The 254,100-nt window shown below is 40.2% G+C and overlaps 3 protein-coding genes across 6 annotated transcripts; all 3 read right to left on the reverse strand.

Annotated features, from left to right (window-relative positions):
- Window positions 1-8,656: 8,656 nt before the first annotated feature.
- FIGNL1 (fidgetin like 1) lies at window positions 8,657-13,962 on the reverse strand. The gene is made up of 2 exons (XM_088171350.1): window positions 13,901-13,962; window positions 8,657-11,352 (listed from the first exon to the last, which is right to left on the reverse strand). Exon 2 carries the CDS (start codon window positions 11,342-11,344, stop codon window positions 9,275-9,277), a length of 2,070 nt encoding a protein of 689 aa, XP_088027476.1. The 5' UTR covers window positions 11,345-11,352; window positions 13,901-13,962; the 3' UTR covers window positions 8,657-9,274.
- Window positions 13,963-16,617: 2,655 nt separating this feature from the next.
- DDC (dopa decarboxylase) lies at window positions 16,618-79,377 on the reverse strand. Of its 4 annotated transcripts, none has more exons than XM_088171362.1 (15): window positions 79,135-79,270; window positions 66,199-66,435; window positions 59,425-59,538; window positions 58,609-58,728; window positions 54,240-54,374; window positions 50,357-50,500; window positions 44,011-44,077; window positions 41,792-41,886; window positions 39,904-39,971; window positions 35,339-35,392; window positions 34,657-34,733; window positions 30,926-30,945; window positions 30,071-30,169; window positions 23,273-23,374; window positions 16,618-19,842 (listed from the first exon to the last, which is right to left on the reverse strand). In XM_088171362.1, exons 2-15 carry the CDS (start codon window positions 66,397-66,399, stop codon window positions 19,627-19,629), a joined length of 1,512 nt encoding a protein of 503 aa, XP_088027488.1. In that variant the 5' UTR covers window positions 66,400-66,435; window positions 79,135-79,270; the 3' UTR covers window positions 16,618-19,626. The 4 variants fall into 4 exon arrangements, with proteins under 4 accessions (XP_088027488.1, XP_088027482.1, XP_088027499.1 ...); XM_088171356.1 differs by lacking the exon at window positions 79,135-79,270 and adding an exon at window positions 72,062-72,201; XM_088171373.1 differs by lacking the exon at window positions 35,339-35,392 and having other exon boundaries at window positions 79,135-79,377.
- Window positions 79,378-93,901: 14,524 nt separating this feature from the next.
- Window positions 93,902-236,202, reverse strand: GRB10 (growth factor receptor bound protein 10). The gene is made up of 17 exons (XM_014872283.2): window positions 236,086-236,202; window positions 200,075-200,171; window positions 176,329-176,422; window positions 150,229-150,445; window positions 147,319-147,460; window positions 118,127-118,283; window positions 112,282-112,397; window positions 110,145-110,219; window positions 106,929-107,066; window positions 106,305-106,415; window positions 104,932-105,030; window positions 103,384-103,461; window positions 102,604-102,720; window positions 101,670-101,736; window positions 100,590-100,677; window positions 97,828-97,921; window positions 93,902-97,009 (listed from the first exon to the last, which is right to left on the reverse strand). The coding sequence occupies exons 2-17, from the start codon at window positions 200,123-200,125 to the stop codon at window positions 96,863-96,865; spliced, it is 1,791 nt and encodes a 596-aa protein (XP_014727769.1). The 5' UTR covers window positions 200,126-200,171; window positions 236,086-236,202; the 3' UTR covers window positions 93,902-96,862.
- Between the last annotated feature and the right edge of the window lie 17,898 nt (window positions 236,203-254,100).

Genomic DNA, 254,100 nt, shown 5'->3' on the forward strand with positions numbered 1-254,100 from the left:
TCAGTTTTTCTATGGATATGTACTGTTCTCAAATACCTCTTTTATGGTGACCAACTGATTTAAGAAGTTGGGATGCTTTTCTAAGCCTTCAAAAACACAACACAAAATTACCCCTTTTGCCCTCCCAACAATGTCAGGGAAGAAACTTTAAAAAAAAAAAAAACAAAAAAAAAACAACGGCCTATGAGGGCTTTAGTTAGAGGCTCATTTGCAACCGAAAAGATGAGGCTCACCCAAACTTTGCACAAATAGGAACGTGCAAAATAGAAACTTCAGATAAGCTGTGGAAAGAGGGTGGGATTTCCAGAAAATAGGGAAGAACTTGTTACACCCTCCTTGTCTAACTTTGCAGGATCACCACAGCTTCTCTGGAGAAACACTGTGCAGAGGGGGAAAGCGAAGAGCTTTCCTTTTGGTTCTGCTTCTCCTGTATAAACTGCTTGCCTAATTTCCTTTGCAATCAGGGAAATATTCGACTCAAACCCCATCATTTCCACATCTTACTCTGCTTCATGCTTTTGCTACCAAGTCTCGTGCTACTTCCATAATTTTGTGTCATGAATATTGTACCAGGATTCTTCTCCATCCCAGGACTGCCTTAGTGCTAAGCAAGTTAAAGCCTTCAGGGCAGGGGGAAGAGGGAGAGGCTGGAGCCACTCAGCCCCACGGGACGCCCTGACAAGTTTGCTAGCTTGGGGCTAGGAAGGAAATGCATAGAAGAAACAAATGCCAGGAGGTTTGGTGGTGGCAGCAGGGACGTGAAAAGAAATTTATACAAGATAAAAGAAGTATTTGGGGGTGGGGAGGCGTTAAGATACAAAAAATAATTTCTTCAGGAAATTGCACTTCTTGGCTTCTTTAGACAGCCTGCCTCTGCACCAGGAAAACACTGGGAGGGGTGAAGGTAGGTGTAAGAAACACTGGCTTCTGCAGTGAGCTTTCTAAAAAGTTTTGCAGCAGTGATAAGGAAAAAATACAACGTAAAAAATAGTACAATCGTCACATGCAATCAGTGCACAAAAAGCGGGCCTGGAAAGAGCTGCCCCAAAGATGGATATTACAGAGATACCATGTTTTCTTTATGGTAGTCTCATATCAGTTTCAATTTTAATTGCGTATCAGGAGAAAGAAATTAAATAGGGATTTTGGATTGATCTGTGATCATCTCAAAAAAACTACACAGCAAGTTTCTGGACCCCACAGGGTACCTTGGCCTGCTTTGGGCACAAAAATTAAGTAGAGGACCGCAGAGCGCAGCTCTTCCCCGCGTGTCTGTGCAGGACAGCTGTGTTGCACAGGGGTCAGCAGGAGGAGACTCCCGCAGCCACCACCCCCAGCGGGATTTCAGCAGCTCCCAGACCCGCGGGACAGAGGCAGGGAGAAATGTTATCAGCATTTCCCTCCCCTCGGGCGGCTGCTCTTTAATGAACGCTCCCTTGGGAGACGGGAATTGCAGCCGCAGCATCGGGCTTTTCCCCGACCGTCCCCGCTGCCGCTCCGTGACGCTGCCTTTCCAAGGATTGGCAAAGCCGTGCTGTGTGGAAAACCAAATCTGCAGTCCAGAAATGTGCTGGCCCAACACAAGGGATGGCTGAAACAAGCTGCCTGACAAAGAGCGGGCGCTTCCTGTTGTTGGCAGAAAGTGAGACTTCACGCTGTTCCCCCTTGCTTCCTTTAAAAACAGTGCCAGGAATTGATGTAAATTGGCTTCGGAGCATCTGACCCACAAAGCAGGGAAGTGAGAAACTGTAGGACTCAGGGAGACAGAGCAGCATTAGCCACCTGAGTATGTGCGAGGTTTTAATATCCTCCATCAGCGATATTCCCTTCAAACGTGCTCAAGGGGCTGTAGCCTCCAGCTGCTCCAGAGAATTATTTCTCCCGAGAAATCAGTCCAGCGGTTTCTTCAGCCACAAAAGCTCCGCAGCACCGGGCACGCCGGGCACCGTGCCCAGGCAGCTCGGTCCAAGGCTGGCAGAGGGATCAGCCGGGAAGTAAATCCTCATTTACAGCACCAAGGAATCCTGCCAGGGCCATGGGAACAGGCTCCTGCTCTGCTGGGTGTGGCTGGTGCTGGTGTTTGACCCTGGTGACCCAGCACAATGGCTTTTACTTCTGAGACAGCTCTAAGAGAGCAGCAAATGCTATTTACTATCGACCAAAACTCAAATAAATTGAGACTTTGGAGTTAACTGGACTCAGCTCCTGTTACCTGTTGTGTAGCTACATGTCAATGCATTTTCAGGATCTCCAGCCCGGGAGGCTGCTTGTATCCGCTCACTTATTCTGTTATTAAAATTTCCAAGATCAAGAATCAGTTTAAATACAAATCCACTGTACACTGATTTTCACCTCTTTTCCCAGCTCCAGCTGACCTGAGACACGAAGTAAAATTAATCTTTTAGAATTCTAGCTTTGTTAAATAGGAAGGTCTATAAGTGTCAGCCTGGTTTTCACAGCTCCCTCAGAAAAATCTTAAGAATCGAAGCCCACCCAACACAAAAAAAAAAAACCCCAAAAACCCAAAAAACAACAACAACAACAACACCCTCAAAACTAACAAACCACAAAAACAAACAAAGAAAACCCCAATAAATACAATAATCAATAAAAGTCTAGTAACAAGTTATTAACAAGTTATTGTCAATGGATGATTTTAAGTGACAAAACAAGGAAATAATATTGACTACCCATGGGCTTTCCTTAAGAAATTGGACGGACTTCTTTAGGAAAAGAACTCCATCTGGTGGCAGGCTACAAAAAAAGAGTAACTCAAACACTACAGCTGTGTTCCTCTCCCTGGAAAAGACTGCTACTACTGGAAATGGAGAGGAGTCCTGGGGATAACTATTTCTCTGTAAACTTCTAAGATTTATATAGGATAGGCTGAGCAAGGCATCTTTCAGGCTTGTCCTAAATGGAGGCAGAGCTGACGTTTTTGAGCTCACCTGGCTCCCACACCCTGCTGCACATTTTCTGCTGCTGCCAGCGCAGGGTGAGACATCCCCAGCCTGTGGAAGATGAGGAGCAGCAGTGCCATTGCCACCTGCATCCGCAGGCATATGTGTCCCGGATACTGGGATTCACCCACAGACAAGAACTACATTCATTCCTCGCTAGTGATATAAATAAGGCAGCATCGCTTTTCCACTGCTCCAGGGGCAATAAAGACTCTTAAAATATGGATTATTATTATTATTTATTTTTTTTTTTAATGGGATTGTTCTACAGACAAAAAGAAACATTCCCTGGCATGAATTCCCCCTTCTCTGGGGTGACTAGAGGTGTGAGTTTGCAGTACCACAACTATTTTTAAAAGCACATGAAAAATAGTTTTCGTGAATGAAACCACAATGGAGCAGTCCCCAGCATGCTCAGCCTTGTCCCTTCTGAGACATTTACAGACAGAGCGCTAGTGTGTATTTTCAGCAGATGACAGCAAAAGTTTCTGAAAATTTGATCTTCTGTTTCTTTGATGCAAAACTTCTGGTTTTGGAATGACTTCTGATATCACAATGTTTTAATTATCACATTTAATTTTTTTCAGTCAGCTCTCGAGACTCACTGTCATATGACAGTAAGGCACCGCATTAAGCAGGGTGGAACCTTTTAAATTTAGCATTAAAATCACTGAAAAAAAAACAAACCGCAAGGCGTGTTCAGAAAATAATGTACTGATCACAGAATTGTCACTACAAGCTTTTTCTTTCTCTCCGGTTTTAGCTATGCCAGCCCAGAGGTTCTGTAACCTTCCTGAAAGTGGAGTTTTCTTTTTCTGTTTTATCCCATCACCATTAAATGTATGCTTTTATATAACATTAAGCCATCGACAGGTATTGAAAAATATAGCATCACTGACAAAACAGCCTGAAAGTATATGTTAATTTATGTCTTTACATGTAATCGATCTCCCCACCCACAGTACTTTTGCATTTTCTCTCTTGATTCTGTTTGAATTTTCTCTCTTTTTTTTATTAAGAGAAGCTGGCACCCAGAATAGTTTGCTGACACCTGCTTCCAGAGTTCATGACCACTCTGGAAAACAATTCTCCATCACTTAAGAAAAATCAGGAGTTTCTATAATGCTATGTAAATGGCTGTATCCTTCACTATACCAGATCTATATCCATTCTGCAGTGCAAAGAATTGGTGTGCAAAAAATACAATATATAAAGCGAATTCAAGCTCCCTAGATAAACAATTACTGCTCTTCTTTTTTCTTTCCATGCTTGGCAAAAAAAAAATCCACAGGTCAAATAAGTTCTCCTTCTTCAGAATATTAAGTATGTGAGCACGAGCCATTTCATAACAACCCTTGTAAGAAATCTCACTGGTTACATCAGATCAGCAAGGAGAAGCAGTCACTAGTTGCAAATGTCACAAAATAAAATTACTCGTTTGGGAAAGGAGAAAATAGACTTGTAGGTCTTCACCACCACTGAGGAATATTTGGGACTGGAGACATTTATTAATCAAAAAGATCCTGCACAACAGGCTTAGGTGGAACTGCCCCAGCTGGCAGAGACACACTTGCCTTTTGCTGTAGGCAAAAAATTACAGAGTTTTGCCAACACTAATAATCGAAAATCATAAAAAACACTCTAAATTTAAAAGCAGAAGCCTAGGAAATCTAATCTTATTACATTTTAACCCATAGTACAGAACTCAAAACCTGTAAGAATTGGGCAGGAATTTTCACAAGCCACTGCCCAGAATTTTGTGATCTACTTCTGAAAAGAAAAAAGCCAGCTTTTTTTTTCTTTTTCTTTTTTTTTTCCCCTCTGAACACACAATCGTTTCAGACCATCTTTCAGAGCAATGCATTAGCAGGCTGGCCATCATTTAATTCTTCGTGCTCAGGTGCCTCCATTTTACAAAACCCAGAGAGAATTTCAGATTGCAGCATGCCAGTTCCAAAACCAGGCAAACTAATCTGAAACCGGAATTTTCTATCAGCACAGTTTAGGGAAAGCCTGAGCTCCTGGGAGCTTTTCTCCTGTGGCTTTGCTGGAAAGCCTCAGAGCAGCCTGGCTGTGTTTGATTGTGCTGTAGCAAAGGAGGATGTGATAAGATCAGAGGCACGACTGAACACAGGATGCCACCCTACCCCTGACCACTACAGACCAACCCAGCTCAAACAGGGGGGCTTTCTTGGGCTGAGGGTGTTTTTTGGGAATCTGGGACACCACCCCAGCTGCACCCATGAGCTCATGCTTGTGATGCTACACCCGAATCACACCCACAGCAGCCTTGTCCCTGCCTGAGCCCGGACAGCCGAGGGTTCCCCTTTTCTGTTCCCCCCCTCCCTGCCCAGCTAACGACTCCAGTCATGCCTGGGTGAAGAAAGGGAAGTTGTTCCCCTTTTCCCCAGTGACCTACAGTGAGGAAGCACTGCATCATCTCTCCCTCAGCCAGAAAGCAGATCTGGTGTCTTTACAGCATCCCTGCAGCTTTCATTGACTTTCCTTGATCATCAGCTTCTGGATGAGAACAATATTGCCTTTTGCTTACTGCTCCATCTCTGCCACAAAAAAACAACTTAATATTTCTTTAGAACAAGTTATGTTCCTTGGTAATGTGGGAATATGGACACAGAACACACCTGCTCTGAGTCTTTCTTGTGATATTTTCTGAAGATATAAATGACTAAATTTTTGTAACGTCTCTTCCCAGTTAATTGTAAAGCCATAATCAAAGTGCATTAAGAGCCAAACAAGGCATGCCAAAGATTTCACGTGGGTCTTTCCTGCAGCAGTGACAATGGATTCATTGGTGACTACTAGTGATGGAAGTGGGAGACTCTTCTGCATAACTTTGCTGTTGAAACCAACCTGGGCAAGATGGGAAAATACAGCAAAGAGCAGCTTTGCTGAAAATGAACAATACACTGAAAAGTTAATCTACCACCCTGCAGCCATGGTCAGCCCTACTCTGCTCCAGTTTCATCCCTGATGAGCATTGTCATGTGGGGCATCGACAGTGAAGAGAGATGAGCACATGAAAGTGATCAGACCCATGGAGCAGATGCCTGCACTGCTGCCCAGGGGACAGAGAACTCACACTGTTTTTTTGGTGGGTTGTTTTCCAATCTCACGTTGGCTTGTGACCAGTTCCATAACTTCTGTTAGAAGGAAATGCCTTATTTCAAAAGGACAATCTTAGTGATGGTCTCTTAAGAGGCCAGTCTGGTTTGCATCCACTTGTCATTAGCAGGTGATGATTATTTCTGCCTCATCAGCTTTTCCCCTACATGTGTTGGCACGGTTTTCTGTAAATGAAAATCCCCCTGGGGACTTCATACAGCTCTGAGACAATTTAGCTAACTCAAATCCAAGATGCACTGAGAGTCTGAATTGCCTTGTTTATTAATAAGACCTGACTTTTCCAGGACTGCAATTATTTACCTTTAAAAGAAACTGAGAGATTGTGCACCCAACGTTGCTGAACCACAAAACCAGAGTCCTGAATTTCTTCTTCCAAAGATCAGCCAGCCAAAAAGAATAAATAATGAAGTACATAGGTTTCTGCATACACTAAACAGATCCATTAAAGTGGATTTATCTGCACCATTTCCCTTAAATTGCAATCATGCCCTATTTCTGAGCAATTTTCTGTATTTTGTGAAATTATGTTCCTGGCAGTCGAATCGCTGTGTGGTGGCACTGCTACAGAGGGTTATGAAACTCATCTTGGGCTGACACTGCAAGTCCTGCTGGCTCTGAGCTCTGCAGCAAAGCCCAAAGAATGCTGCATGGCTGAAGGGATGGGCGTGTCACCTGCATCATTACTAAAACACAGTAAACTTTACCTAATGGTCCCTTTCACTATTTCTACGTGTTTCTTAAAAAAAAAAAAAAAATTAAAAAGGCACGTTCATGTAATTCTTGTAATGAATAACCTCAAAAGTAGGAGGAAGAACAGCCTTGTCTGGTTCTATCTATTATCTCTTTGATAAGTTCCACTTTGCAGAAGACAAATGCAGAGGCACAGAACTTTTGTCCCAGTCCTTCTTACCTCAAGATCAGCTTTATTCTCTGCCACCATGTAGATTCTCCCTGGTCATTCCTTGTAGAGCACTTCCATTAAAATGTGAAAACTCAGATACAGAGATGACCACAGAATGTTCACATAGCACACCAGAGTTATTCCCAGCATAAACAAGGCACTTACTTAATCATATATAAGGCATTTATTAGCCCTTGAGCAATCCTTAACTTGACTAAACAATTAAAATTCTCTAGCGTTTCATTCACTTGCCTGAACAATTAATTTAAAGAAATGTATGGAGAGAGCAAAAATCCTACCAAGTATGTGTTTATAGCTCTCCAAAACTAAACTCGTAAGAATAGATTTCATCTCATAATCTTTACCCAAGTGGCAAGAAAGTCAATTGGTTTGGACCATATCACACATTTATTCTTACAAAATAATCTAATTATTGCATTTTTCACTATTTCAAAAATGAAGATATATTCCCATACCTGAATTTTTACATCTCTGCAAAACAATTCCTGATATATATCGTACTTTACTAAAATCATTACCTATGAATAAAACTGACTCACTTGCTTCAATCAGGATGAGCTAAGAAATTCTAAGCCTTCCAAATTATTCTGAATTCAAGGCTCGCTACAGTCTCCTGGGCCCTGTAGTTTCCAAAGTCTTTAAAAAATGCTAGCTAAACAGCATTCATCCAGTTTCAGGGAAATCTGAGGAAGAGCAGCTTTTAAGCTCTGCATTTTCCCCAACAGGAGAAAAAGTTCTTTAGAGAAACTGAAAACAAAGCACAGACAGCAGAGCAGCCAGTGCTGCCACACTGACAAAGGAAAGATTTCCATTTATTTTCCTTTCAGGGGCAGCTGTGCTCAGCCAGTGGGCAAGGATAGGTTATGTGAATAAAAGGCTATACATTCTTTCATGCCTTAGGTATGAATGCCAAATACAAGCTAGCCAGGAATTTTACCATTGATACATGAGGACTTTTTAAGGAGCAATGGAAGCCAGGAGGTGTTGGGACGTGGGATTTCTCCTTGCTGACCACTAGAGCCCAGCACTCTCAGAGCAAGGCACCTTCCATCTTAATTTGATGGATGCAGCTGCTGCTGTTTCTGCTTGGGGGTCCAGCCAGGAGCGAGGCTGAGCCCCCAATCCAAACCAGTGCATACAAAACCACACACACACACACAGACGAGGACAGTGAGGGAGCAGTGTCTTACCCAGCAGTTCCATAAACCCATCCACAGCCCCACCCTGTCCCTCAGCTCCAGCCTCACAGCACCTGAGGTCACTAGTGTGACACAACTCCCACACTCTCCAGTTTCACAGGGACACCTCACTCACGGAGCTTCAGACACTGCCACAGGATTTAAGTTGATAAAATACCCATGCTCAGACCCTGAGCCACCTTATCCTGCCACTGGGGGGCTCTTTCCAAATCCTGTTTTTCCTCCTTGCCAGCTTGTCCAGCCTTTAGTTTGGCAGTGAGTTTTGGATCCCTACAGCACTCAGTTCCCACACTGGCTACCCCATGGCTGGGCCCAGATCCTAAAGCCCCTTTTCCCACGGCCTCTTCTCCACCTGCAGGCGTCCAGACCTCCCAATAAAACACATCCACACATGCTGATGTAGCACAAAAAGCAAGGTCAACCAGGAAATCATCAGAACAAGTTTTTAATGAGAAGCTGGGATTGACTACAGTGATGAGTCAAAAGGCTGTCAGACAACAGCAATGCTCAATAAACCTTCCTTTTGTTTCCTCTTCCATTTTTCCATACAAGTCCACATCCATCTCTGCCCTCTCCTCCCTCTGCTACTGTCTTCTCCCAAACAAAGCACCTCTAATCACTCTTCCCCATCCATCCCAGTTTTGCCATACCCCTATCCAAAATCAGTATTTCTGCTATTACTTGAATCCCTTACTGATACACCATGGTGAACCTTGCACAGTTTCCCCAATATTCCTTTCAATTATTTGTGAGGTTTGATAACCTTCCCCTTAAACATCAATGAAATGTGTCCATCTCTCCCAGCAATCTGTAAACTCTGTCAGCCTCTCAATGCCACTGCTGCTCAGCAATTTCTTCTATCATGACCAGCAGTTCCTCACAGTCTTTTCAGCTGGCAAAGCTTCAGCCAGAACCTGGACATGTGCCTGCATAACATAAGGAGGTTTAATTCCAGGACAAAAACAAAACGAAGTGCAGATGTACTAAATTGCCACAGGTTTAATACGTGGCAGTGCTGAACTGTTCCTGTGCAACAGCTGTGATGCAGCTCACCTGCTGCAGCCAAACGTCTGGTTCCAGGTTTCATAGAGCTCCAGGTCCCTGGGGGACACGCTGGGCCGCACCGTCCTCAGGGCACTCTCAAAGTCCAGGAAAGAGATGGGCCGCACCTGCTCCGGAGTGATGGTCGCAATGTCCACGGACTGCAGACTGCGGATAGGGCCCAGAGAAGCTTCCCGACAGAGTTGTGTCATGTCTGCCCCGGAAAACCCATCGGATTTCTGCACTATGAGCTTGATTTCCTCTTCACTTAGAGAGCAGTGCTCCTTTGCCATCAGCCGGGTGACAATCTGCTTCCTGGCGGAGGCTTCTGGGAGAGGGATGTACAGTCTCTTCACCAGCCTCCTTCGGGCAGCTTCATCAATTTCCTGGGGTCGATTTGTTGCTCCAACCACTAGGATACGATCTTCAGAGGAGGTTGTCGCGCCATCTAGCTGCACCAGAAACTCCGTTTTTATTCTCCTGGATGACTCGTGCTCCCCCTCTCCACGCTGGGATAGCAGGGAATCGATCTCATCGATGAAAATCACCGCTGGCTGCTGACACCGCGCCACAGCAAACAGCGCACGCACCATCTTCTCCCCCTCTCCCACCCATTTGGAAGTCAGAGACGAGGCACTGATGCTAAAAAAAGTTGCTCCAGACTGGCAGGCGATGCACTTGCCTATGAGGGTCTTGCCAGTCCCAGGGGGCCCAAAGAGAAGAATTCCTTTCGGAGGACCGCGCAAGCCGGTGAAGATGTCTGGTCTCAGCATGGGCCACACCACTATTTCTTTTATAGTAGCTTTGGCAAACTCAACTCCAGCAATGTCATCCCAGCCGACGGGAGGCCCGTGGTCCATGATCTCGTGCATGATGAGTTCAACCATTTTTGGTTCTATATTTTTCAGCCGTTCATCCACAGGGAGCAATGGGTCTGTTGATTCCCCAACATGAGGTTTACACTGTGCTCCTCCATTTTCACTTCCATCTTGTCTCGGAACTGGAGGCACGAACTTGCCGAACGGACCCCGAGACCTGCCTGCACCCAGGGATTTTTTTACACCTCCATATGATGAGACTGGTGCACGCTGGTTTTGAGATTTCTTTTGCTGATCCATCCACAGCTGTTCCTTTGCAGTTTTAAACCCAGGAGCACTGCTCTCTTCACTTCTGTTTCTTTGCCCTGAAAAACCATTAGTTTCTGTAGAAATGGAAGCCTGACATGGAGCAAGGCTAGGAACAGCTGTGCTGCCTTCATCAGCCAGACCATAGAATGCTTTTCTTTTCCCAGAATTTGCAGACCAGGCAGATACAGCTGACTGGTTGAAAAGAGACAAATTTTGCCCATCACAACAGTTACCTGACATTTTCAGAGAACTACTATTAGTGGCATCTTTACTTCCAAAGAGCGGAGTTGCCTGGAAACAGGGATTAATCTGTTTGCTTAAGGAGGCTGAAGCAGCAGGAAGTGTGTCTGAAGTTCTGGTCACAGGAGGCACACTGCTTTGAAGGGACTTGGAAGATGAGGGATGCCCAAGAAGATCTGGTCCCTGACTTGCACATTTTGCTGAGCCAGCACTGAGCTCAGTCTCCCTGGTACTACTGAAGACATCGAGTTTAGGAAGAGCTGGAGCAGCAGAGGCACTGACCCCCTTATCAGCTCGTACATGGGCATCTGCCAGTGCCATCTGAGAGCTCTGGAAAATTTTGCCAGCCTGCATCCTCTCTCGCACACACTTTAATTCAAACACGTTTTCTGTTGTCAAGGCAGACTGCCACTTGTCACTGTCACTTTGCTGACATTTTGCCAAAGTCAAAATGTTTTCTGCATAGTTATTCAAGCCAGTCTCTGCGTTGCCAGAGTCAATAATGGCAGAGTATTTCTCTGCATACTTCTTAAACAGGTTGGCAGCACAGACCTGGGAGATCTCGGAGTTTGCCCATGCATACTGAATACGCAGGATCTTGGCACGGTATCCATCTGCCTTCTGCCCGGGCGTGCAGGTGCCAGAGGTGACAGCAAAGTAACTTTCCTGCCAGTCACTCAGGTGCACTGCACTGGGGGTGGGGGCCTCCATCACTGACGCTGCAACAGACAGAAAATATCCGCAGTTACAAAATCCCATTTCTCACCGTTTGCACCAGCTGCCTCCTCCCTTTCCTAAATACTCACACAGGAAAACCTACATTATTTTAACTGAGAGAAAAAGAGCAGGAGGACTTGCAAGCTACTTAGCCAGTCTGGACACTATTCTTTTCAAAATGCAACCAGCTTTGTGGTGGTTTAAAGGCATTTAGACTGAGCTTCTCTTTTCTTCCTTGTCTAAAGAAAGAAAATAAAAAAATGGGCGGAAAAGAAAAAAGAGAGTTTGCTTCTAACCAGAGGTCTCCTGGGGAGGTAAGTAGGCTGCAAAGAATGGTAACAGATGGCCAAGCAAAAACTGGCCTTGTTAAATGGAATCACCAGTGCTTTCATTCTTATTTGACAGAATATGGCACAGTGCAGCGGAGGACAGAGGATACACCACTGTCAGAATGATTTCAGATATTACAGTGATACTAATAAAAATGAAACAATTAAGCTACTAAGTAAAATTGTGTGCAGTGTCTCCGAGGGGAGATAAAAATTGAATGAATAATCCTGAACGTAGCAAGCTTTCAGATTAAGAAAATATTAACAGATTACTAACAAATGTTCAAAACTATTTCTTCCATTTAGAAGGCACTAAAATTTCCCCATTTTACACTTTAGGGAAATAAAGCTCTTCTGTGTTTAAAGCAATGCTTGTTTCTCAGTTTTGGAAAGTGGGATTTAAACTCTTAGGGTTTTTTTTAGGAAATGAGAAATACTACATTTGCCTCAGGAGGAGTGCTTTGTTTGACTTGAAATGATTTGCTCACGTTCATGAGGTATTTTCTTTCTCTGCAAAGTGTCATGTTCATACATTCTGCACCTTTTCCAGAGTATGAGTCAAGTTGCAATCCTCTGGATCAGCTACAGACTGTGTAGGAGTGCAGATGAAGGTACAGGTGCAGTGTTCCTGCAAGGCTGGGGAGATAGAACTGAAGGAATCCAGACTATGTGGGGGTGTCTTGCCTAATTATTTGTGAAAAGTCTGGCATCAGCATTAGCCAACAGAGAGCACAAAATGGTCATTGCTCATATGCTTATATGGTTACATATATGATAAATAACGAGGATGTAAATCATTTTGGTTTGAATATTTTTTTACTACAGCCTAAATTTGTAGAGGTGTTTAGAAAAGTCAAAATACATTTTACCTGTAAATCTGGCACCTCTAGAAGCAAATCCAATTAAAATAAACAAACAAAACCACCAAGGTAAACACTCGCTCTGAAAAGTTACTGTCAACTTTTGCAGTGAGAAGTCTAACTGGCATCTAGAGAACCTGATACCAACTCACATCATCTATCCATAGCTGACTGGCAGGTGAACAGATGAAAGGCTGCAGCCTTTTACTTCTTTTCTCTAAACAGCTGTCACTGTGCACATTTTTTTTTTTAACTGGTGAATCAAAAATATCTTAAGTGGCATAAAAGCGTAAGTTCAGGAAAAGTTTAATAGCAGGTATTTGTCCCCATGAAATACTTCCATAATTCAGAACACAAAATCTCAAGTTCACCATCACTTTCTTAATAATTCAATGGTCACCTTTATAGCACTGAGGGAATGCCATAACAAGTGAACAGTGGTAACCAGTCTGAAATTTCAGTTTCATTATTGAATCACAGAATGGGTCAGGCTGAAGGGACCACAGTGGTCCCCTAGTCCAACCTCCCTGCTCAAGCAAGGTCATCCCAGCACACAAATGGCAACTGTCTGCACGGTGTTCAGACAGCTCTTGAATATCTGCAGTGAGGGAGATTACACATCCTCTTTGGGCAACCTGTTCCAGTGTGGCCACTCCCACAGGAAAGAAGTTCTTCCCCATATCCAGGTGGAACCTCCTATGCCTCAGTTCCTGCCCACTGCCTCTTGTCCTATTGCTGGACACCACCAAGAAGAGCCTGAATCCCTCCTCTCCACACCCACCACTTCAGTTACTTATATACATCTTAAGCATCGTCCAGAATCATTCTCTCGCCTTAGTCTAATCCATATTAATTGTCCTCGTAATCTTACAGCTTCTCTCCAAGAGAGCCGTCTGCACACACGTTCAGCCAGAACTGTTCCCAGACGAGGCCATCGTACTTGGTGTGCGTGCCAAAGCCGGGTGTGTATCCAAGCATTGCCACCAATGGATCGGGCACTCGGGTGCGCGCTCGCCTCAGCGCGGAGCGGGCGGGAATGCTGCTGGTGACGCTGCCCTCACACAGGCACGGGGCCCGGGGAAACACAGCCGAGCACACCCGCCCTCTCACTAAGCCCAGGCCAGCAATCCAGCCGGGAAGCTGCCCGGGCACGGCTGAGCCCTCGCCGCCCCTTCGCAGCCGGCAGCTGAGGCCCCTCAGCTGAGGAGCCCTGGCCGGCCCGGCGGCCGGCGGGTCCCCCCGTCACGGCACCGGGAAGCGGAGGCCACAGCCCCGAGAGGGTCCCGCAGCTCCCTCCGTCCCCCCTTCCCTTCCTCCCCAGTCCCGGCCGTGTCGCTGCCGCTCCCGCCCCCCGCACCCACCGGCTGCCGCCACCGCCTCCGCGAACCGCGCGCGCCCTCTCTGCGCCCGGCCCCGCCCCGCCCCGTCCGCCAATCGGATAGCAGCGCTCCGGGAGACGCAGCCAATCAGAGGCCTGGAGGGCGGGCCCAGTGGAGAAGGGCGGGTTCACTGCGCCGACGTCACCCGCAGTGCTGGGAGGGAAGGCGCGCCGAAGGGCGGGCCCTCCTCATTGGCTGCGCATGAGGTGCGCGCTGTCCAATGGGCGCGGGGTCCGTGCCTTGGGAGGCGGGGCCGGGCCCGCGCCGGCCGCAGCGCGTGGAGCGGCGCGTGCGCCTGCTTCGTGGGGACCGGCGCGTCCGTTCCGCGTGCCCGTTCCGCGTGCCCGTTCCGCGTGCCCGTTCCGCGTGTTCCCTGACAGATCCCACCCGGATCCCTCCGCGTGTTCCCTGCCGGCTCCCTCTCGTCCCCTCCGTGTTTTCCCCCGTCCCTTCCGCGGCTCCCGCCGCAGCCCCGGGCTTTTCTCCCGGTGCTGGTGTCTGGGCTCCCGCTCACGCTGTTCGGGAAGACCTTTCTGATCAGTTCCTCAGCTGAAGGTCAGAGCAGCCGAGAAGGGACAGGCTGGAGAATGTTACAGGTTCTGTCACGTTTATTGCCTGTCCAGGCCATTTTCAGTAGCAGTAGAAAATGAAAACTTGGAGCTGTGCAATTTCTGTGAGGCACACGAGGTCTTTACCTTCAGTTCGGTGGTGGAAGGAGCAGAATTGCTCCTAGTGTGGCTCTTCCTGTGTCAAACTCGACTTTGGCTGCCCAAAACGGCAGGGCGGCCACCTCCCATCCGCATTCCCCAGGTGTCCGCTGTTAGTTCTGCTCCTGGCAGTCAGAAAGGCTCTCTGGAAGCCCTTTGGCTCAGCTCTCAGGCGGCCTGGCCAGTGGCATCCCGGGCTCTGTCCTTGGCAACAGCCCTCCGTGCATGACGGGCTCCACAGAGGTAGGTTCCATGAATGATGGCCCAAGCAGGAAGCCCCAGCCCTAACCCTGGTGGTGATTTCACAGCCAATGATGGGTACCTGGCCCTTAGGCACAAAAGCACTTGTCCTCCACGGTCACCTGTTTCATCTCTACCCCCCCATGGCCAGCACAGCAGTGTCACAAGGGGATGATGTCTAACACTCCTGAAGACAACAGCTGCTGCACAGGCCTTTTTGGGAGAACAGCTCTGACAAGGACAAGATGAATGACACACTTTTCCACAGGGCAAAAGATGGTGGCCCATGTGGAAGTATCCTATGAACTGAAGGTGGTGGTGGAGTCCCCATATGGATCACACCAACCCACGTTCAAATTAGCACACCAATCTAGATGCAAATTAGCACTCTAAGCTGCAGTTACACCTCTGGTATTAACAGAAACGCTTCTGTGTGGGTGAACATTTTATTTCCCGTGAGGAACCTTTCCTGCAGTTACTGTCAGGTTTTTGTTATACATCAGGCTTGTTATGCCATTAGTGCAGACAGCACATTAAACTGTCTGTGCTGATCTGCAAGCTATCATCTCAGACCAACTGGGCTAACATTTAAATAGTTCATGACGCTGCTGCCATCAAATTTTTCCCAAAGGCATGGTTGCCTGATTTCCCTGGGATTGCACAGAGGTAGGGAGCAAAGCAGCCTTGGCAGGACTGCAGGCTGCAGCCAGGCAGGACTGATGTCACGGGCCCCTTCCCTGTCCTACTCGATGTCACTGGAGCTACAAACCAAAGCTGAAGCTGGGCAGGTGGCTCCAGCCACAGAGCCAGCTGCAGCACCGGGCAGAATTTGGCACAAGGATCAGCACCGGCCCTGGGTATGGCCAGGGATTTTTTCAGACTCCTGTTGCTGAGGAGGAAATTTCCTGCAGGACAATTTGCAAACTCCCATTTGCAAAGTAATTTGAAGGACAAATAGAAAAAAAGTCCTTGGTGGTGAAAATCAGGGCACTGGCTTGGTATGAGTGGGGAAGCTGGGCCTCTTACAGTGCATCTGGCATGGATGAGATGAGAAAAGCTTAGTTAAGTACAAAGAGACAGTATCTGTAGTTTTGTTTGTTTATTAATATTGCCAATTAAAAGCTGTATGTCTGTTCAGTAGGTTTTGGATACATATTTTAAAGGGAGTCAACAGCTCACAAATTACAATCAGAGCATGAGACTTCTGATTATTTTTCTATTTAGAACATAGATACTCAAAATGTATGCGACATAGATATTATCCATTGATGTTTATTTAACCTGCCCCCACCAACCACCCTGGTCTTCAGCATTCTTCAGTTTTATTTCTAGTTTGCTTCTGTCTTTGTGCAATTCAGGTTTATACATCTCAAGGTTTAGACTGCTATCGTAAGGCAACTTCAATGTGAGTACTACTCATCACATATGGTACACTTCTACAACAACAAAACAGCCATGAGCAGCATCTTGTATGTAAAGGCAATAAAAAATTAAAAATTTAATAATTATAATGCAGTTCAGAGTATAATATATTACCAGTACTTTCATAAATACATATATTTTCATTATTTCACCATTACTAATAAAATATATTTAAAATCTGTCATTAAGAATGTAAGTACTCTACTCTACTAGTTGAAAAAAAAAAAAATTGAGGTTCCTGAAAGTAAAAGTCGGGTTTTTTTCCCTCCTTCTTTAATAGCCGCAGTCTTCCTTGAGATGTGGATATTCTACTACAGTTCAGTTCTGGGATTTTGTAATTATTTTTAATATCAAACAGTATTCATCAGCACAGACTGTATTAGCTTTTGCACACAGGGCACAATAAATCCAGGTTGACATTAACTATTCATAAATATTTCTCACTTACAGATACATTGCAAAGCTACAGAACAGAAACAGCAGTTATGATCTTCTTTCAAAATGTTCCTTTCAATGCTTCTTCTTGAATTGATTACATAGCCCGTATTTCCTTTTCAGATGACCTAATGTTAATAGTCTAAGAAGGAATTATCACATGGAGAAAAGAGGGTATGAGAGACTTCACTAGTTACATATTTGAATTATCCTACAGAAAAAACAGAATTGTGAAGTTCAGGTTTCTGTACTGGGCTAGCCATGGGGAAATGTAATTCCATGGGTCTCATCACTGCTGTTTATTAGACAGATTTACTTACATCACTTCTTTAAAAAAAAACAAAACAAAAATTAACTTTTGCTCCATATATATTTTAAATTAGCCTTTATCTTAAATTTTAAATTCTTTGCCAGCAGGAGTTTTTGTATCTGGACAACAGCCACTTCTAAAACTGATATCCAGATACTGAAAAATATTTAACTGACTGTCAGTTTTGGCAGTATTTTCCCACAAATGTCTAAAGGGATCTATGTCTAATTCTGGGCTGTTGGGGTCATTTCACCTCCTAGGTTTGAGCTTGCATCCTGCCTGCATCCCAGTTTTACAGCAGTTTGAGGCTCACACAGGCAGGCATCATTCATCTCTGCCCTGGTTTCCATGGAGCAGATTTCCTGCAGAATCTTCTTATGTTCAGTTCAGTGGTGCCTTACCTTATGCCTTTCTTTTCCAATACTTATTAATCAGATTTTTAATTTCAATTATAGTCACCTAAGTCTAAAGCAGCTCAATTTAATTTCAGTGGAATTATCCTGGATTTACTCTGTGATAGCTTTGATCCAAATCTGATCTCTCTTTTTTTTTTTTTCCTGGACAGACTTGGTTATATATTTCACATACAAAATATTGGTCTGTCTCACAGAGAAGCTGTAATTCTTTGGCTACAAGATTCTAGAGTTTTCATAATGTAAAAGTTGTAAAATTGTATCAGTGTGGAAGATATGTGTTATGGATGAACATTGTTTTCCACATAATGAGATCCGAATAAAGTTGTTTAAAAATAATAGTAATAGAAAAAGGGAACAACTGCCAGCATTTTCCACTCTCTTCAGTCTACCAACCTATTGCATTGTGCAACCACAGAAAAGCTAAATTTCACATTGGTTCTGCTGAAGAGAATGACACTATCATAATTTCTGACACTGTAGCTGACAGTAGTGTCTTGTGTCAGTCACCTGCTCAAATATTACTGTGTTTCACCAAATTCATTGGTTATCCCTTTCTTCATCTGTTTCCTGGGAAATCAGTTCCTTATGGAAATAGTAATCCTTTCCAGTCTGCATCCCAGAAGTGAGAGATTAGGAAAGACAGAGGTAGGAGTAGACCATGTGCCAAATTAACTGTCCTGATCCATGTTCCCTGGTCTACTTACAACTTCCCAACCATAGGAAGTATACTTGAAAGGGATGGAGGAAGAAAGCTGAATAACTGTGCACGTTGCTCAAGAGGCTTTAGAAATTAATATGAGAATTAAAAGGTAGATCAAAATGCAAATATAGGAATTAATCCTACATACTATTTTTCTTGGAGCAGCTGCTTATGCTGTTCTTATTTACACAGAAATAACTGCCTGGAATTTATATTTTTAAAATTGCTAAAGCACTTCTTGACTTTTTCTGACTTTCGCCTCTAACTTCCATTTTAGCTCTTTACTGTGCCTGTCTTTGACAGGATGACGTATCAATGGTTTGTGTCAAATATCTATGATTCGACTTTTTAAGAAAGATGTTTTCCAGTATTTTCATTTTCCATTCATCACTGTTAATGGAAGGAAACCACTGATGGGGGCACCACAGCTGATTCTGGGGGTTTGTTCTCTTACTTCCTATTTTTATTGTCACTTGTTTACTTGTTTGTTAGCTAATTTCAGAAACTAAGAGTAACATTTTTGACATCACATTTCTTAGCATATTTTGTCAAAGATTTATTACACCATGGAGTAATCAAAATGGTAGCCATAAAAACAAATCACAACTCAGTTTCACAGAACATATCTTACAGACTATTTTCAAGTACTGCTGATAATAACTTGATTAAAAATGTAGAATACCAGGTATCACATGGCTTTTGACAAAACTCTTCAGGAGGAGCTTTTCAGGGACATCATTATGAATGATCAATCTGGAAACCAACAGCCAGCATAACCTATTTGCTGGAATTTGACAAAATGGCTGTTTTAAAAGCAAACCATTTAGGGGAAAGCAGAGAAGCTGCCAGAAGGACGATTAGTGATCAGTCAGTGCTCATTCCCCTAGGTCTGGATATGCAGTGAAGGAAGCCTTGAAGTCCTTTGTTCATCTACAAAATTACTTCAGCAAGTGTATCATGACATGATAGTGCCCCAAATTCTGGCAACTGCATTTGTGCATACCTGTTCGGATATTAACATATTTAGAACCCGAACTAAACTTGCCCAACTTGGGCTCTTCCTGCAGTCATAGTAATGCTAATTAATTGGTTATAATACCTCTTAGTTTCATCTGTGAAGAAAGGAGAGGGCACGCTAGAGGTGAATGGGGACAACAGAGGGAGCACCAACCCTTCCATTTCCATTGCCTGGTTGAACAAATGCTCTTGACTACAAACTGGTAAGAAATGACAGCTCAAGTCTTCTTGGCTATGTGCATCCTGGAAACAGGCAAGATGAAACTACAGTACAGAGAAGGAATGACTACGGTTACAACTCAACTTGCTGGCAAGGATTTTGCTACTGCAGCTGGGCTATATAACAACAGGTTTTGTACTTTTTTCCTTCATAGTTTGACTTTCCCACCTGCACCTAAAATAAAACTTGCAGCACAGAGAAAGCCAGTTAATTACCTCATCTCCACTTATACTTCACTGTGTTACTGCTGGTGGTGGTTTTGCCCCCATGTTTTCAGAAGCTCAGTTGCCAGCTGTGAGATGTGCTGCCAGGCAAACTTGATGTGGGTGGATTCCACTGTGCGGGAACAAATAGCAAAACGTAGCACAAACTTCTCTCGCAGGTGGCATGGAACCAGATGGATCTTCTTGGCATCATTTATGCTTTTAAGAAGTGCCTCGTTCACTTCATTTGAGCCCTGAAATCATTGTAATTCAATGGATATGACAATCAATTTCAGAAACAAGTCTGGATAATGTAAATCCCACCAAGCAGCCAAGCTCAAGTAGCACTAGTAACAAGCAGCCACTTTATCATTTCTCAGTGCTTTGCCATCAAAGGATCACATAAAGATGCTGATGTAAGAAGTTTTGAGCCACCAAGAGATTTAGGGATTACCTTCAGTTTAGAATCAGTGTTCACACTAGGGCATTTGTGGTAGCTAACTGCCTTTTTGTGACCTAAGGTAGTGAGCTATGTTAAAAGCATTCATTATTGTATCCATGTTATTACACTCTTCTTGGATCTAATCAAACAAACATGGGAGGAAGTTTTGCAGTGAACATTACTAACTTTCCTCACTTAAGCATGGCTGCTGAGAGAGATTCTTTTGAATATGAAATCTTACCCTTAATTTAAAAAAATTTAAAGTAACATATCCCTGGCATAAGAAGGTTTCATATTATCAGTGGAAACCCTAAAAAAGTATTTGCCTCAAGTTCTACCACAGAATCCATGAGAGGAAGTATCTTAGGTATTGTGCAACCTTTATTACACTGGTGGTAACACACAATTGCAGGAGATTCTGGGAGCATCTGCGGTTTTACTGCAGTGTCCCCTTACTGAACACTGACTGTGGAAAAAGAGTTGCAAATGGATAAATCTCTCTGTTCAGTTGTTACTGTGGCAGTATTTATCTTCTTGAAAACATCCTGACCAGAAAAGACCTCTCAAATCCAGGCAATTGTGACTGCTTAGCCTTTTCCATATAAAACCAAAGCATAAGGCAAACATTTTCCCACTGGCAGCAAGGATAAATGTATCATTCTTACATTTTTAGATCATATTAAGAGTTGATCCCAAGTCAAAACCTCGTTCTGTCTTAGCAAAAGTTGTTACGAATTTGGTGCAACATCCTAAAATTCATGGCTTAGCCTTACTCTTCTAGGAGATATTTATGTGACTGAAATGCTCCTAACTAAGAAAATGGACCAACTTTGGTGTTTTGAAAATCCCCACCTATTACAGGTCAGTCACTGGTGACAATGATGTCCTGCTTTCTTATCAAAGGTAATGCATTATTAAAATGACAATTCTTGCCTTTAATACCAAATGCACAGCACTGACTTTCAGGCAATACAATCAGTTATATGATGTTAAGTTGGCAGGGGTGAGGGGAGGAAGGAGAAAGATTCATTTATCTTTATTCTGTTCTACTCTCACAGCTCCACCTTAGGGCTGCTGTGACACTAGGGTGTCATGTCAAATTGAAGTTGGTAGTGACTAATCCTCTCCCAGAGCTTTGAGAAGGCAGCTTTGATTGAGTCTGTGAGCTTCAATAAGACAGCATTCTCACCCCCTTGGAGAAATTACTAGCTTGACTTGTATTCATCTGCAGTCATGACAAGAAGGCCTAAAACTAACCCTTCGGCATGACATATTTGATGAAATAATTATAATATGAAAGTCATAGGTAATTAGTCCATTTGCTCAACAGTGTGAAAGGAAACAAAAGTTACAGCTAAGCAAAAAAATTTAAAAGGGCTTCTCAAGAACAAAGGAAGTAAAAAACATTTCATACTCTTACAGCTGTGCAGAATTGCATAGTTCAAGTCCCCTGACCCTTAGCCCTACTGTAACTACATAAAAGTTACAAATATCCTGCTTCTAAGATGTATTTTAATACAAACTATAAAAATGACAAAGATTTTTGAAGGAGTGATATAAAAATCAAGTAAAGCTGTTAAAATAGCTATAAAAACTTCCTAAATTGAAAGCTTGCTAGTTTTTTTTCCTTTTGTGGATCAGCCAGGCAAGAAATGAAAATACTGCTCTTTCAACACTGATTTTCAGTGGAATCAGGCCTTTATTCTACAATTTGTCCAAAGGTTTCTTAGCTGAAGGTCCAATATTCCTATTGTAAAATTGTCTTTCCCTTTAGATGTGATTTCTTCCTCTGAATCATGAGAGACAGGAGAACAGATGTAGATGAGCTACTGGTCTGATCAAAAGTGACAATTCCTGTGTTGCTATGCTCTATTTCACCAGAACTGTTCTTTTAAAGTAAATGTAGAACACTAACAGCTGTGTCTGGATCTGCAAAACGAGTGTTTGCTTGTTCCATGTGAGAGAGCAGGCTGCAACCAATATTTTGTTATTGAACAATAAAAGCTACAGAATCTATCCCTCAATATCTTTTAAAAGTTATTGTTAGGAAAGAGATTATGTTCATGTTTCCATTGACTGAAAAAACTATATTCTGTAATCTATCTGATCCCCTAAACACAGGGTCTTTTTAAATTTTACTTTAAACCTCATAAATTCAAACAAAACAATTTTCCTATTCCAGATGAATTCACCATTACTTTATTATTTACTTGTTAGCTTCTTCAGCCAGTTGCATCAAACTCAGGTAACTGGGGCAACTGAATGACTAAGAAAATAAATTGTTAAAAATAAACTTCCCAGAAGGAGAAATTATTTGCCAGCCTTCAGAAATGCTAAAAGCTCATTTAAGTATCATGTTAACTAGAAAACAGTAGTGCTGTTGTTATTGTTGCTTGGTGGTCAGATTCAGTGTTACAATCCAGTCCTTTGCAGAGGCTTTAGCTGCAAGCTCCTCTAAAAAATGACTTCTTTACCTAAACTGAGACACTGATCCCCTTTTAATGTCTGATTAAAACAAATGAGCTCTCCCAACTACTGCAGCTTTTATGCTCCAAGTGCCAAATGAATTTTCTAGTTTCCGTTGGGCAAGGTCTCCACATCAATGAACTTGGCACTTTGAGAGATTTAGGGGAATAAAAGGCCAAACAGGGCAAAAGGATCATGTTCAGTAATAAAAAGCAGACTAGGGAAACTGGCCTCCCACATAACCTGTTCTTAAACATATCTTACTTCAATTTTCCCAGTTTCACCATAGAATTTTATAGATGAAAAAATAGTCTTTAAAGAAAACAATTAAAAAGGTGTTTAGTGCTCTGATTTTCATCTATGATAGTAATTTTAATAGAATTGAATATTAAATATATACACATAAGAAATTAACTTGACAAGAAACAAGTAATACACGCTCATCATACTCAGAAGTCTAGGGAAATACGCTAAAACAATCATCAAAGCTCATCACACATAGAATGTAAATCAGTTTATATGACTGGTTAAACATTTGTTTGCCTTGACTGTGTATTTCTGTACCTTAATATGCTTTAATTTCTCTTAAGCTTTTGATTCAGTTTTAACGAAATTGTCTTAAGCTTTTTTCTCTCATCTGCTTTGTTCTAAACGAACTTGCTTTATTTTCCTTAAAAAATAATCAGGTATATTAACTAGAAAGACTGTATTCAATTGCAGGTTATGGTGTTGCTATAAACCACGAGAGAAGAAACAGGAGATCTTAGCTGCCTTACCTTCAGCCGGAAGCACACCAGTCCCAAGACAACCTCAGCACAGATCTCAAACCTCTCATCCTGAAGGACTAAGTGTTCAAATTGATGCGACAGTCTGATGTGCTGAGAAGAGAAAGAGTATCTATATTGAATACATTTGATTCACCAAGAGAAAAGGTGTGCTGAAGTATTTTCCATTCCTTTGCTCTGTTCCTTCTGCTGATGTGTGATAATATTCATATACTGCCATCTGTTTGTGTTACCTGTTTATGACTTCCAGAGACCATATGGAACCATTGCTATATTAGTATCTCAGTCTGTCTTAGGCAGTGCTGGTCTACTTCTTGAGATACTTCAGCACAATCTGATATGATACCACATTAAGAGCGAATAATTTTAATAATTCTCCTTTAAGTTTTATACCACTGTTAGTTTTGGCTAGGAATGGCTAAAGAATCCAGAAATCATTAGAGGGAAAGGGGGAAATGCACAGATATACAGGAAAAAACTCACAATTTCAGTGAAAATTGAGCTGGAAAGATACACTTTTTAGAATAGTTCACTTAATATGAGAAGTCTGCGAAGAAAGTGAGAACTTGCTCATTATTCTGACCTGGATGCTCAGTTTCAGTTGGGAAAAAAAAAGTTGATGGCAGTAGAATCAAGAAAACAGGCAGCAAATCTCAGCAAACCTGTTGAGAAGTTACTGAGGCAAAAAAGAATGACACTGGGCACCAAGCCAGAGCAATTATTTTGAAGCAGATGAAACCAAAATTCAAATAAATTCGAAAAATACCAACAGACATACTAAAAACCAGCTGGGAAGTCTTAACATCAGTCAGTGATACTTGCATACTCATATCATGTTTTGCTATACCTTCCTCCAAAGAGAAAATTAATGTAAAAGTACTTTCAAAAAACCAACACATATCCTCATCAGGCACTTGCAGATAAGGGCTCTTATCCAGTCCCCCGCTTACTGGCTATATCATTAGCTTAGTGTTCACTATCCTAGAAAAAGCCAAAGAACCAACCAACCAACCAACCAACCAACAAAGGTAAGACCACAACAGCAACCAGCCATTTGAATTATAGTTTGTCTTCAAACAAAAGCCTTGAAAAAGCCAGTCTATACCAAAATTATCTGAAATATCTAAAAATCATGTTCAAAGATTCTTCAGCTTTTATATATTTAGGATTGCAGATAATTTTACCAAAAATAAACAACTAAGCCCCTGCTTTTGAACTCTGACTTTTTGTAAATTCAAGGACAGCTATTAAACAAAAATTAAATACATCACTTTGGGTCGGTCAAGGTTAAATGTGGAATGTCTCACAGGAACTTCTTCCAAAAGGACAAAGCAAAAAATAAACTACAGAAAAGGGGGAAAAAAAAGAAGAAAAAAGCCAACACATGTCACAATCGTAATCATAGCTTTCTGGTGTTTTTTTTTTCTTTTAAAACAGAAAAACATAGTTTAGATTCAATCAAAATATTTCTTCAAAACCTCCATATTGGGCTTACTGGTACCCTACGCAACCAGCCAGTTTTCCTGTTGTTACCACTTCCACTCTGCTGTTTGTTACATCCATTTATCATCTCTCTCTAAAATTAGTCTGAAAGCTCTTTGAGTGAGGAATGAGACCAATAAAATGCTCAATCCCTTCCAAAGCCTTTGAATGTTCTGCTAATACGAAGAGCATGAATTTACAGCTGTGAAATCCAACCAGAAGTATATGCATACATACAGATGAGTGCATGAAAACGTTTGTGAAATAGGCACAGGTGTTTTAATTGTCTTTTACTGTCTCCTTCTTTCCTCATGTTCCATAGCTTTAACCAAACGTCTTTTACACAGCTCCACAAAATTCTTCACTGCGTGTACCGTGTCTTGGAAATCAAAGCCATAAAACAAATCATGTTTAATGAGATAAGAATTTCACAACTGTCCAGCTGAATGTAATCACCAGCTGAGTTTCATCAAAATTTATCTGGTTAAGAATTGAATAAAGGAAACATTTAAGATCTAGCTTACTGTGAGTAGTCTGTACAAGAAAACTCCAGACCCAAGCTATGCATTTTATAGCAGGTGCCTATGTCCACTTTTTGAACTAAATGATTTTTCAGGAATTTGAAAGAAGTAAAACATGGGAAAACAGAAATTTTTTAGTTAAGGTACAAACCAAAATTCAAGACGTATTTTGCATTCATGTCTGGATGAAAATACTTTTATCCACAGCAAGTCTTAACAGCAATAATTAGTAAAGACACTGGGGGGCACCAAGCGTTTTAGGTTTTACTGAAATGGAAGGAGAGAAAGTGGGGATTTAACTGGAGTTTCACGTGTATAGCTTTACCTAAATATAGTTACCCAAGGCCCTGCACCTTTGAACCATAAGCTATTATCCTGAATTGCTCTTACAAAGATTGCTGCAACAGTAAAGTTAAATATTATTAAGCCTGGAAGTTCAAGTTCTGTAGAACTGCAGGGCATTTAGGTGTCACACGTGCCTCTTTAAGTCCAAAAGCTGTACCCACGCTCTGGACTTGAGCATGGCAATAACTTGCAGGAGGACACGTGTGGCTTTAGTGCTTCAGCTTTTCAAGACAGGCAGGTACACTGTGAAAATAAATCCCATTTGGAAAACTGCAGGCACTGAAACTGAGGATAGGAAAGAAGTAAAAGACTGACAGGCTGTTCTCAGTTTTCTGCTGAATGTGTACATACCAAGCCTGACCTATGGATATCTTAACCCTCCAAGTGCATTTGATTTTGACATCTGTGTCAAGCTGTGTCCCTAGCACCATTAACTTTATGTTGGCATTCAAATATTATTTAACGTTTCAAAATTATTTTATCTAGAACTGTTATTTGATTTAACGAAAATGTGGACATAAGCAATCCAACTGATATACTGTTTCTAAAACTACCATTTGAGCAATCCCTTCATCAGGTAGGTTCTCAGAGTGGAATCACATGGACTGTGTTAGTGTCCTGAAGTATCTTGGTATATTGGAACAGAATAACAGCCCCAGTCTGCAGTGCAATTTAGCTGATTGAAAAAAAGAGGCTTATGAGGAATTGTTATGTGTCACTATTATCTAAGGTAAATAAGCATTGCTCTTCTGCAGAAGAGTGAGAAAAGAGACAAGGGATCTAATTAATTTGTTATTCTGGATTAAGGGAAATGTCTTACATGATCAATAACGCGAGCAGTAAACTTGTGAGGGACTATAATGTCATCCTTATTTTAAAAAATAAATATTTTTCTATGTATGTCTGAGTAAATAATTATAACTATGAATATAAATATAACTACATCTATATATCTATATCTATATCTATATCTATAAATATAAATATAAATATAAATATAAATATAAATATAAATATAAATATAAATATAAATGCTTCTGCATTGAAATGTTCAAGCTGAATTTTAATTTTTGGGCAATGCCTTCAAAAGCTAAAATACCTTTTGATTGCAGGGAGCTCCTCTGAAGCATCAGAATACACTACTGTGTATATGCAGACAAGCATACTAGCCTAGACCTGATCATTTCATACTTTTTCTCCTATAAATTTTACTTCTTTGCCTGCCTTAGACTGTATCCCACTACACTGAAGGGAAACACTGTCAGAAAAGTATTCTTAGCAGCCATTTGGACTGTGCCACTCTCCACTTCAAATACTATCTGTAGTATTGCTGTTCTTTGCAGTTCCAGTTTCTTGTGCTCTACTGTTAATTTTTAATGGCATTCATTATCCTCAGTACACTGATTACTTCTGATCCTAAGGAGGATTCAGCTGAGTCACAATGTTCATAGGGATTGCATACAAAAACTAATTTCTAAATTTCTCAAATTACTTCTGAGCTCTTTGAGAGGACTTAAACTAACAAAGGAATAATAAAGAGATGGTCAAGCAGTTCACAAATGGGCCATTTACATGGGCATTTGGATTTCACATTTATATCGACTCTGAGTAGTTGGCATCAGTCCAAAAGAAGGTTGTTGGGTTTGCCCTCTTTTACATCTCCTCTGTGGCTTTTGGACTTACCTCCAAAATTTCTATTTGTATCTCCCCACATCCTTCAAAGATCACTATCCTCCCGTTTACCACTGCTTTAAAGCCTATACTTTGCAATAGATTGATATGACATGCTATGTGTGAAAAGAGTGCGTAACTGGAATGTTTGGAAAACAAAAAAAGCTCCTATATCTAAATCCAAGTCACACATTTTCATATCCTGGGAACATTTTAGTCCCTAAATGCCATCTTCAAGCAAATGCCAAGTTGCAGTGGTTATCCAGTAATTTTGATGTAGACCTTAACGCTGCAAACACAACATCTTTTCCTTAAAATATATTAATAAAAGAGGGGGAAAAAAATTTGTGGCAGTTTACATCAAGGAAAAAAAAGTTTGTGAAGAGACAGTTACAGATGTCTTTGGTCTTCCACAAAGAAACTTGCCAACACAACAAATAGGGTGGATTCTTAAGGATCTACAATGTTTTTTCCCTCTGTATGTCGGAAGCTCATCACTACTGAAAATCTCAAATCCCTTTGAAAGTAACACCAAGCTGCACAAAAAAAGCCTAACTAGAACTCTATAAACAATGCACAGATCTTCCTAGAGTTTTCTATGACTTAGGAGCAAACATCGGCTCTCCTTCCCCAGATTGCAGCCCAAGGAGCTGCTTCAAACCTCCACTCTTCTGCCTAATTCTGTTACCCTTTCCTCAGGGCAACTCCTTAATAACACAGTAGAGAGAGACCACTTCTTCCTGCTTCCCCAGCTCAGCCCCTCTGCTCTCCACTGGAAGGTTGCAATACCTGCCTCAGCCACTGTTCCTAGGTCTCCTCTCATTCCACCTATGCCCACTCCATCACCCACTTAAATGCATCTCCAAATCATCATATGCAGCTTCAGAAATAATTCTGAGACCTACAGGGCTTCCCTTAAAACTCAGCCAAAAGTCCCAAGTAGCCAGCATACCCAAGTACCAGCCTGGGACCATGAACTGCCTGGGACTGCCTTGGCCATCAATGGGAATATAAAAACTGTTATTTGCAAGATGCTACACAGCATGTTTAAAAGAAAGCAACTTCTCAAGGCCAGGCATGGGAATGAGCAATGTTAGAGTTCAGCTAACAAGTGAAGCTAAATTCCAAATTATTTTTAATTTGGAAACTTGTCTATAGGTTTGAAAATTTAAACCAATGTTAGGCTGTTTTAGATACTTCATTACTACTCCACAAAAAGCAAAGTCATCACAATCTGCCTGAAGCTCATGATAATTCCTGAGACGACAGGAAAAAGTACAAGATAAAAAATGCATTTTTAATTTTCATTTTGCAGCTAGTGATAAAATTTTATCAATGTATCTGAAAACTCACAAGAGATTCCTTAAATTCTGCTAGAGCAGGGAGGAAATGAAATGCAATTATTTCTTGAAATTTAAGTTCAACAGAGGCTTGCTAGAGATAGAAATTACTTTTTTTTTTTTAAGACGCTTTGGAACCCACTGAACCAGCATTCATTAGAGGTGGGTAAGGAGGCACAATGAGAAATTAATTTAATGGTTCCAATTTGAAGATGTATACAGTGAGAAAAATTCTTCACCTAATTATCCCTCGTCTTTTCATAACTTATTTTTTTCTCTATACTGAAGAACAATTTAGTCCTTAGACATATAAACCAAACAATCCTTTCAACAAGCCCTTGGAAATCTTAGCTGTGTGAATTACCTTTACAAATGAGGAAGCATACAAGGGTTTTACTTTGGAGTCAGTATCTTTAAGAAAAGATTCATTTGCTTTGCCTTTCTGAACTGTATTGTCACAGAAAATATTAAAGCTTGGTCCTCAGCTACGATTCTATGAAGACAAGCAGCTTTTGGCAGGATAGTTGGGGAAATATGTGGGAGACAAGGAAAGAGGGATTTTTTTGAATGTAAATACTGACCTGTGGAAACCAGCCTGACAAAAGGCCATGCAAGCGATATGATTCTTCCAAAGCTTTTCTTAGGAATTCTTCTGTTCAGTACCAAAATTGAAAAGAATGTGTGTCTGCAAGGAATTTGGTATGCTAGGCTAGGCCCTTAGCTAATGGATATTTTTATAAATATTTAGAGCCAAGTCATGGATCTCCCGTCACTAGAGGTTTCCCTGAACTTCATAAAGATGAAAGGTATGCTTGAATTTGACTTTACTGATGCAGAGAAAGTATATATAAAATTTAGACAGGCGCCACATGTGTTTTTTAATGATAAAAACCCCTCCTTTTTCCATCGAGAATAAACTTAGTACTTATAACAGTATTAACAAACTGTAAGTTATACACATTCTTTCTTTAACAAAAATATATTTTAAACAGGAAAAAAAGCAACAGCAGAGGTAGACATGCCAAATAAGTCACTGTATCCCTTAATCATAATCTAAACATCCTATCAATGCATTCACATTAATAAAATAAAGAAGTCATGAATATCCGTGTGTTTCCACAATAAAACCAAAGATGTGCTCTGGCTTAATTTGAGAGGGATTGAGTGGTACCATACCGTGGAAATTCCAAATTCCAAGACTTTCCTTTCCTAAAGATGAGCCCAAAATGAATGGCACCTTTGATCCGGCCATGATACGGAATTGTGACCTCACATGGGGCAAACGAGCAGCAGCCCTGTTGAACTGAGCTGCCTAAAAGTGTTTTCCTGTGCTTTCTGACATGTGCAGAAGTCACGGAGGGTAGATAGGTAGCCAGCTCATCTCCCCTGCCATGCCACCACAGGTACCCGAGAAGGCAATTCCCAGTCACCTTGCGGATGTGCTCCTGCAGCCCCTTGACCCCGTACATCCTCAGCACGAACCACAGCTTCAGGGAGCGGAACCTCCTGCCCAGGGGGATCTGCCAGTGCTGCAACCCAGAGAGAAGAGCCCGTGTCAGAGGTCATCACTGCAGTGACACAGCAGAAAGTGCACTGTGCCCTGGTTTTGACGTGAACCACATTGCCACATCCTAGGGGCAGTTGCTAGAAGTGGATCAAATAATAGAAGAAATATCCATTCCTGGTTTATTAATCCCTGTTTATTAATAACATTTAATACTCAATATTTTCAAATTAAAATTGGCAAAGGAGGTTGGAGTCGGAATGGAAGGGTCATGAGGCAAATCAGATTTTCTTTGTGCATCCTGAATTCTCCTCAAAGGCTTTAGGAAAATAACTATCTGAGAAACTTATGTACATTGGCTTGTTTAAAGTTGTGGGGCTAGCATTTACAAAGACAGGCATGTTTTCCACTTCAAAACAACAGTGTTTCCATGGTAAAAGATTAAAATAGAACTGTTTTTAATTTTTTAAAAATTGTGCTATTCACTATGTTAAAGAAAAAAGCCACCAAACCCAGAACTCTAGGAATTTTCTTTCTATTGTCTAAATCTAAAGGTATTGCACATGCAATTTCTGCCTCTAAACAATTTTTATTTTTTCAAAAAACAACAAAAAAACCCAACCAAGTTTGTTTGAGGAATGTTAAAAAATTTAGCAAGCTGCATCCTTCTTGTAAAGAAACATGAAGTTTGGAAGTTTACAATAGTAATGGAAAATAAAGCCCTAAAAATACCAGTAAATACAAATAATAGTATTAATTACTACATTGACACTGTACTTACCCGATAGTCTGTTACAAGACCTGGAAATTAAAGAAAAAATGTTCACATTTCATCATCATCATCACAATAGCCAAAGACTTTAATCATTCAAATGTTCCTGAAAAAGCTGTATCTTAGCTATCCTTTACATCTGGTACAAACTTCAGCATCATCAGTGTCAATAGGACCACTAAATATCTAGCTGGGTATTTGGTATCATGTTAAATGAAGGTACTTGTAATAACCTTTGTTCCTTAGCTAGTCAAAATATGCCACTAACAAACAATTTACAGAAGAAACACTGTTCTCCTTTCTGTTATTCTGCAGATACTATAGAGATGACAGATCAAATATTATGTTTATTTTCTTCTTGTAGGGAAAACAAACAGTAGATAAAACAACTATTATTAATTTTTGTTTAAACAGTTTGCAGAATCCCCAGACTCACTCTGCTGTGAAATGTCATTGCCTTTACCCCTAGTGAACTGGTAACAATCTTTAAGATAATCTACTTCCAAATACCTTTTATACTGATATATATATTTGTTGCTAATTCTCCAGGATGTCTAATAAGTGACTGGAAGAAATAACTTTGACCTGTTCCTGCTTGGAGAATAGTATTCTGCAATTTTTTTATGGTTTTTCTTTTGATGTAGTGAAAGCCCCTTACACAGATGGGCTAAGCCACAAAGCAGTCCAAGGAGGCAAGTAGAGGGCATTATTAGCTGTACTTTATATAAGCACACAGCATCAGGATTCACCAACTTTTCTTTGAATCAAGGAGTTAAACTGATTTCACAGTAAACTTGAACACAGTCAGTTACTTGCTGTAAGTCAGTAACAGAAATTAAACTGATGTAATATTTAAAGCACTTCTTTAGGAAGCATCTGCTTAGCTTCCTTATTCTGCTTTATTTCTCTGCCGTGGATTATAAGCTTCATAGGAGAGTATGTACTTGGATTCCTTGGGAAAATGCTAAGTACTCCTGGAACTGTTAGCTGGAAGGTCCATCTTCTAAATTTGACCAGTATATGCCATTTATATAATTTTCAGCCTTTATGTTTTCTAGGGAAAAAGAAAAACAACTTTTCCTGTGTTACAAGCTCTCTCGCCAATGTTCTCGCATTTGCAGCCAAAACATAGGAAAAAACATGGTCCTTGATTCTCTGTAACAGGAGGCCATTAGGTTCTTTAATCTGCTACTATGTTGGTTTCCAGGTGGTAAAAAAACAACCAACAATCATTAAACTGTTCCTGGACTTCAGGAAATGAATGTGGTTGTCTCTGCTTGGTAACGAGGTAAATTGATAACATTTATATTCTTCTGCATTGTAGCAGCCATTTCTGTTTGATAGCTGCAAGACTGGTAGCAAAGAGAGTAAAGCAACTGGTGACAGATAAATAATCCTACGCTCCTGTAAGGGGCTATGCCTAATGATCCACAACAACGCCTTTCACAAGCTGTGAAGCAGAATGTAATCAATGATTAGTGCTTGATTCCTTGATTACAAGCCTTAGTCTTACATCTGTATTTAACCAGGAGGAATTGCATTGTGGGAGCGTATGTGGTGTTCACAATAGAGTATAAAGCTGCATTCTTCTAACACTGCCATGAGGATTTGACCTATATCCTGGGTTGCCAGGCAAGCTAGTATAATCTTCCTGGTGTGATGATGTAAATCACATAAAATTATAATTAATGACAAAATAAAGACTCTCCCCTTGGGGACACACATAATTGCCATATGGTTATTAAGAGTAATTGCTCACAGATAGAGATATTTTTCTGCTCATTTAAATTCTTGAGTGAGAGATGAGTGAATTCAGAAATACTACTTCATTTACTTAGTCAACCAGGATAGGAATTCTCAGATATGAGGATAGAGAGAATTCAAGACCCTCCATTAGACAAATCGTATTTCCAAGAGTGCTGACATCCCGTAAATCACACAGGGATCAATGGGGACTGCAGCACCTTCGTGTAACAAATTTGACTGTGTTTATTGAAGAAGCAAGTGTGGGTTGGGAATTTAACCAGGGGCATTTGCATTTGAAAAGTGTTGTCCAACTTCTTGGAAAATTGATATCGAATAGGAATGGAGCATAGAAAAAAAATAGCATTCCTAGACTGTTAGTAATCAGCTGATCTATTTGAAATCATGACGTTAGATCACATAACATGCTATCACCCTTCTGAGGGCAAGATGAAAGGCTAAAAAACTCTTTCTCCAACTGGGGTGATAAAGTTTTCAGGTCAACTTGGTGTCCTTACTGAAACAACTTGTTTTTAAGAAAGGTTTGGTTTCCTTCAGGTGTTATTTAACCCAGGTAAGACCTAAAGTTCTTGTATCAGCACTATCAGTTGTCCCAAAAACATATTTTCATTTTAGTTAAGGCTGGATATCTTTTCGTGAAGATAAATATTTTTAATGTATGTTAAGTAAAAGCTAATGCCTTAAGTGTATTTGGTGTAACTTGTATATTCCATTAGAAAAGGCAAAAAAAAGTTCGTTTTTTTTTTTCTTAAAAATTCCAACCTTTAGACAGTGAACCTCAACTCATATTTACTGCATGTAATATGTTCCTGTTTACTGCACTGTTCTATGTTTGTATTCCTTGGAAATGGAGAAAAGTAATAAAATTCAAGGTTTATGTAGCTCAGGATTAAGGCACATGAATCCATTTTTCCTGGGCTTTTTAGTGAATAGTGGAATTCTGGATGGTATTAATTTAAATGTCAGTGATTTCATAGCCATAACAGGATACACTTCTGAACACAGAACAGCACCAGCAATTCCAGGAACATGATGAGGTTCAGTATATGGTAAGACCTTCCACTGATGATTCACTCTCTTCAGAAAGTTATGAGGCAAGTTCCACCACATGTTGACACTGCACTGCTGTGACCATCTTCACAATTATTCCGTTTATAACCAAATGTGTAAAAATGGACTTCAGGAGGGCAAATACCACTCTGCAGTTGCTAGGTATGTGCAAGGACCAGCACTAATCCATTAAGGAGCTTTGTACAGAGCCTGAGGTTTTTAAGTTCTTTGTGAGCATTTTGTGAAGAGCTTTCATGAGCATTTTGTACAAGACAGTCTGCTCTTACTGCCTTTCTCTACAGCCAGTGTAAGAGCATGAAGGCTACAGCATAATGTCCCAGAAAGCTATCACTCAAAAGCAGAACACAGACAGCAAACACAGTTCACTTCTTCTTTGTAGTTTCAGGGAGTGTTTGCTCCTCAAATGGGTTTCTGAAAGATTTGAATCACAGATTGCACGAACAACTAAGAAAATAAGTCACAGACCTTAGAAACTCTAAAACCAAATCAGATCCTGAAATTATTCTGAAGAAAGATGTGCTGGGGAAGACAGGATAAGGGACTTGTTACACAACATCCATTAATACATTTATCTGACAGCCAAAAGATAATATGAATTTTCTCAACACTCCTGCAATCAATCAGTGATAAGTCTGAAACTGGGGAAATCCCAATACAAAAGTAGTAATGCATAATGCTTTATGAAATTACTTCTCTTGTATTGCTTTTAACTATCTAAAATCTCACTAGACATGTATTTGCACTTTAATGAGCTTAGCTCCCTAGAGTGCTAAGAAAATGGAAACAGCCTCCTAAACAACTTGGGTAGTTTAAGAATTGCCATTTTCATCTTAAGTCCTTTTTTTCTCCATTAAATATCAGAGTGCAAACAAAATAATAATAATCTCATTTAAATATAAAATTACCAGACTCCTGATGGTGATGCTGCAGGTAAAGAGGTTCTAATTTAAAGGCACCTATTAAATCTGATCTTTTTTTCACCCTGTATAAAAAAAGAGAAAGAAATCAAATTGAGAAATTTAAGAATAAAGACTTAAGGGATTAAATTTCCACAAGAAGTAAAGTCAAATTGAATGTGTTTAAACTGGCATATTTCCTGAGCACAGCCTGTGCCATTTTCAGCGCTTTTTCACAGCCATATCAGTACTGTACTTACAAGTAGTTAAGTGTAAGGCTCAGCAGGAACGGGCAGCATGACTGCACGACTGCATATTTAAAAACAGACAAGAAACAGACATAGAGGATCTTTTTATGGTGATAGACACTCACACCAGAATGTGAGACTAGCTGAAGCAATGTTAATGTTTGCAGTCAACAGAAGTTGTCTTGAAATTACTGCAGTACAAAGCTGCGTGGGAAGAGCTGTTGCTTCCCAAACATCGTGCAGAGCTGCGCTGAGGCTTTGGGGGTGCTGGCCACTGCCTCTCCATGCTGCTGTGGAAGCAGCAGCAGCAGCTGCTGGAAGGGACAAACCCCCAGTCCTGACTCAGGCTCTCCTCTTGTACCACCCTGCCATTAGCTGGATCCACTACACAATTCCTGACAGACATTCTACAGCACAATGTTACACTGAGAAGCGTAACTTACTGTTGCCAGCTAGGGATGGTGTGACTGGACTGAGGTTCAAAAGCCATTGTGTCCCTTTTAGAGAGAATAAACTGTGTTTTGCCATTTATTAATAACAAGATTTTTCTGGTTCATGCTTCATGCTTAGTAAGACTGACTCACCTCCACAAATGTTGGGGTTTATAGAGGCAGGAGAAGAAGAAACCATAAATCAAAAAGGGATAGACTGCTACATCATTCTATTATGCCTATAAATATATTACAGAGTAAGCAAAAATTATATCAACAATACTCTAATTTAAAAAGTCCAAACCTTTTTTTTTGTGTTTTAATGGTTTAATGTAGAATTGTGAATTTCTAAGTAAAAGTCTAATTTCCAATATTTTAGTGTGTATGTATAAATGCACAGTACATACTCCCACTCTCATTCACATCTAGACTGTGGTCATAAAACACCTTATTTAAACAAACAAAAAGCCTTCCTCTCCCTAATGGTCAGGGAAGGTCAACAGCTAAGTATATGCCTTCAGGTATGGGAAGCACATAGCTGAAAATAAATAAACTTACACGCATAAAAAATAGTGACAGATTTTCAGATAAAATAAAAGCAATGAATAACCTAATTATTGCTAGAAATGTCCTGTGGACAAAAGGAAGAAAACAATAACTGAAAAAGATTTAATTAGGATAAATATTTTTAACAAATTCTAGGTTGTTCTACTGCAGTTTATTTGAAATATTTGATTACTTTGATATATTTGTGTTTCAGTATCTCATTCTCTATGCAGCTAATCCAAGTTACAAAGCAATGTCTTTAGATGTTTTGTGAGCACCTAATTTCTTCTCCTGTTAAGATGTTGTATTAAGCAATGGAACAGGCAACTACTCTGCAGCAACATCTAGCTTAGAAGACACAAAAATGACATGGAAGTTTCCATAGGCAGGGCATGCAGGAAGGGTGCTGCTGCATTCTGCAAGTAGATCCACACCTCAGGCAAGTCCTAAGTGCTCAAGAAGGCCCACACCAGAGCCCTCAGTGCTCAGGTCTCTGCCATAATGGTGGGATCCACCTCAGAGCCAAACCCAGTGTGTGGATGGAGGCAGCCCCTGAGAAGCCTGATGCTGCCACTCAGATGGAACTGGTAAGGAAAGAGATGTCAGTACTGCTGGTAGCTTGCAATGAATGCCCAGATACTTCTCCTGGAGAAAAGGCTGGTACCTGCACAAGGTGTGCACAGGTGGATGACCTGTTGTCAGATGGCTGCATTACAAGACACAGCCAACAGGCTGTGTGGTAGTAGAGGGACTGAAACAGAGGTAAATATGTGGCTCCAGAACCATATGCCTACAGTGGATAACACTGAGCTTGAGACACCTTGGACCCTGGTAATCAAAAAAAGCAGGGCTTCAACCTCCACTCTCCAACATTCAGACAAAAATCAGGTAGAATTCTTTAGAGGTTTTAGATGTCTGTGAGCAAGACAAACAAAGAGAGCCACACGGTGGTTACTGTAAAAAGAAAAGTTGAATGACTGTAGAGGACAACTCTCTGTTAAAGGGGCTCATCCACAGCCTGAAAGATGTTCCTTGACTACCTATCAAGATGAAAATCATAGGATTACATCATGTCCAGAAATCCCTTCCAACCCTTATGAATCTGTGATCCTGTGAATATGGATTTCACAAATTATACTGGTAAACTTATTTAAAGGCTAGATGTTATGCTAGAGACCAAGACCTAGATTAAGTAACACAGATTCACATATTAAATACTCATAATACAAAATGCACAACAAAACTCCTGGTGAAATAAGTAATGAAGATCTGTGAGAAGTGACTTGATCTGCAGTTTTTACCTGCCTCACTCTATTTTGTGCATTTTTAATGACAGATAAAAAGGTGACCTCATATTACGAACCAGCAGGAAAATTTCACTTCAGTTTGTGTTCAAGTAGATTGTTCAAGTTTGTTCAACTGAAGTCAGGAAGTGAAACACAATTTCATTTCAAGCAGTCTTCAAGAGAGGCTGGATGGGGCTTTGAGCAACTTGGGCTAGTGTAAAGTGTCCCTGCCCATGACAGCGGGGTTGGAAGCAGATGATTTTTAAGTTCCCTTTCAACCCAAACTATTCGGTGTCCTATGATCTACAGATAAGTATTTCCTGTGAGCACCTTCTTCCAGTTACTGAAACACCCTTCCCAATAAAAAATTAACATTTAAACCCCGAAAAGGGTAATGGAAGTCAAAAATGCCAAGCCTTTGCAAGATTATTATTTTCATTCTCTCTGACTGAAGACACCTCTTCCTACTTTATAATATTCCAGAGTATCAATTAAACAGGTCAGGCAAAACTGACTTGTAGTTTCAAGACAAAGTCTCTAAAGGACTCTGATATTTGAATATAAAAAATACACCCTTCTTGGACTGGCTTTATTAAGTTCTTTTTTATAGGAAATTGTTCTTTTCTGTACATCAGGAAGTCTGAGAATATTTTACAAAAGGTTTATGATGAAATTGTCTTCAAATCTGAAACCACATCAGTGCCACATATTGCACTGAGTAATTACATAATTACATTACAGATCTAATGGGTAGATTATTTTCATCAGCTTGCAGTGAAAAGAAATGCAAGTGTTTATTGGGGAAAGTGCTGAGGAGTCTGGGTTGCTTTGAAGTCTGCCCATCAATGGAACTCAGATTACTCTGGTTCTGAAATTATGTTCAGTATTTATTGAAGTCTTTCCATATTACCACAGTATCATACTTAGTATTTTCATGGATCCTAAGAGGACTATGTATCCTTCACAGTTACTTTTTCTTACCATCCTTCATCCTTTATTATTACTTTTCACCTTCTCTGAGAGTGTTACAGTTGGTAAGACAGGTGAATTTTGGACGTAGGTCTTAGAATTAGCTGGACAATGGACTTGGCTTCAAGAGTTTGTGTACATTTATTCTGTATTAAGTGATTAACCCCTATGCATAAATGCCTAGCTGAATTGAAGACCAAGGGCTATAGTTGTCAAACTTCTACTTTGAGTAAAGGCGACATTGCAAGGTCTCTCTAGAGTCCTGGAATCTTCGTATCTATGAAAACAAGCATTTTATGCAATGGTTTATCTAATAAAAATAAACCCAAAAAAGCCAACAAAAAACAAAACACAGAAAAAATACTTTCCTAAGCCTAAAGTCTAAGCTTTACCAGGAATAACCTAAAATCACCTGAGATGGGAAATCACAGTGTGATTGTATATAACTTGTTTTACTGGAAAGCCAGGCAAAATGCCTTTAACATAGCTCTACAGGGTTTTCAGGGAAAGTAGAATTAATGAGAAACTAAACTGTTAGGGACTAGACTATGGTTCCTAATTGTTCTACAAACATTAAAGAGAATGATAGCATATTGTCTAATTTGCAAGTTTTTAACAATGTCTTTGAGTGATGAGAAAAAAATGGGAGGAACTAGAAAGGGAGTTTGTTTCATCATCTTCCTCCTTCCTTACACACAGAGACACAGGATGTTATGGGGTGCTGCCACTACTGATTAATTAGGGTCAGAATGTAAGCCATCTACCCTAAGGAAAAGAAAAAACCACAATGTGTTGGTAGATTTAAAATGCCTACATCAGTTGAAATATTAAAGTAGAAACCATAATACATTACCTGAAAAGTATACTTTGCCAGGGAAATTAAAAGAGACGAAGGTTAACCAAAAGCAACTGAGCGAGCACTGTCTTACATTTATTCCTCTTTTAAATAAGGTGACCTATTTCTGGATGATGTTTTGGAGTCTTCTTTTTTTCTCTTTTGAAAATTTTGTTCTATTATAAGTGAAATTAATGTTTTCATTTATTTTGATAAATAGTCTGCATTTGTTGAATAGCTGTATAGCTGTTTTGTTAATAAGTATCATTAACTGTGATGCTAGTAATCATTTAGTTTGGGACAAAACAGGATCATCTACTATGGAATGTTTTTAACAAACCCATGCTATTATTACTGCCATGATACTTTGCTTTGTTTGAAAGTATGTCTATGGGTTTCTATTTTGGCATCATTTAATATCAAAATAACTCTGCTGTCATCTGGGAAAACTGAAAGTCAGTACAAAATTACATAAATAGGCCTTTTTGAAATCAGCTGCTTTTCATCAGCCAAATCTTAAACATTTTTAGAAAGGCTTTTAAAAGAATCAAACCAAAAGAAATGTTATGGAAAAGGAAGAAAAATTTAAAAAGCCCTGTTTAGCATGCTGTTCATTGCACTGATACCCTTAAAATAAGGGTTTTTTTTTATTTATGTTTTAAGCAGTCCCAAAATGGAGCAAGTATAAATCTGCAAACCTTTTGGGACTTCTCTCTCTTTTTGAAACTTAATACAGAGCTCAGGCCTAATTCAAAATTTCATGGTTCTGATACTTGGATTAAATGAAAGTTTGAATTCTGTAAATAATTTATAAAATTTAAAGTTATGCAGTTCTCATAATTTCAGTTGGGAAATATAAAGAAATTTCTACTACTAGAAAGGAAGACTAATAAAACCTCCTTTTTGTCTCTTATAATGTTTCCCTTTACTGTAATACTTACCACATTGCAGAGCAGTCAAAATTCACTAGGAGCCATTTGTGAGGATTAAAGTTAAATGAATCTGCAAACTGAGAATGGATAAATAAAAACCGAATTATGAAAGAGAAAAGGATCCATGTGTTAATGATACGACTTTGTCACGTTTTCTGTGTAACTATGAAGCAATTGCTGAATTAGGTCTTTTTAATGTTCATGTTGATGTCACCTTATTTATTAACTGTTGTAGTTAAATCTTATTTATTTTGGGAGTGGAATTCACATTAGGTATGCAGTTAGGCTAGTGGTTTTATCAACATATTGAGCATTTGTTTACAATTATACTTTCTTGATACGTATCTTATGGAAAAGTGCATACTGTGATCTTAAATAAATAAATAAACAAACAAATAAATGCATCTGCATACTCAGAAACAGTCACTGGGGTTCATATCACATTTTCCAATAACAATTCCCTAAACTTTCTACTTCCAAGAATATTAAACTAATCCACGCAAAATTCATATATAGCAAGAAATTTATCTGTAATTCAGAATCTGCACATTATATTCCTTCAAAAAATTACAGCTGACTAGGATATGATTTTTTTTTTTTTTGACAGGGTACTTTCTTTCAGTAGAAATTATTGTTTAATCTAACTCTAAAGAAAAACCACCAAAAATTAAGCACTTGCAATTAATACACATCTATACACCATGTGCCATGCCTGATTGACTTGACATGTTTAGGTGGGGCATCAGTAGAAACCCAGGTGGGTAAGATGGACACCATTTCAGAAAGATTTCATCCCTGTTTTCTGTTTTAACAAAGGCAGAAGTCACCAGCCTTAAAAGCTGAGGATGGGGACCTGGCACCACCAAGGTCTGACTATTCCATATTGCACTTTTCTGTTCTCATTTGCTTCTCATAACCTTCCGTGTCACCTGTAAACAATTAACAACTGCTCTAGTAAGAGACGGTGATCTGTCTCTCTATATATCTATCTATACATCTATCTAGCTATCACCCTGTACTATGTAAGGTAGGAAACCTATTCATGGTTGTTAAATATTTACTCTTATGACAAATGCTGGCCCAGACAAGGGATGCTCTTCATTTCCTTCAGGAACCAATAACAATAATTTAAAACATATTCCCCCACAGGAAATTACAACAAGTTTCATTTGCTGATAAAAATGAGACAGAAAGAAATGCTTTATTTGTGAGGGGGTTTTCCCTCCTCTTCTTCATTAGTCACTGCCTATCAGGGCTGTGTTTAAACTTCTAGCTTTACCAAACAGTAATATTTTCTCCACTGATGTGGAAGACAAGGACTTATCTGAGTGAGGGGAGCTGCAGGAAATTGAAGTATTCTTATCTAAGCAACTGAATGCCAAGTAGCTCAGCAAGGCAAAGGAAAAGGAACAGCAGTGCTGTTGGGGGAATATTTCATTTAGGTCTCTTGGTTATTAAACCCTGTCTGTTTGAGATACAGCTACTGGTTCTATACTATATGACTTTCAAAATGTAAGAAGAAAACCAGACATAATGAGCTTATTAATTTGTCGAAATTATTCTGTTTCCTTTTTTTGTGTGTAATGTCGAATTAGGATGTTACAAATATGTCTTTAGTGATATTTGGTTGAAAGTTCCTATTTTCTATTTGCTGATTCAATACTACTTGTTATTCTGAATGAAAAACTTCTTATAGAGGGATACTCGCATACTCCCAGCATAAACCATTAAAAATTTAAGTAATGTAATAGAATGTTCAGGGATTTGTAGTGCAAACTGAGGTGCAGCTTGCTCAGAGATTCTGGAAGAGCCATTAATCTTGGGTGTGTAAAAAACACACAAATCCTATGAAAGAGCAACGTTTTAGCAGGCTGGTAGAGAAAAAACACTCATTCACCTCCACTCCATTTAAAAGATGCCTGAATTCAGGGCAGATGAAAGCACTTCCTGCATAGGCTGCATCAATATGCATCCAGATATTTTCTTTATTACCTAAAAAAATAATTGAAGGAAATAAATTAAACAGCAAATTTAAAAGCCCAATTATTTTGCATGAAACCAAGTGCCTGAGAGATTTCTCTTTGATGTTATTATTTTCCCAATTCAAAATTAAATCAAGAGATTAAATGTGTCCACCATCTGGGTTTTCATTAATATATAAAAATGGATATATAACGTATTCGTTTTTCCTTCCCACTTCTATTGGAAAAAATTATAGAACCATAGAATCATAGAATATCCTGAATTGGAAAGGATCCATAAGGATCATTATCTCTAGGTTTATCTTACTAAAACTAGGCAACATAAATTATTTTGTGGTTTTGATTTAAGAACCATTATAAAACACACTTTAAAAAAATATATCTAGAGATTTAGTTATCATTTCTATGGTAATAAAAGTACTTTAGCAGGAGGAGATAGAATATTAGCTGTGCTCCCCACTTTTAACTCATGAATCATAAACACATTTCTAAACAGTATTTTTTACATATTGATAAATGTGCCTGCACATGCTTTTGAACTATGTGCAGCAAACTATTTATTTCAAGGACGGAGACACTTTTGCAAAAGCAAGCACTGAAATGCTAATAAAGTGCTACTTTTGATTAGTCACTGAATGGTTTCTGCAGAAATATTTTGAGCATATAAGCAGCTCACGTATACTCTGTGATAAAGTATTCACACTCTACTAGAGAACACTGTTTTAATGCACTCCGTAACAATTATGGTCTATCAGTTGATAGCTGAAGCCCACATTACATCTTTGGCCACCAAATAATTCTGATGGTTATTTCCACATACCGAGGTATATCTACTGAGATCTGCAGTTGGGCACCAAGTTCATGCTGAAATTTGTGTTCTTGTGAACTAAATTTTGTTTTTGCATGAATCTCTGGGAAAGCTAATAAAATACTATTCACATCATCCACAGCTTAGGTTTATTTGAACGTATATTGAAAGTTTAACTGATTATCTATTTTTAAATATACTTGGGTTTAGACACTATATCATAGGACTGCTGCTCATGTATGCTAAGGAGAAAATTAAGCAGAAAAGCTAACATGAGACTTGTGACTTCACTGAGATGCCATCCTTCTGCTTGGCTCTGCTGCACAAGCAGGGAATCATTGAAGTGACCACATGATTACTTACTACGCCTAAATGTATTGGTGTCACTATTTTAATAAGTCTATAGGAATAACACAAACAGCAAAGTAATCTGTAGCTGCTAAGCAGACTACTAGGAACATGTTTAAAAAGAAGGGTTGGGAGAAACTGAGTCTCTGGGGCTTGTGCTGAAAGGCATGAAACCTCACAGAGCAAATGACCACCACACGAGCCCCAAAGTTTACAACCCTATCTGAACACTAACAGGACATCAAATCAAGCCGTGTTTCTATGCAGCTGCTTCCAGTTGCTTACAGCTATGGATTTCCTGTTCCAAATGTACACTTGAAGAGATACAGTGTGCTTTGGTAACATTTTCATCAGCCAGCAAATATGCGACTTGACCAAGCCCTGCTGCAGATCAAAGCTTGACACAACAAACCATAACACTGAAAGAAATACTCATGAAGAGTCCATGACTTGATCACTGTATTAAACACACTGACATTTGGCCTATTTTCTCGAAAGAGGAAGGAAATTGGGAAGGGGAGAGTAAGGATTAAGAATAGATGGGGATTTTTCGTGCATATTTCCCAATCTTTTATAGTTGTTAGAACTAGGTAGAAACAAAACACTTGGTGCAGAGCAGAATTAAGAGTTCGACTTTTCCCTGATATTGAGCATTGCTATAGATGCCCTTGCAGGTAGAAGGGCTTGAAGAAGTGTGTTACAAACTGAGGCACTTACAGTAATTCTTAACTGACAGTATTCCAAAATATGCCTCCCCCAGAGAAGAAACCCTTAAGGCAATGTTCTCTAACTCTTTTATCAGCTTGAGAATGCATATTCGCTGCTTGACTTAATATTAGAAAGAAAAATGTAACTGAAGGTCTCGTCTATAAATAGCTTTATTGTATTTGTATAGTGACACTGCATAATGTCCTGGAAATGACTCAGCATGGCTTAAACTGGTATCTGCAATTTTAGAAAGAAGCAGCAAAGACTTACAAACAGGACCCAGTTCTAACAGTTTGTCAAAGGAGCAGCAAGAGGTGGTTCCAAGTGTTGCACAGAACTGCAGAGTCAAAAAATAAAAAAAAGTGTTAGAGCATAGAAAATTACCAAATGAGAAAAATGGTCTGCAAAGGCAGCAGTAAACAAAAAGAATAGACATTATAGAACAACAACAACAACAAAAATTAGTCATTACCTACTGTTAGTAGAACTTTTAAAACCGTGGGTGAGTTTTTTTCAAAGTTCCCATAACAGTCCATTGAAATAGATGCATAAAATATTTTTTTATATAAAACTGAGTGATAATTACTATAATATAGGCACAGTGTTTGTGCTATATTTTATATATTTTCTATATCTTCCAAATGGTTATCATGTGGCTCAATACTACCCTAACATATGCAAATCCAATCAAAATGATTTTCACTTCATGGTACATAAGCAAGTTCTGAACTTGAGCAACTCAAAGGTGCTGGAATTATTGTTGACAGAATACATTGACAAATGTTGCTGTGTTGATCAGAGCCACAGCTCTGCAACAGAGATTTGTAACCAGTTTGTGCTCAAGAGATCTAAAACCTGGAACTTGTTCACTAGTAGCATATATTCACTATTTGGATTGCAAGACTTTTTCACAGAGAAACAATTTCTCCCACATTTATCCCAAAACACTGGAACAGTTCTTCCTTTGTTCTGTTAATGGCTTATTTAACGTATCCTTCTGTGTGACAAGTGGGCCAAAAGCAGAGGCAACATAAATGTTGAGGTTTCACAGTAGAAAGAGAACATAACTAGGCGAAAATGAGCTATTGTAATTTATTAGGAATATGCAGGTAGAATTTTAATCAAAAACCCCCAACTACCAAGGGCATGTAAATTGATTTTTTTTTTCCATCACTACACTTATGTTTTAAACACCCTGTCTTATGTCTGAAAGCACTAAAAAAGGCTGAGTACTGTTTTTGTCTTTTACTAGATTTTTACATAATAAAAGATACTTTACAGTTTAAATAGACAAAAGAAGTATGCTGTGTTCTAGTCAGAAGTACAAAGGAATTAGATAATTTATCCAAGGTCATACATAAACTACAGTACAGCTAGGAGATGGTTATAAAAATGTGAAACCCAGAATCTTGCTTCTTTTATTTTAGTATTTCTGGTTACCTTTTCTGCCAAGTACACTGTCAATGCAACATATTTTTTTCCTACAGTTTTTCCCTATATATCTGGAAGTAGTCACATTTCTCTGTTCGTATATGTGCCCATGTCCCTTAGCAAATTTGTGATGAAACCAATAAGAGAAAGGAAAACCTAAATTATATTTGTCCATCCACTAGACTTTTCAAGAAACAAACATTCTGTCACAGCAAGACTTGAAAAAATGTCATTATTAAAATAGAAAAGGGACAATTCAGTACTTTTTTCTATATTAAGCTACTAAGAACTGGAGTTTGAAACAAATACAATTCTGAGAACGAGAAGCATATTCTACGTACACAGTTACTAAAATCGTGAGCTAACATCTTTTTCCTTCAAGATAATCTAATCTTTACCTATACTGGGCCCTCCTATATTCCTGAAACACAGGAGAAGTGCAGAAAACAGAAGTGCCTTGAGGTACGTTTAAGAGCTCTCTGGGAGACTAATCATACTCTGAGAGAGAGAAAATATCGCAGGGTATTTTGAAAATAGCAGGAAAAATATGGTCTCTATTTTTCCTAAGAAGGCATCTGTGTATGGAGTGAAAATATATTTATCACAATGGAGGGTACCACGATGAAAATGCCAGTTTTTCTATATGCATAAAGAATAGGGGTTAGCCCATTGGATTGGGAAATAAATAAAAAGAGTGCACTATAGACTTAACTCTGCTTCTACACATATATTTTATGGTAATATGGTATGAATTTTCTGACAAGATTAGAGTAAAGTAGCTTTGGTTAGTCCAGCAATTAAAAGAATGATTGAAATTTCACAACAGAAAGTTACACATTATTGTTATTAGTTTTGTACTGCAGTTAAGATATTCTCCTAATCGGGATAAGGAGGATGCTTTTTCAGTGAGAGATTATATTAATTCAAACATATGCTTAGTTGTTTAAATAATGGCTTATTCTGTAAAGTATACCTCAATTTCTAAAATAATTTTGTTTTCCTCTCTGCAGGTGTCTAAGCCTCAAAGCTACTTGCTTTAATTCTCAGAAACCACTTAGAGTGACAGCATCTGCTCTTGTCGGGACTCTCATTACAATGCCTCAGTACTACAGAATGAATCTAACTCAATTTGTAGCTTGTGTAACACCAGAAAAATCACATTTCTGCGAAGGGCAGGGGACAGACTGCATCACAGAAATGGGACTGATGGCTCAGTATAGCCTGCAGGCCTTTTCCTTTTCAGGTTGTGCACTTGAAATTTGACTCAGCCCCTGGTTGTGAATACAAAGCAGCTAATATGCTTAACTCAGTCATCTCATGTATTACTTTCCTGAAATGGAGAGCTAAGTCAGGAAACATACATGAATCTTTATGATTCCTGAGAGCAATTACTCTCAATCTTTTCAACTGGAAGAACTCCTACAACTTTTGAAAAAGATGTGGACACATTTTTCGTAGTTCCACCACAAAGCTTTTCATTTGTAGATAACTAAAATGAGGCAGAACTTTCAACGTTCCCATATTGTTTTTATTTTCTCCTATTCAGTTCTTGCCAGCTTGCACTCATGAGAATTCCTGTGGCCTGAAGAAAACTGCAACAGTTCTCTAAACCACCATTCAGTATTTTACAGAACAGCAATCATTCATAAACTGTGGGTTAAGAAACATCACCCTAGACATCTGTACATGTCCCAAGAATATTTCTTCCTAATGGAAATCTGTGGTCAGGATCTTAGTGTTCTACTGAAAGGATGGCTCCTCTGTCAGTCTGATTCTGATTTATTGTTTCCCGAGTGAGTCCAGATACAGAAAGCCTGCTTCTTAATATCCTGTGGATCACATTCAGAAGTCATTTCATCTAGAATCAGAGATTTCATGCTGGGCAGCAGGCAATTGTGTTATAGCAGTTTTATACTGGTTGAGGTTGTTGAAGTATATTGTACCTTGTATATGCCAGCTGCAATCTGTCAGTGCTGACTTATGAAAGACAGCACAAAGCTCACAGGCCACCTACACACATTCAGGTGAGCTAGGCTTGAATGCAGTGGGCACTCTATCTGAATTTAGAAATGCTTAACTTAGGGGTCTTCACTTGTGAGCATCCTAGCCAACATTCTGTCAAACACAGAAGCCTGTCTAAACTGGGAGCGTACCCAGCTGAGAGAGGCATTTACACACAGGCTTAACCACCAGTGTGTGTTTACAGTTAATGAAATGGTTTAAAGCTCCCCCTGAACTCGAGGCCAGAAGAAGGACTGCACATCATCCAGTCTGGGAAATGGCTCCTCAGTAAATTGTGGCTACTTCAGTGCATCAACACCTGACATGGTGCTTTGTTTGCACAGTCTGCTTGCTTTACCATATGAAAATATCTCTGTTTCAGTTTCTACAGAAGTATTTTGAAAGAGACAAATTAACACAAGCCTGAACTCAGAAATAAAAGAAAGAAAACGAAAGTAGAGATCTGGGTTCCCTAGTAGCAACATCTTTTACTGAACAAAATTATATACACATTATTAGTGCCACAAGACATTGAAGGTGGGTAGGAATGCAAAGATTCCTTGTAAAGACAACGCCTCTACCCAAAAAAGGCTGACTGCCAAATCCTATGTACGAGAAAAGCAAACCTTTAATTAACAGATTGATGTAATGACAGAATCTGTTTCACATCAAGCAAACCTGACCCTGACTCTCCACTCACCTCTACAGGGAAAGCACTGCTATCAAGTTCAGTACAATGATTCTTCATTTATTCATTAAGCATAAGAGGAGAAACATGCCTACAAGGCATTGCAATTTACAATTTACTTGTATTTTCTGTTTAATCCCTTACAAAACCTTTTCTTGCTTCCAAGGGAGACTGTAGCAGCTTGGATGCAAGCAAGACATCTTCATTAGGAATTATGTGTCTGCTGTCACAAGTCTCTTCAGGCAGAATTTCTTCCATCAAACTTGTTGCTTTGATGTTGACTCACTCCCCTTAGTGAAGGATCAGTGAATACAGGGAAACAAGGAATCAAGTGGCGTAAGGTGTTTCCTTGGCAATGTGCATATCTTTGTCGCCAGAACAAAATACACCACCACCAAATTACTCAAGAACAAAAGAAATGGAAAGGCTTTTGAAATGTGCAAGCCAGAAAAGGGAGCACTAATACAGTGCATGGACTGCTGCTCAGCATGACAGAGAATTAACACACCTTCTGAGTTAAGAGGCCAACCATACCAATAATGAGATCTAGTTTAACCTAAGCTGACATATTTTATGTATACAAATAAATGGAAGACTCGATACAGGCTGTATTAACTCAGGCAGAGCCTCTGCTGTCTTTGAAAGCCTGTTCTGCACAGCTAAACAAACAGAGGAAGAAAAAACAGCAGTGAAATCACTCTTTGTAAAGGCACCACTGAATACATAAGTTAGAATTTTTTTTTCTCTTGCTGTGCATAGAAAAATTAATAAGGCATGAATATTTATGTGGGGCAAGTTGTGATTTTTTTGCTAATGGACAAAAGCTGAGGAAAAAATATATTAATTTTATAGTTACTGCATGAAGATGTGATATCCTGCTGTACTTATAATTATTTAAGATTACCAGTGAGATACAGAAACAGGATCCTGTGTAAGGTATTATGAGCTGGGATCATAATACAGAGAAATAAAACATGTCTTGTGGCATGTTCTTTACCTCAATAGGTGTGCTCCACAGGAAAAAAAAAGTTCTTTTTGGAATCCCTAGAGATGCTTTTTTCTCAAAATCTTGTTATATTGTAAAGCAATTGACAGGATGTCCTTGGTCATCCTAAGGACTCATTAGTTCTAGGCACCCTAGAAATTAGCAGTGTTCTGTACATATGAAAACCACTTCTGATTCCAGTCATCCCCATATTACATAAAAACATTCTCTAAAGGTTAGTAACAAGAAGAGTAAAAAGATTATATTTTCAAAATCTTGATGAGATTTAATCTTCTTTGTCCATTCGGCACTAATCCATGACTATAAGCAAGCCTAATCTTCTAATTCTTCTGAAAACAGTTCATAGAAATTTAAGTCACATTATCCATTTTCAAAATGCTACAACACAAAAGAAAAGAAACAACCCTTGTCAGACATGACTGTTCTGTGAAAAGGTGACTTATTTTTGAATCGCTAAAAAAATCCCATTTCTGAAGTTCTCAGTTTCTAAATTAGTTGTGTGAGGATTTTTTCTGCAGTGGAGGCCAGTAAAAACATATTCTCTGTAGCATGTTATACCCTTTAATAGATCTATACAGCCTGTGGTCTGTATCAAGTTTAGTAGAGCACAATGCTTGGAAATAAGCAAAGAATTTTGTTGGTGATGTACAAAACCACAACAGAAGTTACTTACTTCATGAGAAAAAAAAAAAGTAGCAAAATCTTGTTTTAACTTGAAGTAATAACATGGTATTCTGAATTGGCAGGAGGAGCAGATCTGATGAATAAGCTTTTTTTTTTTAATCAGGGACTTATAATGAACCAAACTTCAGAATTTTATCTAATCTAAACATGCTCTATGTCAAAACTTGGGGAGGTTATGAGCTTAAGCTACTGAGATATATTTGTTTTTGCTGTACTGCTGTGGAAGCAGGAACCTCAGGGGAAAAAAAGTGGACAGATAAGAAGAAATGGTGACATCTAAAGTTTTCACAGCTGCATTCCCTATAGCTCACTTGTTAGAGATTCGTGGCATACTCACAAGTACCTGACTGACAGTGTCTGATTTCAATGGTATTTCAGGTATATTATGGAGGTTCATTTCTTTGGTAAAGTACAATCAAGGGAAAACTATTGTTTCTTGAAGACACTTGAGCTTGAGATAGCATCATTTAATTTATTGCCTTTAAACTTGTTTTATTTGTAAAGTGGAACCTGAAAAATAAAGGTAAACAGTTCAGAATTCAGGAATCAGGAGACTGTAACACTACAGGACAACATGCAACTACAAAATTGATCCCAAAGATCATTTTGCTGAGGTGCAACCAGCTGCTCCAATTATTTTCTCCTCCTGCACAAAAAGGCATGTGAAGAACACTCATGGAATCTCTCCTAGTATTCTAGCTCAGCTGCCTATCAGTGCCTCTGCTAAGGATGAAATAATCTTTTCATGTCAAGAACATCTTATCAGAAACATTAAATCCACTGGTATGATAAAACCCAGTACTCACAAAGAAAGGTATAAGACCAGCAGCTTTGTCTTCATCCAGAACTTTCTTCAGGGCTGAACCACAAACACTAAATGTTTCATCTGAAGGAACACTTTTAATCTTCACAGCACCAATTAGTGCAGCCCTTTCCACAGATGAATGAGCCTGCAAGGGAATGGGCAAGTTTCAACATCAAGATCTTTTACTGGAATATATGAAGTACATTTGAATTTACAAACTAAAAAAGTAAGTCCTTTCAAGTAAAGGCATACTTGAGATCCTGGGATTGTTAATGGTATGTAATAGATACATACTTCTCCACCTTTCTTATAGGTAGATGGGCACACACACACATTTTATATATATATATATATATATATATATATATATATATGTACACACATATACATAAATACACACACACAATAAACTGATAGCAACCCTGACATATCCTTGAGACTATTGCCATAATCATATTAGACAAGAGTTCCATTTACCTTAGTGAGAGCTTTAATTTACATGGTAGGATTGATGTAAAGCTTCAGGATTTGGCTCTAGATCAATCAAAAGACGTGCAGACAATCATCTTGTCTGATTATGAGTCAGGTACTTGCTAGCATATTTTTATGATGCTTTTCTGCACTCTGAAATTATACCTGTCACAGTATGGTGCAGAAAGGTATTTTCTTACATAACCATTTTTTTCCTGATTACATACTGACTAAATTGTGGTTCAGTCATTCATTCACTTTTTTAAGCAAGTAAGGATCATTCCCAATATGTTATTTTATTTATAACTCACTTCCTTTGAATTCCCCTGAAATAATATTATTTAAAAAAATAAATCACATCTCTGTAAATAAAACCAAAGATATCACTAAGAAAGTCTTATAAATTTGTGAAGTACAATAGAATAATAATAGGAATAAAAACTCCACTGACAATGAAAGGTACATTAGCCACAAAATAATCTCCTTTAAAGTATGATTAAAATAAACAAATAGAAAAGCTATTTCACCTTCTATAGTTTCATTAATCATTGTTAATCTGAAAGAGGAAAATCCCTCACCTCTTTATATCATGACTATTCTCATTCACAATCTCCTTGTTGATTCTTGCCAGTGCCTACAAGACTGCTTATTAATTCTATTTTAATTTAGCATGTAATCTCAAAAATAACAATCCAGAATTTCGTTCAATGAGACTAGATGAAGTTTTTGCCTTTCAGGTTAAAATATTCCTGGAAAGACATGTTTTAAAGACAGATGTACCATTAATTTGTATCTCAGTAGTGCCTCGTTAATGTGCTTTGATAACTAATTTGGCACCAATTTGAGAAAATTTGAAAACCTAGACTTGAAATATAACTTTTTAAAGTGGAAAACAAGGGGTGTGGTATAGCAATACCACACTTCATCCAAGGTACAATGGAAAAATTTATTTTAGAACTTATTTATACTAGAATTGCAAATAAGCAAACTACAATAATACACTGAGGTTGTTAGCCAGTCAAAACCCCTAAACTGCATTTTCCAAATGCATCCTGGCATTGCTGGACTCTATCAGTGAATGGTTTTTCCTTCCACAGAACAGCTTACATTGAACTTTCTTTCGTGGATTATTGCCTGTGAGTCACACAGGTGTGTTCTTAATGCAGAAGGAACAGTGAGCTCGGCAGCAAGCTGCTCGAAAGGTCACCAGTATCTTAAGGCAAATCCTTCTGTAAACATAAGATCCTCTGACCTTCAGTAGGCAGGAAGGCCTGTCAGTCCTCATTTCAGGTCTGCCTCTTATATGGGACAAAAAAGTCAAAACAAGTAAAAGGTTTTGTGCATCACCAGGTCGGTCAGAGCTCTGGGACTGGTGGTCTGCACAATACTGACCTTAGGGTCCCGAAAAAAAAAAAGTATAAATATCCTTTGTGCCTCTTGAAAGCAGTTATCTTTTCTCATATTTTCTTTTCCTGAATCTTCTCACCATGCAAGTGTGTAAGCTGTCTTCCCACCAGCTAAGAGCAAGCATAGCGTTAACTTCTACAGCGCTTTCTAACGTACATTTAGCAGTAAATCAAAGTAAGGCTGAAACCTGGCCATTTTACTCTGTACATCAGATATTACCTTAAAATAAACACAAAGTAAGAAAGGGGTTTTTTTCTGTCTCATTGACATGTAGATAAGAAAATGTCACACATATTAAGAGAAACAACATTGCATGGCTCTTCAGTAGGATTACTGTGTCAGAAACGTAGCAGCAGCACAACTCATATGAGCGGAATTTGTTTTCATTAACATTAAAAGCCTTTCATAGTCATGGCCTGCTGAGAATTTAGTGTAACTCAGTTTGCTAAATACCACTCACAGTCAGAAATCAAGGATTACATTTTCTGTTTCCTTATAAGATTTCTTTAGTTGGATTGGCAGATGGATACCTTAAAGGTTTTCTTTTAAAAAAGAAAAAATGTTTTGGCTTCTTCAAGTACTGTGACCAATTTGCTTTATATTCATGCAGTAGGTTTTTCTGTGTACATGCATCTGTACCCATGCATGCATATAGGGGGAGGATGTATGTGTGTTTCCTTGCACATGTGCTTGTAGGAGGAAAATACTGTGTGCAAAGATGGACAAAGAAGACTGGATGCAACAAAAGGTACCCTAGACTTACTTAAACCTTACTAAACATAACTGAAATGAATATCTTATTTAATTAACTTTATTCACTTCAAACAAGCTCTTTATAAAGATATTTAACACTGACATCTGGATATTTATCCTTTATATTATGATAGCACACATGACAGTCCACTGTACTTACCAGAGAGAAGGAACCTTACAGATCAACTAGTGCAAATCCCACTGTCATGGGCAGGGACATCTTCCACTAGACCAGGTTGTGGCCTTGAACATCCCACAAGTGGGACATCCACAGCTCCTATGGACAACCTGTTCCAGTGCCTCATCACCCCCACAATAATGAATTTCTTTCATATAATCATGCTACTCACAGTTTTAAAATCATTCCCCCTTGTCCTGCCACCACATGCTCTTGCAAAAAGTCCCCCACCATCTTTCTTATAGGCTGCTTTTAGTCATAACTACGTCACCCAAAGCCTTCTATTCTCCAGGCTGAACAATCCTAATTCTCTCAGCCTTTTCTCTTAGAAGAGGTGCTTCATTCCTCTGATCATCTTGATGTCCATCCTTTGTACTCACACCAACAGGTCCATATCCTCCCTGTGCTGGGACCCCAGAGCTGGATGCAGCACTGCAGGTGAGGTCTCACCAGAGCAGAGCAGAGCAGAGCAGAGCAGAGCAGAGCAGAGCAGAGCAGAGCAGAGGGGCAGAATCCCCTTCCTTGCCCTGCTGGCCAGGCTGCTTTGGATGCAGCCAAGGACACGTTTAGCTCTCGACTGCAAACACACTTTGTCAGCTCATGTCCAGCCTCTCATGTCCCAGCACTTCCCAAGTCCTTCTGGGCTGCTCTGATCTGCTCATCCCCCAACCTGTGTTGGTACTGGGGATTGCTCAGATCCAGGTACAGCACCTTGAACTTGGTCTTATTAGACCTCATGAGATTCCCACAAAGCAATTTTCAAGTTTGTCCAAGTCCCTCTGGATGGCATCCCATCCTCAGGTGTGTCAACTGCACCACTCAGCTTGGTGTCATCTCCAAATCTGCTGAGGGTGCACTCAATCCCTTTGTCTATGTCATTAATGAAGATGTTAAACAACACTGATCCCAGAACATATTTCTGTGAAGCACACTTATCATGTACAGCAAGATTTAAACAACCAAAACCAAATAATCACCAATCCAAAGAGTTTACACCATATTCACCTGTCTATTCAGATGGCTGAAATTATTAAGTATAGACACTGTTTTTTCCATGTTAATGAGAGGTACTCACCTGATCAGAAGCATAAGCCACAAGCCTGCCCATGATCTCTGCTTCTGTTAGCTCAGGCTTCTCTGACTGCACCTGTCTGATAGTCTTTGTCCTTGCAGCAAGCAGTGCAATCAGGGTGGCCTCGCTTGCACTTCCCTGTGGGATAAATTGAGGGAAGACTCAAAATGAAAACATTGCAGAAGAAGAAAAGCAACATTCTGCATGAAACTGTGAAGTAGTTAACAGAAAATGAAGATGAGAAACTCCGCAATCTCGTGTTTTTTTAAAAATATGTCTCACAGCAAGGGAGGAATCTCTGTTTGATCTTGGTCTCCTCCTTCCTGATGGCTCTGCCTGTTCTCTGAAATCTATATGCTTGTTCAGTTTAGGCAACAGCCTTGCAACCAAGCGCTAGAAAGCTGGACTCACAGACTCAAATATATGCGAAAAGCCTCTTAAACCAGGCATGGATCTGCTCTTACCTCATAACAATGTCAGAATAACTGTTGATTTCCGTTACTCTAGATTTCTGCACATTTAAGTTCCATCACAACCGGAATGGCAACTCTCCTATCAAGCAACATGCCTGATTACACGCCTTCTTTCATATTAGAATTACCTTAGGCAAGTAAATTATTGTGACTGAAAAAGAAAAAATCACTGAAAAACCAAAACTGCTATGATTCGATACAGCTAATTGCATTTCAAAGTATTAGTTATGTATGTTTTCTTCAGCACCAAGAAAGATTAAAGGAACAGTGACACTTTATTTCTAAACTGCACTTTGACTCACAGAACATCAGTTTAAAATATGGGTTGTATACTCTGTGATATCAAAATGGAAACATTTTGTATCAATTTATCAGTGAATTTCACAGAATACAACTTCCCAAAAATTCTTTATATGATTTCTATCTAGAACATGCACCTGAAACATGCCCTAAACTACTCTTTTAAGTAGCAGTTTGTAAATACATGCTCATAGATTTCAATCTCTATGCAAGATGAAGTTTTTAGGTACCTTCAAAGTTGATCAAACATGATGTGAATCATAGCAGTGATCTGAATAGTGTAACTTATTTTAATATCTATGCCTCAGAAATATCCCGTGTCAACAAAATAATTCTGGAGTGCTATTTCTTGTCCTGTACCAAAATTGAAGGTGAGCCTCATCTGACAGATTTCATATGTGAGAATGATCTCAGTGAGTTCAGACTTTCTCCTATACTGAAGTTAGCTGAGCTATTCATATGAGACCAAGCTTTCTTCTATACATGTCAATATCTCAACAGTGAATGAATGCAATCCAGCTGAAATTCAACAGCCTCATCAACAGAGTAATCAGGGAAAAGGACAGTCCTGGAACATTCACTGAATGTATTGCCAGTGATGAATATATTTTATCTGCTTTTCTGGTAGTGTGAGATTTGAGGAATGTAGACCCCAGGGCATAAACACAAGCTGGAGACAATATTGTGCAGTTTTTTGCATTTTTTGTGCATTTTTTTATAGTTGCTGCTGCATACACTATTATGGCAACGGAGGGAATTATTACAGATACAGTTTGGAATTAGGATACAATTACTCCTTTTGGTCAAGCAAGGTAGAACTTCCATGTGGAGGCAAGGGGTGAAGGAAATTTGGTCTATTAATTACAGAAAACATAATTTGGAAATATCCTCATTTAATGTTGTTCTGTATATGGTCTGTAGCTGGACAGAGCTCTCATCACAATATCAGAACATGGAGAAATCATCCTACTTTGAAAAAAAAAATAAATAACCATTTACACTGTTAGTGTATTCCCCGGACATGTATGGAAAACACATATTACAAAAATGGCCATTAATATAGAAAAGAAAATGGCTGTAAAAAATTACAAATGTTAAGGCATTAATCTGAAATCTGGAAATTTAGGCCCCCACTATTCTGGTGATCACCTGGCTGGGTGGGCAAATTACTTAAGCTGAAGAATAGTCACAGCTTTCTAAGGTGTACACCAAGATATCCTGGCTCTCAGCTATGCTGGTGCGTAGTCAATGTAAACAACAGGTCTCGTAGGAATTTCCTTTCACAGAAACAAGGATGAAAAGGGCTTGTTGCCCAGCTGAATTTTGCCTCCTGATACACAGCTGGGACAAAGCCTAAAGATACCTGAATCCAGCAACCTGGAAATGCTTTTGGATATCTCATGATAGACACAGGCTTTTTCCCCTTGCCTCAGTTTCCATAAATCACCTATTTTATACTGAGTCACCTTTTTTACACTGAAGCTTTTTACACAGTTTGCAGAGCACAGTTTGCAATGCTCTTCTATACACTTGGCACCAAAGTCTTTTGCTAAATATTTTTGAGGAAAAAAACTGCCTTGGTTCTTGAACTACTTGGCTAACTGACAAGTAAGATAATCAGCAGTGTTCTTTGCCAGGCCAAAGATATTTCTGTCTCACCCCTAAAATACTTTTTCTTTGCAGAGCAAGAAAACTCTTTAAAATTCAAAGCAGGTACACTTCCCAGCAATTTATCTAGAATGAACAGCAAGATACAAACTTCAGGAAGAAAGTTGCTTTCTTGCTTATTTTTGAAAGCTGTTTTTTCTCCTCTTGAATGCTGTATTCTGCATTAAGTGAAGGATGATGATACCTTTGCTTTTACCACAGGCACACAAAGGTTGCCATGGCAAGCAGGCTCAAGAGGCGGAGGAAATATCAGCAAGAGCTGATGTTCATGTCCACCAGAGCTCTGAACTGAAATTTTCTTTCATCTTTTGCCATTTTGAAGTGTCATCATGCACACAACAACAAACTGCTTCATATTGACATAGACTTTCAAATGTAATTAAGAGGCAATTTTCACAGGCTCAGTTTTACCCAATAGCAGAATAATTACTTGGCATTTAGGAATAGAATGACTGGCACTTTCATACACTCCTGCTGTCTTTACCTCACGCTCTCTCGCTTGGATCATTATTGTTTCAAGAGCAAGACAAGAAGATCTGCAGCCCAAATGACTGCATCATAAGCTGGAACACAGAGCTCACCTTCGATTCTGAAAATGACCAGTTTCTGATGAAAATTATGGGCAATCCAGCACTGTCAGCCTGGAGGGACAATATTTCCTGCCGATAACAATCAGGCATAACTGCTTGCTTTAACTGGTACAAAATAGATGCTGCTACAGTGCATGAGGAAAGCTTGATTTCTTGAACATAAAGCCCTCTGTAGCTATCATAATGATAAAGATATTTACAGAGCAAGCAAATAAGCAAAGAACTATACTGGAAATACACTGGTGTAGGTATAGGTTTGTCTAGGACAATGACAGAATTTGGGTTAAATTCATTCTTTCCTGGGAAGATGTTGGGAAGAATGAACTGGAATATACTATAGGCATTTGCAGCTCAGATCAAAGAAAGAAGCCCCCAGTTCTAGCATCTAAATCAGATGTATATTAGAAGCCTGTCTTAGGATAAAATGGATTGAGCCCTGCCATCAAATGACCAGACTCCAGAGATTATCACAGAAGCACAGAACAATTATTTAAATTTCCGTCTTGTTCATAGAAGAAATCTATTTTAGATAGATTAATAGCTGTTGCATTTGCAGAATGACTATGTGCTTGTGGAGCCATGGCTGACAAACAATATAGCTCTATTATGCATGCAAGATTGCCTATTGATGATCTATTCATTATTGTTCAGATTATTTGTTCAGACATTTTAAGTTTCATTCGGCAGACAATGTCAAAGTTTGGGGACATTTTTCTAGTTTGGATATGCAGTGTAGTCTCAAAATTGTATTATCTATTGATAGAACTACTTAGGTTCAAGCAGCTCTTCATTTTATTATAATATTCTGGTATTTCCTTTTGTTATATAAGAAAAACTTAAAGTAGTTTCAACGTTTTTGGCAAAAATTGATACACCTTCTACTACATTCTGCTATTTCTATTTATCAAAGTTTATGTCCAATGTTCTGTGGAAACTGACTGAAATAAACAATTGCACATATCAAAGGTAGACTTCTAACCTCAGCTATGAAACAATGCTGCATATTGTTGATAACTATGAGCTCAGTTTACTGAGTAGCAAATTAGTGTCTCCATCCTACACAGTTCTGATTTGAATTTTAAACCTAAATTTTAAACTGAACTATTAAAAATTCTTCGCTGAGAAGTGTTTTAGAAATTAGCTGCTCTAAAAACAAAAGCATTACTTTCATGAATGATCCTACAGACATTCTCACAGACCGTCAGTCCTTCTGGAAGTTCAAAAGAAACTCATGTGGCAGCAAAATATGTATTTCCTTTGTTAGTGTCCTACTATAAAGACTTTACAAAATCATGATTTCATGAAATCAATCCATATTCTTTTTTTCATGTCCCCTCTTACCTGAATGACTCCTCCACCTTGGCCATCCTTCCCAGCTAAAAACTCTTCAGGCAAATTAACCATCTTCCCTAGCCAATCCAGCATGACAGTCTCCAGCTCTGTGCAAGCTGGACTTGCAGCCTGTGGTGAAAAACAGAGCAGAGGGAATAATCTCACTAGACCATGAAGAGAAATCAGATCTACCAGAGCACGAATAATTCTCTCTCCCTCTCTTTCTTTAATTCTCTCTCTCTCTTTTTTTTGCTATAAAGGAAAAGACTAGGTGTCTAATGTCACCAGCCAAGTTAGAGATCTGAAGACCATTTTGCACATTTAGTTTCCAATGCTTACTAAAAAAAATTCAGAATAAGCCTTACATAGAACCATGACTACCAAATGTCAAAGCTAGGATTTGCACCTTGTATATTTTTTTTCAACATCAAATACCAGCCTCTTTTGAGAAGAGTATACCTCATGTGAATGTGGGGGTTTTAAGACATTTTTCTATTAATCCAGATGAAAAGAGAAATAACAATGGGTGCTAAATTATAGTCATACTTATTACTGGGTTACCAGTATGTTTGCATTGCTATCACTAATTCTAAATGTTGGTGATTTTTCAAGAGCAAAACTTGTACAAGGAAATAGCCTTTTATTCCCGGAATCATTCATGGTGTCTATGTGAAAACCCTTAATTAAACAAGGAAAGTTACCTACAAAAATACTCCTGTGACTTCACTGATATTAATCAATAACTTCATTGTAGAATGTTATTACTGAAATGCCTAAAATCTTGGCAAGGTGAAGTACCATTACAACACATCAGAGTAAACTCACCCAAGAGAAGCCCACACATCCTATTCCACCACACAACATATCTGCAAGAAGAGCTGGGAAGGAAGAGGCTGCAGGGAAGTAGGCAAAAAAGTACGGACTGTGCCAGTGAGTCACCTGTATTAAGGGGAAAATAGTTATTTTTAACTAATACAGGAAGCAGAAACAAATTGTCACAAAATCAAAAAAGGTTAGAGGTTGTGACAAGCCAATAGTTCTTGACTAGCTGGTTGTAACATAGGATCCCAATTTTTAGAAAAACTTACCTTGCTTTTTTCACATTTTTTTATCCATCTTTTACTCAAAATAAAAATAAGTAAGCTCTCACCCCAACCCCCCAACAGCTCCAAAATCAGAGTTCTCCACTTGTCTTCCTACAAGACAGGAACTGTGTGGGTCATGGCAGCCTGAGCTTCTGTGCAGAACACTGTTCTTGAGTCTCTACTGTCAGGGACTCTCTGGCATTTAGTTTTTCCATCTCTGTCATGCAACCGACATAGAAAGAGTGTATTTAGTGCAGCAAAGGTCCACAGAACTGTCTTGCCCACACTCTTGAGTTGTTTGTTGATTCTCAGGCACTGAATCTGACCAAACAGCTCCTCACCACAAAATGAAACAAGCCATCCCAGTATACAATACCTTCTGTAGAAAATTAAACTCTCATCTCCCTTGAACAAGTTGGGATTTACATACAATTCCACTTTGTATGAGAGAACCATGTAGTAACTGCATAAATAGTAGTCAATTGTCTTGCCAAAGTAGTGGTTAGAATTATCTTATGTAACATCCAAGTAATTTTAAGGATCTGTGAGATGCTTGATAGTGCTCCACAACTCCAATTTAATAAAATTTGAAAGCAGGAAATGCACAGACACACAGCAGTGTTCAGTGGAAATAATGTGATATGTTTGGCAAAACTAGCTTTCACATTCAAGGTAAAAAGGCAAAGTTTTTGAAAAGGTTCTTCCAGAGCTGTAAGCAAGAATTCAGCAGATCTATGTAAGGTTTTTTTCATGGCTGGAAATCCAGAGGCTGCCGAGTTATTGAAGGCTAGCCTTTTCTTACATAATTTTGTTTCCTTTTTAATACTGGAATTCTTCTACTACAGCTGGAGGGTATGAAGAATATACATTCTCTCTCGCCTGAGTTCAGTGTTTCTGTGCTATTTTGTTCCACATTCCCACCTCTGATGAATTTTAGCTTTTACACTCCTCTCTCCCAGTCTGTGATAAGGTTTCTGGTCCTGGAGCTAACTCAGGGATTGCTGTACCACACTATTCTGCATGCTGCAAAAATCCCCTTCTTTATTCTTCTAACTTTCCTCATGCCAACATCCAGCTCTTCTTTAAGGGATGTGGTCCATGCTAAGGGGAAACTGTCTTAACTCTTAACAGAGTGAATCAGGTATCACTTTCCCTGTTGCAGTGTATCAATTTCAAATATTCCCATCTCTTTCACATGAAAACATCTCCTACCCATTACAATTTTTCACTGTTTAACCTAGCCCTGTACCTGCTATGTTCAAGATTGATTTTTACTGGTCACTAGGTGGAGACCTGTCAAATCAGTTATCCAAAGACAAGCCACCATGAACCTTTCCAGCTGTATATCATATTTGGTCAGGGTATCATTAGAGCACTTGTGGCAAATGCCTTCCCTCACAAATCAGGAAAAAGAAAAAACAACAAAACACCTGGATGGGACATGGTTCTTCACAGGAAAACAATAAAATATTCAAGAAACAGTGGTCTCTGATAGGATCTACATGCACAGACTTTCACTGATGTCCGTAATAAGCCAGAGCTGCCACTGTTCATCTCCCCAGCTCTAATCCTCTGTGATCTGTGCGATTTGTGACATTCATCTTGGGTTAATCACGTTAAACTGACTGCTTGCTGGGAGCCATTTGCTTGATGAAACACAGCAGATTCCAGTTGCACCACTCACATAAAGCGAAAAAGCTAAAAGCCCTGGGGCAAGTGCAGCTGCACTTCCTCCTACCTCCCCTTCCCCCGTCCCTTGGAGCAGCTGTAAAATTCTTTTTTTTCACCATGTTGGAACAGATACACTTAGTCAGATATTGCAAAGAGCCTAACATAATTGATGCCTGTTTTTTTACCCCTCTGCTGATAAATAAAAACACACAAATGTCTTGGGTTCACTCTAATTACACTCTAGTGCTTCTCAGATACATTTTATTTCCAAGATTTCTTCTAAGGATGTCTTTCTCTAGCTTGCTTTAGTCTAAGCAATAGTCTTCCTTTACCACACACTAAGGATAACTTACTTCAGCTGGAAGTTCATGGATTAATGGATCCAATATGAGGAAAATTAGCATCTTGAGTACTGCTATTTCAGTTACAACTACACTTGATCATTTTCGGTTTTAAAAAAGGACAGCAAAGCAAATCAGAGAGAGAGAAAGGCAACTCTGACTGATACTTTTACAAGCAGAGCCTTTCCATGTTCTCTGCCTGATGTGGAGATCAGAGTTCTGCAGTTATTTCCTCCGTCTCTGTGTTAGAATCAGGAACTTAGCACCATTATAGTCATTATCATTGGTGGACTGCCCTTTGAAGGTCAACCTTACATTTCACAATAATTCCCCATAAAGAAGTTTCACTACTTATTAACACTTTTCTCCTACAGGGTGAAGACAGCAATAGATATTGCATTATTATTGCTTCACACAATTCATTCATCCCTGCTCTTCTGAAGGAACACCATTTCCACACTTTTAGTCATACAGTAAGTAGCAAATATCTGAACACAACTAACACAGTAAAGGTGTCAGCATGAATGAAATAAGAATCACTTATGGGCTACCCATAGCTTACAGGCAAAACAAGGGTTTATGATATGTCATATTACTTATTCTTTCTGAAAAAGCCCCTTCTGAAGTTCTTCATTTACAAAATGGATATAAGACATTCCCTGGTGAAACACTGGGAAAATGCTATAGTACACTAGATGTACTTTTAAATATTATTCTTGTCAGGAAAAACATGGGAAGATTAAGGGAAAATATAACCTGAACTATTAGGGCAAAAATATCTTTGCAGACTGGCTGGACAATCTGGTAAGAAGAGCCTTAAACTAGGAACTATGAGGGAATGAGAGGAAAACCCACAATCAAGGGAGGAAGATGGACCAAGCTGGCAAGCAAAGGGTGAAGGGTAATGTGGACATGAGAGAACTCAAAAAGAAGCTAAGGCTCAATCAGACCAAGCCCCAGTGTATCTACATAAATTAGGAAGTGCTGAGAGGGCAGCATTAGAGCAGGGGCAGGACAGAGAAGCCCTCACATCGTTTCTGGGAAATCAAGACAAAACAGGTGCCTTTCTGAAGCACCTATAAGCTGTGGCACAGCATGGGGAACAAACAGGAGGAAACAGAAGTGTGCAGGTACAGGGCTGTGATTTCACTGAGATCTGTGGGATTGCTTGCATGACTGAAGTGCTGCAGTAGATGAGGACAGACTTTTTAGCAAGGTAAGACCAGGAAGGTGAGGCAGAGGAGTGGTCTTTTATGCAAGAGAACAGCAGGAATGCACTGGCCTCTGCCCAAGAATGGACAATGAGCCAGTCAAGAACTTGTATGTCAGGATTGGTAAAGGTATCAAAAGAGGCAACATTCGGGGGTGTGTGTCCACTACAGACCACCTGATCAGATGAAGCACAAGTGCAGCATTCAGACAGCTGGAAGAAACCTCACGTTCACAGGTCATAATCTGCTGGAAAGACAACACAGCAGGACGCAGTCCAAGAGGGTTCTGGAGGGCATTGATAATTACCTAGCACGGGAAACTGTGGAGGAACTGATGACAATGTGGGACATGATGTAGGACTGAACATATACCAACAGGAAGAACTGGTGAAGACAGTGCCCTTGGCTGCATCCAGAGCAGCCTGGGCAGCAGGGGAAAAGAGGGGATTCTGCCCCTCTGCTCCATTCCTGTGAGACCCCACCTGGACTACTGTCCAGCTCTAAAATCCCCAGTACCAAGGGAGGACGCTGACCTATTGGAATGAATCCAGAGGAGGAATATCAAGATAATTAGAGGACTGGAGCACCTCACCCGTGAGGAAAGGCTGAGAGAGTTGAGATTGTGCAGCCTGAAAAAGAGAAGGCTTTGGGGTGATTTAACTGTGGCCTTCCAGCACCTAAACGGAGCCTACAAGAAAGATGGAGAGAGACTTTTTGCAAGGGCATGTAATGATAGGACACACGGGAATGATTTTAAACTGAGAGTAGGGTTAGATTACACATTCTTTACTGTGAAAAAAATTCTTTATTGTGAGGGTGGTGAGGCACTGGAACAACTTCCCAGGAAGGTTGTGAGTACTCCATCCCTGTAAGTGTTCAAGGCTAGGTCAGACGGAGAATGCAGGGGAATGGCCAGTACTGTTTAAGACCTGATGGGATAGAGTGCATCCTCAGCAATGTTGTAGATGACATAAAAGGAGAAGGACTGTTTGAGACACTGTATGGTCATGCTGCAATTCAAAGGGACCTTAACTGCCTGCAGAAATGGGCCAACAGGAATCCCATGAAGTTTACCAAAGAAATGCAAAAGCCTGTACCAGGTGAGGAATAACCCCCTGCCCCAGTACAGAGCAAGGATCGACCAGCTGGCAAGCAGCTCGGAAGAAAGGGACCTGGGGATCCTGATGGCCAAGCTGAACAAGAGCCAGCAAGATGCCCTGGCAGCAAACACTGTGACCCAAGAGCATTCTGGGCCATGGTAACAAAACTGCTGACAAAAGGTCAAAGAGTTGATCTTTCCCTTCTACGCAGCACTGTTAAAGGCCACACCTGGAATGCCACATTTAATTCTGGGTTTTCCAGTACAAGGAACAAAGACATGGCCATACTGGAGTGAATCCAGTGAAAGACCATGGAGATGGTTAATTGCTGCATCTATCACATGACAAACGTCTGAAAGAGCTGTTCAGCCTGTGGGAAGCTCAGGGGGTACCTTGTTAATGTGTATAAATACCTCACGGGAAGGTGTAAAGAAGATGAAGCCAGATTCTTCTCTGAAGTACCCAGTGACAGGACAAGAAGAAATGTGCACAAACTGAAATAGAGAAATTCCACTTAAACATAAGAAAAAGCTATTTCACTGTGAGGATGATCCAACTTTGGAACAGGACAGCAGAGCTTGTCCTTGGAGATATTCAGTGACCTTGGAGATATTCAGCTGGACACAGTCCTGAACAACCTGCTTGGGCTCGGCTTTGAGCAGAGGGGATGGACTAAATGATCTCGAGAGTCCATCCAATCTCTACTATACATGACCTTGTGGTTCTGTGGCAACGTGAGTTGTCAGAACTGAGTATAAGCAATACAGGTAGAATCAGAGTTACTATAAGAACCGGGATTTATATTGTCCTCTTTGTGTCACTAACATTTCACACCAGTGGAAAAATTTAGGACAGAACAATTTTTCTTCAGAACGTATCACTTTGTAAAAGCAAATTTGTTTTCAGGGCATGTAAATATCAAGAAAAAGTCAATTTAGTTAAGAGAGAACATGATATGTTGATGACAATTGGAATTCAATGTCTCACTTTCTACTCTCAAGTGATTCATCTCTTATTTTTTAATCTGTTATTATTTTATTGAAAGTTCTCAAGTCTTCAAAGTGTTTTCTCTTCTACTTTACAGACATTACTATTTTCCTCCAATGAAAAATAAAAGGCAATTACATCTATGAGCAGCAATTAAAGTATTTGCATGTGTTGCATATAATTCTCTTATCTAATCTGCACTGATTTAGTTCTCTTGCGTTTAAGACTTCATCCACAAACCTTTGAAAAGAGCGCAGAGGTTTCAATCGACTTCAGTGGAGCTTTTGCCTGTTAAAGTACAGCAGGGCTGGCTCCAAGGAAAGTAAGATAAAATCATATTGAATATCAAATATTACATAGGTCAATGAAAAAGAATTGGTATTATAGTACAGTGACCTAAGCTATTTTGACTGTGATGTCCACTCCCATCACAATCATATCACCTAGCTGCATCTAGAGAAGAAATCCAAAGAGTTTATTGCAGAGATCCAAAGTCGAGACTCCTCATTAACTTTCACTAATAATTCAGTCCTCTTCAAGCTACTTAAAGGCCTTAGGAGACAAGCACATATTTAAAATAAAAAAGGTGTACCATGAGTGGAAAAACAAGAAAATTTCAGGTCTGAACAAATGCCAGATGCTTTGTTCTGCATTGTCTGTCCAATACTGATCTGTTCAAGGACTAATATTTAGGCAGTGGCCGTTTGCCTTAAAAGCTACAATAAGTGGTTGACATTTAGGAGAGTAAGTCAACAGAACAAGTTTTGGGGAGAATCTTTTCTAGTTAAATCTCTAATAAAAAGAAGTCTCCTAAGAGAATTTTAACATTTAAAGATCAGATAAAGAAACACTTTGGGCACAGCAGACTAATAAAAATTCTACTTTGTAAAATATTTACTGTGTGATGAAAGTAGTAAAAATATCACATGAAACTGAAAGTTATGAAGTTTTGCCTTGACCAGTCCAAGGGAGGAAAAGGAATTATTTTAAAAAGTAAGCCATGCATGAAGCAAAAGAATAATTTGATTATTTCTCGGAAGAATGGAAAACATTAGTTAGGTTGTATCCAACATGTAAAGCTGACTCCTGCCTTCTAAAAGTTAATCAGTGTGGGTACTTATGTTGGTAAACCCACACCTTCTTTAAGGTGTTTGAAAACCTAAATGCAGTACTGAATATTGCACTACAGTTCCGTTTTTCTTACCCCTGGCATAATGATCTTCTCGATGTCTTTAAAGACATCCTCAAAGCTCTCAGGATCCTGGGGTGCACAGTCTGCAACGAGGGGCCGCAGGTAACCTGGTTCCACATCTGGGAATACCTGTCGTTTCTCTATCTTCTCCAGGTAATCTGCAACATAGTCCACCATCTCCTTCCCTCTCTTGCGGAATTCTGCAGCATCCATGGGTATCAGAGTTTAGGGCTTATTCTCAGAAAAGCACTTGAAAAGAAAGAGAAAAAACAGTCATTTTTGAAAGAAAATTTTACTGATTTTAAACTTGTTATTCATATGAATTATAGGAAGACTCATATGGTCATGATATGATTAGATTAATACAGAGAAACAGTAAGTTTAGCACAGAAAAACAGCAGAAACACGTTGATGAAGATTCAAAAATTACAGCTTTATTTCCTACAGCTGCTGGTTGACACAAGGATGTGGCATTGTTAAGTGGCACATAATCAGCTCCCTCCTGCCTTATAGAGAAGTGTAAGAAAATAGCCTGCTGTATGACTCCATCATAATCTATTACAAGCTATAATAATCACAGTTACCACAGCGATCTACTGTGCTGGCCTGTCATTTTATCTGTTTCTCAACTCCTGTCTTGCCTCAAGATGTAGCTTCTTTACTCTTTCACTGTAAATGCACATGCTGTGTCATGTAAAAAACTTTGTTTCTTAGTGAGGTTTCAAAAAGAAGTTGATCTGTACTGTGTTTTGCAGGAGAATGTGAGGAAGCTCTGTCTGGGGCTGTCCATATTTCCAAGATATGGGCTGCAGCTCCAGGTGTTCTTTGAGATAGGCAGATTGTGTGAGCATACCCAAGGTGATTCATGGCTCAGCTGAGATGAGCTGGAGTTTGCCTGCAGAGTGCTCTGCAAACATAAATTCATGGTATTACAATGCCTGCTCCTGCCACCCTGGCCCACTCAATTTTATTACTCTGTGTAGCTGTGCATTTTGAGTACTCATTGAATATATGGCTGAAACTTTTTATTCATCGAGTACCTAAAAAGTGTCCCAGAGTCTTCATACACTCAGATTGAGGGATATGGTTCTTTGGAATCCAGTCAGAAGATTGGCACGTGAAAAAAGGATACTTGCTGCTGGTCTCAAGAACTATTGTGCTTAGCTCACACACCTGTAGATCTTCACTTAGTAAGGAAATAATTAAATTAAGCACAACGTGAATATTACATAATTAGGAGACAATTTTTCAGATATCAAGTATTTGTCATAAGGATGTCTAACCAAGGACATCATTCTGAGAAAAGAGAACCTCCTGGGCTTTATTACATTTGAATTAGTACTGTAACATCACAAAAGAAAGACATCATTAATAAGCACTGTTTAAGACGTCTCCGCTGCTTCAAACAGAGGATCTGGATTTGCGTGGCACAGCTGCTGCTGCTATTTAAGTAGGCAGAGGGCTGCTGTAGGTCACGAAACACTTGGGAGAGCAAGGATCTGCACAGCAGAGACTTCTAGATCCTCAGAGATGGCTGTTCCTGTTGTTATTTTACTAGAGTTTTAGTATCCCCTTTAATCATCATGTGTTTATTTGGCTCTGTCTATACCTTTCATAAAGGGGTATTAAGACCTTTCTCATATCTTGCTGCTAAGTTGCTGGAAATACATTACCAGTGATCATTACAGTCCTTAGAATGTGCAGTGGGCAGCTTTGTGTGTCACTTCCTTTTTGAAAATCTGTGTGTAAGCAAGCAATTTTGTTTCCACTACTTTAAAATCAGGATGATTCCATTTCTTCCATCCCCTAAATCTTATGTGCATTTTCGTTTAACACATCTTTGTTCATTTTTCAAAATTTTAATAAACTTTCTAAAGAATTCAGCATGAACTGCAGAGATCAATATGCATTTCTGTGGCAGCAATCTAATTACACATCAAGGCTCTGTTCTTTGGTTTAGATATTTTTGCCAGAAGAAATATAAATATTGTACTGTTGCACTTCTTTTTCAATGTATCTCTAACTTAACCCCTAACTCATGCTATTATTATGTCTTTTACGGTATTTCATTCATGGGTTCATTGCTACAGCATGCCCTAAAGAACTTGCATGAGGTGATCTGTTATTTTTCCCACTGGTTTCAGAGAAGAAAGCTGTGAAAAAAAGAGTATTACACACAACTGACAAATCAGTGGGAGATACTTGAGAACTGACTTTGAACATGAGGACTGGTGTTTCCAGCACAGCTGTAGCTCACCACTGTGCTATAGTTAATCCTACAGACCTTTACATATTGATCAGCTCAGCTGAGTATCTCATTCCACATCTGTGGTTCCACTGAATCCCAAGTACAGTATAAAGTCATGTAAGAGTATCACTGTGTAAGAGCATCACTATACTACTGTCTAGCTTTACTTTGTAGTAACCAAATAAAAGGGACCCCTTAACATAAACAACTTCTGTGGATCACGTGGTCTTTTCCTAAAATACAAATCAAATGGCATAAATTAAATCACATTTTGTGTAAGAATTTACTTTATCAGAAAAAAAAAATTACTTTCATATCATATTACCAAAACATACATGGTATGTTTTATAGCTTGTGACTATTTTTCTTCCACTTATTTTTTTTTAACCTGAAATTTGTAGTACAAGTAACATTTGCATCATCTTGTTGCTACCCAGTATGCTGATATAATTTACTGTTATTTTTATTATTAGAAGTTTGGACAAAGTTCTTCTTGGATATCAGGATAAGCAAATAAATATTATATCTAAATATCAGATATATATTCTGTGGTTTTAGTCTATTGCTATGGAACTCAATTTGAAAAAATATACATTTTGTATAATCACTAAGATTTTTTTGTTATTGGCTGACCTTACTTCTTCCCAAGAATGGGAGGTTCACTGGCTCATCCTAGCATTGTTTTGGCTGCACTGCTTCTGTCATAAATCACTGCTGCAATACCAGAATTACAGGGGAAAACCACTGTTTTGCATGGAAGAAGTAACTGAACCAGGAAGCTTAAACCTTAAGAATCAAAGGTTGAGACTTTCATTCCAAATGTGCTACAATGGTTGCAGTACTATAAAGTGATATGAACTAGTATTTGCTTAACCTCTTATGCTCTTACAATTCAGTTTGATGTAGTGAAGTATGTCAAACTGCTTCAACCTGAAGCAAAGCATTTAATTCTTCTTTCCTCCAAAGACAATACCAAGAAATTAAAAATCTACTTTTTTCTATTCATGCATCTTCCTTCCTAAAAATCCTTCCCTGAAAATTCCATACCTACAGTAATATACATATCTCATGGGGGAACTGTGAAGGCATACTACTTGCAGGAACACAGTGGTCATCCTTTTCACCTCCTATTTTATCTGTTCTTCTGTGAGTGACAAGACCCACTTACACTTTAATCCCCATTTTTATTCTCTTCCTGAACTGCTCACTATAGATCTCACTTCATCTGCCTGAAAGTACGACTTGCTATAGAAGCCATCTCCAGCAGACAACTATAATGCTCACTAGTGAGTACTATCAAAATGCAAATTATTCACTTATCTACCAGTAATACCAATATCTCTACCTCTTACATGAACATAAAACCCATGTACAGTGCAGCAACACTATGCATAGTGAGAGACCTTCCCTCTATGCCAGTGTATTTTAAAAACATAGAGATTTTCTAAGCAACAAAATACTTCAGACAACTCGGGCTTTAGGGTTTAAAATTAAAACACTGTTTTGGAGAATACATACGTTCTGAAGGGATGAGTGTTACAGTCCGTATGCACTCAAAATATCCACTTAACTTAAAGCAACTCAAAATGCAAAATAATGCAAGCCAAGTTTCCAAAACGAAATGGAAATTTCAGAGAAACTAAGCCTCTCTCTAAAGTATTTAATAGTGGTTTATCTAAAGAGTGAGAAAGTCTCCACACTTTGAGAGATCCCACACTTCCTAGGATGAGTTTCAGCGTATTCAGCTGTGAGCTGAACCCCAAGTGAGGACAGCACAGCTTCTCAGGAGATGCCCTGCCTAATTATCAACCTCCACCACACTGTGAGCAGTCTGTAAGCAAATCTACTGACAGCCTCACTCTGAATGATAAAATACAATTTTACCAAGCATATACTCTGCCTGAGCATTTTTGTTCCCAGTAAGAATCAATGGCTACTGTAACCACTTCAGATGAAAACCTACTTTACTGTAGGAGATTGAGTTCTCCTCTAAACTGCAGGTAAAACCAAGAAAAATCATGTTAAACCTCAAATTATATTAGTGTATCTTTTTTTACTTATTCATATATAAACTCCTTGGTCTTTGATTTTGCTGTAATTTGTCAGAGGACAAGTACACTACACAATCTAAAGCTGACATATCCTTTGTTGCTGTTTTTAAACTTCTCCTGCCTCAGTGCACTGAAATTAGAATACAGCTACATTTTATTTTACTGAAGTTACTGAAAATTGTTGCAATTCTTTAGATTGCATGTGTTCATTTGCAAGCAGTTTTCTACTTTATCTGAAACGGAACCATACAAATGAGTAGTTTATGCACAAGTAATTATTAAAGATATTTATTGGTATAGTATTATGTTGATAACATGCAGCTTGTTCATTATTTCTGTTAAAAAAAGTATTGTCTATGATTTTAGAATCGAGGTGGGTTTTTCATATTTACTAAATATGAATTTAAAATATATTTAAATGCTACCAGAAAATTAGTTATGAGAAAGAAAAAGAGAAAAATATGAAAAAGCAGAAAAAAAGAGGAAAAAGAAGAAAAGCAGAACAAATGAGGAGAGAGGTATGTTTGATGCATTATAATTTTATGTCTGCCTCACCTCCAGTTCATCAAACTAAAATAAACAGCAACTAACAAAATAAAATTTTTTAGCAGCTCCTGTTTATAAATACAGACAGGAAGAATGCATAGACACATTAATAGCACCTAAAACTGATAGCTGTACTTGCTCAAAAAAAGTATTAACTGTTTATCTTTCCAATACATGAGTCAAGTGCATTTTCTATTCTTCTAACTGACTGTTGCAGAACAAAATGTAATTTAAAGGCTCAAAGTGCTTCAGCGACACCACTGAAGCCACGAGAACTTCCTGCTACTGAACCCAACTGAAGGTTTTTGCAGCTGTTGCCACTATAAAGCTGAACTTCCCCTGCTGGCGATAGGATATTGCCAGAACAAGAGCTGAAGGATGAATTTTATTTCAGCATGAGTAAAAAGGAACTGGATCTACACTGTACTTCTACCTTTGAACAAGTCAAGAATTAGGATATATGTTACAATCCCTACATTTTATTTAAAGAAATTCACTTTCCAGAAGTTGCTGGCTGTATTTATTTACTGTCACTGGAACAGAGTCTGCAACTCCATAATGTTCCCTGCTGAGGTCTTACTACAGTGATGGGAAAGGATTGTTTCTGAGGAAAACTTCACCCTAAAAAAGTAATGCATTTAATTTATCTTGACATTTTATTATTCAGAATATTTGGCAGAGAATTTCTCAAGTTCTGCTCGGTTATTACAAGCTGTGCTATACTTGGAAAAACAAGATACAAACTTTTGTATATATGGGATCCTACATAAATGTATATTAACAGTTACAGCTGACATACATCAGATGTAAAACCAAGCAAACACAACACAATAGGTGTACAGTACATTGTGCAAACTTAGATTAAAAAAAAATAAATGCTTCTTTTTGTTATTATTATCACCCCTAAAATAACAAGCTGGCTGTTTATTAACTGAGCTCCCACTCTCCATAAACAGTTGTTGCATTAATCCAAATGCACCAACTTGAATTTAATAACCATAAAGCCTTAAGGACAAAGAATATTACTTACAGCGAGTTGATAAGGTTTTTGCTTCTCCCCTGCCCTTCTCAGTGCCTTTCTTTGCTCCTCAGTGACAGCTATAAAGAGGAGAGGATGCAGTTGCCGGCATATATAGGCAGAGTATCCATGTCCCTTCAGCCTATCACAGCCACGGGCTCTGCACTGAACGTGCAGCAGCAGCATCTCCCCCTCCTCCCACAGCTCCTCCAAAACATACTTCGCAAAGAAAGCTCAAAAAAAGCAGTGGGACTGAGAAATGGCCCTTGCCTAGGTTAACTCTGCAGTGCCCTGTGTTTTCTGATCACATGCTCCCCATCTGTGCTGCACACTCCGGGACATTTCTGCTGAGGCTGCTGCAGTAAAACCAAGTGCTTTGATCCACTTCTGTGAAATATTACTGCCAGGAAAGAAACACGGATATGGCTGAAGTACCACTCAAGTGAATGTAAGCTCTGAGCAGGAATATGGCTATGAAATTAACATCCACAGATAAGCTTTATCCAACTTTTTCTAGTTTCTCTCTTTAATAATATGTACACTTAAAAGCAATTCTAAGCATTTAAGATTTGTTTTCCTATTCTAAAAATTGTATGTGGAGATCTCTTTCCTAGATGAATCCAGGTGACTTCTGTCATTTTTATTTCAGTCGAGTTAATCTAAAAAAAAATTTAAAAAATACTATCAGCATTTCATAGTTCTGAACATCTTATAGCCATGTAGTGTGGCAGATGTAGATTTGAGATGGTCCTTGCTCTCAGACCAGTCTCCTGTCCAGTGCAGTATTATTACAGCTAACCTTTTTGTGAAGGAAGAAGTCACAGCTTTTTAAAACTGTCATGGCTGTGTTTGTTCTTCTAATCTTACAAGACCAATGACAACTCTGCTACAGTTCTGGAAGAGCCTATTCAAAATAAAAACAGGACCTAAACTCCGCAGGTGAGCTTTCTGATGTCATTGCACTTGTTATGCCAGATGTTATTCTACATCATATGTTATTTCCAGTGCCTGGGTTGCCTGCTGTAATGTAGTTCTTCAACCTTGAAAATCATCAAGAAATCCCAGAGTCAGTTGCCACTGCCTTTGAGACGTTTTTCCACCTGAAATCAACTCCTGAGTGCACAGGGTCACAAACTGGGCATATTGGGACTCCATAGGAAAACAAATGTGTTGGAGACTTTTCCTGTTTATTTCTTTCTTCCTGAATTTGACTGAAAATTCAAAATTTGGTGTGAGGGCATAAGAGATATAAAAATTAAAGTTGTCTCTAGTAAACTTAAAGATAACTGAAATCTTACCTCAATGTTTCATCCAAATGGCTTGCAAAAGGTAAATAACTTTCAAAGGAAATTTAAAACGGAAACTAAAATTAAGATTGGAGTCTTAAAATGCTGGTTTAATCAGTGTTGAAATACAACCTCAGAGTCACCTGATGTGTTTTTATTTCTCAGCTGTACCTGTAAAGCTTGCTGTGAAGAGGCAATAGTCACATTTTCCACTAAAATATTTATTTTGTAATTTCTCAGGAAGAAAAAGGAAATAAAGTCTGAAGGTACAACAGGCAAGCTGGAAAAGGGGAATTAAATGCCCTTTTAAAAAAAAAACAAACCATGTTCCATGTCTCTTCTACAATTTAGAAATTCTTCTTGCTCATACTAGTTTCATAATTCTCATCATAACTGTTGGCAATAAACAAATCTTTGCTAACAGAATCTTTCTGTTATGGACAAAAGGGAGATCATTAAGTTTTCTATCAAAGCTGCTGGCTAAGTCAGACCTGATGTGGACCTGTGAATTTTTTCCAGACCCTTCAGACTGCTCTCTCTTTCACAGAGAACAATTTTGTTTACTGCTGAAACACAACAAATAGAGATCCCCTCCTTAGTGCCAAACTGTTCCAAAATTCAGGATACAAGTGTATGAGAAATAATAGATGATCCCTAAAAGTTTAAAGGCTGGGGCTTGTTGGTAAGCACTCAATAGACCTATTATTCATAGCTAACAAGAGACAAGCTTCGATATGTTTTTGCACATGGAAGTCAACCGTGATGATAAAAGATGCTGTTGCCCATGGAGTAACAGCACCGATTTATTACCATTACTGAACCCTTTGGTTTGCAAACAAGGTGGGAGGGAGGCTGAGTTTGAACAGGAGGCTCCAGCACAGCACCATAAAATGAAGAAGACAATGTGTTGTCAGTCAGTGCAGTCCCACTGTCAGTTTGTATGCAAAGACATGGATCAAAGCAGAGGGGATTAAACAGTTTGTACCCACACTCCCAACTTTGTTTTTCCCTCACCTGAATAGCCTGACACTCTTTCTCACTAGCCTCGTGGTGTGGGTCTAGGTACTAAATCTGATGAAGGTGTGTTTGGGCTGCAGTTCAGCGAGCCTAACATTATTTGAAAAAAACTGTTCTGAGCTATAACATAAAAGGCTTTAAATTGACTCAGACGTACTCAGTATCTTAGACATTGAGAAAATAATTTGAAACAATTAATTAGAGATCTAGCACACTGTTTGTGCCTGATTTCCACATCTGGTGTCAAAGGAACAGTCACTGTTGCCTACGCATCAAAAAACCCACTGGTTTGTACTCGGTGTCTGTAGTTTAAGGATGCTATTTGGAGAATGCAGGCATTTTTCCCAGTTTTCCTTGCAGTTGCTCCTTCAAAAGGAGAACAGTAGCAGAACCCCATCTTTGTCTTTCTTTTTCCCCCCAGTATATTCTTCCATAAATGTAAAAATACTAGTTACAGGACATTATCTACGAGAAGGTAAAAGAAAAACAAACGAGAATGGAATGAAAAATCCTTTTATGTTCTGTAAACAAGGTCCAAATCTGCATAAGCACAAAGATGAGACAGTAAAGAAGAGTATTTTGCATAAAGTGTGCAAGTAACAATTTTCTAATTAAAACAAAGGGTGTATTTCCTTTGGTAGAAAGTAAGAATTAAATAAAGCCTTCCGACACAAAGAGATGAATTACTCTCAACGTATGATGATAAAGTCTAAGTTTCCTGCAGAACATAAGTAGACTTTGCAACAGATTAGCCAGGAGATGAATCTGAGACAGAACTGACAAACTGGGAAAGTAACTATCCTCTTTTTTCATAAATATTTTATGTGTGACTAGTTTTCCCTGTTCAGTTCCTATTGCTGGTTGTGTGAACATGTGAAGGTAAACCAAAGAAGGAAAAAAAGGAACTGCTAACGAAGTGAACATGGACACAGACTCACACACACAGTTTCAGAGGAGTTAATGTACCACTTGCTGGTTGGAGGCAGCCTGAGCATATTACTCTTATGGAAGCAAGCCTACAGAACAGAGAGGTTGTGATGAACTGAAAAAGTGTCAATAGAAAAACTGACAGGCTGTGAAGAGTCACAGAGACAGTGAGAGCAGGCTGCAGTCACAGTAGGCAGACTCTTCCAATATAGAGACAGGAATAGCTTCTGCTCTGAGCTGAGATGTGCTTACCTAGGGGCGTAGGCACTGCCAGGGCACTCGTCCAGCCAAGTACTGCTCACAGAGAGAGTTTTCTCAAGCATTGACTATTGTGAGCTTCACAGAAGCTGTAACTGGCAGATGAACTGCTATGAGGCCTCAAATGTGCTGTGAAGACCTCATGTTAGGAAAGCAAGTTAGAGCAGTCAGTTTATGAATGGAATAACCCCCATGTGGATGAAAAGACAGATCCAGGTGAGGTATGAAGAACAAAGATGGCCCGAGATACAGAGGGAACACAGTACAGTGCTTGTTCTTGAGCAAGCTATTTGTTTGGATCACTGTTTACAAAGATATCAAAGAACACACAGTGCTTAGTTTAGAAGGTATTTTCTCACTGACTGTCATTAATGCCTTGTCACAAGGGCCATGCACTTGCAATAACTTGGAAGAGCATTTGCTACCACTGTAAGACTTCAGTCATTCTTGAAAGGATGAGAACATTACTAGAGTCTCTTTATAAAGAGCATGTTGGTGCCCAGTTATCTGAGATTACAGCAAGTACTATGGCAAGGGATCACACTAATGTTTCTTGCTATACCTCCCTGTCAGCTTTTCTGCAAAGGTGCCTTTAGCTCCCCTTCAGTCTGTGCTAACACACGCATCTTTCCAGAAAAGACCAATGCAAAGCTTCAAGAGACTTTATGCTTAGTAGACCATACTGGAGAAGTTCATGGAGGACTGTCTCCCCATGCTGGAGCCGGGGAAAGACTCCTCTACCTGAGCAACGGGTAGAAACAACCTGTGATAAACTGACCATAAACCCCGATTCCCTGTCCCCCATCACTGCTGGGGAAGGAGGAGTTAGAGTCTGGAAAGGAGGGAAGGGTGTGGCAAAGGTGTTTTAAAGATTTATTTTACTTCTCATTATCCTGCTCTGATTTTGTTAGTAATAAATTCAATTAATATCCCAAATTCGAGGCTGTTTTGACCATGATGATATTTGATGAGTGATCTCTCCCAGTCCTTATCTTAACCCCTGAACCCTTGGTTACATTTTCTCTTCCCTGTCCAGCTGCAGAGAGGCTTTGATGAGTGCTGGCACCCAGCCAGGTTCATCCCACTACACACATATCCCAAAACAAGAGCTCCAGAGAACTGAGTGGGTACTAGGTCTCCCTGGTCATGGAGATACATTCACCGCTGAAGCAATGAGTAAGGTAATATTTGCTCCGTTCTGCTCTGGCTTGTTGTCTTCACTTCAGAGCTGGGAGTGATATACGTGCACAGCCCACCTGCCTGAGTGCAGGAAGATGCATTTACACTGAGTCTTTCCATTGAGCCATGTGACCCTGCTCCTGACTCCCACTAATATGGTTAACCAGTGTTTTCCGAAGACAAACAGTCATAACATGTAAGTGTGCTGGTCACGTACCACCTCCTCCTCTTTTCCCTTTTTCAACACTGTAGTTGTCACCAATATGTGATGACCCTCTTTACAGAACAGCCAGATCCCCCGTCAGCATTGTGAAAAAACTATCTGCCCATGCAAGATTGCTACCAGATGTGGTGACACCTGTTATGGAACACAAAATGTAACAGTACATGAGATACTGCCTATAAAATCAAACAGCTGCAAGGCCTGATGCTGGACTGCAAAACCCATGATCCCCCAGTGGTTTGGGACACAGCCACTGCTGTCTTCTTCCTCTGAAGACTCAGTGAATCATGTTCTCCTGGGTAAAGGCTGAGTCCAGATTAAATAACTTTAGCATGCACTGATTACCAAAAATTTGGCACGATCTGCAGAGGGTCCAAGTGACTAAAAGTGTAGGTAATTAAAGAGTCTAGATAGTAAGAAAGCTACAATCATTACTAGAAATTTTGCTTAGCTGAAAGCATAATTCATAAATACTGCACAACAATAAACTACACTAAATCCTAAAAATTTTAGCTAACAATAAACTATGCTGAAAATCAAGTGTTTAATTGTAGTAATAAAGGTCTAATTGTACCTAAAGGCCTGTGGCAAATTCTCTTTCTACCAAGGATACTTAAAAGAAACTGCCTGTCCCTGTGACATTAGGTGATAGAGCCACCAAGTGTTCACATGCTCCATCCTGCCAGCTCCATAAGAAAGGCAATCATTTCCAGCTAGGAGGGAAAACAGTGAGCCAGGAAAGATAACAGCTTAAGCTGCTGCAGGTAGCTTCACCACAGTGCAGCCAGCCATCTCCCCACTCAGAACTGCTTGCCATCTGTTCTCCTTATGATCTTGTTCACTTCCACACCTCAGATAATCACACCTTCCACATTATCATTAGGAGAGACAGGCTCTCATTCAGCCAGGATTTACTGGCAGAGACACGCAGTTAAATAAGAAGTACAGTCCAATGTATTCATTACATTTGTACTCAGAGGGCTTAGTTCAAGCTTCTGCTTTCAAGTACAGATGCAAGTCTTTGCCATATGCTGTGAAATGCTGGGTAAGTTCTGAGAGGAATTTTCCATAAAATATTTTGGTAGAAAGGGTTGTTCTCTTCCAGCTTATTTTTCTGTGCTACCACGTTTGGTTCCAGCTAGATTTGGAATCCACATAGCCTAAATCTAGGCCAGGTTTAAAGTGGCAGTATCCTCTGTCAAAACTCTGGCAAAGTTTGTCTCCGGTCAGAGGCACAAATTTTGAACCTCTCTGTGCTGAGGTCAGATGGTGCCGGTCTAGAAGCAAACTGTTTTCACAGCAGTCTGATATTCTGCATAGTTGTCTGAAAGAGTCTAGGGAAGTTTTGGAAATTTTGAGATTTCTGTTTTCTTTCTTCCTGCCAACTCTTAAAAAAACCACTCTCTTATTTAGTGATCTTATTCCATATAGTCTTAAGAGACATCTCTTCCACCTCGACCACCAGGCTAACTTTTGTCAGCAGGAAGTGGTTAAGAAATGTCATTTTTCACTGTTTTTCAGTGCTCAGAGAACACGGAATGGTGTGAAATTATGCTCAAGGAAGGAGAATCACTACCACATTTTATATTACATACAAAATATAAAAAATTATGCAAAATATAATGAAGCAAGATAACTTATCTGCCTATAGATTCTTCTGAATTCTAGGGGATAGTTTCAGTTTCTCTCAACAACACACCAGTCTAAACTTATTACTGTTGCCCATTGAAGCAAAAAGTAAGAAAACAGCTATGAATCTACATTCTCTGACTTGTGAATTATTTAAAAACAGTTAATATTTTATATTGGTTGCTAATTTTCTTTCTTAATATGTATGCTAAGCATGTAAAATCACACTAATCTGTGATCAAAATTATCATTTATTTATTTTATCTTACATAATAATGAACTCATAGAACCCAGGCTGTACATTTTAGGTGAATTTAGTCTTCAAGAAGAATAATTGTGGAAATTAATTTACTATATATATATATATAAAAAGCCTAACTCAAGATTCTTCAGCTGTGAGTACAATAGATATCAACCACACTCCAATCCTGCAACACGGCTAAGATAAAGGAAATAACTCAAAGCTACGTTAAACAAAAGATTAATTACATGATCTCCTTACTTCCCATTCACTGAAAAAAAATTTCATTAAAAATAGTGTTACATTATATTCAATGGATACTTACAAAGAAGAGTTGATTTCTACCAATGCTACAATAGTAGACTGTCACACAAAGCCTGGCAGTATTTCTGGATGCTCAAAGCAATACAGTTCTCTTCAGCTCTGCAGATTTCAGCTCTGCTGGCTGCTACTGCTGCTATCCAGGAAGACAAGCTGTAAAACTGTGATGACCAGGTGACCAGAAACATCCTCAACTAGCATGTGGAAGAAGACTGGGGAATAAGGGAACCAGAATCTGTGCTAAGACTCAGAACATTTTCTATAGTTCTGCCTGTTGAATTTGAACTAGAGATAGGTGGAGCTGTGGGTTTTCTTACAGTGAAGCTGTTCACATCCTCATCAGGCATCTAAAATAAATTTTTTTTCTTATGTGAAAAACGGGCTGAATATTGTGCCTGGATCGAAATGGGAGTGTAGAGGCATTGTGCAAGGGACACAACTTCCTGTACTCACAGCTCAGTTACACTTCATCATCTAGCATTACCTATTTCATATTTCTCTTTATGTTAGTCCTGTTAAACATCTATTGAATAAGCCATTCATGTTCATAACATTTCTTGTTTGGCTGAAAATATAACCTTCCTGCTGCTTTTCAAGTAAGTGAATGGTGCTTCTATGTCTATGTTTGTTCTGTTTTCCTTCCAGTTTCCTTTAACAGGTACTTTTCTTAAGCAAAAGAATGTTTTAGCCTGCTTTGGATACAATAAATTTTGATTCATCATCTTATCAATTTCAAAACATCACTACTTATCAGAGGCTTCTGTTGCTAAAGTAACTACCAGTTGTCTGTAGAAACTGTATTTATATAAAAAAAAATAAATCCTAATCCTCTCCTGAAAACAAGTACTGGATTCACTTCTAACATGGAGTTGTGCTGAGCAGTAGAAACCACAAAAAGATGACAAATCAGAAACTGGAAGCAAGGACAGCTGTACTAAATGTGATAATCTTTGTATTGTAATTATGCTGTAACAACAAGATGTAATAACATTCAAAACCTCAGAAAAGCAAACAACTTTCTTCGCACAGCTTTTTTTTTTTGTAATTTGTGTACCAGATATATGTACACTAAAAATAAGTACTTGAAAGCAATTTGCAGCAAATGGCCTCCATAGCCTCATTCTTATCATGGAACTTGACCTTCAAAACAAGCAAGATAGATTAAAGATGTGTCAATATGCCTTTCCTAGTAAAACAGCATCAACAAGCCTATAGGTCCACCAAAGAACCTGCATAACATCAAGATCATTTTAAGTTTCAAAATCAATGAAACATTCAAATTAGGAATGATTTTCTAAATAAAATGGTAACCAAAAGGGTTTTTTTTACCAGCCACTATCAAGACCAGGATAAATATGAATAGGTGAGAAAGAAGGCACTAACACACAGTACTTATTGATCTGTAATAACGTCTTTTATTTTGCAGTATTAATAACACTGGCTTCCCTATACCACCTTTAACATCTTACTCCTTCTGTCAGCTATGAAAATTTCACCATATATATATGCTTTTAAAATGACTATTCATAAAGAGGTATCATATCAAAAATTGTTGCTCCAAAAGGGCACAATGTATTTTTAAGAAATATATACTCAAAAGCATAAGAAATCTGCTCCCGAAAAACTAAAAAAAAAATTGCCCAAAGGAACCTTCAGAGTAAAGCAAAAGCTGCAGCAAAGAAGACTGACATTTTTTGTCTTATTTTCTTTTTAACCTTGCAAGGAAACATGTGAGAAAGCCACAGTAGTAGCAAATGAGTACTTCGCCACTCAATCTTAAAGTCATTTAAGGACTAGTATGCAATTAAGTAATTATTGGGCTGAACAGAACAGCAGTCAACATGGTAACAAATTACTGAAATGGTAAAAGAATGTATTTTTTTTTTTAGAAAAAGGAAAATTAAACAGACAAAAAATATGTTTGCATCTCAGATTTTTGGACAGAGCTAGAATGGAAATCACCCAAAGGCAGGAACATACTAATTAGGATGTACAATAGAAATATGTATCAATAACCTTGAAAAGGAGGAGGCAGAGGTAGGCGTAAGAACAACCCAGGGCATGAATTCACACAACAGTTGTGTGCCGTGGGCAGATATTCTTGAGATCAGCCTTATAACTAGCTGAGCTGCTGATGCAGCTACAGAGAATCCTCACACTTACATACAGTCATAATAATGCATTCTATTTTTCATGCCTTATCTTTCATTAGCACAAAACACAATTGCAAGGCTCTGGGTTTTACCTTTTGAATTGAAAATTTTCATTATAAGAAAAGTGATTTCAGCAGCCTAGTACAACAATAGGCCCCTATCCTGGCAGGTGTGGTAGGCTCAGGATGTGGTCCTGCAAAACTTGCTCAGGAATCAATACCTGTGTACCTGGTCCCGAGGTACCCAAGGAGAATGGCACAATATGGGCCCATCGAAGAGCTGGCAGGGCATGCAAACAAGGAGACAAGTCGTCGCCTCCGTGAGCAGTGCCAAGAAAAAAGTCCTGGCATGTGTAAGGCAACAGAAAACGGGAGAGAGAGCATGTGAGGCACCTGTCATGTTAGCAACCAGCAGATGAAGGACTTTTGAGAGTCTGAAAAGATCTTATAAGAGAAGCTTAACATATATAAGCATGTACTTCTATACCAACCTGAGTAAAGGCTGTATGTCATTAGCCTCAAACAACAAGGAACATATGGCTAAATAATTAAATAAATTCTAGTATGATGATAAAAAGGAGGATTCTATGGACAGATGCCAACATTAAGTAAAACATTTCCCTGGAAGGAAAAGAACAGTGAAGAAAAGAATATGCCATAAGAAAAAAACATTTAAATGCTAAAAAAAAAAAAAAAAAAAAAAAAAATAAAGGAAAATCACAGTAGTATGTGTAATGTGTGCATCCAGTCAGAGGTTGCTGTTTTTTCCTGCTGGCTCAGGCCAGGGCCCTGCTGCTGGCTGGGGTACAGGCACTCTATCTGGGGATGCAAAATGCTTTTTGTTTGAGCATGCATATTTCTCAAAGCTAGGCTTATGCTGTTATAGTTTACAATAAAGCTTCACAAATACTTTCTACTGCTTAATAGGTTAGTTTGAATTAATCAGGAGAATTGGTTAGTTAAGGTGAATCAATACAAAAATGTATTTGGTCTCAGGACTTCTATTTCTGAGCAATTATAGTTCTGAATCTATATATGTTATGCAGTTTTGACTTCATATGCCAGTTTATCATTGGTCCTTAATAATAATAGTGTTAAGCAGCCATGCAGAGGTTTTCCAGCTCTCACAATCAAGTATTTCCTATGATTCTATATTGCGATATTAAATTTTATCTACATGTTATTTAGGAAACTTATTGATATGAAGGAATTTTCCTCATAGATTAAGATCATCACTAAGTTGCTTTTAATTATTTAACTTTTACTATTTTATATGAAGACATCTGTAACACCTTACTAGTTTCTACTTTTCGTGAGAAATGTTTCAAAAATATACTCTTTAGCCATAATTTCTTTCTTTCCAGAAAGAAATCCTTTTGTTTCCTGTGTGTCTTTTATACTCGGGCAGAAAATACGATCATCTTACAGAACATCTTCAGTATGTGTCAGTAATCCTGGGCAACAGACCACAGAATCACAGAACTGGGCAGGCTGAAAGGACACAGTGGTTAAACTGGTCCATCCTCCCTGCTCAAGCAGGGTCATTGCAGAGCTAATGGCACAGGATTGCGTCTGGAAGGTCTGTGAGTATCTCCAGTGAGGGAGACTCCACAACTTCTCTGGGCAACCTGTTCCAGTCTGTGGTCACCCGCACAAGAAAGTTCTTCAAATTCAGGTGGCGTTTCCTGTGCATCAGTTTCTGCCCATTACCTCTTGTCCTACTGCTGGGCACCCCTGAGAAGAACCTGGATCCATCCTCTTGACACTCTCCTTTTAGATATTTATACACCTTAATGCGGTCTCCTCTCACTTGTCTCTTCTGAAGACTAAACAGGCCCAGCTCCCTCAGCCTATCCTCGTAAGAAATATACACACAATATTCCTCTCTCCCTCCCACAAACTCTCTTAGATATTTGTCTTTTATTGAAATACAGGCTTACTCATTATCTCCCATCTAAGACCTCTCACTACCCATCACTACAGCAAGTATTCTTTCTGGTCCATTCTTTCTATGTCCCATCTTAACCACACCTAGAGGTCTCAGGGTCCTCTACTTCAGCTGCCTAAAATATACGAAAGCCACAATACCTGGGGGCCTCTATATTTGTGAGATACAAAAACTTGCAGTGAAAGGGTATGATTCAGCCATCCCATTATCCCCCTCCCCCCCTCTTTCTTTTTTCCTATTAAGGATGCAGCCATAGGAACTGGGGAGAAGAGCCAGGAATGTCACATTTTGAACAGTCAGTACAGAGATGCAGGAAGCTCAGTACAAATAATCTGAAGTAACACACGATACAGAGAGAGTTAAGAAGTCTTAAGGGTCAAACTTAGTCTAACCAATGTTGGTGGCACTGTTGGATGAAAACCTCTGTTTAATAAGCAGCATGATCAAGAAGAGCAAGAAGTTTGGATCCACTAAGGACAAGCTGGAGAATTATGGGGAAAATATTCTAGTGACTTTTAATCAATTGATAGAACATTTCTTGAACATTCAATATTCTCTCAGATTTTCACATTCAAAAAGTCTTCAGCGCCCTCCTGGAGCATAAGAGAAGATTTTTCTTCAAAGGCACTTATGCTGTCCTCTGGGGAAGATTCAAATGAGTGGGCCTGATTAGCTTTGAAAACAGAACAACATGACAGAAACCAAGGAAAGGATAAGTGAACGAAAGAGTACAGGGAGAAGACTAAGAACTTCTTTCTGTTTTTCAAATTCTAAAAGCCCAAGAGGGACAATTCTGGGAAATTAAAGACAGCACATTAAAAACAGACAGAAGAAAACACTTTTTCACATCATGTGTGGTTAAAACTGTGGAAAATATAATTACCACAGGAAGAATTACAGTCAAGAACTCAGCAAGATTCTGATGGGATTGCAGATGTATAAGGATATCAAACATATCAAGAGCAATTTAAAACTGCTGGAAGGCACATGTATTTCTTCAGGGAAAACTGTCCAAGCATTTTAAAACTGCACAAAGACATGTGCTAATCAGACTGAGAGACAAAGAAAAAGGTCTCTGCAAGATAATGCACCCACAGGATGCTGTTAAAGAAATGACACCTCCTCTGAAATCCTTTGCATTCATTCTCTCTCCCTCCCTTTAAAGAAGCAGCACAGAAAGGGACAATATCTGCCACACTGAAAGGCCATTTCCTTTAGGGTATTGTCCAAGATGAAAAGATGTCTGCCAGCCATTCTCCCAGCATGCTGGCATTTCAGCAGTCCTCAGCTTGTTCCATGTGTCTGGAAATGTATATCTGCCTTGAAATTCATAGAGCTAGCTCTACGATTAGCTATTTCCTTGAGCTCAGATTGTTTTTAAAAGCAGAAAGCACCATATGTAGTATATCCATAATTTCCCATCTTGCTTTTTTGCATGACTAGTCACAGTAATGATGCTTTCCTCTTGTTATGTCACGTTAACTGTACCTGCACTGTCATGTGTCAGAAAAAAGAAAATCTAAAAACTGTGAGGTTTATTCATTTAAATGAAACAGTTTGTCAACAGCATAACAGAGTGCAAGTGAGGCCAAAACACAGGGAGGTGTTATAAGCGACTTAGCAGCAGCATTACTCTGATGCTGAATTTATAGCCTTCCTAAACAATACACTCCAGTGCGTTTGTTTTCTAGGACCTCTTTTTCCACCAATTTTAGTCTGCTACTTATATCCTGTCTACCGAGCAGAAAGCAATTATTCCCTTCCTTTTTGTAAAGTGAACTCCGAATTATATGCCAGTATGGCTGACACCAGTGCTTGACGTTGCCCTAGCAATCAGACAGTAGATGGTATTTGGTACATAAAAAAAATTTAAAAAAATTCTGAAGCATAAGGAATGTCACAAACCCAAGTTTGGCAAGACTGGCTTGAAACTCTGAAATGCTAATAATAACCCTGACTTAGGGTTACACATATTCCAGCTTCTACTGGAATGCACAGTTGCTGTTACTATGGCTTCAATTGCGTCCAGTGTTAAGATCAAATGAGTTCCATGTCCTCCCTCCTTATACTCCTTTCAGTGACTGAAACCTTTCCACCTTATCTTTGTTCAAAACACTTTTCAAAACCTTGCTAACCTCTCTGCTTCATATCCAGTCTTGCAAAGACAGGCTGTACCTAACAGATGGGGAGATACATCCTCTATAGAGACTGTTTTGATAGGTGACACAGTACTGGAGTCACATCTTTGCTTTCAAGTCATCCCATGTTCCTACACTGAGACTCACAGCACAGCACTTCACTGAGGGAGAATAAACCAAAAAAACCCCATGTGCTTCCATTAATCCTTTCATCAGTCATCAACTTCTTATGGACAGAATCTCTCTGCCTCTGAAGCTGTAAAAAATAAACGGAGGAATAAAGCAATACGTCTGACATAATACAAGAATTAAACTACATTTGACTCCATGTAAACTACCCAATTCCTCTGAAAACATACAACCAGGAAAGATAAAACTAATTTCTAATTACACCTTGACAAAGCTTAACAAATTTGCCCTGAATTTTAAAACCACGTTTTGCTTTCCAAACAAGTAGAGAGTGGAGGGGAAAAGGGGGAATGATGCAGTATTATTTAATACTAAACTGTAAGAGCAAACTTTTAAGCATAGAGTGCTCTTGCCAGCTCACTGACAAAGAGCCTAATACTAAAATCCCAACTTATTTTCCAAGAAATTACTATTTATTATAATATTTCTTCTCCAGTTTATTCCAGTTTGGTTTTGAATAGATAGCAATACAATCCACACAGGATCAAGAAAGGTGAAAAAAGTACAACAAAACAGTTGTTTCATTCCAAAAATTTCTACAGGAAAGATATCACTGCTAGGAGAAAAAAATATGATCAGCATGAACTGGCTTAATGGGGAGACACTCATCAGAGGAATACTGGAGGATTGTGGACATGCAGAGGATAGCAGACAGTTGAGATGAGCATCAGGACTGGGATTAGGATATGCTGGAAGTAAATTGAGTTTGTTGTATAGGATGAACTATTTTTTCCACTTAGCAATAATGAAATACTGTTAGCCATGTATTTTTCTGATTACACAAAATATTATCTTTGATTGAAAAAATATACCTTTTTTGTGCCTCAGAAGAATGTGCAATTCTTCACAGAATCACAGAATGAACTAGGTTGGAAAAGACCTTTGATATCATCAAGTTCAACCTATGACCTAACACCTCCTCATCAATTAAACCATGGCACTGAGTGCCACATCCAGTCTTTTTTTTTAACACATCAAGGGATGGTGACTCTACCACTGCACTGAACAGACGATTCCAGTGCCCAATCACTCTTTCAGTGAAGAATTATTTTCCTGATGTCTAACCTAAACTTCCCCTGGCACAGCTTAACACTGTGTCCTCTCATTCTGTCAGTTGCTGCCTGGAGAAAGAGAGACCAATCCCCACCTGAGCACAACCACCTTTCAGGAAGTTGTAGAGAGTGTTAAGGTCACCCCTCAGTCTCCTTTTCTCCAGGCTAAACAATCCCAGCTCCCTGAGTCATTCCTCATAGAGCTTGTGTTCCAGGCCCTTCAGCAGCCTTGTTGCCCTCCTCTGGATGCATTTGAGCACCTCAACATCTTTCCTAAATTGAGGGGCACAGAACTGGACACAGCATAATGAAAAAACAGAGTAAGAAACATATGCTAAAGCAACACAGAAATTTCCAATTGATGTCATCGATTGACCAATCAAATGAAACTCTCTTACAACTTTAAACAACCTTTAGCAATTTTAGCAAGACATTCCAGTTTCCTCACTTTGTGTTGTTGGTGGAGGATGCATGTTTTGAACATCAGAATTCCATGATGCTCTTCCTTCAGGCATCACTCACCCAAGGAAACCTTTCAGCATGTATCACAGGTATACAGCAAATCTGTTTTTCATTACATTTTCATTAGAGTATCTTCTTTCTCCCTTTTATTTGCCATTGACATAAGCAGTAAATTTCTGTAATGTAAATAGTGATTGTCATTTTATTTCAACTTTCCAATTTCAGCATCTTCTTACTCTTCCAATCCCGGTAATGCTGTAATAATTTTTGCTGTTTCACATTTAGCCCCACATAAAACTGTAGTGTCAACATATGAGGATCACTCCAATCCCTGAGCCATAAACAGGATCTCCCTAAGAGAGATATAAACCTGTCACCTCATGTGACAGGTTTACAATGAAACCAAGCTCAAAGACTAGAAGAAGAAAATTTTCAAACAAATAAGAACTTCTTTTTCTGACCAAATTTGGAAAGATTAATAAAATTACCTTGTTAGCTGGGATCCAGCTCCAAGACTGCCCAGTACAGCATCACTCAGAACTGCCATCCCTCCAGACTGCTTCCCTTAAGCAGTAGTGCCCTCAACTCAATTTTGTAGCAGCAGTTGAGGTTCTCCTAAAACTGCTGTGAACTGCAAAACTTTGATTTCATAACACTTCGTGAACTCCTGACTCTTTCACCAAAACTGGCTCAAGCACATTTCAATTAAAATATTTACATAGCGCATATTATGCGGCACTTCTAAACACTGACTAGCTCAACACGTAAGAAATTATATGGGTTTGTTGGGTCAGATTATTTGGTGAAAGTGCAGAGGTAGCCAGGTTCACTTTCAAACGTTACCGAATTTATCCTTACCTCTCTGGGGATTTCACTCCTTTTTCCGGTATCTTGGAAACAGGTTTTGTTTTTAGTTCCCTACACAGTCGCCCTGCAAAGAAGAAGTCACCAGGAGTAGCTAAGAAATTTTAATCTCAAGAAATTTCTAAGGCTTTTCCAGCAACTCCCGGGGTTTCACGGGTCCTATGCTCGCCCTGCACTCCTCCGTTTAACCATTAACCAGGCGTAGCCCTATGTCAGCTGTATCATCGCTCTTTATCAACACGGGGAAACCAGAAAACCTGTGCGCTCATTCAGCTGCAATTCACAGCCATTGCCATAAGGAGGGACGTGGGATTTCTCACTTATTCACAGAGCCTTAGGAGAAAAATCCAACGAGACGGGGGACAGAGCGAGCCAGCAGCCCCGCTCCACAGCCTGCCTCTGCCGGGGCGGCGCCGACCAGGATGTCCAAGCCACGGACATGTCTGGTGAGTCACACGAGCAAGCGAATGGGACAATTTGGGAAACCCCAGAGCTCCCGGGGCCTCAGGGGCACTGCCGGGATGGGGAAACCCTCATGTCCCCAAACCGGGACTCTTGGCTGCTCTTGGCGGGGACGGGGCGGGCGGCGGTGCTAGCTGCGCTGCCATCTGGAGCAGTAGCCCCGCCGGAGGCACCCGGCCTGCGCTTAGAGCTGTTTTACGGCGAATTCACAGCAGACGAGGCGTAGGGAACCCCACCCAAGGGAAAACCTCGCACCCTCGTGCAGGACCGGCCATGCGCCGCGCCCTCTGCCGGCCCGGGGCAGGGGACGGAGCCCGCCGTGCCCGCGGCCTCGCCAGCCCGGCCTGTTCCAGCTCTGGGGCCGGGCACAGCCCGGGCTTTCTGTCAGCTGGCGCGCCCCGGTGCGACTTACGCCAGGATTTAGACTTGTCAGAACCGGAGGCTAGAAATCAGCAACGTGGGGTTCCATTGTCACCAGCTCGTGTTTGTCAGAGGCGATCCGCAGGCCCTCCGGGCCCCTGTCAGGGAAGCAGCTGCCCGGGCCCAGCCGGGGTGAGCCCCTCCCTGGGGCAGGACAGACCCCAGCACCCTCCTACGCCTGCTGCTGGGCGGCCACCCGGCAGCAGGAGCCTCCAGGAGGGAGGGAACCAGGCTGGGCACCAGCAATTGATCTCATCAGTGCACCGAAATTGATGTACCTCAAAGGTAGGTGTCCAGAAGATGGTGCCGGACTTTTCAGCGGTGTCCAGACACAAGATGAGTTGCAATGGCCATAAACTAAAACACAGGTTCCACCTCAACATGAAGAACTTCTTTACATTGAGGGTGGAAAAGGCTGCCCCGAGAGGTTTGTGGAGTCTCTGTGTCTGGAGACATTCAAAATTCAACAGGACGTGTTTGTGTGTAAGCTGATCTAGGTGAGTGTGCCATGCCATGGGGGTTCGGCTGGAAGATCTCCAGAGATCTCTTCCAACCCTAAAAACTGTGTGATTTACTCTTTCCATTCTCTCCCTGCCTGAACAGCAGTGGGTGGCTCCCCCACACCTGGCCTGCCCACCCCATCACAGCGCTCTCCCTCCATAGGGAGAGCTGCACCATAGCTTTCAGCAAGAAAAAAATCACCTGGCTTGAGCAGGTGCACACCCCTTTCTGTTCCCCAGATGTCAATGGTGTAAGGAAAACCTGCGTTTTACCTAAGGGAATCCTTCACAACACGTCCCACACCGCTGAACAAAAATGCCCAGAGATACCCATTTATACATGACTTCTAGTATAGTAGTTTCTGAGTTGAAAGGGAGTACCACCTAGTCTCTGTTTAAAGCTCGTTTTAGAGGATACCTCAAAAGCTCATTCATTGTCAGTTATGACCCAGTTTTGAGGCTGAATGAAGCCATACACTACTCTTGAGCAACTTCAGAGCCCTAATGGACTCAGCTCTGCTGTGCAGCCTCCATACCTGCAGCAAACCCTCTCGGGGGAAGGCTGGAGCAGGGGAAGGCACACGAGGACAGGACAGCTTTTGCAGACCCTGGAGATATCACTTCATGGGGTGGTAGGAAGCAAATTCAATACTTCCTGGCTGTTTTGCTAAGGGCAGCCTTAATTCAGTCAAAGGGAGCCTCCAGTTGACTGTAGAGCAGGTTTTCTTGGTCATTCCTAAGGTCTTAAGTGCTACCTTCAGTTGCTTCTGTATGAGCCAGCCCTCATGTGGGCACGTTCCTGGATCAGATAAAAAGTATCTCTAGCCCTTGTCTCTAGCCTTAGTAGTGGATATGCAGGGAAGATATATGTGTGGATATGTGGGAAGATATATTATATATGTGCTGTCAAGTAATGATTCTTCCCCTGAAGACTGCTCCTGGCACTTGGTGACATGTGACCAATGGACCTTCAGAGAAAAAGATGGTATTTTTGTAGTTATTATCCATCAGCTGAGTTTTCTCTATCATGATGTGTGAACTTTTGTCACGTGCTACATTTTGTGGTGGACAATGCAAGCGATTATATGAGCAGTTTACCAAGAAATGCTTCTGGTTTTCCTGAATTGGTCCTCTGCATACTTCAGGTGATTTTTGTATAAAAAAAAAATCTCAAAATTAAGTGTTTTATTTCAGCTCAGCTGCCTTTGTTTGTCTGTAAGTCTATTATACTAGCTCACTGAACTGTTTTATTATATATTCGATTGTTCCTCTGACCCTCATATTTGGTCTTCCATTTCTACTGCATCTTAATTCTTCTTTTCTGCTGTTATTGGAGTTCCTGCTCTCTTATACTTTTAGGGAGAGAGGATGCAATCCCTTCCCAGGTACATGCGCTTCTCTGAAGCACTCTGTTTTCTAAAGCAGGTCAAATGCTTGTTCCAGCAATTGATTTTAAGTATTTTGAGGCAAACCTTATGAGCCGTCAATGATTTTCACCCTTGTTTAGCCAGCTGTTTTCACAAACCTTACTGTCTGGTGAAAAAAAAACCCAAATAAGTCTTCTCTCCACCTAATCTGTAATTACCAATTTACGTTCTTTCATAACTAGATGTGTTGTGGAGTTACTTTTCAGGAAGCTCTAGTCCTCACAGCTTGCCTCATTTCTCTATTTGTTTTTGATTCTGAGAGTGCTACAGCAGCCTGAAAACTAGGAGCTGGTAAGTCACACAGAGCACGTTATTAATCATGCACAAATTCAGCAGCAAAGAGAAGTATCATGAAGGAAATCAAATAATGAAAAGGTCTAAAAAATTATTTTAAAAGAGGATGTGCCTAGGATTCTTTGTGGAGCAATGATATTGTACACTTTCAGGACCGTTCTTAGCCATTTGCTTTAACCATCATTGTTCTTGGCAGAACCATACTACCATACTCTCACCTTTCTCTTCTTCTAATGGCAGTTGGACAGGCTGTTTTTGAAGAATGGGCAGGTTATAGAGAAGACCAATTCCACTGCTCTTTCTCTCCTTGGTAATGCAAGATGCCAGTCCTAACAGCTCTGGAGACTGTGTTGCAAAGGGGAAATACAATGGGAGTCTTTACAAAGAAGTGCGTTCAGAAGTTTGAGGGAAGAGGAGGGGAACTGACTCTTGGGGAGTGGTGAGCAGCACTCAAGGCATCACAGCACTTCTTCACTCTGTTCCTTTCCTAGTCACACCCAAACCATCCCTTGCACTATATTGCCCAAGAGTAATTGTTTTCTCCCTTCCACTTCCCTGTCTCTCTTCTCAGCTCTAAGTAGTTGTATCTCTGAGCACAGCCAAGCTGACCTTCAGGGCCCATAAACTCCGGCTATATTTTTGCTCAGCTGCAGCTGTTTGTAATTGCACCTTCCTATTCCCCAACCGTGGAACCAGGATCTTGCAGCCAAGGGATGGAAAACACCTGATTATAGAAAAGCATAACAAACCTGGGTAACTAACAAGAGTTGTAAGACCCTATTAATCACAGCTTAGTGTCTTGTGTGAACCTTTGTTTCTTGCTAAAACATCTGCTGGTATCTGTACAAAATGATGAGCAATTAGAGCAGAATTGTCTTTGGGCTAAGGGTTTGCAATCCGTTACACAAACGAATTCATTTTCAAGTCTCAAATGTGACTGATCACAATATTTAATGAAAATCATACAGGTCTTGGACATAGTTGTAGTTATGTTGGATTTTCAAATACTAATTAAATTGCGTTTCAAGTTAAGGAAGACTTAAGATTTAGGATGCAGAAGCAACCCAAATGAAGGCAGCATGGGTATTTCAGAGGAATATATCTTTTTTCTCCATCTGCTGACATTGTTACTGAAGTTTGCAAGATGTCAGAAAAACAATGTCCGAGACGCAAAGCAGTCTACAGACTGGATACTGACAAACTAGATTAAAGCATTACTAAATTAGCAATAACAAAGACCAAAAGTCATCTAAAGTTCAACTTGAAGGGAAATGGCTCATCTGGTGATGTTTTTCTCATCTGATGTTTTTCTCATTTTCTCATTTAAAGTAATTCTAATTTAAGGGTTCTTTGTATCAGGATGCAAGTCCTGCAGCCACATGCTGTAAAATACGAGTCTGATAGGAATTTACTTACAGGCCCAAATGCATTTAAGCTGTTTTGCCTGGTGAACTTCTTGCTAGAATGCTTTATGTGGGATCAGATGTCTGATCATGTCTGTTGTTCTGCAACTAATGTAAAAGGAGCACAAACCTTTCAGGCAAGTAATTCAAATCTGTACCACAGACTCACTTCTGGCCCAGACTAGTTTTGTACTGTTATGTTCTGATAGCCCAACTACCCACTGCTAATGCCAAGGGTCAGATTTCACAGGTACCATTTTGCATCTGCCACAGAGGTGGGCAGTTTGGACAAACATGCTAACAGCACTACCTTGCCATGGGGCAGGCTTACTGAGATCTTCTTACCATGTTATTTTTTTTAATGCCACTTTCCTGTCTGTTCCAAATGCAATATATACAATAAAGCAAAGTGGGGTTTTGGTGTTGATTTTTTTTTTTTACAGGTTTGTGTAGAATTATTGTCTGTGACTTTTAATGATCATAGTGGGAGTCAGTTTCAATATTAGTATGGTCTCCTCTAGCCAAGCAGGAAAAAGGCATCCTCAAACCTTTTGTAAGCAAGCAGTCCTCTTTGTTTACTTAGTGAAAAGAGTAAGTTGCTGCATGCAGGATAGTGAATTCTAAGCACTTTAACATGCATGCCCAAATAGAAAAAAACTCGAGGAATGTTAACATGCTAACATATGAATTAACTCATGCTGTAGTGCAATAAGGAGACATCACATGGAGACGTAGCATGTAGAAGCCAGAGTGTAACAGGGTTTTGAAGTGGAATGCTTTTGATGGCTTCTGTGGATTGACAAGGAGGAAACAGGAAAGGATTGTGTCCAAAAAAATAAAACTGAAATATTCCCAACCTTTTATTTTTCTATCTGCCAGAAGAACCACCAATCCCTCTACCCCACTCCTCCACCCTCCTGGATTTTTAAGGAAAGATGTCTTTTGTGCAGATGGTGCTTTTCCACCCAAATTCTGATAGGCTGGAAATACAAGGATTTCCAATATATGCAAATACAAGGAGTAATTTAGAGGAGTATATAATTGCTTTCTGGAAGTACTATTAAAAAGTTTTCTGATCCAACAGCTATCAGGCCAATAAAGTGTTTTATGCACAGTGTGCATTTTCAGTGAATTATATAACTTTATGACCTGAAAGTTAGTCATAGTTCTGATATGATTCTAGCAGCCTTCTCAAATGAATACTGTAAATATCCTAACAGAATATCCCCAGTAAATTTTCTTAAACAAAAAGAGTGAACAAGCTATTTTCTAAATAAAATGCAGTCTATTCAATTAGGAATCTTAAAGACAGAACAGCCAGAATAAAGGTGTCTTGGGTATTGTGTTTTCCTCTTTGCACTTCTTAAAAGTTGTTTAACACGACCCACCCAATTAACCTGAATTAAGGGAAGAGATACACAGTGTACTTATATAGCCAAAGGATGACATTCATTCCAATATAAAATGAATAGCATTGTATTAACGTTTATTTCTAATTACAAGAAACAGAATATCAGTCCCTTATTTGTACAAAAATACCTGAAAGATTACAATTAGGTTCACAAGCCAAAAAGCTATTTACAGTATGAAGCAAAGCATATTGAATAAAGGTTTTGTCTCTTAAGTTAATACCTTTTGCATTCCCTGAAACTTTAAACTTTATTCCATTTTACAGTCACTAAATCTTGCATTGTGACAATATAATTTACGATAAGCAAGTCTTGCCACTGGAAAGGTGCATTGATTGGTCAAACTGTCAGGTATTTAGTGCAGAAAAGATAAGACAAAACATCTAAACTGAGGCACGTGTTTCTTCAAGATTAATTAACAAATAAAAAGTTTTTTGTACTTTAACACCTATCGTAACATAACTTAACTAGTAACCTCATTACCAAAATGGTTTGGCATTTTCCTTCTCAACATATTCAAGATTGCTACATGAAGTATTTATTTAGAAAATAAAATCACAGGCAAAAAGATAAAAATTCAACAGGCTCCAAAACAACCCTGAGCATCCCCTTTACATTCATGTCATTTAAATACAAAAATAAGAGTCAAATGTCCTTCAGTCCTTGGTATTCTGAGCTGGCAGCCAGCTGAATCTGTTGGAAAACTAAGGTGGCATTGACTGTTTTCCAGCAGAAAGAAGACAAAGCAGTGATCTGCTTAAGTAAGATTGTTGCCACTTTTGAAGGTGGTCACTTTCTCAAAACAGTTCACTTTAGCTGGGAAGAGTACAAAATACTAAGTCAACCATCTACATACAAAAATCATGGTTCATAGTCAAACTTTTATTCTCAATTTAAATAAAATGCAAAGTTTTTTTGTTTTTTTTTATAAATATGAAACACTGCAAATACTATCTGCCTACTGGGAAAAATGCATGGTTGTCACTAAGCTATGTAAACAGAAAAACTTAAAACTACAGCATAAATGGTCTTATTAAACTGGTAATGTAGTCAATACAAGTATCTTTTTTCTCCTAATAGGGGCCAAATAGAAGCATGCAAAGTGAAGTCAGACCTAAGTTAGCTTAATTTCAAGGTTTTAAAATACATTGTCTAGAAAGCAGGAACACTCATTTCACTATGTACAATTAAAAAAAACAAAACAAAACAAAAAAGGTTTCTACTAAAAACAAAATCAAGTTTCTTCATTTTTAGTATCTAGACATTAAATGGAAAAAATACTAAATGTGTTCTGTAAACTAAAATACAGTGTTTCTATACCATTGACATAGTTTAAGCTGATATGGACGACTCAGGCAGGTTATGGTTTGTCTTAAGCTATTCTTAACACTATATGAAGACCTAAAAGCATAGGATTGGTTTTCCTTCTTTACCCTTTCAGATGGCTAGGATTTCAAACCCAGTGGCAAATATTAAGGATTAACTAGCCTGTGTAAATAATTTACCATTTTACAAATGCTTCGTTCTGCACTACACTCTGCAAGTTCCCAGGGTGGAATACTTCTCACTGTGGCTAATGGCACCAAGCACTGGAAAGTTACTTCAGTTTAGACAGTTGCTGAAGGAATAGCTGGTTGCAACTGCAGGTTCATGGTGGGACTTGTCTGACTTTAATACTGATTTATCATCAGAAAGAGTTATTGTGTAAACATTAAATAATTCATTTAAACATTAACACTAACATAGTTCTGATGACAAACCAGCACGAGAGCAAGATACATGCTTGTCTGCCACAGGTACTGGCGTGCAGTAGCACACATGACACAGGGATCACCAGTTACCTCAATGGATGGTATTGCTAGCAGCTACTTCACAATCAAATCTGTTTCTATTCCCAGCATGTTCCTTCTCACCATGTAAACTTTCACGGCCCTACAAAAAGCAGAAGGGGTTCAGTTCTTCTTATGCCCTATCCCCAGGAGAGCGTTGTGTCATTGTAGCTTTACTATATTGAAAGAGCTCTTTGAAACAGTCTGAAAATTCAAGGAGCTATAAAGCTAAAAACACTGGTTTTTAATTTTGTCATACTAAGACTACCTGCAGAAGAATCTTCTCACAAAAAATGGTGGTTTCAAATACAAGTGTAGTCATTCAGTCTTATTCTATTTAGTAACAGTAAGTTTCCTCAGGAAAACAGTCAAAAGGCTGTAAAAAACAAACCACCACTCCAATAATAAAAATTTGTGCATAGAATCTAATACAGTCTCTGCATGACTGGATGCCACTAATATGCCATCAACATACTACAGCCATTATGCTACAAGTCAACAGTTTTACGAGTACATATATTGGTGGTATGTTCTTTTAGAATTGTATCCTCATTGCTTCTTCAAAGACATCTGCAGATCATTGAACCTCAGGTCTCCAGAGAAGTACTGAGACATATGTGGGCACACACACACACACACTTCTTGATTTTCTTCTAGATCCTTTTAGGCTGAAGCATTCCATACATTTTAGGGTGCAGATTAATACCCAACTCCTGCATGAATTTTAAAAGCCACATCAGCTCCTAATATAGGCTGCATACAATATCCGAAACAAAGTAGGAGTGCAAAAAAAGTGATCAATACAAAAAGTAAACACACTAGTCTTAATTGTCAAGATTATTCCAGGGCAAGAGTTCTTTTCAAAAATTTCTCTTCACACTTGTTCCTGTTAAGTGGCCCAGCCAAGATACTTTCCAGTTTTGTTTCAAATTTACTCATTGTTTTACAGACCCTCCCCCCATTTTTGGGATGCTGGGACACTCAGCAGCAATCACTCTTAGGTGTTAGACAAACCAGCAATCTTGGTCTGTTGGCACCTGTCGAATCCATCCCTTTCAGAGTCCCAAGGTGCATAATATTTATTTTTTAACCAACTTACAAATCTGCCAATTCCCCAGTGTCAACGTTCTCTTACAATTACTCTTCTATCAAATCCAGTCTTCAGTGAGAGTCAGATTTGAGGTCATAAGGCTACTCGGATGCAGTGGTGTTTGAGTTTGCAGGGCAAGACTCCTTTGTTTAGTTGATAGAATTCAACAAGCTGGATTAGATCACTGAATTTGGTGTTCCCATCATCCAGACTGAAAAATATCTGTCCATCATCTTCACACTAGGAAAACAAAACATCCTTTTCAAGTTAGGCTGCGCATGAAGAGATACGCCCACGGAAAAACTTAGAGACTATCATCGGTGTGTGACATAAATAAATTATGGGCACCTGGTTGGCACTTGGTTGCCCACACAACTCAGTGCCTGCAGTTCTTTATGAAACCATGCAGAGAGCTAGGAAAAACATACTTCAACTCAACTTGTTATGGAAGTGAAAACTTGTGAGCAGAGTAATTGAAACTTGTACAGACAGCACCGGCATTCATTAAAATAAAACAAAAATACCACAAAAGGATTTGTTAGCTGTTTGTAAAATTGGCCAGCTAAACAATGGAAGAGGGTTTGGAACAATAAAAACGTCTACATAATCTTAAATTTTTCATGCTTGTTTGGATTAAGGTAAAAATCAAATTGTTTTCCAACATCTCAGTGTAACCTTATTTGAAACTCAACATTATTGGATAACTTCCAGAATAAAACTTTTTTAAGTTTCCCAAAGTTATTCTATGTTTCCTTAAATGAGAAGGGAGACAACAGCTGCTGTTGTCACTGACATTCACAGAGAACAAGTTCTGTGCATTACAAAGACTTGTGTAATGTAGCAACTTACACTAGTTTTCCAGCAATGTTAATCAATAATTTTAATCAGACATTTCACTGATTAAAGAATATTCTAAATAATATCTGGTTTATATATACTTGCTACTGGAAACATCCTTGTTAGTTACATCAGTAATTAATAAGAGGTCTCCTCAGAAATTGGAAAAAGCTTTATGGTTTAAAATTTTGGGTTTTGTTATCAGTATCAAATCTACTTACCGGCAAGATTTGAAAATGCTTTATTTTTTGATGATGGCATAACGTAAGTACAAATGCCTTTGGATTGCTTTGGCTGTCCCGGAGAAGAAATAATCTAGGAGAGAACATTTTTAAGAACAAATTGAATACCCCCATCTGTTTGCTCTTAAATAATCAGAACTACTAAGTAATTTTGTGCCTGCTGAACTCTTCTTCAGATCCATTAAGAGGTGATTCTGTAACTGGCAATTTGCTTTCAATTATACCATGGCTATGCAACATTAACAGATGAAGAAACAAGAAGTGCAAGATACATGATGGTAGTTCTTCCCCTAAGAATGTATCTATGAGGCTTTTTTAACGGTTCCCTCAAACTCAGCTTTCCTTTAATGATATGTACTCTCATGAAGAAAATGTTATCATTTAATTCTAGAGAAAATCTGAATTTCTGTATATGGGAAAGTAATGTATGGGAATCTGTTCCCACTCTATAATGTCTTGCATCAATTAACAGAAATCCAGTGTCAGCAAAATTATGGGTAGGTTAAATGGCTGCAATTGCACAGAAACAGCTCAATACTTTCTTAAAATTATTTACCAGTTAAATAGCTTCCACATTAACAAGATAGTGCGAACATACATTGATTTTTTTCCTCTAGAACAGTCACAGTTATTTTTCCATCAGCATTAGTGGAAAAAAATGTACATTAGGCGTACAGCTACCAACATCATACAGCTGTCACTTTCAGATTAAACTGAAGTCCTGCCTATGGATGTTAAATAAATGGATTTTATTTAACATCCATACTGGGAAGAGGAGAAAAAAGCTAGATAAGAAACCTTGTGTTTCCTCTCCTTGACATTTATGAACTAAGGAAGCAGATCCTCTCCATACCACAGGAAACAAGAATGTACCTTTGGCAGAAGGCTTATAGCACTAATCACTAGATTATGAGATGGCTGAGCACAGGACTGGGGCAGGCCCTTAATTGCTGACCACAAATCCAGGAACACGCTTTTCTGAGGTGCAGTTGCAAGAACTGTTTGTAGTTTTAAGAACTCAAAAGAATTTACTCCAGCTCCTCAGAACTGATTGAGAAATGTCAGTACCACAAAAATGCACCATCGTAACCAGTCAGTTCAGTAGTCAGGGACAGGCATGTCTTGCCACTCTCAGAAACCACGCATGATATTTGAAAGTTCCATTGTAATCCTAGGAAGACCAGATGTGTGGAAAACGGACAAAAGCCTTTATAAATTAGGATCCATGTGAGGGTGAAAGACCTCACTTGCCCTGTGGTTACTGCAGTTCATGCAGGTATTTCTCAATTATTTTTCATCTATCTCTTTCAGATAATGCATGGTATAGTAATCTGGTGGCACAAAGCAAAGGTCTGCACAGCTGATGCTGCAACTGTTTACTCTGTCGCTGGCAAGCAAACAGCTTGCACACAAAATATGACTACCAAGAGAGTATCCTCAACAACAACTTCCAGGGATATCCAAGATAACACCATCAGTTGCTTGTATACAGTGTTGAGCCTCTTCCATGAACCATCAGGAGACTGTTAACTTCCTATCTTCTTTTGTTCAAGAATATACAGAGCAGGAAAACCTAGCAAGAGTTTTCCACCCAGAAAATCATGATCCTTAGATCTCAGAGCACACAGGGTAACATGGTTCGTTTGTCACTGCTGGTTACTATGGCCAAACTAACCAATTTTCACCTTCCACAGCGAGTAAGCTGATTAGGCACAAATTTAACACAGCATCAAACACATGAACAAATTTATGAAGACCTCAAGAAGGATAGGCCACCAGATTCCTAAGGCAACAAGACAAAATGAGCCCAAGATTATAATGTAAGAAAACCAGAAACTCAAAAAGTCAGCAGTGCTTCTTTGCTTTCTCAGCTTCCCTTTTCTATTGAACCTGCTTAGCTAAAACCCCCTGTGTCTAGCCTTAGTCTAGACAAAACCCCCCCAAAATAAGCAAACACTGCTTGATGAATATATATATACATGCACTACCAATTTCTACTTCCCTAATGTATTTTAGTCTTCAGAAAGATTAGTGTTGCTTCCGAATAAGAAAATACTGAAGAAAGGTTTGAACGTCACTGTCTCCTGTGAAGCCAACATGGATGTTTCTACCTTAACCCTAAGAGCAGTGAACCAAAGGCAACCATGCCTTTCCCGTCCTACAAATCAACAATGTGGAATGCAGTTCAAGCAACTTCCCTTCAATAACCAGAACTCCATATACATAAGGAAAACAGATGCTTAGAAGATACTTAAATCTCGACCACAGACATTTTCGAGAGTGCTGGCACAGGTATTTCCATTTCCTTGCTCTGAATAGAAACAGTGAGCAAGCACCATTAGCTGCTCTGATTCATGCAGAAGAGCACGGATGGCTGATTATAAATTTGTTGGCAAATGATTAGGTACAGCTTTGCCTGAAAAATATGTCCTCAATGCAGATTACAAGGATTAACTATTTTCAAATTCTCAAATCATATAAAACTTGACTGCCTCTGTTGGAAAAAAGGAAAGACACTTAAGTGTATTCCTAAGATTTTACTTTTCAGATTAAAAGTTAGGATCCACTCCTACAAACACACACTCTGACTTTTTTGAATCCAGGCAGGTTATAACGGCACTACTCAAAAATCAGGTTATTCAGAAGTGCTCATAAACCTGAAAACCATTACAGCAGAAGTCGTGCTCTAGTCTGTAAAGCTTACTGTGAGATCATAAATACTGAGCAACAAGAATACCTACCCATCTACAAGCCCTTGTTGCTTAATAATCCTGTGAGATTCTTCTCTGGAGATTCTGCCGTGAAACCAGTGCTGTGTCCTATGAATAACTGGAGAAGAGAGGAAAAAGAGGGAGAGGATGGTTAAAAAGTTACACACACAACCATTTTTTCCATATACTAATTATTTAAACATTTTAAAAGTGGGTATAGTTCTCTTACAGAATATAAAGTATCTTCCATTAACCTATGTAAAAAAGGAATCAATATTAAAAAATGCCTTTACTTAATATACCAAGTAGAGAGGCATTATCTCCATATATTTTCTGATTTGCCAATACACAATTAGGTAAACAAGAGAAATCTCTTACAATATTGCCTTCTCATAGCTTCTTGAACATAGTGGGACTAACTTCCTTAGAACTCAATATATAAGCTAATGAGCTAGAAACAAGTCCCTCTAAATCTCAAATAAAGAAATGCACTTTAGATGGTACTTTCAAGAGTCAAGTTAGCCCCCAATATTATCTTTATTGCTTCGTTTTTCAAATGGTTGTACTAAATGAATTAATATTAAAACTCTGTTAACAGAATAGCAAGACAAAATAGCTGCGTTTCCTCCAAGAAGTCTAGGATATTAATATGAAATTTCCAGTTGTTTTAATGAATTTACAGTCTCAAAGAAATGTTGAGGACTTGTATATTTTACATTTTTCAGTTATTATGGAACAAATTCTGTTTTGAAAACTCTTATTTATAATCTTTAAAGATGAAAAGATCACTCATTGACTTTCCTTGTCCAAAACGGCAAATTAACTGTTGGATTCTTTTAAATGGAAATATTTATGGAGTATCTATTTTTACAAAATACGAGTTTCAAAAGACTACTCCTAAAGAAAAACTTGAGTGGGCCACCAAAGGAAAACAAGTTCCTTCTGTGGTGCCTGTATGTGTAGGCATGTTAATGACATAGAAGCTACTGATAAGGATTGCATTTGACATCAAGGCATTTGTACTACATGGCTGCATTCTGTGTATGAAATGTACCTTTTCTTTACCCAGAGAGGCCTCTGATACTGTGGTTACAAACCATCAGAATTTACCTGTACTCAATGTGGAAGGATGGAGTGGACTTTGGCTACCCAAGATGTTCATTCTTGTGCTACGTTTCTACAGAGAAAATGAATTACCGTTAAATCCACACTAATGCCTCAGGAGAAAAGAATTAGTGCACATGCAATATAGATTTAATTTACAAGAAACTGGGGGCTGGGCAGATTTAATGCAAGGATGAGAAAAAGAAATGCAACTTTGAAGGGGGCTAATCTACAAGCAGCAGCTCATTTCAGTTGGCTTAAAACACAAGCCAGATGTTAATGATGAAAGCTCAGTATCTTAAAAAAAAAAAAGGAAATAAAAAGACAGAAAAAAGAAAAGACTGATATGTTTCTGCTCAGGCAAAACACCAGGCACTCAGTAAATCAAGCAGTATTTCCCTCCCGTACATAAAGCACCAGCTAATGCTTCAGTAATGACTCCTTTTCCCTAAAAGACGAGCATTTGGGAAAACTTGTACTGCAGCTGTCTGTCCACAAGACACTATAAACAAGTTACATCAGTTTTCATTGCAAGAGGTCCTGCCTCTTGTATATTCTGCAATTAAACTTACTGGGAGCAAGCCATTAGTCAGAGCCCCAGCCTCTTCCATGTGGGGAAGCATTTAATTTGACATATTCCTCCTCAGAGACTGGTTTTGCAAACTGGCAGTAAAGTTCTGGTGGGTCTGCTTTCCCCCTCAACTTTCCTCTGGACACTAGGGGGACAGAGAAGCAGTGGTAGAAGGTTGTTGTGAATGTGACAGTTTTGCTAAAGATGGATATTGACTTTCAGATCTGCATGCGTGCAGTGTGATTGCTTCAGGTCGGAGCTAAGCTATACTGTGACCAGCACTGCACTAACATCATAGCACACTCTGTGTTTTGGCTCTCAACAGACACTTACTGATTGCAAAAATAGAAAAGAAGAGAAGATAGCTACCCTCCAAGCATGTCCTTCTTCCAAGGCAGCACTCTGTGCTTCAGCAGGATTTTCAATAACTCTTCCTATTTGCCCCGAAAAATCCATTGCTACTAGTGAGTTTTCAGATACACTTCTCTGAAAAGGAATTTTCACTTATTTCAAAAAACAGGAAAAGGAAAACCCAGCTTGAGAGTTTCATTTCAAACTGTTTTGGTTTCAGAAGACTGTCCAAAGTCCTCCTTCAACAGCACAGAAAATACATCTTATTTTTTTCCCCTTTCAAAAGATTCACAGACACAAAAATAGATGTTTTTTTCTTTTTCAACCGTAGGGAAGGGAGACAGTTCAAAGGCTCAGAATAAAATCTGTTTGCTCAAGTTGCCCACTTGCCCTATTACTATATTCCAGTCATTTTCAGGGCCAGTTGGGATCCAAATATAGGCTCTTCCCTTTTAGGTAGTTAACAGTCAGCTCTTGGCCCAACATATTTTAGGAAATCTACGTGTTAGTTTTGCCAGACCTAAGCTGGCTTCTGCAGAGACAGCCAGATGTCTCTGTGCCGTACATCTCAAAGAGCATGACATAGCCAAGATTTTTCAATCATGTGGATCATGTAAGCCTAAGATAATGGAGAGCCAACCACGGAAACTGTACTCATGCAAAACATGAACTTTACATTGATTTGCTACACAATGCTGAATTTACATTTCTTAGCGTAAAATTTTCCACTTTTAAAATGCAAAAGCAAATATATCTTTTCCAACATCATACATCAGTGAGGTAAAGTTCATCACTTACTACTGGAGTGGTAAAGTGTGGAAGCATGGCTTTTCGCTGCTGGGGAATTCTATAATTCTGATACAGTAGCATTCCATACTGCCAACAGAAACACAAGGACATTATTATTCAAATATATGCCCTAGGAAAAAAACTGTAGTGATTTCATAATACCACTTACACTGGAGCAACGTGCCACCTTTATTTATTTATTATTTATTTATTATTTAAGTTTATTATTTTCCTGATCAGAAGCGCTCCCAAGGCCACTTGCATTGAGTAATAGTGATTGACAGGTAGCAATCAAAGAGTAAATATGCACAAAAAGTTTTATTTAAAAAAATACAAGCTTGAGTGATATACACAGGTTATTTTTGCCACTCTCAGCTACCACTGTGTTTTCCTTGTAGAACACAAGCTTCCAGTCGAGATCAGAGCACACACATTAATTCCCTTCTTTTTACCCTCTAGAACTTTAAAAAAATTCTGCATAAGACATTCAAATTCAGTTTTCATAATGAAAACTTTCTAATTCACTAGCTTCTTCAATAAATTTCTCTATCACTTGGTAGTTTTCTCATCCTTAAAAAAAAATAAGGTGATTAAATTCCAATCATGCCCTTGTTAAACATGATGAATTTTAGCAACACCAGGTAGGTAGGTAGGTAAACACTGGCTCTGCCTTCCCTAGAGGCACAGTGCTGAAGTACAGCAACATTGCTTACTGAATGTTCTAACTGAAACAGATTATACAACTTCCAAACAGGGTAATATAGGACTATGAAAAGCTAAATGAGATGGTGAATAAAAATGAGAGTTATGGGCAGCCTTGGGGCAAAGCCTTATTTTTTGCTGACTGTACACCTTTAATCATCTTTTGGTGTGTCTTAAAAACTAAGTCATTTTTTTCTGCATGAGAACATAGTAAGGTAGAGAGAAAAACACAGCAGTTTTCAAAGCAGCGCATTCAGAAAAAGACACAGTACCAAACCCGACTTTATGCACATTTTCCTATGAAGATCAGGAAGTTCTCTCATTTAAAGGGCACAAAATAGTCAGCTTTCTCCTCAGTTCCCTCCATCCTTATTTTTTTTCAAAAAGCAGTGAAGCCTCCTATCATATTACCAAGAAATTTCATTGTGTGCTCTCAGATATAAGATAGGGTTACTTATTTTTGTTATTTCTTCTAATAGAATTTTCAGAAAAATTGAAAAAAAATTGCAAAAAGCATTCTGTTCTGGTAAAGGGAACCACTGACCATATGAAAACATTTTCTTTAGCTTTATAGTAACTTGAAAATACTTTGTTAAGCATATTTTTTAATTCATTCACATACCTCAAATTTGGATCCAAAACTAAGACTATACTTGATTCATATGTGGAAGGAACAGATCTCAGTCCTGTGCTTAAAATAGTTAGGTGAGACAGGTCTGCTTGGCATTTTGCTCTTATCCATACTGTTTTGGAGCAGATGATATTTAAGAATATATAGGTAACTTCTCATGAACAAAATAACAAATGCCACTTATCTCTAGGTGTAGCTTTGCAAAAGTAGAAGAGATTAGCTACCTTGAGGAGTCGAAAGGCAGTCATCCAGCACGTCCTGCTTTGCTCGTCTTCAGCACACAACAACCGCAATTCCTTAGTTTCATTTCTCACTCTGTTTGGCTTTAATGTATTAGAGGAAAAGATTCATTAGAAAACCAACAGCACTGTAAGCTTAGAATCACTGTAAGCAGGGTAAAGGCAGGTACAGGATTAGTCTAAAGAACTAGCCAGAAAAAGTTCTCACCACACTGAATTTAAAGCTCAGGAGAGGCTGAGTCTGCTTTGAAGGAAATTGCTTTCTCAGGTGGGTCCAACAAGATCAAATGCTGGTGGCCTCCTGACTTTCAGAAGCTGGGGTCATTGATCCATGTAGATCCCCTCCAACTCAGGGTATTCTATGATTCTAGTTTGAAATAACCTGCAGTCCTAGCAGTTTATAGGAACCAGATATGCAGGCCATGCCAGAAATAGACCTGGGCACTTATTTTTGTGGGTTTTGGTAGTTGGAGGGTTTTTTTGGTGGATTTCTTTGTGGGTTTTTTTTGGTTTTGTTTTTTTTGGTTTTTCTGGAGGGTGTGTTTTTTGTTTTGTTTTGATTTGTTTTGGGTTTTTTTTCAAATTTTTGAGAAGTTTTATAAGCCCCCATTTTGAAATGAAGGACGAAACTTTCCATAACTGCAGGTAACTGAAAGTTTGCTTCCATCAGTTCAGGATCTGTCCTGCAGCCAGTCTCTTTGATGCAAACCCTTGTTGTCTAGCTCTGGAATGGCTGCTAGGAAGGAGACTACTTCACTACTATCATAAAACCAGCTCCCAGATTTATTTTCTTCTCAGAAAATTACACTTTTCAAACCTTTGAAATACTTTCCAAATGAATCTTTCAGCACAACAGTTTAAAAAATCTTCAAAGGCAACTGGTTATTCTTACATTCATTTTTCCAAGACAGTATTCCTCTTTAAATAAAGGCAAACCTCTGGCCCATAATAATGGTAAAATTGCACCCCATCAGAGTTTGATCCTTTGCTGCTATGTAGTTTTGGGCTTGCTGTCCACAGAAACTTTTCTATTTGATTAGAGAACTTGCAAAAAGCTTTCATCTGTGAGATGAACCAAGGCCACCTCACAAGCGCACCATGCTCCAGCACTGAGCTGCTCTTGCACAAAAATTTCCCAAACCAAAGGAGCACCAGATAAAGTGTTAAAAGTGTCACATAAAATGATGACAAGATTCACAGGACATGCCTGCCAAGTGAAAGATGTTAAAGATCAAGTCCTCGTGACAGAAAAGGCTTGCAGAGTTTTACATACAAATCCCATTTAGCTGGGGGTTGGGGTGAGTTCTGAGCTACCAACACCGTTTGGAATTTGGGAAGAACTCAGTGAGAAGATTTACCTTTATACAAAATCCATACTCTGCAGGCGCATTGTACAACTTCTTGCCTGCTATCAACGAGAAGATATTGCTGTCTTCTAGGTCAGCCAACAATTGCAAATGTCTTGGCTCCTGGGGAAATAACATGATTTAGCACAGGTAAGTGAAAGGTTTTGGAAGATGTTGTGCAAGCTCTGCAGTCTCTCCAGCCCAGCCTCCAACAGAGGGCAGTGCACGAACACTGCTCCTCTCCCAGGAGAGAGCCTCAAGCCTCAAGAGGCCATGGTACACACCCCTTAAATATCAGCCTACCAGCAGAAAGTGCTTGGTACAGGAAGCTCACAAAATACTTATGCAAGCCCATCACATTAAAAATGGCCTGGCCTATTACATTGGTCCAGAGAAATCTGAAGGTTAGCAAAACTTTAGTGGCAACAATGATGTTGCCTGGCTGGTTTGTTTTTATTTTATAATGAAACTGTATGGCTGTGTTCATGCATTGATCATGCCTTACTTATCTTTTCTATGGAACAAAAAAAAGGGAACATTGTGTGGAGATTTTTAAAAAACAGCAAAAAATATCCACTGTAAAAGCAGAAAATGCTTTCACGTGCTAGTACTGTGCAACTTCTTTTTTAATCTTACCTTTGAAGTTCCTTTTGTAGAACAATAAAGTCCTGATCTCCTCAAACACATAAACAGTTTCTTCCATGATTTCCTACCCAGCTCTTTCACATGCAAGAAACCTTGAATTTCAGGGCAGCTACTGGAGTTTAAAAAGTTCTGTTGGAGAGGAAAATGTAGATGAACATTGTATCCTATGGATGAATTATGAAATTGTCACTGTATTTGCAGAATGGAGAAGAAAATGGCAAATCACTTTGCTGACTTGAGGTGCAGTTTCATGCTAGGCTTAAATTGACCTAGATGTTTAATCTGATTTACGACTAAAACATACATTCCTGCTCCTCCATTGCGTCTACCTGGCCATCTCCTCCTGCAACTGACAGCACCTTCCTATTCTCTGATTTAAGTCTCAAGACTTAAATCTCAAAAAAGCTACTGCTTCTCTGTATCCCCATTCATCTTGCACCTGGCCTGAAGGGAGGGAAAATAAGCTTATTAATTCTTAAAATAATACCTTGTCACAGCAATTTTGGCAGATTGTCTAACTTGGAAACATTGGCCAAAATCTCCATCTTTATCCTAAAGTTTTTGAAAGGGAAGGGCCTATTTCAGGTTTTCAAGTTGTCCCAAGACGAGGTATAACAGAAAACAGAGTATTTAACTGAAAAGGAAATGTAGAGCAGTCAAGTAAGTGCCAGCAATTATACCAGACTTCAGGATTGAGAAGCATTTAAGTTCTTGACATAAGCAGAGGAACCACATACGAAATAATTTGATTTGTTGATACATCTCAGGAAGGCGGAATTAATTATGGTAGGAGAACTGATGGACTACTCCCTTATTACAACAGGCCAGGTTTTTAGATGACAGAGGGCTTGATCATTAAGTTAAATGCAGAATTAATAAATTCAACAAGTATGAAGAAAAATGCATAAACCTGGTTGGCCTAGATGTCTCTGCAATTCTTCAAAGTTGTGTTTTGGTGTGGACAATGTCCACAGGAAACAAAACCAAAACCAGCGCCCTGTCTCAGAATTCTTACTTGCATTAAACCCTTGTTTTTTTCCAGTCCCCCTCCTCATCTCATTCTAATAGAATGGGAAAGAACAATCAATTTGCTTGCTATTTTTACTATGAGAATCCACTTCTCAGCTGTGAAAGAGAAGGACCAAAAGGAGAATAGATTCTTTTTGTCCAGTCAGTTAAAACAAAAGTAAACTAAGATGGCAAGCTTTTTTGCATGTCTGAGCCGGGCTGAGACTAGGGAAAACAGATCCCACTGGTTTTAATGCTACCGTCATGACTAAAAATACTAGCTCTTAATGCAGTATATGATATCATGAAATGATATTTAATATTCTTCCCTGTTATGTGTGTAATTAAAACCAGAGAAATTGCTCAGTATTTAAGGTGGCCTCAGATGCAACATGCCTTATGACTACTAGGCTGCAGGAGGTTTACCTTCAATAAATTTCAACTGCCATTGAAATTCTGAGAAATAGTTGTGTGTTTTTTAAAAGAAGTACTTAATATAAAAATTTTAACAAAAATAGTTTTTTTAATGGGCAAACAATGAACTAGAGGGAATATGCTCACCCTCTTTCTCCCACCCTCTTGAGTTGTTAAAACCCCCATGACTTATGCTTCTCCAGGACTGTACCTTTCTGAGCCTTCCCAGAAGCAAATTCATACCTCAGGAGGCTGTAAGGTTTTCCCTTTGCTACCACTTGAGTTGCCTTCAAAACTTTTCCATGTTCAAGAACATCTTGCTCTTTTGGGGAGTCCTGCTGCTTGTATTAATAAGTTAATTCAATTCTCCACTTAAAACTACCAGAAGAAGGGTCCAAGGTGTGAAGACCTCTCTTCCTACTAGTCTATGGCAATGCCAGTCCATGCCAGTTTTGGCTCCTGATTACAACCACACTGCACATGACTTTCATTTATAATTCCAGAAATTAGCTTGATTTTTTTTTTATTGTTTCCCAAATATAAGTGGATGCTAATGTTTTAACTTCTTCTCAGTGAATGTGGAACCAGAATTTAACGGACTTTGATATGGTTATGGGACAAGATGCGTGCACTGGATCAAAAGTCAGTGGAAACTTCTCTTTAAACAGAGAGTCAGTGCAGTCTTGCAAACATGCAAATGACAGAAATCAAGCTAAAATCAGTTACTTCTATGTTTATATTCTTCATACATTTGTACTTCTGCTTATTTGTACTTATAATTTGCCTGTTATTCATGATACTGTCTTCTAGGCATAATTGTTGTATGTTCTTAGTATAGTATTTCTTTAATAAACTGTGTTTTAATTTGGCTCCGGAGTTGAATGTCCACAGGTTAAGAACACAAGTGAAGTGAAAAGGATTTAGACTATGGGGCTTAGACTGGAGTGCTAAAATGGAGAGATTTAAGCCCACCCTCCAGCACCATCCTTGAAGGCCAACCAACCATGCCACCACCACGGGTCCTTTATGAGCAAGTAAGAAACTGTAGAGTGACACTGAAACTTCAGCATAAATGCAGCATACATGCCACCACCATGCAGATTGCACAACTCTACCAACACATATGCATAAGGAACACACCCCTTCAATTTAACCTGGGGAGCTTTAAATGGGATTACTTTGCAAATACTGTGTACAAATTTCTACCTGCACTTACTTCTTAGGGCATTATTTTTCTATACAAAAGAGCAGCTAGTTGGCTGAACCACGGGGAAGTGGGTCCTTATTGTTAATTCTTGCCAGGCACAAATATGGGACACAAAAAGCAAAAGTTCTCATCATCTCAAACTCGTCTTCTAATATCCACTTTCATTTCTGCACTTTCTCCTGTGCTACAATGTGGAGTACAGAAGAGTACTTCTGTTCTGCCTTTTATAAAAGGTATATTTGTTTTTCTAGAAATATATTTGCCAAGACTGTTTGTGAGTAACATCAGGTGGCTAAACCAGATACCCACAAGTAAGTTGAGTATTAATGGAACAAATATGTATGACCATAGCTATGAATACTTCGTGTTTACAATTTACACCTCAATGCCACAGAGCAAGATCTTTGTCAGGTATTTCCAACATTAGCCCCATATGCTAATTCACTATACTGGTCTTTCTCTGACTGACTATTTTCCAGACCTTTGAATTGTCTGCCTTCCTTCCATCCTTCCTTCCTCTCAATCCCTCTCCCTCCAGCTCCAAAACTTTCTTTGTCCGTACAGATAATTTACAGTACCTGTAAAAGTTGTGACTGTGGGATACTGCCATTTGTTTGCTGGCACCAGGCAACCATTTGTTCTGGAAAGAAATTCTAGACACAAAAAAGAAGACAATTGGAAGTCACATTACATTTGAACGCTTACAGAGAACTAGTGACATTTTCTTCCAGTCATTAAGTTTTTGGAACTATCACTATTAAATCAATTTGGAGATCCCCTGATACAGAAAGTAATACTAGGGCTTTTCAAGTGCAGTTCTTCCCTTCCTTCTGCTCACCAGATGCCCATGCAGACAGATTGTGGGTTTTTAAAATATCTGATATGCAGCATTTCACAAGTGCATTTTCCTCTCACTTCCTCTTCTACTGAGGACTTTTGGGGATCTCTAACAGCCTCTACTTTCTTAGGAAGGAAAGGATGAATGGTCCTGCGAGTTGAGTATGCAGTGACTCCTTGCTTATTGCACCAATGACTCGACTACAGATTTAGTTCTCCAGTTCCCCTTTCATCTGCTATGTTTTAAAATTCCTGTATAATTTGGTACACTGAATTTACTATACACAGCAATGACATGAAATCATTCTTGAAGTTTTTAAACATTATTTGAAGCACAGAGACATACAGAAATGCCTGAAATAAAACAATGACTGATTATAACAAGATGAATCACAACAAAAACATTTCCAGTTTAGAACATTTGTCACTCTTCAGGCAATATAAATTTCAGTCTTTAGGGCATAAAGAGAAGGGCTGAAGAGGAATCACCCTTCTGCCAGGTAAGTTGCACAATGAGTTATGAAAGCTAACATTTACCAGCTTCTCTTGAGTAGAAACAGTGCCATATGGCAACAGCTAATGCAACGGATAGGGAGCCTTCGCATTCTTACACCACAAGAATGATTTATTCTGTGATTGCAGGAGCCTAGGACTGAATGCCAAGCATTCTGGGTTTTATTCCCATGCTCTGTTATTTAATTAAAATATATCACATGAAATTAATGCGCTAGCTCCTCTGATACCAAAACTTCTGTACAACACTCAGATGTTCATAGGTTATCAGATGGTGAGATCAACACCATATCAATGGTGAGAAGTGAAAAACTGGAACACTCCATGTACAGAAACGTTTCACAGAGTAAGTCAAGGCACAGACTCTGAAACAATCACCAGCAGATGACAAATGTACATGCAAGCACACGTGCAAGGATGCAGCAACTGTGCACTTGCATCTGTGAGGAAAGGAACGAATTTATCACCTGCAGTTACTTCAGCAATGAGTTTAAACATGACCTTGTATATCATTTTTTCTTCTTGCACCACAGATGCCTGACTGACCCAAAATCTGTTCTTCCCTAATCACCTCTGGATTACCCTTCCTCAGCTATCTCGATGGGTCACACCAGCTGACATTGGTTCATACCAACAGTCTGCTCCAACATAATTGTTTAGATAAAATGGGAAAAAGTCATCCTCAGATAAGCAGTTACACAGTAACCAGCTTCAAAGGATCAGTTACAAAAAGTAAAAGTTCAAAGGGTCTTAAAAATCCAGGAATAGGTATAGCTATGACATACAGTACTTTTCAAGCATGGGTATACCAAGGACATAGAGGGGAAGCTACTGTGCTCAGTAAAGAAGGCACAGCACACTAGTAAAGCACAGCCATAGGTGAAACAAGGTTCGATATATGCAGTGATAAACTGGAAATTCCTTGTATGGAGTAAGTGCTTTAGGGGTTACCCAGACGGGTTTGGGGTTTTATTAATTATTACAGTCAGAAATTAAAAGGTTTGGATATACTACTTGTTACGTGATTAATTTGCTTTGAATCAAGTAACTTTGACGATAATGAGTAAATTGCACTTCTGATTGTTTTTCTTAAACTAACGAAGATTTTCCTGTCTTGGTCACTCTCCAACGTAACTACAGACATTTTGAAACAAGTATATTTGGTAACTCGAAAACACTTGAGGCTTTAAGGCTGGGAGGAAAGTACAAGGAATTTAAACATTGGTTAAATTTCTTTGGAAAAAATTCTGTTAGTTGGTTGCCTATTTTTTTTTTTTATAATAAATGTTTAAAACATAACAGTGCCCAGGAATGTTATTGCAATCCACTCCTCTGTGGTGTAAACAACTAAGTAATGAGACTCACCATGGGATTTTTGAAAAATTCGTATTTTGCGTAATTCTTCCTGAACAAAAATTTACTTTCACTTCCCATTGTGGATTCAACTTGAACTATGAGCTCATGATCTTCCAAGCACCTCTCTGTGGAAAAAGAACACGATGTTAACACACAGCCAACCAGCAGGAGTGAGACCAACTAAGAACAGAAGTTAAAACACCCCAGTGTAATTCCATTACCTTTTATGAAATTAGCAAAACACATTCTAGCTTTCCAACCATATTGCCATGAAGAAATACTTCACTTTGTAAAGTATTACACAGTTTAACATTATATGGCAGTGTTCTTCAAGGAATGCCTATATCAGGGCTTCATAAACACTGAGACTTTTGAGAAAGGAATAGATTTTTTTTGTGTGCAGTAGCTACATTAATACAGACAAACCTCTTCTTTTGGTACTGGCTGTGTGCTGTGGAACTGGCAAGGTGGACAGGTTTAAGATGGAAAAAAGTTACAGAAAGGCCACTGTTAGGTCTTGAACTATCACAGAAATACAGTGTTGTATTTGATCACACTCTATAAAACCAGTTCATTTCAAGGTGAACTTCAGGCCTTTATTGTAGATGCTAGACAATGGGGTTTATTATGAAAGAGGTCACAGGATCTACTTTACAGGAATACTGACAGAGACAAATGTTTTGTACACATGACAGGGCAATTTTCTGCTCTAGATTTGGTTACAAGGTAACTCCCCATAACTACCACTTCTCTGGTCAAAAGAATGGCACATCAAAGCACGAACAGATAGCTTAACAAACCCAATTCACTGAAAGCAGTAACTCAAAAGAAGGCAACTGGCTAAGTGTGCACTACTTAATGAACTCATTATCTTGACAAGTCTCCAGAACTTTCTGAGAAAATATTTAGCTATTTTTCAAAAGTTTTAACTAGTCAGTGCTTTTATGTCTTATATAATACAAAAATTAAAAATTAGGTCAAACAAAACATAACTTTTGCAAAGCTTTAAACAAAATGCCTGTGACTTGCTGACCAAAGAAGTTTGGAGAGTCCCTTCCTCACTCTGTGCTCCTGCAATCCTTGTATTCCTACAGTGAGAAATGCCAGGGTGCCACCCAATTTCTCTTGGGGTGTTTTCAGGATAGAAAGCAAGCAGTCTTCGGCATTGCAAAAAGAGCAAGCTCTGGAATATCACTTGAATTACTGAACTCAGCAGATTACGTGGTGTTCTTTGATTGAAAATTTAACCTATGACTGAATGATCCCATCATCTTTTTCACCTGCACTTAGGTTGTCAGTCATCACCAGCTCATTGAGGACTTCAGCATTTACTGTGCATTTGTGATGTCCAGCCTTATTACAGATAGTGTTTTCAAAGGGGTTAATATTGAAAAACCTCCATAGTGGGCTGCTCTCAAACAAAGAGCTGTTTCTTAGTGCATCAGGCACATCACTTTGAAGAGATAACTCCTTGACTAATGTGCACAACAATACTGCTACCGGGTGGCTGTTAATAAAGAATATTTGGCACCACCTCAGCATTCACCACCTAAACCTACGCATTTCTAGGGCTATGCAGATAAAGTTTTAGGTATTGCTAATCTGGTGCTACTACTATAATAGTTTTTAAGCAACTGGTGAAGTTAAATCTCTTCCACACTGTGATGAGGACTGTGGGCCTATGAGGGTGAGGGGCCTACTTTTTAAATCATGCTTCCTACAGAAAACATTTAATTACACTGGTATGAAGCTTCATCACAGTATGAACCCTGAAAGACCACAAGTCCTTTTACAGTCTTGTTCTGCCACCACCCAAAGTTGTGGTCTTTGCTTTCCTAACACACTAAAAATTGCTTGTCAGGGACAAACTGATTATTCTGTTCTGAGGAAATGAAGTATAGATGAACATTTGTCAATTGGTTTTGTATTTCAGTGTTTAGTTTGTGTAAATATACTTAGTGCCTGTTTCTTAGATGCTTTAGACAACTGACCTAGATTATGTAGTATTCTGTCACTACATCAAGACCCTTTTGAGATTCTGTGGTGATACTCCCGCTGACTTAATGTTTATATGTTCATTTTGACGGTCAAAGCCATCTTGGAGAAAAGGTGCAACACTTCATAGCACGTGCATGTGAAAAAAGGAAGCTAGTCCTGGTCAGTTTGCTATTACTTCCTAGGAGTTGTACACTTGGGAAGTGCTTGGTAATTTGCACTCAGTTGGTACAAACGGGATGAACTTGACACACGAGCAACTCAGAGACCCTGCTTTGAGCTTCCTGCTACAAAACTAGGAGCACAGATGTCAGCCTGTTAAGTTCAGTTCAATAGGTCAGCCTGTCTTCAAGTGGTGCTGCTGTTGAAGTGACCAGAAATGTGTCCTTTCAGTTTATCTGATAGGCCCCACTCCGTCTCCTCTGTACACTTCCTGGAACAGACTTTCCCCCCACCCCACCCAAGTTAATCTGCATTATTATCGGAACTTCTACTGAACTGTAGCAGTGATAAAAGGTGGGAAAAAGAGCTGGATTCCATCATTAACAACTCATAGGTATAACCCAAAATTCCCAATCAGAGAATAACTACAAATGACAGGTGGACCCCTGTATGAAATAGCCTGCCCTGATTTTGCATTTGAGCAAGTGCTGTGTTTAACTGTTTCCACTTTTAATTCACTCATATTAAGGGAAATCAATGCATGTTAACCAAAAAATCTAGGTACAAAACTGCAGCAATGTTTTCTTCTAACCCTTACATATTTCAGAGCCCTACTACATTCTCTCCTGCTTCAATTGTATTTAGTAAGGTGTACAGTCAATTCTGGAACTGTAAAAATGAAGTTTGTAGGTAGGGAGGGATTCTTTCAGTGTCCAGACACATAAAATCACGTGAATGTCTTTACTATTATTATTTTTGTTAATGTCCAATACATAGATCTCTGTCCCCATCCTAAATTGATGATAGTTAAAGCATGGAATAGAACATAGGGAGAATACCCCATTTTATTAACAGGTTAGGTATATAGTAGCAAATAAAATAACGGGACCAATTCAAATTTCATAGACTGCTTAAATATTGGGTACAACATGCTTTAGATATTAGCAGTATGGTGCAGCAGGACCCACTTCCAAATGTCAAATCAAGAAAGTCTGATGTCAAATTGTCACACCACTGCCTACAGTGAGACCACAAATATTGTGTGCAGTAAAATAGCTGTTAAAAGTTATGTGCAAGCTCACATTTTATCTGGAATATATTCAGCTATGTGTATGAAGTAAATAATGAGGTGAGAGGTCCTTAAGCTGGTCCAAAGTGGGACCTCGAAGATCAACGCAATAATAAACATGCAGCTGGCTTCAAAAATTTGATCTTGTCTTCAGTCTGCCCAATAGTAAAACAATTAATTGGTTCTGCAATCCAAGCTCTTTTGGAAAGAACTATTAGGCTAAATATGGGGAGGAAGAAAAAGATAGTGAACTAAATGAAGGAACTCCTCTCTTTTGGTGGGCTTCAAGACTATCACCTAGAGCATTAAGTCATCAAGGATGTATTGTATAAGAAATAATGTCTTCTAGAAACACAGAATTCTAACTGCTCTTTTACCATATTTCTCTTCACACTAAGTATTTGTTCACCATTGTTTCATACTTACACTGGCAATCTTATATCTAGAGAAACAAATATGGACCGTCAGATGCCTGATGATAATTTCATCCAGGTTGCAGACAGATTACTACCTTGACCTGACAGTCTCCAAAATACAGGAAAGCATTTAAGCTACAGGAGTTAGAAAAAAGCAAAAAATAAAAAATTCAAACTGCAATCAAAACTGGTGGAAGCATGAGAGTTGGTATTTAAAGTTTATTGAATATGTATACTTTAGACCCCAAATTCAAGAAACTGGATGATGCTGATAAATCAACTTGATAATTACTTTTTCTGTCTTCATCCTTCCAGATATGTGAAATCTATATAATTACATTTTTCTGGAATTCTTTAAATATTTTTTTCTTTGTCTGTTGGCTTTACACCCCCAAAGGTTGCATTACTTCTCACAAAGATCTGCTGCATGGCCTACAGGGGACAGCCCTGGGGCCGTCCTTGTGGAACAAAGTTTGGTGGCTGCTGAAGCCCCAACCTGCACACCCCACTTCTCTGGGGGCCCGCTTTGTGCTTCAGTGTGAACCAGAGGTCCAAGGCAGGCAGGTCTCCATGTATATAAATGCAGCCCGATAAGTATCTTGCTCTTTTCCCATCATTGTTAATTACCAAGTTATTTGTGTGTAAACAGAAGCTTTTGATTTCCTAATCAGCCTCCTGCCCGATTCATTCAGAGATGTCACACACCAGAGTTTGACAGCACAATTAGTCACCATGGAAGCTATTGTGATGTCACAAACACTGAATTGTGGCATCATTGAATGAATCTGGCAGGAGAAGGATGTTGGTTACAAAGGAGAAGGCTTCTGTTTACACAATACCTTGGTAATCAGCAATGATGGGAAAGAGAATATAGAAAAAGAGAGCCTGGTAGTTTAATGAGCATTGATAAAACTGGAAATTTGTAAAGGTTTTTAGAAGCGCATGTGGCGTATTAAGCTACGGAGATAAAGATTCTGTAATTTATACCTTAATTCTTCACCTCATCCTATGTCCTCAGAACTGAGAGCATATCACAGACATAGATCAGTGAGTGTTTCATGTTAACTTTTTCATATATTTCTACATTAGGAGAGATAATAAAACCATTAAATAATCAGAATATCCTACGTGTTTGGGTTTTTTTTAAGAGTTAGTTCTGCAGAGCAGTGAATTTATTAGTGTTCAACAGTATTGATTTAGGGCATCACATTTCCAGCAAATAATTCCCTTTTTTTTATTCGTAAGGGTTCTGAATTACATTTTTAGACATAAACCCCCTCTGTTAGCTACAGATAGCATTCACAATTCCAGTGCTGGCGATTGCAGCTTATGATTTGCCTTCCTGTGTTTTCTAGAAAAAACATTCCCCATGAAGTATATCGACTAATACTCCAAATGCTACACTTTTTAAAGCGTTATTGTACGCCATGGAGAATTATAGATAGCATTATCTGCGCGATATGCTGTTGCAAGCTGCACAGCAGAACCCTGTAACTAATCAGTGCCACAAAATAACAGGAAAAGCAAGACTGAATAACATGAGATCCTTTCAGGTACTGTAATTAAACCAATTCACGGTGTTATTTAATTCCCCACGGTTCTTCCTCTTGCTGCCTTCTTGAAACTGTAACCATGACACCTTAATTTCAATCAGGTGGAGGAGCTGCTGCCTGGAGAGCAGATACCACCGCTGGTCCAGAAATTGCCCATGGATTTGCGGGTGGTGCCACCATTTTTTCCCTGCCTGAAGTCAAGTTTAGCCAACCCCCTCCCCCACCTCAGCATGTCAAGCTTTCATAAGCATTACTGTAGGTACGTAAGGCTGAGTCTGTTCACCCAGGTCTCCCAGCTGGTGATGAGCTGAGCTGTTTCATAGGACCATACTCTAAGGATCAAGCTTAATTTGCCTAAGCTGTTTATTTGCAATAGCTTCAGACACAGCAAGGTAGCAACAGAGCACTAGCGTGAAGATTAGACAATTCTTTTTTTATATAATAAAAAAACAGAGGATGGGAAATAGGGGAAGGACTTTAAATGGCTTAAACGCTTAACACATCAAATTGTAATACACAGAAAGCACGTATGTGACTTCAGCTAATTGTACAAATAAAAGCAGTGGAAAAGAAAACGTTCCGTCTGGAAGCACATTTATATGAATTACACATATTTTATGTTCCCAGGTAACCATGCCACCCCTTTGACCATTCCCTACCTAATCCTAGGTGAGGGTGATGCTCCACTAGAGTCCAGCTGTTATCATCCACACAATGACTTTTGTAAACGAGCAGCTGACAGAGGTCCCTGGCTGTCATGTCTGCTAGAATCTCGACCACTTTGCTTGTTCCATCTTCACTAAAGACTTTTACATCCTGCAACATAAAGGGTACACTTACAGATCAACAGCTCTGAACATAGGCAAACCACACAGCTACTGTAGAAAAGCATCATCCTCTTGTTGTGAGGGTTCCAAGCACCTTGGCAGCCAGGACAAATGAAATGGATGATTCACTTTATAACACTTTCTCTCGATGCCCCCTAGACCTATTTCCCCTCCCCCCTCCCCAACACCTCCCTGCACTAAACAAAGATTCAGCAGGGTTAATATGATCACATATACAGGAAAAGTGAGAGAGCAGGTTCTGTACAAAGCTGTGTAAGGTAAGCAAACGTGAAACAATGTCGAGAGAGTACTTTGGCAACAGTGGGCGAGAGAAATCACATCCAGTCAAACACACACAATTTTTGTTGCGATCCCATCGGAGGCCTCTGCACATTCACAGAGGAGCAGGCCAAGACCCCAAAGGTTAAAAAAGGCTCTCTTGTTCCCCACTAACTTTTTATTGTTTCGTGTGGGGAAGTCCCACTTGCAGTTTGCCGGCAAATCAATTACCTAGCACAGTCCACACATTTCTTTCTCTCCCTGCCCTGACTTCTCTTTTGATCCTAGCTTGAAAGTAGTTTGCAACCAAATGTGCATACGCTGTACATCCTAAATATCAATGGGGATGAGAGAACAAGTCAAGAACCTTCTCCCCCACCTCCTGGATTATACAGATGCTTTCCTCTTTGCATTGTTCTACTCAAGCAAGAGACACTTCCCACAAAATTATTTCTCTGGGCAAACGTGCAGGTCCCAGATTTAAATCAACTCTGTGTTTAAAACGCTCCGCATACTAGGGAGAGAAGGAGTCTAACAAAAACCTGGAGGGTAATTCGATATGGAAAATCTTACCTCAACGGCACGTAAAAGGCAGCAGTCGGAAGAACAAGATGGCATTTTAAATGGGGATTGCCTCTTGAGAGTTAGTTCTCTGCCTCCGCCGACCCTCTGCAGCCTGCGGCTGGGCGCCTGGGGTGCCGGCGGCGTCAGGGGCGGCCGTACCCTACCTGTCACGTAGCCCCTGCTATGGGGACTGTTTCTGGGGAGGGAAACAACTCTGCCAGAGCTCCACTCAAAGGGTTACACGCAATCTTTGCGGTAGTGAATCAAACCACACTGTGCAGACCAATCCTAGCCCTCCCTCCGACTGATGTAATCATTTCCCACACACTATCAGACTTCCAAATTATTCCCGCCTCCCCCATCCCCCCCCTACAAAAAGAAAAAAAAAAAAAAAAAAAAAAAGGAATTACAAAGGAAATGTGGTTTTTTTTATGAGGACCTCGGGGCGCTTGAGACCCCTGGGGCGGGCGCGGGGCGGGATGCGGAGAGCCCGACACGCGTGTGCTGCTGCTGCTGCTGCTGCTGCTGCCCCGGCGCCGGTGCCGGTCCCGCCCGCAGCCCGGCCTGCCCGCGCTGATGTCATCGCCTGCAACTTGGGCACTTGAACTTCTCCGCCGCCGCTCCCGCCCCGCGCCCGGCCCGGCTCCGCTCCGCGCCCCGGCGGTGCCACCGCGCCGGGAGCCAGCGAGCACGGCCGGCGCCGCCCCTGTGCCCCCGCTGCCCCGTGCCCCGGTACGCACAAATTCGAGCCCGGTGAGGCAGGAGTTAAAGCCTCATCCAGCCCAAGTGACTCAAACCCGCGCGTTCAGGAAACGGCTTCATCTGACAGCAGGGATGAGCCAGCTCTTTCAGAAGTGGGCTCTGGAGAGGAGAGGAGGGGGAATCCCGGTTGCTCTGGGGAAGGCATGCGTGCTGTGCGATGTTACGGCTGCACTCCTGCCAACGCTTAGCCAAGCCAGAGGCATCCTCACACACGCAGGAATTTGCTGGGCGTGGGGGTGCCCCCGTTTTCTGTCCTGCGGGCAAGTCTGTGTTGTGTCACTAGCGCCGTGTCGCAGCAGAGCCCCGCATCACACCCGCAGCAGTCCCGGCCAGCCCCGCCACTCGGCAGCGCGCCCGTGGGACGGGGGGACACGAGTGGATGGATGCCCGAGACACCCCCCAGGCATCGCGCCGCAGTGCGCGAGTGGGGAGCGCAGCTCTCCTGTCCCTCCCAGGATGGGCAAGCACACCGAAAAACCAGTATGCAACAAGACAGAAAGTCTGTTTTAGTGGGGAATGGGAGGGAATAACACCCGCTTTTTTTTTTCTACTTTTTATAGTATAGCCATCGACTGGACCGAAAAGTTAGTGGTGAAAGAATTCCTTTCTACTTTTCAGCTTAGTCTGTGCACGTAACTGCACTTTCTGTATTGAAACGAAACTACTTTGGATAGATTTCCTGCTTCGGAAACCAACCTGGTGACATCATTCATTCATTAGTCACGAGAAGCACAGCCCTCTGCTCTGCCTCAGCTTTCACAGGGGAGCCCGAATCAGGAATACGCCACAGCAATCGCCACTTTTGCAACACCTGGAGGACAAACTCCGCCTCTTTTCCTTTCCTGCTGGGAACAAGGCAGTGATACAGGACAGACTGCACCTGATCACTGTCAGTGCCAAGTCCCAGAAGAGAGGCAAAGCTGTGCTGCTGAGGGTGCCTCTTCAGCCCGTGCAGGTGGAAAAGAGAGAGCTGTAAGACAATCACCACACTTTTCCCTGCTCCAAAGCATGGAAAACCTTAATGCCATGTGGCCACTGGAAGAAAGCTGCAGCTGTCTTTTATGCTCATTCATGCTGCGCTCTCTCAGTATGAAGTAAAGAGGTCATGGGTACGTGCTCCACCCTCCCCCTCCTTGCCCAGAGCCTGAGCTGATGCTGATGCCAGCCCCCTGAAGTACCACAGCATTTCAAACTACTGGATGCCCAACGCTGCAGTTTGGCATGCGACTACTGTAATGCCATGTTCCCTCCTCCGGAGAGCCAGGCCCTGGAGGCAGCACCCACTATGCCCACACCACAGCCACTATGGGAGCTGGGTTACAAACATGGGTATGTTCATTTGCGGGACCAGTCAGCCCTTGGCGTGGTAACAGTGCCTTTAAAGCCCAGGGACTGGAGTGCAGTGGGTGGGCAGCATGAACGCAGTGAAGAGCAAGTTAACTTCACTGACTATTAATAGTGCTGTGTTTGCCATCAAGGACAGCGCAAGGCCATGTATCACCACTGACATCACAGATATAAAACACTGCATCAGGAGGGGATGTAATGGCCTGAGCTGAACCCTGCCCCAGGGAACTGGAGAGAGGCAGAAGTGAAATGAAACCCCGTGCTTCTGCAGATGCAAGAGTGCAACAGCCCCTAACAGGCTCACATAGAAGGGAAGGGGATTTTATGCCCCCACACAATGCTGCAGTTATGAACTATAACCACAAATACGAAACCAGCTTGACGACAAAGCTTCACCTCCAACTTTCTGACAGTTTCTGTGACAAAAGACGCAGATAACAGTATTCCTGTATCACAGAGGGGACTGCATTCAAAGTCAATTGGTCAAATCCAACTCTCTCACTTTTCCTTTTTCTCTTTATTTTTTTCTTTTTTTTTTCCTAAGGAAGTATCTCCCACTTTAAGAGCTCCCTATTCAAACTTCTTCCAGCAGAAACACTCTTTCACTTCCAAAATTGATTTCAGACTTATTACTTACAAAGGAAAATGAAGCAGAATTCATTTGAATAAAATACTCCAATAATGAAAACACTTAGCCTGATGAGAGGTTCAAAAAGTTAGTCTGACACTTTTGTCCTGCATCCCTCCGAGAAATGCAGTGAAATGCAACAGCAGACTGCCTGCAACAGTGATTTAGAAAAGGCCCTAATTACGTCAGCAGCACAAGGCACCTTCTATTCAAAATTAAGGTTAAGAATGCTAAGCCAACCAGAGCACTATATTGGCTGAACATTCAGTGCTTTACAGCGCAAAGGAGCAGATAACAGACTGCACCATTGTTCTGGGAAGGAGTCTTCCCCCAAGCTTTTCTTTTCTTTTTTTTGAAAGACAAAAAGACTTAAAAAATTAAAAATTTAAAAGAACATTAATATTCATCACTTCAGTGGTTTCATATAATGGGTCGTGTATCTTCATGGCTCTTTTATCTTCCAGCCTCAGTTCCTCAACCTCACTGCAGTATTTCGTGTGTATCAAGTAATGCAAATATTTTAGGAATGTGAAGGGAAAAAAAAAAAAAAAACAACAACAAAAACCAGAAAACCCAAACTGTCATGTGATGGTCACATAATTTCTCTCCACTTTTTATGCTATTTCTTTCCTTCTTCTTCAAAACAAAACCTATGACCATACACAATGATCACAGAAATTCACTCTTTTACATGATGAAAAAGTTTATGGTGAAAATCTTCAGTGGCAAACAGATCTACATTTGCATTCTACAATCTGAAATTAAGCAGTTTAATTTATATCAGTGCAGACCAACCTGCGTTATCCTGAGTAATGATTCCAAACATCAGATGGAAGCTCCAGTTATCAGAAGGCCCTCTGACTGAATTCTAACAGATAAAAGGTTTCAGTACACTAGTTATTTGAGTTTCCCTTTTTAAGAGATGTAGATCAGAGACTTCACAGAAAGCTATTAAAATACACTGAAGAGTCATTACTAAGAGCCGCACAAATAGAAAATCAGTCCAGCACGTTTTGACTTCCATCCCCCTATTTCACTCATCAAGACTGTTCAGACATGACAATCATACAATCAGCGAGGCAAGTAGAAGGGAAATGGAACTGAAATGTATGCATGCACCTTGTGCAAGCAGAAACAGCTATTTACTGCAGAAGGCACCTATGTACCAGACAGGTACTTGCTGTTTTCACTGGAGCCCTGTTTTGATGAAATCTTTTTTCTAAAATCCTTTTATAATCAAAGCTTATCAGCTCACAAGAGCAGAGTCAGTCACGGGAGGAATGAGGAAGCTTTCCATTAGGTTCGGTCAACTCAAAGCTGCTGAAGACTCAAGCTCAGCCTGCAGGCTACTCTTGAACTGCTGTTTGCCTGGTTGACAAAGCAACAAATAAAGGAAGGTTTTGCTTTCTAAAGTTACAAACCTTTGAAAAAGAAAGGCCTCTAAGCATGCTCTGTGCACACCTGACAGGCAAGCAACTCAGTCAACCACATCTATATGCTGGAGCACCAGAGCACCAGCCAGTCCCCCTTTATTTGCCCAGCAGCATCAAGGCAGCTTTATAAGACATGGAAATTTCAACTGCTGCAATGAAATAAATATATAGGTCAACCCTATGGCTCTTTTTGCCTTCTCTGTTGCACTGCTCATGCAGGAAAATAGCCCTTCAGACAAACAGCAGTGGTAACAGCAATACATCACGGATAAGATCACTTATACACAAGGCATCAGATAGTACTTCCTTATAAAACAAAAAAACCTGTGAGGTATTTGATCATTGCTTTCCCCCCCCCCCCCACATATACACATAAAACCCTTGGAAATGCTGAGGTTAAGGTTCTCATAGCAACATTAACTCTCTCCTCTGGCATACACTATATTTAGGTACACATTTAAAAGCCTATGAACAACAGAGAACAACTGTTGTACGATCAAGATCTTAGTCTATGACTTTCATATTCAGAACAGTAACCTAAAAAAAAAAAATCCCGCAAACCCCTGCTTTAGTTGGCCATGTTTCAAAACCCTCATTCTGTCCCCTTTCACTGGGCTATTGAATTTTAAACCAGTTCCAAGGGTCAGACGAATAACCAGACCTGAAGGGGATTCATAATATCATCTTATGTTAAGTGGCCATCAAAACCAGTACTGAAGTCACAAACTCCACGAGGATTGTACCAGCAAGAGAGGCTTTGGGAATCATAGAGATGGGCAGGGAGGATTAGCACCTGGTTCAAGTCAGCACTGTTATTCAGAAGGTTAGCTCTTCTGAAGCCATGATGTATGAACACCCAGTCACACATGCATCCAAAATTTTGGAGAGTTACATTCCTTGTAAAAGTAAGGGAGAGAGGTGGAGCAATTTAATATCTAAAGCAGATGACAAAGGCTCCTGATTCTGGACTTAAGATGGAAGCCATAAGCTATGTTGGTGAATTCAGGCCACTGTGATGATTAATCACAAGCAAACGTCCCTCTGCACTACTGACATCACGGTTTAACCCCAGCCAGCAGCTTAGCCCCACACAGCACTCACTTACTGCCCCCAGTGGGATGGAGGAGAGAACTGGAGGGAATAAAGTTAGAAAACTGATGGGTTGAAACAAAGTTTAATCAGGAAAACAAAAGCCATGCATATGAGCAAAGCAAAACATGAGATTAATTCTCCACTTTCCATGGGCAGGCAGGTGTTCTGCCAATCCCAGGAAAGCCCATCATGAGTAATGGTGATTTGGGAAGACAAAAACCATCACTTCAAATGTTCCCCTCCTTGCCCCCATCCTTCTTCTTCCCCCAGTTTCATATGCCAAGCATGACACCAAAAGGTGCAGGATTTCCCTTGGGTTAGTTGGAGTCCACTGTCACGACTGTGTCCCTTGAGCTTCTTGTGCTCCCCATCCCTCCTTGTTGGAGGAGTGGGGTGAGGACTAGAAAAGACCTTGCCTCTGCAAGCACTGCTGAGCAGTGACTAAAACATCTCTGAAATTATCAACACTGCTTTCATCACAAATCCGAAACGTGGCCCCATACCAGCTATTAAGAAGAAAACTGACTCTACCCCCGTCAAATCTAGCACAATTACACACTGCAGTTGTTGACATTTGAACTTAAAGAAATAAGCGAAGTGTGTTAAGTTGCATGTATACAAAGCACATTTAAAGGAGCATATACAATGAGCACATTTGGGGTACTATTAAGGTTTAAAATAGAAATATTGTAATAACAAGCCAAAGCTTTTTCTTCTCTAATTCAAAACTGCATGTGAAAATGATTATTTGCTATGCAGGCACTGAATTATCTGCTTCTATCTTCTCAAAACTTAAAGCATTTCTTAAATCTAAAAGTACTGCTCTCTGTATAGCAACTGCATCGAAGCATCTTCAAAAATCTCAGCTATTTACATACAACTGTGCAGAGCACATTGTCAAGACATAACCACTGCCTGCATGAACAAAAGATTTATTTCAACGTGTGTGCACATACTTAGAGGCTGAAGGTTTGGAAACTGTAAGCTGCTACCCTGTAATTTCCATATTTAAAAAAAAAATAGCGGAATGCAGTTTTAAGTGATACATACCTACATACAGACAACACATCAATTTTGTGACAGTATTCCCAAAAGCTGTTTCAACTCTTTCCCACTTTGGTTTAATGTTCAGATGTTCAGATAGATCATTTGACCTGTTTGACATTTTCACGTCTTCCCACTCAATTCCTCATTTGCCTCTCATTTTTAGGAAAAAGAAAGGAGAAAGACTTTTTCAATCCTTCTAAGAGTAACAATAGGCCTTTATGAATTTTGCTGAGGCTTCAGGATATTTGCAGAATCCTGGAAGAGAGAAAGCTTGGGAAGCAGTTTGTATAGGCTTTGACAGTCCACACCAGCAGGAAGAGTACAGCAACAGCCAGCTTACTCAGTCCTGGATGTGAGGGTCCAGACTGTTCCAGGATTTTCTGTTAGTTTTGACTGTAAGTCTGTAAATGTTCTCCCTTCTCTCCACACAGCTCCTCCTAACAGCAATTGCTTTTTATGCAAAAATCCTTTCTGGTTTCAAGATCCTTTACATACATTAAAAAGACAGTTACAGACACTGTTACACTTCTTTGATTATGTAATGAAAGGCATTAAATGATTTTGCTGGCATTAACCTTTATCTTTCATATATTTTATAGCCCAATTTATCCCTAGATAGTTTGCAATTCTCCTCAGCTGTGCTTACAGAATGCATTATTTATTGTCTGAATTTTCTCCAAGAGAAAGGTTTAGTACAAAACTTCTTGCAAACATAATTTAAATCACTAACAACCCTAGAAAGGGTAATTCAAATAAAAACCATAATAATTCCTTGATTAAATCCTTAAGTAACCAAGCTAGTTACTGAGTATTTTAAATTGCTCTGCCATTATAAATTACTCTGCAGAAAAGGAATTATTACCACATCTTCCTTCCTGCACAGGCTTCCAACCACAAGAACCACATTAATTTGAAGCTTGGCAGAGGGTGCAACAAGGCTCCAGGGAACAGCTTCCCATAGGATTCAGGAAAATGGTTCAGGTCCCCAAGACTTGGATGGCTCCTTCTTTCCCAGTAGGACACTGTGACAACAGCAGCTGAGGCCCTTGTAGGGCCCAGGCCACCCTATGAGCCAAAAAGCCATTTCAGCACAGGGCTCAGCAACTTGCAATTGGCTTCTCATTTTGATTTATCATTATCCAAGCAGAACTTCTGCGTGGGTAGCCCACAAACCCCCCCTTCCCTTGCATGTTATTCTGAGGAGAGAGGAGCAGAGAGGTTGCAGAGCAAACAACAGGAACACCTTGAAGGGCTGCACACACACCTAGACATGGCTCCAGCACTCCACTTGCATCCACAGGTCCAGCCACGTACTATTAGAAAAGGGACCAGGGACTGCTTTCAAAGATGTCTTTGGAGACTAAGGATTAGTATTTGAAAATGCATGCATTTTTAATGCATGGGAAAACCTTTGGGGTGGTGACTGTTTTTTATATGATAAAATGGGGCCTTGAGATTTTGATTGTGGTTGATGTACTAACAGAAATAAAATACAACAAAAACAGCAGCCCAACAATACGGGAAAATGCCAAATAAACTATATTTGGAATGTCCAGACACAACAAAACAAACGCATTATTTTAAGAACAAGCAGTTATGAAATTTGTCTTGAACAAATGCAATCTAATTTACCTAGTCTGGTAGCAGAGGAATCTAAGCTAGCATTAAGATGTAGGGCTGGACAGAAATTAAACTTAGAATGCAATAAGACAAAGATAGACCCTCTTCCCACTCCTGTGTCTTCCTCCATCCTCCCAAAAAAGTAATCACAAGGAGTGAAAAAGCCAAGGATTTAAGGACTTGTGAATCTGTTCCCCAGTGCTTGCAAGAGCAGAGTTCCTAAGGTTTCCTCTGCATCTCTGAGGGCTAAAATGAATTAAAAAAATTAATGAAAACAAGCTCTTAGCTGAAGCCCCAGCTCCTAGACGTGCTTCAGCAGCATGAAAAGAGTTTTCAGAAACAGACACAGTGGTGCACTAGATTAAAAAAAAGAAAAAAAAATCAATTATCTATCCTTACAAGAGTTCCTTTATTCCTCACACACACACATGCACACACATCCTGATGGAGCAACGACATCCCAGAACAGGAAGTTACACTGAAGATGCCAGGAGAGAGGAGGAAGCCGGAAAGCAAAACAAAAGAAACTTTTTAAGAAAAAAACCTCTATGAATTCAACATGCTTAGCTTGATGAGAGAAGAATCAAGTATGGTATGTCACATGGAGACAAAATACAAGGGCTACAACCAACCTAAGTGTGCAGATATGAAGATGAGAAAAACTTAACGACAGTGAAAAAGATAATGGAAGCTACTGGAAAAGAAAAGGCAAAGCATGGAGAAAGACTCCTCACGAGAAGTGGCCGTAACCTACGGGCACTCAAGGAATGACGACTATTTAAAGTATAAGCACCCTATGAAATTTACAGCACAATGGCTTCCCTGCACCGAAAATCCCAAAAGCTCAAGCACATCGTGGAAATACAAATTTCCCGCACTCCGACAGCATCGGGCACAACGCACAATCGGTTTTTCCAATCGGGCTGAGTTCACAGTGCTCTGGCAGTAGCAGCAGGGTGCTTTATAAGGAGAGGGTGACAGGCTTCACTCCAGCAGCATGGCAGAGCATCCCTAATGCCCGGCCGTCAGCTGCCTCCGCGCCATACAGTATTCAGCAATATTGCTTAACTTCCCGTCTCCCAAGCTACCAGCTCTGGAAGCCGGCGATTCCAAGCAGCGAGTATCAGCTAATTGTTGCTGCCTGCAACGTTCAGGATGTTTTATGGGTCAGTTTGTCACATGCACATAATAAATGCTTTTAACAGAGCTGCTCACATGGGGCGGGGAGGGGATTTCTGCGCAACTGTGTAAGCATCGATTGTGTGGCCAGAATTAACCCCCTGCAGATCTTTACCCAGGAAAAGTTATGTCAATGGAAGAAGACAGCTTATGTTATCCTTTCCCCAAGGCATGTGTAATTCTCGTTTTCAGTGATTTTTTTAATGGGAAGAAAACTGTTCCATGAACTCTGCTGTTTAATTTTTGGTAGATTTAAGTATCAGAGGAAAATAATGATGTGATATAGCAAAAGTTTACAGGGCTGATAGAAGATCTGGGGTTATGGCATCACAATTAAGCTGGATATTCTCTCTTGAATGCAGCTAGCCCCATGCAAATCTCAGTCTCTTCCAACCTGCTAAGAATTATTCATTTTCAGTGGAAAAAAGTGAGAAAAATATTGGCATAAATCCAAAAGCAATAATACAAGAGATTTATTAGCATACAGTGTCTACCCCAAAATACTTCATGTAGAGATCCAAGGCACCAAGAAATTTTTCACATCTCTCACTGCTCTGCTTCACTGCTGCACCCATCCATCCCTGCACACTACAGGAAGATCAACTCTTGAGTTTAAGTCCACAGCAAGCATCTCTAACTTATCTATTTCCTAGCTCCCTCTCCAGGGCTTGCTTGAGACCACTTTGCACACCCCTTCCTCTGAGTAGGGGCACCACAAACAAAAAAACAAACACAAAAAAACCCCACACAACCCAACCCTTTGCTTAGCTTACAGGGACAAATTCCCTGCTGCCATGGTTACCACTCCAACTTCTCCTGTGGAACTAGAAATAAAAAAAAAATAAAATAAAAAAAAACTTCCCTGAGAACAGACGGCTATATGTTAGCTCTCCCTCCCCTCACTCATCATTGTTAGCCACTAAATCAGCTACATCTGGCATATTTAATTTGGACTAAATAAAATGTCACTAATTAAAAAGATGCCGAACAAGCAATCCATGACATTATAGAAACAGCTTGGTATTCAGCCTATTATGAACTGAAAGGAATCAACCAGTTTTTACCAAAAGCTGAGAAACAAAGGCAACTAAATGGTCCTCTATATAATCCTACTCACAACAATGTCCTCCAGCTCTCCCCTATCATCTACATGTACTGAGGTTTCCAGGCATTAATTCCTGGAGCAGCAGTGGCTCAAAAGTGAAGTAGTTAGCTCATTATAGATTGTATTATATGGTTTGAAGTCTGCAGCATTTACGCCAACTTTTAAAAAGAAGGTTACTTTGCTAAAGCGACAGTAAGACATTCAGCAGGCATACACACAAGTTGCTTTAAAGGACCTGTGGCCACATAGTGGATGAACAGTAATAGCCTCTCCTCTCTTATGCTCTTCCCAGTTCTCAGCCGCCTGATTTGAAGTATCACAAACTGCTCCATCCTTCCCCTCCTGCAGCTCCTCTCTTCAGCCTGTTCCTGAAGATTAGCATGTCAGCTCTCCGCATCTCCTGCTGCAGGTCACAGGGCAGAGATGTGAGTGCTGCTTTGTACCAACACCTACTCCAGAGCAGCTCCTCTTACCCTGACATCAATACACCCTCCCCAGCCAGTCCTTCCCATCATACTGCAAGCATCTTTCTCCTCTGCAGGTACATCATTATCAGTATTCCACTGCTGCTTATCAAACAGATTTCACTGCAAAGCTGCATTGAATCATATAAACCTCTTTTCGCAGCCCTTAAATGTTTTCCATCATCTTTTTTGCCAACTGGTAATCTTTCATTCTATCCCTTGTGACTAGTTGAATAAGCATTTGAGTGATGTTATTTTTAGTGCCTCTAAGGCTGAGGATTTCCCAAGAGAACAGATCATCTTCTAAGTGCTCTGGTCCAGGTTCTCATCATGTATAAATCAGACGACTGGCTCCTCTATTTTTACTGATATATGACATAGAACACATATTTAGGTGTACTTTGACTGCCATTGTTCCATTTCAGTACTGTTCGTAATAAAATAAGATCCAAATATTCAACACGGAAGTCCCTCCACTAAAGCAAATTTTAACAGAATTCTTACAAGATATTCAAGCAGATTACGTTGGTAATGCTGGCACATGCCAGGCAAGCAAAAATATTACTCTTAGAAACTCAGCAGTTATAAATGAATTAAGAGGGAGCTTCACCCTCATAACTCCAAACTTTATTATTAAAGACATGAGACAGAGATGATATGTTTCAAGATCAACACACCTTTCACTGCTTTTTGGGTTGTTTCTTTTTTTTTTTTCGTTATAAAAGTTTAAGAATGATCACAGGCTCACGTAGGGTTGAGGGATGGAAAGGATCTCTGGAGGTTATCTGATCCACCCCGTAACTCAAGTAGGGTCACCCTGAGCCCTTTCTCTGGGACAGCGTCCAGGTGCCTTGGAGTATCTCCAAGGACAGAGACTCACAACCCCTCTGGTCTGTGCCTGAGAGAGCAGTCAGTCACCCTCACAGTTCTAAGTGTTGCCTCACATTCAGAGGGAACATCCTGTGCTTCCATTTGTGCCTGTTACCTCTGGTCCTACCCCTGGGCACCACTGGAAAGAGCCTGTGTCTGTCCTCTTTGCACCCTCCTTCAAGGTAATTATACACATTCATAAGATGCTCCCGAGCTTTCTCTTCTCCAGGCTGAACGGTCCCAGCTCTCTCTGCCTTTCCTCACAACACAGATGCTCCAGTCCCCATATCATCCCTCTAGGCCTTTGTTGGATGTTCTCCAGTATGTCCATGTCTCCTCTTGTGCTGGAGAGCCCAGAACTGGACCCAGTACTGGACATGTGGCCTCACCAGTGCTGAATAAACCTCCCTTAACCCACTGGCATTTGATATCATCAGCCTTCCTGGCAGCAAGGGCATATTGCTGGTTCACATTCAACTCAGAGTCCACCAGGACCCTCAGGTCTTTTTCTGCCAAGCTGTTTTCCAGCTGGGTGACTCCCAGCATGTAGTGGTGCCTGAGGTCGTTCCTCCAAAGGTGTAGGACTTTACACTTGCCCTTGTTAAACTTCATGAACTTTCTTGCAGCCTGTTTCTCTGGCCTCTAAGCTCTTACATAGATAGTGAAAAGTTACATAACCACAACATTAACTAAAACCATAAAAAAGATCTAGTTTGATCCTAGATTAGGAACCCTAAATGGGTCTTTTTGTAAGATTCTTCACCACTGTTTTCCCAAGCCAAGCCAAAGTGGTTCAAAGTTCCCTTTTAAGTTGGTGCTATGGTCTGTTTGTCAAAGGCTGATGAGCTTTAACAGTGTAGGTATAAATATGAAGTAGTGTGCTGAAATCCATGTCACGACAAAAAAATGCTTCCTCATATAGAACTAGATAACATAATGCCAGATATCTGATGCCAAAGCCTGCATGAAAGAAAATGCTACTTCTTCATTCAGCATCTGCTTCAGATTATTTCACATGGAAGTCACTGCTGCTCTGAAGCTGTCAGGCACAGTCAGCTTCCAATTAAGCTATCTTATCTTTGAAGTTAATTGGAAGCAAAGCTTTCTCCTCCCTATAGGCATCCCCCTACAAGCAGGTAATCTGAGATAATTTCCAAACATATTCATTCTGTGCTGTCCATCCAATTAAACATCTTACACAAATGCAATCAAAGAGCCTTCTCTCTAATTGAAAAGTTTATGCAACAATTTTCATGAGGATCACATTAAACATTTAAAATAATTACCTGTATTAAAAAGACAATTATATTCAAATAGCTCACATGCCTAGTTTCCTTGTTTAGGGTAAGCAAAAGGGTATGAAAAGATCCCCAGAGGAAAAGAGCAAACATTGGGTGAATCTTTTAAGAGAAGAGGCACTCTCTAGAAACCAATTCTGCATCATAATAAGTGGGAAATCTTTAAACAGTGGCCTTTCTACTGTATCTGATCATAGAGAAACCAACCATTTCCAAGACTGCGAAAGGCAATGACAAGGGAGCTGACTCTGTATTTTTATGTGCTATAGATAACACATAAAAGTCATTACCTACAAGCATGTTTCCTTCTGCCCCTTTCTCCCTCCCCTCCCTAAATTATCGTCAAGTGGTTAAAGAAATCCACCATGCAAAGATACCAGTAACTTTATCTCTGTCCTGGCACGAATGATAATTTTTGTCTCAAAGGATTTTGATGGCTCTGTATTTATATCATGGATCTTCTTTAGGATTATGCTGAGAAAAATCTGGGTCATTGAAACCTTCTTGAACTGAACCACAGAGAAAATGAAAGAGAATATAAAGGCACTGGTGTCAGGTTTATTAAAGGAAAATGCCTTTTCCCAAGCTCGTTTTTCCCCCCAGATTGACTGGCAGAAGGTAGATCAACCGTTGGACATCTTTCTTATTCCGAAGTTTCTATTTCCATGAGTGCATAATTCCATTCCCTTTCAAAAGAAAACATTTTTTTCAAATGCTGTGCATTTGGCTCACAGACTTAGCTACATAAGTTTAAGAAAGCTAGCCTCAAAAGGCAAGAGTACAATTTAGATCAACATATAATGGAAGACATGTAAACATCTCAGGATCTTAGGATCCTGGGTAACATAATAATTTAACAGTGTTTTCTAGATAAAACTTGAATCAATATATTTCAACGTAAAGAGTGTTTTTCCCTTCCCTTCCTTCTGAAAACAGTAGCTTGGGTTTGAGATGAATCTGAATACTAAGATCTGTTTCCCTTAGTCTCTATGCTTATTGCAGTCTTGTATTTATGTAAACTAATAACATGCACTTAAATATCATTTTATACATTTCAAATTTCAGTATCTAATTCTTCCATTCAATAGCCATGTAGAACTTCATAGGTTAAAGACATAGTTGTAGATGAGAAAACTAATCTATTTTGAAGTGTCCTTTAAAAATATATTGTGTTAATAAGTGGCAATAATATTAACTATTAATTATTACATAATTTCTATCTGTGTCAAACCAAATCTGCTTACTTCAGCAAATCTCACTACTTACCAATTTCAATTCACTCATATAGAGACAATTCTAAACATAAGAAAAACTTTACTGCCTTTTCAAGCTTCAGAAGGTTGGTGGCTTTGGGTGGTGGCAGAGCATAAGGTTTCTTACTGGAGAAACATCTATCTTGCCGTTTGCACAGCACAGGAAAGTGTCAGAACACTTGCTTCTTCCACAACTCCCCCATCTTCCTGCACAAGATTATACATGGCAAAAGTAGAAATTTTTTGCTACCTGCAGAATATTAACAAAAAATACTCAGTACTGAAACTATTTTTGGTTCAACTGTTGCTTATATACTCTTCAACATAACGGACACTAATCAGACCTAAAGTGTAACTGGCAATAAATAAGTGGTTTTGTGGATTTGTTTCCAGAGTTCTGAAGGTTCTTCTTTCAGTGAACCCAGCTGAACAGAAGACGACCCAAGTTTGCTTGGCTCACATCAACCAAGGCTTTGCCAAGCTGTGCACCCTATGAATTTCACTTTTTAAAGCGTAACAAAATAGCTATTGCATGAACTTCCTTCAGCTATACCATGAAAACCCTGTTTAAGTAAGTGAAAAGGTACATTGTTCTTCCAGTGTGATATAACACATTTCACTTTCATGGACAGTGCCCCATTAAGCCAAATGTCTTAATCTTCTTTGCAGACACCATTATTTTCCATATATACAGACTGGATTAGATAAATTACCAGGTAGCCTCATTCTGAGGTTCAACATAGAAAGCACTTTGAGATGACAAATTCAGCTTTTTTAGTTAGCTAAAACGTCAGAAAGAGATCGTAATGACTTTGATTGCCCATTACAAAGATAATCAGTTGGGGAAATTAAACCTTCCTTCTTCACAAACTGACTCGAGTTTCTTGCATTTAGTTTTCTACACAAAACAAGAGCTAAGGGTAGCTTTCCCTAGTACAAAATCAGAAAGCAAATCAGAGATAAGTTACTTTCTGAAATGGCAGTCCAGTTCCTCAACCCTCTCCCTTAGAAAGTCTTGCTATTGCTCTCTCCGCAATGGATTTATTGGTTCTTGAAGAATAGATATTTCCCCAGCCCAGTACCCATTTGTTACTAATTTTTTTTTCCTCAAAAATTGGCATCACTACTGTGTATCAAGTACCAATGGCTAAAACTATCTGTCCATGAAAGTCTGTATTCCCACCCTAAATCTTATCTATATTCCTCTGCTGAAAAGGCTACCTCAGATGTCTGAACACTGCACACGGAACTGAAACTGCTAAACAGATGTGGAAGAGTACTGACTTGAATTTGCACAACAAGACTGTGATATGAAACTCACAATTTTTCACAAGCCCTTAACAAATGATGGAAAGGAAGCAGCCCTGGAGCTGCCAGCATCTCTCCAGATAAACAAACTCTGCTGTTTCTTGCAGAAGTAACTGAGGACGTTGGCCATTCTGGCACATGGTCAACAACAATTTCCCACTTAGAAACAAGGCCCAATTTGGTCCTAATAAAACAGTTCAGTAACTTAGGGGAAGGAAAGGATCTTCATGATCACAGATCATTATCTGGTTTGCATCCCACCAGAACTACACAGAGCTGGCAGTCATTTCAGCTGTCACTAGCCACCTCAGTCAAAGCACATCCTGTCTCCAGTAGTCATTTGTGTTCTCATTGTGGTCAACAGAAAGAGGAAGAGGCACTTATGCAACTTATCTTTTATAGCTTTGCTACCCTAAGACAGCATGAAAGCACTTGAAAGGTACTTCCCTATGTCATCATTAACTGGAGACAAGCAACCCAAATAAGAGGTGAAGAGGAACAGCACACATCAAGGTCCCTTGGTCAGACCATAAGGCTCATCAAGCAAAATATGGAATGCAACACCTACCCAAAATAGCATTTGCTGCTGTTTTTGACAGGAAGCAAGCCTCTACCTGAAGAAGTCTGTGAACAGAAGGATGGTAAAAGGCTGGGGCTACCATGTCTGCATCTGACAGCAGGAATCTGACAAACTAAGGGTGATTAAATCCAAATCTCTGACAAAACTTTTATGAGACTTATGCACTGAGATTGAGCCAACTGCTGATTCGACCACTCATGATATAAAGTCCTGCACAAAACTGTGGATAACCTTCACAAAGAAATCCCAGTATCATCCTTTTAACATTTTATCTCTACTTCTTCCAAGCTGAGATTCAAAAAAGGGCTTCCTGTAGGTGACCAAAACAACTATGCTGGATACGTTCATTAGTCTACATGTCATTTTCCAGCAGCAAAAAAAAAAAAAAAAAAGCCACGGCACAGCAGATAAAATGAAAAGCATGGCCATTCCTACTACTTGTGTGTTGCAGATAAAGACCTCCAAGTTTGTTTTAAATTAATGCACGTTTTATAATTCAATAAGCAATCAATAATCAAAATAGGTATTTAATTCCAGATACTGGTAATTCAGCTACAGCATACAAACCTAATTTGCAATCATGTTATGTGAAGTCAAATATGTCCTTCAAAAATATTTCATTATGGTTGTAGTTCAAAAGCAGAATTGCCCAGCATAAAGAAATACTCTTCAACAACCATTCAAAAGATCTGTTAAGTCACTGTAGGAAAATTTGCCTTGCAAAAGTTTTGCACCAACACAATTAGGTTTGCACAAAAAAATCATGGAAGAAGTCCTTCCATATCAGGGTCAGAGTTTTGCACTGACTGCAAGTCTAAGCCAAGCAATCTGAGCTACTATCCAGTCAGACTTTAAATATTTCTAATGTATTTCTTGAACTCAGTGAGACCTTAATGGTTTGAAATTTTATATAAATATTGTGACATTATTTAAGAGGAAAAATAATTACTTTCTCCTTCCCTACATTAATGTATTTTCAAATAAAGAAATTAAGATAATCAACTAATCCCGCCACAATCCATCAGTCCTCATACCTAGATATTGCCACTAAGTTGCACCTAATATGTTCAGAAAAGACATAGCTGTAGTAGAGATGAACTGATTTATGCAGAAAGCAGAGACTGCTGCAAACTCAAAGAATGCAGTCATTATGAGTCATATCTGACACTGTACACATTTTTAATATTATTTTTGCTGGAATTTTACTAGGGTCTCCCCTTCCTAAATGGCTAGCATTTGAATGTAGGGCTATTAGCACTTCCAGGCCTCTGGCACAGGGACAAAACAAGCCCTTTGCGTGCACATCATCCTTGAGCATTTTGATAGACAAGTTAAACATCACAGCTTTTACAGCTGCACGTTAGAGAAAGCTTGGGAAAGAGGCAAAGCACAGAAACTGATGTATGTTTACAGTGCTGTGAAATTTATTTCACCATCTTCAGAGCTACTAGGTTATTTTATTATATAAGGGATAAAAGTAACATACAGAAAGTGTCCTATGAAGTTCATTCAACTCTTTCATTTTAATGATTATATGCCATCATAGCAGTCTTTCACCTCAGTGCCATTCAGATACCAATGGATGAACTGCTGGAGACACCCAAAGCCAGCATCTGCTGCACAGGCAATTTCTCTACTCACTGAAAGACTCCATCATGCTGTCTCACTTCTTGCAAGATTTCTTGCAAGTTATAACTGAAATGCTAAAAGATCTCTCTGTGACCTCTGAAGATTGCCCAAGATTGCCATGCTATTCCACGGACACAGAGGGCAAAACACAACGAAACCTTACAGACACAGCAGCCAGCGCAACCTTGGGCAGAGCATGAAGTTAATTTCTTGTCAGCCAGATTGGCTTGAAGCTCCTCTGTATTACTTGAAGTGTTGCAATTAAGTACTGCTCTAAGCTATGCTTAATTAGGCTGTAAGCAAATGCTCATTTGTAACTTGCATGCAGTGTAACGCAGAACTGAATGTTCACTGGGAGCAAAGGGAAATTACACTGAAGGTACATTTGCACAAATATAGCTGGCAGCCTCCTGATTTTTTCCTTCCTATTAATATCCTAGAAAATACTAAAATATATGTTACATTGTACAAATGGTTAGAAATTGATAATCTATCCCTGGGACTCAATGTGGACCCCCAGCTGACAAGCACTTCCCTTGGAATGACAGCCTCTCTCTCTGCAGATGATGAAAGACTCAGTATTTAGATTACCTTTTCCATCTGTGCAAAAAATTCCAGCAACTCAATGCCAAAAATAAAACCAAAACGCCCAACAGACTAGGATGCAAATCATGGTGGGTAAGTATACTCAAAAAAACCCTAAAAGTATGAACTAAAACTTTCATGTAGAACATTGACTGGATCCACATTCAGGAGTAAAACCCAGTCTCAGCACCGCTCATGAAGACAGCAAAAGAGGTTCTCAAATGTATTTAGGACCTTTTAAATGCTAGAAATGGAATGACATTAGCTTGAAGTGCAGCAAGAGTGTTTTTCAGCAAAACATTATCTGAGTCTGCCTTTTAGAGCATGCTCATTTGACAAGGCTGTAACAAGAGCCAAGGCTCAGCCTCCCTTGCATGAACTTTACAAAGCTTTAACAAGCTAGTTTGTTAAAAAAAAAAAAGTTCAAAGGTCAGCCATGAAAAAAAATACGTAGACAAACCAGCACAGAACACAGAAAAACACATGGAGAATATCAAACACAAGGTTTTACCCACATGACTAGATGTAACATTCCTGTAACATCAGCTTTCTTTGCCGCATGAAGAGAGGGTGATCTTTATATATTTAATGTCTATTTCTTTACAAGCTGTCCCATAAATCCATTATAAGGTGACAGTACTGAAAGAAATCTTTTGATTTTCTCCTACACACAATCATACAGATGTGTGTGTGTGTGTGTGTGTATATATACTTCAAACATTTAAATATAACACTGCTATGGAGTTTGTGACAACTTAGTAAAAAGCATTCATGAACTGAAGCACAACAGGTATTTTTCAATGCTAAAACTGTGTACCTGATACCTGATGCTTATCAAAGATCCCATCTATAGCCTGATCAGCAGAACTGAGTACTTGGTGAATGACAATTGCTGAAAACATCAGTAAAACTATTTATAAGCTCTAGAAACACTGTGGTTGTCTTGCTTTGGGTGGATTTTAGTGAGCAATAGGGAAAATAAGTGTAACTGGCAACAATGTGACAAGAGAGTTACTTCAGAGTAATTAGCTACTCTTAAAGTTTGCAGGAAAGGACATGTTCCCAAATGACTCATAGAAGCCTGAGGGTGACTTGTCTGTGAAATTAATCCTGGTGCTTTACTATGGGGACACTGTTATTTATCTTAGAATACTCTCATTAATGTTTTGCACCTCCTTTTTTTTTCGGCAGGTTTTTTTTGGTTTGTTTTTTTTTTTAAGCAATATTTGCTCCTTATGAACGGCTTGTTCCTATTCTTATTACCTGTTCTGGCAAGGATGGTAAGGAAAGACAATTTTTAAAGGTGAACATAAATATAACGTAAAGATAACACTCCTATGAAATGTCTGGATGGACAAGGCACACTGTAAATTTCGTGTGTGTGCAGGGTGAAGCAGTGTCCTAATAGCCCATCTCTAAATAACCCAAAAAACAGAGCAGCTCCTCACTCTGCCCAGACAAGAGATCTAGGCAGATGAAAGGAGTATCTGAAAAGACCTGGGTGCTATAAAGTGGCACCTGTTTGGTAAGACACAGAAGCAGCTTTCAAAGGTCTCTTCCACTTTCATCCCCTTCTCCCATAAAAACTTACAGAACAGTGTTTTCTTTACTGTTAATGAAATCTCACTGGAAGTAAGTCTGATGTGACAAACCCACTTTATTCACATTCCCCAGAAACTTCCCATGCTCAACATGGGATCTTGGATCCAAGCTTCCAGCTGATAGTCAATCCATTTTGTTCTGGAGGGCTATTCATTTCTCCCTCAGCAACACCAGAAAAACCTAAACACTGCAGGCATAAAGCACAACAGAAGTATTTCCAATCCTGTTGCCTCCTGAAATGCAGCAGGAGAAGCCAGCTCCAGTAACCCCGGCAGCAGCAGGGTCTACTGCTGGAGGTAACAAGCAATCCCAATGCCACTGGAGAAACATGAGATGTAGCTTCCATGAACCAATGACGGCTTGTCCTTTAGCAAGTCCAGATTAAATTCACTTTTATGTAAATTTTGTAAATGATGTTCAAATTACAGCCAGGCTGAAGTAAAGATTGAAGGTACTTACATTAACTAAACAAAATCACTTTTTAGTACAGTAATTCTGCACTCCTATTAGGAGGAAGAATAATATCATAAGAATTTGATAGCAATAGGAGGCTATAAATCAAGAGCACAGAAAATTGAAATTCATCCCACAATGATTTAATTAACTCAGCGGTATTCTTCTAATACAAAAATGCTATTAAGTTCTAACTGACATTTCCCTCTGTTTAGAAAATGGAACAAAACTGTATCTGCAAGCTCTGGCACAATGCGAGAACATCCCATTACCAAAACAATGAACTAACTCCAAGTTCCTTCTTACCCATGCATCCATACACAACCACTACCTAAGCGAAGATGGACATTTCAAATAGACTTCCACTTAATTGTAGGCACAAGGCACTGTCCAGGAAATTAAAAGAAGTCCAAAGAAGCCTTTTACCTGCTCTGAATGAACAGCATCCCTCCTCACACTTAAGCAACAACTATGCTGCTGGGTTGGAAAGGAACAAACTAAACACTGGTTTTGCCTTCCATCCCTAGGAGTAGATGCCAACAAGCAAGGAAAAACTTGGGTGTCTTCCCAGTCCTGCACTCCATACGTCCACAGCCTTCATCAGGGATCACCAGCAGCTCAGCTGCAGGTGCCAGCACAGCTCACCTCAGGAAGGACGTTGTGGTCAGCTCACCTACCAGCTGCTGGCAACAAACTGCTGCCACACGGTCACATAGGACAAACACAGCAGAGGCTCTCAACTATGAGCTGCTGCTTTCTTTCACCCGCCCCAATGGGTAGCAGAGGTCCAAAAAAGGCTTCTATCCAAAATGTCTAAAGTTGACCTAAACTCACACCTCGAGTCCAGACAGCACAGATGTCACAGACTCAGTATGGCTATTCCTACCTCGTTGAATGACTCCTTAAAGGCTATCAGCACAAAGTTGTGACATCTCTGATTCGTCTCAACCATTCGTTTATGGTATAATTACAGTCACTCAATACAGTTCTGGATTTTTTTTTTTAAATCACTACTGCACTTATGCTTACACCAAAACTCATTCTTGCCTGCCTCACTAGTCACAGAGAGAATTAGAATTCCTCTCATATTATGCTTTCCCATTTTTCACTGCCTTCTCAGCCTGATAGTTCCTCTGTTCTGTCAATTCCTGATCAAAGCACAGAACAGCAAAGTTATATTCTTACTTTGCCATTAATAAAATATAGCAAGAGGAATGTGCAACAAAATGTGCAAGGGCACACGCATCTAAGATGAACACAAAAATGTAACATAAACACATTAATGCAGTTATTGGTACAAACACTACAGACTTCTCACTATTATTACTGTTCAACAGCTTTTTAAAACAACAGCAAAGATTACTGTGTGGCTGGAGACCCAGTGGGGGTACCAGCACACAGGGAGCAAGGCAGGCTTGGGCCAGGTCAGTTGCATCCTGCCCTGTGTGCCAGAGCACCGTTAGATGCACAGTGCCTTCCCTGCTGGTCCTGACCACCCAGCCCTCCTCCCAGCACAGCCCCACAGCCAGAGCATCACTTCCAGGTAGGAAGCCAAAATGCTCCTGGGAGCTGGGCCAGCCTTGTGTCATTAGAAACAAAAAAAATCCCAACAAATAACATAGTCCTGGTTTTGAGCATGAGATGCCCTTAATATTTCCAGTAATTCATGTTGAGACTGTAACTACCGTTCTGGCACTTTCCAAAAGCAAGAACAAAGAGACTCATTTCTTTCTACCACAAAGCTCCGTGCTGCAAGAGGCATGAGGAAGGAGAAAGAGCAGCTTTGCCCTCTGTGCTGATCCCAGTCCTCAGCAGGGCACGTGCAGGGCTCCAGCTGGAGAGCTGCAGACCCACCTGGAGACCAGCACTACCAGCACCAAGGGCTGCCGGCCTTCAGCTCAGTCCAGAAGGCTCACCAGACCTCAGACCTTCATCACTCTCTTCTTGGGTAATGAGTAAATGCCACTTTCAGAATGATGTGAGCTCACCCCCACCCTGATTTCAGGACATGTTTGCATGAGAGAGGAGGTAAGATGGCAAGTAATGCAACATCTTTCCTACACTGCCCATCAAATCAAGCTCCTTTAGTTTGGGAAAGTTATTTCTCCAAACCAGAGAGGGGCACCCAAAGACCTGCTTTCTTGCAGTTAGATCACAGCCCTGCAGCAGAGTCCTGCTCTTTCCCTATTTTTTTCCAAACACAATTACAACTGCCTTTTTAAAAAAGCACCTCAGTTAAACATGATGCAGAGCAACTTACGTGTGATTTATTTACTTAGTGTAAGAGACTTTAATCAAAGAAAGATTTGAGAGAAACAACATGATGTGTCATGGCAGATACTCATGAAAACTCATGTTTTAAAGTTGGGCCAAAGGAAATGCCTGGACTTGGACCTAAGGAAATGGCCAGATTATATCCAGCTATAGATTTGGCCTCTTTAGAGAAAGTAATTCCCTGTTGACTCACTTAGATGTCAGTATTTATTTTCAAAATGTCCTGTTGCTAAAGATTGTTCCACTGAAGGATCAAGTACAAGATTTGCTGTGACACATGCAAAATATTTAGTACATAATGCCTGCATTATACAGAAGTTTATATTTTTATACAGCTTCTCTTTAGAAAATCAACATCCTCATCTTCAAAAGAGCCAATATAAAAGTTTTATGGGAAGAAAAATAAAAAAATATGCATCATAACATGCAATTAGAACAATAAAAACTAAGAAGTTTGTTTACACAAGTTCCCTTGAAGGGTAACTAAATCCGGAAAAAAGAATGACATTAATTCATACCCATTTGTGAATTTAATTTGCTAGAAAAGAGTAAATAATTTGGGTACATCAAACTGCTTTTTGGAAGTTTGCCTGGGCTGTATAGAGGGGGGATGTGAGAAATTTGCCCTATTTTTACAGTTGAAAGCTTCATTGACTCGCACAAGATACTTAAGCCTAATATCCTGTGGCATTGCAGTGACCTACATGTAATTATTGCATACTTTTTCCAAAATATTTGTACACAACCAGAAATTATAACCTAAGTTACCAACTAGCTCTTCGTTTATACCAGCATCACAAAGATGGACTTCAACTGGCAGTAAGGTAGCTGTCTGATGTTTTTAGCAATCTTCTGGACAAATGTTTGGCCTTGGCTTAGTGTAATTTTCTGTTTTCCATTTTTCTTAGACAAACATATTTATCCTGTTAAATAAATCATGTTTTAAAAACTTTCAGCTGTTCCTTCTCCGGGCCTGCAACCACTGCCCCTCCTGAGACATGGGGTGGTCCTGTCTTTGTAGGTGTGCATGTGCCTTACATACAAAGATGTGGGGGAAAGGGAGAGAAAAGTACCAAGTGGTCTTGCAATGACCCTGGTGTCACCCAGACCATGTCCTTCCTGCTCCTGCCTTTTCTTGTCCTTCCTATGCATGGGAAGTGGGAGTGCTCTCAGACGTCTGCTGAAGTTTTGGGCTCTGTGGTGATGGGCAGGTGGGTGATACTCAGAGGACAACCAGGCACATGATGAAGAGGGAATGCTTGGGCATGCACTGATCAGGAAGCTCCTCTCCTGTCAGCCTCCTGTCCATGCTCACAATGCTGCTCTCACCTCAAGGACTTCAGAGTTCTTTGTCAGCTACCACTTGAAGGATCATGGTTTCTTCAAGCACAAGGCATCTGCACTGTCCCGCTCACCACACCAGCAACTGAAGCAGATACTGACCCAACAGCATGACCAGTTGGTACATTTCATCCAGGTGCTCACCAGCTGGTTGGCTGCATTATTAAAACTTCAGCTGTGCCAATTTTTACAGACCCATGTGCTGTTCACTATTAACAATCTGACATCTAACATTTTTCACTGCAAAACCAAGCTCAAAGTGGGCCATTTCCACTTGCAGACCTATAATAATACTGCTGAACTCCAAAGAGACATGTATCTCTTGAATTACAAAAAATTTCTGAATGTCTGTCATCAAGTTTGTTTGGTCACAAAACCCTATTAGCACAGATGCTGCCACTGTGGATGTTGCTCAGTGCAGAATAGCCTTTGAAATGTAACCTAAAGTTCACAGTTATTTCTCTTCTAAGTCTTTTACTACTAAATAATGTGCCAGTTTCTCAATCTTCATGTGCTCAAAAAAAAATTATCCACAAGATTAAGTTCTTTTTATAAAGCAAAGAGGATTATCCAGAATTAAAAAAAAAACCAAAAAAACCCACCCCAGAACTCTAACAAACAAATCTGAAATTATTTCAATGAGCCTAACACTCCAGTTTTAACTCCCAGATTTCTTCTCCCATTAAATGACTATCTCATTTGCCTACATGTGTTTTCAATTTTGTGCTGGTACTGAAGACCTGTTATTTCCCACTGTTGTCTGCCTTCTGGGGAGCAGCTGCAGTACACTGCTGCAGCCATCAGCTTTAAAAGCAGTATTCAGTGCCTGGCTGGCAGCAGTGTTAAAGGTGGCATACTGCTTCCTGCTTTGGTGAAATTAGTACCATTAACCAACAGATCTCATAAAAATATTTTCAAAAAAATGAAATTACTGCACTTTTTTGAGTACAATAAAGAAAATGCTTTGTCACCATGAGACGACAGAAAAAAGAAACTAGCACAAAAAAGTAAGAAAGGTTTATTTCAGTTATTTTTCACATTTTTTCACTGTTTTACTGTTTTTACCTTTCTTTTCTGAGCCAAGAGTATGAAACAAATGCAAAGCAGTGCATAAAGAAATGTTGTGAACTGCTTGTTAAAAAAAAGCAGTGTCAACTGCACTAAAAAAAAAATCAGGAAGAGACTCAGAAGCAACAAGAAACTTGTATCTCAGGCTCCAGCTACAGAATAAAATTTTGCATATGAGAAAAGACAATATCCATTTTTTCAGCCAAAAATGCAATTCAAGCTTTATGATCTGAAAGCTCCTTTACTCACTCTTTCACTCACACATGAATCCTTTTCCTATAAGGAACAATATACTGGGAAAAAGTATAACTTTTAGTAAAACTTGAATAGAGCTGGGATTTCTTTACGCCTAAGGCCTGGCAATATGACATGAGACTTCAATGTTTAACAAGACTGGATCTTTAAATTCCTCTTGCGTAACTACTACTAGATTTTATCATTGCAGAGTTGTATTTACAATTATGAAATAACACTGAGGTGCTCCAGGAGGAACAATACTAACACTTCCTTTCTTATGAAGTCATCAGACTCTCCAGCTTCCCAGTGATCTCTCCACTGTTTCACAAGCTCAGCAAACAAAATATTCACTTATTTCTAAAATGAGACCCTCTCAAGTGCCACAAATACGAGCTGACCAAAGGCAATGCTTCCTCCACACCATATGTGTGCTGTGATGCCCTGTGTGATCAGAGCTGCAGTCCTGCTGGCTGGAACTGCTCTTTGCTTATTTACTTGTAAATGCTTGAGAAGCACCAAAGGAATTCACTAGCACATCATATATCCCATGTAAACAAAATGGCTCATTCCCATCTCCAATTTTAATCCGTGTTCATAATTTGCAAGCAGAGAACCTGAAATTAAGCATCTTGATGTTTGACCTTGGTTAGCTTTTAATATTGTATTTATATTTTCCTTAAAGCACAACTTATTTTCCCTAACTGCTAGGAATTAAAACTTGCTGTTGCAGTCTTTTAACTAAGCTCATCACTCCTTTTATTAATCAGCAGTTTGTATTGTATTGACAGACATTTATCTCAGCCAGAGCATGTCCTAAAATAATTTACTCAAACCCCAAACTCTACATTTTTAATGAGTTGAAGTTGGAAAGATGTATAACATTCCTTAAGCTACTACATTTTTCTTTAGTCTTGATGTTTAGCAGACTCCCATGAAGGGAACTAAAACTGAGTTAAACAAATTACGAGGAAGCTGAACAGAGATCTTTTTTTTTGTTATCCAGTGATATTCCATCTTAAAAATTGAGGTAGTTTTCTTCCTTCATGAAGAAACCAAACCTACTCTCTTTTACCATTAATACTTTAAAACTAGAAGTTTTTTTCTCAGTTTTGTTTCTCTAACCCTTCATTAAAGAGAGCAAAATACTTTGTTAGAGAGGAAAAGAACACTTTCCTATTCTTCCCTCACCCCAAGCCAGTGTTTCTCAACTGCCTCCAATGAGTTGATATGCTGAAATGAACAGTGTATTTGCATCTACAAAAGAAACCATTATTGCCTAACATGCTTAACCGCCTCAGCTTGTACTCTAAAAGCTTTTACCACTATAATGGATTGTCTTTGATTAAAAAATTCAGCAGGAAGCATATCTATACAATATAAATTATTTCATTTGAGCCTTTCAAAACATCTGTCAAAATTTTCAATTTAAAGTAAGGTAGAATAATTTCTAAAAAATTATAAGGTAAAACTTGGGAAAAGATCTTCTGTCTTTATAGCCATTTTCTTACATACATTAAAAGACTGGTGATTTTTATATTTATCTGCTGTTAAACCACTAGTTTCTAAATTCCATCAAAAACTGACTCACAGATCATTTAGGGTTCCTTAAGGTTTTACAGAGCCAAGTTTAGGGTGGCTTGGGTAATTTTAGTACAACATAGAGCTAAAAGGCAAAGAAACCATGAACCCGGGGAATATTTGGAGAGGTAAACACAGGTTCATCAGAAACTAAAGTTTATTTCAGAAAGACAGCTATGCTGCTGTCCTGCTGGCAAATGCCAGGAGGCAGAATTGCCCCTGGTTTTATCTCCCCAGAGTCACATCAACACTGCCTTGGCAAAAAAACCTCTCTGCTTAGCCAGTACCTGGGTCACTGACAGGGCCCTGTGCTAAATTCCCAATGGGATAGCTCAATTTTTTTTTTTCCCCAGGGCTTGATTTGGTTACTTGTCTGTCTTGTGTGTGTAAGAAATACAGTAAAAGCAGTGGAGATGCAGTGTGTCTCTGTCTCTCAGGAAAGTAGGCAGCTGTTTATGGCACTGTAATGCAACACAGAACATGCGAGGGCATATATTTGGGTCTACTGCTTGTAGCTGAACTGCCCACTCAAGTCCTTTATCTCTCAGAGAGGATGTAGGAGCTAATTATGAACTAATTGAGCAGTGACACAGAACTTCTCAATATTTTCGGGTACTCAAAAACAGAACAGAAAAAACAGAACTGTTGTAAGCCAATAGTCAGAGTAACCCATCCTTTCATTCCCATGCAGGTCAGCGCAGTTTACAAAATAAAGGTTTTTGAGCCCAGCTTTAGTCTTGAAGTGCACTTGAGGAATGATACAAGACAAGATGATTGTTTCTTATAGACCTGAGTAGGACAGAGAATAAAAACTGCTGTGTCACTGAGGTTACTGCACTGGACCACATGAGAACTCAGTCTGGACTATCTTAACTGTCAAGAACCCAGAGAAATTACTCCACCAGCTTTGGATGGGACAACCTTCCCCTTAAATCCTGTTACAATGAACTGTGCCTAGTTACAAGCTCTAAGAACATCTTTGCTTTTTGAGCAGCTTCATGAAAACAGCAAATAAAACACCATGTCTATAAAGAATTCAGCTGTTCAGTATTTTGTGGCACCTAGAATATGCAGTATAAAAGGCACAGATCCTCATCCAACTCTAAGCTAATTCACTTGACTTCAGAATCAGTAAATCTTTAGGTTGAATAACAAAATTTGAAGGATATTAAGCATTACTGCTCCATTTCACAACAAGTATTTATCTGAAAGAGGCTTACTTCATTATAACACTTCTTTCTTACAAACCTTTCAAAAAAGGTCTGAAGCCTATTTGAAGATACTCTCTCGGCCAGTGCTGCCCTGCTCACAGACAAAGTCTACAAGTGTTTTTACTTATCTGGAAGATTTCTTTCTGCCTTCAAAATGAAGTAGTCCACTGCTGGTTTGCACGCGAATGGATGACCCAAAGCTTCATCCCATACTCACATGCTTACTAGCAGGTTGACTCTGAGGTAAAGATCCAGGGGCCAGCACTGGAGAGCTTGCGGGGCTACAAAGTTCTGGGAAGGGATTTGGGATGGCTGGCAAAGACGATGTTCGGAATTGCTGCTCTTCTTCTTGAAGACGCCTATAAACACAGAAGCACTACGCATTAAGAGGAGCAAACTGGCATCACTAGACCTGGCTCTCCTGCCCCAGCATTTGTGATAATGACACTGAAGACAAGGAATCAAACCCACTCTTTTTCTAGGTAACTACCATACAGTTACAGCAATTCCTAGCACAAAGTAGGTAATTGCATGTGAAAAATGACCAGTCAGGCATCTGTGCTTGTTTTGTTGCTCATAATTTGATTACTTGGGTGAGTAACTGAGGTAACTGTGCAAATAAAATAAACAGGAATATCTATCTGTACTCACTGTTGTAAGCACTAGATTACAAGCTTAAGCTGTGTGTGCCAGAAAGTCAGTAAAGCTCTTCCAAACCAATGTGAAAGAGGAGAAAACAATGGCAGTCACTCAGAGCCAAATTCCAAGTGGATTTGAAAACAAACATGTACCCCACTGTAAAGTTCTCTAAGCTGAGACTTAAACCAACATTGTCACCTCATTATAATACCAGATTCTATCTCTAAGCAACTCGGCATTTCCTGGAGAAATGAAAATGCAAAGACACAGCTTTAGCAATAAGCTGGAATTACACCCTCCCACCTTATGTCCATTGTACAGTTACTGTTCAGAAAAGTTTGCATCCACCCAAGTATGCCTCATGAGTTTACATATAAGAGAGTTTCAAGCTCCAGTTCATAATACACCTGCAGTACCCACACCGACAAAAGAAAAACTAAAACCTACCAGAAAAGCTGTAAGACCTATTCACAACTACAAAGATGGCTTTTGTTTCCCCTGCTGCCGGGGCATCACCACTGAAGATGCACTAGCTGACTGCAGCAGGCTACCCTTCAATGCCTAAGCAGAAGGCACCATCTAGTGGCAATCATTAAAGTTTCCAAATTAACTAACTCCTGGATTTGAAAGGCAAATCATTAAAAACTCAGTTTGCTCTCATTTTTCTGCATGCCTTCAGCAAGCAGAGCCTCCTTAGCAGAGCTGCCTGGGAGACAACTGCTGGCTTTGTCCCTGGCAGCATGTCCCACTCTGGGTACTCTCACTGTCTTGGCCTGTACCAGAACCTGGGGGATGACAAAATTTAACTACTGTGAAATCTGCTCCACAGGTAACTTTGTCCTGCAGTTTAGTTGCCTCGGTGTTCCATGAGTAAGCTGTAAGACCTGGGGGGGTTGCAATAAATAGCAGGTTCCAATCATAACTATGAACTATGCCAACTACTACTTGACTCGCTTCATAATCTTTTTGGGCTCCACATGTGTGCAGTTCTCTGCAGAACAAGGTAAAAGGACAGTGTAAGATTTCTTCAGACCAGTAGACATATATCTATGCAACAGTGCACTGTATTGCAAGTTTTTGACTGACCTCCACTGTAAGATGTGGAACCACAGACTCAGTATAATTAGAAAGATGTGGTTTCCTGAAGCTGGGAATTCTCTGTGCTGTACTCTGCTGTGCATGTACTGCTGCCAGTGGATCGCTTACTTCGTAACTGATATATACAAAATCCTGTGCTCCTCGGAGACCACAGTCAATCACCCTGTTCTGGTGGCAAACAAGATGGGTACAAGACAACCCTGAACAGAAGCTTCACCATTACCTTCTTTGATGATGATAAACACAGGATAATTCTGGTGTGCATGGAAGCACAGATTTCAAAAAGGCAGAGTGTTCTCAAAACAAGAGTTGCTAAGTTTTTAAATACCAAAAATAATTTAAGTGTTTTGACTGAGATATTTACAAAACATCAACAGTTATGGTACTCCAGAGAGTACATTTTCTAGTAAAGCCCCCTTCGAGCTTAACTATGAAATACCTGTAGAACTGATGGCATCATCAGCTTAGTTGCACTGTACACCCATTCAAATAGAAAAGCTTCCTGTCTTAAGTATACCATTCCCATAAGCAATACCTCAGTGTAAACAGTTAGAAGGCACCCCTTCCACACTTGGAATGCTTTTGTTATATTGTTACTTTACACTTCCTTCAAAGAAGAAACTGTTAACTAGAAGGAACAAAACTCATGCTGATAGGAGCTCCCTTCCTCCTGCTGCCTAAAAAGACTTTAAGAACCTGTACATCACCTATACTCTCCCATCACCATGAAGAGTTTTCCACTAGAAGTCTGAATTTCAGTCCTCAGCCCTACAACAAGGGGACAACTTTAACACTTTTATTTGGTAATGACTTACACAGGGCACTCAAGTGAGTGAGTTGAAAGTGCCATGGGAAGAACAGATAACTAACTAAGACATGCTCCTTTTTTGTTTGCTGGTCTTAAACCATTCAGGAAACCTCCACGGAGAGGCATATATACTTTTATATGTAAAATATATACTTTTTTATATTTTATATATCAAGTATATATATACTTTTGTATATCAAAAGTAGTTGAGCATAGCCTCATCTATCTACATGATCTCTTATGTTTAATAAAACCTATAGGCTCTCAGTAGACACCAGACTCGAGAGCACTGGTTTTAACAGTTTGGAAGAAAAAGCAAATATGGATTTAGCTTCTGCCAATTGGTACTAATGGCACACTTCTACAAATCAACTGCAGAAACATCAAACCTTGACTAAAAGAAGGGTGATAACACGTGGAAATATGTTCTTCACCTACTTAGTACATTTTTCTATGCAAAAATCCAGTCTAACGCTACTAAGTTGGTAACCAAAGCGGATCTCCCGTTGTAAAACACAGTTCTTTTGAAGCCAGCTCACGACACCACCTGGGAAAGGAGGCGAGAGCCTTGTCCCTCCCTACCTGACTGCCATGATGCGCACTGGCTGGGAGCGCTGCACCTTCTGCCTGGGGGACATGGGCTGCAGGGTGCCGGAGCCCGGGGAGGGCAGCTGGCTGCGGCTCAGCTGGCCATTCTGGAGCAGCGGAGCGCTCTCCGACTGCGCGCTGCACGTCGAGTATAAGCTTTCAAACGAGGAATTCATGTCGTTCACCAAAGCTTCCAGGTCCACGTCGTCATCTGAAAGGCAAAATAAAGGCAGTGTAACCCAGCTGGAAGTCCCAGGCAAAGGGAATGTGGCAAGAGCAAAGACAAAGTCTCAGTAAAATTATCACATAATTATTTTACTATTTTTACAGTGCAAATTATTATTGCAGAAATAATGTATTTCTTTTCGGGCAGAAAACCACAACTAAGAGCCAGCAATGGACATCTGTTTTGTCTTCTGTGGTGAAAAGCTACCAAGACAGATAAATATTACAGGATTTACTATATATGTGTGTGTGTATTGTGTATATTGGTGGGATTTTTAATAATGACAATACTAATGTGAAGCATCACTTCACCTAGTGATAAACTGCCATACGTTTCCAAAGCATATCACTTACAAATACCTCAGTTTGGCTTGGCAATGTATTAAGTTTAGATTGTCTAACACAGTAATAAATACTTTGCAAGACCGAGTAATTTAGAAGAAAAAAAAAACCAAGACAGTGCTGCAGTGCTGAAAGACATCATTATACAAGTGATCATTATATCTTGTTAAAAATCCTACCATATTTTTGTGATATGGTATTTTGAAGGGCAGTGTAACAACTTTCATATAAAAAGATCTCTGTATACTTGCTCTTGCAGTGTGATAGATGGACTTCCACCTTAAAAGGTACAAAGTAAATCAGCTAAGGATGTGGTGTGGCTGTCTGAAGGAACACCAGTCCCTAAAAAGGGCACCAACCTTTCTATATACACCACCTTACCTCACTGTAAATAAGTAACTTGTGCTCAATCATTCCTCCTTAACGATCATAATTACTCTGCAAGACAAGAGAACTCTGCAAGCCCTTTGCACTAACCACTCTCTGAACTCCTCTTGCAGAGCACTGCAATTACTCCCTAGCCACAAGTTACATCACTCCCTATCAGGAGTTCAGCGGGCTGATGAACACACACATCGATATCTGCTTCTGGTTACAGCACAGCCACTGCCTGAACAGCTACTCCTGACCAAACAGAGCTTTGTGAAGCCAAAAATGTGCCCTTATTTTCCAGCTGTATCAACTGGCCTGGCAAAACATATTGCTGCCTGCAAACTTTCTGTCTCACAAAACTCTTCATGACAGGTATGAGAAGTAGAGACAAGAGATGGAGCTGGCAAACACACAGTGCTATGCAGCTTAAACACCCTGTATTTTCCAATATCCATTCTTTTGCCATGTTTTCTAGGTAAATGAACCATCAAAAGCAGCTTGCAACCAGCTGCACCATTTTCTTTTAGATACCATAAATTACTTTGCACAAATATCACATTTATTGAGGATATAACTAAAAGAGCATCACTCAATTTCTGTCCACCAACAACATGCCTTGATAACCATAAGGAGATCTGAACATGGCATTTACATGGCAATTGTTTTGGGATGCTGATGACCTCCATTCTCAGTGTTGGGTGAACAAAAGACCTGCCCAGAATTAAACTGGTTTCTGGTCATGCCCCTTCACCTGAGCTCTATTTAGTGACCTGAAATACCACATTTCTCACTGAAAGTCAGTAGGCTCTTTACTATATAGTAACAGCCACTTAGCCTTCACTTAGAATGTACTCAAGAGGATTTCAAGGTTTGAAGACATGTCAAAAAAAAAAAGGAAAAAAAACCACATCACCCAACAAACAGGTTTCTTCCTTTCAATTCTTTATGGTAACTTTTGTATTTAACAGCTACGACACTACTACTAAGACTCGCCTTCACATACTTCTCTGTATGTCAGCTAGTTGATGCATTTTCAACAATCTAAGCTTTGCTTTGTTTGGACTACAATAATGTCTACAAAATGTCTACAGTAATTTTCCTGCTATTTTTAGTGATCTTGAGACAGAGCTGCAATTTAAATTTCATTCTATCCTCCAGATTTTTATCCTATTTGGAGAGGATATATTGAAAACACTTCTTGAGCAATCACAAGGGAACCACAGAAGTAGGACTATAAAGAGGGAGAGGCCAAATTACAAGGCTTTTAAATTTTATCATTCATCTAAAGTACCAAGCTGTAGGGTGTCAGGTGGCTGTCAAGTAAAAGCTTAGGGGCTGGATGTGGGAGACATAAAAGACAGACCCTGACCACAGAGTCAGGGAGTAAATTACAGCAACTAACAGCAATTGTTTAGCATGGTGAAAAGCAGAAAGGGAAGAAAGTCGAGGTATATATTCACTGGAGGTCCTGAATATGGCTTGGTCCCTGAAGGTGCTAATTTATTAACAATTTAGACAATGCTATTAGCGTGCAAGATCATTAAGTTTTCAGGTGATTGTAACATGGAAGCAATGATTAAGAGTCGTCTCAAGCTATCCCTGAAAAAAGCAAATAGTTGCAAAAGGTGTCCTAAGTAGCTTAATATGCATAAAATGAGGCACTTCATGCAAAACAAGGCACTAAGCAAAACAAGTACATAGTCTAAAGCATTGAATTACCATTAGTAGGCTTTTAAGTATATCAATTACACACCTAAATTCAATTTCTAACAGGACAGGCAATGACAAGGTGCATATAGAGTTCTCCTAATAATATGCTGCGCTGAAGTCCAGAATCTGGTTTCACTCCTCTGTCAGCTCCTTTTCTCTGTGGGTGCAGCACTGTTAATAAAATAGCTCTCAGTCTTGCCATAAAACTTTTGCAGGAGCAAAAGATCCTTAAGATCCTTAAGCTTTTTGAAGACAAAGCCTGCAATCTTGAATTTCATACAGTTTCATCTCTATACAATGGCATTTACTACTAAATACCATTATGTTTTGGAGAGATTTCAGCATGATGCAATAGGAAACCTCAGTGCTGTAGCCTACACCTCGGAAGTGCCAGCAGATGTCTCAGCCTGCCAAGTAATCCAGTATGTTACTGTGATGGCTCTCCACAGAGCTTAACTAAACAAAAATCCTAGAAGCCCTCCACAGGATCTCTAACTGTTTCAACCATATGCAGGTATGCTGTTCAGACGGGTATTTAGTATACAGTGCGATTCCTCAAAGTACCTTTCTTTACCAACCACTGAGATCCTGCCTACATCAAAACAATCTTATGCAGGGAAAAAAACAAAACAAAACAAAAAAAAAAAAAACGTGGACAAAACTGACTTTGAGAAGGCTTGCTAGTAAACAGCAAAATCTGAAAATCATTGGATTTTAAGCTAGCACAGCACCATGCTGATCCTCTAAGTATGCACACACATACTGACCTGAAAGAATCTAGCAGGCAGAGTTGCAGGTAGCTGAGGAGCTTCCAGCTCCCCAAATATCCAAATATTTTGCATACATGCACTTCCAGGGATACAAAATGATATTTTCCTTAATCTGTATTGAGTTCTGCCATAAGATCAAGAAGTACATAAATGGATATTCAAGGTCTATTCTTCCATTTCAACTGAACAGCACAAAGGCTACTTACCACTTCCATGCACAAAAATGCAAACAGCCCTTAGCTGCTTTTGACTGTCATTTTTAAAGGAGAACACTTGCAAAACCTAGCTGGTGGTGGACAGGGTACTGGCAGTTTTGTAGACTCTTCTCTGGAAATGTTCTTTCCCAAATTAGAACCAAAGTGCACACACTGGCAGCTGTCTGAACTTCCTTTTGTTTCTTTGCCCACAACTTGTTAAACTTTGGCTTTGTTCAGAAACCAGCTCCACTGGATATTGCAAGTAATACTTTTGGTAAAGTAAATCATGATTTCAATTACAAGAAAAGGTTTAAAAGTTCAATTCAAGGAAAGAGGAAAACTTTGTTAGAAAAACTCTACTAAGCTAGTGAGGTACGCTGTCATGCTTCATTTAAATAAAAGCACCTTGAATACATTTTTAATGTTTTCGAGCATAACATAGGAGGGATGATAACCCCTAAATTAGGCCTGAGCAAACTTTAATCTGTACTTAACCATGTCCCACTTGCCTTTCTGCTTCTAGCCCTTCTCTATCCCCTAGATCCTCATTTATTTACTTATTTTGGTAGTTGTTGGCCTTGACATGTTAAGCTCAGCTAACAAGACTAAGCAGGATCCCACTTATTCTGAAGCGACATAAAGCTGAAATGATCCTGCTCATTCTTCAGCTGTGCCAGCTTCCTGAAGAAAGCAGGTATTTTCACGGCTGTCAAGGGGCTCACTGCATCACAGAAATTCTATTTACTGAAAAAGAGATGAACATGGAGACAATCTCAGCTTTGGACTACAGACCAGGATGCATTTCATGTCTCTAAATAACAGTTCAGTAAATATCCTTCCCTCTCTCATATGGTCCACAGTTCATAGGGAACACTTTGAAAAACATCACAGCACCTAAATTAGTTGTGATTTAAGAAGCTTGTAAAAAACATTTTATTTTAAAAAATAAATAATTTCCTTCTTGTTTGCTCATTTTTTAATTTAATCATCCAGCATTATCCCTCATTTCAGTTCCCAGTATTATCGGTTCCCAGAGATAACTGATGCAAGAACTACTAGGAATTCAGTAGATTTATAAAAAGACTATAGCACTTTCCTGTCTCCATGGAATTAAGTCTGATACTATATGAAACCTAACAGCACATATATAAACAAGTGTTTGATACAGTAAGGCAGCTGTTGACTGATCACCTATTCCTATATGACAACCTAACATCAACAATCAATTCCCCAAAATGAGTTTCAGAGCAGCACATTCAAGAGCCATCTTGACAAAACAAAAAAGCTAAGATATACTGAATACAAGATTTCACTGAAATTAGCTGGTATCCAAGTTGTGAGCAGCCCTTCCAGCACATATAAATTAACCCTCAAAGAGACCCATGGAAGCAGTGAAAGAAAAAGAACACAGTTGCATACAGCCTACCATTGATGATGCAGTGAAACACTATATAAATCACAGGTGATACCGGGAAAATACATTTATAGTAAAATGAACAGAAGAACTGCACCAGAATTTGAAAAGCAACTGTAAAATACTTATGGTGTCTCCTTCAAGATCCTGTTTCAAATCCTCTAAAACCACACAAGTTATTCTGATTCATACCGGTGATGCAGTGATGTTTTACAAGGGTTTTGGCATTGTGGAAATCTCCTGTTTTACAACAAAAAATGCAGGTAAGGATTACCACAGTGAGATGTATATACGAACTCCTTTTATAAGACAACCAACCCCTCATATTAAGGGGATCCCTTGCACAAGAGCACTAAAGCATGTCCCTCCAGTACTGTGTCCAAACGTCATTTTGAAAAGGCTTTTCAGAAATCTCCATCACTGAATTTTTTTGAAAGTGTACTATTACTGACAACACACAGTTGTAATGATGCAAAAAGAAGTCCATTCTAAGTAAAATTCATACTCTTCTATTACTTTCTCCCTCTGAGCATGTAACTACACGTGCTATGTTTCCACAAATGTCTCATATCCCTCATACTCTGATTTCAGCTTCCACCAATACCACAGGCACGGGTTGATCTGCAATTTTCATGCAACTGGTATCCACAGCCCCCTACGGATGCATGTATTTAGTACTTGGCAGCTTCTACGCCTCTGAGAGATGCATGCAACAGAAGGTGGATGATAATAAGCAGATCTCTTATCATTTTTTAAAAACCCCACAGTGTCCACCACAGTGATGTTACAGCTGAATGACACCCTCTGTTCCCAATATCATCTTAAATTCTATGCAATCTCTCCCCTCCTGATCTCTTGAAAGCTCCATATGGATGGGAAGTTAAGAACAAGAAATAAAAAGACAATATAAAAAAATTTGCAAACCCTATGCTTTCACACTGTTCTCCAGATCAGAGAAGGCTGTCAGACGGAATTATAAAAATATCAAGACTGCCTCAGCAGAACATTAGAAGCTTAGAGGGGTTTTTTGTTCATTTCAAGTGAAGGCAGAAGACACAAACACAACTTTGTGTCCTAGAGGCATCACCATCTCCAGAGTGGCCACAGTCTGAATTAAAAATTACAAGCCCAAACCCCAAAATTTTATGTGCCCTCTATGTCTCCTTATGGGCCTCTGCACTCCTTTCCTTTATTGCATTCTAATGTTCTTCATCTTAAGCGAAATCCTCTATTTTGTACTGTAACTACAGTTGCTGGCCTACAAAATGTCACATCAGTGCAGCTTGCAAAATGCTAAATGGACCATGCCGTGGAGAGAAGGGCAAGAAACAGAGATGCTGGTTGGTAAAAGAGCATGAAATTGAGACAGACAGCTGTGCTCTTTGAGCACACTGAAACACCACACAGAGAAACCAACAGTAGACTTGTAGCTGCCCCAGTATTCTCCAGGTAATTTTTAAACGCCACACACATCTATTCCAATTTCTGCCAGTTTTAGCTGTGATGGCTAACACCAAGTATACATACACTAATTACAAGTGCTGGAGAGAACTCTCTTTATTATTTCACACCTCTTTTCTAAAGGTTCATGGTTGGACTCCAGATATGTTCTCAAAACACACCTGATAGATTTCTTGAAATAGAAGACAAGCTAAACTGAACAAAACTAATGTTGCTAGGTAACAACTATAGGAATAAGCTACATATGAAAGGTGCTTATAAAAAACCAAAGCTTCAATGAGCAACAGGAACAACTGGCTATAGGTGCCCTGCAGCAGGGAATGAAGTTGTACACTTGGATTAGCGGATAAAATGAGTCGTAGGAATTCTGATAGAAAAACATGGAAGGTTAAAAAATGAAAAATTCAGTTTTCTTCCAGGTCACACCTAACGCTTGATATCCTAGAGTGAAGATGATGAAAGCTAGGCACTTGGGGGAAGAGAGGGTGGACAAGGAGCGTTTATTTCTTAATTACTGGGACAAACTAAGGCAAACCATGTCTCTGATGGAGATTTTAATGGTTTTGCCCTTTGATGGTGCTGCAATTATTCACAGACAACATTCAGAAGCACATCCCACTGTACATGCTCCCATTTCTCACCCAAGGATTGCAGAGTCAGGTTGGTCCTTTTGTGGAGTGGATGGATACTGGTTGCCTTGACAGACAACTGCTGTAGGTGGGTATCTTCACCACGACCACTGCTGAACTCTTGCTTAACTCTACTGCACACACAAGTGTTGAAGTACTAATGGCATCAGTATGAGAGAGGGGCTTGAAATCCAAGGAAACCATCTAAACCTAGAACCATCTAGAATTCTGACTACACATGTTCGAACTATAAGAGAGAAGATTAAAATATGTAAGTCATGGCCAGTCCTTTTTCCAGACTCATGCAGACCATTTAGAAAACAGAATTCCTGATACCCATTTTCTCAAAGGAAATTTGCAGTTTGGGGGGGGGGGGGGGTGGAAAGAAAGAGAGAGAGAGAAGAAAGCAAAGCATACCTTCCTTCCTAAAAAAGCATCAGGTCAAAGTTTGAACCCAGAGTCAAAGAGGACACCAGCTGATTGTGTTTCTGCACATTGGGACTGCCCATCTCCTGTTGGGTGAGCACACATTTGCCCAGCTATCACCGATGACAGCAATCAGCCAGTCACCTTTCAAAACCCTCTTCACAGGCCAGTGCCTGCACAGTCACTGCTGTAGAGTAACTACTGAGTAAACACATCACTTAAAGCAGAATACCAGATTAAGCAGACCTCCGAGAAACCATAATTCTTGAGCAGATTACAAAATCCAGCGAAAAGATTAATCTTCTAGTAACTGGTAACATCTGAAGTTTTTTTCCATGAACATGAGGTTCAGTGGTTTTCCTGTACCATTTTCTCATGTCACCTGCTTTTAATTCATTGATTTAAGAAGAAAAGAGTGATAAAGAGTTTTTTTAAAGAAAGTATTTCTTTGTTTGGGTTTATCAAGACAAGGAAAGCCCAAACCAGCCTCAGTTAACCAGACAGAAGCAGCACCATAGAAGGCAGATTGGAATATTCCTTCAGAGGCCAAACCTGGGGTCAAGAGTAGACAAATCCTCAAAAAACCCTCAAGGATAGAGCAGTTACACTGGTGAAGGACATTACACATTACAGGGTACGCAGGCCAGATGGATTTTCCTGGCCCAAAAGGAGACAGGAACAGAAGGAAAGCTAAAGCTTAAGTCACAACTTTGTGAGGGGCAGCCATGAACCTATAGCCTTATTGTGGCCCACCCTTAACTCACAGCAAAAAAAGAAAAGAAAGAGTGAACATGAGACACAGAGAGATCAACTGACCCCAGGGATTCTCCATTCAAGTCTTACCTTCCTGGTGAGCCTCACTCTCTTGATGCATTACCTCAACAGCAGAGCTGAGAAAGCAAGCCCTGTCAGTATATCCCAAAATGACGATCATAGAAAGACTGTCACTTATCCTTCAAGAGGAGATGGGTGCTGGAACACCTGGGCAGCAGAAGGGCTCCTAGCCTATGCAGCCCATACAAAGCAAACAGAAAATCCACTGGAACTTTTCAGACAACAGGCAAACCCATGTTTAACCTATTGAGCCATTAAGGAACTTACAAGTCAGAGCTCAAGAAGCACAGCACTGGGTGGCAATGAAGAGGTGAATTGAAATACTGTCAGCTGACCACAGGGTAAATGCTTGACTGCATATTATATGTGACAGTCATATTTATGAGAGAATGGCTTTAAGAAGGTATCCTGTATGAGTAAGAGCTGAAATTAGACAAAAAAGGTCAGGTTTAGTTGCATTTTTAGAGATTACCTAGTCCTACATCAGAAACAGAATAAAAAGCTTTAAAATACCTCATAATTAAATCTTTTTTCTTATGTTTACTTGAAAAAATATTATTATTTTTCCTAATTTATTGTACCACTTCCCAAACACAGATTTCTACTCCTAGTGCTTCTCTAAAGTTTTACTTGGATATTTTATTCTTATTGCCCATGTCTGAGAAAAAAAAGAAAAAAGTGAGAGTACTCATCAAATACAGACAAACAATACTACTACACAAGCCACAGCTCAAAAGGAAGTTAAAAATTCACACAGATGAGAACGGCTGCATGTGTCTTGCAAATCTAAAGCTATTAAAGGCAAAGTTAAAAACAGTCAAAGCATCTATTGCTTTGCTTTCAGGAACCTGTGTTCTCCCTCCCTGATTAAACACCATAATACCCAGCGGAGTAATCCCAGTTGAACAATCCTTACAAATCAATATAAGCGCCACTGCACGGATTAGTCCCTCCCATCCCGCCAAGAAAGCCCAAGCTTTATCCCTGCTCCGGGAAGCATCATGCACAACCTGCTAACGTGCTGCTGGAGCTCCAGCCAAAGCCTGCAATGCCCGGCCTGCTCCAGCCCCAGTGGCTGCTCCAAGACAGCATCGCCCCACTGCTTGGGGAAGCCCCTGCCTGGCAGCCAGCAAACCCCAGGCTTCTTGCATTTCATTTCAAATCCACTCCACAACAACTTCAACTAAGCTTTCAAGTAAAAAGTGGTCGGATTAACCCACAAAGTCCATTAGCATTTCTCCTCAGGAAGTGATGGGTCTGCAGGGCTAGTGCTGAAGCATTATTAATATTATTATTATTGTTATTTTTATTACTATTAAATTAGGCGTGGCCCTCATCACCTGATACCCGAGCTAACCTTTACTCCTAGTATGGTTAAACCATGAGTTTTACATTTTGCTTCAAACACGTTTGTTGCTGGCTTAGAAAGCATGTTTGAGGATGTAATATAAGTTCCAAAAGTTGCACACAGCAATTAATGAATCAGCTATTCTTCCAAGTTAATTAAATATTGCGTTTTCAGCATACAATAGTTACCCAGCTATGGCCGATGGACTTCTAAAGCAGATGACTGGAATATTTCATATTTAAGGTACTTCTTGTCCAACTTTACAGAGCCAAAGTCATATGAAAAAGTAAAATGCTTTAATGCTGGGGTAATTTTGGTTTCTTTTTATCAGTTGTTTTAATAGTTTAGTATTAACTGCAACTGTCATTTCGGTAAGATATCTACAAGAGACTAAACTAGGGGAGAGTTATTTGGAATTGCAACACTGCATTAAAAAGGGCTCCTTTAAGAGCCTGCTGGGGATTACAATAAATTTACTTGTAGAACATTAGAAATTGCCTCTGACTTGACTTTTAAACCCAGTACCCGACAAATAATGATGAGCAAGTGTAACTACCTTAGCTTCAGAGACGAAGGCAGCTGCCATCCAGATGTCCTCTTATTGCATAGGCAGCACCTCAATATAAGCTTTCCCTACATTTCTTTGCCCTACTAAAGGAGCAATGTTTTGGGGCACGCATTTAGTTTCACCTGCACACAGATACACTGTCCCCGAATCACCTGTCTATCCTAGGTTCCCCTTTCAGGCAAGCCGAGCAGCTGCTCCTGAAAAATCACACAGCCCTTTGGGGTGCAGAATAAGGAGATCTTCTCCCTTGGCCTTGTCAGCAAAGGGTGGATAATTTGCGAGGAATTACTGCTGTAACGAAGCGTGAACCTCCACTGCATGAGAAGGGAATGCCAGAGTCCTGCCGCACGGATCCCCAGATGGCAAAGCATATTGCTGCAGTCTCATCCCAAATGGCGGTGTGGAGCCACCCTGAAGGTGTCTGTACCCCACTCTGCTCTGGAGGAACACAGCCATTTATAAAAGCTCTCAGATGCCTCCCTCTGCTGTGACTACAATGATTCCAAGAACTCCCGTTAGCCAACCTGTTTTGGTTTTTTTAACATAACATTAACAACCAAAAAAAACCCCAACCGCTATCAAGGACTACATCGCCAACAACCACCCCGAGACCAGCAACAATACAAAAGAACAAGTAATCTACACTCATCATTCAAAATTTCATTGAATCATCAGCCTAACTTAATTTAGGTCTAAGAAAACCATGTGCTAATGTTTCTTCTGAACTCACCAAATCAAGTTTACTTTCTTTTCAGCTAGGCAGAGCCTGGTCCTCCGTGATTTATATCCCACAATTAAGCTTCACTGGTGAAAATCAGTCAGGATCAGACTCATCCAGAGGCAAAATCTTCAGGTGTGCTAAGCAGAAGACTCATCGCAGCTCAGTGTGAGTCAAAACAAACTTGTCCATTATGCCCATTTTCCTTCTGAGATCCATGTGCCTGATTTCACAAGCTGTGTGCATTCCCAGCTCAGGTACGCAGGGCATACTCTGCGATTTTGGGAAATCAGCCTGCTGCTCTCCTACATCTAGTCTGTGTGCATGGAGCCCAACCCCCTGCCTAGACTCACCTGCTTGCAAGCCCACGGAATAAGGCTGGAAGCAGAACGCAAGGTATTTTCCCTTAAGGGTATCCTGTTAACAGACCATTGCTTCTTATGAGGCTGTCTCCACTTCTTCTAGCCCACATGACAAGGATGTCACCGGCATGCTCAAACGAGCTTGCAGGACGTCAGTGTCCTGTGCTGTGCTGCTTCAACTCACCCCACCACTCCTCCTAGGAGAGACGCCCCAAAAGCCTGTGGACACAGGGTCAGTGTTCCCTAGAGGTGAGACAACCTGCTCACCTCGCTCTGTTCCACATCTGAAATACAGCCCAGAAGAGCACAGAAGACTGGTTTGCTCCGCCAAAAGCACACCCACGTATTTACAGACCTAGAAAGGCTTAGGCCTAGAAAGAGGCAATGCGTCAAGAGGACAGAGCTCAAGGTAGGCCAGAAGTGTTGCTGTAAAGCCTGGAGGCTCTGAAGGACTTCTCTCAGTGACTTTTTACCAAAGTCAGCACCTCCAGGTTAGCCACAACAGGAATAATACCCAGGGGTGTCCCAGCAGCAAGCCTTCCCAGCTCCGGCTCTCCAACCGAGTGACTCATCAGTGATGCCTCCCTAGCCTTAGAGGTGACCTGCATTTGGACTTTAGTATATTCCACATTCTCCCCTGATATGTCCTTTTTCTGCTTAGGCTCTAAAACCCATTGTCATCTTTCTGAAGAATGCTTAAGGTTATTCTGGAGCCTAGAAGCTACCTAACTGTAGTCACTGGGCTCCTCACCCAATTGTCTTCGAGTTGCACACCTTGCAACTTAAAAACCTATCATCTGCAGTACTTCAGATTTCAGAGGGACTTGGAACACTCTACTATGCCTGAGCTCTCCAAGATTTTTCAACCACTTAAGGACAAACCACAAAAACATACACAAAAACAGTAATTCCCTTTTGCCCTTGAAGAGCAGCAAGATCACAAATTAATTGCGAGGATAAACAAAAAAACTAGTGAGCCCCCACGAAGCCTTGTTGTAAATATAAACTTATTACCATCCCAGCTTATAAAAATTTAGAAGTGCATGCACATATAAATTCCCAAGCAAGGTATGCTAATTAGGAGGGCTAACAAGGCACAGCCAGTTCAAGAGGCTCCTGTGCAGTTACAGATCCACTCAGACAGTGGTGCTGCAACACACCCGAACATCTCACTGCTCCTAACCTCATCTTGCACATGGCACAAATTGCCTGCAATCTTGATTTGGACAGAAAGACTTAAATATTGCTACTGCAATCCTAACGCCATTAATGAAATTACATACTAATTGCTTTGGTCAGTAGCACCTTATATACTTTAATTACTTAAGCAGCTGCTTGCTGTTAAGAACTCCAAATTTAGCTACATCTCATGCTATATTTTGAAAGGGTGTTTTTGTTTAGCTGGTTTGCCCCATTTAACTCTGGCTTTTTCTTAGCTGAAAATGCAAATAGCTTGACAGAATCTTGTCCTTTTTAATAGGCACAAAGAGACTTAGAAAACGTAACAATTTCAGATTGATCTTCCCCTTGAAGCTTCTTGGCTTTAAGAGAAGTGCTGCAACCTTTTTCAACCTCAATGCAAGAATGTCAGCTCCTTTGATGCATTTCTCAAGTATCCTCACATGACACAGCTTGCTGAAGTGCTGTCATGAACCACTTGCGGCATAATGTTTACATAAAGGCAGAAATAAACACCGTGCTGCTTATCACAATCAGGTAAGCTGAAAGACAGTGATGACTGAAGCTTATTGTTACAATGGTACACCGTGGTAAAAGATGTTAGTGCAGAACTGACATCAAATTACAACAGAGTTGTTTTTCTACAGGTTTTGCTTATTTTATTAAGCTATGAAATTTGAGGGGTTTTCTCCTCTCCTCTTATTACATGAGCTTAAATCTCAAGCTTGCTCTATCTGCTTTATAGACAAAGTAAGAAATCAGAGTTACAGAAATGTACTATTCCAGTTCATTTTGGGACAGCCTTAACATCACAAGATTTTTTTCAAAGCTACAGGCACCATAAATAATGCAAGACTACAATGTTATCTTTTGTTATTTTACTCCCCTTTAAAAAATTCAAAAGCATTTTCTTTGGTATGCCAACATATTTTCACTGATGTTCCTCAATCTTTTCTTAGATGGACCTGAAGACCATCTGACTGGAAAAACAAACAAACAAGCATAGACTTTGTTACTTTATTTGACAAATTTACAACTTAAAGCACAAGCCAAGGAACCTGCAGCATAACATCAGAATGTATAGTTACCTAAAAGTATTTTTAATCCTTAGTGATGAAAAATAAATTAAGGTTCTTTCTCTTTTCTGATGTGTTTATGCACCTAAACACACTTAATTCTAACCATAAAGTGAATAAAACACCAACACATGGTCTCAGAACAGGAAAGACCTGCACTAAGAGCTTCTGCACCACCTAAAGCCCTAGAAACCACTTCAAAGTTCCCTCCATCTCCAACAGTCCTCCAAAGCAGACACTCCATATGGGCTTCCTTTCATTGCAGTAAACTAATTTTGAGTTATCTTCCTGAAGAGCAATACATTCTTTTATACTTGACTCAAAGGGATTTCAGATTCTTACTGTCTTCCTCTTTCACCACAGTAGGGTACCATTTCATTGAGAGCTACTTATGTTCTTTTCTACCCTATTAACCTCTCTAGTGTCCACTCTGTCAACATCTCCCAATTCTGCCCTCATTAGTGAGTCTGCCTGTTGCCCCCTCAAAACTGAGGATGCAATAGAAGACTCTGTCTTCCCACATGCTCTCAATAAAATGCATTTTGTATAGGTCTGCACATTTGTCTCAAATACAAGAAAAGGTTACAAACAACCAGTTCAATAGAAATGACTCCACATTTCTACTATTTTTCCTGTTAAAATATCTGTATTTCTAGCCCAGTATAAGTGTCTGAGAAAGCTTTTATTGCTGCATTTAATTTCACTTGTCAAACCAGAATAAACTTCCTTCAGAGAAAGTGGTTTTCTGCTGTTACAAGTACATTAGGAAGAGTGCCAGCGCAGCTGTACCACCAAACCCCTGGGAGACACCAGACCCTGGGGAATGCAAATGGTCTGAGAACATCTCTTTTCAGGGGCAAGTCATCAGCACGAAGATCACCAAGTTTTCTTGCTCAAACACCCTTGCTGTAAGAAAGGAGGCATTCACTCCAGCCTTCAGCAAATTTCTCTGATCATCTCAGTTTGCCTTGGAGCCAACAATCTGACAGATTCATCTCTAAACTTGCACTTCAGAAAGAGATCTCTCTGTTTTATATTTCACCAGCATAACACAGCAGGAGACATGTATCCTGGCCCAAAAATCTCTGCACTATTGCCATAGGGAGGAAGGGTTGAGAAGGTTTTTTGTTTTGCTTTATTTAGTCATTTTCTTAAACAGAAAGTTTATAGAGATAGACAATGGTAGAAAGATATTACTACAAACATAAATACTGTATTAGTAGACATCTTGGCTCCTGCAATAATGAAAACAAATTAGATCTCTTTCAATCATTTCATTTCAGCTACATACTAAAACCATCTTAAAGAAAACGCCACAGCTTTTCATTTATGCCCCAAGTGTTTTTAACTTATCTCTTTATCCCACATTTAATGTTTTTTTTTGTTTGTTTGTTTTTTTTTGGTAAATGTTCCTATGTCATCTGGCAAGTCTGGTCATTGTTCCCAAATTTAATATCAACTCCCACATGCACAAAGCTTCAAGTACCCTTCAGCTTAATTCACTGACCTCCTCCCTACTGTGAGTCAAGACTTACGCACCATCAATCAAACCACATTTACGGCACTTAGAAGCTGCATCATCTCTCATCACTTCCATGTCATAGGCTGCATACAAACAAATCAATTTACAGGAAGGCTACCCGTCATATCAAAGTAATACCCTGTGGTTTACCCAATGATTAGGACACAGTCTCACATATGTTCTCATTTCAGTCTTGACTTCATCTCTGCAGAAGTGGCTCTCGACTTAATACCATGAACAAAGCTGAAGTGAGATTTCATCTTCAAAAAGACCACGCACACTACCAAGCAGATCTCAACCACATATTTGACAGAAACTCTGCAATAGCAATATCCTTATTTTGCTGATGGGGCGAATGTAGGCAGATATATACAGCTATTTGTTTATTTCCATGTAGAAGCTGATGCATTGAACGAGTGCTTCTATCTGTTTACCCTGCTCCACACAGGCACAGTGGCCAACCCCAGCAAGTATTTCTCAGCTTGTACACAGAGGGGGTTGTGGGCTGTGGGGTGGAGAGTCCATGGCTGCTTCTGCATGCTCATGTGAAGAAGCATACACTTGTCATCATCCTGCCATGCTTTCTGCAGTCCAGTTATTCTGAGCAGCTTATGGATGCCTGAGTCATAGATGGTTAGCTACCACCACATGGGTAGGTCTGCTGCCAGGTCTGCTGCTGCCATCATTACCTGCTACAGTTTGCAATCCCTCATTCCCTTCTGTGCCTAAGAGTCCATGCGACCCCACAGCACAAGCTGTGGATGTTTGTTACTCCATTCAGCTTCCAAAAGGAGTGAAAAATAACCATCCCCACAACAAGGACCCTGCTACCTATAAACCTGCCAGCCAGCCCAAGGTCAATCACATTCTTCCAGCAAGGACTGGCTGTAAATACAGGCAGGATACTCTGCAGAGATGCAGGGCTTACAGAAAGAACCAGAAAGTTACTGTAATCCAAGCCTGTACCATTTTACACTCTTCTTGGTATCTGAAGTCTGACTTCATCCATGAATCTTAAATCATTTTTAAAACACAGAAAATCATATTGATACTTAAATAAACATAACACTGCCACTTAGAAAGCCTACTTTCAAATTCACCCAAAACCACGGAAATTTATTAGCGAAGTATTTTTAGTGACATCCTTTATTTTTTTGATACACCACAGTGTATGTTCTTTTTGACATAACTAAGTTAAGGTATACTTGCTGATATAGACCATGAGTGCATTCCAGTGTAATTTGTTTGTCTCAACTAGAAGAGATACGTTCCCATGCTGGAAAAATCTTAAAATCTGCAGTCCTCTACTTCCCAGTCATCTGGAAGAACCAGTCTTTATTTTATATACAGATTAGAGAAGACATTTCTAAGGAAGATCATGCTTAACATACAACTTGAACTGGGCATTTTCCTCTCAGCTGTACAATGTGTTATGTCTTTACGTGACAATCTCATTTTTCTAGTACTTAAGCTCCTGAAAATTGTTTTAATGTGCAGAAAAGGATACTAAAACCTTACACTAATTCTATACTTGTTCAGACTGCTTAACCTAAATTTGTTATAATACTGTCAACCAACTTTTAAAATCCACTGAATTTTTAAACATAAGGACTACCTTTGTTTAGCATTTATAATTACTCTAATTAAGACCAACTAATAAGTGAAAAGGAGGAGCACGAAGTAGTTGAATCAAGGAATCCTAAAGCACCAGGAAAACTGCAAAGTATCAGAAATATGCCCCATTGCATTATTTCAAACAAGTCTTACCTCACCCTCGTTCTATTTCTCACTCCTAGAAATGTTGCAGAGCTAGACATTGCTTGGTTGTTTTATTTAATAATTTTATTTTTTTTAAAGAGAAGCAATGTGAATTTTTGTATTAATTTCTAAGATGATAAAAGCTCTGCTTTAAAGACGAAGCTCATAAAAAAGTAAATTAACTTATATTTTTCTTCACCTGAGGCAACAGAAAGAAGAGACAGAAATCAAAGGTTAGGACACTTAAGACAAACAATGAAAGGAAACTAAGAGCTGTACTGCCTGTTCTCCACCCTCTCACTACTTTGACAGAGACCAAAAATATAACTTTGAAGGTCAGGGGAAAACAAAAATCCAAAACTCAGATACATGTCTCTCAGAATTCTTTGCAGACAAGAGGGCTGGATTGTGTCAGCTATTAAAAATTACCTGCATCACAGAGATCAAAGGTGCATGGCTGGTCAGAGACAGAACAAAAATCAGTTCAGTGTGCTTTGAACAGGGATAGGAATAAATCAGGACTTTACCTGGTTAAATGGATTTCATTTTGAAAAAAAAAAAAAAAAAAAACCAAAAAAAAAAAAACCAGAAAATCTGATTTTGAAATCGTTAAATATTCAGGTTAAGTAAGGCTGTCAGAAAGCAAAGATGAAGTCTAACCAATATCAATTCAGGGAGCAGTTTCTGACATTACATCTGCCCCTACTTCACCACACCACTGCTACCACACTCTTGGAAATCAGTTTCATAGAAAATGGGGTCCATTTTCCCCCATCACCTCCAGAAAGCACAGAGACACAGTTAACACTGTTCTCTTGAGAAAACTGTCTGCTTTTACCAAAGTAGACAGATTTATAAAATAAAAGAGCCTCCCCTCAACAGTCACAGTGATTTCAAACATTCCATGTGCTGCAGATAAATGGCAATCAGTTTCTGACAGATGATACCCTTAAAAGTCTGAATAAGCAGAATATATTTATTTCAGACTTGAACAGTCATGAAACCAGACTAAAGCCCTAGAGCTTTCCATGTAATCAGATACTGTAAGTCAGTTCTCTCTCCATTAAAGCTGACCTTGCATAGTGACACTGAACTTTTATCTCAAAAATTAGAGATACTTCTTAAAATATTATTTTCAAAATATATAATAGTATAGCTGCAGTGAGTATGGATTATTTCCATCTCTAAATATATCCTTCCCCTTTATATAACAAATTGCCTTTGAAACTTACAATTTGATTTTGGTTAAGGTGTCAGAATTCAAAGTTAATATTCTGATGTTGCATAGACACTGTTTTTACTGAACAACTGTCATTGTTACAGCATGATTAAAAGCCAGGCTACATAATAAATCAACTTTCTTAGCTGGAAAGCTCATTAGTACTGAGACAATTTTAAGTGCCCACAGCCATGTTTTGAGATTTGGCTATAACACCTTCACTGAAAGGTTCAAAAGCTTCTTACATAAACGTAAATACATATAAAACATTCCTCCTAACAGGGAATATGCAAAATCCAAGAACGTGAAGGAAGGTGTAGTAGCATAAGCAAGAATTCAACTCAGTCACATTAAAAAAGTCATCCAGAAGCTATCAAAAGAGCCTGTGTTGATACTATTAATTTCCATCCTTCTACTCTAACATGTTCACAGTAGAAATTTAGTCAAATTACAAAAGAAAACATAAAGACAATAGACAGTTATGCCAGAGAACATAAGAGCTCATCCCATGATTTTACAGTTAACTTTTTTTGATTAAATTAGAAGAGGATATTTCAGATCACTAAGCTCCGTTTTGGACCACTAACTCAAATGGAAGAAATAAGCTGCCTGGGAGGCAGAGGAAGACCTGAGACCAGAAGTGCCCTGATACCTGTTGGACAGTATAATAATTAAATAAAATGATTTCAAAAATAGTGAAATCTATCACATGTGACTGCTTTAGCAATGGAATGGTGCAGTTTGCTAAGCAAATACACTTACAGAGGAGAGAGTGCACCACCAACAGGATAACAGACTTTTTTTCCCCTCATGAAAGACAAGAGATAAACACAAGAAGTGAGCTCAGCTCTGATACCTGGGAGAAACATCTCATCACGAGGTGGGCACTGAACCACTGGTTTCCCTCGGATACCTGAATTTCCCCAGGCACACCATTTCAAACAGATGTGTCCGACCCACGAGCTCAAGCCCGAGAAAAGGCATGCCTGGACCAACATCATCCCCCACGAAGGGCTTGCAGGCTGCTCCCCTCCAGGAGCCCTCTCTCAGCCCCTTCAAGGTGCTCTCCCTCCCAAGGAGTCACCAGCCAGGCTGTGGCACCAGGCTGCTCACACACAGGTTCCTGCTCAGCAAGGTGACCCAACACCTCTGGAGCAGTGGCAGTGGCACAGGAAGCGTCTGTGAAGAGAAAGTGGCATCACCTCACGGAGCTGGCACATGGCTGGGGGAGCTGCCACATGGAAGCCAATACATGATGTGAACATTGGCTCCTGTGAATGGAGCAGACACTCCCAAGAGACCAGTGTGTTCAGGTACCCACCCCCTGGCACCCCAGCCTCTCACCAGGAGCCCCCAAATTGTGCTGCTCCCCTGAGCCGTCCTTGGGCAATAGCTGCAGCACAGGGACGGGGTTTTCCACCAGATGCCTCCGATTGCACACCCACCAACAAAGGCAGAGGGCATGCCATGCTGCCTCCTGCACTACCCAGCAAAAGGATGCAAAAAGAACAGTTGATTTGCTCTTCTTCAGTGGCAGCAGGAAATGCATGTATTTTAATATTAAAGGCAAAAGTGATTTTAAAAGGACATTTGATTTTACAATTGATTTTGCAGTGATTTGTGGTGAGTTTCTTCAAGAGTCACTGCTGTACACTTATGCTAGTATTAACTTGTTTTCAAGGAGGTAATACAAGGGGTGAGGGAATAAATGCCCTCTTTTTCTGAGATGGATGTGTAAAGAAGCAAGAGAAGCTCATCACCCAGATGCCAAATTTACACCTTCCCCTCCCAAAGCCTTAGACAAGAATTTAACAATAACAAGAAAGGAGCTTCTAATTACCCTGAATTCATGCTTTGTGAATTTACTCCCCTCTGTGCCATGGTAACTGCAGATACAAATCTTGACAGAGAAGGTGGAGGAACACCTATCTGCAGTATAAAAAAAATCCCAAGCCCCTATTTCAGATGTCATACACCCATACAGTTTCAGTCCCTGAGGCATGAGTATGGTGCATCATGGTCTATCTTGAGCAAGGAATCCAATTTCCCAGTCCAGCTCCATAGCTCTTCCAATGCAACTGCACAGCAAGAAGGTCACTGCAAACCTGGTAGTAACACTGCCATTCTTCCATAGGCCACAGAAAAAAACAAAACAAAAAAAGAGGCCTAAAATTAATTTTAAATATTGTAGTACTTCTTGGTTTAGGCTTACTTAAAATTCTTAATTTTTTCTACATCTCACCTTGTAAAACTTCCAATGAACAAAGGCCCCAAGGGAAACCCTATAAAACCCTATACAAATAAAACAGTGGGCTCCTTCCCCGCACTGAATCCATGGAATCCTACCTCGTCAGAGAAATTCAACAGATTGATACACTGAATCCTGAGATTATAAACAGGCTTAAAATAACATGCTTGTCAACTCTGAGATATAACAATGTTTTTTTATTTATATCATGTGGCTTCAGAGGAACACAATAATTTTAAATATGTCCAAAACTGATGATTTGCAAGCTGATACTAAAAAGTTGATACATAAAAATAAAATAAAAAAATATAATAAAAAAAATAATAAAAATGAAACAAAATCCACCAGTTACCTACAAACTATTTTCTTTCAATATGCTATAATTTAAATAATTTTTGGTCTGTTTCTTCTCATTTCATTTTTTTCACTCAATCTTCATTACATTATGTACAGAGCCTTCCAGCTAAACTCAATCAGTTCAGTTCATCTGTCTCCTGTAGCTCACTGCAGATCTCTGAAACAATCTGTCCTAAACACCAATCTACTGTCTTCTCTTTTCATAATTTTTTTCAGAGTTCTGTCAGCTCAAGGGTTTGGAAATTAATCTAATGAGGGAAGTTAAACTTCTACACTGCTATTATGGGTGCCCTCCTGGTAGCCATGCTAACAAGATTCATCACCAAATATAAATGGAAGCATTCTCCGAAAGAAGACAAAGGTACTGTAATGAGCTAGGCAGGAAGCAGGGCCTCTGCTCTCCGCGTAAGATTAGTCAGTGTAAATCATTTTGGCACTAATGGTGGTTTTTTTCTAAGGCTGGACAATGACAACAACATTTATACAAAGCACGAGAATTCATGAATGTCTGGCAGTATTGTCTCCGAAACACAAACAATGTTTGTTTTTCATTCCACACTTTCAATTCAGTACCAGCTGGATTCTGCAAAAACCATGGGTGAGTTCTGATACACCAGATAACCAGCTCATCCCAGTCAGATCCCACAACTGAAGCATGTCAGAAGCAGCACCGACTGTTACTAAACACACTCCTCCTTAGCTACAGAACTAATAACAACATCGCCTCAACCTCCCATGTCTATCCTGAGGCAAATACAGAAGAAAATACATTAAAAGCAAGTAACAACAACAGTGGTGGAGAAAAAAGAGTGCTACACAGCATTATTACTCTGGGCTAAATCTTAGGCACTGTAATACTTCACCTACACTCGTGCTCATTCAAAAGTCTGCCTGTATTTACACAGGCTTATAGTTTTTGGATATGGGACTGTTCCAGTGTGCTAGAAGGGAAGTTTCCACCATGCTGACATTTATTGTCTCTATAAAAATTAATGTATTAGTGACTAGCCAGCAAGGTACAGGACAGCATCCACCTCAAGAGCTGACTGCAGTATGATGCAAGCTTTGGCAGATGCCCTGGATCCCTCCGGTTTCACTGGGAGACAAGTGGTCTGTACATACAGGCAGGAAATCTAATGCCCACCCAATCTGCAACCCAAGCATATTCATCATCTCACTACAGGCAAGACTTCCAACCATCACCAACCAAGAAAGACCAAAGGCTGTTGAGAAAGGATAGCTGTTGGCTAAAACAACCTTATCACCATTTCCTTTCTGCTGCTGGAGCCACTTGGCTGAGGAGCCAGAGGTACCATAAGGTTCAGCTCAGCTCTGTCTGCAAACTGCCGGGATAAAAAGCATCAAGTCCAACAAGAGCTGAGAGCACCTTGAGAAAGGAAGACTTGGTGTGAAAGCACTAATAAAAGAAAGATCACAGACCCACAGCAAAACACATTTATACAGAAACTGACCATCATCCCACAAGTACATACATACAGAAAGCGCCAGCACTGCATGTCTAATACTTCCACGAAAAGGCAAGGTGACAGAATGTACCTTATTTATTCCTGGCTTTAAAATTCTGAATAAGAAGTGGCTATGCAATCTCAAAAAGGACATGTCAAGTGCCAATAAAAAGCACTGTCCATAATAGAAACAATACCTGCTGTTGCCTCCTAACCATGTTCTCACTTCTTCTTGGTCTTTTTGAAGATGGTAAATAATTGTTTTCCTTGTATCTTCACTCCTATCTCTTCCTCTTCAGAAAAGCCATATCGTTTAGACACATTTTTCTTCTTCAAGCCTAGAGGCTTTACTACAGCTTCTGGAAGGCCTGTTCCAGAAATACTTAGACTTAATGGTTATTAAATGCCAAATCCTGGCTGGCTGTTCTTAACTTTATCTAACTTTTATTAGGTATCTGAAGTAGATCTGTTCCTTTACATTAGTGAATACTAGTATTGTTCAGCAAGACAGCTTGTTCTTTCATATTACATTTGATTTATGAAGTATCCTATGGGGAATATGGGAAAGACATCATAGTTCACACTCTTTGCATTTAGTACCTTTACAAAACTTGCCCAATTAGTAGAACCATTGAAAAGTGATAAACTAAATAAGGGCTTAGATATAAAAATACTTATTGTTCAAGTAAGCAAGTTTATTAGCATACCTACACAAAAGCAGTTATTGAACTATTTCTAGGAAAAAATACTATTCCATCTGCACTCAATTTTGTACATTAGTTTCACATGAAACCCTTCTATTCTAAAGACTCCTCACTTCACAGAACTATCTTCTGCTCCCCAATCTTTACAAGATATTCTTTTGAAAGAAGAAGCTGAAGAGTTATAAAGCATCTGCTTGTGCAAAAACAGTGATTCAGCAGGAAACACGTACTTGAAATACCCTTCACAAGAAAGGGCTTATTCACGCGGGGACAGTTGGCAGGGCTATCTCAGCCTCCACTTGAATGCTCTTTTTCCAGTTTGTGTTAAAGGGATTCAGATGCCTGGGAAGAAGCTAATCACCATTTTTATAGGCTGTGGAAAGCAGTCTTGGTTCAGAATTGCAGGTGCTTGTACCAAAAGCTCTCCCAGCGACAAGCAAAGGACCACAAGTTAATGTTCAACAGAAACTGGCAAATCTGCTGCGCTCACTGAGCAATGTGGTCAGGTGTGAATTGCAAGTGCACACATAAAACAACGTAAAAACTATGGCTGCTCAAAGTTCAGCTGCACAACACACTAACGAGAGAAAGGCAGAGAACACCTAACACAGGAATTAGTTTAGCCAATTCTAATCCTTTCACAATTTCTGCTCATGACAATCACAGAAAACCTTAGGTCTCCTAATAGGGTTACATATGCTTAAGTCAGCAAGTAATGTTGCATATAACTAGAAGCAAAAATTGCCACAGTCTGTTGCAAAAGTCTTTATCATCGATGTAATCAAGGTATACCACCAAACATTAATTTGCAGTGGTTCTGCAAGTTGCTTCTGGATACAGGTTTACTCTTTTAAGGTTTAAACCAGTGTGAGTGCCAGCAAGGCTTTAATAGAAAGTAATGGATAACAACGTTTAGTGTAAGAGTAAGAAAAAACCAAAGCAAATAGTGGCCACAGAACACAGAAATCCATTTCATGTTAATAATCTAATCTTCCTATCTATTATGTGACTAATATGACTGTATGGGAGCTACTTCAGACCATGTCACAACTCCCTGAGCTGAAGCTCTTCGTGTTGCATTTTTCTATGTTCTATTCATTAATCTGGAATTCTAGAATATGTGCCAGCTCTAAAAATATTTGTACGTTCAAGTTCTTGGACAAGAATATTTATTTCATATGCTATGAAAAGAGCGTAGATGCTCCTGTTTGGACAGAGCAAATGCTCAAGACCTGGTGTAACACCATGCTTACGGGCACTCCCATTTCCAAGAGGGTACCAAAGCAGCAGGTATCTTGCTTCCCTTCAACACTGCAGAAGGGCAGAATTACTACAGCCCAGCTCAGCATTAAAGGCCAACTTTGAGCATTTAGGTTTCAGTTCTTAACCCAGACCACTAACATAACAGCATCAAGATTGATACTGTACCATGCATTTGCTGCAGCAACAAAACTATAAAGATTTTAGAAATAGTGGATTTGATTGCCGTCAGTCAGCTGATATAGAAGAAAAATCCCAAGCAAACTGTGGATGCATAAGCAATCTTTACTTCAAAAGGTACTGGGGAGAAACATCAACTGGGTCTTGCTTGAGAAACAGGCATTGAATTGCCAGTACCCTCTATGAAAACCATTTTCTTTAAAGACAGCTGTTTCCTAAATTAATTTCTACATTTGTCTCAAAGTGGCTTAGAAAGTGCCACATGTCAGGTGACACTGTATGGATCCTTTTGCAGTATAACAATATTGATAGAGGAAAAGAAAGATCTGAAAAGGAAGTGGGAAAACATCAGGCTGCAAAGCTGGCATTCTGCCATCTAAACACAGTATTACCTATTTCTTCTATAAAAATGTTCTGACTTCAAAAGCAGCAGACACATGCACTGTAACACAGGAACCCAGACCACACAGGATGTGCTCCCCCGCCCAAAATCCCTTGATTAAAGGGGGATGTTTACAAATAGCTTCAGAAGTCACATGTATAGATCTGTTCCACGATTTGCACATCCTGACATAGATGAAAATAATAGAACAAAAATATTATTAATTCTAAAACACATGAAAATTTGAACTTAAAAAATGTGTTCTATGCATGCAAACTACTCACTTCATCTGCTACTGTAAGTTTTGGACTGGATTAATTTGCAACCTGTTGCCTTCTCTTTTCAATTGAAAGCAAAGCTTTAAAAACACCAGAACACTTGGAGCAAGGAAAGGGGAGCAAGTTAAAATAAAACCCTCATTACGCCCTGGGACTTGTTTGTGCAACTTTAATTGTCTTGATAATCTACAAGTAATGAAATTTTAGTATTGCTGCCCTTGACAAATTTTAAAAAGTTGAATTTTTAAAGGGCAAGTTAAGCATGTCATGTTTGGCAAATATTTTAAGTAATATGCTTGTAATCTTTTTTGATTCAATAGTCTTGTTCTATCTGCATTATTATTAGTTGTTGCACTGACGAAACAACATTTAAAGATGACCTTCAAGGACTTGGTTTCAAATTAAACCATCAGGAAGCTGAGGGTAAGAGGGTTCATTGCCTAAAAGAACACTATTATCAATTATTTCAAACCTAAAACAATAAAGCTGAGCTGAACAGTCTCTGTAATAATAGTAACTGCTGTCTTTTAAGTCTCTGAACAGACAGAAATCAGTGAAGATAGAGTTTTAACATTTGTTTTAGCTTTTTGTGAATGGTCCTGTTGAATTACAGAAGCTCAACTAGTACACCTACATTACAACATCTAGTTCAAGGCTATCTGTTCACAAATGAGCTGACTTCTGTCATGAAAAGCATGTGAACATGCTTTTTATTTTTCTTCTCCTACTGCAGACATTGAGCTACAGCCCGTCTTATGGCAGTCTAAGATTTTCTTAAAATGAAACCTTAACATTACAAATGCTGAATTTAGTATCAGTACTCCTCTCCTCCCCACTCATAAAAATAGGAGAATACCCCTATTGCCCAGGCTAGTAATCCTGTCTTGGGCTACAAGGTTTAAGATGCATACAAGTCCTTCGTCACCTTCACTCACAGCTCAAAGGACAGTTATGACAAACACTGATTTCTTCAGCTCTCCTTCTGCAATCATCCAGAACATGTTCTTTTTTCCCCAGTGAGAAGAAGAAATGGCAACATGGAGGCAAAACTATGCCTGCACTCGCCTGAGAAGCCTAGATTTTCCTTACCTTGGTGGTTCAGGGAGATGCGGTTAGATGGCTCTTGGAAACCTGGTTCCACCAGATCCCGCCGACCATGAGCCGAAGTCTGATCTACATTGTCCTAAAAACAGAAGAGCAGAGTATCTTATCAAAACCAGGCATTCTGTACTCTCTGCAAGCTACATTACTTGGCATCAAACCACCAATACAAAACAAAAAAACCCTGCCATGACTCTGAAAGGAGAAACCAATGTCAGAGAAGGTGGGGGAACAGATCACAAGAGGACACTAGGCTGTCACATTAATACGTGTGGCATGGATCCAGAATCAATGACTGTGCTGTTGGCTCATCTGTACACCAGTTTGCGTTTCAAAGGCGAAACAGTGATGTAAATGCACTTCCTAGTTTAACAAAAGTTTCTTCTTGCATCAAATTATGCAGAGGCTTGGGGTTTTGTTTTCTTTAATTCCAAGTCTGTGGCTTAGGGCTTTGTAACTAATTAACTGGACTGAAAGAGATTCAGTAGTGAACTACTAAACCTCAAGAGAAATCAGAAGTTCAGTTTAGATAAACATCCATGGCTCTGGATGCCAACCTGTTGTTTTTTTCATACCAGAATTCTCACAAGCTCAAGTTTCATGAAGTTTTAACACAAACTGAATTTGGCTAAGTCTAAAGTACCACGGTTTCTCACAGATCTTGCCAAAGAAGACAACTGGGAGAAAGCAGGAAAACTGAAATATAAGCAAGAAAATAGAAAAAGCAAGATAAGTCACATTTTAGAAGTATGAGAAGGAGATTTAGAGCAGGTGCATAGTTTTACAAAACTGGCATACCTTTGCATATAGCAGTTAAGGGTGGGTATGGAAAAGTGCACAAAGTTGGCTGCATTGATATATCACCAAGCATAAACTGCAGCAGCGATATACGTGACTATACACATGATCCCACTCTGCCCAGTGTGTGGGCTAAATACACAATGGCATGACCTGCTTTTATGTCAAAACATAGGAACCACCTTCATGGCAAATGACACTGTAATTAAGGCAGAGCAGAAACAAGCACACAGCGAGCAGCAATTCAACTACACTCAACCATGAGCCCTTAGTCCAACACTGACAAAATATAAGCTACTGCTCAAAATCATGATGCTTGGGGACTAGAACTGTATATAGTTATACCGTACATGAAATAAATTATCTCTTCACCAGAGAGACTGTCTCAGCAAATGCTTGAGCTTTGATTCAAGTACTCAAGCACTGCTCTCAAGTGTCATCACCATCGGGGAGTAGTTCAGGAGCCCACAGGCATTTTTAAGACAGAAACTGACAACAGTGGTATGACTAAGGAAGGTTTTTATGAGTAAATACTGTATGATAAGATACAAATGGCATCCATCTGTCTATGCCAGATACAACTGGGACCACTCAAACTTCTGTCTCCATACTGGCTATCTCCCCTTATAGCTCTTTATACTCTTCGCACTGATTTTCACAACACTGGCTGTGGTTTCATGTGCCACATCTTGCTTTTATCATGAGCTTTTGTTATTGCTTCTCAGGAATAAAAAAAACAAAAAAACAAACCACATCAGACCTTTTGTCAGTACAACTGTTTTTGTTCTTACTTTCTTGAAACACAGCAGTATTTGTTAGCTCTTTCACTAGAGCTGATTGAACACTTACTAGGAACAAGCAACTCACATGCTTCTGTTTTCATCAAATCCCTTGCAACCACAGGATATCACATTCTAACATTATTAGTACTTTTGAAGCACTAGTCATTCTCACTAGATTTATCTCATTTTCTTTGGGACACCACACAGCCATCACTGACCTGACCCACATCATCTCCATTTTAAATTTGAAGCAGGAAATTTGGGACTTGCAGCATAAGAAGGCAACTGTAGAAAGGGCATACAAAATTATGAATCTGTTCTCCAGAAAGTGCAGTTTTAATTTTTCCAAGGTGCCAAGGGCAACAGCAGGAAGGAGATGCTTATCTAGGAAGAGTTTCCGTCAAAACTTAAAGCTGAACCTGACTGTTCTCAGTACAAAGGCAAAGAGGAAAGCATCACAGGTATGGATAACTCAGCAGAACATTCCTCCCCAGCCAAGAGCTTTTCTCTGTGCATTTCCCTACATGAAATTCAACATGACCAATTTTTATGGGGTAGTTAAAAACTCACACATGCAGTTTACCAGCATTAGTCCCATTTCCCAGGAAGAAGTCACAATGTCTAACATGGATGCAGTGACATATTGCCTCTTGCCTGGGAAGAGCAACAGGGCATCCCAAGAGAAATAAATGTCGGAACAAAAAAACCAGCTATAAGCTATTTGTCACATACCTAAATGTGTTTTCAGTTGCTCCAACATATGAAAGTCCCTTTTAGAAGGCAAGATTCATAAAGTACCAAGTAGTAACAAAGGTGAAATGGGGCAGAGAGGCGTGATTTTACATTTGGGTTTCCCACAGCAGTAATATACAAACACTTAACTGAGAGACCTTATTTCAAGGTTTCACCTGGCTCCAGGCCCATAACTCTTCAATTAAACCAAACCTTTTTTTTTTAAAACTAGCAATTGCCAAAAATTTACAGGAATAGGATACGCCCTCTCTGGAATCGCCTTACATCTTGTACCAGAAGATGCTGAGAACCACAGGCCTTACTCACAAAGTTAAACCAAAGCCATGGTAAGGTAGATGAAAGTTTTCAGAAGCAGAGGTTACAGTGACTAATGACCGCTGGTGCTGCCCTTATAAAGCTGATGCCCCTGCCTGTTTTGCTCGGTGCAAATGCCTGCCCACAAGATCCAGAGAGTTCTCCTGCAGCTTGAGCAAAACAGGGAGGCAAAGGTTTCCTGCGGACACTGCGGGCCAGCAAAACCCAGGTGCTAAAGCAAAGCGACAGGCCGTGCATAAACAAAGCCACACCTGTTAGAGCAATGCAGGCAGTGGAGGGGAAAAGGTAAGGGCGGTGAGGTTTAAAGAGCCAGGGGTAGTTTCACATGACCCTCCGGAATCTGTTTGTGTCCGTTGTGCACAGACAAACACTGGCACCCAGCCAGCTGCACTGGAGATCACATGCTGGAACAAGGGTAAAAGAAGTAAGGGGAGGGGGGCAGGAAATAAAGTTATATAATTACTCTGTGCCAGCAGCCTTGTTGTTGGGCCCCAGCTCAGGGCTGAGGCCGTGGCCCTCAGCAAGGTGGGCACCTGCTTTGGTCCGTCACCATCCCCCCACTGCAGCTGAAAGCGGCCTCCAAACAAGTCATTTGTTTGCTCCGTGGTTTAATCCCCAGATCTCCCTCCTCTTCCAATAAATGCTCTCAATATGAAATTAAACCATGTTATTTAACTTACTGTACCATCCAGCTATTGTAATATTTTTAGAAGCTAGCTGAGCATTAGCCCTCGTTGACTTTTTGCATGTACTGTTTTCTCTGTCAGTCAGCCTCGGCAACCAAGGATGATTTAATCGAGTTACTAGCAAGAGTGCTGGAAGGACCTGAAGCAGGGTCCTTTAAAGCATTAGCATTTCATAAAGCCAAACACATCATCATTACAGGTCAGATTACAGTGTCCTTTTGCAAACCTATGTTGCATGACACAAAATGTGACATGCTCGCATCGCCTTAAGAGCCAAAGTCCACTCATAGACAGTGTTATCTCTACGTACCAGTAACCAGGACAATCTAGATTTATTTTTCAGTCTATAACCAAGCCTTTCAAGTTGCACTCCTTAAACTATGACATACAATGTTTGCTGCTGTTTGTGCTAGCATGATAAGCATTACAGTTATCTAAGAAAACATTAAATCTCATCTTTTAATCAGAGAATCAGCCAGACATATACTACAGCAGCTCTGCTGTGTGCACATTTGCTCTTTAATCACCTCTTTGGCTCCAAGTGCCATTGTTCCCACCTTCAGTTTAGCTCAGGAGAGTATTTATCAGTATGAGACAGCATTATTAGACAGACCAGTGTGTTGCTACCACTCTACTGCTGCTTCTCTCATCCTAGTTTTTTCAGCAAAGGTTATCTAGTTAGTCATTCAGGGTAATCTTACAGGTAAATAGTGCTTAAAGAAGGGAGGAGGCAGATTTGAATGTACAAATAATGAAGTATCATTTATACTTCCCTTCTGCCTCATTCTTTGTGAAGAAAGGGGTCTAGCATTAGAAGAGAAAGAGCAGCTTTCTGGAGAAGCCTGGAAATCCCCTGAAGGCTTCAGCTTCTTCTAATTTCAGCAGTCTCTGGGAGTTTACGAGATAAAGAAAGGCTGCAAGTGGCAGCACAGCTTCTCGGAAGCTCCTGGGAGCATGGCCAGACTGAGGATGTCCAGACCACCAAGACGACAGTCCCTGGTTTTGGATTTACTGGAGCTGTCTGCAAACCCACACCGCCGTGCCCCTGAACAAAAGGTTCAATTGAGCAAGAGTCACGCGTACTCATGCCAGCAGTCCCGCAGCAACAAATTAAGATCATGACATACTTCTGATGTTTGTACACCGTCCAGCACAACAGAAAGTAAAGTCAGACGTGCTGACGGGTCTCACCGCAATTTAGGAGACTATCAAGGCAGATATGCCTCAGTTTGCAGAGAGGGCACTCCTGCCAAAAGGAGCTCCCTGCCAACCTGGCGGTGCTCCTTCATCACACCAAGGTACAGGTCTTAAAACTAGCTGAGCGTACAGAGAAAATTAGCAAAGTCATTATTTGAATCACCACAGCTTTACTCTGTTTAGGCAACTTGTGTAAAGCAAAATCAAGTACCTTATGTTAGTACAGACCAAGGAAGCTATTGCAGAGGGCTCAAGTGTAAGTCGTTCCCAGGAAAAAAAGCCACTACTAAAATTCACTGAAGAGGTGAACACCAAGGGCTATGAAAAAGTGGACATAGCTCCAGACTTCAGGAGCAGAAAGGGGATACTTTGAGAAATTACACTCCCTCTTTTTATCTGCACCTTGTTGCTCTTAGAAGAAAGACGCATTTCTTTATCTGACTCCTTACTGTCTTTCTTAACATGCCCCTGGAGTTTCCTTAGGCAATGAACAGATTAGACAGCATTTCTTCTGAGGATGCTTCGTAAGATTCCTCACTTTCCAAACAAACAAATGTTTGCATTTCCATAAAGTAACCTCTTGCACTGCTTTTTAAGCTATGCTGATTCTTTATACCATGACTTTGCAGCTTTGGTTTACTTCACGCATCAAATGTACAAAGAGGATAATAGACTCAATTATGCTAAGTGCCAAGTAGCCAGCTATTCATCTCTGTAAACTTTCCTACAGCTTACTGGTATCCACAGCCATCCAGAGTTTCTGCTCACTCAGTTTTACTCTTAGCCCTGTGAAGGCAAACACACAGGATATTACAGAAATAAATCCAATGACATATCCAGACCAATGTTCAAGTTCTAATCCAAACTCCACAGTCCAGATCAATTAGTAGTTCATGTGACGCTCCTCTCTTAAAAACACAGCAGCACACTCCCCTACGAAACAGCTGATTGGTACAATGTATTTTCAGCAAGCTGACACCCCAAAGTTTGAGGAAGTGTATTCCCATTAAGAGTCCTGAGGGAAGTGCAAAGTTCTTGGGTTTGTCCAAAGTCACTGCTTTGCAATGACTTCAAATTTACCCCAACAGAGTGTGACTGTTTTACTGTTTTCTGCCAGAGTGTTTAACACGTCATACAAATAAAGAAAACACAGGCTTTGCACACTAGGCAAAAAACCTTAAAGCACATTCTCAGACAACCCACATATTACATAATTAAAGACCTGTAACCTGGTTTCCTGCCTCTTAACTACAGTCATTTGACTAGGTAAGAGCCAAGTGAAAGGCTCAGTAAGTCAACAGAGTAACTGTGAACCTAGAATTTTAGCATTCCCATTGCTAAGAGAGCTTGTACAAACAAGGGCTTAAAATAAAGCCACTTAGCTTTGTCAAAAGTTGGGCTCACTCTCTCTCTCTCTCCTGAAGTAGCAAAGCCACTAACTGTAGGAATCCTGATTTTGCAGTACTGGCTGTCAAGACTGGGAGCAATAACCCTAGAGACCAAGAACAAACAAGCCAGCTCGGGATTACAGGAGCAGCAAAGGCAGCAGCAAGCACACTCCTCCCGAAACACCACAGCACCTCCGATCCTCAGTGCCACAAATCACTGAAAACACACGATAACCTGGCAGGGCACACAGACCTGTTGTGATCCACACATTCCTACAATCCCCAGCAGACTTACCAGCCCACCATGCAACATATACATTAGATACAACACAACGGGAATTAGCAAAGGGAGAAGGAAAATGAGGCTGACAGACAAGACAGACCTGTGTCCGTGGTCCACGTCTCTGCAGTGGCAGAGAATTTGTTAAATGAATCACAGGAATTATATTACGTCCCATGATACAGGGGAAGGCAGAAAGGCTTGTCAGTCTGACCTTGGAGAAACTTATCTCCTGACCCCCTCTGGGCTTTAGCAACTCACTGATCAGAAAAACCTTCAAGTCTAAAAAAACCTGGGGGTTTGAGCCCTGTTGTCAACACTGACACCCCATAATAGTGTGCATGCCCCAGGCCACTGAAGTGTTTCTTCCTAAAAGCTATAACCCAACACAGTTATACAAGCCACTGCTATAGCTGAGCCAGAAACTTATTTTTCTGAAGGTGCTTCAGATTTATTTTTAGGAGTCCAGTTATGTGACTTATCACTACCTGCAGTGCAATTATTATCAGGGCAAACCAAAAACCACCATCACCCAGCTTCTTCCTGTCACCCCTGCCCCAACTCCCAGTGTCTCTTTGGCATCCAGGAAATTAATTAATTAATTAATTAATGCAGCCTAGCAAGAGCTGGACCACAGCTAGCAACCCCCAAGAGTATCTGGTAGCAGCTGTTTACTCCTAAAAGGCTTTTCTCCAGTAAGGCAGGAGTGAGCATAGTGAGTGTTAGCTGACAGCTCCAGGAATGCACTTTTACAGCATGCATACAGGCTAACATTAGAGATTCAGCTTCTCTAGGCTGATCTTTGCAAAACTGGCATTAGCAGGGCTTTCAACACTCCTGAACCCAAAATCTGGCAAGAACTCTCTCACTAGAAGCAGTCCTCTCTTAGTAGGAACCAACCACTTCTGCAAAAATTGTGCTGTCTCCCTGTCCTCTGCACAGAGAAACTGGATAGTATACTTCACAGTATGCACTTTTTGGACCAGACTGCCATTTATTATGGTAGAAGAAAATTCAATGCATCATGGTTGCTGTCTTTTAATCAGCTAGTAATGAGGGAATCCAACTGACAGGCTTAGAAATGCTAAAAGCTTTGTTCTATTTTTAATGACACTAAAACCACCGTGGCTGTTAGCGACAGTTTACATAGTTTACAGCTAAAATAAAGTCTTGAAATACAGAAAAGAAACAATTGCACAAAATTCTCAGTGAAAGCAATCACTCCTTAGAGGTGTCTTCACCTATAAAGTACTTAGAAAAATGAAGTATTTACTTACTGATAAAGTGTCCTTTAACCTCTTTTTTAAAAACAAACTAGGTTTCTTTTCATTTCTAACAAAACACCACTGAATAAATGAAGTTTTCATATTAGGAAATTCTTCACAGTAGGAAAGTCCCATGCTTACATGGAAATTTTGTTTCTTCTGCTGGAGCCCACAGAACTTGGTATTGTATCTCTAGCTTCTACTTAATTGTAAATTAGCCTTACCTCCAAAGCAAGGCACTCTCACTGTCGAGGGACTACTACTAACAAAGGTACATGTTCAAAGCTACATCCTTTGCTACATGTTCTGAGCTCTTTGGTTTTGGTCAATACTGACTAAAGCATTAAAGTCCCTGAAAACTCTGGTTTTTGTGAGAGTGAACCATACTTTTCAATAGAAATTGAATTTAAAAATTGAGTTTTGTTACCATGAGAAAGTATAACCTAAAGCAGTATGTCATATTCCTCTTTTTTTAAAAGAGGCTTTTCAGTGAGATCTTATATCAAAGAACTGACACTTAACAGACTACACTACTTAAGCCAAAAGCACAAGTTCATACATGTTAACTACTATACTGGATGGTACTCACGCAATCTAAGGGAGTAATGCAACCCACAACAATGTGTTGGTGCTCATAAAACCTTTAACCTATTCAAGAATCCTTACCAGGGTCACTTTCCATGTGTTGTCCAAGTTTCTGAAGTGCACAGTCAGACTATTCCTTCTTTATCAGAAGGACAAAAAGAAACATAACGGGAATGAATATTTGTACCCTGGTGCATTAGAAAATTTCAGCGTCACACACTTGCTAACATACCTGTCCAATCTGAGAAAACATCTTCAAAATTATTTCCTTTAAGTTTGTATTTAAAAAAAGAAAAAAAAATCTCATATATTCTTTTGGGGGAAGCTGTAATACAGAAAGGTACAGGATACTTGATCCTTTCCAGCACAATCCTCCCAATGCTTAGACCTGTGAAATACAAGGTAGCTCATCTGTTCTACTTGTCATCAAATCTACTACAGCTTTGGTTATAGCAGCACTGCTGGCCAGCTGCTTCCAAGAACACTGGCTTTGGGAGTCAGGTTTTGACAGCATCCTTCTACCACGTGGACAGGAGATGTTCTGCAAAATGCCTCGGACAGTCTGTCCTAGCACAGGGCTAATGATGCCCTGAATTAACCTTGGAAGGCTCAGTGCTTGAAAGGATGAGCTGGTGGACTTTGGACCTGGCACTAGAGCAACACATTTGTGTGTCTCAGGCCAGAGGAGGGAGGAGAGAAGGGAAGATGCCACCTACGTTGAAGGAACCACTGTTTCCATACAAGTGCATTCTCTTCAGGAATTTATATTCAAATCCCTATGCTTTGGGAAGTGGCAACCATGGCCAGATAACCTATATTACATTTAAGTGTATGTAAGCTTGTAGCTAGGAAGCCCTAGATATCAAGACAGATGAAACTCAACAAAGGAAAGCAAGGAGCATGAAACACAAAGGTATTTATACCATCTGAATGTAGGTCTGCTCTCTTACCAGCAATAGTGCTACCCCCCTTTTGTCTTTGTGATGGTTCAAACTGAGAATCCAAACGGGCCATCAAGTCAAGATGGTTCCTCACAGCCCTTGACAGAAGTGATAAAATGATAAACCTCTGTGAGGAAGGCGCCAGTGTGCCCACACAGACCATTAAAATTTACTGGATGTCAATAAGCAAAGTAACTCTCACCTGCCAATGAAATAGCTTTTCAGGTCTTCAAACTTGTAATTGGACCAATTTCAAGAGTCCTGTTGAACAAACTCATACAAGACTACCTTGCTACCCTTCCTTGCTTCAACTATTAGCAACATGGACCTCATCACTCTACTTTCTAGCCAATTTGTACAACTGCTGAAATTTAGGGTGTGCTTGGCACCCCTCCCCTCCTTCCCAACAGTGATCCTTGGCACTAGATGCATAGTTAACTAGGTCTAGAAGTGCCTGTCCCATCTGGCCAAACTTATGATCCTAATTACCTGGACCACGCACCTTTCTGCTCAGATAAAGATTCATTCTCCTGTTACACAGTGCCCTCTGCCCCAGAGCACACTGCTCACTTCAGACAAGGGCATTTGTAGTTCAGGTGACTTGCTCTCAATGCAATTCAATACAGAATTAACTCTTTACACATCTCTAAGACAGTAAGCCTTACAAAAAAAAAAAAACAAAAAAGACATTTCAGAATCTCAGATATGGGAAAAATGTTTATACACTTCATTTGACTGCTCTATACCCTACTTAAACCCCTAAACCTCACAGAAATCACAGACACCAGTCTAAGGCATAGTAATTTTTCACAATTAATAACCCAGCATCAGATCTTGTATTCGAACAGACTGCTGTGTTCTCCCCTAACCAAATATCAGGGTTACAGTCAGAGCAAATCAGTAATGTAGTTTATGCAAAAAAAATGTCGGAGTCTAAGAGTCTGGAATATATGGGTACTTAAAATAGTTGTTCTGTACTGCGTATTTAGCAGTAAGGGGTTACTTTGCAAGCCTTCAGAACAGGGGGAAAAAAACCTAACAAACTCAAATCCCATATCATTACCAACAGAACAACATGCCTGAATGTCTGCATTTATTTCCTTAATCATGTATGAATCTCATCATACCTGTGCAGCTCTAAGAAAGTCACATAACTGCACCTTTCACAGTGTTGTTCAAAACAGTTTTCCTGAAAAAAAAATCCTCACAGTGATGCTCTATCAGACTTCATTAAGTTGCCAACCCCAAGTGTTAGTACACAATGGTTGGTTAGCACACAAAATTTCTAAAACAAATGATCTTGCAGCCAGCATTACAGAAATACCTACATAGAAACTGTCAATTCATAACAGTTGGAAAAGGAAACAAAAATTAAGACTAACCAGAGGAGCCATCCTGACTATTTCAGTGCATCACTGTCTTACTCCAATTTCTCAAAATGAAAGAAACTTACAGGGCTCATTATAGGGCCCAGCCCTCTTGAGTATCTTTACTGATGATCTGGATGAGGGTATCAATTGTACCCTCAGTAAATTCATGGGCAACACCGAGTTGGGTGGGAGAGCTGATCTGCTGGAGTGTAGGAAGGCTCTGAAGAGAGATCTGGATCAAAGGGACAATTATATGAGGTTGAACAAGTCCAAGTGCCAGCTCCTGGACTTAGGTCACAATAACCTCATGTAACACTCCATGCTGGGGAAGAGTGGCTGGAAAGTTGCCCAGCAAAAAAGAACCTGGGGGTGCTGGTCAACAGCAGCCAAACACGAGCCAGCACGTGCCCAGGTGGCCAAGAAGGCTGATGAGATTCTGGCTTGTATCAAACAGGCCAGCAGTGCCAGGGCAGTGACCATCACCCTGTACTCGGCCACACTTGGAGTCTCTGTGTCCAGTTCTGGGCTCCTCACTACAAGAAAGACACTGAGGTGCTGGAGCCAGTCCAGAGAAGGGGAACAGTGCTGGTGAAGGGTCCAGAGAGTGAGTCCTACGACAAGTGGCTGAGGAAGCTGGGATTGCTCAGCCTGCAGAAAAGGAGGCTCAGGGGTGACCTTATCACTCTCTACAACTGCTTGAGAGAAGGCTGTAGCCAGGTGGGGGTCAGCCTCCTCTCCCAGGAAACCAGCGACAGGATGGGAGGACACAGTCTCAAGATGCACCAGAGGAGGTTCACGTTGGACATCAAGAGGAATTTCTTCATGAAAAGGGCTCTTAAATACTGGGACAAACTGCCCAAGAAGGTGATGGAGTCACCATTCCTGGAGGTGCTCATGACTGGACATGGAGCTTAATGCCATTGTGTCTAGTTGACAGGGTGGTTATCTATCAAAGGTTGGACTCAATGATCTTAGAGATCTTTTCTAACCTAAATGATTCTGATTTTCTTCATCTTCATTACCTTTAGAAAAATAAGTATCTAGGTTTGACTACAGTAAAATCCAAGCACCTCAAAGGTACTTTTTAGCCTGGGAACTTCTTTCAGTGCTCTGCCTAGTTTACTTACCTCTAACTTTCAAAAATACAGGTACCATATGAAATATGCTTCATTGTTACACTTGTTATAGTACGTATAAAAATATATACTTGTATCCATCCATCTCAAGGTAGTGGCTGTCATGTTTTCCTTTCCTTGAGCAAAGGGAGTTAATTGCAAGTAGCTCTACCAGTTATCCTGCATTAAGAAGATGGCTTTATCAGAAAATCTTTATTGACTTAACATTCTCTGAAGGAAGAAAATTTACAAAAGATCAGCAATTTGCATTTAAATAGTAACAAATTACATGTAAAATTGCACGCTGTCCCAGAAAACATAATACAAAGTATAAATCTTCAGTTTTTGCAGAAGCTGGCACACTAAAAGCAAGCACGTCAATCACCTCTTCATGCTTGGAAGGGTTTCTTTTTGTTTTTTTCTGTTTTAAAGCAGTTCACAGTTTAAGTGTGTCAAGTGACCACTTATTTTATACAGCTCCTCCCCACTTCTTTTAACACCTACTGGACACAACCAAGGAAGTTATCCACAGCACATCAGAACATAAACTGAGGCACATCTACATGGTTAGCAGCAGCTGCTTTAATTGCACACAAGCCTCTGAGGCTACATTAAAGCCTCTACAGATCAAAAGGGTTTCACAACTACCAGAAAGCTACTAGAGGAAGGTCTGGTGTGCCAAACACTGCCAAGGGAGCATATGAAACAAAACAAGCAAACCACCTCAAAACAAGACCTGCCCAGGTAAAGGGTCTCAAAAAAAAAAAGGAGATTTGAACAGAGATTGCAAAGCTGGTCAGCCAGAAGAAAAGTTCAAGAAATCCCACAGTTGTAATAAATCCACATGTGCAATGTTTGATCATGCTGGCTTTAGCAACACTGGAACACTACTGCTATCAACCGCAAGAACATCTCTGCAAACGGATTTCACTGTTCGCTCCAAGAAAAGATGGGATACAATCAGATGAGCTGTTGTTCAATCAGTATTGAAGTGGTGTTTTTTCTCTTCTGTGAAACCACTGCTGGAGACCAGGGAGGGGAAGTAACTTGTTTACCTTGCAGTTCAAGGGCCTGGCAGCTTGCACATGAGCAGCTACCACACTTCAGCTGAATGGTGATTAATTCAGAGTGGTACCTTTAACAGCACAACCAGTATTTATTGTACTGCTTCCTCTAGTTTTCAGCTATTCTTTCTAACCCAAAAACGCAGGTCTATGAAATAAAAGGCAGTAGAAAAGATCCCTGCTGAGATTGAAGTCAAATCAGAGATGGGAAAAAGAAAAAAAAAAAAGGAATAATAGGATGAGGAGGAGAAGAGGAAAAACTTTGAACTAGGCTTCAGAATCAAGCTGTGGGTGAGAGGAATGGGCCACCTTCTGGATACAGATAAAGAGGAGACTACTTATTTAGCTAAAACAAGAAAATTAACTATGACAGATAACCTAGAAGTTCTTTAACACACCACAGTACTGAAAGCATGTGTGTAATCTTACATCATAATAATATGTTATTGTGTCTGAAACATCCCTGTTTCTGAAGATGCTACTGGTACAGTCAACAGAGGAGAAGTTTCTGTTCTTGTGGTTTGGGTTTATTTTAATCTTCAGGGCAAGTCATACTCAAAAGATACGCTGTCAGAAAACTATTTCTCCAACTTGCTCTCATCCAGCACAGCAGTTATGGTTTGTGACTTAACCATGCACACACTTCGTGTTCAACAGTGAGAAGCTTGTTATAATTCCAACGACAGAGGACTCCAGAAAAAATAAGATTACAAGAGATGCCTTTTTTTAGAACGTCTCCAGCACAATTCAGTTAGCCCTTTTGCTCACATCATGGCAAAACATAATGCATTTCATGCAGAAATCTCACCAGCAAATACATAGGAAAGAATTTCTTCCATCAAATTTGTAACACACTGCCTTATATACTTCTATATGGTCAGAAGTAGAGAAACAAGCCCTCTGAAGTCTTAATTCACATTTTCCTTAGAAAACAGGCTCTACAAATGCTTCCAGCTACAAAACACGGTGACTATCTCAAATATTGGCATTTATATTTGAGTTTAACAACTCCTTGGGTCTGTCCTAAATTCGAAAAGGAAAAAAAAATTCACCTGACTTGAAAGGGCATGTGTGGTTGAGTAAACATGTTGTTTTTACAAATGGATTATTTATGTATGTATGTATGCAACATGTGTGTTACATATGATCCTGGAGCTACCTTCTGCAGAAATCTTTCCAAAAGGTCATGACAAGAGGTCTTGGTGGTGTGGCCAAGAAGAATGAGCCCAAGAAAGAGTTCTGGAAGAAGGAGGATATGCAGAGGGGGAACAGGGTATGAGCACACTGAAAGACTGTGCAGGATAAAAGGGCTTCACCCAACCAGGTGGCAAGAGACCCAGAGCCCACAGAAGGTGATGAGGAAAGATGACCCATGGAAGTGGACTAGCCACAAATACAGTTAACTGTCTCCTGACATTATCATTGCCAAGATGTCTTCCTGAAAGACCCCGTCATCTCCTTCCAGGAGAGCTAGAACATCTTCTCCCAAGCTCCCCAGGCCTGAATATCTCTCCATCAGCCTGAACATAACCACTCAAGAAAATCCTGGGAGGCCAGGTCTCTCTTCCAGAGATGGAAGAGGTAGAAAACCCATAGGCAGGAAAGGGAGATGTTAGCCTTGCCAGGCTAGGCATGTACCCTTCACAATCAATAAAACAGTTCACACATTTGAAGGCTTTCATCAGCCCTGCTCCCTGACCTGCACTGCCTCCATACTCTCCAGGCATGCAGGTGGCATCTCCTCTGCAATGGGCCCACATTGGAGAGGAAAGGGGAACATCTGGCCCAATGACTCAGAGCCAGAGGTAGTCATGACCAAAGGATAGTAGCATCCAGTCAGATCTGAGGGTGGGTGCTCATAAGCCACTCAGCAAGGGGGAGCTTCCCTACACCATCCCAAGGACAGTCCTGGGGAGATATAGCTGGCACTAAGTCCTTGGAGAGGGCAGTATGAGACAGTCCACTTGGATGTAAGCCTTGTGAGAGAGAGTAAACATCAGGGAAGCCAGGAGAGTGCCATGACAGGAGACCAAGTACCAACAGCCTGGAGGGGAAGCCACAAAGGGCAGCACTGGGACTGGAAATACCCTAACACAACTGGCTACCACCTCTAGGTTCTCCTTTGCTTCTGTCACACTGCCAAGTCCCTCAATACTTCTCCCCAAAAGAAACACTCACCATCTTTAAGAAGATTAATGCTCAGAGTAACTGTGTTGCTCAAACCAAATGAGTCCATTTTTGCAGCCAAGTGCATGGGATGGGGAGAAACTTGACAAAAATCAGCTAAATCATGTTTCTGATCCACTCACAAGCACACAGTACCACTCCAGCTGCAGCCAGCAGCAGACAACACAAAGATTTCTGGAGTGGGTTGAAGATAACTTCACAAGTGATCAGTGAGCCAAACGGAGAAGCATTTTCCTGCTTGACCAACAAGCTGGCAAAGTCAACTGACAGACAAAGAAGAGCCATTTGGGGAGGAGGAGGTTGATGGCAGTGGAGATGATGCAGAGGTAACAGTAATGAGTAAGCAAAGAGAGCAAGACTACCAGTAGAATTACAGTCCTGGACTGTGGGAAAGCAGATTTTTGGTCTGTTGCATGCAAGGTTCCTATGACAAACTTTTCTAAAGAGCCCAGGTACCCAGGGCAACAATCTGATCTTGCAGGACAGCTTTCTCAAACCTCAAGAACAGTCCATTGTGGCATGCAGGAAGCCACAGGGAAATGGCAGAAAAGCAGCTGAATGGACTGCTGAATCTCCTTCCTCAGCTTAAATGCTGAACACAAAGAAGGCTGAAGCAGGAAGAGGTTAGGCAGAAAGAACACAGAGATTGTGCACATGCAGAAGAGCTGGAGCAAGCAAAGGATGCCAAGAAAAAACAACTGTTATACAGGCATGTAAGGACAAAAGGATGGCTAATATTAGTTTAGTTTTCTCAGTTGTGCACAGGATCCAGCAGATGAGGATACAGAAGACCAATGATTTTTTGCCTCAGTTTTTCCCAGTTCCTCCTCACATCTCCCAGTTCTTTGAGCACAGTGTCAGCATCTGGAGGATTGAACCATTACTCACAGCAAAGGAAAGTTAAGGATCAGACAAGCTAACTAGGAGCAGATAGGATGCATTAGAAGATGCTAAGGATGCTAGCCAATACTATGCTAGCAAGGCTACTCTCTCTTATCTTCAAAAGAGTAAGTCACTAATCAGAGAATGATCCTGGTGACTGCAGAGGCAGAAAACAGAGTCCTCTTCAAAACAGGTGAGGATGACAATATAAACAACCAGAAGCTGGTGAGCCTTGACAAGTTGGCAAGAGTATGGAGCAAGTCCTTCTGAAAGTCACTGCCAGAAACTTAAAGGACAGGAAAAAAATGGAACTCGTAAATCTATGATGGCTGTTCCAAAGAACAAGTCAAACTTGTTTGCAGTTTTATACCATTTGTAGTAAGGGTCTTGTCTCTCAAGAAACCAAAACACTTACACAGATCCTAGGTGATTGTGCTGCCTTCTGATTTCATCTAGCTGCACATACTAGGTTTCTTCAAACACATAGTTAAAATTTTACAATATGGGACAATCATATTGGATTTCTGGAACATCTATTTCCATTAGAAGAGCAGGCACTTCATTTGTACTCCCCACAGCCCAAAGCAACCTGCCTCAATATAGCTGAAGGCTGTAGAAAAGTCAGCTGAAAACTTGAGAAGAACCTACTGCAACAGCATAAAATTCATCAAAAATACCTCTGTGCCTCCACTGAAGTATCAATTCTACAAATCTCACATGAGCTGAAATAATGGCCTGTCACTCTCCTACAACTAATAGCTTCAAGAACTTCTTCAAGAAAGATGCCAACACTGCTTTGTCAGAAACCCCCTCCCTGAACTGTACAGAAGTATTCACTATTCTGGGGAACTTGCCAGCATGACAGTATTTACTGTATGACTAATATGCATTAATGAAGCACAAATGGACAACTATTTACTTGTGCTAATAACTAAAGCGCTTTATTAGAGCTAAGGCCTCTAGCATGAAGGATTGCCAGGCTCCCCCACTTGCCAAAATTATGTCAAAAAATGGAGCCAACGTGTAAGGCATCAAGAGCTACAGCCAGTGTGTAGCAGAGTCTTAAGTCATTGTTTAACATTCAGCTTGCAAAGGACCAGCATGCTCCAAAACCACTGGCTGTTTCCGAGGGCTTGTCTTTTCATTGTAGAGGCTAGAATTTCAAATATGCACACTGGTCGTACCAGTACACAGGCCAAAGCTATCTTAAAATAGCAGTAAAGCCTGAGAGTTTTGCTGAGCATTTGTGTTCTACCTTTGACTGCTCACTGTTCTTTCAAAACCAGAAATAAAAACACTCTATCTTAATGCCTCAGATTAAAATATCAATACTATCTAGCATAAAAGGCCATTAATACCAATAATCTGGCCCACTGTTCATGAAGGACTCCTGAAAACTGATCAATTTGGTAAAATTCCATCCTGAAAAAGCAAAGTCAGCTGAACAAGAACAAAGTCCTTTCTCTGTGCAGCACTTTCCATCCCACCTCTCCAAAAAGGGAACATACCTGCAACACTAGGAATGAAACTGGCAGAGTTTTGTGGGAACCTAACAATAACTTTTTAAAAAAACCATTTCAGATTACATTATATTAGGAATGGAATGAGAAGTTCTTAGGGGATGCAAAAAGAGCAGGTAAAGACTGTTTTCAGTCATAGCTAGTACTAGGTGGACCTGATATATTTATTCCTAGCTTTACAGAGTAAATGGCACCTTCACCACACCAAAGCCACGGTGAGTTCAGGCTCTCCACTCTTCTTTCAATCAGCAGCTTCGGTTTGGAGTAGAAAATCTGCAAGTCTAGAAACAAGGTTTCTGCCATGAGGCATCACATGAATAATAAAAGACTAGAAACTGAACTCACAGTTTCTTTCTAGAAACAGGAAAATTCTCAGATTTGATCACACAAACAGTTTCATGCAGAATCACAGGATCTGGGATGGTTGGTTGAAGGAGTTTTTCCCTCCCCTCTTCTTTAACTTAAAAAAATATGTATAAATAAGTGCTTACAAAATATTGTCCTTCCTTTGATCAAAGAGATTCTCTTTAGACTATGTAAGGCAAGAAAATGTACTGGGCATAACTTTACACAAGGTCTCTATCTAGATATATTTCTTGGAAATACTTAAGTATAAGGCAACATTATATCATTGGTGTTTTCCAAGGATAGAAAAGTTCTCTCTGAGCCAACTGGCATGGACAACAACACTAACAATTATCCGAGCCACAGTGCTTTCTTGAAAAGTGACAGCTCCAAATACACAGCAATATTATCTTCCTCTTAAAAAACAATCTTCTCCACTGGTTACTATTTACTCATATGTAGAGCACAGAACATCTGTAGGAGGAATGTTCATTAAAAGCACACCCCCCCCCCCCCCAAACTATCACTAATATAATTCCAGTTGGCTATAACCAATGCAGTTTAAAAAAAGAATGCTTCCATTCCTTTGTATTTCAGGTTTCTATCATCTTATATTTATGCGGGTATTTGAAGTGTGAAGCTGTTTTAGGACTCGTACATCAACTCTCATCTGTTAAAGTAGAGCTGCTATTAACATGAAAAAACTCATACTGGTACTTCTCCAAAATAACCAGTTGGTAAACAGCTTGTTAAATATTTACTCAATTGGAATAGATCCAACTCATGAAAAAAATAAGCAGGATTTTGTTTGGTGCTATAATTGCTAAACTGATTGTTACAATTGCTTCAAAATGTTCTCAGGAAGTTTTGTGAGAGAACAACAGAAAACAAGTCTGTTCTTATCAATGTGGGCAGGTTTTCAGTCTGGAAGTATCATCTTAAAAGTTGCATAGAAGTCAGAACCTAAAGAGACCCACTGCTTTTGATTCTCACACTATCACTGAACGATTGGGGTTGGAAGAGATCTCTGGATGTCTCCTGGTCCAATCCCCTGCTCAGGCAGGGCCACCTAAAGCCAGTTGCCTGAAATCATGTCTGGATGGCTTTGGACAATCTCCAAGGATGAAGATTTCACCACCTCTCCTAGGCAACCTCTGCCACTGCTCAGTCACTCTCACAGTGAAAGAGTGATGCTCATAATCTAGAGGGAAGCTCCTGTGTTTCAGATCGTGTCCATTGGCTACGGTCAACAGGGAAAAGAGCCTGGCTCCATTCTCTTTACATTTCAGGTATTTATATATATTCCTAAGATCCCCCTTCAACTTTCTCTCAAGGATAAAAGCAGCAAAACGTAGGCTTAAACATGAATGAAAACCAGAGCTAAATCAAGAGACTGCTTGCATTTAACAACAGGGTCAGTCTAGTGTTTAAGCAAGAAATCATTAACAGAAAGACGCAAAATTAAACTTCTTTATCTCCTTACTTAATTTGCAACATCTATGTTCCCTGGCCAGTGTTAGTAGTAATGCAAGTAGCAAATGGTATGACTGACCACCGGAGTGCTTTGGGTCTTTTTTTCTGATGGGTTGAAAAGGTTCATATAATTGAAAAATGTGGACTGAGCCACTTGAAATTTCTTTCTTGCATTCACTGTCAAAAAAAGACTTCATGTTTTGCCCACCAACTTCCGTAAATTAGAATACAAAAGCAGAAGTGCAAACAGTAAGGTACATACTTGTGACTAGAAATGTAGAAAGGTAAACTGGTACACCAAAAACCAAGAAAAAAAAATTGATGACTTTCTTGTGAGAAGGGAAACCATAATCAATTGTATATAATCTTAGTGCAAGATAAAAATTTCTTTGACATTATTTTGTTTTATATAAAGTATTCTGATGATACACCATAATGGTGACAAGTACACTTCCACTCCTCTTTAGGAGGTAAGCACGGCACTTAAATTTCAATGATGATGAAAACAACTGGTTTTGGGACAATTTTTTGAACAGATTTCTTTCCAAGAAAAATAAAGGCTAGAAATCTAGCTTCAGTTGATCCTCAATGAAAACTAACAAGCAGCATCAATTCTATCTGTAAAAAACATTTGCAGTCTGCACTCAAGGAGACAGATTTCATAACTTCATATTGGAGGCATCATGTCTTGTAAAAACATTCACTAATGTTCGCACTGCTTTGTACTTTGTCTGCTCCAGTCCGTCAACCCTCTACACCACATGCATGTAAACTGTTAAAACAAGAGTACCGTCAATAAAAGATCTGTTGACTGACACCATATTTCACAAATCTGATGACTTTCTGCATTGGCAGTAGCAACATTTCAGCTTTTCTTTATGCAATATGTAGAAGAATGATGCAATGTAATAATGCATCTGGTGTTTTTTCACTTGGCTATGCCCAAGGACTTTGAAAGCCTGCTTGCGCACTCTGGTCCTTCCATATTGTCCTCTTAGCCTGAAAAACACAAACTCCAGGACTAATTTTGTGCAAGCAGAATTCTTGTATGTTTAAGACTAATAAGAGCAAATTAAGCCACTGTCTGTTTTGAATATTGAAAATCACATCTCGGGTTTGCGTGAGAATGCTTTGGCAGTGGGGGGAGGGACAGATTGAATTAAAAAAAAACAAAACAAAACATCTGTTCAATTGTGTTCTGGTTCTGACCAAGACAGGGTTAATGTTTGCAGTAGCTGGAAAGTGGCATTGCTCGGATGGGGAGGTTATTCTATAGCACCTCACCTCATTGCCTGGGGTGGAAAAAGGGGGATTTTGAGGAGAAAGGGTTCCTTCCTGATGAGCAAGCCTGGCACTGGTCAGGTTCCCTGAGAATTTTGCATGTGAAATCACTCTCTAAGAAACACTCTTGTTGACAATATTGTTGCTTTTATTGATCCTTTTCTTATTTCATGGCTGCTCCCAGTAAATTGTTCTCATCTTAACCTGTTATCTTTGCCTTTTGTGCCTCCAATACAAGGGTGAGGATTATTGCATCCATCAAGGTAATTCTCTAATTAAATTACAGATTTATTCAAATCAAAAGGGTTGGTTTTTTTCCCCCCTTCACTAAAAGAGAAACACTCACTTCTCTAACTGACCAATCTAAGCAAGACATCCCTGAAAATAAAAAAGCAAGTTTCCCAAAGAAACACACTCACTAAGATGAAGCACTCTAAGAAAACAATATGCCATGGACTTTGATCAGATGACCTCCAAAGGTGTCTTCTAACTTACTGTATCACTTTATTGAAAACAAGGATCAAAGCTGCCATACTAAAACCTGGAGAACCTCTGCCTAACTGCTGCTCCAGATGAAGGCAGAGCAACGTTGCTATTGTAGTTCTAGTATTGGCAGCAAATCACCTTCACATCCACAAATCTGACATCAATGAAAGAGGCTTTCATTACAGTAGCTAGCCTCTGATTAATTCTCTTATGTATTTAATTCCTACTCTTCAATGCACAAAGCTTCTCAAGTATGATGTGCAATATTCTGTACTCTTATCTGATCAAGAGGATTATTAGCAATCCCGAAATCCACAGCTCTGTACATATAAGAGAAAGCAATTTCCATTTTCTCCCTACTTTGTGGCCAAGTGCTTGTAGCCCATTTTATACCAAGCTACACGTTCTTTCTCAAATAAGAATTCACTAAATTCACTCACTAAAACCAAACTATATTAATTCTTACTGAAGTCATACCTGCATGTTGGTCATGAGAAAACAAATAGAAGGCAGAAGGTGGAAGATGAACAGAACATTCATGTATGCCCAAAATTTTATCTTCGTAAGCTGAGAAAAAAAACAAACCTGTCTTTTTTGTTATTTATGTCACTGAGACTTGTACAATTAAAGCAAAGGGTTAAAGAACTAAATATTCCCCAAGAGTTCAAGTCACTGCACATAAATACTGTTGTGACTACAGATTGCAAAAGAACGGAAACACAGTAAATCATCCCGTTTTTTCTGAGAAATTCTGGGACTATGTTCTGAATTTCCAGGAACAGAAGACAAATACTGCCAAATCTCACTGCAGGATTTTTATTGAAGAGTTCAAGAATTTGGAAAGGACTTCTGAAAGCCACTGAAAGATAGTATTGATTTTTTTTTTTAACAGAGCTAGAGATTGTTTCTCAGAGAATGCACTCAGTGTGACTGTTTATGTGCTAACTCCTGAGGTTAAAAGAAGAAAAAAGCTCTTAAACAAGACCTGAAAGGTTTTGAAAGCAGCAAACCTTGCAAACAAAGAGCCCAGTAAGAAAGTCAGAGATCTATACCTTGCCCATCTCTCTAAAAACATTTAAAAAAACAAGAGAAGGTGGATTAACAGCAAGACATTCTAAAGGATATTCTGTTGGGCATATTCACTTACCCAGGTTCTCATTTTTATTGCCTTGAATATAATTCCAACCTCCAATGTGTAATACAGAATTTACAGCGTTAAGGTCCCAACCTTGGGATTTCTGGAGCTGCGTCCTTCATAGCTTTTCATTCACATTAAGTAAGAAAATGTGCTGAAAAAATAGAATACTTCTTTACACTCTAATCTAGAGCATATTTAGTTTAACCTTCTTTCAGCCCTTTACCAACAAACTGCTTTCACTGCAGCCAAATTTGAAAGACAAGTTGATGAAAGCTCCTAAGTCAGATTTAGTAGGGGTGGAAAAACAGATGTTCAGGGTTTTTTTAATGCAAACTTCAGTTCTGACAGAAGGCACAGTAGTTGTGAATGGGCTTCCACAGCTAGTCTTCAAACTGGCTATAAGCACTTAGGGTAGTTAATACACAGTAAGCTTTGACCAAAAATAACTGAGTCACTTTCCCACCATCTTAAGGCACCCCATGTTGCTGTGACACTTCCAGTCTGCTGAGTGCCCCAGACTAAAGCAGATTATCTACAGGATTTGTCAGAGAAAGGGAAGTAACAATGAAAATTCACATTTTTACTTCCTATGAACTACTGAAGACACTGTTTTCAGAGGAGAGATTGACACTCAGTTAAAGATTTGCAGCTCAAAAATGACTGCCTAGAATGTCAAGTTTCTTTTACATAGCTCTCCTTTCCCTCAGCTTCACATCATGACTCAGATGATGCTCTAAATGAATTGGAAGCATAATTTCACAGTGCATCAAAATTATGAAGTCCAGGCACATCTATTCACATATTCTTTTAAATTCATAGATCCAAGTATAGTAACAGATTTTCAGGACATCCAGTTTCTCAAAGTCCAGTCTATTTTTATAGCTGCAAAAGAAGCTATAAAAGAATGTTATGCTATGTTTTTGCCTGCTATCGGGAAAAGTATTCAGGTACATTCAGCTGACAACTCAGCATATACTAACATTAGACTTTTAACTAATTAGAGGTTTCCTGTTGGGGGAAAAAATTGTAAGTTTACATATTACACAACATGTATGAATCCTAATTCTAAAGAGATTTTCTAGAAAAACTGTTGTTGTTTTTATCTGTATTTTGCTTTTCTTCCAAATGAGTAGCATGACTGTAGTAATCACTACTAGCAATGTTTCTCTTGGGACAGAACGTTTTAATGTCACATGACACTGTTTAATTATTTGTGTATCTGCAGGGTCCAAAATCGTAACTGAATCCTCAGGGTGGTAATCATATTATGAAAACAGAAGATAAAAAGTGCAAAGAAAAGTTCATATCCAAACTAGCAATTTACAGTTTCATAAAAAATACAAAGCAAGCATTATGTCAACTAAAACTGCCCAGGGAAAAAAGAGAACTTTTACATGCATTTTTGTCGAGTACCTTTGAATTTAGCTGAGGGTTTTTTAAAATATACTCTTTGTAATATGCCATATTGGCTGCTTAGATACAGCACAATGACTCAAAAAGCATAGGATCTAACCAAGTGTAAAAATCTCTGCCTTTGTTCCTACAAATTTAGCAATCTGCAAACTGATACATTTTGGTGCAAGGCATTTCACTGGTACTGTAGCTTGCCACCTTTTCTTTGGAAACAAGTACCTTCTCCCAAATAGGAAATGGCTATTTGAAAGACAAATATCAAATCTGTATATATTAACGACCCAGTTTTTTTCAGCAGAACTTGAACACAGGATGGTAACAGAGGCTCTGTTTCCAAAATGTTAGCAAAGCCCAGAGAATTGCCAGACAGCTATTAGCAGTTTGATGAAAAGTTTGAACGCACAATCAATCACCGGCACACAGCAATATGATGCTACAAGCTGACATGAACATGCAATTTCACAACTTACTATCCGATAAGGAAGATGTAAAAAGGAGTCTGGGCAGCCAGCTAAAGCCATTTGTTCCTTCAAATTTCTTCAAATTACATCTACTGCTTCCCAGGACCTGCAGAGTACAAACAAACTGTCAGAAACCATACTGAAGACATTTCATCAACTTATTATTGAAAACAGTTGGAGGAGGAAGACCGAGAAGATCAAGATGAGGTGATGAGGATTTGCATAAACTTGAAGTAGAAAATGTGCACATTTGCTGCCTGTAGCCTAGCAAACATGTTCAATTTAGTATTTCATTTAAAAACCCAACATAACTATTCTCAGGCTGTGCAGCTCCTGCTTTATCTCCACTGTTCAGGCAAAAATGAAGGCCTCTCTTCACAGCAAAACCCTAACCATTTGAAAAATGGTTCTCACCACCTGAGGCTATGTTTTCAATTGTGGAAAGAAAACACTGAAATCTGAGTTAATTAAGATGACAGTCACTTATCACAGAATCACTTAAGTTGGGAAAAACCCATAAGATCACCAACATCGTTATACAGCATCAGTCTTCAATGCCTGGCTACACAACACTTCTAACCTTTACCCTTTCCTGCCTGCCTTTTCCCCCATGGTTTTATTCTCACACAATATATCAGAGTGTCACATACAAAATCATTCAAGTCTTGCACTTGTCCTTCTGAGTAATTATTAGCAGCAGCTTTGCAAGGTGAGTTGTGTTTTCTTTAAAGCATCACTTTGTGATCAAATAGAGTCTGAAAAGAAATCTGCAAACGTTTAGAGGTACATATGGCTAAAGAACTAAAAATAAGAAGGCAAGACAGTGTCAAGAAAGTTATTATAACTTCCTCATAGCAAAGGAAACAAAAATAAACCTAAATAAATAAATAAAGCACTATTTGCTGCTCCAGGATTTTTTCCTATCAGTGGTGGACACATCTCTGCAGTGTAAGACAAGCGATGCCACTTCCAAGCAGACGAAAAAGGCATGACTGGGGAAAACAGGCTGCAAAGCACAGCCAGAACTTTTACTTCTACCACAAGCAAGCTCCTGTCTGCTTTGCTGTTAATTATCAATTACGTGTTCAAAATAAAAGCCCGAGTTTTAAACAGGCTACCCACTGCTCTCTGGTAAGCACGAACTGTCACCAAACCAAAGCTGCCAGCAAAATTTATGAGACAGTTAAGTGAGGGACAAGGGTAAAAAAACATCCTGGACAAACTGTTCCCGGATGACTTCCTGCCTATGGTCCACAAACCATGCACTCATCAAGAAAGCTTTATTTTGTCTAGTTCCAGGATGAGTCTGGCTGAGGTCTGGTAGCTTCCTCCTCTATCAGTAAGGCAGGCAAACTCCTGGGAACTTCTTTCCAGGAAGTAGTTACTGGACTTCTGCAGTGATCAATTCATACAGCCAATTACCCTAGGAGGAAACTGGTTTTGGCAATAGCAAGTCTGAAAATCCATTTAATCAAATATGTACAAATCCAGTTGGTTATTCTAGGTAAGTAAATACTATGAAAAAAAAAATTTTAAACCCAAAATCTTACAGGATTCCAAGGGGGAGGGGAAGCCACATCAAGCATCTAACTCTGTAGACACATTACTCAACTTGCACTACTGCTAGTCTTTAAACATATAAACAGTGGTCTACAGCCTTCTAACTACTTCTCCACACCTAAAAGTTTGCAGTCAGTTTTAAAGATTGATCTGAAGATTTCACTTTAATCACCTAGTTTGCTCCAGGAGAATTAAACAAGATTTAAGAAAAGCTCTTTAAAAATCTTTTCACCTGGGGAAGTACAATTTTCTTTTCTTTCTCGTAAGCACATCTACAGAGAAATTAAGCAAGCCACTGAAATAACTGTTATCAAGTTGGTAAAATGCATCCAGAATAAAGAGAAGTGTATTATTAGCCTCTTAACCCACCAAGACTAAAGAAAGTTTGCATAAAGGGCTAAGGGAAAAGAAATGAGCTCTACACTGCAACAGTTTTATGTTCATTATCACTTCAGTATTTAGACATCAGGAAAAGGCATAACTGCTGCAAATTTAATGCTCGGTTATTTAGGATTGAATATCAAAATACTGGTCTTTTAACATTTCAGCAAAAGGCTCCAATTCACTTAAAGCAAGATAGATTAAATATGTTCCTCAACAATACCAGACCAATTTGTCTACTCTTGGGCATGCTGCAGTTTATGCCACAGCCCCATTACCCCAGTGGAAGATCATAAATTACCTCAAACAACAGTTAGAGTCAAGACTGCATAATTTATCAAGAACCATTTGCTTTGCTGCTACATTCTTGAGTATTCATTTGTTAACGCTGCAGAAACAGAGGAAAGCAATAATCTCTAGATGGTATCATTCCTGGTCAGTCACACATTAACACTGATTTAAGATCTCATCTCTTTTTTCTGTCTAAAACAGTTTATCAACCTAGTCCTACCCTAGGAATACAAAAAGCCTTTGCTCACCTTTAAGACCTAAGGTCCTTTGTACCACATCAACAAGTAATAAATTTCATAGGGACAAAACTCTACAGCAATTCACTTGTCCCACAGATAAATACTAGAACTTAAAAAAAATAGATTAATCTTTCCTGTGCTGTTGTCTTCAAGCACGGTATTTAGCATGTCACTTCTCGTCAGAGACTATAGCTCTACACAGACACACATGTTCTTTCCACACAAGTTACAGAGCACAAATCACAAAGAGGTATTCAAGTGCCAAGTTACTGCCCTTTTCCTAAAGGGCCTTAGATGGAGGAGGGGAATTCCAAAGGATTGTAGATAGGAAACAAGCTATGTAGTCGATCACTGTTACAAAACTCAGGACATTCAGTGGTGAGAGCAACTCATGAAGCATCAAGGGAGACAGCCTGTGCACATTCAGAACCCAGCCATTTCATGTGCTTTCCTTGGCTCCAGAGCTCTGCCTTGGACAGAGGCCCTGAAAGAAGGACAGTCGTGATAAACCACATTTCAAAGGTTACGAGACTGTCACACTAAAAATCATTCTCCAGAATAAAGAATGGACTACTGTGAGGCATATTTAATGTCTCAGTCTCTCAAAAGTGTTAAACAAACTCACACCATCTAAAAGGTTGACATTAATTCTGCATGAAAAACACTGCAAGTATTCACCCTGGAGATTGTAACTGCTCTGAATGGGTGGTTTAAGCCACAATCAAATTACTCAGCTAACCAGCAGATTAAGTTGTCTATTAACTGCAAATTAAGCCCATCACCAGGTATGTTTTTCTGATTTATCACTAGTTATCTGCACATTCCCAGCAGAGGAAACACTATCTCGCCCAGCACTCTGGAAGCAGACACAGCCTACGCACCTACAGATACTGGGGTAGGAAAATGGCAGGGGTATGGTCACTCTGCCAATTCAGGAAGTTTTCCAGGTTCTACATGTGCCATCTGTCAAAGTCTTTAAATTCAAGAGAAAAATAATTTTCAAAAATGCAATTGCTTGTAGATTAGTTAGGAACAGGAGGAGGAGGAGGAAAAAAAAGCAAAGGATTTTAACCTGGCAGAGTTGCAAGACAAGCTCCAGAGCTCTTGAAAACTGGATTTATGCTCTTTTATGAAAGGTAACTTAACAAATTTGTTGAATGTTATACCCTTTTAAGTATTTAATAATTTTTCTTCTATAATGTTCTGCTTTCTATAGATGAACTATTGTGAAAGAGGGAAGGGGAAAAAAGCTTCAACAGTCTTAATTTTGACCTGAAGATCTTTATCTAAGATCTCAGGTTTTACATACAAGTTAAAAACCTTTCCCTCCCTTTAATGTATATCTTTCATTCTCTCAGACACTAAGTATCACTATTACATTTTTCCCCACAAAACTGAATGAGGTTTAGCAGACCAAACCTGGATTTTCCTAAGAAACTAGAACATGATCTTGAAACTGAATCAATACAATATTCTCCCCTAACTAACCTTCAGGACTGTCTGAGTTAAGTCTACTGGACTCAAAATGTAACATCTTGAAGACCGAGGGAGAAGAAGATCCTCTCTTCTTGGTCTACACAAGGAGCAATCTCCAATACTTCAACTGGCTGTTCCTCTGGCTGTGGGCTCCCTACTACTTCATATCATCTAGTAAAGTGTTCTGGTTTCTTCTGCAGACATGTGTGTACATATATATATATATATACATATATACACACACACACGGGTATTTTATCTGTAACACCAGAACAGGTTTACAAGGTGAGGTGAGGCAGTTAAATGGATACACCAAGCAACCCTCTGCAACACAGGCAAGAGTGCCCATACTCTGACACTTTCTTACCAGTCTACTCCTATTGCCATAGTTACAATGGAAATAAAGTTGGATACAAGCAGCATGAAGTATGCCAGTGAATTTTCTGTAGTTGAAAGACCTAACAGCCAGCTATGTCCCCAGCTGCACTGAAACTGCGGACCCAGATGTGCTTTTGCACGCAAGATTCAGACAATCTCTCACAAAAATGAAGCCTGAATGACTATGTGGGCTGAAAAGAAAGTGCCATCAGATTCCTGAGCTGCCTGGACCAAGGAGACTAAAATACCCTTGGCAGCACACAAGATTTGCCATCAGATTTCATCACAGCTTCAGCAACCAGTACATGTAAGGATTTCTAAAGCATCTTCCCCTCTTTTAGCGATAGCTTCAAGTGGAGACCGTGTCAATTTACAACACTGAGAATGCCCCTAAGGGATCACTTGGTCAGCAGGACTGGATTTATCACCTCAAACATTTTACTGACCACTTTCTCAACTTAGTTCAAACACACACTTGCTTCTCTCCCCAGCTCTGAACGTCCCTCCTCACACTCAGTCTCCAGCCTGCCCATGCTGAAAAATAAGACCTGGCTAGTTTCCCTTCAAACAATGTTTGTCCTCCAAAACACGTCCAAAACACTCCAGAATGGAATCACTCTCCAACCGCAAAAGACTTAATGACATGATTGTCAACACCCTGATGGCCTACTGAGATTAGCAGCAGGTAATGTTTAAGAATACCTGCAGCTTTCCCAATTTCTCCCCATTTCCCTTGCAAGAATTTGTGTCTTCACACCCATTTTGTTACACATATGTACCCGAAAAGCATTTGCAAGTCTATGATATGGAGCAATTGCCTAACTAGAGGAATACTTTGAACTTCTTTGAAAACAAAACATTGTTCTAGCTAAAATTTCAAGTGAGTGTTGCGCACTAAAATGAAAAGCACTGTTCAAAATATAAATCATCAATCAAAAGCACTTCAGTTACGTCCAAACACTCCCACGAAACCATACTAAAAAATCTGGTCTTATAAAAAAAGGGAATATAATTCTCTTTTGCCATTCTTAATTGCAAAGCTGTTAGTCTAAATATTACACCTTGTAAAGGAAGCCATTTGCCATTGTACTTTTGCCAGAAAGTGAAGAATCTTGGCAACGGCAATTCAGGCTTTTGAAAGCCAAAACAGATACATACTTCAGAAGAAGCACAGAAGAGCTGATGCCATCCCACTTCGAGCCCTGCCAAATAAAATTAAATAAAATATATGCAGTTCAGCATTTTTTGGTTTCCTGAATCTGCCTAAAATTTTGAAAGGGCTCAAGACTCATAGCCTGTGAATTCATGTTCACCTCCTGACAGAACAGTTTCACTGACAGCAAAGATAAGGTCTTGGCAAAAAAAAAAAAAAAAAAAAAAAAAAAAAAAAAAAAAAAACAACCAAAAAACACCCCAACGGTATTTAGCCCAACAACATTGGACGCCACCACCAAAAAAACAACCAAGTAAAAAAACCAAAAAAACAAAACAAGAAAACCAAACAACAAATCCCAAACCTACTATGAACTTTGGAAATATTTACAAAAGTCTGCAGTTTCACTGTCTTCCTTGATTACTGAAAATCCTCTTCTGTCTCCTAACAACTTCAAATCCATAGCAAAGAAAATGAAAGCAACTAAACAACTGTGGCAACTAAACAGAGACTTGTACCAAAGTCTAAAAGAAATGTTAATTAGACAGAAACTGAAATAAAAACCATGTAGTATACAGCAGACAACCCCACCAGCAAGGCACATGCAGAGATAGAGAAGATGCAAGGATGCATGACTGGGACATGAGATGTACACGAGTGAGGCAGCCCAAGGTGAACTTCACCTGACAATGCCATGACTAATGGTCTCCAGTTTTCAATATACCGTTTCTCATTATGTCCTTTGCCCCCAGAGAACCAAAAAAACCACTCCATTCTCTGTGTCATCACTGTCTTGTCTCTGTTCCCCACCCAAATCTAGTCACATTTCTCATAAAACAGAATCCAAAATTTTGTAATTTTGAGAAGCAGCCTAAATAATTATTTCCTTATGTTATTTTAAGCTTTTCTTATCCAACCTGAAGACTTAGAGTGAAGTTATACAACAGTCAAGATGATTTAATAGCTTGTTACTGCCAAGAACAGGACAGACATCCCACTCTCTTCATCAGCCCTTGCTCTGTTTTCTTCCTCCACTTCCTCCCAGCAGCTTCATGGCACTCCCTCCTTCTCCCCCTTTTGTGTCATGTATGGTCCTTAATGAGTTCAGCTTGTGTTAATTAACGCATTTGTTTTGCTGGGTTAGTGTTCTGCTAAGGAAGCAAATGCAATAAACTTAGGTCTGACAGGCAGTTCAGCTGGCACAATGCGAACAGCAGGAGACCATGAGCAAGTGGGGAAGGGAACAGGATCACCCGTCTCCAGTGGCAGCAAAATATTACATTGGCCAAGGCAACCTGTGAACTTTCATTTTCTTTGTTTGTTGCCATTAGGGGCTGGAAAACCTTTCCTACTGCACATCCATGAGAATTACTGCTTTCCAGGCATCTCACAGAAGTTAAACATTCGAACAGATCTCCAAATAAAACATGAAGTTTTTCTCAAAGGCACTTACTTTCACCTTCTGGTACCAACCCAACTAAAGTCTCCTTTTGTTGCATACTTACCAAAACATTGCTTTTTGCATTCAACACACTACTGAGCCTTTCTGCTTTCAACAAGCAACTGGTGTGAATGGTCCTTCCCTCTGCTCTGTGGTGGGATTTGAAAGCCAAGGACTCTAGATCCCGAAACACAGAGACTAAACTACACACAAGACATTCTTCTAAACAATTAAGAGTTCATCAGCCTCTGTACAGTGCTGGTTTGTGTTGCTTCTTTTTAAGAAAGTCAAATCATTAAAGATTCTGTTTGAAACCACAGCTTAATCTACATGCTTATCCATAAACATCCATTGGAAAGATCTACCAGACTCAACTTGCCTTTACTAATGTGACAAGATGGTAAGCATGCCCTCCTCAGCTGTTACTTTTACAGCCTCCTGACAAAAGTTGGAAGGCTGTAAAAGTAACAGCTGAGTAGTGCATAATAATAGTTGAAATACATATATGAAGGTTTGATAGAGAGACTTTTAAACTCAGAGTAGCAATCTGCAGCAATGATGCCCTGCTCTCAGCTTCTGTTCCTTTACTTCTCTATAACACTCCTTCATTTTGGAGGAGAATCTTCCAAAGCATGCAGAAACCTTTTTTCCCCTCCTAGCTGATGCAAAAGACAAGATATAAAAAAAAGGAGAAACCAAGGACCAAAAGGTAATCTTCTACGATATGACCTACTGATCACTTTTTCAAGCAGTTTAAGCCTGTTTCATCCTAATGATGCATTCATCAATCATCACAATTATTCACAGCCTATTTTTCTTTACTTGGATCTTTATGCAGGGGGCTCCATAGCTTGTCAAAGAACTTCCTATGTTTTTGTTACACCACACTAGCTACAGAGGGCTGACCATAAGGCTGACTTCAATACCAGCACTCACACTTGTACACAGAATCATTCACATCCCTCCTTAGCATCTCTCCTGCTCCTTAGCATCTTCAGGTGGGTTAAAATACTTTTCCTGGATTTAAAACTTTACTATTGTGGACCAATGACATCAGACATAAGGTTTTTAACTTTGACAATTTACAGGGTTTAAAGCTGATAGTTAACACAGTAATTGTGTTCTCTTGGTACAAGACTTTTTGGGAAGAGTGATTAACTAGGATTATCAGAAGCTTTTATATAGCTTCTATATTTTATATAGACATCAAGCTTTGTGTTTTTGAAGAAAAGTAATTGAAAGAGGCTTTTACAGTTATCTATGATTTATGTTCATGAATAAGCACTGGTTTATTTACATAGTTTAATCCCATACAAATGGTTGAAGCTAGAAGGCAAGTTTAGACAATCCAATTCAAACTGCAAACTACTCACTAAGATGGTATCTTTGTGAGATACCATAAAAGGTACACTTAAGCGAGAAGGTTACTCTCAGTATACCTCATTTGTATGGTCAGAACACTCAAAAGAAGAACTTTCTGCTTAGCCTCTGAAAAAAAAAAAAAAAAATCACATTCTGTGAGCAGAGATGCATCCCCCAGCATCAACAGTACGTTAATTCACCTTCCTAGTAGTGGTGTGGTAACCATTTGCAAATATTATTTATTCCAAAGAATTCAACTGTTGAAACAAGTTTGACAGGTGACAAGAACACCATAGTAAGCAACAGTAGCAAGTAGCAAAAATTAGCAAACCTCTTTTACCTCTCTTGCACAGCAGCATAAGGGCTACCACAGAATGGCTTGTAAAAGATAATTCAACAGAGCCAGGAGAGCTCTGGGCTACATCAATCCCAAGCAAGCAGGCAACGACCAACTCTGCTTCTAGCTGCAACGAGTGCAAGGAGGCAACTCCAACAAATACTGTGCTGCTCCTGAGATGAACACAAAATCCTGTCTATTCAAGAGGGCTATAATAAAGAAGTGCAAGGGATAACACACGGAAATTAAAGGAATTAATTCTTCATACACCCTTGATTGACTGGAACATAAAACACTGTACCCAGTTTGGAGACTGCACTCATTCCTCCCATGCCATGAAGCACCAGCAGTGCCAGAGCTCGCTCAACTGCAAAAAAACTGCCTGTGGTTTTAAGATACTGATGTCACAGATACCCCCATGTGTACTTTAACGCTGCCTCACTAACAAATCACAGCAATCTCTTCTTAGAGCAAAGAGACCATTTTGTAATCTCAAATACATTTGCTGGCATTATGCAACACACAAGCTTCAAATCCACGGGTGGCTTACGGTTAGCAGCAGGCAATCAGTGCCGACTTTCAGAACACAACTAAAACGTTACTGGTGCTCTATTCTTGAATACAAGCTAAGAATGCCTATAAATAAATAAATAAATAAAGGATAGCAGCAATGCAAAAGTCTTTCTTACCCTCTTATGTTTTTTAGCCCTTCAAAAGCAATTTCAGGCTGACATCTCAAAAGGGAGTATGCTGACCTACTTGCAAATATAATACCACCCTGGGACAAACAGGGCATAGCTTTTTCAAATAAGTGTAAGAAAAACAGAAAATAAACCTACAGAAAAGGTTAATATTTTGTACAAGAGCTAATGTTCAACAAAAAGCTGAAATCTGGCCAACTGATCACATGTTTCATGTGCATTAGTGAACACTTATTTACTGCTATTAACTTGTACCTGCAGAGAGGAAGAAAGAGGATATTCTTCTTTTGATTCTGAAGGTCACAAGGTGACCAAAATCCCAGCTTAATGAAGACTGTGGTGAGGTTGCAAGTGTCACAGCTTCCACCAACCCTTTCAAAATGCAGTGTTGGAAAGCACAGGGAAGAAAACTGAAGTAATACCACCCAGGCTTCATAGACTATGTCAACTTAATTAGAATGGTATTTTGGCAGTACCAAAAGATTACGTATCGAAGGCTGGGTATCAGGCCAAATAACTTGACTGGAATATTTCGCCAAGCCACCTACATTAAGAGCCACCTCCCTGTACTTTCAGGGTGCCATAAAGGAAATCTGTTGTTTCAGGCCTTAGGAGGCTGTTTAAAAGAGGTACGTAATGTTGAATATTCCCAGCACTGAAGGTTTACTAGATATGCACTGAACAAGGAGCATCCCTAGTTAACCTTCAGACTCCAGAGCTGCCAAAGGGGAACATTTGTTCTCCAAGGGTGTAGGCTCCAGATGTAGCCAAAGCTCCTTCCCCATGTACCAATGTACTCCAAGGCTGGAACCCACACACAGGTCCCACCTGCATTCTCCCACCTCCAAGGCTGTCCAACTGGTACTGGCAGCAGTGGAAAGGAGGGAAAAGGTGGCATGTAAGTGTCCTGCTCCACAACATCGTTTTATAGGCTTGTAGTACATTGCTCACAGAAGCAAATCAACATCCAGGCTGCACAGGCAGCTGACCACAACACTATTACAGGATACGAAGGCAGTCACATACCCTAGGTGGTGGTGCATGTGTGCAGAGAAATGCACATGCCTGCACTGCCACATCAGTCAGGGAGGAGAAACAAGCTCTCCCTTATGTGCAGGCCATCTCAATCCACAGAAGCTATCTGGACGTCAGAGAAAGATGGGGCTTGCATGAGATGAGCTCAAGAAGCCACTTACAACCTACACAATTCAACAAAGCACACCACTGGAGCACCTCGTTCTTTCCATTGACATAGAAAACTGGTCCAGATGTAGCATCCGTGATCTGGAAACAAAAAAAAACAGCCAAAGGAATCCTTCCCCAGGGTACAGCACTGGAACTTCAAACTCTCAGCACCTCTGGACAAGACTGACATTTATGCCAAGCCAGTCATGCACTATCCCCAGACTTTCAGTCTCTGTACTGCAGAAGACAATCCTGACAAAGCTTCAGTTTCTCTTAGCAACTTTTAGGGCTTAATTTCACTCAGTATGTATGTGTGTATAATACATATATTATACACATTCACATGCACTTACATGTGCCTGTGAACTCTATGGACTCTAGATGAAGAGATTCCTTAGCAGCAGCACAGAATGCAAGATACCAGTCGACCTCGTGAAAAATAAAAAATCTGTTTTCTTCCCTGAGTTTCTTTAGCTGTTTGATGCAGAGATTTTATTCACACTTTGCTGCTCCAAAAAGTTGTCCCTCTCCCAAAATACACTGCAGTATAACAAAACAAAACATTTAACAAAGGAGCAGATGAGTTCTCTTGCAAAAGCCTCTGTGAATATCAGAAATTTGAATTTCTAATTGCTGCTGTTAATTGATAAAATAGTAATTCCGAATTTTTTTGCTACTTTGTATTTTGATCTATAAAAGCATTCACTCATCATTAATACAATCAATTTGACAGATGCATCAGAAAAGTCTCGATTTTCATTTCAGCCTTGCTAATTAGAAGTTCTATTTTATTAAAAACCAGCTCTGCATGAAGAGATGGCTTCACGCAACTGCGTGTTTTACACAAATACCTCCCACAGGTTTTCATGCTACTTTCTGTCACTGGAAGAAAACTATTCCCTTCACCTAATTGCTCTGATGCTTACAGATTTCAGCAATCACTAGCTTGTAATATTTCCCACCTCCTTCAAATGGACAGCAATACCACAAAATTTGCCACTAATGTCCAATACTCTCCCCTCTTTATGGCATTACTGGTCTTAGATAAATTGCACTACGGCTTGAAAACCATTACATTTGTTTCCTGAAACACCTTTGCCTACACATCTTCTCCAGTCCAATAACTTGTATATGCCAACAGCCTAAAATGAGCAGCCCAGTTTTCATGAGGACTCTCCCATTTAAGTAAATTACAACTTCCTCATTATACAAACCCAAAAGGTTTCTCTCCAAAACTAGACAGAAGCAAAAGTTCATTGAAGCTGGAGGCTGGTTTGAGAAGGCTGCTCCATATAGAAGTGCTCTTCTCTCTGTGGCAGGTGATGATAACCACTGTTCCCACAGAAGGTCCCAGCTGCACAACTTCCTGGTCTTGTCTCTCAAGCTGCAGACATACCCTCCTATTCTGCTACTGCAGAAATGCAACACACTGCCTAATGCAGCACTCTGGTCAGCCCCAGTGGGACAAGCAAGCAGCAGGAATGACACAGATATAATTTTGCCCATGACAGCAAGTAGCACATGGTCAGAAAAGACCTTGCAGCTCCAGTTAAGAAGTGCAGGATTATAGAAAATCACTACCAATGCATGAGGAGGGAGAAATATTGAGAACAACAGGAAACAAGCACCTAAATCGCTCCCATGGTCTAAGGGACAGAAAGACATGGCTGATTTCTACCAGACTTGGATGACAGATCCCTACGTCTTAACACAGATCTGTCTAAGGCAGGTTAAACCTTTTAAGGTTTAAATGCCTAATGAGATCCACTTTTAAATACACCAAAATAGACAACTGGAAAGCACAGATTCACTCTGCTTTTGCACCAAGTCGGAACACAAACAGCTCCTTCTGTGGAGGCCACGTGTGCCAAGAAGGACTAGGCTCCAGCTCCTGGCACTTGAGCAGAAATGAAGTTTTCATTCTCTGGATGGAAAGTACAACACTGCTGATCATTTGTACTGCAGACAAGTTAAGAAATCACCCTGTATAGTCCAACAAATTAAGCAAATGTGTTATTCACTACCGGAAACCTTCTCCCTGATATCCAGTGACAGGATGTGTGGGAATGGTTCACAGCTGAGTCAGGGGAGGTTCAGACCAGATACACAGAAGCACTACCAAGAGGGTAGTCAAACAGTGGAACTGGCTTCCTAGAAGGGAAACCTGTCAGGATTTAAGAGGCACTTGGACAATGCCCTTAACAACATGCTTTGACCTTTAGTCAGGTCTGAAGTGGTCAAGACAGTTGGACTGAATGATCACCATAGGTACCTTCCAATTGCAATGTTCTATTCCATTCATCAGACAGGCAATGTTCGATTCAAGGAACATTCTTTTATACCAAAATCGCCTTACCTGAGTGAATGGTCTTAACTGAAGTCCAGGACATTCTCCTTTAATTTGTAATTTTTTTTTTCCTGATACAAGTCAGGCATTGAGGCAGCACTGGAAATAACTACTTCTAGAAATGTCCATCTCAGAACACTCAGGTGCTCTCTTGCCATCAAATTTGAGCTTATGCAAAATAACAGCAGCTAGCTGAGAAAAAGTAACCTTCCCGTCAACAACCCTGTTCTGTCTCAAAGTAAGAATAAAACCAGAGTCAAGAGCAATTTAGGAAAAATAGTTTTATTTGACATTGAAATAGACTGGGAAGTTCAGAGGATAAACTGCTATATGCAAGGTAAGGGGCTGATGACATCCCACAGCCATCTCAGGAACCTGACCCCCACTGCCACAGTGCCCCACACTTGACACACAGTTCCCAATTCTCATCCAACACCCTCACTTTCAGCATGTGGCTCTTGGGAAAAGCGTGCAAGCTTGCACTGACTGCTGACCAGCGAGGCTGGCCAGCAAGGGACCAGTTAGCAATGCGAATTTCACAAGCCCACAATTACAAAACAGATATGAGCAAGTACTCTGTTGGCAATTAGAACTCCAGCTTTATTTCATTTATTCTAGTATAAGAACAGATGTTGCAGTTATTCAAAGGTTTTCACAACCTTAATTGCTGACCTTAATTGTTGTTAATCTTTCCCATGAAGTGGAGACAGACAGACGCCACCAGTATTTTGTCAAGAAGATAGTGAGCTGCAGGGTATGAATAATAAAAGACAGTATTGTCTGCCTTCTCCCTCCTGTGTGAAATACAAGGGTATTGGGATTGGCCGGCAGCATGGAAGAAAATGAATGAACAAGTGACTCAGCTGTTTTATTTTTTTTTTTTTTTAAAGATGCATCTGCTACAGGGTTGAACCTTGACATGGACATTTCTTCCCCCTTCCCAGGAATGGGTGAAGCTTCCAAGTGCCAGCAAAGGAAGTGCTGTATTTAGCCTTCACGACGCCTGAAACAGCTGATGCACAAAGAACCCTGTCCCACCTCATTGAGTATCACTAAAGCTGTAGTATTAAGCAGCAAAGTGTTGAGTTTCACAGGGCGATATTAGGTTTCATAAACAAGTTCTCAGACTGGACAAGAAAGTAGCATTTAATTATGTGCTAGAAACATTGCAAAAGATACACGAGAGCTTCCCAAGTCTTTTCCTTTGCTAGTGGGAAGCCTGCCTGACTTCTTACTCAGGTATGGAAATTTTATATCCACCTTTTTGCTGCAGAACTTGGATATTAAAGTTTTCTAACCAAGAAGTACATTCCTCTGACTTTGTTCTGCCAAGTGTGCTCAAAGATGTTAACTTGGTGTTCCAGTAATTTGAGAACAAGCAACACAGAGGAGGGACACAAGTTCAGAAATAAAACCCAGGATGTACTGATGTAGGCATGCCCTATAACCTAAGACAGGAGCCCCAGAAGTCAGGATAGTGAAGATCAATTTCACGTTTATGGGGCCTTCTAGTAAATACCCAGAGTGAACTTGGGGCACAAGACTTAATCCAAAGACCAGACCAGAATGGCATCAGCTACCAGCTCTGCTGCAAAATACAGGAAATAAAGTTTTCCCCCCACCTCTGATGTCAAAAGTCACCTTAACTGCAAACACTTTCAAGGATTCTTGACAGAAAGAAAAGGTAAAGACTGTTTTAGTTTTAGTTCCTTAAGAGATGTTATGTTTGTTCATTAAAAAAAGTCAAAATAGATAAGCCAACCAGGCAACATGTATACTAAATAACTGCTCACACATGACATTTTAAGAGCAGCATTAAAAGATAGTCATAAATTGCACAATGGAAATAATTCGGTCAAGATTTCTAAAGGAAAACATCCAACTACCAAGATGTTAATTGCTGTATATATCCTGTCGTACCTAAAGGGATTTGGACATAGCATGAGTTACATGTTTTTAGAAATGAGTTCAAGGTAATTCCAGGGAACTTAAAAATCAGGAAGAAACTTCTTTTCTGAAAGAACTAGCTAAAACTAGATAACATAGACATGAATAATCAATAACATGGCATGAGCAAATGCCAATACAGCTTCTGCACAAGTGATGACTCAATCCACCCCAACATGAACAAGACACAAGTGGTCATTATTCCTAGGGACTCTTGGAAGGACCTGAGCAGCAGTAGCTCGCAGTAGTGGTCCCCCCACTTAACACCTAGCCAAAAGGTAATAGTTAAAGGTAGGAAAACACTGAGCTTTTTTTCCATAGAAGAAGTCTTCAGAATTACTATAGTGGCCATTTTTTTCAACATACCCTTAAGCTCTCTGAAATGTGACAAGCAAGGAGGTGACACTAAGTTTGCCAGCAGTATGATGTGTGCAGCCAGAGCTGGAGCTTCATGTAATGCACAGCAGAAGGTTCTCATGATCACAGGCAAATGGGTAGCCAAAAGGGCAACTCTGATTTAATTTCTACAAACTCAAGCCAACATGCTAGAAAAATAACCCTGCTTGTGTGTACCACTGAAGGAAGTGTCAGGAGACTGAAGTCTTGTTTGAAATATCATCTTAGAGGAAAGAGGGAGGAGAGAAAAAAAAAAAAGCAGACAATATCTCACAAGGAAATACAGTATTAAGAATCAAGGAACTGCCACAAGCAAAGCAGAATGATGACAAGTCATTAAACCCAGGGCACACCCACTTCTTGAAAACTGTGGGCTGTTATGACATTGAAAGGGTAAAACAGAATTAGGAAGACTATAGAGAAGAGGAATTCCTAAAGCAGAAACTAACAGTACTGGATCATTTGGCACAGAAAAGAGACAGCTGAAGGAAAAGAAGGCAGACATCGAGTCAGTTATAGGGGGCATGGAGAAAGTGCCCAGAGAATAAGCACTCCTTCTCAAAAGAAAAATTCAGAAAAATCTGAAATCAATAGGAAACACAAAAATCTTTCCCATGGGGCGACTGGATTTATGCATGTGTTAAAGTAATAATAACTTAGGCAAGCAGTGGAGCAAGCTCATAAAGGACAGCAATGATAGGAATGGATGTGCACACTCCAGATAATTGTGGCACAACTCACCATGAAGCAGAAGGGTTTAAAAGCAGAGAAAAACTACTTGCAAGCTTGCTACCTAAGCAACTGCAATTCGAATCAACGTTTTTCTTTTTTCAATTAATACTCCTGTCTGAGAATTGTGGGTGCTAGACATTAACCTAATGGGGATGGTGGTGAAGAAGAGCTGGAGGAACAGCCAACATCACTGTGGTGCCAAAGCAACACCTCAGCATCGCCACACTGCATCCTCCAGAAAACACTGCACCAATCTAACAGATTTGCACCTTTAACAATTTGGCACAGACCTAAAAACTACAGTTGCTAGGCATCCTCCATATAACATTTACTTTTAACTGCAAGTCCTGCAGGCTGCTGCAGTATGCAGAAGGTAGAATACATGTAGCCTGCAAGTTGACAAGCACATGCCGAAATGCTGGCTCTCCACAACACACAATGTGATCCACTTTGCCAAAGTGCCTCTCCCACTATTCCCCTGGGAGTTTATTACATCTATAAGATGCAACACATTTTGGTTCATAATGAGCACCTAGGAAGACTCCTCCTTTGCATTTCAGGCCACGACAAGAGCAAATTGAAATCTAAAGTTTTAAAGAACATGATTTCTGCATGATTAAGGAAACCTGATTAAGTCCTCCCAAAATCACAACTTAAGGCCAACAATATACTGAAAGCTGTTGAGACCACAGCTGAACAAAGCCTTGAACATCTCTTATCAGCTTTTCATTTTGAAAAAAAAGGAATGTAGAGCTACTTTCAAAACAGCATGAGAGTCACAACACCAGAAAGATTCTAGCTTTTTCATGTTCTCAAAATAGCATGCTAGAAAGACGTCTACAAAAATAGAAACTTTAGGTGCATTTTGCTTTCATCTCGAGCATCAGCTCATCTATCCAACGCAGCATTTGCATAAGGCTCCATAAAACATTCCCTCATCCACAACCACTCTGATCAGTGCCAGAAAATTGTGATCAGATGCAGCCAATCACTTGAAAGCACTCCAATACCAGAGGATTTGGATGTTGGAGCATGCTTGTCCCTTCCCTATCACCCCACACACACTGTACACTGAGAAATTCAGATTCCCCTAACTTGCTTCACTGAAATCCAAGCAATCTAATAGAAGGTGGCAGCCAGCAGCATCACCAAAAATAAAGCCATCAGAGAGAAACTAGTCAAGTGTAAAGTGATGCTTTGTTTTGGGACATTAAATGTGCAAGTTATTTTCACTGTACTTCTTGACACAGAAAAGCGACAGCAGCAGCAAATTTCAGGAACCATACTCCTTTCTCCTCCATGCCCAGGAGGCAACCCAAAGGAAAAGCACCTGTCTTCAAACAGCCCTTCTGCTCCTTGACTGCCCATATTCACCCTCGCTGCCCTTCTGTGCGGCAGAGTGAAGCTCACTCAGTGTGTCAGGGAGAGCATCGCTCCTCACCTCCCGCTCCCTGCCTTCTAGGAATTTCCCAAGCCAACACTGGAGGATTAGGAGCTGTAATGCTATTAAACACTGCAATATCAAAATGTGAACTAAAGCACATAAAGCCTGCTTTAAGAAGAGGGATATTTTGGGGTGGGGTTTTTGGGGGGGGTTGTTTGTTTTTTAACCTCTGGAAAAGCATCTAAGGAAAACAGTGAGGAAGCAGCGTCAAAACTGGCAGCTCTGCAAGCAAAACAGCCGAGTTTACGTGCGCAATGCAGCCCGCCTGCTACTTCAGATTACTTACTGCAGAGCAACAAGTCATTCTCTCCCTAATTGGGTCCCAGTCTAAAATAGTCCTGTTATTTTTAGTACAGTACTTAAGTATCTGAACTGTGCCCCGTACTGCCAAAGCTGGCATGCATCCCTGGCCATACCAGAAATTCCGATATTAAACAAGAACACACATGCCACATACCCAGGCCAACGTTTGTTCTTCTGCCTTGTCTTTAGTGGGTGACTTTAAAGACTTTAAACATTAACAGCCGGCCAAAAATGGCACAGGCTTATATGCTAATTCTGCATTTAAAGCCTCTCTCCCAGCTACTGTGCAACAAGAGAATCAACCCAGCAAGGAAAGACTGAGGGTTGCAATACCACTGATTGGTTAGAGACAGTCAGTTTGTTTTTAGGGCACAGACAGAAGATAAGAAGGGGATCATTTTATCTCCATTTTGCTTGGTTTGCATCCACACAAGTTCTGGGGCACTGGAGGAGAGGATAAATCTAAAATGCACTCTAACTCACCCCTCTTCTGTCCCCTTCCACACTGCACATCCACTATGGATTAAATATAAACTAGTCAAGAAACAAAAGGCTTGTGTTAAATATGTTTACACACACCACAGAAGGAGGATTATGTAAGCTCTGTCTCACAAACAATATGCTTCTTCTGCAGAAGAAATGAGATGATCAAAGCAAGGCTTGTGCATGTTTCCAAGTCAGTCTTCTCACCTTCCATCACAGGGGTGACAACCGTCCTGCAGCATGCTAATTCTGGAGCAGAACAAAATCTAAAATATCCACAGGCTGCTCCAACAAAGCCTTACCTGCCACCATGAGCTGACTGTCCCTTACCTGGTGCTTCCACTGTAATCTTGCTTTTGTTAGACCAGGAAGAACAAGTTCCCAGGAGGAATTTACTCTGTCCTTTTACCAAGTACTTTGCAGTAAGGAAGTCAACTCTATGAAAGAGCTTTAAAGACAAAATCCTAACCTGAAAGACGGCTGCCAGCCAACAAAAATTTTTTAGTCTCTATTACCACTACACCATCTGTTCTTGAAACTGTACGTTCCTTTTCAGAAGGGTTCTTATTTTGTGAACAGCATTAGCATTGTTCACTCTCTCCACTCTGTCAACATCCCCTTATCCAACATGCTTCTAGATCTGGTGGTGACACAAGACTAAGCCTCTATTTTATCATATCATTATCTAGTCATTTTGGGTTCATCAGTATATTTCAGTACTTTCTATTTTCAATTATTCTAACCTCAGACAGCAGCACAAGCAACAGATGTAAAACCTTTCATGGCTTCTGAATTATGGCTGAGCTGATCAGGGGCACCAACTAAATGTTGTCCTCAAACCCAAGTCTGACTAAAAAGTTGAGGCAAAAATTCAGCCTTTTTGGCATTTGCCCTTTAACCATTTCAGTATATTGATTCTGGATGAAAAAACTTTGTATTTGAAGAGAGCCTTCTGCCACTGAGTGTTCGTTCTCTCTCATATTCAGTTTTTAGTTAATCCTCAAACCCAAGATATTTAAGCTTTGCTGTTGCCCATACATGACAAAAAGCAAGTAATATTCTGTCTGTCTGTCTTGCTAGGTAAAGAAATGAAGCAAAGGCCATCTATCTGGACTCCACTAAAACAGCAATAGCCTGCAGACAATTATTGCAATACCAAAATAAGTGAAAGTGAAACAAGAGACATAACAAAACTCATTCTGTAATTCCACAGCAATAAAATAATGATTAAGGGAAAGGTCGGTCAACTCTTTTTTTTAAAAAAAGCTACAGGTAGCAAGACCAAAACAAAAAAGAAAACAAACAAACAAACCCAAACTACTACTAGTGATGATAGGAGAGAGGAGATAAAAACAAACAAAAAAAAAAAAGATTAATCAACTTTCTCTCAAATTAGCTGGTTTCCATGAAATTCAGTAATGATCAGTTTGGATTTTCTTTTTTAAAGCTTCAAATCATTAGCAGTTATTTTTGAAAGTCCACAGTGGATTGACAAGGTAGCAGAGGCTGGAGAATGGCAAACGGTGATTTCCTAGAGAAGTGGGAGGGGAAAAGAGTGGAAAGAAAAACATTAAGAATGGTACTTGTTGCTTAATTCGCACATTTGCCATTAAACCCATCTGCTAGCACCAAGAAGAAAAAAAAAAAAAGATTGAACTCAACAAAAAATGGTTGTTCATGTATAAGTCAAGTTAAACCAAGTCAACATCCTACTATGTCAGAATAATGTATTTTAGGAACACAGAAGAAGAACACAATTTGAATCCTGACATTAGCAAAACCACATCAAAACATTCAACTGCATTCTTACAAAAAGATAAGCAAACTCTGTCATACTGTTATCAATGCAAACAGTCATCTTATGGCAGATTTGAAAGTGACTGAGCAACCACACTGACTTACATTCACTTGGAACGTCAAAAAAAATTGAAATACTCACATAATAGCCTGACATACTGAATAACCTCTGCAGAGATCGGCCCTGGTCCCACACTATTCTAACACTAATGATCTAGATAACGAAGGAGAAACTGACTCTTATTAAACTTGGGGAAGCTGCTAACTTAAAGCTGTCAGCTTGTTGGAAGACTTAATTCAAAGCAAGTTTTAGAAACTGAAAAATTCTTTATTGAGAAAGAGGCAAATAGCATAGAGGAATGTATAGAGGAGCATATGTGAGAATCATGAAGCAACAGTTCTGCTCTCCTTGTGGCTGATAAAGCTTCCAGCATGAAGCTGCACCCAATCTTCAGCAAATTTCAGAAAAGATCAACTGGAAAGAATCCAAGCAAAAGCAATAGGAACATCATAGAATTAGAAAAACATGACATCTGGGAGGAAAAAAGAAAAAACAGAATTAACTGGAGCTCAGCCAAAAGAAGCAAAAGTAAGGGTCATGATGAAATCACTCAAATCTATGAAATCCTGCTGCAAAGAAAGAGGGAATAATACCTTGTCCATGCCCACAACTTTCAGAAGAAACTGAAAGGTTTAAAAAGCAAAGATTTAGAAAAACATTACTGTACTGGGTAGAGTGAGGGCATAGGGAAAAGATAAAAGAGAAGCATCAAGTCAAATTGCTAAAGGGGAAAAAAAAACAGTGAGTCAATATCCAAGACTGTGAGGACTAAGTGTTTCCCCCAAGCACTGCCACCAAGCTGCCATCAGAAACACGGCTACACTCCAGCTTTTTGTTGACTAGTTTACCTGATGCAAGTCTCCTCTGCAGATCTAGCCCTGTGCTACAAGAAAAGTAAGCCTAACAGACCCATTGTCTCCCCTCTTTCTTCAAAGCACAGCACCCAAAATGAAAATACCAACAAGCTGCATACTACCTGTAACCTTCTGGGCCGAAATGCCCTAAAGGGAAAAAAAACAAACAAACAAACCCCCCAACCAACTCAAAACCTGAGGTGGTGTTAAAATACCTTTTCAATAAGTGTAACACAGGCACTTGCCTCAGTTGATACATGGATCCAGCTATATTCTAACACCACAAACAAACCCAAAACCTGACAACAGAGACTCACAAGCCATACCCTCAGCCCTATTTGCTCTTCAGTCTCATTCTGGAGGACAAATAGCAGAAACACCACTTTGACTGTGGTGCCATGTGTATTTTTTAATGCTTAGCCTCAGTATACAAGCTGTAGATCAAAACCTCATGGTTCCACTGCCTGTCAGGTTTTAGAAGTATACAAGGAATAGAGAAATTTCTTCTTGCAGAAGAGGGTGGAAGACAATCTATACGTGGCTACCCCAGCACAACTAACTGGAGTCAGCACTGCAAGATGCAATCCCATCATTCTGAAGCTTGGCACTAACACTTATTCAGAACCAAGCATCTCTGGAAGCTGCGGGGGCAGGGGTAACCAACAAAACCTCAATCCCTTCAAGTTTTTTTAGCCCATGGACTGTGAGCACCAGTGTATTCCAAACTGCATTTACATTTGTTCTCACTATGCAAAACCTCCAGGAATATCTACAGGAAATGAACTCTGATTAGACATAACTGCAAGCTCTATCATCTTATTCAGCTGATTTTCTCTCTTCAGCCTCCCTCCCAGTTTGACCTCCACCATTTGCTTTAATGGAAGTAGCTGGGGATAGGCATTTCACAAATCTCCCAAATCCAGGGTGTAAGACTTATTTCAGCCTTTAACCATGCAACTGAAAGATATTTAAGCATGCCACAGAGGCTTAAGAGAGGCTTTGAAATTGTATTTGCTTTATATTGTGCATGTCAAAAAGACAGTCATTTGTCATCTTTTCTTGAGTATCCCTGAGTAAGATGCTGATGCAGAGATAAATATTCATAAGGCTAGCTCGTGCAGTTTTCTTCGAATCTGACTAGATCCAACTCCCTCTTGTTTTAAGAACTAGGAATTGTACGTAAATATCACAGCAAAGGAAGGAGATGTCGATGAGGAGTTAAGATCAGGTTTCTGTGCATGGGAGGGACCCACTGTGGATTTACAGGATTAGTGGCAGTGCCCATCCCTCTCTATCAGGAATGACCCTCTGCTCTCTGCTTCGCATATTCACAACTGCAGATACTGAGATCCTGGAGCATGAGGCTGATAGACCACAAAAGCAAAGCACTAGTCACTCCTAAATACTAATAGGGCTGGAAAATAGAAGAAGGAAAAACAAAATGGTTTAAAAAAATAAATCCATAGGTGTAGACACTTGAAGTCTAGAAAGGTAAGTACACATTGCTATTTCATTGAGTACAACCCTGCCACTGTTTGCATTCAGCAAAAGCATTTTTGCTCAGGTGCCTCACCATGTGGTTATTCCTGGAATCCCTGACTGTCCAAATGGCCACCAGGCCACAGGATATGGCACATAAACATCCACTGCAAAGTAACACTTGTGGTTTAGACCAGGACTGAAGCCAGGTCAAGTTTTAGACACAACTTAGCTACCTGTATCACAAGTGGGATGTTTACTATGTGCTGTGGTATAAATACTCCTTCTCTCCCCATTTCTTTCTTAACACTTCCTCCACCTTTGGAGAAGCCATCATCTCAGAGAATTTAACTTCCATGAGCTGGGACGTGGGAGCAAACACAGAGTGATAAAACCATCACACAGGCAAAACACATCCACCAAAAACTGCAGGCTTTTCTCATACAGATGCCTCACAGCAGCTCCAGGAAAGTGTCAGCATTACTCCAAAGAGATAATCATACCAGTAATCATTTTCAGAGCCATGATTTAGCCATGCTGTGAGTTACAACATTCCCCCACCCATCACATCATCTTCACCAGAGAAGGGTGGGGGTGCATCCTACTTTGCCATTTCTCCACATCACACTAGACAGACACACCTGACTATCAAAGTCAGTTTGACTCCTCCTCATCTCATACTGCTGAGAAGTGGGTGCACTACGAGGAGGGAAAAAAACTCCAAAAGATCAAAGGGATGAAAAACTTGAGCTGTATCAATATTGCCCCTCTTGGGGCCTTCTCTTCTAGGTTCTCAGCACAGCTCCTTTAAAGCAGCTTTCCCTCTCCCCTCCCAATGCTACAAAACACACATATGAGCAGACAGGTAATTTATAAACTGCTAATCAAATGCTCAAAAACAGATAAATTCTCAGTATGTATCACAATAAAAAAAAATTCCAACCATTTTTAGTTGGCCTTCATTTATACTCTTAGATAAATTTTAGATCTTTACTCTGTATTCAGTTTTTCCTCCCTAATAATCAGATGGCTCGACTCTTTCTCACAGGATGCAAAAGCGCAGGAGACTTTCTGGTGTTTCCCAGTGGAAGATGACACAAAAATTCAAAGCTTTATAGGTTAGGTCAGTTTTAAGATACAGCTACTTCAGATTGCTTTGGTTTATACAAATCCTGTTGCTTCTTCGTTGACCAGACAAATCTTTAGGAAGATTACTGCCATGCTACAAAATCATCTCCACTGATAAAATAAAACACTTGCAACCCAGGCTGTACTTAAAGCAACAAGGTTGTAAATGGACTCTTATAAAAGTGGCAGAAAGTCATTCAAATTCATTTAAGCTACCTAGAATATTTGTATAATTTTAAACTGCTAATGGATTTCAGAGACAGCATCTCAAGTGAGAATCACTTTTAACAAAACCTTCCAGTCCCTTTCAGGTTTGCTAAGGACCTCATTTGACATGGCTAAGGTGTCAGGTATCCTGAGTTACTCCGTTACAGTACTACTTTTAAAAGGATGCCAGGGGACTTGAGGAAGACTTAATCTGAAGCTCCCTCCTTCCAAGCCTCTCAGCTCCATGCACAGCCACAGCCCTACAAAGCTCCCACATTACCACTAAGCCCAGCAGCCCCCCAGCCCCATTCAGAACTTCAACACAAACCAGCCCTGCATACACCACACTGCTGAAAGGTTGCATCCTAAGTTCCCATGGATTCCAAAGAAGTGTTGGATGCAGCATGCATTCAGCTGCAGAGGAGATACATGTCTCTCAGACCATAAAAGGGCTGTGTACTATAGTAATATATCTAGTGTACACACATATTCCACTTTGGAAATCTTCAGGTTTTCAAAACGATGAGTCGGGATTTAAAGAGTTCTCGAGCTCCTCACACAAAGCACACACTTCCTTGTTTGGTTGCAGAGTTACAACTGCAGAATTAGAGGATAGAGAGGCAGGAAGGGGAGACTAAGACCAGGTACTGGATGAAAGCATCACTGCCCACACAATGCAACAATTTATGGCTCTAACATAGGTTTAGGCAAAAATTCACTCTGACCACACCACTTGACTTGTAGTCAAACATTGACTTTAGACAAGCCACAGCTGCACACAGGAAGAAAGCTTCAGTCCCAACACACTTTAAAAAAATAAATAAAACTATTAATTTTTAAAAGTACTTGTCCCATGAATGCTTCTCTGGCTGGATGAATCTTCTCTGAACCATTGCCAAAGTCAGTACAGATATGACATGGCTGAAGGCAAGCATACAAGTTGACCAGATATCCCAAAAAGAGGAAGAAACTTACTATTTGTATACAACCACATTAGCGTGCCCATGAAATTACTGCACATTCCTTACCTCCTTCACCTCAACAGCCCCAAAACCTAACACAGCTATGCAAAGCAACTGAAGCATCACGAGTAGCATTTGCTACAAAACCTGAATTTCAGTCAGCAGCTGATAAAGAGTGCTCAAAGTAAAACACAGGGTATGGGGAGAACATTTAATACACATTCTGTCCCTCTCCAAATGATCTTGCAGAAGACAGGAACTGTTTCTAGATGGAGGCAGTCTTTGTAACAAAGGCTGAGCAAAGAAAGGCTCCATCCATCCAAGAGTCCACATACAATGGAATTGGTATCCAGCCAGAAGGACTGAGCTAGTCAAAACTCAATCATTTTTGTGCTAAAATTAGGGAAAAAACTATTCAGAAATGTTTCTGAAGAGAAACTCCTGTCACTGCTGTGTGATCCTGAACTCAAGAACTAGAAATCCAAGTCTTCCCAAACTCTGTTTGGTAAAATGAAGAAAATCCATGACATGTCTCCTTGCCCCCAAAATCATTCCACATTTACCACAGACAAGAATAATAACTGGCATTAGTGAAGAACTTATTTTGTTTTTCAGTCTGTAGAGCTGTTGGTTGGTTGGGATTTTTTCAGGCTAAAGCAGACTAGCTTTAGCTGAGAACCTGCAGCTCTAAGGCAGCTTCTCAAGTCATGGGCAAGATCTGCCACACAGCCATCAAGACCATTTCCTAGCAGACACCAGAGCAGTCACCTCAAATGCCTTTATTTGATTTTGGCTACAGAAACCCTTCTTGATCAGAGCAGAACGGCTGAACCAGCTCATAGGCAGTTCTGGGATTCTGAGACATTCCAGGAAAAAAAACATTTCAGCTGGTAACTGGTCTGAAACAAATATGTTTTACCACTACATTTGGAGCAAGTCAACCAAATCTCTGGTGTTTGAACAGCTACTATGCTTGCTATTTTTCATAATACAAATAATGATGGATTTACTCCCAATTACTTCCTCAGTTGCTCTGTTTCATGATGATCATGTACTAAGATACAAGCTACGCATACCCTACATAATCTCCTGACACTGTGAAGGTGCCATTTTTATCTTTAAATGTACAAGAGCAGTAGTAACATTTTTGTTACGGCTGAGTTGCTCAATAGAAAACCCCACCTAACACCAACACATTTCATAATCATTTTAAGAAAACAACCCAGCACTACAGGTCAATTTTATTTAAAAAAAAGAAGTAAAATTAAAAAGATATTAATAAAGACAACATAGCTTTGATCCACATTCCAGAGCAGCAAACAGATCAAACACAAGGTTAACCACCATACATTGCAGAAACTCCCTCCAACAGGTAAGCCTTGCAAATACAGGGAGACCTTCTACAAAGACAAGTCTAGTCTTAGCTTGCTTGTGTAGCTCCATAAGATTTGTTGAAATTCACAACGAAAAAAATGTTGATGGGTTACCAAGCCGACCCAGCAGTTTGCTGCCACTGAGAAGAGATGGGATCTATTCTCTCTCTCATTTATCTGCCTTTTCCTGGAAGGGCACCTCACCATAGCTGCCCCACCACATGCATCCAAGAACTTATCCCATCCTTTAACCCAGAAGAAAACCAGTACCAGAAAAAAACAAGTACACAGGATAGCTTTCCTACCCAGTTAGAGAGTCAGCCATGTACACACGTAGTGAACCACCATGCTGGCCCAAGGTAAGACACCCAAACACTCCAACTAAACATCATCAGCTTTTGGTAGCAGTCAGCTCTTAGCATGGCACATATCCTTTGAGAAATGATGATGTGCTCCTTTTCCAGGGAAGAGTTTTTTCACCTCTTCAAATTGTAGAGCTTTCACACACAAAAAAATTAGTATTAAATGCTCAGAGGTAAAAGTGACCTGCCTCTCTGACAACTGCACATGTCCTGCCTTCCTGAAACTTTACTGAGCACTGTCAAATTGACCTGAAAGGCAACCTCACATCACCTACAGACACGTCACCTTAGCTCACATGAATTTTAAATGAGATCCCTGGGGAATAAATCTTGCTAAGGAAGAGCTGGACTGTTGGACATGAAGGACTCAAGAAGTTCTCAGAGACGAACACAAGGAAAACAAAGTCGGGCTGTTACAGCACAGGACTCGTTCACTGACTTTTTCAAAATCATCCATTTTCCAAACATCTGTGAGAACTTAGACTGCTCCTGGGAAGAAGAGTGGAATCATTTCCAAGTAAATGAAGACAAATGACATGTTTACCAAAATTAGCTAAGGCTTAGACTAGCAAGACATCTTGCAATGCTATTCTCCTACTGAAGGCTGTATCAATACTGTTTTTCAAAGGACACTGGGGAGGAAAATTATCCAACAACTCAACCAGGCATTACAAGTGTTATCACATACCTAAACTGTATCAGCTGCAACAGCCTTTGCAGTGTTCCTCTGACTTCCCATGTGTTAAGAGTGTAATCCATCTTTGCTAGCAAGGAACGCCACAGAGATTTTTCCTGACCTTTATTAGCATCAGCTCTAGAACAAAAAAAAAAAAAAATGCATGCCGAATGTGAAGTAAGTCTGAGTACACATTAGAGATGTCAGCAACTCGAACAGCATTTGCTCTCCACTCCTACAGCTCATCTCAGCCTCACTGCTCAATTCTCTTGAAGCCTTTTGGAAAATAAACACAATGCCTCTTCGAAAACTTTTCAACTGCTAAGTGTGATGACTACACATAATGTTATAATAACCTACCAGTAAAGTATATCAAAAGAATCAGTTCATGAACATCATACATAGACTGTGACATTACAGTCTATTCATTTCTAGAGCATCATAAAAGGTTATTTTGATTGCTTTCCCCTCACAGGGCTGTCCTGTTTTCAGCTGGGGTAGAATTATTTTCTTCCTAGAAGCTGGTACAGAGCTGTGTTTCAGATTTAAGATGAGAATAATACTGATAACACACTGATGTTGTAGTCATTGTTGAGCAGTGCTCACACCAAGTCAACAGCTCTTCAGTTTCTCACCCCACCAGTGAGGAGGCTTGGGGTGAACAACAGGCTGGGAAGGGATACAGCTGGGACAGCTGACCCCAACTGGCCAAAGAAATATTCCATACTATATGGCATCCTGCTGAACAAAAAAAACTGGGGAGAGGCAGTGGCCTGCTGCTTGGAGACTGGGTGGGCATCAATCAGCAGGTGGTGAGCAATTACAATAATAATCACTTGTTTGTATACTCTTTTTCATTTGTTACTATTTTACCTTCCTTGTCAGTTCTCCTACACTGTCTTTATCTCAATCCAGGAATTTTGCCTTCTTTCCAATTCTCTTCCCCATGCCACTGATGTGGGGGGAAAGTGAGTAAACAACTGTGTGGCGTTTAGCTGCCTGACAAGTTAAACCACAAAGGCATTCATTATTTAATCATCGTTTAAAAACTAAAGCTAGGTGCCCAACAGCCAGGGAGAGGAAAAAAGCAAACCAAAAAACAACAACAAAGCAACCAACAGAGCAGGGATAAAAAAAAACCCTCCACCACCAAACCCACTCACTTTTGGCCTCAAGTTTTTGACTTCAGAATTCCTGGAACGACTAACAAAATAATACAACAAATAACAAAACAAAAGATGACGATGTTACAGCTGGTGAGCTTTTTCATACAGCATTAAAAATGCATGCATTGTGCATCTAGATGATGGCAAATCTGCCTCTAGCACAAGATGCAGAGGCAAGAAGTACTTTGTCCTCACAATCACGTTGCACAGATATGCTTCTCTTGGAAACTGTTTACTACATCTCTTGCTGTGACAATGTACAGTAACTGGAAGATCACAGTTAGAGATGGACAGGATAAACAAAAGCAACCTGACCCACCAAGAAAGCATCTGCCAGCACTTGAGCCGTCGTTCTGCACAATATCAAGGCCTGAATTCTGACATAATCCCCTGACATCTCGGGTGATGTCAGCACGAGCAGCTATTAGAATGAAGAATGATCCCCCGCAAGACATTAATTCAGAAGTAATCGATGGTCTTGCAATACACATTTCTCCCTTAACACTCTCCTAAATGGACTTTAATACATTTGAGCCAGAAGGGAAAGCAGGCCTTTTAAGAAAGCTTGTGATATTTTTGTCTTGTGCCAAAGCCTTCTGAATTTTTAGCTTTTCCAACTCCTTGAAGTTTAATTCCACACTTGTGCTTTGATATAATAAAAGCTCCTCATTCCTTTCCAAGGATGCTCAGAGCTTTAACAGTACACTAAGCAAGACCAACCTACAGATTTTACCTTCCCCCAGTCCTTCTCACCCCCTCTCTCAATTCCCATTTAAGGAGAGAGAACGCTCTCCTATCTGAATCTGTACCTAGTAGTTTGGCAGAGATGAACATCACAGAAAAGAAAGACAGAAGAAAGCAGGGAGGAAAAATAAAAATCACCTCCCCATTTTTATTTCAGCCTTGAAAACTTCTGCTCCGATCCTTTCTAATATACAACTATCTTGTCCTACCATCCTCCAGTAAAGTCAGTATCTGGAAAATTTTTCCAGCAGTTTTTTCCTCTAGTAAAGGATTCAAATCCTTGCTTCCACTTAGTTTTGACACCTACTATGAAGCATACACAGAGTCCAGCTGCAACTCTCTGACCAAAAATACGTTTAAGTGTCAAATCAGAATCACAGAACCACAGATCGTTCACTAACAGCAACATCAGCAGTGAGACAGATCTGGGTGACATTTAATGGATTCCCTTCCTCACAGTTTAAAAATTTAAATTAATACCTAAAGCCGGCCTAGAAATAAAGTTAAGCAAAGTAAAAAAGTAACTTCTGAAAACTTAGTCTGTGCTACAAACCAACAACATGAGTTAGGACAGAGCTGCAGCCACGAGATAAAGTCGTCAAAAGGGAGAATTTAGATGCTGGGCACTGAAAGAAGTCTCTAAGTGCTCATCAAGTGCTAATCTCCACCATGAAAAGAGTCTACAGACTTACAGATTCTCCCTGTTTATTGATTTTCTCACCAGGGATGCATAATGGAAGAATGATACTGGTCTCATTGAGTATTATCCACCCTTACTTAGCTGCCTTCAGCAACCACAGGCTCAGTTTGGATGCAGACACTCAGTTTCTCAGATTTCTCTGCTGACACAAATTCTGCAGCAAGACCGTGAAGGGAGTGCAAGGACCACACTCTTGATGTTTACTGTGTGAACAAATGCAGAAATCCCCACTGCTGCTCAGCAGGAGAGCTCCTTCCCACTGGGCTATAGGTTTATTCCAACAGGATGGTATGGTATTTCCTCTATGGTTTGTCTGCCAGGAAAGTAATTTCCTATTTTTGTCCTGTTATGAGCTAGTAGAAGCTGGCAGTGATGGAGGCTGGGAAGAATGAGAGGTTGGTTTGCTAGTGGTTTAACCAAACATGTGTTTACAATTACCCCATTCATCCCTGTCTGTGCAAAACTGTCTTTTTTGGAACATCCCCATGGTCCTTGGATTTGGCCTTCAAAAAACCTGAAACAGACTAACTAAGAAATACATTGTTTGAATATTACAGCTAGAGCAACAAAACTGTCCAGTGGTTAATATTGCAACCATTAATGCAATTGTTGGGCATTAAGTCCAACATAGCTGCTCAACTTGTTGCTGGTGGCCTAAGGATGACAGCTCAAGAGCAGGAGGGTAAGATAATGGGAAAAGCTCTTGCAGTCTTCTCCTGGAGTTCAACAAAACAATATAATGAAACGTGGTGCCCTGTTTCTTTTCTCAAATGTTCTACAGCAGCTGCTCACAAGAGAATGCAGAGATGGCTGTGGTGTTCCCACTAAGTTTGTCTAGGGCACCCATCACCTGTGCATCCAAGGACTGTGACTATCACCATTGTCCCAAAGCTCTTTTCAGAAATACACAGCACAATATAATCAAGACTTTCAACCCCACTCACCTTCTCCCCAGTTCTCACTTTAAGGAAGAATAAACAGAGTCTGTTCCATCATCATGTGGTAAAGGGGGAATTTCTTACTGCTGATCCTTTCTCCAAGAAGAGGTCCAACTATTCTAGCAAACATGCCTCATTCCATCATACCTGAAACAGCATAATCTCAAAGAGAGCAGTCTTGAAAGCTGCAGAATTCCAAGAGAGACACATTTCACCTCTCAGTACCAATGAGGCAGACTTTCATGCCATGTGCCTAGATTATTCCAGATCTAGTTTGGCAATCCACAAGCTTGATATAACTTGTAATTTTACTTCATATCATCCATCAGAGAACTACATATTTTCCTCTACCATTTTACTAATTCCAAAGTTATCATTTGATACCCAGGGATATAATGACTTACCACAGGTTTCTGAAAGGATTCAGGAAGAAGGAGGTCCCTCACACTGATTTACAGCAGTTACATGTTGTATTATCCATTATACAAGTAAAGAGTCCTACCCTACTAAAAAGATCATCCACTTTAAAACAACTGATCTTCATGACAGCTTTTGCTGTAGCCATTCAGGAGAAGTAATCTGCATTCCCCATGGGTTAACTAATTGGGATGCAATTAGCAGATTTCATTAAAAGCTCTCTTGACTTGTAAATGAGCATTAGTATTGGGCTTTGAAGAACCCATCGTTATTTATCCTGACTATATTTTTGTTCAATTCACACCTGAGTCGCTGGTCAGTGCTGCTACAGGTTGTTTGCCTGTAAAAAAAAAACCCAAGCATTAGCCATAAAGCTGCTGCCACCTTCTAACAGAAAGTGGCTCATCCAGTGCTCATTATCTCATTTTTGTGAGTGACTCCTCACCATTAAACAGAATTCCCTGGTCTTTGCTGTACAGGGAACTGTTCACAAGGGCACTGCTCTAAAGCAGAGGATGAACTTGCAATGCCTTCAGTCCTGAGAGCCACGTCCATATGCTCTGTATGAACTAATCCATCTATTACTTATGAAAGATCCTAGGAAGGCAAAGAGGGAAGTTTTCAGTCAACGGATGCACATTAGTGTGAATGTGAGCATCTCATTAATGAAGAGTTTCAGGATACCTTGGCACTGATATTCAGTGCTCCTATGTACACTTGGAAGTCCAAAAGCAGGTATAAACCATAAACACCACCATTTTCAGACAAATGGACCTGTACAAAAAATGTAGTGTCTGTCTCTCTACACACACAGCTACCGACAAGATGGTATCCAGGGAAATAAAGCATATAAGAAAAGGGAATGCTGAATATATCCAACCAATAAGTTGGATAAAGTTATAAAGTCAGGCTATTCTAGTTGTTTTATCACTGAAGACATTAAGAGACTGTTTGTAGACAGGATGCCTCATACTGATCAACAGTTTTCTTTAATGATGCCCTCACAGTGGAACCTGGCTTTCTAGGACAGGACTCTCCCCATTCCTGATGCAACAGAGAAGCCATATTGAGCTAAAGGGAGAACTGCTGTCCAATTCAACAGATGGCATGAGAATAGGAAAGACCTGGCACGGGACTAGTTCAGAAGAGCACAGTTCAACATGTATAAGAAAGAGAAGTCAGTGAAGTGGCATCTGTTTACTTCATAATATTATGTTTCAAAACAACCACTGGTTTGGGAGAAAAAGTAATGGAAATCAAGACTATTTTGTCACGTCCAAGTTTAGATTGCAACATGCTCTCCTGACCAGCAGACAGTGTAAAGATAGTAAACCTGTAAACAAAGCTCAATGCTAATAAAGGGATTCCTTGGCAACCTCATTCTTTGCAATTCCTAAAAAAAGACTGTGGGGTTTCAGCTTTTTGGTAAAGGATCTCCATTCCTAGATTTCCCTGGGTGAAGAGTTGCAACTGGTATATTTTGAACATGGCCAGGAGCAGGTCCAGTTTCCAACAAAAACAGTCCTAACTTCTTAGCCTGCTTTCCTACAGAAGGAGGCTTATGCAATCACACTGTAGCCAAGCCAGTTGGCAAGCTGCATGCAAGCCTGACAGAGGCAGAGGTCTCAGGAGTTATCTTCCTTGTTTATAAAAACACTGGGCCAGGTGGGCACACTTAAGAAACACTGCACTGTGAACTGGCAGCAATACTCTCATAGCTGAGATAAATACAAAGAAAAGCAGCTTCCTTAGTCTTAGTTTGGACAGAAATGTTGGCACAAAGTGAAGAGTAGCTTTTCCCCTGACCCCATTAAAAAAGTTCACTCAGAGGTTTAGAATAAAAAGGCCAGCAGAAAATAGTAAGGGGTTTCACCAGTGTTTGCTGCAACCAATGAAATTTTTAATTGAGCAAATACTTAAATGCATCCTAAAAGTGCACACCACTGGACATCAAAAGGCACCCCTCCACCTATTTCCCCACCCCACACTTCAGTGGTCTGAAGAAGCACCTGAGTGTATTTCACACACCAACTAACATACACACTTCCCAAGATAGAGCTGAGCTGGTCTGGGCAAAAGTTATACCTAGAAATCCGGCCTCATACAGCACCATCACCTCCACAACCACGTGCAGGGAGGAACAGCAAAAGAGAGCAACAGTAGGGTCCCACCCAGAGTGACACCCCCAGGAGCCCCTCAGTTTGCCTGCTGCCACTGCTACATGCACCCAGGGAAGCTGACGGTGACTCATAGTCTAGAGGGACATCTGCTTGTTTGGGGCTGTCAGAAAACAAATTCCCAGCACAACACTCTGGTGCTGCTGGCAGAAGAAGTGCATGACCCAGAAGTGCATGCCTCTCCTCTGCCAGCTGGGAACTCCCTGCCTTGGAAGGATACCTTTGCCAGAAAGATCCAGATACTTTTTGCCCATTTACATCCCAAGCACAGATGAGAACATGACCAAAGATTTCTAAAAAGCCTTCATAATGATTCTTGCTAGAGTCATTTAAGCACTCGCAAGACAGAGGGCTGCAAACACTTGTTTTATTCACAGAGTGCACACTATACACTTCAGCAGAACTGAGATGCAGAGATCCATTTTGCATTTAGGCAGAGCTTTTGGACTAAGCATTAAAAAATACAGGAATATACTACTGAAATGCAGGTGTGGCTGTACGTGAGGATAAAAGCCAACTCACACAGTGCTCAGAGAGGGGATAGTTTGATTAACAAAACCAAGGAAAACCATGGAAGTACCACAAGATCTTTAATATGTAGCCAGGTCAAACAAGACCTACTTGAAGAACAAATAATGTCCAAGTGAAGAAAATAAATCAGACCATAACATGGCAAAATGATCACCGGAGGCAAGTGTCAGGGTCTGCTGCTCTGTCAGTTTACTGTTTGCAGTAAGGCTACCAAACAGCACTCTTCAGGCTCTGCTGTTTGCTCTACTCTGTGCTGAATTTTAAAAAGAGTCCAGCGTTAGAGGAAGAAAACCCAAGCAGCTCTGATATTAACGTATACCTGCACAAAGGTAGCCAGATGAATACAGCTCTGGAATAGCTCTCCCTTCTTATGCTGCTCTGAGAGGTTAAGCCCCGGAGGAAGACTAACAGCATGGGAAGAGCATCCTGCTTACCTCCCGCACCCTGCCTCAGCCCCAAAACAATCATGAAGCACAGCCAGAGGTCTCATCTAAAGTTTCAGGCATATTTCCCCTTTTCCAAGCAGGTTTTCTAATCTCCATGTGTTTGTGGTGTTTTGTTTTTTTTTTTAACCTGTCCTCATAACTCACTCCTTTTAATCCTAGGATTAGCCTTGTTGCCCTTCTCTGTACCTTTTCTAGAGCTGTAAATACAACTACTAGCCTCAGAAAGCAGGAATAGATGGAGCTGGAGTGTTAATGCATCCTTGCTACACATCCCACGACATCTCCATTAAAACACATAAGCACCTCTACGAGCAGAACAGTTTCAGTTGCCCGTTAGAAGCGTAACTGAAGGTGGCAGATGCCCACATCCCTTCTATCCTGCCCCCTCCTGCTTCGCCCCAACCCCAAATTCATTCTTCCCTGGTGAAGAGAAAGGCAAACCACATTCTTTGGGTCTGTTTCAGAAAGCCTGATCAATGCTGCTTTGACATACCAGCAACACATGTTCCCATTTCAACAAATAGGAGCATTTCAGGCAGACCACCACTTCAGATGGAGTGGGGCTCCTGGCTGCTGAATCAGCACTTTCCATCCTGCTGGCAATACAGAGTTATGCGACGCTTCAAAGGAAAGCGGGGAAAAGGGGGAAAGGGGTGGGAGGGGGCGCTGGCACTAAACAGAAGCGGGCAAGAGGATTGTGCAGGAGTTCATCTGCCAAACCAATTAACTGCAAACTGTTCTTATAAAGATGCCACAGTTTCAGCCCCGGCTTGCAGTACCACAGTTATACAATGAGAGCCCATGCGTGCGCGCCTCTCCCCGGCGGGGAGCTGGGGCAGGAGAAGCTCCGCACTGCCCCCTCCCAGGGAGGGTCTCCGGGGCCAGCGAGGGGCTGTGGGCACGGCCGGGGGCTCGCCAGGGCGGCTCTCCCGCGGGCACACGCCGCGCATCCCCGCCGCCGAGGAGCAGGAAGGTGGCAGCACTCCGGGGTGGCATTTCTGCGAGCTGCCCATCCGCCAGCCCTCCCTCCCGCAAACCCTAAGCGGAGCGGGGGGAATACCGGGCAGTTCCGGCGGCAGCAGCGGCACCACCAGCAATTGGCGGGGCAGGTCCTCGCTCTGCTCCAGCGCGGGGCGACGGGAAAGCCCGGCTCCCGGCACCGCCGGGGCGAGGCGCGCAGCAGGCGAGCAAACAAAACGCGGCAAGGAAGCCCCGAGACGGTGAAAAGGGCCGATCCCCCGAGCCCCGCGGCCGCCGGCCGAACCCCGTCCGACCCCGGGGGCTCCGCGCTGGGCGGGGGGCGCTCCCCGCGGGCACTGGGGGGGGCTCGCCGGCGGCCCCAGGAAAAGGAAGTTTGCTCTCCTCCTCCTCCTCCCACCGGCCTCCGCTACCGAGGAGCCGGCGAGCCCTCACCCACCCCGGCCCGGCCTCACCCCGCCGCGGCTACCCAGGGGCAGCGGCCGCCGCCCCCCTGCGCGCCCCGCGCCGCCCCCCGGCCCCTTACCTGCTGGGCGGGCAGGCGGCCGGCACCGTCCCCGCCGGGCGCCGCGCACCCGCCAAGTTTGGGGCGGGCGCGGGGGGTCGGGGGAAGGGTCGTGCGCGGCGGTGGCGGGGACGGGAGCGCGGGAGGGGAGGGGGATCCTCCGGGCGGCGGGGCGGAGTGGGGCGCGGGCGGGGGAGAGCGAGCTCTCGGAGCCACGCGCCTCAAAACCAACAGTAACAAAAGAAAAAAATTAAAACTGAAAAAAAAAAATCGAATTAAAAATCAAACAATTAAAAAAAAAAAGCAATTAAACAAGTCAAAAAAAAAAAAAAAAAGGGGGAAGGAAAAAAAGGCAAAACACACCCAAAGCGAACGGGGACGTTCGCGCCTCCGCAAGGCGTCCCCGGGCTGCGGGAGGGATCTGCGGAGAAAACTTCTGCCTGCCTGTCCGCGCTGCCGGCTCCGGTGCTAACGGCGCCCGCCGCCGCCGCGTTCTCCCCTCGCGCCCAGCTGACTCCCGGCGGGCCCCGCCCCGCTCCCGCCCCGCTCCCGCCCCCGCCGCACGCAGCCGCAGCCCCGGCCCGCGCCCCGCCGAGGGCAGGGGGCGGCCGGGAGCCCCGGCGGGAGCGGGCGGTGTGCCGGCGGCGCTCCTGCCAGCCCTCCTGCCAGCCCTCTGCCAGCGCCGCGTCCCGGGGCGAGCGGCGCTGTGCCGGGTCTCCTGCCCTCTAACAAAAGCTCACCCGCAGGTAGCACCGGCGCGTGCTTTTCTTGGGAAGGGCTGTTTTTTCTTTAAAATAAAACCAACAGAGCATCTGCACTCGCGAGGCATTTGTGCTTGGTCTTTTTCTTTAACCTCATCTGTCCCGTTCTCACCTTTTTTTTTTCCCCGCGAAACTGCGCAGGGCAAGTGCCCCCACTCCCCTTCCTGCGCTGCAGACAGCGCGGAGCAGGCTCCCGGCGTGTGCCAGCAGCACGGTGGGCTCTCCAGAGCTCCTCCGTGCTGCTCCTCCCTGCTCTCCCGGGATCCTCAGGCTGCCGCTAGCACTCCTACAGACTGCTGCTGCGAACTTCTGGGCACTGGGACCTTTGCTATTTCACCACGGTAGCTCCGAGCCATCCGATTTGCAAGTAGCTTGCAAATAACTGGGACTATGGAAAAGCTCTTTTAAGGGAAGCAAAGCTGCGCGCTTCCCTAAGAGCTACTGTTTTAAAACGTATTGACTTCCAAGCAAAGCCGTCACACTCTGTGAGGAGAGGAATATTTACTTCACTAGACGCTAAAACACCTCTCATAAGAAAGTGGTCAGCCCTATAAAAGGAAATTGAGCCCAAACAGAAGTGGGAGAAATCTCTGGGCTTTTCCTCCTAGACGGATGCGTGTACACTAATGCGTGTATTGTGGCTGAGCGCCGGAGCTGAATATATTTTGAAATGTAACATGATACCTTCTTTGCTCTTGCTCTTTCTTCCTCCGTGGCTCTTCTTTACTGTATTTAAAGGAATGCTTTTCTTATCAGTCCGCCCCTCCAGTCCCCGTGTTTCCAGCCGTGCTCTGTTCTCGCTCTGTTCTCACCACTCGCTCTCCCTGTTCAAGTCCTCAAATAATCTCTCCAGTTTCCTTGAGTGTGTCACCTCAGCCTCTTGGACACACGTGCCACTCTGCTGCCTGCTCGCTGCTCACCCTGCTCATGCCGCCAGCCCCCCGGCCTCTCCCCGGCACCGCGCTTCCCTCGGCCGTCTCCACTTGATGCAGTGCTGAGCATTTCTCTTCAGTCTGTCAGCACCCCTGCTGCCCGTCCTGTCCTGTCCTGTCCTGTCCTGACCCAGTCCATTGGGAGCTTGTTCTGTGGGCCATCGCTTCCCAGCCCCATTCAGCCCTCTCTTCCCACCGCCGGGCTGGTCTGTCCTGCCTTCCTGTGAGCCACTATTCACCCTGACCTTGTGTTCTGTGGGTCCAGCCTCAGAGTGCTGTTTCCTGTTACTATTTAGTGATAAGGTGAATATAAGATCCAGAGGCAAGGAGGCACCTACTCACAATAAGCTGGTATCACCGTCCCATATGCTTATAGAAGAAACTTTCTGCAGATCCAGCCCAGATGGGAAGGGAACTCCAAAGATCACCTGGTCCAATTTTTATGGGAAAGGGATGAGATTGTCACCCTGTCCAATCGCATCTTGAAAGCCTCCAGTTGTGGACACTCCACCCCATCCCTGGGGATGACTTTCCTGTGGGTGATTGTTGCAACTATAAAAAAAATTCTTTTTTTCCAGTGAATCAAAATCAAGGTGAAACCTCTCCTCGTGCAACTTGTACCTGTTGCCGCCTGTCCCTGTAAAGAGAAAATCTCAATCTTTTTTTGCAGCTGTGCATATACCTGTATAATTTGACCAGGGTTTGTGCAATAGGCATCCAGTTCTTACAGCTTTCGCAGAACCTGCTGCTGTGGCCAAGGACTTCACCACATGCCTCTCCTACACACTGTTTTAATGCTATTTGCCCCCGGCACATTCCTTAGCTGTGCAATGCAACAGTTATACTTTGTCATCTGTAGTATTTCCACCCTAGAATATCAATTTACATCCCTGCGTTACGGCGTGTCCTCAAAAAGCGAGAAGTGAAAGGAGAGAAGTTATATAACTGGTCTGGTGCTGCAGAGCCAGCCAGCCACCAGCAGGATTGCATTGCAGGGATTCCCACCTTCTAAAACATCCTCTTCTTCCCCAAAAGTCCTGCTACCTCAACCTCTAAGGCAATTTACATGCTTCGTCTTGAAACCAGACCACCTTTATGACCGTGATGTTCTGCATCTGACACTGAAGGGAAACTGGAGGCATAAAGCTCAGGTATTTTTGAAGCATCACACAGGCAGCCACCTGGCTGCCTTCCAGTATGCTCTTGCTTTGAGTGTGCTCACTGTTTCTCATATATAAGACTGCTGATCCATCAGTTAATCATATTAAGTACCTAAAATTAACTTTTAAATTATTAATGCATGAGAACATATCCGTTTGCCATGTACATTATTTTAAAGGATTACAGTGTGTACACTGAGTGCCATTAACATTACATTTTGAAGACAGTAAATTGACTTGTATGGAAATCAGAAGAGTTGATGGATTCCTCTAAAGATGCCTTTGACAATGATAAAATGTCCAATTGAATTATTATTAAGCATGTTTCTGTACATAAATTTCTTTCTAATACATACAAAAATAAGTGACTGCTCAAGCCTTATTAGTGTAAAATTTTTCATTTTATGGTGGGTTCAAAAAAATAGACACACGTGAATATTGAAAATACTCATCTGACGAATAAAAACACTAGGAAAGATATGTTTAGTTTCCTAGACTACAGCTGTATCGTTCAAGACAAAACTGTACTGTCATAAGATTGTTTATCCAAAATAGCACCACTAAAATTGTTAAGTGGAGAAGTAGCAATGCATCTTTTCAGTAGCAGTGAAGGACATGCTTATCTTTTCTCTTAAATAAAAAATCTCTGGCAACACTCTACACAATGCTGTATCATGAAAATAACAGTCTGAAATGCTGATATTTTCTCTAAGAAAAAAAGATGATCATTTTTTGCAAGAAAAAGCACACAAGAAATAATGTTGGCAATAATGTTCTCTGACTATGTAAACATTATTCCTGCTCAAGGACAGTCTAAAAAGTGAAGGCAAACAGCCTTGACTAAAGCCTTGATGCCTTCAGGACTTTCTGCCCAGGAGAAGTTTGTCCCAGCTCCCTGTTTTCTTCTTCTTTCCACAGTGGTTAAGGTGTAGTTTAGAGAAGACAGGCTCCTCTGACCCGAGATGGAAGAAGGTGGAAGAACTAATGAGAGTCCCTGGCTGTGCTAAAGGGAATCCAGGCCACTGGGGGAGAAGAGGACAGGGCGTGCAGTCCCCTCCTAGCTGGAGAGGGTCTTGCTGCCCTGCAGCTTCCAAGCTCAGAGCGTGTGGTACAATTGGATATCACTTTATTCTCCAGTGTACTTCCTCAAGATATCCAGAAAGCCCAAGGAAAGATCTTTTTACCATTTATACAGCTCGGGAAACTTGCATTAATGCAAATTCCTCATGTGTTATGGGTTCAAAACCAAGTCCAAAATATAAGCAGAATTTGGGCATTCTCTGTCTATTTAGCACTACACGTAAGACTCAATACCTGATAATGAATGGCTGTTGGAGTTCAAGTACTGTGGACTTGGTTTGCTTTCTGCAAAGACTTGAACTCTGCAGGGTGACTTTTCATTTTGGAACTTAGCCAAAGGACACTAAGCTCCGCAATTCAGTTAGTTCCAAGAGAGAAAAAGGTCATTCTCATCTTTTATTAAATAGACTAATGAAAACTGTCTAGTAGATATGAAGTTTTCTTTAGCAACATTATTATATTTCATATATATACACTGAGAACAGGCATAATTTTCTTTTCTATTACATTGATTTAGGAAATGAAAATCCAATAGCAGAAGATCTGAAGAGGAGAGATCAGAATCTGGCCACTGCTTTCCCTCTCAAAGGAAGTTTCATGAAAGCATTATATGAAAGTCGGCATTAAGCATGATCCTTAACTAGTAGAATGCACTGATAAAAGAATCCATCTATCTAAAAAGGGTCAACTTGGTCATTATTGCCTGGTAGGTATATAGGCAAAAATGCTGACCAACCTTTGAAATGATAATAAGTTTCTTTTGTCATGGACAAAGCTTTTCACCTTAAATAGACAGGAAGCCTTCTAACACAGTAGAATTTTAATAAAGCTTAATTTGGAACAAAACCAACTCAAAATTATTTCTGTTGCTTTTACTATAAATGAAGCAGATGCTTAAAATATTTTTAAAAGCTGTCCAGAAGAACATAAGCCTTTTTAACATCAAGAGTGAAGCAGGGGAAACATTCTCCTTCCTTTCTGTCTAAATCCTTCTTTTCCATTGAATTTATTTTTTCACTCCATGTATGGTGGAGATTGTAAGCTGAAAGGGGAAATGAAAACACTAAGAAGAAAAACTAAATAAGTTTGAAAAATCTCTCAGTAAATATAGCTGTATGAGCTAAAGGATACAAATGAAATTTCAGTATTCACCAAAAGTCTGAAAAGACTGAGATTTTCAAAACTTTATGTGTTTTCCAAAAACTGTTTGCTCAGTTCTCGTTTTTAACTGATTCAGCAAGGACTTCATCAAATACATTAGTTTTAGAAGTTTAGAGACTTTATCTTCTGCCCAATTGTTATCAAGAGGATTTCTTAATATCAGTTGAGTATAGAAAAGACTTTTTCTGTAGTCTATGTGTAAAGACTAGTGACAGAAAAAGAAAAGCTATGGCATGACCATAACTGAATAAATGCACTGTGTTCATAGACCACATTGTGAAGATCTACTCTTTGTTGCTAGGTAAGTTATATCTCTATTTACAGCTTTTTCAAAAGGCTGAATAGTCAGGGACATTTTGTAATCTGAGATGGAGTCCTAAGCTCTAGTGAGAGAGATGTGCTCTTCCTGGACAAAATAGAGCAGTTACACAAGGTGGTGTAGAGGAGAGGGGAATTTTAAGCGATACTGATCATTCAAACAGAAAGTACATTAAAAAGATGAATACATTCAGCCCACCCTTCTACAAAAACACATCTGTTCCCACTGCTAGCTCCACAATTAACACATCGACTGATTCAACACTAAGAATTATAAATTGCTGTATTCTCTCAGTTCCAATGAAGTGATGAAGAAAATGGACACTTTTGGACATCAAAGGTGCTAAGTGAAATGACACTTTAAAAGTGTTTACTTTCCCCAAATTAAAGTCAGCTGCTTTCCTGATGCATAATATGTTTTCAAGTAGGATGCCAAATAAAACTAGAAGAAAAATTCAAAATTATACTGCAATAGGAGGAGATTCAATTCAAACTATACTTTATATTCTCATTTATGACATGAGAAATGAGGATTTATTCAAAATGTAGTGCTCATTCACAGCTTTGCCACGGATAAGGAGAGAAGGCAACAAAAATTGTGACTCAGAATGAAATCCAGCCACACTGCAGTCAGTGGCAAAACTCTTAGGGAGCTTAGTGTGATTGTGATTTTGTCTCAAGTATTTTCTTGATTCCTTAGGGAGGGGCAATTAAAATAATAATAAAGACAAAGGGAAAATCTTCAGTGCCATAACTTGCCTGCAGGCTGTAGCTTTTAGAGCATATTTTCACAACAGCTGAAGCAGGATCATCAGGCTACTGCCATCTGAAAACCAGAAACATTTGAATGGTGTAAACAAAAATAGATTACATAGAAGCAGACTTTACCAAGTGGAGAGAAGAGGCACAGCAATCCAGATGTATTGGACCCAAAACTGATCTTCCCTCAGTTTGAGCTGTGTGCAGACCCCAGCACCCTCTGAATTTACATGCACCTCTGTACAACACAGCCTTTCAGGGAGCCAGGGTGCCTTTTGTTGGCTTGCAGGGTATATGGATGCAGAGCTGAGGTGTGTTTCAGGTTGATTTTCCCCAGGTGCTCTAGGCACCACCACTCTCCATAGCAGCCAAGTCATGTCTCAAGCCAATCTCCAGAGCAGGTGATGTGGAGGTTTGAGACCACTCCCATCCTGTGACTTTAAATAAACAAAATGCTCATGTCTAAGAGTAAATTCAAGTCTGAACTAGACTTTTTGCATTTAAACTGCCATTTGCAAAGGAAATAATATTTTGCTTTCCTGGTGCAAGAATTACCAAAAAATTGCCAAACCAAAACCAATGTACACTGCATTGTCATCTAAATTAATCCCTTGTCATATAGTTACAGTCTCTCGCTAACTCTTCTTACAGCATAACTTTCTCAGAAATTGGCTGGCAGGAAAAGATTCCGTTGCTCCATCCATGGCAAGCAGTGGGCTCGCTGCTTAAACAGAGCATTGAGAACTTGTGTTAAAATAGAAATTGTGTCTACAGTGGTTTAAAAGTATATTTTCTAGAAGTTTTGTCTATTTATTCAATTCTACTAAAGGAGTACAAAGTCATTGTCTGGTTTATTATTTCCTTCTGTTTGGAAAAATAGTCATCCAAGGACACTGATGGGACTTGGACTTTGTACTGTCTGGCCAGAAGTAGGCTTTTAAAGTATCTTTATTATAGAGCAATCTTGGAGGATGAATTATATGATACACACAAAGTGATATACATCCTTTGATAGAGAGCAGTCTTTCAACAGAAAGGACTGCCCTGTAGTTGCTATCCTAACAAAATGAAGATTTCTTGGAGGTCATTCCAACCTTGATCATTTTATGGTTCCTCTCCTCTCAAAACTGTGATAGCTGTTCTTTATCAGAGGACCTCTTTTCCATGATTGTCAGATGTATACAAGTTGTCTGCATATATTCTTAGAGCAATCTGTAGGTTTCTTGAGAAGTAAATTTTTGAGGATTCCTCACTTCACTATCAAAAAATGTAATTAAAATTTCAAAGGTCAAATTGCCCCTGACTGATTTGTTCTGATGCTTTAGCAGACATAAAATGAAAAAATGAAGTTGTGTTACAACACAGTAGCTCAGATATTCATCTTCAGCAGCACTCTATGTCCACAGGCAATGAGAAGTCTCAGGGAGTCTTGCAGTATCTGCTCCAGCAGCTGAGAGGAAATCCACTGGTGCTCCTCAGGAAGCTCTCACCACTAGCTGGAAGTTTGGGTTAGGCAAGCTTGTCACCGATTGCCTAAGATTTAGCTATGATTTATTCTGTTTTTCTAAACTCAGTCAATGTAAAGGTGCATATCTAATCTCATGTCTAATCTCATGTGCTAATTGGACCTCAAAATGTTTAGTGAAAGTGAACAGAGAATATCTTTGCAGAAAAGACTTTCAGAACAGTTACACCCACCAGGTAAGATCAGTTCTTTCTCCTTGACCAAGAGCCTTTTTAACACACAATAACTACTCCATGAAGCTTTAGACAGGCTGCTGCATGGCAAAAAGGCCTCAGATGGACTGGGGCTCCAGCAGTGAGGCTCCCTTGACACAGGAATGTGGCTACTCTGTTATCATGTGCCCACCTCAAGGGTGTGGATTCTGTTCTAAACAGTCCTTGTTCTAAGATGACAGCTGCCATTTCTGGTCTTACATTGATTGCTTTGTAGGTTGTCCCTCCTCCTCCCAAAGATTTGGTGATCCTCTTATCCTAATATTGTTTGGCAAGCAGACCTTTATTTCAGCCATGCCTCAGGGATGAGATAATGTAGAAAATGCCATATTATGAAACAACCAAACAAACTTCATTCTGTGAACCACAATGGAGTGACGACAGAGCTAGGATATTTACAGCAAATCAATGAATCTGTCTAATTACTATGCTCTAATTTAGATCATTTGCTTCTACAGTGGGAGGCAGACTACTGGTGGATTGTTCCTCCCTCTTTAAGACCAAGAGCTACATATGTCATATTGTGAAAATGAAATTGCCTTCATATTACTCACTAGGAAGCAATTGGAGTCAGGCCAGGAGCAGATGGCAGCTCAAAAGGCAATTCTCTTCCTCCTTAAGAAGTACTATTACTTTGTACTTCAGTGGCGGTATTGATCTAAGAAACTTGATGCCTTTTACAAACAATAATGAATGTAATTTTATAGTGCCCTGGTAGCAGAGTTAGTAGGATTTCTCTGCTTTAGCCCATGGGGAAACTGATGCATGTCAGGTTTACACCATTCCCATGCCCACAGTTTTCCAAGAGATTCCGTTCTCCATCTGAGGAAAAATCAGCATCTCTAAAATCTCAGCATTCTGCCACAAGCGTGGCACTCAAACATCAAGCGCATGAAATTAAGGGATGCTAGTTAGAGGCAGAGACAAAGCCATTGGCAAAAAAAGAGAATTTCCCAAGCCCCACAAGAAAGTAAGTAGCTGGACCAGGACCCAGAACAGCTCAGTCCTGGGTTGTGCTTTGTAGGCTCTCCCTGTGAGCCCATGGGGAGTATCCAGCTACTCTTGAAACAACTTGCCCACAAAAAGCACCTTTTGGACAAGTTAAGCACTTGTTTAAAGTGGAACTGAATTTCTGAACCTGAATACCTGCTAGGCGTTATACCTTGGAGCACAGCTGGATCCAGGGAACCTGCTGAGATGGTGAAACTTTCCATAAATAGACATCAGTATGTTTCCTTAGTCAGGGCTGAGCAAACCTGAGTACTGAAAGAGACATTTTTAAAGTGGAAGAAGCAGAAGGATTTTCCTACTTCTTCCACTGATATATTAACCAATACAGTCATGATATTGAAATGTGAAGAATTTCAGCCCAAATGTTGGGGTACTATATAAATAAGTTAATTTGAGAGTAGGAGAAAGCTTGCACACTTCTCAGACCTTATTCTAATATGCAGTGAGGTCAAAAACAAAACCCTCAAGCATGAACAACATTGGGCACACAGCAAACAACTTTGCTATAAATTACAGTGCGTCTCCCCAACAGCAGATCTTTACTGAGTCTAAACTCCCTATAGAAGTGAAGCTAGGAAAACATGTAGGAGCCAAAAATTATCTTCAGGTATATGTTGAATATGTGTGGAATGCATGTCATGGTTTGCAAAGTTTGCAGGAGCACTAAGATAGAAACTTTGTCATGATTTGAAGGGGGGGTTTCTCATCTTAAAGATTTTATTTCATGCTTATGGAATGGTGATTTCTCATGGGTTTTCAAAAGTGGACCCTTTAATAGCAGAAATACTTTATAATGATCTTCACTGTATAAGTTAGAAAAGGAGAAAAAGAAAGCTAAGCCACTACACAGGAGAAAAAAAATACAAATTTCTGAAGCGTGAAATTCCATTTTTCTACTAACAGTTCAGAAAATTACTTTTGCAAAGAGAAAACTACTTTTATAAAAAGGAATTTTTATAAATTTATAAAGGAATTTATAGAAAGGTGTTTTGCCTATAGATTTTAATAAATTTATTACTCTGTGTGTGCTGATACTCACACTCTGTCAGGCTACTTTTCAAGAAAGCAGGCTGCGTTATAAACTAGGATCCATTTCTGGCCCCAGTGAGGTCAAAGTGCAAGTTGAAGTCAGGCTTGATTTCTTAATCTCTAAACTCTGCAGCACATGCTGTATAGTTAAAAGTCACTTTTTCTTTTGATTATTTACATATTGATATTTTAAATTTTCTTTATTTCCAGAAAACTGAAGTGAGGTATGTGGAGGTCATTTTATTTTTTGTCTTCTCAACTTCCCATACATTGAGGCAATGAGGTAGGGCACCTTTCTATTGTCATTTGTGGACAGACCAAATGTTAAGAAACAGCAAGGAATAGAAGTATTTCTCCAGGACAGTGACACACTACCTGATGGTAAGTTTTCAGAAAGCAATCAGTAGCTGACCCTAAAGTTCAGGGTGGACATTAGGGGGAATTTTTTCCATAGAAAGGGTGATTAGACATTGGAAGGAGATGCCCAGGGAGGTGGTGGAGTCACTGTCTCTGGAGGTATTTAAGGGAAGACTGGATGAGGCATTTTGTGCCATGGTCTAGTTGACATGGTAGTGTTAGGTCATTGATTGGACTCAATGATCTCAGAGGTCTTTTCCAACTTAACTGATTCTGTGATTCTGTAAAATACCAGTACTGAGTCTGGTGGTCAAATAACCCTTATATCTGCAGTAGAAAGCACCTTTCATTCAGGTGCACTGGGAAATGTGGCCCTCATTATAGCAAAATGCAGGCACCCAGTATCACACGAGAATCATACATGGCCATATAATTTCAACATCATGTCATGTGAATTCCTGCTGCCTAACTGAGCATAAATATCTCCGGGAAGCACCAGTGCCTGTATCATATGACAGGACAAAGACCAAAGGGCATGCAGGAAAGGGAATGAGAGGGAGAAGACTGTACCTTGGATTCAAAAGATAAAAACACTTGATGTGCCCAGTATGATATGGGATGTGTATCCATGCTCTAGAGATTTATTAAAAGAAGAATATTTTTTGGGTCATAGTAAAGCAAGGATCACATTTAAAGACAAGTCTGCTGGTGCAGAACAGAGCTGATATGGAACTGGAAGGCACAGTTAAATCCATGCTGTGACAGACACGAGAATCTTTTCATTTAGCAGATAGCATTCACATACAGACATCCTTGCAGCCTATGTTATATGCTGAATCAGCGTATTCTGTGTTATTTACACCAAGGAAGTAAGTAAATTGTCTTCCATAAATAACAAAAATCCTAGTCTCCCTTTCTCCTTGAGAAATACAGAAGTCAGTAAAGGTAAGCCAACATTGTAGATTCCATTATTTGTATTACAAGAGTTCCCAGGAACTCTGGTTGCATGACAGAAAGTCATTGCACTGGTCAAACATCGGAAAACATTTAATTAGCTTATAGAGCTATTAGCTGATCTCCATTTTACTAGCTGTACCCCATCATAGAATACTCCATAATTGAACTTGCCCTTGAATACGATCATAAGAAGTCAAGGTGTTCTCACTTTCTCTGACAGGAGGGTTTTGCATCAGCCACAGCAACACAGCTTCACACTTGCATTATGAACACTAGGGTCTGCATTGCACAGAACCTTGACTGTGTGATGACACTGGCTGTTGCTGTATCTGTCCAATCTATCCCTGCTGTGTATGAGTCCTAAGGACTCCTGATAACAATGGGTCTGGCTGGGACAACTTACATTAACCCTCTAATTGCAGGTAATCATGGCAGGCAAAGACTCCGAATCCTTGAGGACTTCTGTCATCACATTCAGTCTTAAGAAATTCTCCTCCTTGGCACACAGTCCCTTTCATGAGCTCACAAAGCTAAATGATAAAGCATTTTAAGTTACTTCTCTTAGCTCAGTTTGTCCCAATTAGAAAACTGTATCAGAATTGCATTCCTCAGGTAGTCTGCAGCCATCTTCTAATTTCCAGCCTAAATATATTCGCAGCCAATCTTATTTCCTTCCTGACACCATTTGTCTGTCTGGTCTATTTGTGACTCAGTCCTTATTTATGACTCACCGGTGTGAAAGATAAGATTTGTGGCTTAGTGAGTGGCCTAATTGCCCAAGCAATGATTATATTAGAAATACTGTAAGGGAACATGTAAGTGCCCTTCTTAAAGTCCAATTAATGAAATATATTTACATCCAAACAACCATAAATACAAATTTTAAAATGTATTTGATCTGGAATTTTCTGGATAAATATTTATGCTATGTTTGCTAATCACCACAGCAATTTTTATCCCGATCCTCTTGTTCAACATGCATACAAAGAAAAAGGCAAGGTGGTGTGGATTATATGATGATGTTACCTTTCTCTGTTTCATTAGCCTCCAGCTGTGGGAGTCACCAGCTTTCATGATGTCTGTGCTAGGCTGTGGTTCCTGTGAGCTTGATGGAGCCGAGGGTATGTGGGCGACTTGGCAGAAGAGCTGGAACAAATGGCAAAAGTTATCTTGGTGACCCATCTGAGGAAGCATGTTCTGGCTTTGATTCATCAGCTCTGCCCCATAAAGGTCTGGCTGGAATTTCAGCTGCTTATGGATGTTGGGATAACAGCAGTGGACAGCAACAGTTTTCAAAATGTGCTTAGATCTCACTTCTGCAACACAATAATCATGGTAGGATTGAAGATTTCCTGAGGGCAAAATTAAAGTTCTTATAGGCTGTTTGGAGAAGGCCCAGGAGCAGTTATCCATTACTGGTAATTGTTCATTTTATTATTCTTGCAGTACAATCTAGAGACTTCAGCGACAGACAATCTTCATTGTCCTCAGCACCATAAAAAGCCAGAATAAATGGCCAGATTTTTTCCACATTTAGTGGAGAATTAGCTAACATTTTCTTGGAAGATGGTATTCTTTTCTGGTGGCAGCGTATCAAATCCCAGTTTCAGCTCTACTATCCACTATCTATTCCATGAGTGTTATTACTGACTCCATCCTCAGGTAGCACAGATCCAAGACAGTTCTGTGTCAGTCACCCAAACTGAGCTGATTTGTGCTCACTGCATCACTTCAGCGAAGACAATGATGTTACATCAACTGACACCAGCACAGGATCTGGCCCTTGGACGCTGTCAATGCCATTTAGTACCACTCTTCTCCTTCTGCCACTTCCTCAGTGCAGGGAGATTATTCTGGCTGACTGCAACCAGGAGCCAGGCACAACTCAGCTCCCTTCCTGCACCCAGCCTCTCCAGCTCATTAGATCCCAGAGGAACGGGGGGTGTGGGAGGGGAGAAGATCCGGCCCTTTAGAGGTGGTTCCATTTATAAATATTGACTTTAATGCTAATTTCATGTAGTTGCTTGTAAAAGTCTTTTAGGCTGAAGCAGAAGGCACACTGCAGATGGCAAGGATATTTTTCACAGTTTTTATGGTGGATAACAATATACTTGACATTTTGCTCATTAAATGTGAGCCCTGGTATGTGAGTAAACATGCTAGGCATCTGCGCTCTAAAATTACCAGTGTGAAAAGCAACAACTCAAATGTTTCAGTCAATAAATGTACAGCACAGAAGCAACATTCAGCAACTTTCTGCATGCTGTGTGCAAGGCGAGGACTGAGTTTGCAGTATTACATGGAACACTCTAGAACCAACAAGGAAGAAATAACATATTGCTTTACAGTCCATATTTTTGAGGGAGAGGATTACATCCAGAATTCTCTGAAGTTAATGTAAACACGTGGTAGACCATACCCATCAATTTGTGTTTCTAGGGGAAATAGCATGTGCCTTGTCAAGCCGCAAAACTACATGGGGAAGAAAGCAAAGGAGCCAGAACGAGCTGCAAAGGTGGAAGAGATGTTCTGTGGAGGAAAAGGCAGTTTGCCATTGTGAAGAACAGTAGACTGGACAAGAAGGGGCAGAAGGACAGATGTGTGAAGCGATGAGTGACGAGCAGTTGTGATGAGTGACTGACCATGAGGAGATCACACAGAGCAGGTGCCACAGAACTACCACAGGCACTTTTCTGCTGCCCATCTTTGGGTTTTCACACATTCTTAAAGAAATGAACAAATGAAAGGATGAAAACTCAGGTGGAAAGAAAAGCTTAAAGGGTAAGATAGGTATAGGATATTCATCTAGTATACGTGCTTTCTGCTTGCCTTTTCTACATTTTGGAGAGCCCATCTTGAGACAGCTGCAGTTCTGAGTTAACCAAAACACACCTGAGGAAAACAAAATTTAACTTAGGACATCTTCTCATGTTCACGACTCCAGGCTCTTTCAGAAACCAATACCATGCAGGCAACTATAGCAAAGTTAAAATTTAAAAAATAAAGGATAGCTAGATTGAAGTAAGCAGAAGACTGGTGTCTCATAGTTTTGCTCATGGATTTAGCATGTGTTTTGGCATATTTCTTTTTGAGAAAATAAACGATTTGTTATTTAAATTTGTATGATGGAAATGGGTATGAAGAAAGTGAGACTTGCCATATGAAATGATGATTTATTTAAAAAAAGGCCAGGAGGATAAAGGTAATGCTGAATTCTTCATTATTCTCCATCTCTCACAACAGTGTTGGCCTATAAACATGTTTTTTTTGTTTTACAATATAAGGAGATGTTTTCTCCCTTTTCTCACTTCTTCATCTTCCCTCATATCTCCCAATTAAATCTGTCTTCATCCCAGTGTTAAATTCCTATCTTCTTCAACAGCTACTGCTCAAATCATGTCTAGTTTCTCCCTCCAAATAAAACTCCTTGAAACTTTTGTAACCTGCAGGGAGTCAGGTCTTTGGTATATCACATCTTTATGTTAGAGACACTATTAAAAAGAAAAGATTTAAAAATCAACTTGAAATAGGAGCTCTGATACGAACTTGGCTACACTACTTTTTACTGCAGTAGAGGGCTCTGCCAACTGAAGCAGTGGATAAAACTCCTGTTAATCTAAGTAGAAATGAGGTTAGATCTGTAATTGACCAAACCAAAAGATATTGGATGGATTTTACTTAAAAAAGAAGGTAAGTATTCAAAACCTTTCACCTTTAGACCCATCTAGCCACCCAATCTAAGAATCCTCATGCTGAAACAACATTCCTGCACTTCTCTTTCCAATAGCTACATGCACTCAAAACTTGAATGAAGACAAAAACAACTAAATCCTGATTTTTTGACAGAAGAGTTTAAGTAAGTGGCAGTTTCACACAGCTCATTTAGCAAAATCAGAAGAATTACTGAAATGCCAGAATGGGTAAGCTAATTTACATAACAAACTGTACATTAGGACACCTTTCTGATATTTGAGAGTTTATCCCTAAAACATCTTCATCTTTCTTCTTAAGTACTTCATTCTCAGAGGTAGGCCCCAATTCTTTTATGTACAACATCAAATTGAAGAGGGTTAGCTGTAGTTGCAAAGTGTCCAGAAGATACTGTGACAGTTAAGTATATAATTTATAGTGGAGAAATTAAATATGCAGGAAGATCCATCTGGTCAGATTATTTCTGAAGGTTTAATATAAGATCTGATGGAGCAATGGCCATCAAACCAGATTAGTAAACTGTGTAGATGTCTACATCAAGGAGTGTAAAGTCCTAGAACCTGATATCGCCTTCTTAAAAGGGGTGTGTGACAATAATAAATAGGAAAAAAAAGGATGAAGGGAGCAAATATGTAAAATTGAAATGTTAAATTAAATGGCCCTCAACACTGAACTGAGACCCACTAATTAAGCACATTAATTCAGGCATACAGTTTCCTTAGGAGAAATTATGGTAATTTCTGATGTTTCTGCATGAAGTAGTGTGAATTTGCAAGTAGTGTGAAATGAATCTCTGAAGATCTACCAAAATCCATCACATTGAAAGAAAATAGTTTTCCTTCCTTGTCCTCATTTGCTTCAAGACCTATCAGGAAGGTCCTCCAGAAATCCTAAATCCTAATTCTCATAGTTCACTTATACAATTTTGAACCAGGACTTACATGTCTTTTGTTTTGTGTTAGGTATCCAGCTCAGGCAGCTGAAGCAAGAGAATCTGGGGAATAGAAGAAACACATAAATGGGCCCCTATTTGTAAATACACTGCTGCTGTTTCACTGAGGAATCCCTGCTCTTGTAATAGCTCTGGAAGGCAGGAGGCGTTTGGCAAGGTAGAGTTTGATGTGAGGAAGGGTGACAGAATCTAGAATTTTCACATGCTGCTATATTTTCCTAAAAATGTTTATAATCAGTTTGTTGTGATGATTGATCTGTTCCACTGCTAAATGCTCTCAGGCCATAAATCCTTATTGAGCAGGGAATTAATAAGATCTCATGCTCAATATAAATATACACGTTAGCTGACACCAGGACACTCAGAGCATGAGATTTTTATTCCAGACAAATAGCAGTGAGATGTTTCCAATAATTCCTGACAAGGAGACTTGACATCATGACACAGATTCTATAATTTAGAACTATGATTGGTAAGTTGTTGCATCTGCTCTGCATTTCTTAAAAAGAAATCCTAGATACTCGGCAGAACTGTGGAGGTTTTCCCAGCTGTTGAAAAATGGACATGTAACTAACCTGGCTTTCAAATCGTAAGTATTACTCATATGCCTAAGATGCTGGGAAGCCTCAGCAGCAAAATATCAGTATTGTGGTGTGGTGTGTTGTGACATAACAGCTTCTACAAATTAGGACCTCCTTTGGTGATAAAGCATTTCTGTCTGAGAAATCAGCATCTTGCTCAAGTTGCCATATATAACACACCACCAAATCTCAGCTGATATGGGACTACCGTTTACCTGCTTGCAACAAACCCGTGGTATTGCAGATGCCCTCACAAGACAACAGACACATGTTCTGGGTCAGGATTTTCGGTGTTAGTTGCAATAATGTTGGAAGAAAGATAACGTGGCATTGAAAGCAAACAGTATGGTGATCCAGAGGCTGGCATCCGTTCCTGCACGTGGCATGTATATGTTCTTTGTTTGCACCAACACCAGCCTTCTGAATTGCCAAGGAGAAAAGGTTGCTCCTGGAGTTTTGCCACACAAAACACTTTCAGTGCTGGTTTTCAAAAATGCCTTATTTTTCTCACCAGATGTGCTTTTCCATGGCTGCAGTCAGGTGAGGAATATCAGCACACGGTAAGCCCAGAGGATGTGAAGAAAGAATGACTGGTGTATCTCTCTGGGGCTGGTGGGATACCCATCTTGCCATTGACTCAGGTAGGTATTTAGACTAGATATGCATCAGCTAGATGAATTTTTATAGGTCAGTGAAGTCAGTAGATGGAAGGAAAATGTCTTCAGAATTCCTGAACAGAATATCTGGAATTACCAATTCCTTGGTAGTATTTGGTCTTGATGGAAAGTTGATCTAGCACATTATTTTCTAGTTCTCGAAGAGAGCAGTGCTGCAGGTCTGGTGGCACTCAGCACCTGACTAACTGGGTCTGTGAACATGGCAGAGGTGGTAGTGGGTCAGACCAAAGCCACCAGCCCGGTGCCCTGCCTGGAGGGATGGCCAATACATAGATGCTCCTGGGAGAGCATGGCAGCAGATCAAACATAAAGTGGTATTTCCTTCAATACTTCCCTTTCTTCATGTTTTGTGCCTCAGAGACTCCCTGCATGAGAGTTATCTTCTTTTAATTTAATGCATTTGCCAATCAGATTTTGCACCCATATAATTTTTAATTCTTCACAAAATGCTGTGATTAAACTGAGGAGCTGCTTATTATAATTTGCATAATGTGGTATCTCTGTCTATTTTAAACCTGTTGTCTGATGTTCTTTTTTGATATCCTCTGATCATTATATCATAAAAGAAATCAGGTACTATTCCCTGTCCACCTGTCCTCTGCTTTGTTACTCATCTCTTGGAAAGAAGGTGGCCTTCATGGGATAGATGTTAGTTCTGTTATATCTCAGTCTCATTCAGGCCTTCCTGCACTGCTTGAAACATTTTGCACCAGGCTGCCTGTGGTGAGAGGAACCTCTTATCTATCTGTGCTTTTTCCTCACAGCTACTTCTTAATTTCACACGCTTTGAGAAGATAATCTTTTTAAAGAGATGGAGCCAGAGCAAGCATCCTGGGAAAAGACAAGGGGATAGGAAGGAAGAAGAGAGCAAACTTCAGAAATCATGCCAGAAATGGGTAAACCTTTGCAAAAAATTCCTCTTAGGGGCTTTCTATATGGAAAAGGGAAGATGGAAGAAATGCAGCAGCTCCTTTTCCCTATCTGAGACCCACAGCTGTAGAAAGAGGCATTTCAAAAGCCTCAGAGTTTATCAGGTCCTGACACAGACTCTGACTGCTGCTGTACTAAAGAGGGAGTCTGGAATAGGTGTCCAGGGAAAACACCACGAGATTTGTGCCCTGCAGAGAAACAGGGGGCATCCAGGGATGAAAACAAGGGCAAGAGCATCCACATAAATTCACCTTGAGGTCTGCAC

The sequence above is a fragment of the Sturnus vulgaris genome, chromosome 1 (assembly GCF_052056855.1).
Source record: "Sturnus vulgaris isolate bStuVul1 chromosome 1, bStuVul1.hap1, whole genome shotgun sequence".
Classification (NCBI taxonomy): domain Eukaryota; kingdom Metazoa; phylum Chordata; class Aves; order Passeriformes; family Sturnidae; genus Sturnus; species Sturnus vulgaris.

Coding starts and splice junctions, on each gene's coding strand:
- FIGNL1 (XM_088171350.1), bottom strand. CDS start 11,344: ATGGAGGCCCCCACCCCCAGTGCAGTGCACCTGAGTGACTGGCAGGAA.
- DDC (XM_088171362.1), bottom strand. CDS start 66,399: ATGGATGCTGCAGAATTCCGCAAGAGAGGGAAGGAGATGGTGGACTAT. Junction 35,393..39,903: donor TTTGACTGCTCTGCAATGTG/GTAAGTATTACA, acceptor TCTCTCTAAAAG/GGACACAATGGCTTTTGAAC. Junction 34,734..35,338: donor ACCATCCCTAGCTGGCAACA/GTAAGTTACGCT, acceptor TTTTTTATACAG/GGTGAAAAAAAGATCAGATT.
- GRB10 (XM_014872283.2), bottom strand. CDS start 200,125: ATGGCTTTAGCTGGCTGCCCAGACTCCTTTTTACATCTTCCTTATCGG. Junction 103,462..104,931: donor CTGCCTTTCGACTCCTCAAG/GTAGCTAATCTC, acceptor TTCTGTTGGCAG/TATGGAATGCTACTGTATCA. Junction 100,678..101,669: donor TCCTTCCACATTGAGTACAG/GTAAATTCTGAT, acceptor TCTCTTCTCCAG/TTATTCATAGGACACAGCAC.